At 39.5% G+C, this 288,358-nt stretch overlaps 1 protein-coding gene across 17 annotated transcripts; it reads left to right on the top strand.

Moving 5' to 3' along the window:
- The first annotated feature begins 100,741 nt into the window (after positions 1–100,741).
- HUWE1 (HECT, UBA and WWE domain containing E3 ubiquitin protein ligase 1) lies at positions 100,742–274,096 on the top strand. Of its 17 annotated transcripts, XM_059158494.1 has the most exons (86): positions 100,742–100,874; positions 101,074–101,181; positions 106,852–106,986; positions 122,989–123,082; positions 131,327–131,395; positions 137,999–138,097; positions 138,760–138,966; positions 140,133–140,285; positions 165,422–165,484; positions 167,332–167,409; positions 168,417–168,464; positions 168,548–168,616; positions 169,097–169,196; positions 170,517–170,617; positions 171,112–171,262; positions 171,398–171,525; positions 172,170–172,310; positions 172,523–172,628; positions 174,775–174,909; positions 175,413–175,514; positions 175,986–176,066; positions 191,326–191,432; positions 191,614–191,791; positions 193,387–193,478; positions 194,081–194,292; positions 200,225–200,282; positions 201,302–201,478; positions 204,414–204,659; positions 206,152–206,285; positions 207,050–207,144; positions 218,295–218,486; positions 219,859–220,075; positions 220,488–220,610; positions 221,547–221,784; positions 222,173–222,403; positions 224,114–224,236; positions 224,706–224,801; positions 225,198–225,467; positions 227,173–227,325; positions 228,844–228,971; positions 229,182–229,263; positions 230,050–230,226; positions 230,684–230,843; positions 231,150–231,508; positions 233,774–233,969; positions 235,681–235,848; positions 236,969–237,114; positions 237,534–237,600; positions 238,472–238,686; positions 242,048–242,259; positions 242,673–242,855; positions 245,741–245,913; positions 246,268–246,416; positions 247,170–247,245; positions 248,079–248,177; positions 248,766–248,899; positions 249,087–249,255; positions 250,597–250,825; positions 251,683–251,861; positions 252,143–252,232; positions 252,382–252,536; positions 253,836–253,881; positions 255,387–255,674; positions 256,733–257,024; positions 257,221–257,351; positions 257,864–258,078; positions 258,155–258,443; positions 258,582–258,684; positions 259,472–260,018; positions 260,892–261,498; positions 262,370–262,491; positions 262,599–262,755; positions 263,966–264,098; positions 264,396–264,598; positions 265,206–265,333; positions 266,623–266,719; positions 267,616–267,771; positions 268,456–268,701; positions 269,008–269,125; positions 269,764–269,904; positions 270,799–271,086; positions 271,200–271,305; positions 271,833–271,950; positions 272,256–272,437; positions 272,684–272,874; positions 273,463–274,096. In XM_059158494.1, the coding sequence occupies exons 5-86, from the start codon at positions 131,351–131,353 to the stop codon at positions 273,563–273,565; spliced, it is 13,302 nt and encodes a 4,433-aa protein (XP_059014477.1). In that variant the 5' UTR covers positions 100,742–100,874; positions 101,074–101,181; positions 106,852–106,986; positions 122,989–123,082; positions 131,327–131,350; the 3' UTR covers positions 273,566–274,096. The 17 variants fall into 17 exon arrangements, with proteins under 17 accessions (XP_059014477.1, XP_059014474.1, XP_059014478.1 ...); XM_059158491.1 differs by lacking the exon at positions 122,989–123,082; XM_059158495.1 differs by lacking the exons at positions 106,852–106,986; positions 122,989–123,082.
- Positions 274,097–288,358: the final 14,262 nt, after the last annotated feature.

The raw sequence follows: 288,358 nt of genomic DNA, 5'->3' as shown, positions 1-288,358 counted from the left end.
GAGTCTGGAAGTTTTCCTTCTTCTTCTGTTTTTTGAAACAGCTTCAGGAGAATAGGCAGTATTTCTTCTCCAAAGATACAGATGTAGTGAAAAGAAGGGCCATCTATACCCCAATGTTCATAACAGCAATGGCCACAGTTGCCAAACTGTGGAAAGAACCAAGATGCCCTTCAATGGACGAATGGAGAAAGAAGATGTGGTCCATATATACAATGGAGTATTATGCCTCCATCAGAAAGGCTGAATACCCAACTTTTGTATCAACATGGACAGGACTAGAAGAGATTATGCTGAGTGAAATAAGTCAAGCAGAGAGAGTCAATTATCATATGGCTTTGCTTATTTGTGGAGCATAAGGAATAACACTGAGGACATGGGGAGATGGAGAGGAGAAGGGAGTTGGGGGAAATTGTAACAGGAGACTGGACTCTGAGGAACTAACTGAGGGTTTTGGAGGGGATGGAGGTGGGTATTATGGAGGGCACATATTGCATGGAGCACTGGTGTGGTGTGTAAACAATGAATTCTGGAACACTGAAAAGAAACTAAAAAAAAAATAATAAAGTAAAATAAATAAAAGTTTGGCAGAATTCCCCTGAGAAGCCATCTGGCCCTGGACTTTTGGTTTTGGGGAGGTTTTTGATTACTGATTCAGTTTCTTGGTTGGTTATTGGTCTGTCCAAGTTTTCTATTTCTTCCTGTTTCAGTTTTGGTAGTTTATATGTTTCTTGGAATGAAATTTGCTCATTTCTTCCAGATTGCCCAATTTGTTGGCATACAATATTTCATAATAATGTTTTTGTTAGATTTTATTTATTTATTTGAGAGAGAGAGAGAGCGAGCACAACAGGAGGAGAGGCAGGCAGAAGGAGAGGGAGAAGCAGGCTCCCTGCTGAGCAGGGAGCATGATGCAGGGCACAAAATCCTAGGTCCCTGGAATCATGACCTGAGCTGAAGGCAGATGCTTAATTGACTGAGTCACCAGGTGTCCCGACTTTTTCATAATACTCTTATAATTATATGTATTTCTGATTGTGACATCTCCTCTCTCATTTGTGACTTTGTTTCCTCTCTTTTTTCGTAAGTGTGATTAAGAGTTTGCCAATTTTATTAGTTCTTTCAAAGAATCCAGCTCCTGGTTTCATTGATTTCTTCTACTTTTTTTTCTATATAATTTATTTCTTCTCTAATCTTTATTGCTTCCTTTTTTCTGCTGGCTTTAGGCTTCATTTCTTTTTCTTTTTCTGTCCACTTTAGTGTAAGGTTAGGTTGTGTATATGAGATTTTTCTTGCCTTTTGAGGTAAGCCTGTGTTACGATATACTTTCTTCTTATATCCACTTTTGCAGCATCTCCAAAGATTTTGGGTTGTCATGTTTTCATTATCATTTATTCCCATGTATTTTAGAATTTCTTCTGGGATGTCTGGATGGTTCAGTTGGTTTAACGTCTACTTTCACTCAGGTCATGATCCCAGCGTCCTGGGATTGAGTCCCACACTGGGAGCCTACTTCTCCCTCTGCCTGAAGTTCTTCCTGTTTTTGCCCTCTCTCTCTCTGAAAAATAAATAAATAAAAATCTTTTAAAAATTTCTTCTTTGATTTCCTGGTTGACCCACTCATTCTTTAGCAGCGTGTTGTTTAACTTCCATGTATTTGTGGTTTTTCCAAATTTTTTATTTAATTTTTTATTTTTTATAAACATATATTTTTATCCCCAGGGGTACAGGTCTGTGAATCACCAGGTTTACACACTTCACAGCACTCACCAAAGCACATACCCTCCCCAATGTCCATAATCCCACCCCCTTCTCCCAAATCCCCTCCCCCCAGCAACCCTCAGTTTGTTTTGTGAGATTAAGACTCTTAATCTCCAAATTTTTTCTTGTGGTTGACTTCAAATGCCATACTGTTGTGCTCAGGAAATATGTATAGTATGATCTCAGTCTTTTTGTACTTGTCAAGGCCTGATTTGTGACCTAATATGTGATCTATTGGGGAGAATGTCCCACCTGCACTTGAAAAGAATGTGTATGCTGCTGCTTTAGAATGAAATGTTCTACGTTGGTGGCATCACAATACCGGACTTCAAGCTCTATTACAAAGCTGTCATCATCAAGACAGCATGGTACTGGCACAAAAACAGACACATAGATCAATGGAACAGAATAGAGAGCCCAGAAATAGACCCTCAACTCTACAGTCAACTAATCTTCGACAAAGCAGGAAAGAATGTCCAATGGAAAAAAGACAGCCTCTTCAATAAATGGTGTTGGGAAAATTGGACAGCCACATGCAGAAAAATGAAATTGGACCATTCCCTTACACCACACACAAAAATAGACTCAAAATGGATGAAGGACCTCAATGTGAGAAAGGAATCCATCAAAATGGAGAACACAGGCAGCAACCTCTTCGACCTCAGCCGCAGCAACATCTTCCTAGGAACATCGCCAAAGGCAAGGGAAGCAAGGGCAAAAATGAACTATTGGGATTTCATCAAGATCAAAAGCTTTTGCACAGCAAAGGAAACAGTTAACAAAATCAGAAGACAACTGACAGAATGGGAGAAGATATTTGCAAACGACATATCAGATAAAGGACTAGTGTCCAGAATCTATAAAGAACTTAGCAAACTCAACACCCAAAGAACAAATAATCCAATCAAGAAATGGGCAGAGGACATGAACAGACATTTCTGCAAAGAAGACATCCAGATGGCCAACAGACACATGAAAAAGTGCTCCATATCACTCGGCATCAGGGAAATACAAATCAAAACCACAATGAGATATCACCTCACACCAGTCAGAATGGCTAAAATCAACAAGTCAGGAAATGACAGATGCTGGCGAGGGTGCGGAGAAAGGGGAACCCTCCTACACTGTTGGTGGGAATGCAAGCTGGTGCAGCCAATCTGGTAAACAGCATGGAGGTTCCTCAAAATGTTGAAAATAGAACTGCCCTATGACCCAGCAATTGCACTATTGGGTATTTACCCTAAAGATACAAACGTAGTGATCCAAAGGGGCACGTGCACCCGAATGTTTATAGCAGCAATGTCCACAATAGCCAAACTATGGAAAGAACCTAGATGTCCATCAACAGATGAATGGATCAAGAAGATATGGTATATATACACAATGGAATACTATGCAGCCATCAAAAGAAATGAAATCTTGCCATTTGCGACAACATGGATGGAACTAGAGCGTATCATGCTTAGCGAAATAAGTCAAGTGGAGAAAGACAACTATCATATGATCTCCCTGATATGAGGAAGTGGTGATACAACATGGGGGCTTAAGTGGGTAGGAGGAGAATCAATGAAACAAGATGGGATTGGGAGGGAGACAAACCATAAGTGACTCTTAATCTCACAAAACAAACTGAGGGTTGCTGGGGGGAGGTGGTTTGGGAGAAGGGGGTGGGATTATGGACATTGGGGAGGGTATGTGCCTTGGTGAGTGCTGTGAATTGTGTAAACCTGGTGATTCACAGACCTGTACCCCTGGGAATAAAAATATATATTTGTAAAAAATAAAAAATTATAAAAATAAAAAAAAGAATGAAATGTTCTAAATATATCTGTTAAATCCATCTGCTCCAATGTGTTATTCAAAGACCTTGTTTCCTTGTTGATTATCTAGTTAGATAATCCATCCATTGATGTAAATGGGGCATTAAAATCCACTACAATTATTGTATTATTATCAATGAGCTTCCTTATTTTTTATTTTTTATATATTTGTGTTTTACATTGTTTTTATATATTTGTGTGCTCCATGTAGGGGGTATAAATATTTATCATTTTAGATCTTCTTGTTGGATAACTCTTTTATTATGATATAATGTCCTTCTTCCTCTCTTGTTATAGTCCTTGGTTTAAAATCTAATTCGTCTAATATAAGAATGGCTACTCTGGCTTTCTTTTGACATCTATTTGCATGATAAATTGTTCTCCATCCTTCGCTTTCAATCTACAGGTGTCTTCAGGTATAAAATGAGTTTTTTGGAGACAGCATATAGATGGGTCTTGTTTTTTTTTTTTCTTTTTAAGTCCAGTCTGACACTCTATGTGTTTTGATTGAGGCATTTAGTCTCTACATTCAGAGTAATTATTGATAGATATGATTTAGTGCCATTTTTTTGGGTCATTATTTCTGGAGATTTTCTCTCTTTTTTTTTTTAAAGATTTTATTTATTTATCTGACAGACAGAGATCACAAGTAGGCAGAGAGGCAGGCAGAGAGAGAAGGGGAAGCAGGCTCCCCGCTGAGCAGAGAGCCTGATGCGTGGCTCAATCCCAGGACACTGGGATCATGACCTGAGCCTAAAGCAGAGGCTTTAACCCACTGAGCCACCCAGGTACCCTTCTCTGTTCCTTTTTAGTCTTTGTTGATTTTGCTTTTTCTTTCTAACTCAAAGAGTCTCCTTTAATATTTCTTGCAGGATTGGTTTACTGGTCACAAACCACTTTAGTTTTTGTTTGTCTGGGAAACTCTTTATTTCTCCTTCTATTATGAATGCTAACCTTGCTAGCTAGAGTATTCTTGGTTATAGATTCTTATCATTCAGCCCATTGGATGTATTATGCCACTCCCATCTGGCTAGACAAGTTTCTGTGGAGAGATATGCAGCTAGCCTAATGGGTCTTCCCATGTAAGTTATTGTCTTCTTTTGTCTTGCTACTTTTAGGATTTTTATTTATCACTATATTTTGCAAATTTAACTACAATATGTCTTGGTGTTGGCCTGCTTTTATTGGTTTTCATGGGAGTTCTCTGTGCCTCCTGGATTTAGATGTCTATTTTCTTTTCCAGATTAAGGAAATTTTCAGCTATAATTTCCTCAAATAAACCTTATGTCCCCCTTTCCCTCTGTTCTTCTTCTAGGACTCCTATAATACAAATGTTATTAAGTTTGATGGAGTCACTAAGTACCCTAAGTCTATTCTTATGATCCATAATTCTTCTTTCTTTTGTTCAGCTTCATTATTTTCCATTATTCTATCTTCTATATCGCTTAGTTGTTCCTCTGCATTTTTCTATCCTTGTGGTCATTGTATCCAGTCTGCTTCAAATCTCAGATAATTATGGAATTTTTCATTTCTGATTTTTTAATTTTTAATTTAAATTCAATTAATAAACATGTAATGTATTATTTGTTTCTGGGGTACAGGTCTGGGTTTCATCAGTCTTATATAATACACAGTGCTGTTATAGCACATACCCTCCCCAATGTCTATCAGCCAGTTTCCCTATCCCTCCAACCCTTTTCCCTCCAGGAACCCTGAGTTTGTTTCCTATGATGAGAGTCTCTTATGCTTTGTCTTCCTCTCTGATTTCAATTTGTTTCATTTTTTCCTCTATTTCCCTATGACTCTCTGTCTTGTTTCTTAAATTCTACATATCAGTGATATCATGATAATTGTCTTTTTCTGGTTGACTTATTTTGTTTTGCAGATCACCCTCTATTTCCAACCACATTGTAGCAAATGGCAAGATTTTTTTAAACTCATTTATCTCTGTGTTAAGGGTGTCCCTGGTGTCTTCCATGCTTTTCTCAAGCTCAGCAAGCATCCTCATGAATGTTGCTTTAACTTATCCACAAACATATTACTTATATCTGTTTTGATTAGCTCTCTGACTATGACATTTCTTGTTCTTTCTTTTGGTATGAATTCCTCCATCTAGGCATTTTGTCTAAATCTCTCTTTTCTTCTCTGTGTTAGAAAAGACTGTTATGTTTTCTGCTCTTGATAGTAACGACTTTATGAAGAAGAGGTCATATAATGTCCAGGGCCTGATGTCTCAAGGAGGGTTTCTGATGTGTGCTGTGTATACTCTGCTGCTCTGTTTTGGCCACTCTGTCCTTCAGGCCTGTTTTCTACAGAGGCTCACCTTGCTTCCATTGTGCAGTATTTGGTCCTTGGTCAGAGTGTGGCAAGTTTTAGCTAGGTGTGCTTTGGTCTGCCTCTTATATGAGATCTGATAATACTTCTACTAGAAGTGAAGACCTGAATAACTCTCTAGTTGGTAGACACGGTGTATGCAGAGGTTTCTGCTGGTCTTCTGGAGAAGGGGGTTCACTGAAGTGGGCCTTAGGCAGACTTGCCTGAGAAAAGAAGTACCAACAGAGCACGGTAGGGTGGGGCTTGATGTAAGCAGACTAAGCAGCCAGTGGTGGTGCTATACTGTTACTGAACTTGGTTTATGCTGAGGGCAGGGGAAGGAAGTGGTGCCAGCCAGGTCCTTTGTTCCTGGAGAGGGGTCTCTGTGCTCTTGCTCTCAGAGAGGCACTCCCAGAAGAGAAAGTAATTTCCCCTAATATGTCCCAGGCATTTTTCAGATCACTGTTTTCATGCTGTCTGTCTCCAGGGTTCTTGTCTGCCTGGAGCAGCACAATGAACTTTGGGCTCTTTCCCAGGCAAGTCTGCTCATATTTAAAACACCACACTTTAGGGACATGCTTTGGCAGTGACCTGCACTGAACTTTTGGGGGAGAGTCTCACCATGCTGGAACAGATACAGTTTTGATCAGGATAGACAGTCACACCAGAGTCCAGAGGTATGGAATTTGGGAGAAAGAAAGATAAAGAGCCAGTGGCTGGGTTAGCTGCCCTCAGAAGTTGTCTCTCTTCCTATGCCGGGGGGTCAAGGAGGGAAATGACATCTCTTGGCACTTTAGCCACCTCTCCCAGATGGGTTCCAAGAAGAGTGAACCATTTCTCCCTATGTGCCTTAGGTGATCCTCAGATGGAGCAGTCTGCCCTGGGGTTGTTTGCCTGTCTTCTCTCCTGGAGTAATGCAGTGTCCCAGGGCCCTAACCCAGCCAAGCCCACTGATTTTTAAAACTTCAGTCTTTGAGCCTCACTGGCTGCAAAACTAATAAAAATCATTTTCCCAGCCCGTGGCTTTGGGGAAGTGCTCTCCTTGTGTGTATCCCTATGTGCTCTACTCTTTTGTCTTTCCTGTGACCAGGGCTACCCACCCCCTGCAGCACCCACAATCTATTTATCACCCAAACCACATCTCCATACTTCCTGCCTTCCTGGATGAGGTCTCCTCTCTCCTTCTACTTGTTCTTTCAGTCCTCAGGTCAAGTTCTTGGGTATTCAGTGTGAATTGATAGCTATCTAGCAGTGTTCAAGGGATGAATCAAGCCTATGGTTCTCCCACTATGCCACCATCTTTGCTCCTTTTCTTTATAAAACAAATAATTTAAGCCAACTCTTAGTTATGTTTAAGGAATTAAATTAAACTTGCCTTGAGAATTAAAGGAAAGTATGAGAAAAATAGCTCTTCAATTAGAATATTGGTAATTCTGATAGATAATATAAAAGGGAACTACACAAAAATTTTTGCATTTAATGGTATGATAACTCAAATGAAAAATTCAGTAAGGACTTAGTATCATATTTTTGGTGGTGCATAAACAATGAATCTTAGAACACTGAAAAAATAAAAGAACTAACAGCTTATTTGAAAATATGTCAATTGAGATTACCTAGCCTGAGGAAGAGAAAGAGAAAAGAATAGAGAAAAACAGAGCCTCAGTGGGAGAGGGGAGGTAAGATGGTGGAAGAGTAGGGGACCTTGTTTCATCTGGTCCCTTGAATTTAGTTAGATAACTATGAAATAATTCTGAACACGTATGAATTCAACCTGAGATGTAAGAAAATAATCACTGAAATTCTACAAATAGAAAAGTAACCACTTTCTGCAAGGTAGGAAGTTCAGAGAAGTGAATCTGTGTGGATATATCAGAATACAAACAGTGGGTGGGGTAGGGGTAGCCTCGGTAAGATAGCTACTGGAAAGTGACATAGCCCTGGAGTGTAAAATCAGAACTTTTATAAATCTGCTCCAGTGAGAGACATCCTTGCCTGAAGGGTGCTCAGGTGGTGAAATGGGGAAGAATCCTAGGTGCAACAGTGTGGTCTCAGGATCCCTGAGGTTACAGAAAGAATGAGGGTGCCTGAGCCAGCAGAGTTCCTGATCATTGGAGTGGGGAAGTGGGTTATGATTGGTGAGCTGGAAGAGGACTCTCAGCTTGGTTTGCCATAAACCATGAACCACAACAGAATAAGGTGACAGCTCTTTGTGTGTGGGGGTCTGCAAATGACAGAAACATCTAAACCCTCTGCCTTACCCCAAGAAGATCAGTTTGGGCATGCACCACAGGAGTCTGTAGGGTTTGGCACACACAAAAGAGAAGGCCATTTATTCCTGAGGCTTTACTGAGGAAAGAGACCATGATCATTCAGCTCTGGAGCTGGAGATAAGGATGTGGCCATTTTTATTTTCATCCTCTAAAGAGGTGTGTATAGCCTACGGGGAACAAAAGCTACATCGAGGAACCAGAAGCAGCTTACACTGAGCCCAGCCCCCTGGTAAGGAGTAGTGCATCTCAGCCCAGGCAAAGACAACTGAGATTCAGTGCAGCAGGGCCCTCCCCTAAACCAGCTGGAACAACAGTTGAGAACCAAGTATATGGAGCACACAGGACCACAAATCTCCTGCACTGGGGGAAAATAGTACAGAGAATTTGGATTTTTTTTTTCTCACGATTTGTTCATCTTTCAGTTTAAATTTATTCCTTTTCAACTTTTTTCCTTTTTTTTTTTAAAGATTTTATTTATTTATTCGACAGAGAGAGATCACAAGTAGGCAGAGAGAGAGGAGGAAGCAGGCTCCCCGCCGAGCAGAGAGCCCGATGCGGGGCTCGATCCCAGGACCCCGGGATCATGACCTGAGCCGAAAGCAGAGGCTTTAACCCACTGAGCCACCCAGGCGCCCCTCAACTTTTTTCCTTTTATTATTTTATCAACTTTGTTTTTAAGACTTTTTTAAAATTTCATTTTTTCCATTACATGTTATAAATATATTCTTAATTTTTGGCTTCTTTTCACTGATATATATATATAATTTTTTGGGGGGGGGGATTTATTGTCCTCTAACAAACAGACCAAAATATACCCAGGATCAGATGAATCACCCTATTTTGTGCAACTGGGAGATTATATTCTCTCTTTCCCCCCTTTTCTTTTTCAGTTTCTGCCCTCTTGGATTTGTCTAGTGTGTATTTCACCTGGGTTGTGGTTGATATTTTTAATTTTGTCCTCTTGTTTATCCATTCTTCTCTGGGTAAAATGCCTAGAAGGAAGAATCCACACTCACACACACACACACAAAAGAACCAGAGAAAATACTCTCTGCAACAGAGCTAATCAACATGGATATAAGTAAAACTTCAGTGCTCAAATTTAGGATAATGATTATAAAGGTACTAGCTGGGCTTGAAAAAAAGCATAAACAACAGAAGAGAATCTCTTAATGCAGAAATAAAATCTAATCAGGCTGAAATTAAAAATGTTTTAACTGAGATGCAGTCTAAATTGATGCTGTAACAGCTAGGGTAAATAAGCGGAAAAGAGAGTCAGTGACATAGAAGACAAGTTGATGTAAGGGAAATAAGCTAAAGAAAATAGAGAAAAACAATTAATGGAGCATGAGGGGAAGCGCTGAGAGATCAGTGATACCATAAAGCAAAACAACATTAGAATTATTGGCATCCCGGGGGAGGAGTCAATATGGCGGAGAAGTAGTAGGCTGAGACTACATCAGCTAGCAGGAGATCAGCTAGAAAGCTTATCTAAAGATTGCAAACACCTGAAAATCCATTGGGAGATCAAAGAGAAGAACAGCAATTCTGGAAACAGAAAAACAACCACTTTCTGAAAGGTAGGACCAGCGGAGAAGTGAATCCAAAGCGACGGGAAGATAGAACCCAGGGGGAGGGGCCGGCTCCCGGCAAGAGGCGGGGCAAGGGAGCACAAAATCAGGACTTTTGAAAGTCTGTTCCGCTGAGGGACATCGCTCCAGAGGCTAAACCAGGGCAAAGTCCACGCGGGGTCAGCGTGGCCTCAGGTCCTGCAGGGTCACAGAAGGATTGGGGGTGTCTGAGTGTCACAGAGCTTGCGGGTATTGGAACAGGAAAACCGGCTACAGAGACAGAGCCGACAGTAAGATTACAGCTCGGTGTTACCTTGAACCGGTCACAGGCTCGGTGAGCTCGGAGCGCGGTGGGAGGTCAGCAGACGGGAGTAACTGGGCGCTGCTCTCTGAGGGCACACTGAGTAGTGGGGCCCTGAGCTCTCGGCTCCTCCGGGCTGGAGACCAGAGGCCGCCATTTGTATTCCCGTCCTCTGGAACTCTATGGAAAGTGCTCAGGGAACAAAAGCTTCTGAAAGCAAACCCAAGCGGATTACACAGCCCGGCCCCTGGTAAGGGGGAAAGAATGACAATTCTCAAGGTTCTAGCCGGGCTCGAAAAAGGCATGGAAGATATTAGAGAAACCCTCTCGGGAGATATAAAAGCCCTTTCCGGAGAAATAAAAGAACTAAAATCTAACCAAATTGAAATCAAAAAAGCTATTAATGAGGTGCAATAAAAAATGGAGGCTCTCACTGCCAGGATAAATGAGGCAGAAGAAAGAATTAGTGATATCGAAGACCAAATGACAGAGAATAAAGAAGCTGAGCTAAAGAGGAACAAACTGCTACTGGACCACGAGGGGAGAATTCGAGAGATAAGTGACACCATAAGACGAAACAACATTAGAATAATTGGGATTCCAGAAGAAGAAGAAAGAGAGAGGGGAGCAGAAGGTATACTGGAGAGAATTATTAGGGAGAATTTCCCCAATATGGCAAAGGGAACGAGCACCAAAATTCAGGAGGTTCAGAGAATGCCCCTCAAAATCAATAAGAATAGGCCCACACCCCATCACCTAATAGTAAAATTTACAAGTCTCAGTGACAGAAAATCCTGAAAGCAGCCCAGGAAAAGAAGTCTGTAACATACAATGGTAAAAATATTAGATTGGCAGCTGACTTATCCACAGGGACCTGGCAGGCCAGAAAGAGCTGGCATGATATTTTCAGAGCAATAAATGAGAAAAACATGCAGCCCAGAATACTATATCCAGCTAGGCTATCATTGAAAATAGGAGAGATTAAAAGCTTCCAGGACAAACAAAAACTGAAATAATTTGCAAACACCAAACCAGCTCTACAGGAAATATTGAAAGGGGTCCTCTAAGCAAAGAGAGAGCCTACAAGTGGTAGATCAGTAAGGAACAGAGACCATATACAGTAACAGTCACCTTACAGGCAATACAATGGCACTAAATTCATATTGCTCAATAGTTACCCTGAATGTTAATGGGCTAAATGCCCCAATCAAAAGACACAGGGTATCAGAATGGATAAAAAAAACAAAACCCATCTATATGTTGCCTACAAGAAACTCATTTTAAGCCCAAAGACACCTCCAGATTTAAAGTGAGGGGGTCGAAAAGAATTTACCATTCTAATGGACATCAGAAGAAAGCAGGAGTGGCAATCCTTATATCAGATCAATTCGATTTTAAGCCAAAGACTATAATAAGAGATGAGGAAGGACACTATATCATACTCAAAGGGTCTGTCCAACAAGAAGATCTAACAATTTTAAATATCTATGCCCCCAACGTGGGAGCAGCCAACTATATAATAAGCCAATTAATAACAAAATCAAAGAAACACATCAACAATAATACAATAATAGTAGGGGACTTTAACACTCCCCTCACTGAAATGGACAGATCATCCAAGTAAAAGATCAAAAAGGAAATAAAGGCCTGAAACGACACACTGGACCAGATGGACATCACAGATATATTCAGAACATTTCATCCCAAAGCAACAGAATACACATTCTTCTCTAGTGTACATGGAACATTCTCCAGAATAGATCACATCCTAAGGTCCTAAATCAGGACTCAACCGGTATCAAAAGATTGGGATCATTCCCTGCATATTTTCAGACCACAATGCTCTGAAGCTAGAACTCAACCACAAGAGGAAGTTTGGAAAGAACCCAAATACATGGAGACTAAACAGCATCCTTCTAAAGAATGAATGGGTCAACCGGGAAATTAAAGAAGAATTGAAAAAAATCATGGAAACAAACGATGATGAAAATACAACGGTTCAAAATCTGTGGGACACAACAAAGGAGGAAAATATATAGCGGTACAAGCCTTTCTCAAGAAACAAGAAAGGTCTCAGGTACACAACCTAACCCTACACCTAAAGTAGCTGGAAAAAGAACAAGAAAGAAACCCTAAGCCCAGCAGGAGAAGAGAAATCATAAGATCAGAGCAGAAATCAATGAAATAGAAACCAAAAAAACAATAGAGCAAATCAACAAAACTAGGAGCTGGTTCTTTGAAAGAATTAATAAAATTGATAAACCCCTGGCCCGACTTATCAAAAAGAAAAGAGAAAGGACCCAAATAAATAAAACCATGAATGAAAGAGGAGAGATCACAACTAACACCAAAGAAATACAAACTATTATAAGAACATACGATGAGCAACTCTACGCCAACAAATTTGACAATCTGGAAGAAATGGATGCATTCCTAGAAACATATAAACTACCACTACTGAACCAGGAAGAAGTAGAAAGCCTGAACAGAACAATAACCCGTAAGGAGATTGAAACAGTCATTAAAAATCTCCAAACAAACAAAACCCAGGGCCAGACATCTTCCCGGGGGAGTTCTACCAAACACTTAAAGAAGAACTAATTCCCATTCTCCTGAAACTGTACCAAAAAATAGAAATGGAAGGAAAACTTCCAAACTCATTTTATGAGGCCAGCATCACCTTGATCCCAAAACCAGACAAGGATCCCATCAAAAAAGAGAGCTATAGACCAATATCCTTGATGAACACAGATGCGAAAATACTCAACAAAATACTAGCCAATAGGATTCAACAGTACATTAAAAGGATTATTCACCACGACCAAGTGGGATTTATTCCAGGGCTGCAAGGTTGGTTCAACATCCGCAAGTCAGTCAATGTGATACAACACATCAATAAAAGAAAGAACAAGAACCATATGATACTCTCAATAGATGCTGAAAAAACATTTGACAAAGTACAGCATCCCTTCCTGATCAAAACTCTTCAAAGTAGGGATAGAGGTTACATACCTCAATAGCGTCAAAGCCATCTATGAAAAACCCACCGCAAATATCATTCTCAATGGAGAAAAACTGAAAGCTTTTCCTCTAAGGTCAGGAACACGGCAGGGATGTCCATTATCACCACTGCTATTCAACATAGTACTAGAGGTCATAGCCTCAGCAATCAGACAGCAAAAGGAAATTAAAGGCATCCAAATCGGCAAAGAAGAAGTCAAATTATCACGCTTCACAGATGATATGATACTATACGTGGAAAACCCAGAAGACTCCACTCCAAAACTGCTAGAACTTATACAGGAATTCAGTAAAGTGTCAGGATATAAAATCAATGCACAGAAATCAGTTGCATTTCTCTACACCAACAGCAAGACAGAAGAAAGAGAAATTAAGGAGTCAATCCCATTTACAATTGCACCCAAAACCATAAGATACCTAGGAATAAACCTAACCAAAGAGGCACAGAATCTATACTCAGAAAACTATAAAGTACTCATGAAAGAAATTGAGGAAGACACAAAGAAATGGAAAAATGTTCCATGCTCCTGGATTGGAAGAATAAATATTGTGAAAATGTCTATGCTACCTAAAGCAATCTACACATTTAATGCAATTCCTATCAAAGTACCATCCATCTTTTTCAAAGAAATGGAACAAATAATTCTAAAATTTATATGGATCCAGAAAAGCAAGGGATAACAAAAGGGATGTTGAAAAAGAAAGCCAATGTTGGTGGCATCACAATTCCGGACTTCAAGCTCTATTACAAAGCTGTCATCATCAAGACAGCATGGTACTGGCACAAAAACAGACACATAGATCAATGGAACAGAATAGAGAGCCCAGAAATAGACCCTCAACTCTACAGTCAACTAATCTTCGACAAAGCAGGAAAGAATGTCCAATGGAAAAAAGACAGCCTCTTCAATAAATGGTGTTGGGAAAATTGGACAGCCACATGCAGAAAAATGAAATTGGACCATTCCCTTACACCACACACAAAAATAGACTCAAAATGGATGAAGGACCTCAATGTGAGAAAGGAATCCATCAAAATCCTTGAGGAGAACACAGGCAGCAACCTCTTCGACCTCAGCCGCAGCAACATCTTCCTAGGAACATCGCCAAAGGCAAGGGAAGCAAGGGCAAAAATGAACTATTGGGATTTCATCAAGATCAAAAGCTTTTGCACAGCAAAGGAAACATTTAACAAAATCAGAAGACAACTGACAGAATGGGAGAAGATATTTGCAAATGACATATCAGATAAAGGACTAGTGTCCAGAATCTATAAAGAACTTAGCAAACTCAACACCCAAAGAACAAATAATCCAATCAAGAAATGGGCAGAGGACATGAACAGACATTTCTGCAAAGAAGACATCCAGATGGCCAACAGACACATGAAAAAGTGCTCCATATCACTCGGCATCAGGGAAATACAAATCAAAACCACAATGAGATATCACCTCACACCAGTCAGAATGGCTAAAATCAACAAGTCAGGAAATGACAGATGCTGGCGAGGGTGCGGAGAAAGGGGAACCCTCCTACACTGTTGGTGGGAATGCAAGCTGGTGCAGCCACTCTGGTAAACAGCATGGAGGTTCCTCAAAATGTTGAAAATAGAGCTGCCCTATGACCCAACAATTGCACTACTGGGTATTTATCCTAAAGATACAAACGTAGTGATCCAAAGGGGCACGTGCACCCGAATGTTTATAGCAGCAATGTCCACAATAGCCAAACTATGGAAAGAACCTAGATGTCTATCAACAGATGAATGGATCAAGAAGAAGTGGTATATATATACAATGGAATACTATGCAGCCATCAAAAGAAATGAAATCTTGCCATTTGCGACAACATGGATGGAACTAGAGCGTATCATGCTTAGCGAAATAAGTCAAGTGGAGAAAGACAACTATCATATGATCTCCCTGATATGAGGAAGTGGTGATGCAACATGGGGGCTTAAGTGGGAAGGAGGAGAATCAATGAAACAAGATGGGATTGGGAGGGAGACAAACCATAAGTGAGTCTTAATCTCACAAAACAAACTTAGCGTTGCTGGGGGGAGAGAGGTTGGGAGAAGGGGGGTGCGGTTATGGACACTGGGGAGGGTATGTGCTTTGGTGAGTGCTATTAAGTGTGTAAACCTCGCATTTCACAGAACTGTACCCCTGGGGATAAAAATATATGTTTATAAAAATAAAAAATTTTTAAAAAAGGATTATTAGCATCCCTGAGGAAAAGGAAAGAGAGAGAGTGAAAGAAGATATATTGGAGCAAATCATAGCTGAGAACTTCCCTAATCTGGGGAAGGAATCAGCCATTCAATTTCAGGGAGGAAAGAGAACCACTCCCTCATTGATTAAAAAAAGATCAACATCCCAACATACAATCATGATGCTTGTAAATTTCAGAGATAAAGAGAAAATCCAACTCAAGAAGGAGGTTCTTAACCTAAAGTGGTAGAAACATTAGCCAGGCAGCAGACCTATCCACAGAGACCTGGCAGACCAGAAAGGGCTGGCATGATATATTCAGGGAATTAATGAGAAAAATATGCATCCAAGGATACTTTATCCAGCAAGGAAATCATTCCAAATGGAAGGAGAAATAAAGGACTTCCAGGACATACAGAAACTAAAACAATTTGTGACCACTAAACCAGCCCTGTAAGAAATATTAAAGGGGGTCCTGCAAGTGAAGAGAGAGTCCAAAAGTAACATAGACCGGAAAGAAAGAGAGACAATCTATGGAAACAGGGACTTTACAGGTATTACAATGGCACTAAATTAATATCTGTCAATAGTTACTCTGAATGTAATTGGGCTAAATGCTCCAATCAAAAGATAGGAGGTATCCCACTGGGTAAAAAAATCTATATACTGTCTACAAGATATCCATTTTAGACCTAAAGATACCCCCAGATTGAAACTTAGGGGGTGGAGAACAATCTATCATGCTAATGAACATCAAAAAAACTGGGGTACCAATCCTCATATCAGACAACTTAGATTTTAAACCAAAGAATGTAGTAAGGGGTGAAAGGGGACATTGTATCATACAAAAAGAGTCTAGACAACAAGATCTAATAATTACATATTTATGCTCCTAACTTGGGAAGAGTCAATTATGTCAACCAATTAACAACCAAATTAAAGAAATAAATTGATACTAATACAATATTAGTAGGGGACCTTAATACTCCACTCACAGCAGTGGACAGATCTTCTAAGCAGTAGATCAACAAAGAAACAATGTCTTTGAATGACACTTGACCAGATGGACTTCACAGATATACAGAGCATTTCATCCTAAAGCAAGAAAATACACATTCTTCTTGAGCACACATGGAACATTATCCAGAGTAGATCATATACTGGGTCACAAATCAGGTCTTACCCAATACCAAAAGACTGGGATTATTCCCTGCATATTTTCAGACCACAATGCTTTGAAACTTGAACTCATTTACAAGAGGAAATTTGGAGGGAACTCAAACACTTGGAGGTTAAAGAGCATCCTACCAAAGAATAAATGGGTCAACCATGAAATTAACGAAGAATTTTAAAAATTCAGGGAAACAAAGGAAAATGAAAACACAATAGTTCAAAACTTTTGAAATACAGCAAAAAAGTCAAACTCTCTCCTCCCAGATGACATGATACTTTATGTGGAAAACCCAAAAGACTCTACCCCCCAATTGCTAGAATTCATATAGGAATTCAGCAACTTGGAATAATATAAAATCAATGCACAGAAATCAGTTGCATTTCTATACACTCACTATGAGACAGAAGAAAGGGAAATGAAGAAATCAATTCCATTTAAAATTGCACCCAAAACCAGAATATAACAAGGAATAAACCTAACCAAAGGAGTAAAGGAGCTGTACTCTAAAAACTACAGAACGCTTATAAAAGAAATGGAAGAAGATACAAGTAAATGGAAAAACATTTCATGATCATGGATTGGAAAAATAAATGTTGTTAAAATTTTTATGCTACCCAGAGGAATCTACATATTCAAAGCAATCCCTATCAAAGTGCCATTGACAATTTTCACAGAGCTGGAACAAATAATCTTAAAATTTACATGGAACCACAAAAGATCCTGAATAGCCAAAATAATGTTGAAAAAGATATAGATGTAGTGAAAAGAAGGGCCATCTGTACCCCAATGTTTATAGCAGCAATGGCCATGGTCGCCAAACTGTGGAAAGAACCAATGCCCTTCAACGGAAGAATGGATAAGGAAGATGTGGTCCATATACACTATGGAGTAGTATGCCTCCATCAGAAAGGATGAATACCCAACTTTTGTAGCAACATGTACGGGACTGGAAGAGATTATGCTGAGTCAAGTCAAGCAGAGAGAGTCAATTATCATATGGTTTCACTTATTTGTGGAGCATAACAAATAGCATGGAGGACATGGGGAGTTAGAGAGGAGAAGGGAGTTTGGGTAAATTGGAATGGGAGGTGAATCATGAGAGACTATGGACTCTAAAAAACAATTTGAGGGTTTTGAAGGGGCGGGGGGTGGGAGGTTGGGGTATCAGGTGGTGGGTATTATAGAGGGCATGGATTGCATGGAGCACTGGGTGTGGTGAAAAAATAATGAATACTGCTATGCCAAAAATAAATTTAAAAAAAAGAATGTTGAAAAAGAAAACCAAAGCTGAAGGCATCACAATGCCAGACTTCAAGCTATAATACAAGAGAATAATCAAGAGAACATGGTACTGTCACAAAACAGACACATAGATCAATGGAACAGAATAGAGTATCCAGAAATGCACCCTCAACTCAATGATCAACTAATCTTCAACAAAGCAGAAAATAATATCCAATATAAAAAGAGCAGTCTTTTCAATAAAGTGTGCTGACACATAGAAGACAGCCCACACATAGAAGAACAAATCTTGACCATTTTCTTACACCTTACACAAAAATAAACTCAAAATGGATGAAAGACCTCAATGTGAGATAGGAATCCATCAAAATCCTGGGGGAGAATCTTCATACTGCTTTCCAAAGTCGCTGCACCATCTTCATTCCCACCAACAGTGTATGAAGGTTCCCATTTCTCCACATCCTCCCAACACTTTTTGTTTCCTGTCTTGTTAATTCTGGCCATTCTAACTGGTGTAAGGTGATATCTCAATGTGGTTTTGATTTGAATCTCCCTGATGGCTAATGATGATGAACGTTTTTTCAAGTGTCTGTTAGCCATTTGTATGTCTTCTTTGGAGAAGTGTCTGTTCGTGTCTTCCGCCCATTTTTTGATATGATTATCTGTTTTGTGTGTGTTGAGTTTGAGTTCTTTATAGATCTTAAATATCAGCCCTTTGTCTGTACTGTCATTTGCGAATAACTTCTCCCAATCCATGGGTTTCTTCTTTGTTCTGTTGACTGTGTCCTTTGCTGTGCAGAAGCTTTTGAACTTAATGAAGTCCCAAAAGTTCACTTTCACTTTTGTTTCATTTGCCTTCGGAGACATGTCTTGAAAGAAGTTGCTGTGGCTGATGTTGGAGAGGTTACTACCTATGTTCTCCTCTAGGATTTTGATAGATTTCTGCCTCACATTGAGGTCTTTTATCCATTTCGAGTTTATCTGTGTGTATGGTGTAAGAAATGGTCCAGTTTCATTCTTCTAAGCCTAGATGTCCCATTTTCTCACCACCATTTATTAAAGAGACTGTGTTTTTTTCCACTGTATATTTTCTTCCTGCTTTGTCAAAGATTATTTGACCATAGACTTGAGAGTCCATATCTGGACTCTCTGTTCTGTTCCACTGACCTGTGTGTCTGTTTTTATGCCAGCATCATGCTGTTTTGGTGATCACAGCATAAGGAATAACACGGAGGGCATTGGGAGAAGGAAAGGAAAAGTGAATTGGGGGAAATAGGAGGGGGAGACAAACCATGAGAGACGGTGGACTCTGAGAAACAAACTGAGGGTTTTGGAGGGCAGAGGAGTGGGGAGTAGGGTGAGTCTGATGGTGGATACTGAGGAGGTCATGTATTGCATGGAGCACTGGGTGTGGTGCATAAAAATGAATCTTAGAACACTGAAAAAATAAAATAAATAAAATTTTTTTAAAATCCTGGAGGAGAACACAGATAACAATCTCTGTGACTGCAGCCATAGCAACTTCTTGCTAGACACATCTCCAAAGGCAAGGCAAACAAAAACAAAAAAGGAACTATTGGGGCTTCATCAAGATAAGAGTTTCTGCAGAGCAAACAGTCAATAAAACTAAAGGCAACCTATGGAATGGGAGATGATATTTGCAAATGACATATTGGATAAAGAGCTAATATCCAAGATACCTAAAGAACTTATAAAACTCAACACCCAAAAAACAAATAATCCAATCAAGAAATGGGCAGAAGACAGGGATAGACATTTCTGCAGGGAAGACATTCAAATGGCCAACAAACAAATGAAAAACTGTTCAACATCCCTTGGCATCAGGGAAATACAAATCAAAACCATCTCACACAAGTCAGAATGGCTAAAATTAAGGTGGGAAACAACAAATGTTGGTGAGGACATGGAGAAAGAGGAACCCTCTTACACTGTGGGTGATAACGTAAGTTTGTACAGCCACTGTGGAAAACAGTATGGATGTTCCTCAAAAAGTTAAAAATAGAGCTACCCTACAACCTATCAGTTACACTACTAGGGTATTTACCCCAAAGATATAAAGGTAGTGACCCAATGGGGCACAAGCACCTCAGAATTTATAGCAACAATGTCCACAAGAGCCAAACTGTGGAAAGAACCAAAATGTCCATTGATAGATGAATGAATAAAGAAGATGTGAGATATTTATGTGTACACACACACACACACACACACACACACAATGGAATATTCCTCAGCCATCAGAAAAGATGAATACTTATCATTTACATTGAAATGTTATGAAACTGGAGGGCATTATGCTGAGCAAAATAAGTCAAACAGAGAAAGACAATTATTACATGATTTCACTCACATGTGGAATATAAGAAACAGCACAAAGGAATGCAAGGGAAGGGAAGGAAAAACTGAATGGGAAGTCATCAGAGAGGAAGGAAACCATGACAGACTTTTATGTATAAGAACAAAACTGAGGGTAGGAGGGTGGAGGTATGAGGTGATTGGGTGATGGGCAATAAAGAGGGCATGAGGCACTGGGTGTTATACACCACTGATGAACTATTTAACACTATATCTGAAACTAATGATATACTACTATATGTTGGCTAATTAAATTTAAATAATAAAAAGATTGTTGGGACACCTGGGTGGCTCAGTTGGTTGGACAACTGCCTTCGGCTCAGGTTATGATCCCAGAGTCCCAGGATCGAGTCCTGCATCAGGCTCCCAGCTCCACGGGGAGTCTGCTTCTCCCTCTGACCTTCTCCTCACTCATGCTCTCTCTCACTGCCTCTCTGTCAATAAATAAAAAAAAATCTTTAAATTAAAAAAAATGTAGTGATCCGAAGGGACACGTGCACCCAAATGTTTATAAGAGCAATGTCCACAATAGCCAAACTATGGAAAGAACCTAGATGTCTATCAGCAGATGAATGGATCAAGAAGATGTGGTATATATACACAATGGAATACTATGCAGCCATCAAAAGAAATGAAATCTTGCCATTTGCGACAACATGGATGGAACTAGAGTGTATCATGCTTAGCGAAATAAGTCAAGCGGAGAAAGACAACTATCATATGATCTCCCTGATATGAGGAAGTGGTGATGCAACATGGGGGCTTAAGTGGGTAGGAGAAGAATCAATGAAACAAGATGGGATTGGGAGGGAGACAAACCATAAGTGACTCTTAATCTCACAAAACAAACTGAGGGTTGCTGGGGGGAGGGGGTTTGGGAGAAGGGGGTGGGATTATGGACATTGGGGAGGGTATGTGCTTTGGTGAGTGCTGTGAAGTGTGTAAACCTGGTGATTCACAGACCTGTACCCCTGGGGATAAAAATATATGTTTATAAAAAATAAAAATTTTTTTTAAAAAAAGAAAAGGAAAATAAATAAACAAACAAATTAAAAAAAAAAAGATTAAAAGCTTCTGAACAGCAAAGGAAACAGTCAGCAAAACAAAGAGGCAACCCACAGAATAGGAGAAGATATTCAAAATGATACTACAGATAAAGCATGGATACCCAAGACCTATAAAGAACTTCTCAAACTCAACATCCAAAAAACAAATAATCCCATCAAGAATTGGGTAGAAGACATACAGACATTTCTCAAGTGAAGACATACAATGTCTAGCAGACCCATGAAAAAATGTTCATCATCATTAGTCATCAGGGAAATTCAATTCCAAACCACATTCAGATATCACCTTACATCAGTCAGAATGGCCAAAATTAACAAGGCAAGAAGTAAAAAATGTTGGAGAGGTTGTGGATTAAGGGGAACCCTCTTACACACTTGGCAGGAATGCAAATTGGTGCCACCACTTTGGAAAATAGTGTGGAGATTCCTCAAAAAATTAAAAATAGAACTACCGGGCGCCTGGGTGGCTCAGTTGGTTGGGCAACTGCCTTCGGCTCAGGTCATGGTCCCGGAGTCCCGGGATCGAGTCCCACATCGGGCTCCCAGCTCCATGGGGAGTCTGCTTCTCCCTCTGACCTTCTCGCCTCTCATGCTCTCTCTCACTGTCTTCTCTCAAATAAATAAATAAAATCTTTAAAAAAAAAAATAGAACTATCCTATGACCCTGGATGCATTACGGGGTGTTTATACCAAAGATATAGATGTAGTGAACGAAGGAAAGAGCCAAGATGCCCTTCAACAGACCAATAGATAAAGAAGATGTGGTCCATATATACAATGGAATATTACTCATCCATAAGAAAGGATGAATACAAACTTTCTGCATCAACATAGCTTGGACTGGAGGAGATTATGCTGAGTTAAATTAATCAAGCAGAGGAAGTCAATTATATGGTTTCACTTACTTGTGGAGCATAAGGAATAATATTGAGGACATTAGGAGAAGGCAAGGAAAAACGAATCAGAGGGGGAGATGAAGTATGAGAGACTGTGGACTCTGAGAAACAAACTGAGGGTTTTGGAGGGGTGTGGTAAGTAGATGGGTGAGCCTGGTTGTGGGTATTAAGGAGGGCACGTATTGCATGGAGCATTGGATGTGGTGCATAAACAATGAATCTTGAAACACTGAAAAATTAAAATTAAATTAAAAATAAAGAAATAAAAAGGATTATAAATGAATACTCTGGGCATCTGTCAACAAATTTAATAACCTATATAAAATGGGTAAATTTGTAGGATAACAAACTACTGAAATTGACTCAAGAAGAGAGAGAATACATGAATAATCCTATAACAAGTAAAAATATTGAGTTAGTGTTTAAAAAGAAAAAGAGAGAGAAGACAAGATGGCGGGGACATAGGAGGAGGCACTGATTCAACCTGTACCCTAAAGTGAGCTGATTACCTACAAAAGAACTCTGATCACCCGTGAAATCAGCCCGAGATTAGAATAAAACGCTTCTGGACCTCTACGGGGGCAAAAGACGTGAGTGGGCAGGTAAAGCGGAATGGGAACATTGGACTAATATAAGAAGACAAACAAAAGGCAAAGGGAGCCACCAGAAGCCATGCATTGGAACGTAATACCCCAATAAGAGAGTGCCCTGTGATTGGGGAACAGCATTAACTTGGAGTCTGGTTGAAAGCACTCAAAAAGAGCAAAAGATCGTGGGCAGAAATTGTGGGAATTGGGGCGGATAGGGACAGAGGCTTAAGTCCCCTGACCCTGGACAGCCACCCCTGGTGCTGAGCCAGAGAGAATGTGGCTAAGTAGCCAGGTCTTGGTCCCTGAGCTGCCAGCGCGCCTAAGAGCGTCTGGGTGGCGGCTCGCTTGAGAGTGAGGGAGCCTTGCCAGCCAGCAGAACTGCATCCTTTTGAACTCTTTACCCACTCCTGGCACTACCAGAGTCTGAGTTGCATCCCACACCACCCCCTGAGAGAGGTGCATGCAGGCGCCAGCTGAAGTTCTCTCGGACCCGGAGAGTCTGAGCACTCCCAGCCCAGGCCATTGGGACAATCTCACTGTGCTATCACTGCTTGGACGTCTCTGGTGGTCTGGAGCTGTCCAGACAGCCAGGGCTAGCCTATGGTGGTTTTGGGTACAAGTGGGAGTTCCTGTGACCCCGGAGACCATGACTGGGAACGTACACTGCCAGTAGCAGAGGGGGAATTTCTGTGCTCTGGAGCACCCAGAGGGGAACAGACTGAGGCTTCTCTCTGAGGAGGTCAGGGTGCAGTTTGCTTTCCTCTAAACCTGCAAAAACCATCAAAAGCTGCCAAGGGGAGAGAAAACAAACAAATGAACAAATAGACAAACAAAACCTCCAGAGAACAAAATCCTGAAAAACCGTTTTCCTCAGAGTCCACCAGCTTGATGGGGGCAGGAGGACTTAACTCTAGGAATATTGCCTAAAAAGCCATGTGGCAGGCCCCTCCCCAAGAAAGCTAATGGGGAAAAAAAAAAGGCAAGAGGACAACCATCACTACTTCATAGACACAACTTTTATTTTTAATTCATTCCCACCATTCTGATTCATTTTTTTAATATATAACTTTTTAACCTATTTACCATCACATTGAGATGTTCAGTACATCAAATTCCATAACCTTTTAACCTGAACTTATTGATACATATACCTGTTTTTCTTTTCTTTTTCTATTTTTAAATTTTTTTATTTTAGTTTATTTTAGTTTACACTTTTTAAAAAATATTCATATAGAGTTAAGCTTCAAGGTAAACTCCTTTCCCCCAATCAATGCTACCCCTATAGGTAAACCAGTTTTTAATCCCCCTTTACCTTAGGAAAGTTGAGTCCTTTAACAAAGATATCAAGATACATCCAGGAAGAATCAAAATAAACTCCTCACCCACACTGAGAATTTATAACCACTCTCCCAGCTTTTTCTTCTGCCAGTGTTTCTGTGTATTTGTTTTTGTCCTGGTAGTATATACATCTTATACTTGGGGTTCTTTTTGACAAGGTTCTTTTTGTTTGTTTGTTTTTATATATTTATTTTTGTTTCTCTTCTCATCTACTTTTGGTGGTCTTTTCATTTGTCTGTTTTTGTTTGTATACTTCCTAAATCTTACCTTGGGGCCCATTTGGGCAGGGCCTTCTCTTTTATTTTATCTTTCTTTTTTTTCTTGTCTCTCTCTCTCTCTCTCTCTCTCTCTCTTTTTTTCTTTTTACTTTCATTTGGATGGGGACTCTTGATTGCTCAGAAGCGTTCCAGGGTGCACCTTGCCTGCACCATGGTCGATACATTCAGCTACACATCCGTACAGCCATCTCTTACCAAAATGACTAGAAGGAGGAATGCCCAACAGAAGGAAAATTCAGAGACTGGGCCTTCTGCAACAGAGCTAATGGATATGGACATAAGACAATATGTCGGAAAGGGAACTCAGGCTAACAATTATCCAGGCAATAGCTAGGTTGGAGAAAGCCATAGATGACAAAATGGAATTGATTAGGTCAGAAGTGAAAGCCACCAGGGATGATGTTCACAATGTTCTCAAAAGGTTCCAATCTAATCTAACTTCTCTAAAAGCTAAGGTAAATAAGACAGAAGATAGAATTAGTGATCTGGAAGACAAACTGGCAGAGAAAAAGGATCAGGAGGAAGCCTGGAACAAACAGCTCAGAAGCCACAAAAACAGAATTAGGGAAATAAATGACGCCATGAAACATTCCAATGTCAGAATTATCGAAATCCCTGAGGGGGAGGAGAAAGAAAGAAGACTAGAAGATATAGTTGACCAAATTCTCTATGAAAATTTTCCCTATCTTGCAAATGGAACCAGTGTTTGTGTACTAGAGGCAGAAAGGTTTTCCCCCAAGATCATAGAATCTAGAAAGACCTTGAGACACCTGATAGTGAAAATGATGAATCATAATTGTAGACAGGAGCTCTTGAAAGTAGCTAGGACAAAGAAATCCCTTATGTACAGAGGAAAACCCATCAGAATAACATCTGACCTGTCCACAGAAACCTGGCAAGCCAGGAAGGGCTGGCAAAACATATTCAGGGTACTAAATGAGAAGAACATGCAGCCAAGAATACTTTATCCAGCAAGACTGACATTCAAAATGTCATTCCAAGACTGGCATGGTTTAAAAGAGTATGCAACCACCAAGCTGACACTGCAGGAAATATTGAGGGGGGGTCCTATAAAAGAGGAAAAGTCCTAAGACTATCATTGAACAGAAACATATGGAGACAATCTATAGAAAGAAAGACTTCACAGATATCACGATGTCAATAAAAAAGTTTCTCCCAGTAATCACTCTCAATGTGAATGGTCTAAATGTGCCCATAAAAAGACACAGGGTTGCAGATTGGATAAAACGACAGGAGCCATCCATCCATATGTTGTCTACAAGAGACCCATTTCGAACCTAAGGATACACCCAGACTGAAAGTCAAGGGATAGAGAGGCATCTTTCATGCCAGTGGACCCTAAAAGAAACCTGGGGTAGTGATTCTCATATCAGATAAATTAGATTTCAAACTAAAGACTGTAGTCAGAGATACAGAAGGACACTACATAGTTTTTTTTAAGATTTTATTTCTTTATCAGAGAGAGAGAGAGAGGGAGAGAGAGAGAGCACAGGCAGACATAATGGCAGGCAGAGGCAGAGGGAGAAGCAGGCTTGCCGCCGAGCAAGGAGCCTAATGTGGGACTCAATCCCAGGACGCTGGGATCAAGACCTGAGCCGAAGGCAGCTGCTTAACCAACTGAGCCACCCAGGCGTCCCAGGACACTACGTAGTTTTTAAAGGGTCTATCCATCAAGAAGATCTAACAATTGTAAATATTTATGCCCCCAATATGGGAGCAACCAATTACATAAGAAAACTGTTAATCAAGATAAAGAGTCATATTGATATGGAAACATTAATAGTAGGAGATCTTAACATGCCACTCTCAGTAACAGACAGATCATCCAAGCAGAAAATCAATAAAGAAACAAGAGCACTGGATGACACATTGGACCAGATGGACCTCATAGATATATACAGAACATTCCACCCTAAAACAACAGAATACTCATTCTTCTCGAGTGCACATAGAACCTCTCCAGAATAGACCACATACTGGGTCACAAATAGGGCTCAACTGATACCAAAATATTGAGATTATTCCCAACATATTCTCAAAACACAGTGCTTTGAAACTGGAGCTCAACCACAAGGAAAAGTTTGGAAGCAACTCAAACACCTGGAAGCTAAAGACAACCTTGCTTAAGAATGCTTGGATCAACCAGGAGATCAAAGAACTGAAACAATTCATGGAAACCAATGAGAACGAAGACACTTCAGTCCAAAACCTATGGGATACAGTCAAGGCGATCCTAAGAGGGAAATATATAGCTATTCAAGCCTCCCTCAAAAAAATTGAAAAAGGGGCGCCTGGGTGGCTCAGTGGGTTAAGCCGCTGCCTTCGGCTCAGGTCATGATCTCAGGGTCCTGGGATCGAGTCCCACATCGGGCTATCTGCTCAGCAGGGAGCCTGCTTCCTTCTCTCTCTCTCTCTACCTGCCTCTCACTGTACTTGTAATTTCTCTCTGTCAAATAAATAAATAAATAAATAATTGAAAAATCCAGAATATACCAGCTGTCTCTACACCTTAAAGAGCTGGAGAATCGACAACAAATTAAGCCAACTCCACACACAAGAAGGGAAAGAATCAGGATTAGAGCAGAGATCAATGAGATAGAACCTAGAGATACAGTAGAATGCATCAATGAAACTAGAAGCTGGGTTTTTGAAAGAATCAATAGGATCGATAAACCTTTGGCCAAACTAATCCAAAAGAAAAGAGAGAAGGCCCAAATTAATAAAATTATGAATGAAAAGGGATAGATCACAACCAACAGCAAGGAAATAGAAACAATCATCAGAAGATATTATCAATAGTTATATGCCAATGAGTTAAGCAACCTGGATGAAATGGATGCATTCCTGGAAAAGTATAAACTTCCAAAATTGAACCAGGAAGAAATACACAATGTGAATAGACTGATATCTAGTAACGAGATTGAAGCAGTGATCAAAACCTCCCAAAAACCAAGAGCCCAGGACCTGATGGATTCCCGGGGGAATTCTACCAAACCTTCAAAAGAAGAAATAACACCTATTCTCCTGAAGCTGATTCAAGAAACTGAAATGGAAGGAAAACTTCCAGACTCTTTTTAGGAAACCAGCATTACCCTGATCCCCAAACCAGGCAACGACCCTACCAAAAAGGAGAATTTCAGACCAGTATCACTGATGAATATGGACGCTAAGATTCTCAACAAGATCCTAGCAAATAGGATCCAACAGTATATTAAAAACATAATCCACCATGGCCAAGTGGGATTCATCCCTGGGTTGCAAGGGTGATTCAACATTCACAAATCAATCAATGTGATAGAAAAAATCAACAAGAGAAGAGAGAAGAATCACATGGTCCTCTTTTTTTTTAATTTTATTTATTCGTCAGAGACAGAAGGAGAGCGAGCGAGCGAGCACAGGCAGACAGAGATGCAGGCAGAGAGGCAGGCAGAAGCAGAGGGAGAAGCAGGCTCCCTGCCGAGCAAGGAACCCAATGTGGGACTCGATCCTAGGACCCTGGGATCATGACCTGAGCCGAAGGCAACCGCTTAACCTACTGAGCCACCCAGACGTCCCACACATGGCCCTCTTTTTGATGCAGAAAAAGCATTTGACAAAACCCAGCCATCCGTTCCTGATTAAAATGCTTCAAAGTATAGGGATAGAAACAACATTCCTGAACGTCATAAAATCTATCTATGAAGACCCACAGCAAATATCATCCTTAATGGGAAAAGGCTCACAGCCTTCCCATTGAGATAAGGAACATGACAAGGATGCCCACGCCCACAATCTTGTTCAACATAGTATTAGAAGTCCTAGCACAGCAATCAGACAACAAAGAGAAATAAAAGGTATCCAAATTGGCAATGAAAAAGTCAAACTCTCTTTGCAGATGACTCATGTCAACTTTACATGGAAAACCCAAAAGACTCCACCCCCAAACTACTAGAACTCATACAGCAATTCAGTAATGTGACAGGATACAAAGTTAATGTACAGAAATCAATTGCTTTCTTATACACTAACAATGAAAATACAGAAAGGGAAATTAGAGAACTGATTCCATTTACTAGAGCACCAAGAACCATAAGATACCTGGGAATAAACCTAACCAAAGAGGTAAAGGATCTGTATTCAAGGAACTACAGAACACTCATGAAAGAAATTGAAGAAGACACAAAAAGATGGAAGACCATTCCATGCTCTTGAATCAGAAGAATAAACATTGTTAAAATGTCTATACTTTCTAGAGCAATCTATACTTTTAATGCCATTCCGATCAAAATTCCACCAGTATTTTTCAAGGAGCTGGAGCAAACAATCCAAAAATTTCTATGGAATCAGAAGAGTCCCAGATTTTCTAAAGAAATGTTGAAAAAGAAAAACAAAACTGGATGCATCACGTTGCCTGATTTCAAGCTTTACTACAAAGCTGTGATCACCAAGACAGCATGGTGCTGGCATAAAAACAGACACATGGAACAGTGGAACAGATTAGAGAGCCCAGATATGGACCTGCAACTCTATGGTCAAATAATCTTTGACAAAGCAGGAAAAAATATACAGTGGAAAAAGACAGTCTCTTCAATAAATGGTGCTGGAAAAATTGGACAGCTATATGTAGAGGAATGAAACTCGACCATTCTCTTACGCCGAACACAAAAATAAAGTCAAAATGGATAAATGACCTCAATATGAGACAGGAATCCATCAGAATCCTGGAGGAGAACATAGCCAGTAATCTCTTTGATATCAGCCACAGCAACTTCTTTCAAGATATGTCTCCAAAGGCCAGGGAAACAAAAGTGAAAGTGAACTTTTGGGACTTCATCAAGATCAAAAGCTTCTGCATAGTAAAAGAAACAGTCAACAAGATAAAGAGGTAACCCACGGAATGGGAGAAGATGGATTCTGATGGATTCCTGTCTCCCATTGAGGTCTTGCATCCATTTTGAGTTTATCTTTGTGTATGGTGTAAGGTAATGGTCAAGTTTCATTCTTCTATACATAGCTGTCCAGTTTTCTCAGCACCATTTATTGAAGAGGCTGTCTTTTTCCCATGTATATTTTTTTCCCGCTTTGTCAAATACTATTTGACCATAGAGTTTTGGACTCATATCTGGGGTCTCGTCTCTGCTCCACTGGTCTATGTGTCTGGTTTTGTCCCAGTACCTTTTTTGTATGTCTTCTTTGGAGAAGTGTCTGTTAACGTCTTCTGCCAATTTTTTTGATGTGATTATCTGTTTTTTGAGTGTTGGGCTTGAGGTGTTCTTCATAGATCTTGGATATCAGCTTTGTCTGTAGTGTCATTTGCGAATATCTTCTCCCATTCCATGGGTGACCTCTTTGCTTTGTGACTGTTTCCTTTGCTGTGCAGAAGCTTTTGATCTTGATGAAGTCCCAAAAGTTCAGTTTCACTTTTGTTTCCCTTGCCTTTGGAGACATGTCTTGAAAGAAGTTGCTGTGGCCAATGTCAAAGAGGTTACTGCCTATGTTCTCCTCTAGGAGTCTGATGGACTCCTGCCTCACGTTGAGGTCTTTTATCAATTTCGAGTTACCTTTGTGGATGGTGTAAGAGAATGGTTAAGTTTCATTCTTCCATACATAGCTGTCCAATTTTCTCAGCACCATTTATTGAAGAGACAGTCTTTTTTCCACTATGTATTTTTTTCCTGCTTTGTCAAAGATTAGTTGACCATAGAGTTGTGGGTCCATATCTGGGCTCTCTACTCTGTTCCACTGGTCTATGTGTCTGGTTTTTTGGCAGTATCATGCTGTCTTGATGATCACAGCTTTGTAGTAAAGCTTGAAATCAGGCAACGTGATGCCCCCATTTTTGTTTTTCTTTTTCAACATTTCCTTAGCAATTCTGGGCCTCTTCTGATTCCATAAAAAGTTTAGGATTGTTTGCTCCAGCACTTTGAAAAACGTCAGTGGGATTTTGATCGGGATGGCATTGAAAGTATAGCTCACTCTAGGCAGTATAGACATTTTAACAATGTTTATTCTTCCAATCCATGAGCATGGAATATTCTTCCATATTTTTGTGTCTTCTTCAGTTACTTTCATGAATGTTCTGTAGTTCCTCGAGTAAAGATCCTTTATCTCTTTGGTTAGGTTTATTCTCAGGTATCTTATGGTTCTTGGTGCTATAGTAAACAGAATTGATATTCTAATTTCCCTTTCTATATTTTCATTGTTAGTGTATAAGAAAGCAATTGATTTCTGTGCATTAATTTTGTATCCTGCCACACTACTGAATTGCTGTATGAGTTCTAGCAATTTGGGTGTGGAGTCTTTTGGGTTTCCCATATAAAGTATCATATCATCTGTGAAGAGAGAGAGTTTGACTTCTTTGCCAATCTGAATTCCTTTTATTTCTTTTTGTTGTCTGATTGCTGTTACTAAGACTTTTAATACTACGTTGACAAGAGTGGTGAAAGTGGGCATTCTCATCATGCTCCTGATCTCAAGAGGAGGGCTGTCAGCTTTTCTCCATTGAGAATGATATTCACTGTGGGTTTTTCACTGATAGATTTTATGAAGTTGAAAAATGGAGTTCATTATAGATCCTGGATATCAACCTTTTGTCTGTACTGTCATTTGCAAATATCTTCTCCCATTCCATGGGTTGCCTCTTTGTTTTTTTGTTTGTTTGTTTGTTTGTTTTTTGACTGTTTCCTTTGCTGTGCAGAAGCTTTTGATTTTGATGAAGTCCCAAAAGTTTATTTTCGCTTTTGTTTCCTTTGCCTTTGGAGACATATCTTGAAAGAAGTTGCTGTGGCTGATATCGAAGAGATTACTGCCTATGTTCTCCTCTAGGGGTCTGATGGATTCCTGTCTCACGTTGAGGTCTTTTATCCATTTTTTAAAAAATTAAATTAATTTATTTATTTTCAGAAAAACAGTATTCATTATTTTTTCACCACACCCAGTGAGTTTATTTTTGTGTACGGTGTAAGAGAAAGATCGAGTTTCATTCTTCTACATATAGCTGCCCGGTTTTCCCAGCACCATTTATTGAAGAGACTGTCTTTTTTCCACTGTATATTTTTTCCTGTTTTTTTCGAAGATTATTTGACCATAGAGTTGCGGGTCCATATCTGGGCTCTCTACTCTGTTCCACTGGTCTACGTGTCTGTTTTTATGCCAGTACCATGCTGTCTTGGTGATCACAGCTTTGTAGTAAAGCTTGAAATCAGGTAGCATGATGCCCCCAGTTTTATTTTTGTTTTTCAACATTTCTTTAGCGATTCGAGGTCTTTTTTGATTCCATACAAATTTTTGGATTGTTTGCTCCAGCTCTTTGAAGAATACCGGTGGAATTTTGATCGGAATGGCATTAAAAGTATAGATTTCTCTAGGCAGCATAGACATTTTAACAATGTTATTCTTCCGATCCAAGAGCACGGAATGGTCTTCCACCTTTTTGTATCTTCTTCAATTTCTTTCATGAGTGTTCTGTAGTTCTTCAAGTACAGATCCTTTACTTCTTTGGTTAGGTGTATTCCCAGGTATCTTATGGTTCTTGGTGCTATAGTAAATGGAATCGATTCTCTAATTTCCCTTTATATATTTTCATTGTTAGTGTATAAGAAAGCCACTGATTTCTGCACATTGACTTTGTATCCTGCCACGTTGCTGAACTGCTGTATGAGTTCTAGTAGTTTGGGGGTGGAGTCTTTTGGGTTTTCCATATAAAGAATCATGTCATCTGTGAATAGAGAGAGTTTGACTTCTTCCTTGCCAATTTGGATACCTTTTATTTCTCTTTGTTGTCTGAAAAATGTTCCCTCTATCCCTATACTTTGAAGCGTCTTAATCAGGAACAGATGCTGTATCTTGTCAAATTATTTTTCTGCATCAATTGAGAGGACCATGTGGTTCTTCTCTCTTCTCTTATTGATTTGTTCTATCACATTGATTGATTTGGGAATGTTGAACCACCCTTGCATCCCAGGGATAAATCCCACCTGGTCATCTTTTTATGTACTGTTGGATCCTATTAGCTAGGATCTTGCTGGGAATCTTAGCGTCCATATTCGTCAGGGATATTGGTCTGAAATTCTCCTTTTTGATGGGGTCTTTGTCTGGTTTGGGGATCAGGGTAAAGCTGGTTTCATAGAAAGAGACTAGACGTTTCCCTTCTGCTTCTATTTTTTGAAACAACTTTGGGAGAATAGATATTATTTCTTCTTTGAAAGTATGGTATAATTCCCCTGGGAATCTGTTAGGTCCCAGGCTTTTGGTTTTTTGGGGGAGGTTTTGATCACTGCTTCAATCTCAATACTAGATATTGGTCTATTCAGGTTGTCCATTTCTTCCTGTTTCAGTCTTGAAAGTTTATAGATTTCCAGGAACGCATCCATTTCTTCTAGGTTGTTTAACTTATTGGCATATAACTGTTGGTAATAATTTCTAATGATTGCTTCTTTCAAAGAACCAACGTCTAGTTTCATTGATGTGTTCTACTGTATCTCTAGTTTCTAACTCATTGATCTCTGCTCTAATCTTGATTATTTCACTTCTTGTGCATGGTGTTGGCTAAATTTGTTCTTGGTTTTCCAGTTCTTTAAGGTGTAGAGACACCTGGTGTATTCTGGATTTTTCAGTTTTTTGAGTGAGGCTTGGATGGCTTTGTATCTCCCCCTTAGGACCGCCTTTGCCATATCCCATACGTTTTGGACTGGTGTGTCTCCATTCTCATTCAATTCCATGAATTAAGTTCTTCTTTGATTTCCTGATTGAGCCATACATTCTTGAGAAGGTTGGTCTTTAGCTTCCAAGTGTTTGAATTCCTTGCAAACTTTATCTTGGTGTTGAGTTCCAGTTTCAAAGCACTGTGGTCTGAGAATATGCAGGGAATAATCTCAGTCTTTTGGTATCGGTTGAGCCCTGATTTGTGATCCAGTATGTGTTCTATTCTAGAGAAGGTTCCATGTGCACTCAAGAAGAATGAGTATTCTATTGTTTTAAGGAGGAATGTTCTGTATGTATCTATGAGGTCCATCTGATCCAATGTGTCATTCAAAGCTCTTGTTTCTTTATTGATTTTCTGCTTGGATGATCTGTCTATTACTGAGAGTTGTGTGTTAAGATACCCTATGATTAATATGTTCATATCAATATGACTCTTTATTTTGATTAACTGTTGTCTTATGTAGTTGGCTCCTCCCATATTGGGCGCGTAAATATTTACAATTGTAAGAACCTCTTCATGGATAGACCCTTTAAAAATGATGTAGTGTCCTGGGGCGCCTGGGTGGCTCAGTGGGTTACAGCCTCTGCCTTTGGCTCAGGTCATGATCCCAGGGTCCTGGGATCAAGCTCCACATCGGGCTTTCTGCTCTGCGGGGAGCCTGCTTCCTCCTCTCTCTCTCTCTCTCTGCCTACATCTCTGCCTACTTGTGATCTCTGTCTGTCAAATAAATAAATAAATAAAATCTTTTTAAAAAAATGATGTAGTGTCCTTCTGTATCTCTGACTACAGTCTAGCTTAAAATATAATTTATCTGATATGAGAATCGCTACCCCAGGTTTCTTTTGGGGCCCATTCGCATGAAAGATGGTTCTCAATACCTTCACTCTCAGGCTGGATGTATCTTTATGTTCTAAATGTGTCTCTGTAGTCATATGGATGGGTCCTGTCATTTTATCCAGTATACAACCCTGTGCCTTTTTATGGGAGCATTTAGGCTGTTCACATTGAAAGTGATTATTGAAAGATGAGTTTTTATTGACATCATGTTGCCTGTGAAGTGCTCGTTTCTATAGATTGTCTCTATAAATTTCTGTTCTATGTCACTCTTGGATTCTTCCTTCTTTTATAAGAACTCCCCTTAATATTTCTTTTAAACTTTGCCAGTCGTAGAAGCTTTTAATCTCTCCATTCATTTTGAATGTCAGCCTTGCTGAATAAACTATTCTTGACTGCACTTTCTTCTCATTTAGTGGCCTGAACATGTCTTGCCAGCCCTTTCTGGCTTGCCAGGTTTCTGTAGACAGGCCTGATGTTATTCTGATGGACCTTCCTCTGTATGGGAGGAATCTCTTCCCCCTAACTGCCCTTAAGAACTCTTGTCTAAAATTATGATTCGTGAATTTCATAATCAAGTTTCTGGAGGTCTTTCTAGATTTGTTGATCTGGGGGGGGGGGTGCCCTTTCTGCCTCTTGGTCATGAACACTTGTTCCATTCCCCAAACTGGGGAAATTTTCATCCAGAAGTTAATCAACTATATCTTCTAGTCTTCTCTCTTTCTCCACCCCCTCAGGGATCCCAATAATTCTCACATTGGAACATTTCATGTCTTCACTTATTTCCCTAATTCTGTTTTCATGGCTTCTAAGCTGTTTGTTCCAGGCTTCTTCATGATCTTCCTTCTTTATCCGTTTGTCCTACAGATCACTATTTCTATTTTCTGCCTTGGTTACCCTAGCTGCTATAGTATTTAGGTTAGATTGAATCTCATTGATAACATTTTTAACTTCTGCCAGATCAGCTTTTACTTCCCCACTTAGAGATTCTATGTTGTGACTAATTGTTTTCTCCAACCTAGCCATTGCCCGGATAATTGATACACTGAATTCCCTTTCTGACATACTGTTTATGTCCATATCCAACAGTTCTGTGGGAGAGGACAGAGTCTCTGAATTTTTCTTCTGTTGGGTGTTCCTCTTTCTAGTCATTTTGGTGAGAGGTGGTTGAGGGGATGTATAGCTGAATATATCAGCCATGATCCAGGCAAGGTACACCCTCTCCACTGGTGTCTTCTCCCTGCCATAGAGATCCAGAAGTGTATAATCTTAGACCTCAGGCTGGTTTTATGGGTGTTCATAGTGTTTTGGTAGATATTTAGTTCAATTTAGGGAACCAGTTGAAACAGGGTCTCCTACTTCTCCACCATCTTGCCCGTCCTCTCCACCCATGTCTATCAATAATTAATTTAAATGTAAATGGCTTAAATGCTCCAATCAAAAGAAATAATGTGGCAGAATGTATAAATAAATGAGATCCATCTGTATGCTGCCTAGAAGACACTCACCTCAGATCTAAAGACACATGCAGACTGAAAGCAAAAACATAGAAAACCATTTACTATGAAAATAGAAGCAAAAAAAAAAAAGGTTAGAGTAGCAATACTTATACCCAACAAAACAAAATTTAAAACAAAAGATGTAATGAGACAAAGAAAGGCATTACATAATGATAAAGGGATCAACCCAATAAGAGGATATAATCATTGTAAATATCTACACATCCAACAATGGAGCATCTAAATACATAAAGCAAATATTAACAGACATAAAGAGAAAAATTTATAGTAATAGAAGAATAATAGGGGGCTTTAACACTTCACTTACATCAATGGATAAACCATCCAGAAAGAAAATCAATAAGGAAATAGTGCCTTAGAAAGACACATTAGACCAGATGGCCTTAACATATATAGAACATTTCTTCAAAAAACAAGAGAATGTACATCATTTTCAAATGCACATGGTACATTGTCTAGATTAGATCACATTTTAGTGTACAGAACAAGCGTCAATAAATTCAAGAAAATTGAAATCATACCATGCATCTTTTCTGACCACAACAGTATGAACCTAGAAAGAAATCACAAGGGAAAAAAATAGAAAAAACAGAAACACATGGAGGCTAAACAACATGATAAAAACAACCAACAGGTCATCAAAGCAATCAAATAAGAAATTTAGGGGGAGGAGTCAAGATGGCAGAGAAGTAGCAGGCTGAGACTACTTCAGCTAGCAGGAGATCAGCTAGATAGCTTATCTAAAGATTGCAAACACCTGCAAATCCATCGGCAGATAGAAGGGAAGAACAGGAATTCTGGAAACAGAAAAACAACCACTTTCTGAAAGGTAGGACTGGCGGAGAAGTGAATCCAAAGCGACGGGAAGATAGAACCCGGGGGGAGGGGCTGGCTCCCGGCAAGTGGCAGACCAATGGAGCACAAAACCAGGACTTTTAAAAGTCTGTTCCACTGAGGGACATCACTCCATGGGCTAAACCGGGGTGAAGCCCACGCGGTGTCAGCGTGGCCTCAGGTCCTGCAGGGTCACAGAAGGATCGGGGGTGTCTGAGTGTCGCAGAGCTTACGGGTAATGGAATGGGAAAACCGGCTACAGAGAAAGAGCTGAGAGTAAGCTCACAGCTTGAGGTTACCTTGAACTGGTCGCAGACTCAATGACCTAGGAGCTCGGCCAGAGGTCAGGCAGACGGGAGTTACTGGGTGCTGTTCTCTGAAGGCGCAGTGAGGAGAGGGGCCCAGGGCTCTTGGTACCTCCGGGCCAGAGACCAGGAGGCCGCCATTTGTATCCCCTCCTCCGGAACTCTACGGAAAGCGCTCTGGGAACAAAAGCTCCTGAAAGCAAAGCCGAGCAGATTACTCAGCCCGGGCCCTGGTAAGGGCGGTGCAATTCCACCTGGGGCAAAGACACTTGAGAATCACTACACCAGGCCTCTCCCCCAGAAGATCAACAAGAAATCCAGCCAAGACCAAGTTCACCTACCAAGGAGTGCGGTTTCAATACCAAGGAGAGCAGCAGAATTCCAGAAGAGGAGAAAGCAAAGCACGGAAATCATGGCTTTCTCCATGTAATTTTTTAGACGTTCAGTTAATTTAATTTTTTTCTTTTTCATTTTTCGTCTTCTGATAAAATTTTTTTAACTTTTACCCTATTCTTTTTTAACGTTATTTAACTAGTTTATCTAATATATATATTTTTTCTTTTTTATACTTTTCTTTATTCGTTTTCTTTTTTTAATTCTTACCTTTTCTTTTTTTTTTTCCTTTCTTTCTTTTTGAACCTCATTGTATCCCATTTCTACCCCTCACGATTTGGGATCTCTTCTAATTTAGTTAAAGCATATTTTCCTGGGGTTGTTGCCACCCTTTTAGTATTTTACTTGCTCCTTCATATACTCTTATCTGGACAAAATGACAAGGCTAAAAAATTCACCACAGAAAAAAGAACAAGAGGCAGTACCAAAGGCTAGGGACCTAATCAATACAGACATTGGTAATATGTCAGATCTAGAGTTCAGAATAACAATTCTCAAGGTTCTAGCCAAGCTCGAAAAAGGCATGGAAGATATTAGAGAAACCCTCTCGCGAGATATAAAAGCCCTTTCTGGAGAAATAAAAGAACTAAAATCTAACCAAGTTGAAATCAAAAAAGCTATTAATGAGGTGCAATCAAAAATGGAGGCTCTCGGGGGAGGAGGAGTCAAGATGGCAGAGAAGTAGCAAGCTGACACTACTTCAGCTAGCCTGAGATCAGCTAGATAGCTTATCTAAAGATTGCAAACACCTGAAAATCCATTGGCAGATCAAAGAGAAGAAGAACAGCAATTACGGAAACAGAAAAACAACCACTTTCTGAAAGGTAGAACCAGGGGAGAAGTGAATCCAAAGCGACGGGAAGATAGACCCTGGGGGGAGGGGCCAGCTCCCGGCAAGTGGCGGAACAACCGCGCACAAAATCAGGACTTTTAAAAGTCTGTTCCGCTGAGGGACATCGCTCCAGAGGCTACCAGGGGCAAAGCCCACATGGGGTCAGCGTGGCCTCAGGTCCCACAGGGTGACAGAAGGATCGGGGGTGTCTGAGTGTCGCAGAGCTTGTGGGTATTGGAACGGGAAAGCCGGCTCCAGAGACAGAGCCGACAGTAAGCTCGCAGCTAAGGGTGACCTTGAACCGGTCACAGGCTTGGTGAGCTCAAAGTGCGGCCGGAGGTCAGGCAGACGGGAGTAGCTGGGCGCTGTTCTCTGAGGGCGCACTGAGGAGTGCGGCCCTGGGCTCTCAGCTCCTCCAGGCCGGAGACCAGGAGGCCGCCATTTGTATTCCTGTCCTCTGGAACTCTACGGAAAGCGCTCAGGGAACAAAAGCTCCTGAAAGCAAACCTGAGCGGATTACTCAACCCGGCCCCGAGTAAGGGCGGTGTAATTCCGCCTGCGGCGGACACTTGAGAATCACTACAACAGGCCCCTCCCCCAGAAGATCAACAAGAAATCCAGCCGAGACCAAGTTCACCTACCAAGGAGTGCAGTTTCAATACCAAGGAGAGCAGCAGAATTCCAGAGGAGGAGAAAGCCAAGCACAGAACTCATGGCTTTTTCCCTGTGATTTTTTTTAGTCTTGCAGTTAATTTTTTTCTTTTTCATTTTTTGTTTTTTTTTCTCGCCTTCGGGTAAATTTTTTTTTAAATGTTACCTTTTTCTTTTTTAACGATTTTTTACTAGTTTATCTAATATATATATTTTTTCTTTTTTATATTTTTCTTAGGTGTTTTCTTTTTTTAAATTCTTTCTTTTTTTTTCTTTTTTCTCTTTTTTTTCTTTCTTCCTTTTTGAACCTCTTTTTATTCCCTTTCTCCCGCCTCACGATTTTAGATCTCTTCTACTTTGAATAAAGTATATTTTCCTGAGGTTGTTGCCACCCTTTTAGTATTTTAATTGCCCCTACATATACACTTATCTGGACAAAATGACAAGACGGAAAAATTCAACACAAAAAAAAGAACAAGAGGCAGTACCGAAGGCTAGGGACTTAATCAATACAGACATTGGTAATATGTCAGATCTAGAGTTCAGAATGACAATTCTCAAGGTTCTAGCCGGGCTCGAAAAAGTCATGGAAGATATTAGAGAAAACCTCTCGAGAGATATAAAAGCCCTTTCTGGAGAAATAAAAGAACTAAAATCTAACCAAGTTGAAATCAAAAAAGCTATTAATGAGGTGCAATCAAAAATGGAGGCTCTCACTGCTAGGATAAATGAGGCAGAAGAAAGAATTAGTGATATAGAAGACCAAATGACAGAGAATAAAGAAGCTGAGCAAAAGAGGGACAAACAGCTACTGGACCACGAGGGGAGAATTCAAGAGATAAGTGACACCATAAGACGAAACAACATTGGAATAATTGGGATTCCAGAAGAAGAAGAAAGAGAGAGGAGAGCAGAAGGTATACTGGAGAGAATTATTGAGGAGAATTTCCCCAATATGGCAAAGGGGACGAGTATCAAAATTCAGGAGGTTCAGAGAACGCCCCTCAAAATCAATAAGAATAGGGCCACACAATGTCACCTAATAGTAAAATTTACAAGTCTCAGTGACAAAGAGAAAATCCTGAAAGCAGCCCGGGAAAAGAAGTCTGTAACATACAATGGTAAAAATATTAGATTGGCAGCTGACTTATCCACAGAGACCTGGCAGGCCAGAAAGCTGGCATGATATTTTCAGAGCACTAAATGAGAAAAACATGCAGCCAAGAATACTATATCCAGCTAGGCTATCATTGAAAATAGAAGGAGAGATTAAAAACTTCCAGGACAAACAAAAACTGAAAGAATTTGCAAACACCATACCAGCTCTACAGGAAATCTTGAAAGGGGTCCTCTAAGCAAAGAGAAAGCCTACAAGTGGTAGATCAGAAAGGAACAGAGACCATATACAGTAACAGTCACCTTACAGGCAATACAATGGCACTAAATTCATATCTCTCAATAGTTACCCTGAATGTTAATGGGCTAAATGCCCCTGTCAAAAGACACAGGGTATCAGAATAGATAAAAAACAAAACCCATCTATATATTGCCTACAAGAAACTCATTTTAAGCCCAAAGACACCTCCAGATTTAAAGTGAGGGGGTCGAAAAGAATTTACCATGCTAATGGACATCAGAAGAAAGCAGGAGTGCAAATCCTTATATCAGATCAATTCGATTTTAAGCCAAAGACTATAATGAGAGATGAGGAAGGACACTATATCATACTCAAAGGGTCTGTCCAACAAGATGATTTAACAATTTTAAATATCTATGCCCCCAACGTGGGAGCAGCCAACTATATAAGCCAATTAATAACAAAATCAAAGAAACACATCAACAATAATACAATAATAGTAGGGGACTTTAACACTTCCCTCACTGAAATGGACAGATCATCCAAGCAAAAGATCACCAAGGAAATAAAGGCCTTAAATGACACACTGGACCAGATGGACATCACAGATATATTCAGAACATTTCATCCCAAAGCACCAGAATACACATTCTTCTCTAGTGCACATGGAACATTCTCCAGAATAGATCACATCCTAAGGTCCTAAATCAGGACTCAACCGGTATCAAAAGATTGGGATAATTCCCTGCATATTTTCAGACCACAATGATGTAAAGCTAGAACTCAACCACAAAAGGAAGTTTGGAAAGAACCCAAATACATGGAGACTAAACAGCATCCTTCTAAAGAATGAATGGGTCAACCGGGAAATTAAAGAAGAATTGAGAAAAATCATGGAAACAAATGATAATGAAAATACAACGGTTCAAAATCTGTGGGACACAACAAAGGCAGTCCTGAGAGGAAAATATATAGCGGTACAAGCCTTTCTCAAGAAACAAGAAAGGTCTCAGGTACACAACCTAACCCTACACCTAAAGGAGCTGGAGAAAGAACAAGAAAGAAACCCTAAGCCCAGCAGGAGAAGAGAAATCATAAAGATCAGAGCAGAAATCAATGAAATAGAAACCAAAAACAATAGAACAAATCAACGAAAGTAGGAGCTGGTTCTTTGATAGAATTAATAAAATTGATCAACCCCTGGCTCGACTTATCAAAAGAAAAGAGAAAGGACCCAAATAAATAAAATCATGAATGAAAGAGGAGAGATCACAACTAACACCAAAGAAATACAAACTATTATAAGAACATACTATGAGCAACTCTACGGCAATACGTTTGACAATCTGGAAGAAATGGATGCATTCCTAGAAACATATAAACTACCACAACTGAACCAGGAAGAAATAGAAACCCTGAACAGACCCATAACCAGTAAGGAGATTGAAACAGTCATTAAAAATCTCCAAACAAACAAAAGCCCAGGGCCAGATGGCTTCCCGGGGGATTTCTACCAAACATTTGAAGAAGAACTGATTCCTATTCTCCTGAAACTGTTCCAAAAAATAGAAATGGAAGGAAAACTTCCAAACCCATTTTATGAGGCCAGCATCACCTTGATCCCAAAACCAGACAAGGATCCCAGCAAAAAAGAGAGCTATAGACCAATATCCTTGATGAACACAGATGCGAAAATACTCAACAAAATACTAGCCAATAGGATTCAACAGTACGTTAAAAGGATTATTCACCACGAACAAGTGGGATTTATTCCAGGGCTGCAAGGTTGGTTCAACATCCGCAAATCAGTCAATGTGATACAACACATCAATAAAAGAAAGAACAAGAACCATATGATACTCTCAATAGATGCTGAAAAAGCATTTGATAAAGTACAGCATCCCTTCCTGATCAAAACTCTTCAAAGTGTAGGGATAGAGGGCACATACGTCAATATCATCAAAGCCATCTATGAAAAACCCACCGCAAATATCATTCTCAATGGAGAAAAACTGAAAGCTTTTCCACTAAGGTCAGGAACACGGCAGGGATGTCCATTATCACCACTGCTATTCAACATAGTACTAGAGGTCCTAGCCTCAGCAATCAGACAACAAAAGGAAATTAAAGGCATCCAAATCGGCAAAGAAGAAGTCAAATTATCACTCTTCGCAGATGATATGATACTATATGTGAAAAACCCAAAAGACTCCACTCCAAAACTGCTAGAACTTATACAGGAATTCAGTAAAGTGTCAGGATATAAAATCAATGCACAGAAATCAGTTGCATTTCTCTACACCAACAGCAAGACAGAAGAAAGAGAAACTAAGGAGTCAATCCCATTTACAATTGCATCCAAAACCATAAGATACCTAGGAATAAACCTAACCAAAGAGACACAGAATCTATACTCAGAAAACTATAAAGTACTCATGAAAGAAATTGAGGAAGACACAAAGAAATGGAAAAATGTTCCATGCTCCTGGATTGGAAGAATAAATATTGTGAAAATGTCTATGCTACCTAAAGCAATCTACACATTTAATGCAATTCCTATCAAAGTACCATCCATCTTTTTCAAAGAAATGGAACAAATAATGCTAAAATTTATATGGAACCAGAAAAGACCTCAAATAGCCAAAGGGATATTGAAAAAGAAAGTCAACGTTGGTGGCATCACAATTCCGGACTTCAAGCTCTATTACAAAGCTGTCATCATCAAGACAGCAAGGTACTGGCACAAAAACAGACACATAGATCAATGGAACAGAATAGAGAGCCCAGAAATAGACCCTCAACTCTATGGTCAACTAATCTTCGACAAAGCAGGAAAGAATGTCCAATGGAAAAAAGACAGCCTCTTCAATAAATGGTGCTGGGAAAATTGGACAGCCACATGAAAAACAATGAAATTGGACGATTTCCTTACACCACACACAAAAATAGACTCAAAATGGATGAAGGACCTCAATGTGCGAAAGGAATCCATCAAAATCCTTGAGGAGAACACAGGCAACAACCTCTTCGACCTCTTCCGCAGCAAAATCTTCCTAGGAACAACGCAAAAGGCAAGGGAAGCAAGGGAAAATATGAACTATTGGGATTTCATCAAGATCAAAAGCTTTTGCACAGCAAAGGAAACAGTTAACAAAATCAAAAGACAACTGACAGAATGGGAGAAGATATTTGCAAACGACATATCAGATAAAGGACTAGTGTCTAGAATCTATAAAGAACTTAGCAAACTCAACACCCAAAGAACAAATAATCCAATCAAGAAATGGGCAGAGGACATGAACAGACATTTCTGCAAAGAAGACATCCAGATGGCCAACAGACACATGAAAAAGTGCTCCATATCACTCGGCATCAGGGAAATACAAATCAAAACCACAATGAGATATCACCTCACACCAGTCAGAATGGCTAAAATCAACAAGTCAGGAAATGACAGATGCTGGCGAGGATGCGGAGAAAGGGGAACCCTCCTACACTGTTGGTGGGAATAAGAGCTGGTGCAACAACTCTGGAAAACAGCATGGAGGTTCCTCAAAATGTTGAAAATAGAACTGCCCTATGACCCAGCAATTGCACTATTGGGTATTTACCCTAAAGATACAAACGTAGTGATCCAAAGGGGCACGTGCACCCGAATGTTTATAGCAGCAATGTCCACAATAGCCAAACTATGGAAAGAACCTAGATGTCCATCAACAGATGAAGATGTGGTATATATACACAATGGAATACTATGCAGCCATCAAAAGAAATGAAATCTTGCCATTTGCGACAACATGGATGGAACTAGAGCGTATCATGCTTAGCGAAATAAGTCAAGCAGGGAAAGACAACTATTATATGATCTCTCTGATATGAGGAAGTGGTGATGCAACATGGGGGCTTAAGTGGGTAGGAGAAGAATCAATGAAACAAGATGGGATTGGGAGGGAGACAAACCATAAGTGACTCTTAATCTCACAAAACAAACTGAGGGTTGCTGGGGGGAGGGGGTTTGGGAGAAGGGGGTGGGATTATGGACATTGGGGAGGGTATGTGCTTTGGTGAGTGCTGTGAAGTGTGTAAACCTGGTGATTCACAGACCTGTACCCCTGGGGATAAAAATATATGTTTATAAAAAATAAAAAATTTAAAAAAATTCTGGTACACTGAATATAAATTTAAAAAATTTAAAATTAAAAAAAAAAAAACAGTTTCGTGGTTTCTCAAATGGTGAAGCATAGAGTTACTGTATGACCCAGCAATTCCAATTCTAGGTATATACTCAAGAAAACATATGCCCACGTGAACACTTATATACAAATGTTTGTAGCAGTATTATTCATAACAGCCTCAAAGTGGAGCAAACCCAAATTTCCATCAACTGACAAATATAAAAAATATGGTATATCCATACGATTTAATATGATTTAACCATAAAAAAGAATGAAATGTTGGTATGTGATATAACATGGATAAATCTTAAAAACATACTAAATAACAGAAACCAACATAAAAGACCATATATTGGCTGATTTCATTTATACAAGATGTACAGAAAAGGTAAAACTATAGAGATAAGAAGTGGTTGCCAGGGTCTGGGGGAAGAAGTGGGGAGTAAATGCTAAGGGGTATGGTTTTCTTTATAGGATGAGGAAAATGTTGTAGAACATTCAATATCTTGAATTAGTTGTTGGTGATGGCTGCACAATGTTGTGAATGCACCCCAAATCATTAAATTGTACACTTTAAAGGGGTGAATTTTTTGGTATGCGTATAATGTCTCAACAAAATAATTGCATGAGAAAAAATGAAAGGAACCTTAAAAAATGCATGCTTATTCCTTTTTAAATATCTAAACAATAACAAACTCCATAAAGTAAAAAGCAGTCGTTTTCCAACTGGTGTAAAATGATATCTCAATGTGGTTTTAATTTGAATCTCCCTGAGGGCTAGTGATGATGAACATTTTTTCATGTGTCTGATAGCCATTTGTATGTCTTCATTGGAGAAGTGTCTATTCATATCTTCTGCCCATTTTTTGATATGATTGTCTGTTTTGTGTGTATTGAGTTTGAGGAGTTCATTATTGATCCTGGATATCAACCTTTTGTCTGTACTGTCATTTGCAAATATCTTCTCCCATTCCGTGGGTTGCCTCTTTGTTTTGTTGACTGTTTCCTTTGCTGTGCAGAAGCTTTTGATCTTGATGAAGTCCTGAAAGTTTATTTTCGCTTTTGTTTCCTTTGCCTTTGGAGACATATCTTGAAAGAAGTTGCTCTGGCTGATATCAAAGAGATTACTGACTATGTTCTCCTCTAGGATTCTGATGGATTCCTGTCTCACATTGAGGTCTTTTATCCATTTTGAGTTTATCTTTGTGTACGGTGTAAGAGAATCGTCGAGTTTCGTTCTTCTACATATAGCTGTCCAGTTTTCCCAGCACCATTTATTGAAGAGACTGTCTTTTTTCCACTGTATTTTTTTCCTGCTTTGTCGAAGATTAATTGACCATAGAGTTGAGGGTCGGTATCTGGGCTCTCTAGTCTGTTCCACTGGTCTATGTGTCTGTTTTTATGCCAGTACCATGCTGTCTTGGTGATCACAGCTTTGTAGTAAAGCTTGAAATCAGGTAGCATGATGCCCCCGGTTTTATTTTTGTTTTTCAACATTTCCTTAGCGATTCAGGGTCTCTTCTGGTTCCATACAAATTTTTGGATTATTTGCTCCAGCTCTCTGAAGAATAATGGTGGAATTTTGATTGGAATGGCATTAAAAGTATAGATTGCTCTAGGCAGTATAGATATTTTAACAGTGTTTATTCTTCCAATCCAAGAGCATGGAATGGTCTCCCATCTTTTTGTGTCTTCTTCAGTTTCTTTCATGAGTGTTCTGTAGTTCCTCAAGTACAGATCCTTTACCTCTTTGGTTAGGTTTATTTGCAGGTATCTTATGATTCTTGGTGCTATAGTAAATGGAATCGATTCTCTAATTTCCCTTTCTGTATTTTCATTGTTAGTGTATAAGAAAGCCACTGACTTCTGTACATTGACTTTGTATCCTGCCACGTTGCTGAATTGCTGTATGAGTTCTAGTAGTTTGGGGGTGGAGTCTTTTGGGTTTTCCATATAAAGAATCATGTCATCTGCGAAGAGAGAGAGTTTGACTTCTTCATTGCCAATTTGGATACCTTTTTATTTCTCTTTGTTGTCTGATTGCTGTTGCTAGGACTTCTAATACTATGTTGAACAAGAGTGGTGAGAGTGGGCATCCTTGTCGTGTTCCTGACCTTACACCAGTTAGAATGGCCAAAATTAGCAAGACAGGAAACAACATATGTTGGAGGGGATGTGGAGAAAGGGGAACCCTCTTACACTGTTGGTGGGAATGCAAGTTGGTGCAGCCTCTTTGGAGAACAGTGTGGAGATTCCTCAGGAAATTAAAAATAGAGCTTCCCTATGACCCTGCCATTGCACTCCTGGGTATTTGCCCCAAAGATACAGATGTCGTGAAAAGAAGGGCCATCTGTACCCCAATGTTTATAGCAGCAATGGCTACGGTTGCCAAACTGTGGAAAGAACCAAGATGCCCTTCAATGGATGAATGGATAAGGAAGATGTGGTCCATATACACTATGGAGTAGTATGCCTCCATCAGAAAGGATGAATACCCAACTTTTGTAGCAACATGGATGGGACTGGAAGAGATTATGCTGAGTGAAATAAGTCAAGCAGAGAGAGTCAATTATCATATGGTTTCACTTATTTGTGGAGCATAACAAATAGCATGGAGGACATGGGGAGTTAGAAAGGGGAAGGGAGTTGGGGGAAATTGGAAGGGGAGGTGAACTATGAGAGACCATGGACTCTGAAAAACAATCTGAGGGTTTTGAAGGGGCAGGGGGTGGGATGTTGGGGTACCAGGTGGTGGGTACTATAGAGGGCATGGATTGCATGGAGCACTGGGTGTGGTGCAAAAATAATGAATACTGTTATGCTGAAAATAAATAAAAAATAAATTTTTTTAAAAAGTAGTCGTTTTCTGATCACCTCTAAGGAGTAATCATTATTAACAGGTTGCTGTGTATTCTTTCAGACCCTTTGTTATGCATATAAAATGTATAGATAATCTCCACAAATAGGTTTGGTGAGGTTTTCTTTTTCTTTTTCACAATGATCAAATCAATAGAATAATACTATACGCTGTTTCGAAATTTTCTCTTAACTTTGCATGAGTGCTACACTGTGTTGACCAAAGCCTGCCAGGGGTTGGAGTCAGGGTATAGTCAACATGCTAATGGAAAGAGTGCTCTCCTGGGTGGTCTTCTGGGGATAGGAAAATGCTTTGCCTTCCAGGAGGCTTCGGCTGCCTGGGTACAACCTTGGCTCTGCACCCAAGGGCTTCTATTCACAAAGATTCCTTTGTTTCATCCTTCAAGCAATCACCCTTGACTCTCTTCTTCTAATGTTTCTATTATCTCTAAGCTTGGAACATCCCCTTCTCCAAGACGTCTCTAACTTTTGTAGCATTTTTTGCCTGTTTGTGTAATTCAAGGATTTCATTTCCTTTGTTTTTCCTTTTTTTTATTATGTTATTTTAGTCACTGTACAATACATCATTAGTTTTTGATGTAGTGTTCCAAAACTCATTGTTTACATATAACACCCAGTGCTCCATGCAATATGTGCCTTCCTTAATGCCCACCATCAGTCTCACCCATCCCCCAACTGCCCTACCCTCTAAAATCCTCGTTTGTTTCTCAGAGTCCACAGTCTCTCATATTTCTTCTCCACCTCAGATATCCCCTCCTTCACTTTTCCTTTCTTTCTAATGTCCTCCATGTTTTTCCAATCACATTTGCCTTCTCTCTTTCACAGATTCCTCATAATACTAGCTCTCCTGGGGGACCATCTTCCAGTTTTCAAGCACTATATTTGTTTCTTTTAGAAATATATCATGTATGTCTTTTCCAAATATTTAGAGCAGGAGCAAGATCCTGGAGCATGTACTTAATTCTCCATCTTGATCTATTCCCCCTCATACTGCTTTGTGACCTATCTTTTTCATTCAGCATTATATAATGGGGTAATGGTTAGAGTCCCTTGACTGCAAGGAAACAAGCCCGATATACTTTAACAAAAGAAAAAAAGGGAATTTACTGGAAGAAGAATGAGATAACTCACAGAATCAAAGAAAAGCTGAAAAACTGAACCTCAGAAAGTACAAGAACCAAGACAACTTTTAGAATCTAGGAAATCAGTTCTAATGGACAGGATGCCGTTGTTGAGATGAATCTGCTCCTACAGTAATTTTTTCCTATTTTTGTGATTACACTCAAGTTTCAAAGTTGCTGAGAGAGGCTTATTGGCCTTAATTAGGTCACATGTTCAAGACTTCACCATGGGAAATAAGACTTAATGTGTAGTTTAGTCAAAAGTGTATGTATTTATTGGGATAGGATAGCTCTCCTATCCAGGAAAAAAAAGGAGTTATTACTAAAAGAAGTATACTGTGCAGAAAAGAAACAATAGCTGTCCACCATAGGCCATTCCTCATCTGCCCAATAGCCACCTTCTATACTTGCAATTTCAAAAATGCCCCCTTACATAATGTACCTATTCCATGTACAACTGAAACACACTCACCCCATTCCCCTAGAGAGTCAAAAGAAGTTTCATCAGTTGCTACACCCAGATCCAAGTCCAGGATCTCTGCAGGATGACTTTCTTTCTCCACTCCACCTTGATCCTAATGTTCTGTAATCTATGGACTAAATGATAATGTTCACCATCACATCCATCACTTCTACATAGAACAATAGAGGAGAGTAAAAGAAAAAAATTTAAACATATATAAACATAGACACATGTATGTGTAACAAATGAAGTAAAATATTTAAATTAAAGTGTAAATATTCATTTCTACAACTGGTCAGGAGGCTGTGTTTGGTATTTATGACTTGCCTTTCCCATTACCCGTTCTACATTTTGAGCTGTTGGTAGGCCTGCCTATATGGAGTTGCTTTAGTTTTCCACTAGCTTCTACTTTTGAACATAATAGTAGCAGAAAGTGTCCCAGAAGATCCACCAAGGAGGGCCATCATACTCACCCTTGTCCCATTGGGCTCTAGGAACCCGATTTCCCCTTGATAGAGTTGGTCATTTCAGCCTAATCAGTAATTTCCTCCCTTTTTCTGGCCTATCTCTCTAGCAGCATGAGAAGCTTGAAATGACAAGGTGGCTGTTTTCAAATATACTTCAGGGGAAGCATTCCTGTCTTCAGTTTTTTGTTTTTTTTTAATATAATTTTTTATTTTTTATAAACATATATTTTTATCCCCAGGGCTACAGGTCTGTGAATCACCAGGTTTACACACTTCACAGCACTCACCAAAGCACATACCCTCCCCAATGTCCATAATCCCACCCACCTTCTCCCAAACCCCCTCCCCCCAGCAACCCTCAGTTTGTTTTGTGAGATTAAGAGTCACTTATGGTTTGTCTCCCTCCCAATCCCATCTTGTTTCATTGATTCTTCTCCTACCCACTTAAGCCCCCATGTTGCATCACCACTTCCTCATATCAGGGAGATCATATGATAGTTGTCTTTCTCTGCTTGACTTATTTCACTAAGCATGATACGCTCTAGTTCCATCCATGTTGTTGCAAATGGCAAGATTTCATTTCTTTTGATGGCTGCCTGTCTTCAGTTTTAAAAACTTCTAAACTGGTAGAGTTCAGAATCACAGAGACAGGAAGCAACATTTTTACAAATGATGCATTAAGTGTAATGGTAAGAAGGATCACTCCTCTTTTCATCCATTGGTTCCTTGATCCATGTGTTCTGGCTATGAGATAAAAGCACTAAATGTTTATTAGTTACTGTAGAATGGCACTCTGTGTTAATAATGGCACTCTGCTGCCTCCCAACTGAGGCACAACTGTCCTCCCCATCCTCTAAAGCTAGTCGGTTTTAGGTGATGGGAAAAATGGTGACCTCTGAACATCAGTTCCTTGCCTGACTTTTTCCTCTGTAGGACAAGTTTCTTGGTCAGAACAGTAACAGTGTTCTATGTAGATATCATAATGGTGGATGAGGCATTCAATAAACCCATGGATAGAAGTATGATGAACAAAGAAGGTAAATCTGTTTCCAGAACATTACAGACATTACAGAGACAACAGATCACTGCCTGTTCAATGAGAGAAGGGGTCTACTGTAATCAACATGCCACTGTGTAGCTGGTTTGTCCTCTCAAGCCATAATCCCTCATTAGAAGCTCATGACAAGCAATCAGCATTAACAACATGGTCATTCAGCAAAGACCAATTCAGACTTAGGAGAAGGAAGTTGGACTTTTTTTTTTTTTAAAGAAGCAATGATATGATATCATTGCTTCTTTAAAAAAAAAAAAAGTCCAGAAAAACAGAGGAAAAAAAAATTGATTATTAATGATCAACCAAAAGCCTTGATGAAGTATCACCTATGCATGCCCTGTCCTCGGGGAATTCAGCCTTGTCCCCTTTGAGAAGCTCACAATCCCAAGGGGAGGGGACAGCTAGCTATGGGGACAGAGAAGAAGCTGTCACTCAGCCTAAGGGTGAAGGAAGGCATCCTGGGGCCAAGGACATCCAGGTTGAGACTCAGAGGGGGAGCAGGAGCTCCTGGGGAGGAAGAGAAAACAGAGGGAAGGCATGCACAAAGCCTGGAGGAGTGGGGGAGAGCGGGTGCAACCAAATAAATTTGGTTTTTTGTTTATAATTATTTGTCAACTAAATAAATATATACAATCATAAAAAAAAAGAAGCAATGAATTAACTATTTTAATTGCAATTAGTCTCGTGCCTTGCTATTAATTTGTTTAACGTGTAGAAGGGTAGAGTTTTGTTTTTTGTTTTTTAATTTATTTATTTGACAAACAGAGATCACAAGCAAGCAGAGAGGCAGGCAGAGAGAAAGGAGGAAGCAGTCTCCCCGCTGAGCAGAGAGCCTGATGTGGGGCTCGATCCCAGGACCCTGGGATCATGACCCGAGCCAAAGACAGAGGCTTTAACCCACTGAGCCACCCAGGCGCCCCAGAAAGTTGGACTTTTGTTCATGAGTTCATTTAACAAGCCCTGCAGTGGCTGGGAAAGGAGGATGACTGATGTTAATAGGATGGTTCATCTTGTTCACCCGATTATTGAGAGCTGCTTCTGTAGTTGAGAGCTATGATGAATATTCTAGAACTATAAAAACAGTCTCAAAATCTGGAACAATTTTGAGAGTTCTGTGTATGTGAGTCTTCCTTAGATCTCTATGCTATTATACCTCCAAATATGTTCTTTTCTAGTTTCAGATCCTCCAACCAAACCATTAGAAATTGCCTATTATTTGGTGTAGATCCAAACCTCTGACTGTTTCTCTTTCATGGAAAAGGGGAAAACCAGTTTTATTACTTAAAGTTCTGCTCACTGATAAGATATCCCTTCACCACTGTCCTTCGAAGCTGTCCATGAGTGAAACTATAACACTGTAGCAATCTACTTCTATCTGGCAACAGTAAATTAAAGATTGTGGAACAATCGGTAAACTAGGCCAAACAGGTTTTTTTTTAAATTCCTTTATAATCTGGCCATAGGTAATTCTTCATCATCCTTTAGGTATGGGATCCAGACAATGTAAGACACCTATTCATGCAACCTACTTGGGCCTCTAGGAATTTTTTGAGTGCATTCTTGAATTTAGTTCCCTTTCATTATGAAATATCTGTGAGGATACTAATTTTATCACTTGGTAGATCAGAAAAAATTAATGACAAGCAGCTTAGGTTGTATACCTAAGGATGTTGTATTCCCAAGGTCAGCTATTCAGTCTCCACCAGAGCAAACCAAGATGTGCTACTCAAGAGGAGCTCAGTGCTTGGTGAAAGGGGCACAGATTAATTTCAAACACTTAAAACTCTCAGTTGTGATTCCCCTATCAAGGTCTTCCATAGGATCCCTTCCCATTGCAGATTAAGCTGTTTGTTCCATATAGGAGATAGTGGACGGAGCCTGGGTGGATTTCAGATTTTGAAGTGGCTGCTGTTCCCCCTTTCCCAGCCAGCACCAGAGAGAAAGAGAGAGAGAGTCAGTGAGAGAAAGCACTTTCTTTATATTCTCCCCATTGTTAGAGCGTAGGGTGGGGGAATTCCTGGAGGAAAATACAGCAAAAATGCCATTTTCTCTCCCAGGAGACCAATACTCTCATGCTAGAACACAGTCCAGCAATTGCCTCCAGCAGTTCATCAAAATTTCTACTTTACTGTTCTTACTGGTTTATATGACATCAAGAAGTATCTGCTCCAGGAAAGCAAATTCACAGGTTCTGTGTTTCCCTGCAGGCAGCCATCTCTAGGACATTTGGTTGAGACCTCAGTTCTCTGAAGGAGTCTTGAAAAGTCATTAATACATAGGCTTTCCAGTATTTTTCTTACGAGGGCAGGAGTGACATCTTTCTAGCTCTTCTACATCTCCAAGTTGAAACTGGGCATTCTTTGGAGACTGAATTTAAATTTCATATGATTTTCACATGCCACAAAACATTATTCTTCTTTTGATCTTTTGATCTCTTTATTTTTTTCTTTTTTAAAATTGTATTTTATTTTTTCAGTGTTCCAAGATTGTTTATGCACCACACCCAGTGCTCCATGCAGTATGTGCCCTCCCTAATACCCACCACCAGGCCCTCAAAACCCCCCACACCCCTCCCCTCCAAAACCCTCAGTTTGTTTCTCATAGTACACAGTCTGTCTGTCTGTCTGTCTCTCTCTCTCTCTCTCTCTTATTTTTCCCCTTGGATTATTTGTTTCTTCAATGCCATATATTAGTGAAATCATATAGTATTTGTCTTTCTCTGACTTATTTCATTTAAGATAATACTCTCTAGCTCCATGCATACCCTTGCAAATAGCAAGATTTCATACTTGCTCATGGCTGTGTAATATTCTGATATACATATCACATCTTCTTTATCTATTCATCAATCACTGGCTGCTTGGGCTGCTTCCATATCTTGGCTATTGTAAATAATGCTGCTATAAACATAAAGGTGTATGTATCACCTTGAAATAGTGTTCTTGTATTCTTTGGGTAAATACCAAGTAATGCATGTGCTGGATCATAAGATAGTTCTATTTTTAACATTTTGAGAAAACTCTATACTGTTTTCCACAGTGACTGCTTCAGCTTGCATTCCCACCAACTGTGCATGAGTGTTCCTTTTTTCTACATTCTCCCCACTGCCTGTTTCTTCCTGTGTTGTTGATTTTACCATTCTGACAGGTGTGATGGGATATCACATTGCAGTTTTTTTTTTTAATCTTTTTTTTTTACTTTTTATTTTTTTTAATTTTTATTTTTTATAAACATATATTTTTATCCCCAGGGGTACAGGTCTGTGAATCACCAGGTTTACACACTTCACAGCACACACCAAATCACATACCCTCCCCAATGTCCATAATCCCACCCCCTTCTCCCAAACCCCCTCCCCCCGGCAACCCTCAGTTTGTTTTGTGAGATTAAGAGTCACTTATGGTTTGTCTCCCTCCCAATCCCATCTTGTTTCATTTATTCTTCTACCCACTTAAGCCTCCATGTTGCATCACCACTTCCTCATATCAGGGAGATCATATGATAGTTGTCTTTCTCTGCTTGACTTATTTCGCTAAGCATGATACGCTCTAGTTCCATCCATGTTGTTGCAAATGGCAAGATTTCATTTCTTTTGATGGCTGCATAGTATTCCATTGTGTATATATACCACATCTTCTTGATCCATTCATCTGTTGATGGACATCTAGGTTCTTTCCATAGTTTGGCTATTGTGGACATTGCTGCTATAAACATTCGGGTGCATGTGTCCCTTTGGATCACTACGTTTGTATCTTTAGGGTAAATACCCAATAGTGCAATTGCTGGGTCATAGGGCAGTTCTATTTTCAACATTTTGAGGAACCTCCATGCTGTTTTCCAGAGTGGCTGCACCAGCTTGCATTCCCACCAACAGTGTAGGAGGGTTCCCCTTTCTCCGCATCCTCGCCAGCATCTGTCATTTCCTGACTTGTTGATTTTAGCCATTCTGACTGGTGTGAGGTGATATCGCATTGTGGTTTTGATTTGTATTTCCCAGATGCCGAGTGATATGGAGCACTTTTTCATGTGTCTGTTGGCCATCTGGATGTCTTCTTTGCAGAAATGTCTGTTCATGTCTTCTGCCCATTTCTTGATTGGATTATTTGTTCTTTGGGTGTTGAGTTTGCTAAGTTCTTTATAGATTCTGGACACTAGTCCTTTATCTGATATGTCGTTTGCAAATATCTTCTCCCATTCTGTCAGTTGTCTTTTGATTTTGTTAACTGTTTCCTTTGCTGTGCAAAAGCTTTTGATCTTGATGAAATCCCAGTAGTTCATTTTTGCCCTTGCTTCCCTTGCCTTTTGCATTGTTCCTAGGAAGATGTTGCTGCGGCAGAGGTCGAAGAGGTTGCTGCCCGTGTTCTCCTCAAGGATTTTGATGGATTCCTTTCGCACATTGATGTCCTTCATCCATTTTGAGTCTATTTTTGTGTGTGGTGTAAGGAAATGGTCCAATTTCATTTTTCTGCATGTGGCTGTCCAATTTTCCCAGCACCATTTATTGAAAAGGCTGTCTTTTTTCCATTGGACATTCTTTCCTGCTTTGTCGAAGATTAGATGACCATAGATTTGAGGGTCTATTTCTGGGCTCTCTATTCTGTTCCATTGATCTATATGTCTGTTTTTGTGCCAGTACCATGCTGTCTTGATGATGACAGCTTTGTAATAGAGCTTGAAGTCCGGAATTGTGATGCCACCAACGTTGGCTTTCTTTTTCAATATCCCTTTGGCTATTCAAGGTCTTTTCTGGTTCCATATAAATTTTAGAATTATTTGTTCCATTTCTTTGAAAAAGATGGATGGTACTTTGATAGGAATTGCATTAAATGTGTAGATTGCTTTAGGTAGCATAGACATTTTCACAATATTTATTCTTCCAATCCAGGAGCATGGAACATTTTTCCATTTCTTTGTGTCTTCCTCAATTTCTTTCATGAGTACTTTATAGTTTTCTGAGTATAGATTCTGTGTCTCTTTGGTTAGGTTTATTCCTAGGTATCTTATGGTTTTGGATGCAATTGTAAATGGGATTGACTCCTTAGTTTCTCTTTCTTCTGTCTTGCTGTTGGTGTAGAGAAATGCAACTGATTTCTGTGCATTGATTTTATATCCTGACACTTTACTGAATTCCTGTATAAGTTCTAGCAGTTTTGGAGTGGAGTCTTTTGGGTTTTCCACATATAGTATCATATCATCTGCGAAGAGTGATAATTTGACTTCTTCTTTGCCGATTTGGATGCCTTTAATTTCCTTTTGTTGTCTGATTGCTGAGGCTAGGACCTCTAGTACTATGTTGAATAGCAGTGGTGATAATGGACATCCCTGCCGTGTTCCTGACCTTAGTGGAAAAGCTTTCAGTTTTTCTCCATTGAGAATGATATTTGCGGTGGGTTTTTCATAGATGGCTTTGATAATATTGACGTATGTGCCCTCTATCCCTACACTTTGAAGAGTTTTGATCAGGAAGGGATGTTGTACTTTGTCAAATGCTTTTTCAGCATCTATTGAGAGTATCATATGGTTCTTGTTCTTTCTTTTATTGATGTGTTGTATCACATTGACTGATTTGCGGATGTTGAACCAACCTTGCAGCCCTGGAATAAATCCCACTTGGTCGTGGTGAATAATCTTTTTAATGTACTGTTGAATCCTATTGGCTAGTATTTTGTTGAGTATTTTCGCATCTGTGTTCATCAAGGATATCGGTCTATAGCTCTCTTTTTTGGTGGGATCCTTGTCTGGTTTTGGGATCAAGGTGATGCTGGCCTCATAAAATGAGTTTGGAAGTTTTCCTTCCATTTCTATTTTTTGGAACAGTTTCAGGAGAATAGGAATTAGTTCTTCTTTAAATGTTTGGTAGAATTCCCCTGGGAAGCCGTCTGGCCCTGGGCTTTTGTTTGTTTGGAGATTTTTAATGACTGTTTCAATCTCCTTACTGGTTATGGGTCTGTTCAGGCTTTCTATTTCTTCCTGGTTCAGTTGTGGTAGTTTATATGTTTCTAGGAATGCAACCATTTCTTCCAGATTGTCAAATTTATTGCCGTAGAGTTGCTCATAGTATGTTCTTATATCACATTGCAGTTTTAATTTGCATTTCCCTAATGATAAGTGATGCTGAGCATCTTTTCATCTGCCTCTTGGCCATCTGTGCGTCCTTGGAGAAATGTCTATTCAAGACTTCTTCCCATTTTATAACTGGATTATTTGTTTTTGGGGTGTTGTGTCAATTCTTTATATATTTTGGATGCTAACCCCTGTCATGTGCAAATATCTTCTCCCATCCCCATAGGTTGCATTTTAGTTTTGTTGATTGTTTTCTTCACTGTGCAGAAACTCTTTTTTTTATTTTCATTTTTTTTATTTCTTTTCAGTGTAACAGTATTCATTGTTTTTGCACCACACCCAGTGCAGAAACTCTTTATTTTGATGTAGTCCCAATAGTTTATTTTTGCTTTTGTTTCCCATGCCTCAGGAAACATGTCTCAAAAGATTTGCTACACAGCAAATATCAGAGAAGTTATTGTGTGTGTTCTTCTTTGGAATTTTTATGGTTTCATGTCTCACATTTAAGTTTTTAATCCATTTTGAATTTATTTTTGTGTATGGCATAAGAAAGTGGTGGAGGGATGCCTGGGTGGCTCAGTGGGTTAAGCCTCTGCCTTCGGGTCAGGTCATGGTCTCAAGGTCCTGGGATCAAGCCCCGCATTGGGCTCTCTGCTCAGCAGGGAGCCTGCCTCCCCCTCTTCCTCTGCCTGCCTCTCTGCCTACTTGTGATCAATATCCCTCCCTCTCTCTCTCTCTCTCTCTCTGTCAAATAAATAAATAAATAATATCTTTTTTTTAAAAAGTGGTGGAATTGTTGTGTAGTTTTCCCAATACAATTTGTTGAAGAGGTGGTCTTTTTTCCATTGAATATTCCTTCCTGCTTTGTCAAAGATTAATTGACCATACAGTTGTGGGTTCATTTCTGGGTTATCTATTCTGTTTCATTGATCTATGTGTTTACTTTTGCGCCAGTACCATAATGTTTTGATTACTACAACTTTGTAATAGAACTTGAAGTCCAGAATTGTGATGACTCTAGCTTGGCTTTTCTTTTTGAAGATTGCTTTGGCTATTCGGGGTCTTTTGTGGTTCCATACAAAGTTTAGGATTGTTCTAGCTCTGTAAAAAATGCTGTTTGTATTTTGATAGGTTTTGCATTAAATGTGTAGATTGCTTTGGGGAGTATAAACATTTTAACAATATTTGTTCTTCCAAGCTGTGAACATTGAATGTCTTTCCCCTTCTTTGTGTCATCGTCAATTTCTTTCATTCATGTTTCATAGGTTTTTTTTTAATTTTTTATTTTTTATAAACATATATTTTTATCCCCAGGGGTACAGGTCTGTGAATAGTTTTCAGAGTACAGGTTTTTCACCTCTTTGGTTAGGTCCTAGTCCTAGGGATTGTATTATTTTTTTCAAAGATTTAATAACTTTATTTCATATAAAATTTAATTACAAAATATATAATATCTGAATATTTCTATAAAATCTTTACCTAGAAACTAGAGGAGTAGGAAAAAAACTTTAGAAAAAAAAGTAAGAAGGGAATTGTATTATTTTTGATGCAATTGTAAATGGGATTCTTAATTTCTCTTTCTGCTGGTTCATTATTGATGTATAGAAATAGAACAGATTTCTATACATTGATTTTGTAACCAGTAACTGTACTGAATTCCTGTATCAGTTCTAGCAGTTTTCTGGTGCAATTTTTCAGGTTTTTAATATAGTATCATATCATATACAAATAGTGAAAGTTTTACTCCTTCTTTACTGATTTGGATGTCTTTTATTTCTTTTGATTGTCTGATTGCTGTGGCTAGGATTTCCAGTACTATGCTGAAAAAAAAGTGGCGAGAGTAGACATCTGGATCTTGTTTGTGACCTTAGGGGGAAAACCGAGGGGTTTTCCCCACGTAGGATGGGGAAAAGTTTTTCCCCATTTAGGATGATGTTAGCTGTGGTTTTTTTTTTATTTTTTTAAGATTTATTTATTTATTTTATTTATTTTTAGTTATTAACATATAATGTATTATTTGTTTCGGTGGTACAGATCTGTGATCCATCAGTCTTACACAACACACAGAGCTCACCACAGCACATATCCTCCCCAGTGTCTATCACTGTATCTATCCACAGTGTCTATCACTATCAGCCTCCCCATTACCCCACCTCCCTCCCGTCCAGCAACCCTCACTATGTTTCCTGAGATTATGGGTCTCTTATGGTTTGTCTCCCTCTTTGGTTTCATCTTATTTCATTTTCTCCTCTCTTCTCCTATGATCCTCTCCCTTGTTTCTTAAATACTACATATCAGTGAAATCCTATAATTGACTTTCACTGATTGACTTATTTCACATAACATAATACCCTCAAGATCCATTCATTTCCTTGCAAATGGCAAGATTTCATTTTTTGATGACCGTGTAATATTCCCTTGTTATCCATATATAATATATACCAGCTTTTCATTATCCATTTATCTGTCCATTGACATCTGGGCTCTTTCCATAGTTCAGCTGTTCTGGACCTTTACTAATTTATTTTTTTATTTTATTTTTTCAGTGTTCCAAGATTCATAGTTTACACACCACACCCAGTGCTCTATGCGATACATGCCCTCCTTAAGACCCACCACCAGGCTCACCCAAACCCTGGCCTCCCTCCCCTCCAAAACCCTGTTTGTTTCTCAGAGTCCACAGTCTCTCATGCTTCATCTCCCCACTTCAATTTGCCCCAATTCATTTTCCTTTCTTTATTCTAATGTCCTCTGTGTTATTCTTTATACTGCACAAGTAAGTGAAATCATATGATAATATGATAAATGATTCTTTCTGCTTGACTTATTTCACTCAGCATAATCTCTTCCAGTCCCATCCATGTTGCTACAAAAGTTGGGTATTCATCCTTTCTGATGGAGGCATAATACTCCATAGTGTATATGGACCACATCTTCCTTATCCATTTGTCCGTTGAAGGGCATCTTGGTTCTTTCCACAGTTTGGCGACCGTGGCCATTGCTGCTAGAAACATTGGGGTACAGATGGTCCTTCTTTTCACTACATATGTATCATTGGGGTAAATACCCAGGAGTACAAAGGCAGGGTCATAGGGAAGTTCTATTTTTAATTTCTTGAGGAATCTCCACATGTTCCCCAAAGAGGCTGCACCAACCTGCATTCCCACCAACAGTGTAAGAGGGTTCCCCTTTCTCCACATCCCCTCCAACACATGTTGTTTCCTGTTTTGTTAATTTTGGCCATTCTAACTGCTGTAAGGTGATATCTCAATGTGGTTTTAATTTGAATTTCCCTGACGGCTAGTGATGATGAATAGTATTAGAAGTCCTAGCAACAGACCGGGAGGAGTCAAGATGGGAGAGAAGTAGCAGGCTGAAACTACTTCAGCTAGCAGAAGATCAGCTAGATAGATTATCTAAAGATTGCAAACACCTGCAAATCCATCAGCAGATCGAAGAGAAGAACAGCAATTCTGGAAACAGAAAAACAACCACTTTCTGAAAGGTAGGACTGGCAGAGAAGTGAATCCAAAGCAACGGGAAGATAGAACCTGGGGGGAGGGACCGGCTCCCAGCAAGCGGCGGAGCAACGGAGCACAAAATCAGGACTTTTAAAAGTCTGTTCCGTTGAGGGTCATTGCTCCAGAGGCTAAACCAGGGCGAAGCCCACCCGGGGTCAGCGTGGCCTCAGGTCCCGCAGGGTCACAGAAGGATCGGGGGTGTCTGAGTGTCACAGAGCTTGCAGGTATTGGAACGGGAAAGCCGGCTACAGAGACAGAGCTGGGAGCAGGATCACAGCTGGGGTTACCTTGAACTGGTCCCAGGCTCAGTGAGCTCTGAGCGGGACCGGAGGTCAGGCAGACGGGAGTAACTGGACGCTGTTCTCTGAGGACACACTGAGGAGGGCTCTCGGCACTTCTGGGCCAGAGACCTGGAGGCCACCATTTGTATTCCCGTCCTCCGGAACTCTATGGAAAGCGCTAAGGGAACAAAACCTCCTGAAAGCAAACCCGAGAGGATTACTCAGCCCCTGGTAAGGGCGGTGCAATTCCACCTGGGGCAAAGACACTTGAGAATCACTACACCAGGCCTCTCCCCCAGAAGATCAACAAGAAATTCAGCCAAGACCAAGTTCACCTACCAAGGAGTGCGGTTTCAATAACAAGGAGAGCAGCAGAATTCCAGAGGAGGAGAAATCAAAGCACGGAACTCAAGGCTTTCTCCCTGTGATTTTTTTAGTCTTGCAGTTAATTTAAATTTTTTTCTTTTTCATTTATTTTCTCTTCTTCTGCTAAAATTTTTTTAACTTTTACTCTATTCTTTTTTAACATTTTTTAACTAGTTTATCTGATATATATATTTTTTCTTTTTTATGTTTTTCTTTATTCATATTCTTTTTTTAAATTCTTTTCTTTTCTTTTTTCTCTCTTTTATTTCATTCTTCCTTTTTGAACCTCTTTTTATCCCATTTCTCCCCCCTCACGATTTTGGATCTCTTCTGATTTGGTTAAAGCATATTTTCCTGGGGTTGTTGCCACCCACTTAGTATTTTACTTGCTCCTTCATATACTCTTATCTGGACAAAATGACAAGACAGAAAAATTCACCACAGAAAAAAGAACAAGAGGCAGTACTTAAGGCTAGGGACCTAATCAATACAGACATTGGTAATATGTCAGATCTAGAGTTCAGAATGACAATTCTCAAGGTTCTAGCCAGGCTCAAAAAAGGCATGGAAGATATTAGAGAAACCCTCTCAAGAGATATAAAAGCCCTTTCTGGAGAAATAAAAGAACTAAAATCTAACCAAGTTGAAATCAAAAAAGCTATTAATGAGGTGCAATCAAAAATGGAGGCTCTAACTGCTAGGATAAATGAGGCAGAAGAAAGAATTAGTGAGATAGAAGACCAAATGACAGAGAATAAAGAAGCTGAGCAAAAGAGGGACAAACAGCTACTGGACCACGAGGGGAGAATTTGAGAGATAAGTGACACCATAAGATGAAACAACATTAGAATAATTGGGATTCCAGAAGAAGAAGAAAGAGAGAGGGGAGCAGAAGGTATACTGGAGAGAATTATTGGGGAGAATTTCCCCAATATGGCAAAGGGAATGAGCATCAAAATTCAGGTGGTTCAGAAATGCCCCTCAAAATCATTAAAAATAGGCCCACACCCCGTCACCTAAGTAAAATTTACAAGTCTCATTGACAAAGAGAAAATCTTGAAAGCAGCCCTGGAAAAGAAGTCTGTAACATACAATGGTGAAAATATTATATTGGCAGCTGACTTATCCACAGAGACCTGGCAGGCCAGAAAGAGCTGGCATGATATCTTCAGAGCACTAAACGAGAAAAACATGCAGCCAAGAATACTATATCCAGCTAGGCTATCATTGAAAATAGAAGGAGAGATTAAAAGCTTCCAGGACAAACAAAAACTGAAAGAATTTGCAAACACCAAACCAGCTCTACAGAAAATATTGAAAGGGGTCCTCTAAGCCAAGAGAAAGCCTACAAGTGGTAGATCAAAAAGGAACAGAGACAATATACAGTAACAGTCACCTTACAGGCAATACAATGGCATTAAATTCATATCTCTCAATAGTTACCCTGAATGTTAATGGGCTAAATTCCCCAATCAAAAGACACAGGGTATCAGAATGGATAAAAAAACAAAATCCACCAATATGTTGCCTCCAAGAAACTCATTTTAAGCCCGAAGACACCTCCAGATTTAAAGTGAGGGGGTGGAAAAGAATTTACCATGCTAATGGACATCAGAAGAAAGCAGGAGTGCAAATCCTTATATCAGATCAATTAGATTTTAAGCCAAAGACTATAATAAGAGATGAGGAAGGACACTATATCATACTCAAAGGGTCTGTCCAACAAGAAGATCTAACAATTTTAAATATCTATGCTCCCAACGTGGGAGCAGCCAACTATATAAACCAATTAATAACAAAATCAAAGAAACACATCAACAATAATACAATAATAGTAGGGGCCTTTAACACTCCCCTCACTGATATGGACAGATCATCCAAGCAAAAGATCAACAAGGAAATAAAGGCCTTAAATGACACACTGGACCAGATGGACATCACAGATATATTCAAAACATTTCATCCCAAAGCACCAGAATACACATTCTTCTCTAGTGCACATGGAACATTCTCCAGAATAGATCACATCCTCGGTCCTAAATCAGGACTCAACCGGTATCAAAAGATTGGGATCATTCCCTGCATATTTTCAGACTACAATGCTCTGAAGCTAGAACTCAACCACAAGAGGAAGTTTGGAAAGAACCCAAATACATGGAGACTAAACAGCATCCTTCTAAAGAATGAATGGGTCAACCGGGAAATTAAAGAAGAATTGAGAAAAATCATGGAAACAAATGATAATGAAAATACAACGGTTCAAAATCTGTGGGACACAACAAAGGAGGAAAATATATAGCGGTACAAGCCTTTCTCAAGAAACAAGAAAGGTCTCAGGTACACAACCTAACCCTACACCTAAAGGAGCTGGAGAAAGAACAAGAAAGAAACCCTAAGCCCAGCAGGAGAAGAGAAATCATAAAGATCAGAGCAGAAATCAATGAAATAGAAACCAAAAAACAATAGAGCAAATCAACGAAACTAGGAGCTGGTTCTTTGAAAGAATTAATACAATTGATCAACCCCTGGCCCGACATATCAAAAAGAAAAGAGAAAGGACCCAAATAAATAAAATCATGAATGAAAGAGGAGAGATCACAACTAAACCAAAGAAATACAAACTATTATAAGAACATACGATGAGCAACTCTACGCCAACAAATTTGACAATCTGGAAGAAATGGATGCATTCCTACAAACATATAAACTACCACAACTGAACCAGGAAGAAATAGAAACCCTGAACAGACCCATAACCAGTAAGGAGATTGAAACAGTCATTAAAAATCTCCAAACAAACAAAAGCCCAGGGCCAGACAGCTTCCCGGGGGAGTTCTACCAAACATTTAAAGAAGAACTAATTCCCATTCTCCTGAAACTGTTCCAAAAAATAGAAATGGAAGGAAAACTTCCAAACTCATTTTATGAGGCCAGCATCACCTTGATCCCAAAACCAGACAAGGATCCCATCAAAAAAGAGAGCTATAAACCAATATCCTTGATGAACACAGATGCGAAAATTCTCACCAAAATACTAGCCAATAGGATTCAACAGTACATTAAAAGGATTATTCACCACGACCAAGTGGGATTTATTCCAGGGCTGCAAGGTTGGTTCAACATCCGCAAATCAGTCAATGTGATACAACACATCAATAAAAGAAAGAACAAGAACCATATGATACTCTCAATAGATGCTGAAAAAGCATTTGACAAAGTACAGCATCCCTTCCTGATCAAAACTCTTCAAAGTGTTGGGATAGAGGTTACATACCTCAATAGCGTCAAAGCCATCTATGAAAAACCCACCGCAAATATCATTCTCAATGGAGAAAAACTGAAAGCTTTTCCGCTAAGGTCAGGAACACAGCAGGGATGTCCATTATCACCACTGCTATTCAACATAGTACTAGAGGTCCTAGCCTCAGCAATCAGACAGCAAAAGGAAATTAAAGGCATCCAAATCGGCAAAAAAGAAGTCAAATTATCACTCTTCGCAGATGATATGATACTATACGTGGAAAACCCAAAAGACTCCCCTCCAAAACTGCTAGAACTTATACAGGAATTCAGTAAAGTGTCAGGATATAAAATCAATGCACAGAAATCAGTTGCATTTCTCTACACCAACAGCAAGACAGAAGAAAGAGAAACTAAGGAGTCAATCCCATATACAATTGCACCCAAAACCATAAGATACCTAGGAATAAACCTAACCAAAGAGGCACAGAATCTATACTCAGAAAACTATAAAGTACTCATGAAAGAAATTGAGGAAGACACAAAGAAATGGAATAATGTTCCATGCTCCTGGATTGGAAGAATAAATATTGTGAAAATGTCTATGCTACCTAAAGCAATCTACACATTTAATGCAATTCTTATCAAAGTACCATCCATATTTTTCAAAGAAATGGAACAAATAATTCTAAAATTTATATGGAACCAGAAAAGACCTCGAATAGCCAAAGGGATATTGAAAAAGAAAGCCAAAGTGGTGGCATCACAATTGCGGTCTTCATGCTCTATTAAAAAGCTGTCATCATCAAGACAGCATGGTACTGGCACAAAAACAGACACATAGATCAATGGAACAGAATAGAGAGCCCAGAAATAGACCCTCAACTCTATGGTCAAATAATCTTTGACAAAGCAGGAAAGAATGTCCAATGGAAAAAAGACAGCCTCTTCAATAAATGGTGTTGGGAAAATTGGACAGCCACATGCAGAAAAATGAAATTGGACCATTCCCTTACACCACACACAAAAATAGACTCAAAATGGATGAAGGACCTCAATGTGAGAAAGGAATCCATCAAAATCCTTGAGGAGAACACAGGCAGCAACCTCTTCGACCTCTGCCGCAGCAACATCTTCCTAGGAACAACGCAAAAGGCAAGGGAAGCAAGGGCAAAAATGAACTATTGGGATTTCATCAAGATCAAAAGCTTTTGCACAGCAAAGGAAACAGTTAACAAAATCAAAAGACAACTGACAGAATGGGAGAAGATACTTGCAACCGACATATCAGATAAAGGACTAGTGTCCAAAATCTATAAAGAACTTAGCAAAATCAACACCCAAAGAACAAATAATCCAATCAAGAAATGGGCAGAGGACATGAACAGACATTTCTGCAAAGAAGACATCCAGATGGCCAACAGACACATGAAAAAGTGCTCCATATCACTCGGCATCAGGGAAATACAAATCAAAACCACAATGAGATATCACCTCACATCAGTCAGAATGGCTAAAATCAACAAGTCAGGAAATGACAGATGCTGGCGAGGATGCGGAGAAAGGGGAACCCTCCTACCCTGTTGGTGGGAATGCAAGCTGGTGCAACAACTCTGGAAAACAGCATGGAGGTTCCTCAAAATGTTGACAATAGAACTGCCCTATGACCTAGCAATTGCACTACTGGGTATTTACCCTAAAGATACAAACGTAGTGATCCAAAGGGGCATGTGCATTTGAATGTTTATAGCAGCAATGTCCACAATAGCCAAACTATGGAAAGAACCTAGATGTCCTTCAACAGATGAATGGATCAAGAAGATCTGGTATATGGGGCGCCTGGGTGGCTCAGTGTGTTAAGCCTCTGCCTTCAGCTCAGGTCATGATCTCAGGCTCCTGGGATCGAGCCCTGCATCAGGTCCTCTGCTCAGCAGGGAGTCTGCTCCCTCCTCTCTCTCTACATACTTGTGATCTCTCTGTCAAATAAATAAATAAAATCTTAAAAAAAAAAAAAGAAGAAGAAGAAGATCTGGTATATATACACAATGGCATACTATGCAGCCATCAAAAGAAATGAAATCTTGCCATTTGCGACAACATGGATGGAACTAGAGCGTATCATGCTTAGCGAAATAAGTCAAGCAGGGAAAGACAACTATTATATGATCTCTCTGATATGAGGAAGTGGTGATGCAACATGGGGGATTAAGTGGGTAGAAGAAGAATCAATGAAACAAGATGGAATTGGGAGGGAGACAAACCATAAGTGACTCTTAATCTCACAAAACAACCTGAGGGTTGCTGGGGGGAGGGGGGTTGGGAGAACGGGGTGGGATTATGGACATTGGGGAGGGTATGTGCTTTGGTGAGTGCTGTGAAGTGTGTAAACCTGGTGATTCACAGACCTGTACCCCTGGGGATAAAATTATATGTTTATAAAAAATTAAAAAATTAAAAAAAGAAGAAGAAATGGTACATATATTCAATGGAATATTACTCAGCTATTAAAAAGAATGAAATCTTGCCTTTTGTAATGCCATGGATGGAACTAGAGGGTATTATGCTAAGTGAAATAATTCAGAGAAAGGTAAATACCTTTATGATTTCACTCATATGTGGAATTTAAGAAACCAAACAGATGAATATAAGGGAAGTAAAGGAAAAATAAAGTAAGATAAAAACAGAGAGGGACACAAACCATAAGATACTTTTAACTCTGGGAAACAAACTGAGGGTTGCTAGAGGAGATGTAGCAGGGGATGAGGTAACTGGGTGATGACCATTAAGGAGGGCACTTAATGTAATGAGCACTGGGTCTTATATGCAACGGATGCATCACCAAATTCTACCCATGAAAATAATAATACACTGTATGTTAACTAAATGGAATTGAAATTAAAATTTTTCTAAAATTTTTTGGCCATAATCTATATGCAACAATTATAGTAAAGTCGAGCTATATAATTCTGGTAACCATGTTACCACTGTTTTTGTAATAAAGTTGGTACCTAGGCATATTATTTCAGTTCTTATGGGTGTAACAGTGTCTGTGCCCTCTATCCCTCTGATGTACTCCCATGTCCCATTCCTTGTCTCAAAGTGTATTATAGATGATAGGAGTTCCTCCTCAACATAGTACAATAGATGTCCAGGGTGATCTGAAACCATCCTTTCATGTGCTACAGCATGTGCTAGCACATTGGCTAGATGATTGTGATATATGGTCTTGAGGCACAGACAAAATCTTGTTTCCATTCATGTCACAAGAGAGCAGTGAGAAGGTTAGGTCCTGAGGTATATAGGTAGAGCAACTGTTCTGTCATGCAGATGGCTAGGGGAAAAGATCTCAAAACAGAAGGTGGTGTTTCCATTCATAGGATGGATACCCTTGAGACTTAGGCCCTGGCCATGGTTCCGGGTTTGGTTCCCTGGTCCAAATCAGTGTTTCTCATGACCATACCCCTCATCCATTGACCATGTCTTCTCAAGCCCTCCTCAGGCTATGTAACTACACCCAGTGGCCAGTCTCTATTACTTCGTTTCATTTTTCTTTTCTTTCTTTCTTTCTTTCTTTTTTTTTTTTTTTTTTTTTTTTTTGCTATAGGGTTTTTATTATTTATGTTCTCTATTACTTTAAAGGATGGGTAAATGTTTTCATTTTTTCAAGGTCTCAGCTTGCACCCCGGGAAGGACTTCTTGCCATAATGTGTGTGTGTGTGTGTGTGTGTGTGTGTGTGTGTGCGCACGCGCGCGCGCACACGCACTTATGTCACAATTTGAGCTCACACTACTACCTACTACGCTATGCTGCCCATAAAAGTCTTTGTGTTTCCACAAGGAAAATTCACTCCCCATCCCACAGCCCTCTCCAAGAGAAAAAGGAATGTGTTATTTTCTTTTTCTTTTTTTATTTCTATTTTTTTTAATTAAATTGATTTATTTATTTTCAGAAAAACAGTATTCATTTTTTTTCACCACACCCAGTGCTCCATGCAATCCATGCCCTCTGTAATACCCACCACCTGGTACCCCAACCTTCCACCCCCCCACCACTTCAAACCCCTCAGATTGTTTTTCAGAGTCCATAGTCTCTCAAGATCCACCTCTCCTTCCAATTTACCCCAACTCCCTTCTCCTCTCTAACACCCCTTATCCTCCATGATATTTGTTATGCTCCACAAATAAGTGAAACCATATGATAATTGACTCTCTCTGCTTGACTTATTTCACTCAGCATAATCTCTTCCAGTCCCATCCATGTTGCTACAAAAGTTGGGTATTCATCCTTTCTGATGGAGGCATAATACTCCATAGTGTATATGGACCACATCTTCCTTATCCATTCGTCCGTTGAAGGGCATCTTGGTTCTTTCCACAGTTTGGCGACCGTGGTCATTGCTGCTATAAACATTGGGGTACAGATGGCCCTTCTTTTCACGACATCTGTATCTTTAGGGTAAATACCCAAGAGTGCAATGGCAGGGTCATATGGACCCTCAACTCTATGGTCAATTAATCTTCAACAAAACAGGAAAAAATATACAGTGGAAAAAAGACAGTGTCTTCAATAAATGGTGCTGGGAAAACTGGACAGCTGTATGTAGAAGAATGAAACTCGACCATTCTCTTACACCGTACACAAAGATAAACTCAAAATGTATAAAAGACCTCAACGTGAGACAGGAATCCATCAGAATTATAGAGAAGAACATAGGCAGTAATGTCTTCGATATCAGCCACAGCAACTCCTTTCAAGATATGTCTCCAAAGGCAAAGGAAACAAAAGCGAAAATAAACTTTTGGGACTTCATCAAAATCAAAAGCTTCTGCACAGCAAAGGAAACAGTCAACAAAACAAAGAGGCAACCCACGGAATGGGAGAAGATATTTGCAAATGACAGTACAGACAAAAGGTTGATATCCAGGATCTATAATGAACTCCTCAAACTCAACACACACAAAACAGATAATCATATCAAAAAATGGGCAGAAGATATGAACAGACACTTCTCCAATCAAGACATACAAATGGCTATCAGACACATGAAAAAATGTTCATCATCACTAGCCCTCAGGGAGATTCAAATTAAAACCACATTGAGATATCACTTACACCAGTTAGAATGGCCAAAATTAACAAAACAGGAAACAACATGTGTTGGAGAGGATGTGGAGAAAGGGGAACCCTCTTCCACTGTTGGTGGGAATGCAAGTTGGTGCACCCTCTTTGGAGAACAGTGTGGAGATTCCTCAATAAATTAAAAATAGAACTTCCATATGACCCTGCCATTGCACTCCTGGGAATGTGTTATTTTCTAAAACTGATTCAAAAATTCCTGTCTGGTGGTTTCAGAATTGATTGAATTAGTAATCAAATAACATCATCAAAGGCACAGGGTCTTCCATTCCTCTTTCTGTCTTCCTCTCCTGACAGCAGATCTTTCTTCCTGGTTGCAAGATGGTTGTTGCAGTTCCAGCATTGCATGCACAGAAACATCTTGTTAAGAAAAGAGGAGTTTCCTTCTATATAGCTCCTCTTATTACTGAGGAAAACCATTTCCCAAAACCCCCCAGCATACTTTCCCTCAGATCCTAGGACATGATCTCCTCAGATCCTAGGTCACATGTCCATACCTAACCCAATTACTGACAAGGAGAATGAGCCAATTATTCTGACTATTTTTTCTTTTTTTTAAATTTAGTTTAATTTAATTTTTCTTCAGTGTTCCAAGATTCACTGTTTATGCACCACACACAGTGCTCCATGCAATATGTGCCTTCCTTAATACTCACCCAGCCCCTCAACCCCCTTCCCTCCAAAACCCTCAGTTGACTTTGACTATTGAGGATTTTGCCACCACCACAACAGAGGACTGGGGTAAGATTCTTTCCCTAAAGGACATGACCACTTCAGGACTGTGTCAGCAAGGAAGAAAGGGGAGAAATGAATTCAGGCAAACAACTAGCACTGTCTGCTTTTTGCCCACTTACCTCCAGATGACCCATATATAGATTGGTTGGGTGCCACACAGGATTCCCCAGAGGTGTAGGTGGGTGGACAGCCTAATAGGTGGCTATCTCCATCTCCCCAGTCAAATTCACCACCCAGTTCCCTCATTCTGATATTTTAGGTTCTGTTTCCCTCAATTTCAGACAAAGTTGAATCCCTCAAAATATTAGTTCCTGCTTTCTGTTCTGGATACAAGGAGATTTTCCCCTTTCTACGCTGGGGTATATGGAGGTAGGTTTTCTAACCAATTCCTTTATAAGCAGTAACTTCATTTGGTAGATCACTTTATCTGGTCTTGACCCATTTTCTGACTAAACTTTGAACACAGTATAGGGACTCAAGCTACCTTTCCACATGTTAGGAAGTAGTTGGCTAGTGATGGTTCACAGGGCAACCCCAAGTTTCACAGTAGGACTCAGGGCCTTATCACTTCTGAGAATTTTTTTCATTTTTCAGAGCAAAAACTCCCTAATATTTTTATAAATAGATTTCTTATCTTTGGAACCAAATGGCTACAATCAGAAAATGTATTCTGTTGCCTAATTTTGTCCCCATGTGCGTTCAGGTGCATCCCATCAAGGCATCAAAGGCAATGACTTGCTGAGAAAAGCACTTTAAATTCTCTCCGTCCACCCACCATCACCACCCACTTGCTCCCAGATCACCAAAGTTATCATGCCATGGTCTCTAGACAAGGAAGTTACCTTCTAAGGACAACACAAATTGCTTTCTCTGCCTTGTATAGGGCACTGAAACTCCCGGTACTGTCCCTAACACCAGCCATTAGGCAGTTCTCATTCCCTCCAATCTTGAAGCAAAATATTAAGGCCCTGAGAGAAATAGAACCTTTGTTTCTTTTTTAATCACTTTCCTCAGCTCAGGGTCAGCCCAGTCTGTCTTTCTCTACTCTACCCCCAAATGAGGTAGCAATGACTAACTTGGTGCCACATGACACTAGGCAGCCCCCAACCGTCAGCGTGTGCTGGGCCTTTTGCTACTCTTTTTGAGTGTACATTTCAACCCACTTCCTCTGGTTAGGGACTTCCCCATCTTGTGATTCTTGGAAGGAGGCAGAGCCTGCCTTCCTCCATAGGCTTAAGAAAGCCACATCTACTCTCCCTTGCAGCTAGGGTGTTGGCACATAACCTAGACCAGTCACCCTAGACTTTGTCTTAGGAATTAGACACTTGGAGACTGAGTCTCTTTCTCTCTCAGGCAGCACTAGCATTCTCAGCAAGAGCTCCCTGCAGGGAAACAGTGGTGAAAGCTACAGAGTGGCGTGCTCAGAGGTGCTGCAGTGGGCTCCTCACCAGACCAGTTCTGCGGCGTGGCTTGAGTGTCATTCCTGTAAACCTGCTTCTCCAGCCTGCCTGCTCATTCTAGGAGATGCCCAATATCCTTTTAATGAATTCTTTTTCTACCTAAATCATCCAGAATCCAATTCTGTTGCTTGCAATCAAGGATCTGGACTATTACACAGCTGTATCTCCTTCAGGAATTTGTCCTAGTTCCAAGAAGTCCCAAAAGGCTCTCTTTGTCCCCAGGGAGAGTTGAAGGGGATTCTTTGCAGATTTCCATTTTGTTATAGATACCAAAATTAGAAACAGTAAGGCTACCCACTATTGTCCCACAGTATCTAGTTTGGTATCAGTGGGCACATATGCTCTGAGCAATGCTGGAAAGCCCCTTTTAAAGAGATTCTGTCCTGTCAAAAGACTTTAAAATGCCTCTTGAAACAGTTTCATGACATCTTTTGTATAATAGACCTTATCTCTGTGAACACATTATTTTGAAATGGGGATTTAAATTGTGCTTTGGCAGGAACTAAATATTCAAACGCAATAAGTGTAATTGACTATAAGAATGTTTCTTTTGAGATGATGCAATAACTGCCTGGTACTGAGCCTGCTTCACCAGTGTGTGTTGGCAGGAAGGTTTTCAAAGTTTATATTGGTACATTTGAAATCTAGCGAGTGATTGGTTCCCTTTCTAAGCTCTGGGGTAGAATCCAGCCCTAAATGATAAGGCACTAACAATGTCCTAAAGCCTGACCAAAACAGGGCTGGAACACTTTTCTGGAAATTTTATTTTCAGCCATGTCAGTCTGTCTGGGAAGACAATGGCGCCATCCCTCCTGTCATGACTGCCAGGATCCACCTTTCCCATTTACCTCCACCTGCCGTGCCCACTTCAGGAGTGTCAAAAGCTGCCTCATTAGGTGTTGCACCAAAACTATCCACAAACACTAAGCATCTGGGCCTTGAGGGAATGGATGGAGGGTTTCTGCATGTCAAGAACATAAGAGCTGGGAAGGGAATTTGGGGGAATGATGGAACTGCTCTGTAGCTTGATTGTGGTGGTGGTTATGATTCTAGGCTCTGTCTAAAATCATAGAAATGTACACCAATAATAAATTTTTATTATATGTAAATTAAAACTAAATTTAATTTTTTTCTTTAAAGAAAAGGGGTGCTGGAACATTCCATGTGTAAATTGTGGCTATGCAGTGGCACAGCAGATAGACACATGACCACAGTGGAGGACAGTGTCTCCAACTAATCTGAAAGCATGATGTGACTGTCAGTTAACACGTAAATTAGCCACCTCAAACAGGAAATTCTAAACTTTGTGAGTAACCACACACTTCAGGGCCAGGAATTTAAATTTGTGAGAAAGGTACTGGGTGTGGCTTTCTTTCAGGTTCCTACTGGAAGCTGAAAGAATCTGTTCCCCTTTTCTGTTGATATAGCGCTATTTATTCCTAGACCCTAAAAACTAGGGTCTAAAACTAACGTGTATATACATAATGAAAAGCTTAGTAAGATCACCTAACACTGAGAAAGCAATTCACACTGAACAGCCCATAGGGCCCAACTTCCCAGTAATAAGACCAAATTTCCCTGAAAGTTTTGTGGAGTGGCTGGATTCCCACCATTCTGCTACTTAGTTGGTGAGAAGCCCTGGTCTCAATCATCTTCGGGAGCTGAGCCACACAACTACTGGTTGACCTCCTTTCCCAGTAGCTCTCAACCTTGGATGTAATTTAGAATCACTTGAGACCCAGGCCACCACCCAGACCAGTTGGATAAGAATCTCTGGGGTGTAGGACTTAACGTCAGTGCTATTTTTTTTAAATTAAATTTATTTATTTTCAGCATAACAATATTCCTTATTTTTTCACCACACCCTGTGCTCCATGCAATCCGTGCCCTCTATAATACCCATCACCTGGTACCCCAACCCCCCATCCCCCCGCCACTTCAAACCCCTCAGATTGTTTTTCAGAGTCCACAGTCTCTCGTGATTCACCTCCCCTTCCAATTTCTCCCAACTCCCTTCTCCCCTCTAACTCCCATGTCCTCCATGCTAACATCAGTGCTATTTTTAAGAACACCTCAGGTGACATCTATACTTCTGAAAGAACATGGGAAAAGGCATGTATTAGTCTGCTTTAGGCCACCATAATAAAATACTTCAAACTAAGTGGCTTACACAGCAGAATTTTTTTTTCTCACAATTCTAGAGGCTAGAAGTTCAAGACCAAGGTGCCAGCAAGGTTGGTTTCCCCTGAGTTCTCTTCTTGGCTTGCGCATAGACACCCTCTTGCTGCCTCTATCCCAGGTAATCCCTCTGTGTCCTGCACTCCTGGTATCTCTTTATGCATCTTAATCTCCTCAATTTGTAAGAACACCAGTCAGATTGGATTAGAGTCAATCCTAATGGCCTCATTTTGCCTCATTTTAATTTAATTTCCTTTTTAAAAGCTCTATCACCAAATATATTCATATTCTGAGGTATTAGAGGTTAGGCTTTTATATGAAATGGAGTTGGGGAACACAATTCAGCCTATAATAAAGGAGATCATGATTCCTCTAATACTCCTCAACCTTTTTATCTTAACTTGTTGGGTTTAATAAACAAACTCACTGTCCTTTGGGATTGTGGCTGCCTGCATCAAGAGTTCAACAGAGCAGTCCAGTTTCTATCTTCACAACACCATTCTCCCAAAACAAACCACTGTTTCTCTTAGGACCAATGTTGTACACTTCTGCTTTGTCTCCAGAACGCTCTGAAGTGGATAAGAATAAGACATTAACCAAATTAATTCCAAATTCCGGGCTACACCCTAAGCTATAAAGACTGTCCCTGTTTGTGTTTCCCATACCAAATTATGCCTAGTCACATTGTCTAAAACAGTTCACCAGAAGTTATATGCTCAGCCCAAATGACAGTACTAAAATGTCCCAAATAACATATAAATATCCAAAATCTGAACAGTGTGAAATTTTTTTACATTATTCCTTTCTTTACTGTTATTTTTTATTATGTTATGTTAGTCACCATATAGTATGTCGTCACTAGTTTTTGCTGTAGTGTTCCATGATTCATTGTTTGCGTATAACACCCAGTGCTCCATGCAATATGTACCCTCCTTAATACCCATCAGAGAGCCAATCCGTGCCCTCAACCCCCTCCCCTCTAAAACCCTTAGGAGAAGAAAGGGGAAAACGAAGGGGGGCAGTCAGAGGGGGAGACAAACCATGAGAGACTGTGGACTCTGAGGAACAATGTAAAATTTTTCATCCTCTGAAATTCTTGGGCAGAAAATAAATTTCAAAATTCCAAAGAAATTTAAGTCTAAAATTATTTCCTTCCCAATTACTGTTTTGCTCACTCAGCTAGAGGTGTGAAGAAAACAAAGGTTGCTTTGGCAACTACGACCTGGAATAAGTGAAGTTCACTAAGGACCACCAAGAAAGAATTAATCCAACTTCAAGACTCTCATTCGTCCCACCGTGTAAGAGTTTTAAGAAATTAGACACATAAGATTGTCCCAGCACCAATGCCACATGTGCAAACTTTAGAAGAAAATAACATAAAAGAAGCAACCAGACAAACCCAGTAAGTGGAATATTCTGCAGAACAATTGGCCTGGTATCCTCAGCATATCAGTATTACTAAAAATGATCTGTGATAGATTAAAAGAGACTTAAGGGACATAAGAACAAGATGTAATGCATGGTCTGGATTGGATACTGCTTTGGATGAAGCAACTGCAAGGGACATTTTAGGTCATTTGGGGAAATATAAATAAGATCTGGGTGTTAGATCAGTTGAAATTTTACTGAAATAGTAAGATAGAAATTGATGACTGAAAAAAATGGGCTAATAGAACAGTATATTTAGTGAGATCTCAGTCTGGTGATAAAATAGAAGCACATATAGACATACAGAGAGAAAGAGAGAGAGAGAAGGAGAGATCCTAAAAGGAATGCACTAGGGTCTTACAGTAGTGATTTCTGGGTAGTGGAAATTTTACTTATTTAATTATGTATTATATTTCCGGTTATCTATATAATCTCATTTTCTACAATGCATCTGGACTTTTTCTTTCTTTTTTTTTTTTTAAGATTTTTATTTATTTATTTGACAGAGAGAAATCACAAGTAGGTAGAGAGGCAGGCAGAGAGAGAGAGGAGGAAGCAGGCTCCCTGCCGAGCAGAGAGCCCGATGCGGGACTTGATCCCAGGACCCTGAGATCATGACCTGAGCCGAAGGCAGCGGCTTAACCACTGAGCCACCCAGGCGCCCCACATCTGGACTGTTTCTATACTAATAAAATGTTATTTTAAAAATTCTTAGTCACAAGTAAAACTCAGCCACTGAAGCAATTGTCCCAAGAAAAATTATGTTGCTGGGCAGTAGTACATAATATAGTCTAGACCACATCACTGTCAGAAAGTACATATACAATGCTGTATACAGCATATGTATATCAGAGACAGTGTTATCTGGAGGAAAGAATGGTAACCATAGAAAACATGAGAGAAAAAGGAAATCGTCTTGCTTTCAGTCTCAACAGGAGGCAACTTAAATTGTGCTAGTCATCTAGGGTTTACAACCTCTCAATTTAAACTCTACTGGGATTTTTATTTTGAAGGTTTTTATTTTTTTATTTAAAAAAAATTTTTTTTATTTATTTTCAGCGTAACAGTATTCATTGTTTTTGCACCACACCCAGTGCTCCATGCAATCCGTGCCCTCCCCAATACCCACCACCTGGTTCCCCCAACCTCCCACCCCCGCCCCTTCAAAACCTTCAGGTTGTTTTTCAGAGTCCATAGTCTCTCATGGTTCACCTCCCCTTCCAATTTCCCTCAGCTCCCTTCTCCTCTCCATCTCCCCATGTCCTCCATGCTATTTGTTATGCTCCAGAAATAAGTGAAACCATATGATAATTGACTCTCTCTGCTTGACTTATTTCACTCAGCATAATCTCTTCCAGTCCCATCCATGTTGCTACAAAAGTTGGGTATTCATCCTTTCTGATGGAGGCATAATACTCCATAGTGTATATGGACCACATCTTCCTTATCCATTCGTCTGTTGAAGGGCATCTTGGTTCTTTCCACAGTTTGGCAACCGTGGCCATTGCTGCTATAAACATTGGGGTACAGATGGCCCTTCTTTTACTACATCCGTATCTTTGGGGTAAATACCCAGTAGTGCAATTGCAGGGTTATAGGGAAGCTCTATTTTTAATTTCTTGAGGAATCTCCACTCTGTTTTCCAAAGTGGCTGCACCAACTTGCATTCCCACCAACAGTGGAAGAGGGTTCCTCTTTCTCCACATCCCCTCCAACGCATGTTGTTTCCTATCTTGCTAATTTTGGCCATTTTAACTGGTGTAAGGTGGTATCTCAATGTGGTTTTAATTTGAATCTCCCTGATGGCTAGTGATGATGAACATTTTTTCATGTGTCTGATAGCCATTTGTATGTCTTCATTGGAAAAGTGTCTGTTCATATCTTCTGCCCATTTTTTGATGATTGTCTGTTTTGTGTATGTTGAGTTTGAGGAGTTCTTTATAGATCCTGGATATCAACCTTTTGTCTGTACTGTCATTTAAAGACCTCAATGTGAGACAGGAATCCATCAGAATCCTAGAGGAGAACATAGGCAGTAACCTCTTCATTATCAGCCACAGCAACTTCTTTCAAGATAGGTCTCCAAAGGCAAAGGAAACAAAAGTGAAAATGAACTTTTGGGACTTCATCAAAATCAAAAGCTTCTGCACAGCAAAGGAAACAGTCAACAAAACAAAGAGGCAACCCACGGAATGGGAGAAGATATTTGCAAATGACAGTACAGACAAAAGGTTGATATCTACTGGGATTTATCAAGAGATTAATGATGGCACTCAGTTTACCCTGTGGGGGAGGGTGGAGTTCCCTGCACGGTTGCTGTTACCTCTCTCAGAGAGTGGCATTTGAGACAATCTTGTCTGCTTGAAAAGTTGAAAGATTTTTTGCGGTAGCACTCCAGTCCTTAGGTCATCTTTGTGGCTCCTTTCCTCAACCTCCTCTCTATTGTAAACCACTTAATTCCCATTATGAACCCAATGCTCTTGGCATTCCGCATTTCCCTAAGGATGGGCTTTGTGTGGTGACCCAGCCTCCACACTGAGCGGTTACATGCAGTAAGCATGGCTCTGAACATGGTTCAGAATCTTGCTGCAGGAATTTTCTATTGCTGTGGAAACAAATTTCCACAAACTTAGTGGCTTAAAACACACATGTATTCTCTTACAGTTCTGAAAGTCAGACGTCCCATGTGGGTCTCACTGGCGATAATTAAGTGTCACCAGGCCTGCCCCTGTCTGGAGGCTCCTGAGGATCTCATCTGAGCTGTTGGCAGAATTCAGTTTTTTGCAGTTGTTGAACAAAGGTCCTCATTTTCTTGCCTGCTACAAACTGAAGCTGACTACATTCCTTGGTTTGTGGCCCTCCTCCACCTTCAAAGTCACCTATATGGGTCAAGTCCTTCTCACACTGAATCTCTCAGACCTACTCTTCTTCCACTTTTAAAGACTCCTGTGTTTAGACAGGGCTATCTCTGTTTCTTACCCCAGAAGTACTCCTTTTTTGTTAGTTTTCTACTTCAGCCATCCATTTTTTAAACTTTTTTAGGTTTATTTATTTAATTGAGAGAGAGAGTGGGGGGAGGGGTAAAGGGAGAGGGAAAGAATCTCAAGCAGACTCCCCAAGGAGTACAGAGTCCTATGTGGGGCTCTATCTGACAACTCTGAGACCATGACCTGAGCTGAAATCAAGAGTTTGGGGTTTAACCAACTGTCTCAGGGACCCTGTTCATTTTTTTTTAACATTAAAAATAGTTTATAAAAATGCAGGACTACTATCTCAAATTCAAGCAAACTAAAAAAGACATTACATGCAATGCCTGAAACTTGACTGGATCCTGGCTTTTAAAAAAGCTATGAAAACTATATTAAGATATTTGCAATAAAGGACAAAAAAATTCCCCAATAGGAAGCTAAAGGACAGTTTCAAATAAATCCCAGTTTCAAATAAATCTCTGGGCTACCTCATTGTCCTTGCCAACCAATAGTATGAGATTTCTTGAGACACTGTGTCTCTTTATGCTTGTGTTTTATTTAGTGTTCAATCAAGAAGTGACCAAATGATACTGACACTTTGGATCATGCAGCCCTGAATATTTCAGAACCATTTTCTGGGTGCTTGATAAAAGAGTCAGAAAGTTCAAAGTTATGGAGATTGCTAAATTTAGGGAGAAATGTAACTTTAATTCACCGTTTTTATGGCAGCATTTGGAATAGTATAGCACGGTTAGAGAAAATAGGTTAAATATACTAATAAGATCTCATGAAACCAGGTAATAATTTTATGGAACTGGAATAATCTGCTTGAACACATGCCTTACTCTTATCTTCTTATGTTATTCTTTTAGATGCTCTATGTTTTAATTAGCTTCTTTCCTAGTGTTATTATCCATGAATTCAATAGCAATGAGAAGCAGTATACTCTGCTCCAACAATAATCCAGATCTGATGTTGAAAACTGCTTTCCATTAAAAGGATTCAAGACTCCTTGATTCCTTATTTGGTGCAGGAGAATTCAAGATGATCCCATGATCTCTTTTTATTGTCCGAAATCAAGGACTCACAGAGAGGTAGCAGGATATCATTAAAAACAACAATGTGGTCATCATCTAAGGAGAGCTGCTATAGTGACAATTGGAGAACCCAAAAGGAAGTGATAATGAAAGCTAAATGGATACAATTGGGTCTAGGTAAAATCAAAAGGTATGATGCTTTAAAGAATACACAGATATAAGAAAATACACAAATATAAATTGTACTAGAAATAACCCTATATGGTCCAATTCTTGCTGTAAATATGGGGGACAAATCACTCAAATAATAAATTTGAAGTGCTTTAAGTTGTAAAACCAATACAATATCTTTCTTACACGAGGAAGTATAAATAGATGTTATGGTGAAATGATAATATATTTATTTTTTCTTTCTATATACGTGAAGTGGTAAATTTTTTTTAAGATTTTATTTATTCATTTAACAGAGAGAGAGAGAGATCACAGGTAGGCAGAGAGGCAGGCGGGGGTGGGGGAAGGAGGATCCCCACTGAGCAGAAAGCCTGGTGCAGGGCTCGATTCCAGGACCCTGGGATCATGACCTGAGCCAAAGGCAGAGGCTTTAACCCACTGAGCCACCCAGGTGCCCCGTGAAGTGGTAAATTTTATAAACATTCCCCTGTATATGGGTTTGTTTTGTTTTGTCTTTTATATAACCACTTAGATTTCAACTTTCTCATCTTTGCTTAGTCTGTTACAATTTTTCAGCAGCTTTCCATCTTTAAAAATTTTGTTGATCTCTTGTTTACTGCTGTCTTTCTGGTTTACTTTTTTTATATTCCTTAATTGTAATTTTGGTAGAGTTTGAATAAGAAATAGCAATGTAAGTGAATATCCATTCAATTATGTTTAGTGCGTAAGTAGGAGTCTGTTTGTCCATTTTTAAGAAATAAAGTATTCCAGTTATGGAAGGACATTTTGGGGACAACTAGGGAAATATTTTTTTTTTAAGATTTTATTTGTTTATTTGACAGAGAGAGAGAGGTCACAAGGAGACAAAGAGGCAGGCAGAGAGAGAGGGGAAGCAGGCTCCCTGCTGAGCAGAGAGCCCAATGTGGGGCTTGATCCCAGGACCCTGAGATGTGACCTGAGCTGAAGGCAGAGGCTTAACCCACTGAGCCACCCAGGCGCCCCAACTAGGAAAATCTTAATATGGACTTGATATTACTAGATTATATTAAAATATTACTGTGAGAAAATTATTGCTAATTTCCTTAGATGTGATAAAGGTTTTGGAATTAGGTAGAAGAATGGTCTTTCAAGATGCACATTGAAGTTTTTAGGAATAATGTAACTCAACTCACTTTCAAATGATTTAAAAAATTAGATACACAATGATAGATACAGCAAATATGGCAAAATGTTAACAGTTGAAACTGAGTGGTGGGCATAATGATATTCATTGCACTATTCTATTCTATTCATTGCACTTTTCTACACGTTTGAGATTTTTCACAATAGGAAACTGGGAACATTTTACACTAGACTTCGAGGTATCTGAAACAGGGCTGAGGGCAGGTTTTAGCAAGTGCCCAAGTCCCCATCTTGATCCAGAAGCTCAGCTAAATTTTTCATGTTTTAATCTGCTTCTTAGGTTGGTTATCTTTCCTTCTCTAAAGTGTATGTGGCTATTTTAGTTAAGATATGGATTCAGCTTCTTGTAAGAGACACCCAAATTGACAAAGTCTTAAATAAAACAGAAACGTATTTCCCTTGAATGTAACAGACCAGAAGAAAACAGTCCAGGACTAGTGTGGTAGCTGTTCTATAAGGTTATTCAGAGACTCAGTGTCCTCCTCATCAAGCAGAATGGTGCTCCCATCCATATGGTACAAAATGGCTCACATTTTAGCCAGTAGGATGAAGAAAGGAAAAGCTCTCAACTTAAGAGATCTATGCAAAAGTTGTACACATCATTTCCAGTCACATCACATTGGCTAATATTTAGCCACACCTAGCTGCAATGGAGGATAGGAAATGCAATCTCTAGCTTGGCAGGTATGAGCATACCTAAAAAGATAATTACCTTGAAAGAAGGTGAGAACAGATATTGAAGGACGATTAGTAGTGTTGGATGCGTTTGTTACTACTTTGGGGGTCACAGTGTGTTCCTTCTTTTTACTTTAATTTTGTTTTCAGACCCAGTTAATTGTTTTCCTAACAAACTCCTCTGTATTTTGTGAGGTTCATCATAGTCAAAGACATGCACTCAAGAAATTGTGGTTAACTAAACCCAGTGTGGCGATCATTTTACAATATATACATATATCAAATTATTATGATGTACACCTTAAACTAATAAGATGTTATATGTCCATTATATCTCAATAAAACTGGAAGGGGGAGAAATTCTGGATCTGGCAAAAGCATCCACAGTTCAACAATTCTTATCTACCTTCAACTTCCAGAATTGGATAATTCCACCAGAAGTTATTCTCCCATTAAAATCAATATCAATTCCATCAAATCCTTAACTCAATTCATTATTTTCTTGCCTGATTTCTCTGTTGTATGTCTCATCTTCCTGGTTTCTTTCTCTAGGAGTCTTAACCCTACACGTTTTAAGCTTGTGCCCACAAGGACATGTCATACCTGCTTCCCCATCCATAACTGCATTGCCTTGAACCTCATCTAAAGTGCTTGAAGTATTTTACAATGATCTTCTTAGTCTCCCTTTCATAAATCTATCCAAATTTTTATACCCACTTAATATTATGATTTATAGTAGTTTTCTACTGCTGTTGTAACAAATTACCACAAACTTCAAGGCTTAATTTTACAAATTTAGTGTCTCACTCTTCTGTAGATCAGCAGTCCAGATTGGTTCAACTGGTTTCTCTGCTCAGGATTTCACAAGGCCAGAGTCAAGGTATCAGCCAGCTGGGCTCTTACTGGAAGACTCTGGAAGTAATCTACTTCCAACCTCATTCAGGTTGTTGTCAAAATCTAGTTCTTTCCACTAATAGACCTGGGGACCTAGTTTCCTTGTTGGCATTGAGCTAGCAATGGCTCTTAGTTTTTAAAGGCCTGTTTCTGCCCTTACACATGGGCCCTTTCATCTTACATTTGGAATTCCTCTGACTTCTCCTTCTACCATATCTTTCCTGCTGCCAGCAGAAGTAGGTTTTCTGATTTTAAGAGCTCATGCTATCAGAATGTGTCTACCTGGAAAATCCAGAATAAACTCCTATCTTAAAGTCTGTACCCTTAATTATGTCTGCAAATTTCCCCTTGTCATGTAATACATCATATTCACAATTTCTAGGGATTATACTGTAAATATCTTAGGGAGGGGCATTTTGCCTATTAAGCTGAGGTCTTTAAGGTAGGTCAGCTTTCAGAGAACACCTTTATATGCAAATACTTGCCCGTAGCATTGTAGATCTGGACTCTTGCTGGTAGAGTAATTCCCGCGTGTTTTTTCTTCTCTGTCTATCTCTCTTTGGTCTTTCCGGAACTCAGGAAACATCTTTGACCTAGTAACAATTAAAGTATCTCCCTGTTTTCTAGTTACATCTAGTTGCTAGTTCAACTTCAAGAATTATTAACACTTTGTCAATTTTAATTCATCTTTTCATACTTTTTTCTTGAGTATTTTGAAGAAATCTTAGAAATCATATCATATCACTCCACATGAATAAGCATAAAGCATTATTTTGAAAGAAATCTAATACCTCTTTGATTTTGTAAGCAAACCCTATTCTTAGAAAATATGATCTTTAAAGTTCTTTTGCTTAGTCTTTGGAACTTTAATAATTTTGAGACTTGCATAGAGCACTGGGTGTGGTACATAAACAATGAATTTTGGAACACTGAAAAAATTAAATTAAATTTTTAAAAAAGACTTGTTTCTTCCCCTCTAAACAAGAAGATGCTATGTCCTATATATGATGAGGACTCCCATTTCTCTATGTGTACCTTGATTAAAAAAAAAATCACCTGCCTTCCTAGGTAAAGCCAAGAGTCTGAGTCTTTAAAATCTAAAGTTATAATCATGGTTCATGTAATTAATAAGCTCAGTGCCAACCTGATACCATGCGGAGGTGGTGGTAGTGGCGGGGGGGTGTGTGGAATGAGTCTAGGAATCTGTGGATGTGCCACAAAAATTCAAGAAGGCAGCTCCTCCAGAGTTTTTTCCTTGCCTCTGTAACAAGATGCAATTCAAATCAAGATAGACAGACAGAATTGATAGAATACAACCTACTAAATATAACATACATAATCTCATTCTTTAGTACTTTGTGGTTCAGATGGAATTTAGCTACTTTTTCAGCTTAAAGCCCCAGATTGTAGTCTTGACTGAGAAATAGGAAAAAGGGAGCAAAAAATTTTCACTCTTCTGATACTGAAAAGCCTGATTATTAAAGCTGTGCTTAACATGAAACTAATGTAACATTGTGTGTCAACTATACTTCAATAAAAAATAAAAAGCTGTTTTAAGGCAAACCTAACCAAGACCAAAATATTCTTTTTCTGAAACTCTAATCCCTGTCTCAGCCACAAAAGCAAACACAGTCTGTTCTTACTAGGGTCCACTTGGTTCCACCTGCCTTTAGACACCAGCCACAGTTGTAAGGTCAAAAACCTCTGGGCCCTGCGCTGTCTATTAAAAGCGTTGCATGCCTGCAGACACCAATAATGTAAACTGTTACAAACTCCCAAAGTCAATGATGCACATGGCCAGCACTTTCCAGGGCTGCCCTTATGGGAGAAAGAAAGAAAGGGGGAAAAAAAGAGAGAAAGAGAGAGAGAGGGAGGGAGGCAGGAAGGAAGAGAAAGAGAGAGAAAGAAAGAAGGAAAAAGAGAAAGAAAGACAGGGAAAGAGAAAGAAAGAAAGCAAGAAAACCGGTTGCAACATCTGTGCATACTGGCCACCACACTCACACAAAGAAAACTGCCTCCCTCAAATGTTATTGTAGATCTCAAATGCCAGTCATTGTATTTGTTTCTCAAGGTTTCTCCACCCATACACCATGGGGTCTCGCTAAAGGTCCTGCAATCACATCACTGTCTCCCTTGAATTCCAAACTAATTAAGAAGTAGACACAGGAGTCAAAGAGGGATCCAAAAATTGAGGTTTATTGTTGACAAGACTAGTTTGGAGAATTTCATCCCAAACCTGGATTTTCGCACCTTCCTGAAGGAATAGATGGGTCTGTACAGCAGAATCTTACTCCTGCTAAGCTGGCCTTAGTGGGGCTTGCCCACATGAAGGGCAGGGGCTCAGCAGGGGCTGAGCAATAAGCCCTCAATTAAATTTTGGAGTCTTACCAATTAGTCACTGTGGGGAGAAGGTGGTAAGTGAAAGAGGTAGGGTAGCACACAATGGAGACTAGAAAGCTCTCTTCCCAACACTTCCAAAAGGGCAGAAATTTCCAGTTCATGTACAGATGGGAATACTAGAGAGGGAAACATCACATAATTAATAAATATGGTGAAAGGGGAAGAACCAAGAGAAGGACTGCTTCCCCAGTGCTCATTCCAGTGGCTAGCCTTACATATCACTCCATGACTGGAACAAACCAGAGTGCAGTAGTATGTAGAAATGAGTGCTACAGTGTCCAGTAGAAACTCTGGAACGTACTGGTTTTGCTCCATGAACATCCCTTAAGAGTCTTGCCTCCCATATGGGAGGGAGAGAAAGTTAGACCTAATTTAAGCCCAGTTATTTGTGGATTTTTGTTTGTTTGTTTTTGGTTTTGTTTTGGATTTTTTTTTTTTTTTTGCCCCACATGGCAGAAGACATCAAATCCAAATGAAAGACAGAGGCTAAAAGAGAGCTTAAAACAGAGCTTGCAAAATGGTAGCCAGCTGAACAGATCCAGTCTACAGATGTGCTTGATTTGACCCATAAGAATTTAAAAAGATATTTTAAAAATTACTTGTCAGCATATAAAAATTGTTAGAGTCCATACCAAAAAACAAACAAACAAACAAACAGATTCTATGGATCTCCGGAAAAGTTGGAAGATTCCAGCCACGTGAATGTGCATTTCTGTATGGCAAAATCAGATGGACAGAGTAGCCACTCCTTCTTTTAGGAAGGGAAGCAGTGCCCAGCTAGCCTTTTGCATGACCTGCCTATCCCCTGCGTACATTTGGGTTTGTGATCTCTGATTTAAATTGACCAGCATTAGCGGTTGTTTGTGATCTGGAAAAAAAAATGCAAATCACCTATCTCCGGGAGTGTTTAATCATGTCAGAGTGTGCCAAGAATCTGACCATCCATTAGGAGGGGGAGGGATGAGAATACATCTGTCTATGTAATGAGGATGGAAAAATTGTTATGAAAGGCAGGAGAAAAGGGGGCCAGAGCCGGCAGTGTGGAGAAGCAGTCTAGGCTGGAGCAGGTGACAGCGGGAGTCAATTACAGCCAAGTGTTGCTAGGGCAACTCTGTCTCCATGAACAGCCTGGAAGGCCTCTGGCCTTCTCACTGCTAAGGCAGCTGATTTAGGAGCCCAGAGCTCTGAGGTCAGAGAAGCTAATGAGGAAAAAGATAAGGTTGCTGAAGCATTGTCCTTGGTTAGGGCTCAAGCGTTGCTAGTAGATATAGAGGGAGCCACAACATCCCACGTATGGCCACTCTAAAAGTCTCTGGAATTAAGAACCATCACGTCTCCAACCTTAAGGGCACTTCTTTCCAAACTGCAGGTTGTAAGTCATTGGTAGGCTACCCAATTAATTTAGTGGGAAAAGATCAGCACTTTTTAATGAAAAAATGAATACAATTTTTAAAACAACAGTGTACTGCACAGAGTAAATACCGTTTTGTGAAACAGTAGTTTCAGATGTCTGTGTGTTTGCATGCATGTACTGAATTGTGATGTCAAATCTGTTCCTTGCTCTGTTAAATTGAGCTAAAAAAAAGTTTTAAAGGCTCTGTCCCAGGCTACAGATTCAGTCACAGTGGCCAGTTGACCGGATGTGTCTCATTTGGCAGGTCTAGAGTATTTTTTTGCTCTTTTGTTTTTGTTGTTGTGAGCAAGAATAGCAGATGTAGGCCAATTATAACCTCCTAAGGAGGAGTCTCTGGTATCTGAAAAAATACAGGTAATGTCGGGCCAGCTGGAAAACAGGTTTTGAGGTGTGGCTTCTCAAGGGAAGTGCAACTCCACCTGCCTGCTTGAGACTTGACCCACTGGGAGTGGTAGCACTGCAGGTGATTGTACAGGTGAAGCCAAAAGAAGAGCCTGTTCCACAGTAGTGAACCCAAATTATGTTTTTGTCTGGAATTTTCCAGGGTTTTTTTCCCTCAAGTTTTTTTTTTATAAATTTATTTTTTATTTATTTTCAGCATAACAGTATTCATTATTTTTGCACCACACCTAGTGCTCCATGCAATCTGTGCCCTCTATAATACCCACCACCTGGTACCCTGACCTCCCACCCCCGGCCCCTTCAAAACCCTCAGATTGTTTTTCAGAGTCCATAGTCTTTCATGGTTCACCTCCCCTTCCAATTCCCCCCAACTTCCTTCTACTCTCTATCTCTAAGTTTTGATTTAAATTCCATTTAGTTAACATACAGTATAATATTAGTTTCAGGTGTACAATTTAGTGATTCAACACTTCCATACAACACCTGGTGCTCATCACAAGATCCCTCCTTAATCCCCATCACCTGTTTTTGTTTGTTTGTTTGTTTGTTTTGTTTTTTAACAATTTTATTTATTTACTCGAGAGAGAGACAGTGAGAGAGAGCATGAACAAGGAGAAGGTCAGAGAGAGAAGCAGACTCCCCATGGAGCTGGGAGCCCGATGCGGGACTCGATCCCAGGACTCCAGGATCATGACCTGAGCCGAAGGCAGTCGTCCAACCAACTGAGCCACCCAAGCGTCCCCCCCCCCACCTGTTTTATCCACCTCCCCCAAACCATCTTCCCTCTGGTAATCACTAGTTCTTTATAGTTGAGTGTCTGTTTCTTGGTTTTCCTCTCTTTTGTGCCTCTTATGTTTGTTTGTTTTGTTTCTCAAATTTTGCATTTGAGTGAATTTGTCTTTCTGACTGACTTATTTCACTTAGCGTATATACTCTCTAACTTCATTCATACGATTGCAAATGGCAAGATTTTATTCTTTTTATGGTTGAGTTAATATTCTGTTATACATATACATATAGTTTATATATATAAAATATTATACATATAAAATATTTTTATATATGTATATATATTACATCTTCTATATCCAGCATTAATCAATGGACATTTGGACTCTTTCCATAATTTGGTTATTGTTGATAATGCTGCTATTAACATTAGGGTACATATATCCCTTCAAATCAGTATTTTTGTATCCTTTGGGTAAATATACAGTAGTGCAATCGTTGGATCGATTCTTGGAGCCTCTATACTGTTTTCCAAAGTGGCTGCACCAGTTGCATTCCCACCAGCAGTGTAAGAGGGTTCCCCTTTATCTACATCCTCGCCAACACCTGCTGTTTTTTATATTGTTAATTTTAGCCATTCTGATTGGTGTGAGGGGGTATGTAGTTTTGATTTGTGTTTCCTTGATGATAAGTGATGTGTCTGTTGGTTATCTGTGGGTCTTCTCTGGGAAAATGTCTCTTTGTGTCTTCTGCTCATTTTTAAACTGGATTATTTGTTTTTTGGGTGTTGAGTTGTATAAGTCCCTTATATATTTTGGATACTAACCCTTTATCAGATACGTCATTTGGAAATATCTTCCCCATTCTGTAGGTTGCTTCTTAGTTGTTTTTCTTTTCTTTTTTTTTTTTTTAACAATTCTATTTATTTGACAAAGAGAGAGACAGCGAAAGAGGGAACACCAGCAGGGAGAGTGGAAAGGGGGGGAAAGAGGCTTCCTGCTCCCCCCCACCACCATGCAGGGCTCAATCCCAGGACCCCAGGATCATGATCTGAGCCCAAGGCAGACGCTTAACTGGCTGAGCCACCCAGGCGCCCCATGCTTTTTAGTTTTCTTGATTGTTTCCCTCAACATGCGGAAACTCTATTTTGATGTAGTCCCAATAGTTTATTTTTGCTTTTATTTCCCTTGCCCCCAGAGACATATCTAGTATCTAGCAAGAAGCTGCTATGGCTGATGTCAAAGAGGTTACTGCCTGTGTTGTCTTCTAGCATTTTATTTATTTCCTGTTTCAGATTAAGTTGTTTAATCCATTTTGGTGTAAGAAAGTGGATTTCATTCGTTTGAAAGTTGCTGTTGAGTTTTCCCAACACCATTTGTGGAAGAGATTTTTTTTTCCCATTGCGTATTCCTTTCTGTTTCGTTGATAATTTATTGACCATTATAGTTGTGGGCTCATTTCTTCATTCTTTTCTGTTCTATTGAACTAAGTGTCTACTTTTGCGTCAGTGCCATACAGTCTTGATCACTACAGGGTTTTTTTAAGATTTTATTTATTTATTTGAGAGAGATAGAGAATGAGAGAGAGCATGAAAGGAGAAGTCAGTGGGAGAAGCCCGCCCAGCAGGGAGCCCAACGCAGGACTCGATCTCAGGATCATGACCTGAGCCCAACCAACTGAGCCACCCAGGTGCCCCTGGATCACTACAGTTTTGCAATATAACTTGAAGTCCAGAATTGGGATGCCTCCTGCTTTGCTTTTCTTTTTGAAGATTGATTTGGCTATTTGGGGTCTTTTGTGGCTCCATACACCACAAAAACAATTTTAGGATTGTTTTGTTCTAGCTCTGTGAAAAATGCTGTTTGTATTTTTTTTTAAGATTTTATTTATTTATTTGACAGACAGAGACCACAAGTAGGCAGAGAGGCTGGCAGAGAGAGAGGAAAGGAAACATGCTTCCTGCTAGGCAGAGAGCCCCATGTGGGGCTCGAGCCCAGGACTCTGGGATCATGACCTGAGCTGAAGGCAGAGGCTTTAACCCACTGAGCCACCCAGGCGCCCCACAGTTTGTATTTTGATAGGTTTTGCATTAAATGTGTAGATTGCTTTGGGGAGTCGAGGCATTTTAACAATATTTGTTCTTCTAATCCATGAGCATGAAATGTCTTTCCATTTCCTTGTGTCATCTTCAATTTCTTTCATCAGTGTTTTATACCTTTCAGAGTACAAATCTTTTACATCTTTGGTTAGTTTTATTCCTAGATATCTTATGTTTTTTGTGCAATTGTAAATCAGACTGATTCCTTAATTTCTCTCTCTGCTACTTCATTATTGGTGTATAGAAATGCAACAGATTTCTGTATGTTGATTTTGTCTCCCATACTTTACTGAATTCATGTATCAGTCCTCGCAATTTTTTAGTGGAGTCTTTTGGGTATTCTAAATAGAGTATCATGTCATATGCAAATAGTGAAAGTTTCACCTCTTCCATACTGATTTGGATGACTTTTGTTTGGTTGTCTGACTGCTGTGGCTAGGACTGGAAGCATGAGGGGAGCGGACATCCCTGTCTTGTTCCTGACCATAGAGGAAAAGCTCTCAGTTTTTCACCACTGTGAATATTAGCTGTGGGTTTTTCATGTATGGCCTTTATTATGTTGAGGTGTGTTCCCTCTAAATCTACTTTGTTGAGGGCTTTTATCATGACTGGATGTCGTACTTTGTCGAATGTTTTTTCTACATCTATTGAAAAGATCGTATTGTTCTTATCTTTTCTCTTATTAATGTGGTGTATCACGTTGATTGATTTGCAAATGCTGAACCACCCTTGTAGCCCAGGTAGAAGTCCCACTTGGTTGTGGTGAATGATTCTTTTAATGTACTGTTGGATTCAATTTGCTAGTATTTTACTAAGAATTTTTACATCTATGTTCATCAGGGATATTGGCCTGTCGTTCTCTTTTTTTAGTAGAGTCTTCATCCAGTTCTGGAATCAAGGTAATGCTGGCCTCATAGAATGGGTTTGGAATTTTTCCTTCCTTTTCTATATTTTGGAATAGTTTGAGAAGAATAGGTATTAACTCTTCTTTAAAAGTTTGGTAGAATTCCCCGTGAGGCCATCTGGCCCTGGACTTTTGTTTTTTGGGAGATCTGATTACTGATTCAACTTCTTTGCTGGTTATTTGTTCCAGTTTGTATTTCTTCCTGTATCAGTTTTGGTAGTTTATATGTTTCATGGTAGTTTATCCATTTCTCCCAGGTTGTCCAATTTGTTGGCTTATAGTTTTTCATAGTATTCTCTTATTATTATTTCTATTTCTATGTGTTGTTATTTCTCCCCCTCTCATTCATGATTTTATTTATTTGGGTCTTTTCTCTCTCTCTTTTTTTTTCTTTTTAGATAAGTCTGGCTAGGGTCTTATCAACTTTACTAATTTTTTCAAAGAACCAGCTCTTGGTTTCATTGATCTGTTCTTTTGGATTTTTTTTCTTTTTAGTATCTATATCATTTATTTCTTCTTTAATCTCTATTATTCACCTTCTGTTGGCTTTAAGCTTCATCATCTAGCTCCTTTAGGTGTTAGGTTAGGTTATTTATTTGAGATTGTTCTTGCTTCTTGAGGTAGGCCGGTATTGCTACATACTTTGGAATTTTCCAGGGATTTTAGGAGTTCTATCATTCCCACCATTTTTTTTTTTCTTGGCCGACATTGTTGGTACCCTACCCAACTGCCATCCTTCAGTTTCTTCCTCCCTAATACACCTTGATTTCTGTTCATATTTAGGACAACTCTGATTGCTTCTTGGACTTTTGGCTAAGATCAAGTGTAGGACAACCCTAGATTTCATGGGAGCTGGGATCTCAAATGAAGACCTACAAAATGCCAGCCCCCAATTTTTATTATATTCAAAAGACATCAAATTACTCAGTTGACTTGTTTTTAAAAGTTTCTACATGTGTAATCTCAATTTCTGCACTTAGTTGTCCTAGACTAATAACCAACATTTTGTAGACCAGCACCAGCCCAGGAACCAAATTGTGAATAGCATTGGTCTGACCTGACTCACCATGATAATTCTACTTATCTTGCCAAATGATTGATTTGGGCGTAGACAAGAAACATGATCTCTGGCCATTAAGATACGAGGGGATGTCTACTGGGACACCTGGGAAAAGTTTGGTCTTAGTAAGGGACAAAAGACAGTTATGATCTTTTTTCTAACCTCTTGATGTTAGGATATGACCATGTGATGCCTGAGTAGCTGCAGCCATCTTGGGGTCATAAAGTGAAGGACCAATAGGCTGAGGAGAGTGGAACAGGATGGAGGGACACTGCATTCTTAATGATGTTGCTAAGCTGATGAATTACCTACTCTTGAATCCCTATATGTCTGGGAGATAATAAAATGGCCTTATTGGTTGATCCACTGTGTGTTGTTTTTGCTGTTAATTGCAACTGAAAGAATTCTAACTGATGCACCTTGAAGGATATAACAGGGTTAACAGCTTGGGTACAGAGGCTTATCTGTATTTAGGATATTTTATGGTGACCTTAGAATTCCCAGAAGAAATTATAAGGATAAACAATGGTTAAATGAAGTTATGTTGTGTACTGACCCACCAGACGTAGCAGGTATCATTCCCAAAATTAGCATCATTTTTTGTTTTTAATTTTAAATTAACACACAGTAAATTTGATTTTTTATGTGTGTATAGTTCCATGAATTTTAACAAATGCAGAAATTCATATAACCACCACCATAGTAAGGATACAAAATAGTTTCATCATCCCATAGAAACTCCATCATGCTATTGCTTTGACCTCACACCCTCTCCCCACTCCTAACCATTGATCTGTTCTCAATCACTATATTTTTGTCCTTTCAAAAATGTCATATAAATGGAAGCAAACAGTACATAACATTTTGAAATCATCTTCTTTCATTCAGCGTAATGGTTCTGAGATTCATCCAAGTTGTTGCATATTCATTCCTTTTCACTGCAGAGTAGTAGTCCATTGGATGGCCATATCACAGCTTATTTATCCATTCATCCCTTAAAGGATATTTGGGTGCTTTCCAAGTTTTGGTGATTATATGTAGAACACTTTTAAAGCATTTATGTACAGATTTTGTATGAGCATAGGTTTTTACTTCTCTAAGACAAGTACCTAGGCTTGGGATTGCTGGGTCATATGGTAAGTGAATATTTAACTTTACAAGAAGCTGCCTGTTTTCTAGGGTGGCTATCACATTTTTCATTCTCACCAGCAATCTAAGAAAGTTCCAGATGTTTCCTTATATTTTCCTTGAAAAATCTTATTGTTTTATGATTTACATTTAGTTCTGTGATCCATTTTGAGCCAATTTTTGTATTAAGTGTGAAGTTTTAATCAAAATTCATTTTTTATATATTGATGTCCAGTTGTCCTAATATCATTTGCTGAAAAGACTATCATTTTCCCATTGAATTCTTTGTATCTTTGTCACAAACCAATTGACCATAATTGTGTGGGTCTGTTTCTGCATTCTCTATTATGTTGCATTGGTCTATATGTCTATCCCTTCACCAATACCACACTATTTTGATTACTGTGCCTATATAGTAAGGCTTAAAATCAGGTTGTGTGACTCCTCCAACCTTATTAATCTTTTCAAAATCATTTTGGGTATTCTACTTCCTTTGCCTTTCTGTATGAATTTTAGATTCAACACATCTGTATTTACAAAAAATCTGAGATTTTGATAGGAGATGCATTAAATCTATAGATTAATTTAGGGAGAACTGACATCTTTAATATTTTGAGTGTTCCACTCCATAAACATGATATGTTTGTCCAGTTATTTAGGCCTTTGGAAATTTCTTTCATCATAATTTTATAAACTTAAGCATACAGATCCTTCACATGTTTTGTTAGATTTCCCCCCAAGTATTTCATTTTCTGGAGCTATTATAAATAGTATTTTTTATCACTACTATGTAGAAATGTGATTGATTTCTCTGTGTTGACCTTGTATTCTACAAAAATTCACTTATTAGTTCTAGGTGTGTGTGTGCGTGTGTGTGTTATTTGGGGTTGTCATCTCTGAATAAAGTTGGTTTTATTCATCCCCTCTCCTTTCTTCTCCTCTCCCTCCCTAACTGCCTAGAGTTGAGCTGCCTAATTCAGGTGAAATATAAGGATAAATAGCGTTGTTATAGGCCACCGGCAAATTATTCAAGTTGCTTAGAAGTTATTCTACAACAAGGTGACCAAAATATTACATGCAGATGATGCGATCATATAGCTATGAAAATGGTAAAACAATAATAAAAATCTACAATAATAAATATTACAAAAATAGTAGTACTTCTTATGTGCCAGGGACTGTTCCAATTATTGTACATAAACAAACTTCTGTAATCACAACCTATGACATGGATACTATTATTCCCATTTCACAGATGTACAAGCTATAAATGGCAGAGCAGTGTACAAAACCAGGTAGCCTGGCTCCAAAGCTTGCACTCTTAATCATTACCCATTGGAACAGAAGATTCTGGAAATGGAATCCAAAATATCCAGGAGATTAGTATGATTTCAAATGAATGAGTAAAATATTGACTATTCAACAATTATATAGAAATAACTGGATAGCTATTGGGAAAAATTAAAGTTGGAAACCTATATTTATATTGTACATCAAAATAAAACCCATATTGGACAAGTATTTAAAGGCAAAAATTAAAACCATAAAGGTGCTAAAAAACATAAAGACTTTTATAATCTTTTTTTAAAAGATTTTATTTATTTATTTGACAGAGACATAGAGAGCACAAGTAGGCAGAGTGGCAGGCAGAAGGAGAGGGAGAAGCAGGCTCTCCACTGAGCAGGGAGCCCGATGCAGGGTTTGATCCCAGAACCCTGGGATCATGACCTAAGCCAAAGGCAGACGCTTGACCAACTGAGACACGCAGATACCCTAAGAGTTTTAAAATCTTGAGGTAGGGAAAGCTTTTCCATGTACAGCACAGAAGCCAACTATTATAAATGGAATAATCAGTAATTTTATTGTATAAAATATTTTAAATGTGTATAGTCTAAGAAATTTACAAGGGTAAAAGACAAATAAAAAACTAAGAAAAATATGTGACAGAAAGCCAAAGTGTTGTTATCCACAACATAAATAGAGCTATTCCAAATCAATAAGAAAATACTAAATTCAATGAAAACCTGGGCAAGCAACACAAACAGGCTACATATTCGAAAAAAGAATTCAGATGTCTAAGAAACAAATTAAAAGGTGCTTGATTTCACCAAAATGTCAAAAAATATGAAAATGAAAGCAATGACATATCACTTTGTACCAAATTGGCAAATATAAAATGAAGGGAATTACACAGCTTTGGCAAGAGTATGGGGGGGTGGGAGGACATTCTCGTGCACTGGTACTAGGAATATAAATGTGTATAATCTCTTTTGGAGGAAGATTTGGCAATGTCTATCCAATTGTAATATGTGCATACCCACTGCAACAATTCCATTTTCAGGCATTTGTCTTAAAGGAGTGCATACATGTGCAAAGCTATTTATAAGGTTGTTCATTTTAGTAATCTAAAATAATGAAAACTCAGCAACAATCCAAAGAAGCACCCATCCCTTGCAAATAATTTAAAAATAAGGTATATTGACATATTAAGAAACCCATAATTGATTGTTATCTCATCCTTTTATTTCTGAGGATCCTCAAGGGATTTCATATAGGATGACTAAAATGGGTAAAATCATAATACTTGCCTGATAGGGTTTTTTAATTCATTCAGTCTTTCAAAAAATATTTATTGAAAAGATACAATTGCCAGACACTACACTAGGTACTGAGGTACAAATAAAACAAAAAAGATATGGGCCCTGCTCTCAAGAAGTTTACTGTTTAGTATAGGGTGTATGTATAGGGGGGCAGGGAGAAGGAACAGCCATTAATCACGCAACTATACAGTTGTCTTGGGTACCTAGGGAGGAAAATAGCTGAGTATCACGAAAGTGTATTACAGGGTGTCCTGATCCAGTTTGCGGGGGAGGTCAGAGAAGGCTTCTCTGAAGTGATATTTAAATTAAGAAGGAAGGTGGTGATGGGCCAGGCACTTTGTATAAATGCCAGCTCTAGAGTTAGTTTAAAAGAATAAGGTAGAGTACAGATGGCCCTTCTTTTCACTACATCTGTATCTTTGGGGTAAATACCCAGGAGTGCAATTACAGGGTCATAGGGAAGCTCTATTTTTAATTTCTTGGAGAATCTCCACACTGTTCTCCAAAGTGGCTGCACCAACTTGCATTCCCACCAACAGTGGAAGAGGGTTCCCCTTTCTCCACATCCTCTCCAACACATGTTGTTTCCTGTCTTGTTAATTTTGGCCATTCTAACTGGTGTGAGGTGCTATCTCAGTGTGGTTTTAATTTGAATCTCCCTGATGGCTAATGATGATGAACATTTTTTCATGTGTCTGATAGCCATTTGTATGTCTTGATTGGAGAAGTGTCTGTTCATATCTTCTGCCCTTTTTTTTTATATGATTATCTGTTTTGCGTGTGTTGAGTTTGAGGAGTTCATTATAGATCCTGGATATCAACCTTTTGTCTGTACTGTCATTTGCAAATATCTTCTCCCATTCCATGGGTTGCCTCTTTGTTTTGTTGACTGTTTCCTTTGCTGTGCAGAAGCTTTTGATTTTGATGAAGTCCCAAAAGTTCATCTTTGTTTCTATTTCCTTTGCCTTTGGAGACATATCTTGAAAGAAGTTGCTGTGGCTGATAACGAAGAGGTTACTGCCTATGTTCTCCTCTAGGATTCTGATGGATTCCTGTCTCACACTGAGGTCTTTTATCCATTTTGAGTTTATCTTTGTGTACTGTGGAAAGAACCAAGATGCCCTTCACTGGACAAATGGATAAGGAAGATGTGGTCCATATACACTATGGAGTATTATGTCTCCATCAGAAAGGATGAATACCCAACTTTTGTAGCAACATGGATGGGACTGGAAGAGATTATGCTGAGTGAAATAAGTCAAGCAGAGAGAGTCAATTATCATATGGTTTCACTTATTTGTGGAGCATAACAAATATCATGGAGGACAAGGGGTGTTAGAGAGGAGAAGGGAGTTGGGGCAAATTGGAAGGAGAGGTGAATCATGAGAGACTATGGACTCTGAAAAACAATCTGAGGGGTTTGAAGTGGTGGGGGGGTGGGAGGTTGGGGTACCAGGTGGTGAGTATTATAGAGGGCACGGATTGCATGGAGCACTGGGTGTGGTGCAGAAACAATGAATACTGTTACACTGAAAATAAATTTTAAAAAATTAAAAATAATGAATATGGAAATGAATTCTTCCCCAGAGCCTCCAGATAAAAGCCAAGTCTTGGGACACCTTGATTTTGGTATTGTACAGACCTAAGCAAGAACTCAGTTAAACCCACCAAGACTTCTTACATACAGAACTGTAAGACAAGAAGGTATTGTTTTAAAATGCTTAATTTGTGATCTATTGTGGGAAAATAGAAAATACAAAATACTTGGGGCACCTGGGTGGCTCAGTTGGTTAAGCGGCTGCCTTCAGCTCAGGTCATGATCCCAGAGTCTTGGGATCGAGTCCTGTGTGGAGCTCCTTGCTCAGCAAGGAGCCTGCTTCTCCCTCTGCCTGCTGCTCCCTCTGCTTGGGCTATAAATAGATAAATAAATGTGCAAGTGAATAGATAAAATCTTTTAAAAAATATAAAATACTTTACATCCATTAAACAATGAGATATGTAGCCTATCAAATTTTCAAAGGTTCAAAACCCTTTAATGATCCGGTCATGGATAGAAAAATGACTCACCCATACTCCCAAAGGATATGTAAATTGGTAAAATCTTTCCTAAAGTACACTGGGCCCCTAAAATGTGGATGTGCTTTGTCTTTTTGAAATTTATTGCAGTTGGATAATCATAGTGGTGAGCAAAGATTTTTTCTGAGTATCCTTTACAGAACTGCTTATAACACTGGACAATTAGAAACAACATGACTTTTTCCTGATTTGTGAAAGATTAGTTGACCATAGAGTTGAGGGTCCATTTCTGGAGTCTCTATTTTGTTTCACTGATCTATGCATTTGTTTTTGCACCAATACCATGCTGTCTTGGTGATCAATGTACTATATGGTGGTTAACTGAACATAAGAAAAAAAGAAAGAAAGAAACGACATGATTATACAGCAATAGAAGACTGGTTTGTCAAATATAATATCCTATACCCACTTGATGAAATAAACTTATGCAAGCAAAACCCCAATAGAAATTCTTATAGAACTTTACAAGCTAATTTTCAAATTCATCTGGGAAAGAAAATGCACAGGAATAGTTAAGAGATTTGTGGGAAAAAAAAGAGAGAAGGTCTTACCCTTGCAGATATGGAATAATAATGTAAAACTGAAGTGTTAAAAATATGTGGTATTGATGCTGGTATGGATTTTAGGACTATTGAACTGATGATTTATGTCCAGACCCATATACATACTTAGGAATTTCATTTTTCATATAGGGAAAGAATGATCTGTTGAATAAATGTTTAAGTCCAAATGAAAAATACTAATAAGTAATTGGTATTACAAGGGAATAATAGTCATCTATTAAGCATAATATTGTAAGAATATTTAACAACTTAGAAAAATGTCTACAAAAAATTCCAGAAAATTAAAGAGCCAAACATAAACAATTCTAAAATAATACGAGGAAATACAGAACAATGTTCCTAACCTTGGAGTAGAAAGGCCTTCTTACGCAAATTCAAAATGCAAAAGCCATAAAAGAAATAATTGGTAAATCTGAATACATCAACATCTAAAACAGTTTATACCCCATGAGCAAAATTTAAAAATAAGCAGAAGTCTGCAAAACATCTCCTACACGTGTAACAAAGACTTATATCCAGACTACATAATTCAATAACAAGAAGCCAACAAGCTGATTCAAAAACAGATAAAAGATATGAATAGGCAAGTCACAAAAAAAAAAACAGAAGCGATAGCCAACAAACATATGAAACTGTCCCTTAACCTCACTAACAATCAGGGAAATGCAAATGATGAGACATTTTTCACCCATCACATTGGCAAACTATTCAAACAATTGGTTAATCTGTTTTGTTTCTTAAATTCCACATATGAGTGAAATCATATGGTATTTATCTTTCTCCAACTGACTTATTTCACTCAACGTAATGCCCTCTAGTTCCATCCATGTCATTGCAAATGGCAAGATTTAATTCTTTTTGATGGCTGAGTAATCTTCCTCTATGTGTGTGTGTCTGTGTGTGTGTACCATGAACATAGGGGGAGGGAAGGAAAAATAAAATAAGATAAAAACAGAGAGGGAGGCTAACCAGAGGAGACTTTCAACTATTAGAAACAAACTGAGGGGTGCCTGGGTGGCTCAGTCGATTAAGCATGTGCCTTTGGCTTGGGTCATGATCTTGGGTTCCTGGGATTGAGTCCTACATGGACTCCTTGCTCAGTGGGGGGCCTGCGTCTCCCTCTCCCTCTGCTGCTCCCCCTGCTGCTCCCCCTGCTTGTGCTCTCTCTCTCTGTCAAATAAATAAATTCTTAAAAAAAAAAAAAAAAAGGAAACTGAGTGTTGCTGAAGGAGAGGGAGGTGAGGGACTGGGGTAATTAATTGGGTGATGGGCATTAAGGAGGGCACTTGATATAATGACCACTGGGTGTTATATGCAACTGAAGAATCACTAAATTCTACTCCTGAAACTAATAATACACTATATGTTACATAAATTGAATTTAAATAAGAAATTTTAAGAAACAATTGATTGATAGTGTGGATAAAATTTAGGGAGATGGCTATTCTTTTTTTTTTTTTTTTTTAGATTTTATTTGTTTATTTGACAGAGATCACAAGTAGGCAGAGCGGCAGGCAGAGAAAGAGGAGGAAGCAGGCTCCCCAGCGAGCAGAGAGCCTGATAAGATTCGGGGCTCAGTCCCAGGACCCCAATATCATGACCAGAGCCAAATGCAGAGGTTTTAACCCACTGAGCCACCAGGCGCCCCAAGGGAGATCGTTATTCTTATTCACTGCTGGTGAAGGTATAAACTGAATCATTCTACAAGACAGTTTGGCATTAAATATTGAAATTTCTTTCTTTGAGCTACCTATTTCATTTTTCCATATTTGTCTTACAAAAATATTTTAGCATATGCACAAAAAATGTACAAGGATTTTCACTGCAACACTGTTAATAGTAAGAAAAAAGAACACTCTAATAGTAAAAGATTGAAAATAATATATATTCATCAATAGGTGGCTATAGCAAGACTTAACTATAGTATACTCAGTCAATGGAATACTATACAGTACATAAAACAAATGACATAGATTTATAGATACTGACATGGAAAGATCTTCAAGCATGGAAATAGAATAAAGCAATTAACAGAACAGTACATAAAATAGGATGCCCTTTACATCTTTAAAAAGTAAACAACACAAAATGCTATGTATTTCTATAGGAGTGTGTGAATGTAAGAGGAACTTTAAATGCATCTGTGGTAAGTGTTTTTGCAAAAATGTACTCATTTGTGTGTAATTAGGAAAAACTTTTTAAAATGAAAAGAAGAAAAACAAAGCTAATTACATGTTAAAGAAAGGAATGTTTCATGTTGCCATTAAGATGATGTTATAAGATAAAATGTTATAGACAAATATTTAATTACTTAGCAAATATTTACGAGGTTAGATAAGATTTTTGTTTAAAACTATAAATATTATATAATGCATTATAAAAGGCATTATTAGTGTTTCTAAGTGGTGGGATTACAGGTTTTTTATCTTTTGGTATTTTCCTTATGCTTTCATATATTTTCTGAATATTCTACAATAAGAAATAGAAGTGTGTGTGTGTGTGTGTGTGTGTGAGCGCACGCACGTGCACATGCACGTGCCTGTGTCTATAGGGGGATGTTGGTTGGAATTAAGACTATAAAAGGACTGGAATTGGCAAGTAAACTGAAGACTCCTACAGATTGAAATTATAATAAAGATTGTGGGGTATGTGGGATTTTAGAATTAGGAGTTGAAAAACTAGACATCATGGGGCCTAGGAATTAACAGTAGAAATGTAGAGGTTAGGACTAGGTACAGAGCCAATAGATTATTAGAACTAATGCAGATGCTGTGAGAGATTAGAATTAGAGTCAAAGGGTTTACTAAATTAAAAATTTTTTTTAAAGATTTTATTTATTTGTCAGAGAGAGAGCACAAGCAGGGGGAGCAGCAGGCAGAGCAGGCAGAGGGAGAAGCAGGCTCCTGGCTGAGCAGGGATCCGGATGCGGGACGTGATCCCAGCACCCTGGGATCATGACCTGAGCAGAAGGCAGACCCTTAATCAACTGAGCCACCCAGGTGTCCCTAAAAAGTTTTTTGAGGACTGTAATAGCACTATTGGTGAAGATATTAGAATATCCAAATAAACTGGAATTTTTATATAATTCTGATGGGACTGAATAGTTTTACAACTGTTCTGGAAAACCTGTCATGTACTTTTTAGGAGCAGTGACATCTTGACGCTATCTTTTCCATTTCTACAAATTTCTTGAGAGACATCTTAGAAATATGCGTATATATAGTTACATCAAAGTTCATGTCTGTATTTCTTTTAACAAAAAAAAAAAGTCCTAAACATGGGATCTTGGTTAAATAATTAACATTAATGGAGTAACAGTCACCCATTAAAAATAGTACTGTAAAAATATGGATCCATCTCTCTCAAAAGGGGCCTCCATAAAGCCGAGCTCATACACAAAATTTTTGTATAAATATATATTTGGCGGGCAGTGGATCCATTCATCAGATACTCATTTCCGGGCATGAACCACTGTTCTGTAAGGTTAGAATTAAAACTGGAATTACAGATTTTATTTCTTCTACGTCTCAAGAGTATTTTGGACAGTGCTTTTGTGTATATACTTAAAAATACTGAGTTAATACATGCTTTTCTGAAAACAAACAAACAAACAAAAACAACCAAACTCAAACCTTACCGAAAGTTGCAATTCAAAGCTCCCCTCTCCTCTCACCCTCTAACCTCATTCTGCAACCCAGATGACGCATGGTTAATAGGGGTATCTCCTATAAAATTATTTTTATTCCTATGCATTCACAGGTGCAAATCCTTTATAAACTCTGCCAATCGCACTACCACCCCAAATAATACCAAGAGGAACAATAAAGAGAATGTTTATTGAGAGCTTACTAAGTGCCTGGAGAAAGTGTTCTAAGGGTTTGCCGGGGGGATTCACTGTAGTGGGCGTCCCCGTCGTCTCCAGCACTCCACACCGTGTCCCTGCTTGCCCTCTCGCCCCCTATTCTTCACAAGGCAGCTGGAGAGATTAATTTTTAAAGGTAAATCAAATCAAATCACGTCACCCTTCAGTGGCTCCCATCGTACCACGAATCAAATCCAATTCCCTAGCGACCCTACTATCCTCTACCATTGGGTTCGTTGGACCGCGAAGAGCTCAGGCGCAGTCCCCTAAAGGGGACTCTGCTCCACCGCGGAGGGAGTGCCCGCCGGAGGGGCAGGGGCGGGGCTTCTCAAGCGAGGGGGTGGAGCCTCAGATCGGGTGTGGGGAGAGCCGGAGGGGTAGGTTTTCCGCGGAGGGCGAGCGAGGGGAGCTGGGCTAATGCGGGGCTGAAGCAGGGCCGAGGACCTGGCACCCTTCTGCGGGCCCTGCGGAGCTACTGCCACCGAGGTGAGCGTCTTCCCCCGGGTTGGGGGGCGCGCTCTGCTCGCGAGGCGGTTCTCTGCTCCTTGCGGAGGGTTGTTCCCACGGGACCCTGCGCGGAGTGGCGGAGGTGGCGGCCTTGGGGAGCCAGCCCGAGAGGCTGGTGAAGGGGCCCGGTGGCCTGCCCCAACCCTCCCTCAACCCCGCCTTCTCTCCCCTCCCCCAGGCCTCAGCCGGCGCCAGCAGAAAGCTAGCTGCATCTTCAGGGGCAGCAGGGCAGCGGCAGGCAGCGCGGCGGGAGAGCGGCTGACAGTGCTGACAGTGGGGATGCGAGGTACCGGCATTAGTCGTGGCCAAGTGGCCCTAGAGAGGGAGTAGAGGCCGGGCCTTCGGCGTTTCTCTCACAGGCTCTCGGAAGGCGGCCTCAGAGGAGGGGGAAGGTGAGGGGCAGGCAGGCAGGCTTCGCGGGTAACTACTAGGTGTTGTATATGTATGTTTTGGTATCTAAATGGTACTACACACACACACACACACGCACATTCATTTCGACTAATTGCTTTTTAAAAACTTAATATGTCTTGTAGATCTTCCTATATCAGGGAATCTGAATTTATCTCATTTGTAAACAGCTGCATTGTACGATTGTACTACAGTTGATTTAACCATTTCCCGATTGATATACATTAGCTTGTTTCCCTTTGAAGGGGGGAGGGGGCTATTACAAGCAACGCTATAATGAATGGGTTTGTATATATACGTTTCATGCACATGTATGAGTATTTCCGTAGGAGAAATTCTTAGAAGAGTAATCGCTACTCTCAAAGTGTATATGCATTTGGAATTTTGATATATTTGTCCAAATTGCCTTCGCAAAAGGCTATACTGTTTTACACTCTCCAATGTTGTGCAACATTGCCCATTTTTCCACAGATGTGCCAACATGAATAATTATCAATCTTTGTAATTTGGGCCAATTTGAAGTGCAAAAAATGGTATGTCATTGTTTTCATTTGCATTTTTCTGATTACCAGTGAAATTGAACATATTTTTTATTTGTCGGATTACAAAAGTACGCAAATATCAAATATCTATAAGCGATAAGCATTTCAAAAATTTAATATAATAACCCCATTCGCAGTAGCAAGAAAAATGAAAAACAAAAACCCTAGAAGTAAACTACAAAACTTTATTGAGATATATAATAAAAGAATGTTTGCATACACGGAGAAGGGATACCATGCTTCTTGATAAGAAGGCTCAATTTTGTAGTGATGACCATTTTTCCTATGTCGATTTATACAATTGATGGAATGTCAATAAATATGCCAAGTTTTTGGAACTTAATGTGATTCTAAAGTTCATCCAGAAAAAAAGATGGCTAAGAATAACCGAGAAAATATTTTAAAAGATAAGATGGGAGTATTTGTACTACCATCTATTAAAATGCACTCCAAAGGAACAATATTTAAATGAGAATGGACAGAACAATGCATTAGAAGAGAAAAGCCCACAAATCGAGCCAGATTGGATCCAAGATTTATTGGAGAAACATTGTTGGCTAGACGTGGAAAAACTGCCATATTAAAAACTGCAAGCACGCCCCCCCCCCCAAGCTTGAATTTTCCTTTGAGGGCATACTCCTTTGTTTGGCGAAAAACACTTTATGATCTTTTGGTTAAGCCAAGGTAAAGCGTCCGGAGTTAAAAATTAGTGGCTTTAGTGCTGGAACTAACGATATGAGCCTTTCGTTACGTTAAAATGGATTCAGGTTAACCTGCAGTGCGGCGAGGGAAAGAGGATATTATGTCTTAAAAAAATTTTTCCCCGATCTAATGGGCCAAAAATGTTATGTCATTGTTTTCATTTGCATTTGCGAGCTTTTTGTGAGACTGAACGTCTTTTATGTGTTAGTCCAGGATAATATGTGATTACTGGAGGCAGGTAACAATGGGGGACCCATTGCTCCTCTTCCAGAATGGAGTTTGGCTAATTGGTACAGCTCTGCCCGGAAGCGTGAGAATAAACAGGTTGACTTTTTAAATTTTCCTCAAGCACTAGGCTCTAGACACCTTAGATCGGGGGCGGAGGCAGTTTTCAGGACATGGCCGAGATTTGGCGCTGAGCTGTGTCATCGCGATGTTTGGCAGCCAGCTCCGCAGTGGGTCGGAAACCTCGTGGTAGGCGAGATCCCTGCAGGACGGGAGGTTCCTCCCTTCCCCCGAAAAACTCCCAGTCATTTTCATTGAAACCCCGCCTCTCTCCTTTTTAGGAGCGTGCGCTAGGTCTCGCGAGATCTCGTGTTTCCTAAAGACGAGGCGCGGGCGGCATCCTGCGGTGAATTCGAAGGTCTCGCAGAGACTAAAGCGTAATATCGCGATAGTTTTCTCGGCGCATGCGGGAGCCGGCGGCGGCAGATTGGCTCCGCCCCTCAGTGCTTCGTGGGGTTGTGCGTCATTTGCTTTTCGCTTCGCGTAGGGTGAGAGCGGATCCGTAGCGACTTCGGCTTTGGTGGGAGGAGGGGTCTGGGAAGGGCTGGGCTCAGGCTTTTCCCGTCCGGTAAGAGGTTCTCGCGGGATCGCGCGGAGGCGGCCGCGGTTCACCTACGGACTGCAGCAGCTGCGGAGGCGGCAGCAGCGTCTTCGACTCGTGCTGTTCTTAGCCGGTGAGTTCTCGCGCGAGCGGGGTTACGTCCTCGTGGGATCCGTTGGAGGTGGCGGAGGTAGCTTGGGGTAGGGGGGGGCAGTGACTAGGGTCGGTCCGCCTGCTGTTAAGATGGCGGCGGAAGCTGATGTCTGTCCGGCCAGGACCGGAGACTGAGGTGTTGGCTATCCGCGTTTGTGACGCTTCCCAAGCACCCAACGTTAAGGAGGTGACTGTTGGCGAAACACCGAGGTGCTGGTAAGCCGAACCTGAGGCAAAGACCACGCCGTCTCTGTGCGAGGCGACACCATTTCCCGGGCCTCCGTCGCGTGTGGGCCCGCCTTTGCCCCACCAATCGGTCAACGCCTCCGTTGTTGCCACCGCAGTGGGCGGGTTGGGAAGGGTGGGGAGCGGGAGTCCTGGAGTGAGTTAGAGAGTGGGGCTGGGGGTTAGATTGGGCGGTGGGGGAAAGGGGACCAATCAATGACGACTGGTTGTCTCCCTACTACCTTTTTTCAGGCCTGCCTCTGTTCTCCGCCCCTTCCGCAGCCCAAAAAAATCTCCTAATTTTTCTTGAGTTGAGGTGGGCTCCAGTTGTCCAACTGCTTTGGTCTTTTAACTAAGATTTAGGGGTCAAGCTTCGGTGTCTCTGACGTACTCCTCCCCCTTTCCCCCTAATTCTGACCTCATCCACATGGATATTTAATGCTCGTATTTAATAAGAGGAGACAAAGCTTTTCCCTGTAACCCCCACCCCAACCCTTCTAAGGAAGAGCTTAGTCCAAGCCCCTTAACCAGGACTGTCTCCCTCTTCTATTGGTCCCCTTGACGCAAGACTTGAGTAGAGCCTTTCACGTTCCGTGCATTTACTCCCATCTTTGTGGATGGAATTATATGGTAGCCTTCCATTTCCTCGGGTCTTCATGCTTGTATGACCCTGATTCAAGTACAGGACAGATTTCTGCAACTTTGCAGACTGCTCGACCGCTCTTAGATGGAACAATGAATGGGTTGGTGACTGGATGATTGCAGACCTCTTGTTCTTGGGGCTCTTAGCCTTTCCTTCCTCATAACACCCCTCTTCAAAAAAAAAAAAGTAAAGAAAAGGCTGTAGAAGATAATCCTCCAGTAAACCAACTTTTTGTCCTTCTCTGTCCCCTGCCATCCCTCTTTGCAAGCTCGGGAACCTCCCCTTTTCCCTGCCTTGCTCTGAGTTCTTGAGTCCTCTAGGTCTGTGGACCTCTGTCTTTGCTACTAACCATATCTTAACATGCGTCTCATTTAATTATCTTCCCACCCCCGTGTTCTTTTTTCAAGAGTTGAATCCGCTAGAGAGAAGATACCCTCCTGTCAGGCTCCACTACGTTTCCCCTCCTCCATGTGCTAGAAAATAAAATAGCTTTGATTATTTTCTGACCCTCAGTCACTGCCCTGTTCTACTTTTTTCTCTTCCCTTCCCCCATTCCACCATTACTATGGATGATTCCCTATCATTTGTTTTCTTTGTAGATTGCTTGTCGGCATTGTTTTCTGTTAACCCCAATGTTGAGTAGATTGAGGAGACCTCAACATTGTCCATTCAAGGGAGGCACCCTGGTATGGTAGAAATAACTGTGCTTTGTGTTCACGTCGAACTTTGGGCAAATTTTCAGATTCTCAGTTTTCTCATCTGTACAATAGATAGTAACACAGTTACTAGAATTCGACAATTTGTAAAGTGCCCAGCTTATGGTAGTACACAATAAATTGTGGTTACTTTTTCTAGGTGTGAGAATAGGTTGGAAGACTGATCTGTGTCATATGATAGTTTTATGATCTGGAAAAGAAGAAGATTTTTTATTCCTCTAATTGTACATTTTCAGTATATTTCTAGGCCAGCCCCGTCATTTTTGTAGTTTTTCCCTACTCATGGGCCAAATTCTTTATTTCCCGTGGTTCTTGGTGTTTGATTGTGATTTCCATCTCTCTTAATCTACTAGTCTAGGAATTTAATTGCAAAGTCACTAGCTTGAAATAACCACTGGCCATAAGGTTCCTGTCAAGAACCACACCCAGGTGTTCTGCCTTTTAGAAGGAATGCCTCATCCCTTGCCCAGTCCCTCTTTCCACTGCTTCAAAAAGAGTTTGTTCTGTTATTCATTCAAAGATGAAATTTGTTGCTATGCTTTTCACAGTAATCAAGGAACTTCTGCCAGCTAGTTTTCAAGTGTTCATACTGCTTTTCCCCAGCTTCCTTTCTTTGGTTCCTCAGATCAGTGTGGGGATCTGCTATTTGGCTATACCTGCACAGGGTAATTCCTATCTGAGAGAATTTAGGAAAGTTGTTTGGAATACCAAGCTTATTTCCCATAATGAATTACTACCAGTTCTTTAATGCACTACCTCCTGTTGTGTTTTGCCATTTTATATTTTCCAGCATTCTTTTTAAATAGAAGTGAGTGTATTCGATTTGGAGGTAGTTTTTCTTACTGTTAATATTTTGATTAGACCAATATTAAACTGAACACTTTCATCTATTACTCTTAACCTTGGGCGGGTGATGGGGCTTGAAACAGGAACATGATGGTGAAAAGTTTATGTAGGATTAAAGATCTACCATGGGAACCATCTGGTAATTAACTGTGTAGGCACTAGTTTTGAGCTTTAGGGTTTGCTTTGTTTAATTTAAGGTGCTTTGGAGGTAATAGAATATTCTCTTTTTCATTGGAGGACAGGAGATCACTTTCTGTTTTGAGATACTGCCTTGGAGTTTTTTACAGTGGGTCAAGCAATGAATCAGTAATTAACTAAATCTTAATTTGATTCTTGTCATTCAGGACTAGAATAAATCTGGAAATAAATAAATAAATAAATCTAGGTGTGACCTAAAAGGTATAATTTATTCTAGTAGATCTTTAAGGAGAGAGAGAGCGGAAGGAGTGGCAATAGCAGTCAGAAGCTTTGTCTAAGCTTCAGTGGTAAAGTTCAACCTGTTTCCCAGGTGTTTATCAGTTGTCTCCCAGTATGCCCAAAAAGCATGTGTGAAGGTGAAGAGTAGTTTTTATGAGTGCAGATTTTTTTCCACAAGAAAATAATAAATTTAATATTGCCTTAGTATCAGTTTATAGTGAGGATATAAAATTGTAATTACTATCCCCTATCATTTCATTTGGGTTGAGAACTGAGTTGAGTTTTCAGAGTGTTGGCTGTTGGTTCTGAATTCTTGTTGCTGCTTAAAGCAGGTCCTTAAAAATAAAAATTGGTATGTGTGGGCTATTGCTTAAGAAATAATAACTGTGATCATGTTTGAACATTGATAGAATGGTTAACTCCCCTACACCCTAATAAATGTGTTATCTCTTTCTCCCCACCCTTTTTTTGGTAGGTCCTCCAGTAGTCTGACCTGAGTGGGTTAGTACTCCAGAGGAACTAGCAGACCAACTTGGTCAGAAGGTTCAGGAAGCTGTTGGAGAAGTTTGGGATTTCCCACCAGGATGAGTATGATTGGCTGTGATTTTAGGTTAGTTTTTGTAGATCTTTGGGTAGTATTTATATTTTACTTCATGGAGTGGAGGTGGGGGGTATATATTTCCATTCTGTAATTGAGCTACTTTGGTTTCTTTCATTGTTTGGATCTGATGTGGCATTGGCTGCTTCTCTCGTTATTGTTTAAATGAAGTCCGTCTGTATGTGATTTTTAAATCACTTAAAGCTCCATTCAAAAAAAGTTGTAAGATATTATGTCTAATCAGTTCTTTATCAAAGAGTTATGAAAAATCAAACATACAGAAATCAGGTAGTATAATGATCCCTCTGTGTATCTATCACCAGTTTTAACAGTTACCAGCTTGTAGCCATTCTGCTTCATCTGTACTTATACCTACTGTCCCCATCTATTATTTTGAAATAAATCCCTGCTGTCATATTTTTACTTGAAAAATATTTATATGCCTGAAAGAGAAAGGCTCTTTTAACATAACCTCAAAAACTATTATCACAACTCAAAAAATTAAGTGATTTTTGAAGATATCAAATATGAAGCTAATGTTCATATTTTAGTTTGAATTAGGGTCCAAAGAAAATCCATTTATCACAAAGGTGGAGATGTATATTTCTTAAATCTACTTTAATCTGCAGACTCTCTACCTTTTTTTCTTCTGATATTTTGAAGAAATTGTTGTGCAACTTCCCTCACATTTGGTGATTGTATCCCAGCAGTGGTATCTAACACGTTCTTATTAAGTTAAAGACCTTGGAGGACCCCCATTATAATGGAACAAAAGCAGTAATCTCCTGTATCCTAGTTGGAGTTGATACTGCTGGCCTAGGCACTATCCCAAAATAACTAGTCATGGATTCCCTTTTCTGTGGCAGAGTCTGATTTAATTGATACCTGACCTTGGTTCCATGTCTTGGCCCTGCTTACTGCTCCACATGAAAAGTAGGCCTCCTTATGGAAGAAGCTAATGTTTCCTAGATAATGACTTAAGTGTGCCTTTGGGATTTTTCATGGTTTCAGTTTCCTTAGGTGGTTTAGTTATTTTTATACTATCTTACAATGTTGCTTTTTATTCTTTTGATGTTGGTATCTCAGCTGCTCTGACCCATAACTTCTAAGCTGTTAAGACTTAGTGATGAGTTCTTTGGCTCTAATAATAGTTTTTGAAATGGCAGTACTAACCAGTTTTTGAGAGCTTCTGCTTGCATCCTGATTTTCAGCTATTAATATGCAACCATAGTTTTTCTGTTGTTAGTTTTCATTTTATTTATTTTGGAAATGGTGATCGACAGCACAAATTCCTTTAAACTGTTCATTTCTTTCCAGGTGTAGAATTGGTTATCTTGGGATCTATCTGTCCCTTGCATAGTCAAAACCTGGGGATGGAAGTTGGACATAAGCACAAATATTGGCAGAGAAAGGCCACTTGAGCCTACCTTTAAAATGAGAGTGATTCCAAGTTGAAGGGCAGAGAGGGTAGAGATCATGAATGAAAGTTTTTGAGGTATTTAGATAAAAATATGATTTTGAATCACCAGTGCTATGGATCATGAGTTCAGGCTTTTCAGTTCTTTATTCATTATGGCAAAATCAGATCGCTGGTTGAAAAGTGACTATTTAAAGAAGTGATTTCTTGGGAATTCCAGTGAAGTCCATTCATTTAACAAAAAAATTTTGAGTGTGTTGGATATCATGGTTAGACATTTACTCCTGTCTTCAGTTTTCTGTAGTTACTAGAAGTTTGAACAAGGTCACTTACACCTTCTAATCCGGAGTTTTCAATCTGGGATAACTAGATTTTTGGAACAGAGCTTTATGCAGTAGGCATTTCAATATTTGAATTGTTTCCAGGGTTCTTAATAGCTACAAGTTTATAATGGAAATGCTGTTGGTTTTTTCTCTTTTGTTGTGTTTTTAGCCATGGGTTCAAAGTATTATTGAAATACCAAACTTGGTTGCTTTGAAAATGTTTGCCCTTCACATTCCAGGTTGCCTTTCCTGCTGTTAAATTGTTAAAATTTGCTGTGTAGCTGTAACCATGTTGGGCTGCTTTACAGTGGTCTCACTATCTATAAGGTTGATAGTCCCAAGTGCTTGGGCTCTGGGTGTTTTGCTGTATTGTTGTTCTCTGACTTGTTTCCTCAATGACTGGTTACCAGATGTTTACATGTTAATGTCAGGGATAATTCAGCTCAGAAGATTCTTTGGAAGCTCTCTCATTTGATGTGTCATAGGGGTTGAGTTGCTAAAACTTGATGTACTTGTTAACCAGCTTGGTCTTCTGGTTATAGAAATGTTTTCAGATAGTGTGAAAGAGTGGCTCTCTGTGACTAAAACAACTGTAGGTTTTGTTTTGGCTGTTAATATTGAACATTTTCACATTTTAATGCCCTTAAAAAGTTTTTAATCATTTGGCTTTAAAAATTACAGTGGTGACATGGGATTGATCCCAGGATGTGATTTTATAGAAAGTTGGGATTTGTTTTTTAGGTTCTTAATGAATATCAGAAGGTAATATAAGATAATATAAGAAGATCATTATTGTAGATGGTTCAGCCTGGATTGCTGATTGGACTAGAGGAATGTGAAAGTTCTTTTTCAACCCCTACATTCTGACTGTACAGTGATTAAAAGGGACTAGGAATAGGGAGATTCAAATTATTCTGGAATGACCTTGTTGTATAATCATTTAGATTTTAAAGATTGGTAAATGTGAACATAACTGCCTTGAATTTATGTGCCATCTTTAGCGTAATCCAGATTTTAAATCCTTATAATTAGATATCTGAGATAATTGTTCTGGAAATACTGGGATATATTGTATTTGATGGCTGCTTATGTTTTGGAATGCTTTTGGAAGATTGCTTTTTAAAAAAAAAAAAAGATTTTATTTATTTATTTGATAGAGATCACAAGCAGGCAGAGAGAGAGGAGGAAGCAGGCTCCTTGCTGAGCAGAGAGCCCATGCAGGGGCTCGATCCCAGGATTCTGGGATCATGACCTGAGCTGAAGGCAGAGGCTTTAACCCACTGAGCCACCCAGTCGCCCCTGGAAGATTGCTTTTTTAATGACAACATTATTTGCTGTGATTATTTGCCTGTGTTTTTAGTGGGACATATTTCTCCTGGTCTTTGTATTTTTTTCTTCCACTAATTCTTCATTATTGCATTCTGCCAGTTGAGTTCTTGTGGGTGGAAAGATATTTCATCATAGTGATTAAGAGCATGGACTCTGGAACCAGCCTCTCTAGGCTCAAGTTCTGACTTCATTTTTTACCATTTGTCATCTTGCGCAAATTATTTAACCTCTGTGCCACAGTTCTTAATCTGTAAAATGCTAATAGTATTACCTACTTCATAGGGTTTTGGAGTTTAGCTGAGTTAATGCATATAAAGTGCTTAGAACAATAGCTCTGAAACTTTTGGGAATGTCAGAATCACCTAGAGAGCTTGCTCAAACAAATTGCTGAGCTCCAACCCCAGAGCTTCCTATCCTATAGGTCTGGAAGGGGCCTGAGAATTTGCATTTCCAGCAAGTTCCTAGGAGATGCAGATGTTGATGGTCAGGGAATCAGTTGGAATAGAACAGTGCTTTGCAGAGTGTTAACTTTTTTTTTTCCTGGACTGTTTTCTTAGTCCCTGAGTAAAACACTTCACTTTCTAGTGCTGTTTAGTACTACTTTGAGATATAAGCAGTTTTGAAATCCCTTGTTGCATTGGTTCTCAAAATGTGGCCCCCAGATGGACAGCAGCAGCAGCATCTGGGAACTTGTCAGAAGTGCAAGTTCTTGGGCTCCACCCCAGGCTTTGTTTTAAACATGTGTCTTGGCTTAACAGGGGTGTCTTAGACTTTTTAAAAACAGTTTTATTGAGATACAATCCCCATGCCATATGATTTGCCCACTTGAAGCATACAGTGATTTTTTTTAAAGATTTTATTTATTAATTTGACAGAGATCACAAGTAGGCAGAGAGGCAGGCAGAGAGAGAGAAGAGGAAGCAGGCTACCTGCTGAACAGAGAGCCTGATGCGGGGCTCGATCCCAGGACCCTGGGATTATGACCTGAGCTGAAGGCAGAGGCTTTAACCCACTGAGCCACCCAGGTGCCCTGCATATAGTGATTTTTGATGTGTTCACAGTTGTACAGCCATTACCACATCACTTCCCTCTCCAGAAAGTGTCTACTTTTCTGACTTTATAATAATCTCTTGTATTGTTCTGCTTTTATCATCCAAGTGTGCACCCCTGAACAGGATAATTTGCTTTGTCTCCTTTTTAAAACTTGATGTATTTTAAATACCTGTAACTTTCATTTCTTTCTTTCTTTTCCTTATACTGTATCTGTTGAATAACTTAGGCCGTTTGACCTGTGGAGTTTCCCACAGACTGAATTTCTTTATTGCACACTCAATACAGTTATTACATTTGTCTGTCCTCTGCATTTCCTGCAAATTTACAGTGGATCCAGAGGCTTTTATAAATTCAGGTTCATGTCCTTTGGCAAGAATTGGCGGTGGTGTATTTATGCACAACATTCATTAAGTTGTAATGACGTCTTGTTTTTTTTTTATATTAACAGCCATTTCTGCCTAAAGCTTAGATGGATTAGTTTATTGGAAATATCAAAATGGTGATGTTCTAGCTCTGTCATTTTGTTTTTGTGTATTAGGTGGAATAATTTTTTAAGGTTACTCAGTGATATAATTTGTACAAGAAGGGTAGGATAAATGCTGAATTTTTAATTTTTTTTATAGTTCTGTCATATTGGGCAAGTTAACCTATCCATTGTTTCATCTGGGGAAAACGCTTTATTTGCGGGGTTAAGTGGGGTAATTTAGGCTGTTAGTATACTCTATGTGGTCAGCAGATGGTCATTTCTTTAACAATTTCACATAACCCCTTCAACAGCTCAGAGATGGGCAGTCACGGTGGTGAATTGATGGCCAGTTAGCAAAGCCTATCTGGACCCTTCAGCTCTGTGTTGGGATCATCAGTGGTGGGGAAGAAAAGGGTTTATATTTTGGTCATTTTGGGGCAGACTTTGTCTGGCCCAAGATAAGTGGGTGTCACCAGAGTGGTTTTTCTCTTTGCCAAGCATTAGGAGTCATGTTCATACCCTCTAAAGGGTCGTATCTACTTCTGTGGTGATGTGTAATACGTTGGTTGCCTTGATCTCCTTACATCTACATAGCCCCCTACTGTTCAACTTTGTTCTGTTCAAGGTTCTGCTGTAACCTTAGTAACCTTAACCCATAATGAGTCTTCCTAATCGTCATCAGTATCACCACTGTTAATATACTTGAGTAGCACCGTATCTAGCAGATTAGAAAAGAGGTAAATATTACCCTTTTAACATTTTATATATTATCAGAAGTATAACACATGGCACATAGTAAGTGCTCAATAAATTTTAAAGCCATTTAAAAAAATTAATACATCTTTTTCCCTCACATCTTAAGCTCTTTTTAGTTCAGTAACCATTTACTGAGTGTTCTTAAGTTCAAGGAGCTAGGGACATAAAATGAATGAGAGTTGGTTTCTTCACTTGAGAAACTCACAATCCATTTAAGGACTGAGGTAATGTTTAAAGTTCCTTAGCATTTTCCTTTATGTTGTCACTTTTCCACCTGCTTTGTCCATGTGTGATGTAACCTTATTGTTTTTCAAAGCTCTCCTTAGCTCTGTATCCCCAGCCTTTGAGACTGCTGATCTGTGTGAAAGCCTGCAGTTGTCTTCTGTGAATAGAGGGTAATATCAAGAAAAACCTTTGGGCCAAGGTCGGATTTCAGAGTGGCACATGTGGTTGACACTACAATATCGGTTTATGGTCCTCAGATGGACCTATAAACTGATTTTCAGTCTCTGTCCTGTTGCTTTAACTGTCATTCCCCAAGATGTTTGCTACATAGAGATAGAGGGTCCTATATCCAATTAGTGATTTATGAAGTATGTAAAGAGACAGCTGAACTTCTTATAAACTAGGATTTGTGTGTGCCCCATATTTCATTCTCACCTATGAAATGGTAATCAAAAAGCCTACTTCATAAGTTGCTGTGGGCATTAAAGTGAGATGATACATTACTTAAAAATGTTTAAATTATACAGTATACTACAAAGTTATGGCCATTGTAATTTATGTAAAATAAATACTTAATAGCTATGTTACTTGGGGCAAATTATTTCATCACTGAGCTAGTTTCCTCATCCTTTAAATAAGGATGATAACTCATTCTCTCAACAAATATTTGAGGACATACTCAATAATGCCAGATACTGGAAATTCCAAGATAAGCAACTAGGGAGTGGAGGGTAGCATGGTCTCCTAGGGGAGGGAGACTTATAAATCATAGTAAGAGGGATTAGTACAATGAGGAGGAGTGAACAAAATGTGCAATAGCAGTTTATAGGAGGGCTTCAGCGAATGTAACCCAGAATTTTGTTGGGCTTAAACAAGATACATGAAAAGTACATCATGATCTCAAAATATGCTTTCTAAAAATGAAGTTAGTTAATGTATCCCAAATGAATCAGTAGCCTCAACCAGTATTTCATTTCTTAACAAGACTTGTGCTTTAGGTGTGTTTATTTCTTTAAGCTGGATTTTATGAGTTCCTCTAGGGTGTTATGTGCTCCTATAATAGGGTATCCTAAAAGTACTACTTGCATCTGAAAGGCTTTTTTTCACCCACTTTTATAATTTTCTAGTTTCTGTTACTGAATTAATTTAGGAAGAACTAGAAAATGTGTTCTTATTTTGGGAAAAGATTCGTACTCCCACAAAAATATTCAGTCATCATTAACATTTTGGTTGGTGTGTTCCTGTCTTAATGATAAGAGTAACATTTTAAAAATAAAAGCAGTAGAAAATTAAGGACAGGCTTTTCTCAGAATAGGAACTAAAACTGTCTGGTAACAAGAAAAGATACTCAAACTAAATACTAGAAATGCAAATTAAAATGAGATATTTTTTAACCATTAGATTGGCAAAACATAATTAGGTACAGGTTATGGCAAAAATACAGGGAAGAGTATAGTCTTAGAATACTGCCCACAAGTGGTTTAAGTTAATACAGCTGTTTATGTGAAGATACTTGGCAAGCTGTAAGATAAGTATGTACTATATGTTGCTATTTATATATTAAAAACTAGGGTAAACTGATTTTTTGGAAGGAGTGGTCAAGAGGACCTTTTGCTTTTTCTGTAATTGCATTTCTTTTTCTGAGAAACTTAAAATACACTAAAGAATACAGAGAATAATAAAACAAAACCCTTCGCCTACGCGCCTCTCCTCATGAACTGATAAGTTGAACATTTATTTTTGCCTCCAATCTTTTAGTGGGGGGGGTATGATTTGAGGGGAAATTCTTTTTTTTTTTTTTAAGATTTTATTTATTTATTTGAAATAGAGAGAGAGAGATCACAAGTAGGCAGAGAGAGGGAGAAGCAGACTCCCTGCTGAGCAGAGAGCCCGATGTGGGCCTTGATCCCAGGACCCTGAGATCATGACCTGAGCCGAAGGCAGAGGCTTAACCCACTGAGCCACCCAGGCGCCCGAGGGGAAATTCTTAAGTACTTTAACTCGGTATTCCCCTTCCCACTCGATCTTTACCATGAATTGCTTGAATTTTCATATTGCGAGAACGGTATAAATTACTCATGTAAGTAGAAATTTAAAAACTGTGATGTTCACACAGCAATTTATTACTTGTGTGGAGTTGTTTACATACTTATTTAGTTTGTAAAATCATTTAATAAGAATGCTTTGGGAGTGGGCCTTTAGTCATTTGTTCATTTTATTGTAGTTCGTGTTTGAAAATGTCTTCCTGCCTTTATTTTTAAGTAATGTTTCTCAGGATTATAGCAGTTTATATGGTTTATTGTTGAAAACATACACAAATAAGCACAGAAATCTCCTGCCATTCAGATAAATACTGTTAGTATGCTGGTACACAATATATTCTTCCAAGGCTTCTTTATCCCTGTATAGCATAAGCATACTTTCTCTCCCCAAAACTTTACTCTTTAAAAATGGAATTCATAACCTTCCCTCCAGCTTTTTATTGTGAAAATTTTCAAACATAAAAATGCTGAAAGAATAGCACATTGAGCATCTGTATATCACTGGCTATATCCAATAATAGTTAAAATTTGCCATATTTGATTTATGTGTACATATATGTGTTTAATTTTTCTGAAGCATATGAAGTAACAGTGACATTTCATCTTTAAAAAAAAGTGACATTTCATCCTTAAGTCCTTCGGCCTGCATGTCTTAAGAAGGACCTACAATATCTACAATACTGTTTATCACACCTAGGAAATTTGTTCTTTACCTTAATATCTAAATAGCTAGTCTGTAGTCACATTTCCTCAGTTGTCCCTAAATTGTCTTTTTTTTTTTTTAAAGCTGTTTCTCCAAACCAATATAAAAATGGTATTTTTAAATTGTTGTTACCACTTTATTGATCTCTGTTCCCTGTCATAATGTATTATGACAACATAATACTTCTCATGGCTCTATTATTTTCTGTGATGTACATAATTTATCATTTATTAACCAGTTTCCTATTTTCAGACCTATAAGTCCTAGTTTTCCATGATATTTAAAGAATGCTTCCTAGCACACAGTAGGCCATTTGGTAAGTAAGTATTGAATAAAGGAAAGAAGCTTAAGAACATCTGAGTGAGATGTCTTTGTGACATTATGTTTACTTCCTTAAGAAATTTCTAGAACTGGAATGCAAAAATATAAAAGGCTTTGGATACTTACTATCAAATTGCCCTTTACAAGCACTGTCCTACATTATTCACAATGGTGAGTTTAGTGTATGATCCATGTGATTTACAGTATGATAGCTTCTCAGGGTAAGCCTTGATAGGTTAGTGTTAGAGAAGAGCTTAAATCTGGACAGATCCAGTATCCTTGCTATAGGTGGTTCTCTCCTTACATCTATATCTACTTCTGTATTTTGTAGGGGCTGGCTTGACTCCTCCAACCTATGGTGCCTTGTAGTCTTTTGACCTAATCTGGGGCTCCATTTCCCTGCTATTTACATTTCCTTGAATGTCCTGGCAAGACCATCCTTAAGAGTATAATCCGGAGGGATGTAGATACCACTTGAAGACAACCTTTTACATAGATCTTACATAGATTTTTGCTTTTTAAAAGTAAAGTCAGACTGCCTGCACAGTTAATTCAAATCTCTGCCTCTAGCAAAACAAATAACCAGTGGCTTTAAAATGGCACTCTTCTCCATGTGCAACAGAATAGCTGAATAAGAGTCTGTATTTGATATTACTGTATCAAACTCCTTTTACTTTATAGGCCTGGATTAGGGGAAATGATTTGTCCAAGATAACAAAGGTTGCTGGTTAGTGGTAGAGTTGGGCATTGAATCCAGGTTAACCTAGTCCAGTATTTTCAGTATGCTATACTATAATCTGTTTCTAAATGTGCCAGCAGATGTCACCCACAGAAGCACAGAATAAGAAGTTACCCCCCAAAATGGGGAAGCTTTGGGGGAGTAGAAAGAGTAGAAAGGTAAATGAGAAGTCCCCCCCAGAAAGACCTTTTGACTAGGGCTGTTACTTTTCAACATGGGGTCAATTTTGAGCTCTTTCATGGGACATTTCAATTTGGCCATGTGTTTTTGTGCATATTTATGGATGCCATAAGCCTGTAGCTAGGACTGAATTTCCTGTTCATAAAACTTTGAAATTAAAGTGTTGTTTTATAAACCCATCTTTTTTTTCCCCTGAGCCCATCTATATATCCCTTTTCTATTGTTTTAAATTATGGAAGTGTTTCCTGTTAAAGATTCAAACAAAATAAACATTTTTGTTAAAAATTAGTCTCTCCCCTCCCTAGATGATAGTCTTGTTTTATTGATACCACATTTCAAAAGTCTGTTGACAGTTTGTATATATTCTTCTAGATCTTTTAGCATTTAAATACTGTGCTTCTCCGTTTATGTCCTATGTATATTTTTGTATGTTAAAACATATAGCTCAACTCCATTCTTTTTAATGGTGCTTTGCATTTCAAAGCATGGATGTCCTATAATTTAATCATTCCCTATTTGTTGATCCTTAGAAGTAGAGTTCTTTCTGGGTCAAAGGGTGGTGCCATTTAAATTTTTTATGGATACTGCCAAAGCGACCTCCAGAAAGGCTATATTGAATTGCCGTTCACACCAGCAGTGTCTGTCAGTGCCCTTTTCTCTACCTATATCTGCCAATACAAGATAATCTTTTCAATTTTAGCCAGTCTGATGAATGAGAAATAGCATCTCCTTGCTTTGACTGGAATTTTTGTATTTTTAGAGAGGATGAGCAAATGTTAGTATCTTATGCAGATTGCAAGTTTGTGGTCTTTTACTTGGTTTTCAATCAGATTATTTGTTTTACTGAGTTTTGAGAGTTGTTTGTGTATTAGAAATAACCAGCTCTTTCTGTATCCTTTTAAAAATATTTTCTGTGTTTATGGTTTGGAATTTTTGTGTAGCCAAATCTTCCCTTTTTATTTCCTTTATGGTTTCTAGATTGTGTATCTTTCTTGGAAGATCTTTTCTTAAACAAGATTACAAGAATATTTAACTGCATTATTTTCAAATACTTTTATAGTTTAGCTTTTTATGTTTAAGTAATGGTGTGAAGTAGGTGTGTGCTTTTATTTTTGTCCAGATGGTTAACCAGTAGTCCTGTTTTAGGAAGGACTATTTGATTTTTAAACATAAGATCAGCTTAAAACTGAATTATTTGGAAAAATGTAGTTTGTTAAAACAGAAGTTGGAATTTGTGCCAAGTAGAAAACAGACTTGGTTACTTTTTGGTCTTTAGTTTTTGAGAATAATTCCAGTTGTTCACGTTTAATACTTAACATTTGTCTTCAACTGGAGGCAAAGTGTTAGAGACAGTGCTTTGAGAGATTTTAGTTCTTTTATTTTCATTTTACATGTTTGAAGCTCAGATTGTCCTAAGGTCACAAAGTCAGTTGGTGGCAGGGAACTATAGTATCTATGCATACTGTTCTTTAATTTTCAGCAAACATCTTTCATGTTATAGATATAAATGTTTTAAAGGAGCAGATTGTTCACATTATTCAGTTTATTTAAAGAACATTGGAAGGGCTGTGTGTGTGTGGTGCTGTTAAATTTATAGAGCCAGTTTTGTTTATATGTTGGGACATACTTTTTTTTTTAATTTTTTTTTTAAAGATTTATTTATTGGACAGAGAGAGATCACAAGTCGGCAGAGAGGCAGGCAGAGAGAGGGAGGGGGAAGCAGGCTCCCGCTGAGCATAGAGCCCGATGTGGGGCTCGATCTCAGAACCCTGAGATCATGACCTGAGCTGAAGGCAGAGGCTTAACCCGCTTAGCCACCCAGGCGCCCCTGAGATATACTTTTTTGTAAAAGCATTGCTTTAAACTTTTCTTGTCAATGAATTAATTTTAGCCTCATAATAAACCTGTGAAGTTGGAGTTACTTCATGTTGAAAGGAATTTGCTGCCATGTTGATAATTGCCATAATTACTACTGTTATTTAAATCATGTAGAAGAATCTTGGTGTCTGCATTCCAGATTCATTTGAACCAGGTCAGAATAGCTCAGATCCACTTTAAATCTCTGATTCTTAAGTTGTATGGCCCAGACAGTATTTAGTGGCCTGTTTAACCTTTGGAGAACTATAACTTACTTGAGAAGGAGATCCAGAACTTCCTAGTCTCATCATCAAAGTTGAGTTTGACTTTTTGGTTCATGTCATTACTTAAAGCTAACAGTTTCAATACATGTTTTATGTTCTTTCATATGCAGATAACATGTAGAAAGTTTGAAAAGACCAGCTCTTGTTTGCTTTTGGGGTGTGTGTGTGTGTGTGTGTGTGTAATATCTGGCATAAGAATGCTGCCCTTAAATTAATCTGGAGCTAAAAGAAATAGAACAAATAATAATATGGCTTACTCATTGCCAGACACAGTCCCTTGAGGTGGACTGTATTGTTTATTTTATGGAGGTTACTGACTCAGTGAGGCATAGTAACTTGTCTAAGATCATACAGCTAATAAATGGAATTTAAGCCCATTTGCGTCCCAACTCCCAAGCCTTTCCACTATGCTGTTGTCCTCTACTTCATTTTGACTTTCTTCCAGTTGTATTCCTCAATCTCTGCTTTTAAAATAAATTATCCACAATATACAGTGCAAGTAAATACATTACTAAAGTCTCTTATCTTCTCCCCATACAGATATATCTTTCGTCAGAATATTTTAAGGCATTAGGGTGCTTGGGTGGCTCAGTGGTTTAAGCGTCTGCCTTCAGCTCAGGTTGTGATCCTAAGGTCCTGGGATCGAGCCCCGCATCAGGCTCCCTGCTCCTTCCTCTTCTCCCACTCCCCCTGCTTGTGTTCCCTCTCTCGCTATCTCTCTCTCTCTCTCTCTGTCAAATAAATAAAATCTTTAAAAAAGAAACTAGCTTTTATTTAGAAATACACTTAATCTAGGCTTTTTATAGAAGGTTTGGGCCTTTTCTGCCTTTCTTCGGGATACAGACTAGAGGATTTTATCCAGGAACACAGGATTCTCTCCTATACAGAGGTTCAATCTTGAGAGATGCTGCGTATTTCTTCTTAAACCCAGGGATATGAGATAACTGGAGCTGAATAATGCAAAAGGGTTGGAATTCTGTTTCTTTGGTTTCCTGTACTATCTTTATTATATTTGACAGTAGCCTATCATGTGACTTTAGGGGAAATACCATATGCCTGTGTTTCATAAGTGAAAGTGAAAACATTGTAGTCACTTAAGTACTAAGCAGTCTTGGATATCTTGTGGGGTGATGGTTCCTACTGTTGCAGGTCATGGATCACTTTAAGAAGCCACTGAAAGCTATCAACTGTCTTTTCAGAAAAATTCCAACATATGCAAAAATTTTCCATAGAACTTCAGAATTTTTATGGAAATCCCTCAGTATAGGACAAGAAATCCATAAAGATTTCTTCACCTGCTTTAAAATGATTCACAGACCTGGGGATAAAAATATATGTATATAAAAAATATATGTTTATAAAAAATAAAAAAAAAAAAAAAAAAATGATGTCCAAATTGCTATCTATGTATATATTTTTCTAGACTAAAGCACTATGCCCAAAAAGTGAAACTGGGATAATTGTTTCAGTTTTGCTAACAGTGTACTCTGTTGTATGCAACTTGAATCTCTAAAAATCCAAAATTTTTTAAAAAGCAAGAGGATTATGTTTGGTGTTCTATAAGGACTTATTGTATGTATTTTGTTGATCTCTTGTAATTGCGTTTGCAGCTTTGCTTAGGCCACTAGGAAGTTGTAATTTGATTGTGTACTGTAATTTGATTATGTTTTGTGTACTGACTTTTCATAGCTTTTATACTATCATTGCTTCTAGTTTTCCTTTTTCCTCTAATTTATGTTTCTGAATATGAATTTATGTTTCTGCTATCTCATAGCACCCTTCGCAATGCCCTGCATTTAGTGTGTCCATACCTATATGTTGATTGGAAAAGTGCAGATTGAATGAATTTTATAAATTGGTTTTGTCAGTTGGAAATTTCACCAAGAGTCTGTGACTTGGATTTTTAAGCTTCCTTAAATGTTTACTGGATAGTCATTCATTGATTCATCTACTAAGTGACAGTTCCTGTGCTGGTGACAGGAATGCAAAGATAAATAGACACAGTCCCACTTATGCAGAACTCACCCTAGTGTTGAGACTGACAGGTAAATAAAGAAGTATGTTGATTGAGGGTATATGCAGGACACAGTTGGAGGGGGCACAAAGGAGGGAGTGATCGATTTTTCTCTGAGGGAGAGGATATCTGAAAAGGCCTCACTGAGGTGACATTTAAGCTCAGCTCCAGGGGATATGCCGAGAACAGCCATTTTAGCAGAAAGCGCAATCTGAGTCAAAGTATTTGAAGTCTTGAGTGTTAGGGGAACTGTAAAAGCCTCATGTGGTTAAACTATGTGGGGAGCCAAGGGGAATATTATGTAATGCTGTGGCCCTGGTAAGAGAGGTGAACAGGTACCAGGTCCTAGAGGTCTTGGATGCTGGATTAGGTAAGGAGTTTGCACTTGATAATGTAGGTAGATTTTGAGTTTGAGGGGAATTGTTCTGGTAGTAATGTGAAGGATGGAATGGAAGGATCTGGCAGGATAAAGTCTTAATTTAAAATATTTTAATTTATGATATTTTCAAACCTATACAAAAGTTAGAGGATAGTATATTGGAACCCCAATGTACCTGATACCTAGCCTCAACAGTTATCGACACATGGCTATTCTTGCTTTATTTATAACCATTCTATCCCCGTTCTCTTTTTTAAGATTTCATTTATTTGACGACACAGATGCACAAGCGGGGAGAGCAACTGGTAGAGGGAGAGGGAGAAGCAGGGCCCCCCGGGGCTTGATCCTAGGACCCTGCTGGGATCATGACCTGATCCAAAGGTAGCCGCTTAACTGACTGAGCCACCCAGGCACCCCCTCTCCCCCAGTCTCTTAAAGAAAATTCCTCAGTGAGTCACAAATAGGCAAAGGATAATTAGTATCTAATAAAGTGGCTCTTAAATCAGGCTGTGCAGCTGTATCACCTATACAGTTTGAAGAAAAAAAGTTCCCACCTCATATTTACTAAGTCAGATATTTGTATAACCAGACATTTTTAGTTTTTGACTTTGCACAGTCAGGGTTGAGAACTCTGAATTTAATTTTTTTTTAAAGATTTTATTTATTTATTTGACAGAGAGAGATTACAAGTAGGCAGAGAGAGAGAGAGAGAGAGAGAGAGAGGAGGAAGCAGGCTCCCTGCTGAGCAGAGAGCCCGATGCGGGACTCGATCCCAGGACCCTGAGATCATGACCTGAGCCGAAGGCAGCGGCTTAACCCACTGAGCCACCCAGACGCCCTCTGAATTTAATTTTTAAGTAAATTATTTTGAAGGTAATTTTTAAGTAGGTTGATTTTTCTGGCAAATATGTTTTTCCTGAACTCACTAAATGTTGCCTGTGGCCCTCTTTATCACCTATTAGAAAGTGATAGCTTTTCTGTGGTTAAGTTCTTGACATTAGTTTGAATAAAGAGTATTAGTTTAAAGGCTGGTATCTTCATTTTCTGTTAGAGGTGGGCGAGACTGAAAAGGCAATTGCATCTTTGAAATTGGATGTGATGACATAGGGAATAACCATTGTTACAGTTGATTTTTTGCACCAAATCCAGCTACAAGGAAGGAAGGAGATGGGAGACAGATCAGTCTTTGAAGGTAGATGAGGATTATTCCAGAGCACCAGTTGAAAATGTGTAGACAAGGAATCTCTTCCTCTCCTCCTTAATTTGCATAATCTCCATGTAGACATTGCTGCTTGTTTGTTGTTGTTGTTGTTGTTCGGAATGCTAATAAGGGGCTACTTGGCATGCTGCCCTTTCCTTTCTACTGGCAAAACTGATCTACAACTATTTTGTTGCCTGATTCTTCTGATGCCATTTTATCTCTCTTAAGTAATTGGGAGTAATGACTTAAAGAGTAACTCCTGGATGTGCACCTTCCCAGGGCTGTAGATAGATCATATATAGGGGATGTGTTCTTAAACATCATTCTTACCTCCAGAGTCAGTGTTAGAGGTTTCAGATTCCTCCTTCTTGGTATCCCTGTAAGAGATTTTCTTTGAATATACTGCAGAGCCAGGAGAGCAAGGATACACACTTACCTTAGGTATAGTGTTTACAGATTTTGAAGGAGGCTCTATCAAGGTAATTCTGCAGATTATTCCCAGATTTGGCTTGGGTGAATAATGGCTGTTTTTTGGGGGTTGCTTTATTATTGCATTTTACTATCAGTGCCCAATAAAATCTAGGTCAGCCGTCCTCGGGGTCATATTTTATATGGCTCAATGATAAGGATATTGGTGTCTGTAGGAGGGGGGTGTGGCAGGGTGGACTGTGCTTATAGACATTTTGTGTACTGTGGAATCATGGAGCAAATTTGGTTTTGTTCAGGTTTACCACTTACTGGGTATGTGGCTACTCTTGGACTTAGTAAGCTGGAAACAGTCTTCATCTTCAAGGATTAGAGATAATGCATAATTAGGTGGTAAGTAAATACTAGCCGTTGTTATTATAATGACAAATGGGTTCTCTGAATATTTGTTGGATTGATATTAATGTAAACAGTCAGAAACTAGGCTGGATGGAAATGTGTTCCCTTTAAGAAATCAGTTAATGTGATGTCTGTGTCTCTAATCAAATAGTATATAACAGAGTGGGTTTTAAGATTGTTTGCTGCTTCCTGAGATAATGGATGGTCTGGGCAGTTCTCACCTGAATTTTCTCTGAGAGACTTCATAGAGGCAGAGGCTTTTTGCCTTGTGGCATTTTGGAGTCTAGTGTGCTCTGAAAACCTTTTTATGTAAAAACGGCCAAATTGGGGCACCTGGGTGGCTCATTGGGTTAAAAACAGCCAAATTGCTTTTCCATGATTTCAGTGGGAATTTTAGGCTGACTTTGATTCATCCACACTCCTATATGTGTTTGCAGCATTTCTTAACCTACCAATAATAAATTAGTAAATACTGAGTCCGTGCTATGTGCTAAACTTCAGAAGCTTCCAAGAGCACTTTAGCAGCCACTACTACAAGGCATTTGTTTAGATGTTGCGTTCTTAATTTGATGCATGCCATTTGGATTAGGGGTCACTCTTTTCTACCCTAAAGAAAAATTGTACAAAAGGAAAATTCTCATAAATGGATGTATGATTATAGAAAGTTTGAAAGAACCTGAAAAGCATGAAGCATAAATTAAAACTGTGTTATCCTGCCACCTAGAGGCAACCACTGATAGTGTATATTTTTTCCCTTCCCAGGTTTGTGGGGTTTTGTGTGTATGCTTGTTTTAAACTTCCTCACCCTGTGGCAAGCATTTTCTCATTAGTTCTCAGGGAAGTGATAGGTACAGGGTACAATGTAAGCACATACAGAGGACACTCAGTCAAGTTTTAAGAGATTAGGGAGAGGATTGTCCTAATTCTGGTTAGTATTTGTGCTTTCAAAACCCACAGGGGCGCCTGGGTGGCTCAGTGGGTTGAGCCTTTGCCTTCAACTCGGGTCATGATCTCGAGGTCCTGGGATTGAGTTCCGAATCGGGCTCTCTACTTGGCGGGGGGCCTGCTTCCCCCCACCCTCTGCCTGCCCCTCTGCCTACTTGTGATCTCTGTCAGGTAAATAAATAAATCTTTTAAACAAAAACAACAACAACAACCCACATGAGTGTTCATTATATTAAGGTGAAATAGAGGTTAAAGGGTCCCCTACCCTCAGCTTTCTTAGGAATTTTCTTTTTGTTATCTCCTCTTCCCCTCTGCCATTCAGTGAACCTGTAATTCTCTGCTTATATCTACAGACAACATTTTCAGAAGAGTTTTCTACACATGCCATCTGTATTGCCTCATTTTCCATTGATTCCCTGACTCACTCCATGGCTTCCCTTCCCATCACCTCACTGAAACTGTTGGTGGTCAAATTATCTCTATTCCCAATTTCAGTGTACATTTTTCTGGGCATGACTCATCTTAATATTGGACACATTTGATCAGTTTTACCATCTTTTGTCTTTCATGATACCATGATAAACTGGTTTTACTTCTACATCAGCAAGCTCTCCTTTTCTGGGTTCTCCTCCTTTTTCTTACCTTTAAATGTTAGATCAAGTGGGAACTCAGTTCTGGGTCTCTTTCCTTCCTTCCTTTGTAAGTCATCATCTCCAGACCAATGGCATCAAATACTGTCTATATGCTGACAATCACAGATTTTTATTCTCAGTTCATACTTCTTTCATGAAGATATTTGCCTACCTATATCATGTGGTAGATGCTTGTGCTAGATGCTGAGAGCTTAATACTGTAGAAAATCAAAGTAGTTACATTGATATTGGCTATGAGAGAAACAAGCAGGGTAGTGCTTGTTAGAAAAATAAGACTAGCTTTAGGTGAGTTACCTTCGGAAGCCACTTGGGGTCTTAAAGTCAGTTCTCAAATGGAACTAGCTATGGGAGGAAATAGGGGTGTGAAGTAGAAGCATTCCAGTGGGGATAGCACTTGTAAAGGTCTGGAGGAAAGAAGGAACTTAGAGCATTCTAGAAAGTAAAGGGAAAGACTAAAGTAATTGTGCAGAGAGGAGATTGGAGAGAGTTCCAGTAGCTAAATCATGCCAGGGCCCTGTGAGTCATGATTAGAGTTTGGATAGAGTTCTAGGAAATCTGTTGAAAGGTTTTAAGCAAGGAAGTAACGTGAGCTGATTTATGTTTTAAGAAGATTACTTTTGCTGCTCTCTGGAGAATGGATTGGATGAAAGAAAATGTGGAAGTGGAGAGATCAGTTATCCCTATTTCACAGTTGAGGAAACAGGAGTACACAGAGGCTGCTCATACAGTGAGTAAATGATATAGCAGGAACCCTAACCTGGGATTCCTTATTTTGAGCCTGTATTCTGAATTGGTGCTTCTCAGACTTAAGGTAATAACCTGAAGATCTCATTAAAATACAGATTGATTCCTCAGGTCTGGGTGGGCCTGAGATTCTGCATTTTTCATAATTCCCAGGTGATGTCAGTGCTGCTGATCCTTCAACCATACTTGGAATTGTAAGGCTAGACTGCTGCTACACTCCTATTGAGCCAGATTTGGGAACTACAGGTGTCTTCTGCCCTTAAGCTGATTCAGTATTGAAAGTCATTCTAAATTTGATCAACTGAAGATGATACTACAAAGTGAGCTACCCTTTGAAGCGCGACTTCCCCTTAATATATTTTAAATGAACACACTTGTCTTATTTAAACCCCACAAAACCAAGATTCAAACCTCAAAGGTAAATGAAGTTTGGGGAAAAGGAGGAAGGGGAAAAAGTGGTTAATTAAATAGAAGTATTTAATTAACATATAGCTATGGGTGGTGGTTCATAGTAATTCATTAATTTCCTTAAAGCTGATTTTTTTAACCTAGGTTTAGGAAGAAATTTTTACTACATGTAAAGATTATTTGGTGCTTAGAGTTCTGGTCCGACCCAACAAAGGCAGTAGGCCATTTCCAGGGATTTGTCTAGAATTGCCTTCTTTTTGTTAGAGGCTTTTTTATATAATGGGATTTTTACCCATTTAACTTCTAAACATTAGGTAGAACTCATTCCCTGGTTACTGTTCTGATCATTAGTGTGATTTGACGGTATCTCAGCTTCTTACCTTGTGCCCCCGCTTTCTCTTTTGCAATAATTTTTTGAACATAGGATCCAATAGTGTAGAAGAGTCTGTCACAAATCTATATTTTCATCTACAGGGATTTATTATAATAAAACTAGTAAAGTAAAAAGCATGTTATGAAAGCATGGACTTTGGAACCAAAAAGGCCTGGATTTATATCTTGGTGCCGGCATTTACTAGCTAGGCATAAGGTACTTAATTTCTCTGAGCCTCAGTTTTCTATCTGTAAATGGGGACAAAACTTGGCTTGAGTGGTGAGGATTGTATGAAAGACTATAATATGAAGCCCTTTGGGCAGCATGTCTCAAAGTTTGTTTTTTGGGATACTTAAAGGGGTAGGCTTTTAGTAAATAACACGGGGAAAAAATGGTTTTGTGCCCTAATAAGTTTCCTCTACCCAAGATTTCTTGGAGCTGTTAGTAATGTCAGTCAGCTACATGACCATCCTAAAGGAAGACAAATTCCATTTTTAACATTTCCCAAATTGCTGGAACCTTGTCTTCCTTCATGGAGCAGAATGCTCTAAAATGCTTTAGGAAACACAAGCTCATTGTCCAGCTTGTAGTGAGTGCCCAAAAAAATTCTTTCCTTCCCACTGCAAAGCCAGCTTAGAAAGAGACTAATTAGGAACAAAAAAACTTGAATTTTCTTAATTGATGTCTCATGGACAGTAATAACCTTTTTAAAACTATAGATGTTTCTTGCAACAAAATTATAGAAACCAGGTTAACATTGCACTTGTTAGGGGAACGTGTGTGTTCATTCATTTGTTTTGGCTTGGTTATTTAATTGGGTGCCTCTCATCTCAGTCTGTTTATGAAAAGTTTGGAGCCCAAACACTGGAAATGGAAAAAGCCAAATGTATTTGCTCTCCTTGAACCTTGACAGCTAAGCCTTGGGCTTAGGACCTACACTTGACCGATTAGATGCTCACACTTTTTGTGTCTAGAGCCGCTGATGCAAATAACCTGACACTGTTCAGAAATCATTCTGCCACCAACAGTACCTTCCGGGCATCTAGAGTCTGGTATTGGCAGTAGAGGCACCCCCAACTAAGCTGTGGGAGTTTCTTGGCTGTAGTTCAAGGCAGCATAGCTTCCTTGGTTCCTCCTGTTTTCTGAATGTGGTTCTGTAATACTTCCTATTGATTCCCTAAGCTGTTATCCTTCTAGTACATCACTTTTCTGCTTTGATCAGAGTCTGTTGTTCTCAGCCCAGACCCTTAACTGGTACAGAATTTTCCAAGTCAAAACAGCTGTAGTTAAAGTGAGACATGTGTGAAGATTTGCCAGTACCTCATCTACACTTTCTTAAGTCAGTAAAAGAGTTCGAGTTGTTTATTAATGCAAGTTAATTAGTGCACTTGTTTTGGAGGATAGTATGGTTTTTTATTGTTGAATACTGAGGTTCTTTATATATTCTAGATACTATATATAGCTTGCAGATATTTTCTCCCAGTGAGTTTTATACTTTTACATTTAAGTCTGTGATCCTTTTTTTAGCTTTGAATTTTTTAAATTGACTTACAATGGTTTCAGGTATACAACAGGTATACAACAGTGATTTGATATTGTATCTATTGTGAAATGATCATAGTAAGTCTAGTTAGAATTTTTTTCTTAAGATGGAAACTTTAAAGGTCACTCTCTTAGGAATTTTCAAATATATAATTATATCCCCATAACCTATTTGTTCTATAACTAAAAGTTTGTACATTTTGACCACCTTTAGCCATTTCACTCACCCCTACCTACGTCTGGCATCTACCAATCTGTTCTGTGAGTTCAGTGTTTTGGGACTTCTTTGTTATTTTCGTTTATTGAGATTCTGTATGTGAGACCATGCAGTATTTGTCTTCCTCTGACTTACTTCACTTAGCATAGTGCCCTCAGGGTGCAGCCATTTGTGACAAATGACAAGATTTCCTTCTTTCTTACAGTTAATATTCCTGTGTGTGTGTGTGTCCACTCATCCATCAATGGATAATTAGATTGCTTCTGTATTTTGGCTGTTGTAAATAATGCAGTAAACCTGGGGATGCATAGATCTTTTCAACTTAGTGTTTTCATTTCCTTTTGCTAAATACCCAGAAATGGAATTGCTGGATCATATTTTAAATACTTTGAGGAATCGCCATAGTGTTTTCCCATATTGGCTGCACCAATTTACATTCACTCCAGCAGTGTACAGGGGTTCATTTTTCTCCACATTCTCACATGATTAATTCTGAATTAATTTTTATGTAAAGTATGAGGCTTTCTTAGGCCAAAGTTCATCTTTTGCCTAAAGATATCTATTTCTCTGGCACCATTTGTTGATAAAACTATTGTTTGAATTGCTTTTTCAACTTTGTCAAAAATCATTTGGGTAGGGATGCCTGGGTGGCTCACTTAGTTAAGCGCCTGACTCTTGATTTTGGCTCAGGTCACAGTCTCAGGGTCTTGAGATTGAGCTCCATGTTTGGGCTCTGTGCTGGGCATGGACCCTTTTTAAGATTCCTTCTTTCTTTCTCCCCCTGTGTTTGCTCTCTCTAAAAAAAGAAAAGAAAAAAATCAGTCTGGCATATCTGTAGGAGTCTGTTTCTTGAGTCTCTATTCTGATTCATACATGTGTATATCGAGAAATTACATATGTAGGTCATGAAATTGGATAGAGTGATTCCTCCCTCTTTTTCAGAATTATTTTAGCTATTGCAGTTCCTTTGTCTTTCCATATAAATTTTGAAGATTTATTTATTTTAGTGGGGGGGGGGGCAGAGGGAGAGAGTCTTAAGAAGATTCTGTGCTGAGTGTGGAGCCTGATGCGGGGCTTCATCCCACGACCCTGAGATCACAACCTGAGCTGAAGCCAAGAGTCAGACACTGAATTGACTGTGCCACCCAGGCACCCCATATACGTTTTAGAATAATCTCTTTATTTACAGGAAAATTCTTGCTAGGCTTTGGATAGGATCTGCATTAAACCTGCATATGAATCTTGAGGGGAATTGAATTCTTTGCTGTGTCAAGTCCTCTTAATCTATGAACATAGTTTATCTCTTCATATATTTAGCTTTGATATTTTTTAATCAGCATTTTGTAGTTTTGAACATACAAGTCCTGATTTATACCTAAGTATTTCAAGATTTGTTTTAGCAATTGTGAGTGGTGGAGTTTATGTGTTCATTGCCAGTATATGGAAATGGATTGATTTGTGTATGTTTATCTTGGATCCTGAAACTTTACTGAGATCATTTTTTAGTTCTGGGAGGGGTTTTGGGGGGGGGGTACATTTGGGGGATTTTCTACTAGATAATCCTTTGTCATCTGCAAATAGGGAGTTTTGTTTTTCCTTTCTGATCTGTATACCAGTTATTTTGTTTTCTTACCTTATTAAAATGGCTAGAACTTCCAGCACTTTGTTGAATGAAAGTGGTGGAAATGGACATCCTTACTTTGTTCCTAATTTTGGAAGGAAGGCATTCAGTGATTTGGGGTATATGGTGTTGGGGCTGGCTGCTACTTCCTGCAGTAGAGGTAGTCTCAAAGCCTCCCAGCAAATGACTGCAACCACAGTAGTGTGATAGCTGCTTGTTTTAGGTAATGTGTGAGTGTGAGTTTTGTGAGGAAAAAGCCACAACTGAATACAAGTAGCTCACTTACAGTTTCCACTAAATGAATGAGATCGTTTCCAGAATACCATTGGTCTTGTTTTAGATATTTGGAAGTTGTAGGCAGCAGGCATTTTGTTCATTTTCTTTTATATGAAGAGGTAATTTTTAAAAAAGTAATCTGGAATCTCATATCCTAACATGTGAACCATAGAGGGAAAACTTTTTTTTTAATCTCTCCAAAAGCATTTTAGAATATATTCTGGATGTTTCACCAGTTCTTCCTGAGTGCCCATTGGTTAAATAGATGCCAACCATGTAGGCAAATATACTTTATTTTCACAATACTGAGTATGTTGGATTAATCTAGGCCAAAAGCCACCTGAAATTTACACTTGTGCTTGGTTAGCTTTTTCTTATGACAGCTGTCATAACATACTAACATTCAGTTACTGCTGTGTAGCAAATACATTATTAGTAGGAGAATCCTTGGTATGTAAATAGCTATCAGTTCACCTCTACTTCTGTCCGGGTGTCCTTGTTGCTAATGGGAGAAACCTGTATTTCTTCCTGTCCCTTGGTCAGAGCATCTTGAGGGATCTGTCTGCCATGAAGGATCATGTAGGTTTATACTGTGGGTTGCCCACTTTTGTGCCTTCTAAATTAAATGGGTTTAGTAAAAATGATTGTGTTCTGTGCTTAGAACATTTCTAGTGGGAGTCTTACACCTCATTTTCTAATTTAAAAATAAAGGTGTTGTGTTACCTTTGTCCTTATAACACAACTAATATATTTTTATCGGTTAAAACAGTAGAAGATACAGATGTGGGTGTACATAATCATTTTGATTAGTAGTGAGTTAACATTTTGATGCATACCCCTTCTAAGCAGTTTAGACATAGGTTTATACTGTTTGTTTTATAACCTTTTTATTTCACAATGAACATCTTTTTGTTATATAATTGTGTGCAATGTTTATAGCAGTTGTGTAATATTTTAAACCAATCCTTTTTTGGACGTTTGGTCCTTTCCAATTTTTCACTATTACATATGGTCATACAGTATAGATTCCTGTGGTTAAATATTTGTGTACATCCTTATGATTTTCTTTGGATAAATTCCCAGAAGTGGAATTGCTAAATTTTCCAGAAAACTGCAAGGATATGGTGAATTTTTTCCATCCTGCGGTGTGTTAAACAGTGTGATCTTTTATTTTCAATTATGAGTTTGAGAGGTTTTGTTTTAAGAAAAGGGTTTTAATTTTGGCTTAAATTGATTACAGTCTTATGCAACATATGTATGTGGGCCAATTTTGTCTGGAGAGATTCCTTTTTCTTCCCTACCTCATAGCTGTGCATCTGAGTTGGCATGGCGTCATAACTCCAGAGTTTTTGCTTTAAGCATTTTGCATGTTCTTCATTCTGTCTTGTTTATGTCATTCATGTAGTGCTCAAGATTGCTACTTTAAGTTCTCACTTTTTGGGGGAATTTCTTTTTTCAGGTCGTAAAACGGAAAATCGAAAACATGAAAGTAGACAGGACTAAACTGAAAAAGACACCTACTGAGGCTGTAAGTATCCAGAAGTATGCTCTATTTTTTTCATTTCAGAAAAAAGTCCTAGCAGTCAGTTCAACCATAGTGATCTTCAAAATATGTCACCACTTATATATACAGAGTGCAGTAAAATAGCAAGGTGTCTTGAAACAGTCATATTTACTTTTGAACTTCCCTTGATTAAAAAAGTGAACAGGCTAGTCGCCACTGGAAATGAACACTAAACTGTTTGTGGCTTTATGTACATAAAGTGGGCTCCCTGGCTGCTGTCCTATGCATTGGAAGGCAGTATGGTATAATGGAAAGAGCGGATGTGGATTCAGGTTCTCTCTGTACTTGTGGGGTCTTTTTCAATTTTATTTTCTTGAAAATTAAAGTGGTAACACCTTTCTTAAGTAGATTTTTAAATTATGGATTCTTGTTCATCAGTTCAACTTAACCTGTATTAACCTGTGTATTGGGTGACCATGTCGGTTGGTCCTGTGTCAGCAGTAGAAATCCCAGCTTTTAGTCCAGTATTCTGTCAGCTGGCTTAAACTGCATTTTGAGGGGTGCCTGGGTGGCTCAGTGGGTTAAGCTGCTGCCTTCAGCTCAGGTCATGATCTCAGGGTCCTGGGATCGAGTCCCATATCGGGCTCTCTGCTCAGCAGGGAGCCTGCTTCCCGCGCTCTCTCTCTCTCTCTGCCAGTCTCTCTACCTACCTGTGATCTCTCTCTGTCAAATAAATAAATAAAATTTAAAAAAAAAAACTGCATTTTGAGATTAAGAAAGTATTGCTTTGTTAAGACTCCTATAGATCCCATTATGCTGTAGTTCAAGGAGCACAAGCTTTGAAATTAGACATGAGTTTAAATCACTAGATTTTTGTGGCCTGGTTTTCACAGCTGTAAAACTTGGTTGATAATTTTTCTCTTCTTGGTGTGAGGCAGATGCTTAGCCAAGTACCTGGCACATAATTCGTTCATTTTCTAAATACAGGCCACTTGGTTTTTAAAAACTGGTAACTACCTGGCAAGTATCACCATGGATATCACTATTAACATTTTGCTATATTTCTTCTAGTCTTTTTTTAAAAGATAATTGCATGGACATTCTCCTGCCCTTTTTTTGTTAAGCATTATACTAATGAATGTGAGAAATGCTATCTTCCCATATCCTCATCAACAATACAGATTATCTTTTAGATTTTTGTTAATAAGTGGAAAATATTTCATGGTTTTAATTCTCATGCTTTAATTAGGTATATTTTCAAATTTATTGGTCTTATATTGGTTGTCTGCTCATGCTGGTCATTTTGTATTTGACATTGGAATATTCAGGTTGTTTCTTATTGAGTGCTGTATATATCAAGTATGTTCACTTTCATATCTATTGAAGATACTTTCCTTTTGATTTAGTTTTTAATGTGTTTTGGCATCTTGAATTTTTGACAGTTATATACTCAAATTATTTTGAAACTAAAGAACAAAAAGAAAACTTGCCTTAAGAAACTACACAAATTACAGGGTGCCTGGGTGGCGCAGTGGGTTAAGCCTCTGCCTTCAGCTTGGGTCATGATCTCAGGATCCTGGGATCAAGCCCTGCATCAGGCTCTCTGCTTGGCAAGGAGGCTGCCTCCCTCTCTCTCTCTGCCTGCCTCTCTGCTTGCTTGTGATCTCTCTCTCTTCCTGCCTGCCTCTCTGCCTACTTGTGATCTCTCTCTCTGTCAAATAAGTAAATAAAATCTTTAAAAAAAAAGAAAGAAACTACACAAATTAAAACACTGGCATCAAGGCACCTGGTGGTTTTTTTGGTTAAGTGTCTGCCTTTGGCTCCAGTCATGATTCCATGGTCTTGGTATCAAGCCCAACATTGGACTCCCTGCTCAGTGGGAACTGCTTCTCCCTTTCCTGCTCCTCCTGCTTGTGCTCACTCGCTCACTCTCTGTCAAATAAATGCAATCTTTTTTAAAAAATAAAGCAGTGGCATTGGTGTAAGAAGATAACCTAGGAAAGCATGCTAGTGTGCATGTGCATAAGAACTTAACATATGATAATTATAGGAATTATTGGTTGATAGGGAAGGACAATATTAGTCAAGAAGCCGTGTCAGGAAAATTGTTTATGACTTTTGAGTGGGGGTACTATTATAATGAAAGAAATTCTAGATAAAAGTCAAATATTTTTAAAAGAAATAAATTACAGGTGAAATGTAAATGAATATTTACTTGGTTTTTGATTGGGTTGGCCCTTCCAAGCATTGAAAGAAAGGGGAAAAAAATAACAGAAGCATTAAGTAGTATATCAAAAGTAAAAAGGCACATGACGAGCTGCAGAAAATACTTATAATAACCTAATACACAGTTGACCCTTGAACAATATGGGTTTGAACTGCAAAGTTCTCCTTCTGTATGGATATTTTTCAGTAAATACAGTATTGTAAATATATATTCCTTACTCTTTTCCTAAAAATCATAACATTTTATTTTCTAGTTTATTATAAGAATATAGTATATAATAAACATACCATAAAAAATACGTGTTGAGTGTTTGTGTTACCAGTAATGCTTCTGAAAGTCAACAGTAGGCTGTTAGTAGTTAAGGTTTTAGGGAGTCAAAAGTTCTACTTGGGTTTTCTACTGCATGGGGGGTAGTCCACGCCCCTAACCCCCATGTTGTTCTGCAGTGAACTGTAGTTGATATCTGTAGTAGCTATATCAGTAGGAGAGATGAATATCCCAATGACAAAGTGGACATAGGTCATTTCAGAAAAGAACAAATTCAGTAAACTTTCAGAATAATTTAACCTTGTAGATAATCAGGGAAATGCAAATTAAATTTTTTCTTCTTTTACCTAGTGGATTCTTACAGATTTGTTCTTGGGGTGACACATATACACACATATCCTGGCTCAAAACATTTGATAGCTCCAAGCAAATTACTTAAAGTCCTGGAATTGGAATTTTTAGATCACTGCCTATATATTTTTTTCTTAAAGATTTTATTTATTTACTTGAGCGAGAGCTTGAGTGAGAGGGAGAGAGAGTGAGTACAGAGGGAGAGAAAGGAGCAGACTCCCTGCTGAGCAGAGAGCTCCATGAGGGGTCCTGAGTTCATGACCTGAGCAGAAGGCAGACACTTAACCAACCAAACCACCCAGCCGCTGCCACCCCCCACCCTATACATTTTTAAGGCTTGAAGATGCCTACTTTACTTGAGCAGCATACCTAGTTGTCTGTATTGTGGTTAATACTAGATATTATTTTTAAGAAGAGCATTAGAAAAAAAAATTTTTAACCTTTTGACCCCCTTTACCCATTTTCTCACCTGTCCATCTGTTGCAGTCAACAGTCTGTTCTCGTATCTATGAGCTTGAGTCTTAAACTTGTTTTTTGTTTTTTAAATCCTGTGTAGAAGTTGAGATTATATGGTGTTTTGTCTTTCTCTAACTTATTTCATTTAGCATAATGCCCTCAAGGTTCATCCATGTTGTCACAAATGGCAAGAATTCATTCTTTTTTATGGATGAATAGTATTTCACTGTATATGTATACCGTATCTTTATCCATTCATCTGTCAATGGATTTAGGCTATTTCTGTATCTTGGCTGTTGTAAATAATGTTACAGTGACAATGGGGGTGCATATATCCTTTCAAATTACTGTTTTCTTTTCTTGGGTTAAACACCCAGAAGTGGAACTGCTAGATCATATGGTAGTTCTGTTTTTAAGTTTTTTGAGGAATCTCCACAGTTTTCCGTATTGGCTACACAAGAAGGACATTTATTGATCACTTTGTATATCAGCAACTGTGCAAAAGAGTTTTCCCCTAGATTTGATACCTTTACTGGAAGAAATCAATGTGAACCTTGGCAATCAGTATGCATCCATTGAACTGGCAAGTGCTTTCATTTGCCTTACCAGGAGAAGGAAAATAACAATCAGTTGCGTTTATATAGCAGGAACAAGATGGTAAAGATAGACTTTTGTCCCTAGTGCATTCTGGAAACTATAAAATCCAGAGGGACCTTGATACTGCTGATAAAACAGAACATGATACTGCTATATTAAATTGATGCTGACTATGAGGAAGTGGTGATGCAACATGGAGGCTTAAGTGGGTAGAAGAATAAATGAAACAAGATGGGATTGGGAGGGAGACAAACCATAAGTGACTCTTAATCTCACAAACCAAACTGAGGGTTGCCGGGGGGAGGTGGTTGGGGAGAAGGGGGTGGGATTATGGACATTGGGGAGGGTATGTGATTTGGTGAGTGCTGTGAAGTGTGTAAACCTGGTGATTCACAGACCTGGGGATAAAAATATATGTATATAAAAAATATATGTTTATAAAAAATAAAAAAAAAAAAAAATTGATGCTGACTGAACCTTGTGAGTAGGAAACACAAGTACCTTAGATGCCTTAGGCATATGTGTGACAGAGACTGACTTCCCTTTGAAGCGTGAGGGTCTTCTACATCAGGAAAGTTTCTAGGGGTCCAGAAGTCTGGGAAGATTTCCTTTCTAAAGTGAGAGATTATTGCTGTACCTTGTACCATATACCATGAGACAGAGGAACAACATATGAGGTAGGTGCCTCTTTGAATTGTGGAGCCAGCATACATCAAATTTGGACTTGCTCTTTTGATTATTTACTGGATAACCTCTAAAGTGATAGTGATGTCTGGATCTAGAAAAGGCTCGGAAAGGTTCAGGTCATGATATAAGCTGCCCTACTACGTGGACATTTTGACCTAGTAGAATAAGATGTCCGACTTTCTTATCAGCTAAAGATGCCTCTGGCAGGGACGCCTGGGTGGCTCAGTTGGTTAAGCAGCTGCCTTCGGCTCAGGTCATGATCCCAGCGTCCTGGGATCAAGTCCCACATTGGGCTCCTTGCTCGGCAGGGAGCCTGCTTCTCCCTCTGCCTCTGCCTGCCATTCTGTCTGCCTGTGCTTGCTCTCCCCGCCCCCTGAATAAATAAATAAAATCTTTAAAAAAAAAAAAAAAAAAAAAAAGATGCCTCTGGCAAACTATGATAGGAGAAGTACAGCTGAGATTCCTAGAATTTTGGCAAGGCTGTTTTCTGCCAACAACTATTCTAACATTCAGAAAAGCAACTTCTGGCTTGCAACTGAAACTTGATAAGACTGAATGCCTGATTATGAGATACCAAGTGATAATGGGATTCAAATGTTCATCATGAATTGGGTGTAATCTAACTCACAGAATCAAAAAATTGGATCTGCATAACTGCATTCTATTAGATATTGAAGTGGTATATTTGATACTAAGCCTGAGTAGGTCCAGAAGGCACAAGTGAACTACATGAGTAGGTGGTACAGACTCACATGTTATGTTTCTCTTGCTCCATCATCTCTCCCTCCATCTATATGACTTCAAAGAGAGGAGAAAAAAGTACAGGCCTGGTTATGGAAGTATTTTATGCCAAGTATTTTCTATGCATTTAATTACCACAGAAATTTGAGGTAGCTCTTAATGCTTCCTCAGAGGAAAGAAAAGGTTGGGGACTTAGCTTCAAGAAAACCTTTAAACTCCTGTTTTTCCCTGTTCTGTTTTGGATACTGAAAATACCTCTAGTTATATATCACAACAATATTGCTGGATAAATAGGTGGTGTTGGTTCATTTTGCAGAAGAGGATACTAAGATTCAAAGAGGTAGCTTACCAACTATCTAATTCCAAAGTTCATACTCTTTGTAGTGATATGCTGTTTCTCAATATTTAAACTCCTGTTGTATGAAGTAAGTGCTTTAGTAGGTGGCAAACATTTGATTCTCACGTTACCAAGGTAATTATTAGGTCTCTTTTCCTGGTAAGAAAACTGGTTGAGAGATTGGAGTAGCTCATGATCAAACAGCTTATTAAACATCAAGCTAATAAATGAACCCAGTTTTGTTTAGTTGCAAATCTAGGCCCATTTCCAGGATACCATATTGCTTTACAGAAAAAAAAAAAAAAAGCAAGTGTAATCATTTCCAGTTGCCATCCATTAATAGAAGACATCTCTGTCCCAGTCCCTAGCCTTCTTCCTCCTCCACTTTCAGAAACTTTACTATAAGCTTTCAGTCCACACCTTGTTACTGGAAAAACAGGCCCTTTCATCAGTAGAAAGAGAGCAGGAATATATGGCAATGGGAATCCAGTAAGGATGAAGTACCAGTTTTACAAAGTTAGAAGGTCTTTGCCTCCTACAGTTAGAGGGTTTAATGTTGCAGAAAAATACAGCCAGTGTTAATTTTCACCTTTAACTGTGAAGTGTTCCCGATTCAACATTTCTTATCAGGCATTCTAGTTAACTTTCAACTGTGGTACAGATTCTTCATTTTGTTTTTATTGGTGTCTAGCTCATTTCCTTTATTTCTGTTGTCTGTACCCTTCCAAGTAGATTGTCTACGTGTACAAGTTTATCCAAGTTAAAAATGCACAGATGGATTGTTTTATTGTAATATTTCCCTTTAATCCCAAGTGATTGGCAAATTTCCCATTTTCTAATGTTGTATATTCTTTCAAAAGTTAAATTGCAAAGTGTGTTGGCCTAAAGATTCCTTTTCCTATTCTTTGTTTTTGTGTACCCCTCATCCTCCAAAACACTCTTTGTGAATACCTGTTTTCCTCAGCCTGCAGACTGCAGAGCCTTAATAGACAAACTCAAAGTTTGTAATGATGAGCAACTCCTCTTGGAACTGCAGCAGATCAAAACATGGAACATTGGGAAGGTATGTGAACCCATGCTCCCAAAAGACAGGGCTCCCTGGATTATTACATCTTTTTGTATTCTCTGTATGGGAAGAGAAGCCACAATGAGGTAGCATCATTCATCAGTTACTTAATGATTATCTTCTGTATGTCTAGTACAGCTCTAGACCAGTAGCTTTTAGCTTGTGAACACCAAGGAAATTGTGAAAGAAAATTTTGCTAGCTGAGGATGAAGAATGTTTACACAGGTATTGATAAAGAATTTCAACCACAGAATTCCATCAGTTTAATTGACAATATAAGTTTGAGATAGTTAAAAGAGTCTTTAGAGAACTCTAAAAATGAACACTTCTGATAAAATGGGTTCTGGCAGGGAGAATCATTGTGTTCGTAGACCTCAGAATGTAGCCAGAATTCTCTCTCTGAAGACCTAATTAAGGTGTCTACTGGTGTTAGTACATATGTACTTTGATGGATATAATAATGAACTCAGGTTTATATGCCTCAGAGTATGATATTTCTCATATGGGTTTCTGTACTGAGGTGGGGGGGGGTTAAAGAGAAGCAGAGGTAGGAAGTGAACTTGTCTAGGTGTCTTGCTCAGCAGTCCATTGTAGCAAAGCACCCACACAGTACTTAGTACTTTATTCTTTGATGTTCCTCTTTCTCTTCCCTTCTCCAGTGTGAGTTATACCACTGGGTGGATCTGTTGGACCGCTTTGATGGAATCCTGGCAGATGCTGGACAAACAGTGGAGAATATGTCGTGGATGCTCGTATGTGATAGGCCGGAAAGAGAACAACTGAAAATGCTTCTCTTGGCTGTGTTGAACTTCACAGCCTTGCTCATTGAGTACAGCTTTTCCCGGCATCTGTACAGTTCCATAGAGGTAGGAGAGGTTCAAGCCTGTGTGGTCTCTTCTCAAGTAGAATTGTTCATGTCCAGAGATAAATTGCTATTTCTTTCTGATAATTGCTTCTTTCCTTTTCATTATGGAAGTCTAGGGTTTTCAGTGTAAAAGACAATAATGATGTTTCTTGGATATAGATACCCTTCATAGGTTGTTGGGAAGGTTCTTTACCTTCACTCTACCTTTCCAGATTCAAGAAATTAGAATATAATACATGTATTGCTGTATTCTTGGGAATTTCCAAAAAAATTGATCTTTGTTCCAGGTTATTAGAGCAGGCCCAAGTCACTTAAACTATTAGAAATAGTTTTATTTCCTTGATACATTACTCATTGCCTAAGTGCCCTGTTAGTGTTAATTTCCCCAGGTCTTTGGTAAAGAAATAGGGTAATAATTGAAAGGAAATGGCTTGGGAAGAGTGGAATAACTGAACTAAAGTGTAGCACCCACAGTTTTAAGTGAGGAACAGATAAGCAGTCTCTTAAAGATAAAATAGATTAATTACAAAAGGAAATCCATAGCCTTCAGGATTATCAGCAACCAGAAATACCTAAGTTTTTTGCCCTCTAAATGACATAATGATTTTAACACTGACCAAATGCTTCAATATATTGATGAACCTTGATTTTATTTAAAAAAAATAAGTAGTCACTCTTAGGTTACTGTTACATACACTATACTGTAACAGTCATAAATGCCACTAGCTGTTGTTGATATCTTTAGCTTCTGTATGGAGGACCCTGTTTTATGTTTGTCTCAAAGGATACAGAGGAACAATATAATTATCTTTCTTTCACAGTACTTACAGTCTGCTTAGAGACTTAATGTTCTTGAGTTCCACTATATATTAAAATATCACTTTTGTCTCTTGTAATCCTCTGTGGGGATACCTGTGCAATTTTGAGCTGTTGCTCACTTTTAAAAAAAACTTTTGTTGGACTTTCTGGCTTACTGCTAGATTATAAGCTGCTTATGGACAAGGTTGCATGTTGTAGGTGCTCAAATATTTATAAATGGTTTTTTTGTACTGTTAAACTTCTTGATAGCTTTGTATATATAAACAAATCTATTACTACATAGGCATTTTAAGTTTTCAAGGCCTAGTGTGCCCAGTACCATGAACTTGCCCTTTTTGTTCCCTGTAGCATTTGACAACTTTATTGGCTTCCTCTGATATGCAAGTGGTGCTGGCAGTCCTTAATCTTCTGTATGTATTTAGCAAAAGATCAAACTATATCACACGCCTTGGATCTGACAAGAGAACCCCACTGCTAACCCGGCTGCAACACTTAGCAGAGGTGAGTCATGGGTAATGAGTTGGAAGGGCACAGAAATCAGACCATATAGTTCATTTTCACAGGTGTTTTTTATATTGTCAAAATGGATAGTAATCCCTAAGTTTATTGGCCTAATTGAATAGAATTATGGGGGCCCCCTTAACTAAGTAACCCCCAAAACCTAAGAAGTATTTTCATTTGTTACAAAGCAATTTTGAGGGATTTCATGAATTCCTACTCATAAAGCAGAATCACTCTTTGTTCCAAAATGACAACAACTTTTCTAGAAAGAAAGTTCATAATCAGATTCTACTTAGGAAGGAAATATGGTACAATCTGGATTTGAATCTTGTCCCTGCTTATTAGCTCTGAAACCAGTTTTCTCATAGAATTTAGTATATCTACCTTAAAAGTGTTTCAGAATAAAATAAAATGTAGGTTACTTAGTGCTATGCTCAGTAATTGGTTTGTGATGGTAGTAATTAGAATTGAAGGCAAAAGAAAAAACCCTCTCATATAAAAGTTCAACTCAACCAAACTATTGTCTAGTGTTAGAGACACAAATTGATCATATGTACTTACGGTTTGAGAGAGGTAGAAGGCTTTGCTAGAAAGCTTGCTTATAAGAAAATTGAGGGGCACCTGCGTGGCTCAGTCAGTTAAGTGACTGCCTTCAGTTCAGGTCATGATCCCAGGGTCCTGGGATCAAGCCCCATATCATGCTCTTTCTTCTCCCTTTCCTCTGCCTACCACTCCCTGATTGTGCTCTCTCTCTTTCTGTCAAATAAATAAAATCTTAAAAAATTGGTAAGGCTGACTTCTTAAAAGCCAATTAATGATTACCTCATAAATAATAAAACTTAATTTTCAGGCTATTTTTAGGTACATGATTCCTTAAAAATCTTTTTTTTTTTTTTTAAAGATTTATTTATTTATTTTAGAGAAGGAGACAGAGTCGGGGTGGGGGGTAGAGGGGTAGAGACAGAGGAAGAGTGAGTCTTAAACCAACTCCATGCTGAGTGGGAGCCCAACACAGGGCTCAGTCTCACAACCTGAGATCATGACCTGAGCTGAAACCAAGAGTTAGACTGTACCACCCAGGCACCCCTCCTTAAAAATCATTTTTGAATAATGATGTGTGACATGTATTATGAAAATTCTAGGACGTATAGAAAAATGAGAATATTAATCACTTTTAATTCATGCAGATGGAGCTCCCTTCAAAATTTTCTTCTTGTATTTGCAAATATGTATATACAGATGTGCAGCCTGTTTTCTTAACACAATTTTCTCATGTTATTAACAAATGTAAGACAGTTCAGTATTGGCTCCCAACTTAACAGTAAGAGAAAGAAGCCATATTTCAATAGAAGCTTCAAAAGCATTTGATAAAATTCAGCATGTTAATTAAAACTAATACAGACTCTTAGAAAGCTAGGAAGACAAACTTTATATAAATCATCTACCAGAAGTCATAATGGAAAAACTGAAGCATTGTTGTTGAGTCGAGAGTCACATAAAAATACTATTACTTTTTGCCACTTAAATTTATAGTAGAAGTCCTAACAAATACAAGAGAAAAGAAGGAAATGAAGGATACATATTAAAATAGAAAACTGGTGGCCCTGGCTGGCTCAGTCAGTTACGTGTCTGCCTTTGGCTCAGTTCATGATTCTGTGGTATTGGGATCCCTACTGTGCAGGGAGCTGCCTTCTCCCTCTGCCTCTCCCCCTGCTTGTGCATATTCTTTGTCAAACAAAGTCGTAAAAAAAAAAAAAAAGAAAGAAAGAAAACTTGATACTATTTGAAGGTGATAGGATTGAGGCTTTTGGTTTTCTGCGGAGGTGGTATAAAATTATTAGAACTAATAAAATTAGCCAGTAAATAATCACTATACAGAAACAAATATTTCTTCCATACATTGGTAATAACCAGTAAGATGATTAGAAAAAAGACCCCATTCATGGTATCAACAAGTGTATTAAAATAAGCCATACTGGATAAAGCCATACATTTAAGGAGAAGGTAATGTAGAAGGTTATAGTGTGGTTACTAGTAGGGAAGGAACTCTTAAAGCATAAATCTTAACTGTAAAAATTTGAGTTTGATAATACAAAATTAAGATTTCCCTTTCAGTGAAAAACATAACTCCCTACTGGTACTTAAATTGGAATGTAAATCAGCGTACTGCTTCTTTGAACAAGAAAAACATTAGTTGAAATAAACAGTGTACTTACTGATATGGTTGACTAACATTTCTGGTGCAAACTCATTTTGTCATGGACCAATACCACATTCAAACAATTGGTGCAATATCAGCTGGCCTGTGTACAACATTAAGCAGCACTGCCAAAGATAAAATTTAACAGAGTAGTGAGTGATAGATCGAAAGTGTTTAGCCATGTTCTAAGACTATCAAGTGGGGGCGGGGTGCTGCAGTGGCTCATTCAGTTGAACATCTGACTCTTGGGTTTGGTTCAGGTCATGATCCAGGGTCATGGGATCAGGTCATGATTGCAGGCTCTGCACTCGGGCTCGGAATCTGCATGAGTGCCTCTCTCCCTCTGTTCCTCCCCCTCCCCACCAAAAATAAGTTAACAATTTTTTTTAAAGTATTGTCAAGGGCCTGTGTTAGTGTAGTATATTTAAGGGACACCTCCAAATTAACAAGGATAAACAAAGGCTATGCATAGATAATTCAGTGTTGAAACTCATTAGTAATTACAGAAATACTTAGAAACTTATTAGTTTATAAAGCTATTAAACTTTTTTAAATTATAAAATTAATTATAAACAGCTTATAAAACTGTCATGAATAGAAATTAGAAAACTGTGTATTGGTTAAGTGTTAGCAGGCACGTGAGGCTATGGGAACCCTTGACTCTTACTCCTGGGTATATATCCCAAAGGTGGTATCACATTATTCCTTAAGGTAACATCTGGGAAAATATTGCATCATTGTGGCAATTAGTAGATTGGGTACCGGAAAATGTGGTACATGCATATTATGGAATATGTAGCAGTTAGAAGCAGTGAACCAAATAATACCTGTAGCAACATCAGTAGCTTTTAAAAATAATGCTGGGGGGTGATTAAAAATGTTTATTGGTCAGTACCATTTCTGAAACTTAAAAATGTACACACACAGCAATGTAAAGTTTTGAAAAAATTACAGATATCAGAAGTGAAAAGTGTTGTCTTTGGCAAGGAGAAAGGAATGTGAATGGGCAATAATCAGATGGTTTACATAAGTAAGTAAAAGAAAATAAACTTAATCAGCAGTATTTAAGATCTGTTAGAACAAAACTAAACCTTTATCTACAAATTTAAAAGATCTAAATTTGTGAGCAGAGACAACCATTTTTTTGCATGGGAAGATACAGTATAGAAGAAGCTCTTTGATCAGATTAGGGTCAATAGTTGTTAGGTTAGTTATTGTTAAAATGTTAACGCAGATCTTTTTTAAAAATGTCATTAATACATACCACTTTTTTAAAAATTTCTATTTATTTGACAGACATCACAAGTAGGCAGAGAGGCAGGTGCAGGGCAGGGGAGGCAGGCTTCTGAGCAGAGAGCCCAATGCGGGGCTTGATCCCAGGACCATAGGATCATGACCTGAGCCAAAGGCAGAGGCTTAACCCACTGAGCCACTCAGGTGCCCCTACATACCACTTTTTAAAAAAGATTTTATTTTTAGACAGGAGAGTGAGCGGGGAAGGGGGTTGTGAAGGGGGCCGAAGGAGAGAGAATGTCAAGTGGACTCTAGACTGAGCATAGAGCCCAGTGCAGGGGAGTTTAATCCCATGATGCCAAGATCATGATCTGAGCCAAAATCAAGAGCCTGAGGCTTAACTGACTAGCCACTTAGGTGCCCCAGTGCATACAATTTTTTAAAAACTGGAACAAAAATGGCAATTCCTTTTCCTCCTTCTAATGTAAGGCCATAGATACTACTTTGAGTGAGAAATAGTCTGTTCTCTTACTTACATAAACTACAACGATCATCTCTGATTTTAAAGTAGAGCAACAGTGTAAAGACTTCTTTGTAAAGGAACCTGAATGCAGAATTAGAAATTTTTATAATTTACCCCTGAATCTCTTTTTCCTAATTTGACACTTTTAAAAATCTTACCTTTTAGCTTTTGCCAAATATTTGGATTAGTTTTAATATAAATAGTTTCCTTTACAGTTTAAATCATTGTTCTGTGTAGTGTTTTAACTTCCTTGTATACAACTGACATAAATGAGTTTAGAGATAAACGCCTGATTTGGTACACATACAGATAACTGGTGGAAGCAAAAGAGTGATTGCAAGCAAAACATATATTCAGTATGTTTTAAGTTTTTTAATTGGTATAGGAACAGACAAATATGTCTGCAGAATAAAATAGTAAGCCCCATGTTGTTTATAAAGAAAAGTGGGACAATTCAAGAGAAAAATGTGTTTAGATCATTTCTTTACACTATTCACATAAATCCTACAAACCTATTTAGAAGTAAATATAGGCAATCTTTAACATCTTTCATGAGGAAGGATTTCCTAAGTCAGGAAACCTATAAGCCATTTTAAAAATTGACAGATTTTATGTGAAAATAGTAAGACTTCTGTATGATAAAATAGTTATAAGTAAAGGGCAGATGACTTCTTTCTTAACCTGGGAAAAAGTATTTGACTGTGTACAACAAAGGAGTAACACATTATGTAAAGCTTTTACAAATCATTAAAAATGTTAGGGCGCCTGGGTGGCTCAGTGGGTTAAGCCGCTGCCTTCGGCTCAGGTCATGATCTCAGGGTCCTGGGATCGAGTCCTGCATCGGGATCTCTGCTCAGCAGGGAGCCTGCTTCCTCCTCTCTCTCTCTCTCTCTCTCTCTCTGCCTGCTTGTGATCTCTCTCTGTCAAATAAATAAATAAATAAATCTTAAAAAAAAAAAAAAAAAAAAAAAAACAAATCATTAAAAATGTAAATAACCCAGTAGAAAAACATGCAAAAGTATATGGGCAGATAATTCATAAATGAATATGAAATCATTTTTAAACTGTCAAGAAAACATGAAAAGAGTACACCAGTAATAATGGGGGAAATGTACATTATGTGAGATCATTTTTTACCATTAGATTGCCAGCATTATCTACAATTGGCTAGGTTGTGGGGAAACAGGTACTTAGGTACTTATAAACTGTTGGTGTAAAAATGCCCTTTTGTAAGGTTATTTAGCCACACCTTTAATTTTAAAATATATATATTTTATTTCATTCAGTAGTTCTATTTTAAGGAAATTTTGTTAGGAACATATTCAGATATGCTCAAAAATTATGCTTAAGTATTCTCACTGCACCATTGTTTGGAAAAAAATTTTTAAAACATCATATTTAACAAGGCATGAGCCTATATGTGACCCTAATAGAGCTCCTCAATGAAAGGATCTCTTAGCAAGAAAAGTTAGTTGAAGATCCCCATTTATGGTTTTTTAAAAGTCCAAAAGTAAAACTATATTAATAAAGTGAAGAAAGAGTTACATATCTTAATTGTAAGCTTAGATAGGGAATTGAATTGGGGGAAAAGATGATGGGTCAGTTTCACTTTTTATATTCTTTGCTTTAAATGTTTTATAGCTATAATATACTATATATTTTATAATTAAATGTGAGAATTTGTAATAACTTTGTAGATCTATCTTTAATGACTGTAACATTCCATTGTTTGTGCTATAGTTGTTACCTAATTTAATGCCTACTATATGTAATCCTCTTAATACTCTGGGAGTATGAATTCTTACACTCATTTTACAGGTGAAGAGTATGAAGTTAAGCAAGCTGAAAGGATTTGCTTATAATTCCCATAATCAGACAGTGATTTGGGGTTTGAAACCTGATCTGTCTGCTTATACGAGTTATACCCTTTCTGGGGATGTACTATATTGAATGGTTTTCAGATTTCAGAACAAGCTTTACGTTTATAGATGGAAGAAGAGTACTCTAGTTAATTTAGTATTTTGTGTAGAGCCATAACAGCACCTATCAGAATTAATATCTTGTCAGATCATAGCACCCCACTTAGAGGCTGATTATCTGTAAAACTAATACTACTATATTTAACTGTTCTGACCATTTAGAAAGTAAAAGTTAAGATGCATACTATACTTTTACATGGCACACATATGCAAAGTGTGGAATTTTTTTGCTGTAGTTTTTGGGTAGTTTGGGGTTATCTTGTTCTTTTCTTCCCTTGGATCATTCTATCACCAGGAAGGATTGCTTAAATGATTGCTGTTACAGTAGTCTCCCCCACCCTATCCACAGGGGATACATTCCAGGACCCCCAGTGGATGCCTGAAACTAGAAATAGTACTGAACCCTGTATATACTATGTTTTTTTTTTTAAGATTTTATTTATTTATTTGACAGAGAGAGATCACAAAGTAGGCAGAGAGAGAGAGGAGGAAGCAGGCTCCCCACTGAGCAGAGAGCCCGATGCAGGGCTCGATCCCAGGACCCTGGGATCACGACCTGAGACAGAGGCAGAGGATTTAACCCACCGAGCCACCCAGGCGCTCCTACTATGTTTTTTCCTGTACATACTTATGATAAAGTTTAGTCTGTAAATTAGTCACAGTAAGAGATGAATAATAATAACTAATTGAACAGTTATAAAAATATACTGTAACAAGAATTACATGAATATGGTTTCTCTGAAAATACTGTTACTGCATTCACTCTTCATCTTATGATATGATAAAACGCCTATATGATAAGTGAGGTGAATGACTAGACATTGTGACGTAGTTGACCATCTGATGGTATATCAGGAGGATCATCATCTTTCAGACTGCTTTTGACTGTGGGTAGCTGAAACCATAGAAAGTGAAACTTCAGATAAGGCGGGACTGCTGTATGTTCTGTTGTGTTTTGGGCTCCTTGTACCGTATGATAGATGTGTGCCCCCTTTTTCCTCTGAATTGTGCTAAACGTAAAGACTATAGATGGAAGGTTAACTTTTGAGTCCCAGACAATTTAGAATCTTGATGGGTGTAGCTTTTGTTACTATATTATGTGCTTGATGGCTTTGTTATTACAAATAAGAGCATCTTAATGTTTTCGAGGGTTAAGATATAATATGCTAGGTATTCAGTAATAGTAGCTACCATTACTCAAACTACTGTTAAAATTTTTAAACTTAATTTTTCTCAATTTACACTATGTAATTTGTAATGTAAGTTGTTGACACGGGTTGCTTTCTCCTATGTCTTCTTTTGAAATGTGACAGTTCTTCTAATAGTGGTCTTTGATAGACATTTTGGTTTGTGCCTTTTCATTTTTTAGATTGCTTCCTGAATCTGAATTCTTTCTTTTATCAATGCCCTGTGCAACAACTACATGTATTCACTTGCATGTGGTTAAGAACTTGGGTTTAGAAGGACCTAGTTCTGTCAACAGATCAGATTAATCTCTATATATCTGTAAATTGGGGATTATGGTATCTGCCTCATAGTTTTGAGGTATAAACTAAATGAGGTCTTAAATAAAATTCCTAGGTTTAATGCTGAGCATGTTGAAAGTACATAATAAATGGACACTATCATTGAAGATGGTTGTCAGCACATAAACTAAATAAGTCCCTTTTATATTTACTTTCTTTTAAAACTATATATATATACATATATATATATATATGTATATATATATATATACTTATATACTTATATATATATATACTTATTTTGCATAAGTACATATTGCCATGCAGTTTATTTGGTGTAGTGTGTTTTTCTCTTGGGTCATCTTCCTACAACCTAAAATGTATCCTGTACATATAAAAATATGTATGTATTTTTATCTTCTCATTATATTGACAGTGTTTAGCATATTTTTATCTTTGAATTATAAAGGCAGGATAATTTTGCATCTCAGTTGTCTTATTTAATGGTTTGTTAAAAATTCACTAAATCACTTATATGTCTCTTTTAATGGCTACCTAATATTCCATAGTTTGTTCCATAATTTATTCAACTGTTTCCCTATTAATGCATATTCTATTCTTTCCTGTTATGAACAATGATTGCTACATTAAGCAGTTTTATATATGTCCTTACTTACTGATAATTTTGATTCTTTGTAAGAGTCCCAGTAATCTCCATGTTACTTTAATTGGCCCTTACTCAATGAGTAGTGAATTTGACCATCTTTTCATGTTTGGCTATTAGAATTTGCTCTTGTGGGATTATCTGTTCATATGCCCATTTTTCTCTTGGTTTAGTGTTTTTCTACCAAAGTTCTGTTGGAGTTATTAGCTCTTTGTCTCTTTTAAAAGTATTTTCCCCAAAATCCTTGTGTTCTCTTTGTTTATTGTGTTTATGTACATACTGTTTTCAAAAATGGTTCAAAAGAAGGTAGATGGCTTCGAGACGAAATGTTGAACATCATGTTTGGATCTTTATGAAAAAATGACTTTGTATATGGTATCTTTTCTCATGATAGTTTTTTTGGTGACTCCCTTAACCCAGTGATGTGGGCCAGTTGTGAATATGAATAGTGGTTCGTTAACTGCAAATATAGAGGAAGTTCTCCAAGAAGACTTAATGAATTGTTGAAAGCTAGTTGATTTTTGTTGTTACTGTTGTGGTTGTTTTAAATTTATTTAAATTCAATTTAGTTAACATATAGTGTATTATTAGTTTCAGGGGTAGAATTTAGTGATTTATCAATTGCATATAATACCCAGTGCCTAATACTTCAGGTGCCTAATGCCGATCACCCAATTACCCCATCCTTCCACTGACCTCCCCCGCAGCAGCCCTCAGTTTGTTTCCTGTAGTTGAGTTTGTTATGGTTTGCCTTCCTCTCTTTTTATCTTATTTTATTTTTCCTTCCCTTCCATGTGTGAGTGAAATCATAAGGTGATTATCTTTCTGTGACTGACTTACTTCGCTTAGCACAATACCCTCTAGTTCATCCGCATCTTGCAAATGGCAAGATTTCGTTCTTTTTGATGGCTAAGTAATATTCCATTATATATTTTTTATATATATACACACACACATACACACACACTACATTTTCTTTATCCATTCATCTGTTGATGGACATTTGGGCTCTTTCCATAGTTTGGCTATTGTAGACATTGCTGCTATAAACATTGGGGCTCAGGTACCCCTTCAGATTATAACGTTTGTGTCCTTTGGGGAAGTACCTACTAGTGCAATAGCTGGGTCATAGGGTAGCTCTATTTTCAACTTACTGAGGAACCTCCGTACTGGTTTCCAGAGTAGCTGCACCAGTTTGCATTACCACCAACAGTGTAAGAGGGTTCCCCTTTCTCCACATCCTTGCCAACATCTGTTTCCTTAGTTGTTCATTTGAGCCATTCTGACAGGTGTAAGGTGGTATCTCACTGTGGTTTTGATTTGTATTTCCCTAATGCCAGGTGATATAGAGCACTTTATCATATGTCTGTTAGCTATATGTATGTCTTCTTTGGAGAAATGTCTGTCCCATGTCTTCTGTCCATTTTTGATTAGATTTTTTTGTTCTTTGGGTGTTGAGTTTGATAAGTTTTTTTAAAAGAGTTTATTTGGGGTTTCTGGGTGGTTCAGTCAGTTTAGTGGCTGGCTTTGGCTCAGGTCATGATCCCAGGGTTCTAGGATCAAGCCCCCGCATCCAGTTCCCTGCTCAGTGGGGGAGCCTGCTTCTCCCTTTCCCTCTGCATGCCGCTCCCACTGCTTGTGCTAGCTCTCTCTCTGTGTCAAATAAAATCTTTTAAAATGCTGTTTTTATTTTTAAAGATTTTATTTATTTGAGAGAACACAAAGAGGGGAAGGGCAGAGGGAGGGAGAGAAGCATACTCCCAGCTAAGCAGGGAGTCAGATAACAGGGCTCTATCTCGAGACCACTCATCTGTTTTGAGCCAGTTGGTTTTGTGAAGGTCTAGTACACTGGTTCTCAAACTTGAGCTTGTATCAAGTAATTTTATTATTGGTCTCCCCCTCCTGTTTATGATTCAGTAGGCCCAGAACAAGGCCCGATAATGTGCATTGTTGTTGTTTTTTTTAAAATTTTTATTCATTTGTTAGAGCTAGTGAACACAAGTGGGGAGGGCAGGGAGAAGGAGAAGCAGACTTCAGGCTGAGCAGGGAGCCCGACGTGGGGCTCCATCCCAGGACCCCAGGATCATGATCTGAGCTGAAGACAGACATTTAACCAACTGAACCACCAAGGCACCCCGATAATGTCCATTGTTTACAAATTTCTAGGTGAGATTAAGACTACTGGTCCAGGGACCACACTTTGAAAACCCTGGTCTAGTCTATCCTATTGTGTAAAGTTATAAAATCTTACTGAATTCTTACAGCCGCATCTCAAAGAACATCAAGCCTTTTTCCTGATGTCTGAATACTTACTCTTTAGCAAATCCCATCTAGTGAGGCGGTGTCAAATATGCCTCTATGGCATGGTTGGTAAAATAGTTATTTATTGGGTGTCTGCTTAATTGCTAGGATCATGGTAACACTATGGGTAGGTGAGCATAATGAAATTCAGAAGTTACATTATTTTGGGGAATAACCTGTGGGCTCTTAGCCTCTGATGAACTGTGAAATGTATTATTTGTTGTTACTGTGGTAGGGGTTATGTAGCATAGTTTGGAATAAAAATACAGGTGTGTCAGCCTGAGACTGACTCTTAAATCCACACCCAAACCTTCCAGTTGATACCATTTAAGAGGTATGTAACCAACCCTCTGCTGGATGTAATACAAAACATGTTCTTTTCTTTATAAAGCTCACATAGTTGAGAAAGCAGATATATGTGCATAATAAAAAGGACAAAGAACTAGTTACTCTGAGTAGTCTAATAAATACCCTAGAATCTCAAACATTCCATAGATTTACCTTGCTGGCTGCAAAAGAAACTTTTCCCCATAATAAAAATACGTGGTCAGTATTTTTAAATATTTAGAAATGTACAAAAGATAATTTATCATGACCATGTGCTATTCTTAGCATTTTGGTAGATTTTCTTAGTCTTTGTTTTATGCGTATTTCTTTACATAGCTGAACACATGGTATATATAATTTTATATAAGTTTAATGTATTAGCATTGTTGTTTTCCCCTATTAACTTTACATAATTTTCTAAGAAATATTTCTTCATGTGTAATATCATAAATGTCACTGGGTCACACAGTTTCATGAATCAAGTTTGGTTTGGCACATGGTTTTTTAAGGATTCCAGCTTAGCACAACTTTCTAGTCATTGGTGCTCTATTTTTATCAGATTACAAAAGACAGAAGGAAAGATTTTGCCGTGACACGTATAAGTATGCTAAAGCAATTAGTTGTGACAACAGAAGAAACAAGAGGAACAATGTGAAAGTGTATACCCTTTCAAACTTACCCTGCCTTGCAAATTCAGATCTTTGGTTTGATCCTGGGTCTCATTCTCTCTGTCTTTTCTGTGTGGCACCAAATCCTCATTGTTATCAGCAAATTAAATGTTTTTTCACTAGAAGTCCTGGGAATAGCCAAAAAAGTAGAAAATGTAATGACAAAGTATTTTTCTTATTGGGTATTAAACTTTTTAAGTAAAGCTGTAGGAATTAAGGTGGCATGGTAGTAACAGTGGAATTCAGTTGAATATTTATACAAACAGATCCAACACATAGGACTTGAATTTATAGTAACGACAACATTTCCCATTAACAGAAAAAGTAGCTATTCAATAAATAATATAACAACTGACTAACTATTTGTGGGGCAATTAAGGTAGATACTGCCTCAAAGTAAAATTAAGATGTATTAAAAAGTTGAGTGTTAAAACCATGAAGCTAAAAGCATTCAAAGAAAGTATAACTACGTGTTCTCAGTTGTTTTGGGTAGGCAGTCATTTGGGGAATGAAACCAATACCATCAGAGAAGAAATAGATATAAAAATAATGGTTTTATACCTTCTGTAAGTGAATATTTTAAGTACTCTCAACACCAGCATATGATTATCTCCATTAACAGAACATTTCTCATTGTTTGGGTAATTTTTCAGTATTTTTCTGTTGTAAATAATGGCCACGATGACTGTCTTTAATGCATCAATATTTGATAACAGATGCCTTTATCAAATTCTTAATGAATGTTGGACCTTGTAATTTATACATTCTTACCTCATGTAATAATCAGAAAGATGCTATAAGCATCATTTTCTCAATTTTATACCTAAACTCAATTTTGAGATAAAGATTAAAAAAATTGAGTATCTTATTCTTACTGTTGAAGATGATCATAATAGCCAGCTGCCTTAAATCTTTACCTTTTCACTGGTTCCTCCTATCTATATGTATATTTGAAAAAGAGCAAGAGAAAGCAAGAACATATATTTTTTTTGGTCAGTCTAAAAGCATGTCTATTTCTGGTGATTTTTTTTCAAAGAACCAAAATTGGTTCACTTGATTTCTGTTTCATTTATTTCTGCTATAATTTTTGCCATTTCCTTCTTTTTGTTTGCTTTCGGTCTGGTTTGCTCTTTTTTCTGTAGTTCCTTAAGGTAGAAAGTTAGGTTACTGATTTTAGATCTTTCTTTTTTTAAAGGTAGGCAATTACAGCTGTGAATTTTCCTATAAGCACTGCTTTCAGCAAATCCTATTAAGTTTTAGTATGTCATATTATTCTCATTCATCTTGGGGAATTTTCTAATTTCCCTTATGATTTCTTCTTTTACTCATTGGTTCTTAAGAGTACGTTGTTTAATTTTTACGTATTTGTGAATTTTTCAGATTTCCTTCTGTTTGGGATTTCTAACTTGGAGACGATACCTTTGTATGGTTTTATTCTTTTTTTCTTAAAGATTTTATTTACTTATTTGAGAGAGAGACAGAGCATGAGAGGGGAGGTCAGAGGGAGCAGACTCCCCATGGAGCAGGGAGCCTGATGCGGGACTCGATCCCAGGACTCCGGGACCATGACCTGAGCTGAAGGCAGTTGCTTAACCAACTGAGCCACCCAGGCGCCCCGATTTTATTCTTTCTTAATTTCTTAAAGTTTGGTTTGTTGCCTAATGTGGTCTATCTGGGAGAATGTTTTATATGTACTTTAGAAGAATGTAGGGGCGCCTGGGTGGTTCAGTGGGTTAAAGCCTCTGTCTTCTGCTCAGGTCATGAAACCAGGGTTCTGGGATCGAGCCCCGCATCGGGCTCCCTGCTTGACAGGGAGCTTGCTTCCTCCTCTCTCTGCCTACTTGTGATTTCTGTCAAATAAATAAATAAAATCTTAAAAAATAAGAAGAATGTAATCCCATTGGATGGATTGTTACATACATTTATCTGTTAGGTCTAGTTAATTTAATGTTCAAGTCTTCTATCCTTGTTTTTTTGTCTAGTTATAAGCATTTTCCCTTTGGATTAGACTAACACTTGAGTAATGAAGAGTTAGTTTGCATTAATACTTAGTTTTAATAGTACACAAAAAATTTGGTCCTGTATAGCTCTGTTCCCCCGTTTTGTGTTGCCACAAATTACATCTTCATACATTGTGTGCACATCAGCATAGATTTTTAATTACTGTTTTATATAGTTGTCTTTTAAAACACAGAAAACGAGGGGTTATAAACTTAAAAATATGTTAATACTGACTTTTATAATTTACCTATGTAGTTACATTACTGGTGTTTTTATTTCTTCACATGGATTCAGGTTACTGTCTTGTGCCCTTTCATTTCAACCTGAAGGACTCCAATTAGCATTTCTAGAATCATGTGTACCAGCAACAAGGTCCCTCCGCTTTTATCTGGAATTCTTAATTTCTCCTACATTTTTTAAGGATAATTGTGTCAGATCCAGAATTTTTTTTTAATTTTTTATTTTTTTATAAACATGTATTTTTATCCCCAGGGGTACAGGTCTGTGAATCGCCAGGTTTAAACACTTCACAGCACTCACCAAAGCACATACCCTCCCCAATGTCCATAACCCCACCCCCCCTTCTCCCAACCCCCCTCCCCCCAGCAACCCTCAGTTTGTTTTGTAAGATTAAGAGTCTCCCTCCCAATCCCATCTTGTTAGATCCAGAATTTTTGATTGGCAGTTCTCTTCTTCTAGCACTTGGAATATCTCTTCCTCCATGTACTCTGACCTCCATGGTTTCTGATGAAAAAAATCAGCTATTGATCTTACTGAGGATCACTTGTACATGACAGTTTCTTTTGCTCTTGCTGCTTCAAGCTCCCCCTGAATTGGATTTGTAGATCACGTCTTTGGTGAAATTTGAGATGATTTTAGCAATTATTTCCATAAATAATTTCTCTCTTCCCCTTTCGACCCTCTTTCTGGGACTCTCATTATGCATACATTGGTATACTTGATGGAGTCCCACATATCTCTTTGACTTACTTTTGATATTCCTTCTTTCTGCTCTTCCAAGTGGGTAATATCCATTAACCTAGCTTCAAATTTATTGATATTTTTTCACCTTCCAATATTTATTTGCAAATATACTTGTCTCAGAATTTTTACAAAAGCAATACATGTTTAGTATTGAAAGTAAGAAAGTACATAAAATTGTGAAGAAGAAATAACAGTCCTCAGTCACCATCATGTACAAAAAATAAACAATAGCATTGTGTTCCATATCCTGCTTTTCCCTCCACATAACCCATGGTGAGTATTTTCCCACAGCATTAAATATTTCTTTGAAAATGTAATTTTTAAAATAGAACTACCATATGATCCAGTAATCACATAACAGGGTATTTGCCCAAAGAATACAAAACACTAATTTGAGAGGTTATATGCACTCTTCCGTTAATTGCAGCATTATTTACAGTAGCCAAACTGTGGAAGCAGCACATGTCCCATGAATGAATGGATAAACAGTGGAAGAATATTCAGCCATAAAAAGAATGAAATCTTGCCATTTGTAACAACTTGGATGGAGCTAGAGAGTATAATGCTAAGCAAAATAAGTCAGAGAAAAACAGATACCATTTGATTTCACTCACGTGGAATTTAAGAAACAAATGAACAAAGGGAAAAAGACAAATCAAAAACCAAACAGATCATAGCCTGAGGGGAGGTGGGTGAAATAGGTGAAGGGGATTAAGAGTACACATCTTGGGGGTGCCTGTGTGGATCAGTGGGTTAAAGCCTCTGCCTTCAGCTCAGGTCATGATCTCAGGGTCCTGGGATCAAGCCTGCATCCAGCTCTCTGCTCAGCAGGGAGTCTGCTTCTCCCCCCCCACACACACAGCCTTGTGATCTCTGTCAAATAAATAAATAAGATCTTTTTTTTTTTTAAAGAGTATACTTCTTGATGAGAACATAATAATACATGAAGTTGTTGAATCACTGTATTATATACCTGAAAGTAAATTAATACTGTATGTTAACTGTACTGGAATTAAAATAAAAATTAATAAATGTGTTGACTTAAAGATTTAAAAAATAATGTTTGTTTTAGTACTTTGTAGGAAAATAGAAAATGTAAAGAAAATAGAAAATGTAATGAAAGTTTTAAAGATTAGGCGGAGGTCTTGGCTTCAAAACCACCTCCTGGTCCTCCTGAGTTTCCAGAACTGCCCTTCTGTGTCTCTTGGCGAGTACCTCCTCCTGCACTCAGCCTCTGAGTGTTAGAGTGGCTCAGGTATCCACCCTTGGCTTTCTTGTATAGTTGCTGACTCAAAAATCTTTACTGGGATGGGCACCTGGGTGGCTCAGTGGGTTAAAGCCTCTGCCTTCGGCTCAGGTCACGATCCCAGGGTCCTGGGATCGAGGCCTGCATCAGGCTCTCTGCTCAGCTGGGAGCCTGCTTCCTCCTCTCTCTCTGCCTGCTTCTCTGCCTACTTGTGATCTCTGTCTGTTAAATAAATTTAAAAAAAAAATCTTAATTAAAAAAAAAAATCTTTACTGGGTATATAATAGATACCTCAGTTGTAATGTGTACAGTATCAAAATTCTGACTTCTGCCATTTGTTTCCCCCAGGCTCGGTCTATTCCATGTACCTGGCCCCTTTCCTTTCCTGGACAGTGCTAGGTACACTCTTCCTGTAGGATCTCTACACAGCTATGTTCCCAATCTATGGCTTGCTCCTTCATCTTTACCACTATCTCTGCAAGGTCTTTCCTAACATCCTGTTTTAAAATTGGAACACCCTGTGTACTCTTTGTCACCCTCTTTGCTTTTTTTTTCTTTATAACACATAATTACATACCACCTGATGTTCTATGTATTTAATTAGGTTAGTCTCCCTGCTTACATCTGCTGGTGAAACACTCAAAAAGTGAATATTTTCATTTTTGTTTCTGTCCTTTACAATGTTGTTATTTGTTTGCTTCCTTTTTTATAACCTCTTTGTTGATATTTGATGAAATATTCTCATGGCTTCCTTTAGTTCTTTGTGTATGATTTCCTTTAGCCCTTTGAGCATATCTAAAATTATCTTTGCCTAGTAAGTTGAGTATCTGGATTTACAAACAGTTTTTGGGTTTTTCTCTAGCTTTATTGAAATATATTTGATCTATAATGTGTAAATTTAAGGTTTACAGCATATTGATTTGATACACTTGAATGTTACAAAGTGATTACCATACTAGGATTATCACCTCACATAGTTATTCCTTTTTTGGGGGGAGAACATTTAATATTTACTCTGAGCAACTGATAAATATATAATACAGTATTAACTATAGTCACCATGCTATACATTGGATTCCTAGGTTTTACCATAAAACTGGAAGTTTGTACCCTTTGACCAACATCTTTCCATTTGCCCCAGGCCCTAGCCCCTGGCAACCACCATTCTGTTTCTGTGAGTTCAGCTTTTTAAATTCCACATATAAGTGATATGATACAGTAATTGTCTTTCTGTATCTGACTTGACAGAATAATACTCCTGTGTATGTGTGTCATATTCTTTATCCATTCATCCATAGATGAACACTTAGTTTGTCACCATACGTTCTCTAGTGTGAATAATGTTCCAATTAATAGGAGAGGGCAAATACCTCTTTGATGTTTTGATATCATTTCCTTTGGATATATACCCAGAATTGGGATTGCTGGGTCATATAGTAGTTCTATTTTTAATTTTTTAAGGATAGCTTTTTTCATAGTAGTGGTACCAATTTACATCCCCACCAACAGTACAAAAGGGTCTCCTTTTCTCCAAATCTTAACCAATACTTGTTAATCTCTTGTCTTTTGGATAGTAGTCTAGATTCTAACAGGTATGGAAGTATCTTATTGTGGTTATGATTTGCATTCCCTGATAAATAGTGTTACTGAACACTGTTTCATATACCTGTTGGTCATTTGTAGGTCTTCTTTGGGAAAATGTGTACTTAAACCCTCTACCCTTTTTTAAATCATTTTTTGTGTATTGCTGAGTTGTAATGAATTCTTTTAGTGTTCTCTCCCTTGTTTTTTGCCTTTGTTGCTTGTACTAATGGTATCCAAAAAAAGTAATTGTCAAGACCAGTGTCAGGTAGGTTTTACTGTTTTCTTCTAGTAGTTTTACAGTTTCAGGTCTCATGTTGATGTCTTTAATCCATTTCAGGTTTATTTTTTGAGGGGTAAAAAGAAAGGAGTACATTTTCATTTTTCTGCATTTTGTTAACCAGTTTTCCCAGCACCATTTAGCAAAGAGTCTGTCTTTTCCCCCATTGATTATTCTTGAATCCCTGTCAAATATTAGTTGACCATATATATGAGGGTTTATTTCTGGGCTCTTGTTTCTGTTGGTGTATTTGTCTGTGTTTATGTCAATACCATGCTGTTTTATTGCTCTAGCTTTGTATGTTTGAAAGCTAGCATGATACCGCTAGCTTTGCGGTTCCTTCTCAAAATTGTGTTAGCTATTTAGGGTCTTTTGTGGTTCCATGTAAATTTGAGGATTTTTTTTTTCTATTTCTCTGAAAAAATGTCATTGGAATTTTAAATAGCAATTACATGCATCTGTAGATGGCCCCTGGATTCTGTGGACTTTTTAACATTCTTGTGATTCATGAACACAGGATATCTTTCCATTTGTGTCTTTAATTTCTTTCATCAGTGTTTCATAGTTTTCAATGTACAGGTCTTTCACCTTGCTTAAATTTATTGCTGTTTCTGGTGCTACTATAAATGGGATTGTTTTCTTTTTAACCTTTTTTGGGGGTGGGGTGGAGAGTGAGCAGGAGTGGGGCAGGGAAGGGCAGAGGGAGAAGGAGAGAAACCCAAGAATCCCAAGCAGGCTAAACACCCAGCACAGAGCCCACCCTGGGGTTCAGTCTCACAACCCTGAGATCATGACTTGAGCTGAAATTGAAGAAATTAAAGATGTTTAACTAGCTGAGCCACTCAGGTGCCCAGGGATTGTTTTCTTAGAAATTTCGTTTTCATATAGTTTATTGTTAATGTATAGAAATGTGGCTGATTTCTGTACATTGATTTATATCCTGCAGCTTTGCTGAATTTATTCTAACGGGTTTTTTTGTGTGGTTTTTAAGGGTTTTTTAATGCATAAGATATCACTTATAAATGGAGACAGTTTTACTTCTTGTTTTCTGAAATGGATGCCTTTTATTTCTTTTCTTACCTAATTGTTCTGGCTGGGATTTCTAGTACTATAATTGAATAGGAGTGTTAAGAGTGGGCACCCTTGTCTTGTTCAGAATCTTAGAGGGAGAGCCTTCATCTTCTTACCATTTGAGTATGATGTTAGCTATAAACTTGTCACATATGGCCTTTATTACCTCGTTTTTTACTTTTTATCATGAAAGAATATTGACTTTTTGTCATGTTTTTTTCAGCATCTATTGACATCTTGGATTTTTGTCTTTTATTCTCTTAATGTGGTATGTCATTTATTGGCATGTATATGATGAACAGTCATTGCATCCCAAGAATTAATCCTACTTGATAATTGTATATGATCATTTTAATGTACTATTTCAATGTGGTGTGCTAGTATTTTGATGACAGTTTTTATGTCTTCATTTATCAGGGATGATAGCCTGTTTTCTTGTAGTGTCCTTATCTGGCTTCGCTATCAGGGTAATTTTGGCTTCTTAAAATGAGTTTGGAAGTCTGGCCTCTTCAATTTTTTGGTAAGAAATTGAGAAGGATTGGTGTTAATTCTTTAAATGTTTGATGAATATATACCAGAAAAACCATCTGGTCCTAGGCTTTTCTGTATTGGGTATGTTTTGATTACTGATTTAATCTTCTTTACTCATTATCGGTTTCTTCTGATTTTCTGTTTCTTCATTATCCACTATTGGTAAGTTCTGTTTTTAAGAAATTTTCCAATTCTTACAGATCATGCAATATGTTGGCAATTTGTAAATATATAGTTTTTTTTTTTACTAAGTTTTTAAATTCTAATTCCAGTATAGTTAACATACAGTGTTTTATTAGTTTTGGGAATACAGTATAGTGATTCAACAACTCTTATAAAAAAAATTTTAAGATTATTTTTTTTTTTAAAATTTTATTTATTTATCAGAGAGAGAGAGGGGGAGAGAGCGAGCACAGGCAGACAGAATGGCAGGCAGAGGCAGAGGGAGAAGCAGGCTCCCTGCTGAGCAAGAAGCCCGATGTGGGACTCGATCCCAGGACGCTGGGATCATGACCTGAGCCGAAGGCAGCTGCTTAACCAACTGAGCCACCCAGGCGTCCCTAAGATTATTTATTTATTTATTTGAAAGAGATCACAAGTAGGCAGAAAAGCAGGCAGAGAGAGAGAGGAAGGGAAGCAGGTTCCTCTCTCAGCAGAGAGCCCGACGTGAGGCTTGATCCCAGGACCCTGGGATCATGACGCGAGCTGAAGGCAGAGGCTTTAATCCCCTGAGCCACCCAGGTGCCCCAACAACTCTTAACATTACTCAGTGCTCATCATAAGTGTACTCTTACACCCCACGACCTATTTCACCCATCTCTCTCCCCACCTCCCAACCAGTAGCCATCAGTTTGTTCTCTATAATGAAGACTTGGTTTGTGTCTCTCTCCTTTTTTAAATTCCACTTACAGGTGAAATAATTTCACTTATCCTTTCTATCTTAATCTTTTCTATCTATATGGTATCATTTGTAATGCCTCCTCATTTCTGATGTAAGTTTTCACTCCTATTTTCTTAGTCTATCTAGAATTTCATCTATTTCATTTATCTGTTCAAAAAAACCCTTGGGTATTTTGTCTTGGGGGAGTCTCTATTTCATTTATTTCTGCTGTGATCATTATTATTTCCCTGCCTTCTACTAACTTCAGGATTTGTTTGTTCTTTTGTATCCTTGAGTTATAAAGTTAGGTTGTGTATTTGAGATCTTTCTTGTTTTTTACTGTAGTCATTTATCCCTATAAACTTCTCTCTTCTACTTTTGGTAGAAGAGTTTTGATAAGTTTTGATAGGCGTCCATTGTCTTTTGACCTGGTATTTTTAAATTTCCCTTTTGACTTCTTTTTTTTTTTTTTTTTTTTTTGAGTCATTGGTTCTTCACAAGTGTATTGTTTACTTTCCACATATTGTGAATTTTCCAGTTTTCCTCCTGTTAATTGATTTCTAGTTTTATACCATTGTGGTTAGGAAAGATACTTGGTGTAATTTCAGTCTCTTCAATTTGCTAAGACTTATTTTGTAACTTATATGTAATCTATGTGGATGAATGTTCTATGTGCAGTTGAGAAGAGTGTGTATTCTGCTATTCAGTCAAATGTTCTGTATATTCCTGGTAGGTTGCCATTTCAATAATACGGATGGAGCTTTCTAGAAAGTATTACACTAAGTGAAAAATCAGAGAAAGACCAATACCATAGGATTTCAGTATTTGTGGAATTTAAGAAACAAAACAAGCAAAGGGAAAAGATAGGCAAACCAAGAAACACACTCTTATCTATAGAGAACAACCTGATGGTTACAGGGTGTAGATATTGGGGGGTTGGGTTAAATAGGTAATAGGGATTAAGCAATACACTTGCGATGAGCACTGACTGGCTGTTGAATGAAAGTGTTGAATCATTATATTGTACACCTGAAACTAATATCACACTGTATTAACTGGAATTTAAATAAAAACTTTTTTTGAAAGGTATAGTTTAAATTCAACATTTCCTTATATTCTGTTGGGACAGTTTATCCATTGGTGAAAAAAGTAGAGTATTGACATCCCCTATCATCTGTTATTAATCTGTTTCTCCCTTCAGATCTGTTAGTATTTGCTTTTAATGTATTTGGGTGCTCCAGTATTGTATGTATATAATTTACAATTGCTATATACTCTTTGAATTAACCCCTTTATTATTATATAATGACCTTCTTTGTCTTTTTTTTTTAAAGATCTTGTTTATTTATTTGACACAGAGAGAGATCACAAGTAGGCAGAGAGGCAGGCAGAGAGAGAGGGGGAAGCAGGCTCCCTGCTGAGCAGAGACTCCGATGCAGGGCTCGATCCCAGGACCCTGGGATCACGACCCGAGCCAAAGGCAGAGGCTTAATCCACTGAGCCACCCAGGTGCCCCTCTTTGTCTCTTGTTATAGGTTTTTAGTAAAAGTATTTTGTCTGATACAAGTACAGCAACCCATGCTCTCCTTCTGTTTCTGCTGCATAGAATATCTTTTTCATTCCTTCACTTTGACTCTGCATGTATCCTTAAAGCCAGAGTAAGTCCCTTGTAAGCTGCTGAGACTTCGTTTAAATTTTATTTAAATTCAATTAATTAACATATATGTTATTTGTTTCGGGGGTACAGGTCTGTAATTCATCAATCTTATATAATATCCAGTGCTCTTTACAACAGATACCCTCCCCAGTGTCCATCACCCACTTAGCCCAACCCTCCACCCCTCTCTACTCCAGCAACCTCCATAAGAGCCCTTATGCTTTGTCTCCCTCTCTGTGTTTGTCTTGTTTCATTTTTTCTCTCTTCCCCTCTGATCCTCTGCCTTGTTTCTTAAATTCCACGTGTCAGTGAGATCATATGATAATTTTCTTTCTCTGATTGACTTATTTCATTTAGTATAATACCCTCTAGTTCATCCATGTTGTTGCAAATGGCAAGATTTCGTTTTTGATGGCTGCATAATATTCCTCTGTGTGTGTGTGTGTGTGTGTGCGTGTGTGTGTGTAGTTATATACCACATCTTTATCCATTCATCTGTCAATGGACATCTGGGCTCTTTCCATAATTTAGCAACATTGATGCTATAAACATTGGGGTGCAGGTGACCCTTCAGATCACTACATTTGTATCTTTGGGGTAAATATCCAGTAGTGCAATTGCTGGGTTGTAGGGTAGCTTTATTTTCAACTTTTGGAGGAACCTCCATACTGTTTTCCAGAGTGGCTGCACCAGCTAGAAGGGTTCCCTTTCTCCACATTCTTGCCAACGTCTGTTGTTTCCTGATTTGTTAATTTTAGCCATTCTGACTGATATGAGGTCGTATCTCATTGTGGTTTTGATTTGTATTCCCCTGATGCCAAGTGATGTTGAATACTTTTTCTTGTGTCTTTTGGATGTCATCTTTGGAGAAATGTCTCTTCATGTCTTCTGTCCATTTCTTGATTCGGTTTTGTTTTTTTAATCCAGCCAGCCATACCCATGCCTTTTAATTGGAAAATCAATACATCTGCATTTAGAGTAATTATTGATAGGGGAGGACTTAGTAATGCCATCTTACTGTTTTCTGGCTGTTCTGTATTTTCCTGTCCTTTATTCCTCTCTCCCTGCCTTTCTTTGTGAACTGATGGTTTCCCATAGTAGTATGCTTTGATTCCTTTTTGTTTATCTTTTTTCTATCTAATCTAGGTTTTTGTTTTGTGGTTACCATGAGCTTTACATAAAACATAGATAAGTTTTTTTTAAGCTGATAACAACTTTGGTCACACACAAATACTCTACCCTTTAACTTCCAACCTTATTTTATGTTTTTAATGTTCAGTTTACCTCTTCTCAAATTGTATATTCATTAATAAATTATTTTAGCTCTTACTATTTTTTAATATTTTTGTCCTTTGAACTTTATCATCCATGGGTGATCATTTGTTTGTTTATTTTTTTTTTTGTTAATTTTCACAAACCCTTGTGTCAGAGTTGACTTTCAATAGATCACAGTGAGGATTCTGCTCTCCCGACCCAGAAGCAGGTCATCTATGAATGGTTTATCTCCAGGTTCCCACAAATGTGCATTGTGTGACAGCAAGGGGGCAGCCCTCTTTCTGGCCATATCCCATTTCCTGGGATGAGCAGCTGTACGCACCGGACCCTGGCCCCAACAGGTGGCAGGGACGGTGGGGAACTGGCTGGCTGAGGCCAGCTGAGGCCCCATGACCCTGCTGTATTATTATTCCGCCTGGGTAGGATCCTGACTTAGAGGCATTCAGTCATAATCCCACAAATCATACCTTCACCCATGGGTGATTCTTTAAGACCATGTTCTCCTGGGGCTCCTCAGAGTGTCAGTAGCTGGTTCATAGGCCACTGCAGGGTATGTAGCTGGGACCAAGGTCTTTTAAGTCTGTTACCCAGTAGGCAATTGGATGAGACTCTCCACCACCCCCATCCTTGGGTTTATGGGGCTAGGTTCCCCAACTCCAACAAAGGCACCTTTGTTCATGGGTGGATGCCAGGTGTTGCATAGGGGCAGTGAGATATGTCTTATTTAGCCATAATGCTGACATCACTGCTTATGCTCATGTTGCTGTAATTTCTTTTTCCTTTGTGTGTTTCATAGTCTTGTTTCTTTGTATACCTCATAGTTTTTTTTGTTGTTGTTGAATGGTGGACATTTTTAATACTATAATGTGGCTACTTTGGAAATCAAATTCTCACCCTTCACCATGGTTTGTTGTTATGGTTTGTTGTTGTTTCTTTAGACTTTCCTGACCTGATTTCATAATTATGTGATCATCAGAATCTATGCTCTTAGATTAGTGGTTAGCTAGTGATTTGCCTTAAACTCCTGAACAAAAAAAATACATACTTCCCTGCACAGGTAGGTTCTGTGTATATGTTAGTATCTTCAATGGCAATACTCATATCTTCACTGCTTAACCAGGATGTTTACAAACTCTGCCTTAGCCTTCACTTGTGACTTGAACAGAGCCTGATGACCACCCAGGCATGTAGAACTTAGGGCTTTCTCGGGACTTTCCTGAGAATGTGCTTAACCTTGGACATACATGTGGCCTCCTAGATTCCCAGGAGTCTGTGAAACTTTTCCAAGCCCTTATTCTCTGAAGCATCTCACACCCTAGCCTTTTCCCCTCAAGCTTTTCAGTTTGTCTGTTGTTGAACGCAATTGTTTGCCTTGTCCCATGAAGCAGGGATTAATGCATTTGCTATTTAATGTTTTCAACAAATGTTCACCCCACCCTTGGGAGCATTCCAAATCAAGCAAAAATGTTTGATATCTTAAGCACTGTTGAAAATGCAAGCGAGTTTATTAAGCAAGAATATATGGCTGGAGGTTTGGGTTTGAAGGCCAGTAAATAGTGCACAATTTAGTCATTCTCCCCCATTACCTTAGAGGCTAGTGTTGATGAGTTTTTAGACTTTGTGGTGGCAGAGCTTAGTAGAAGTAAGCAGTAGAGTCTTCTCCTTTGCAGCTTGGTTCATGTTTAAAAATGGGACTGTATGGGGTGCCTGGGTGGGTCAGTGGGTTAAGCCTCTGCCTCCAGCTCATGTCATGATCTCAGGGTCTTGGGATTGAGCCCCGTGTCGGCTTCTCTCTGCAGCAGGGAGCCTGCTTCCTCCTCTCTCTCTGTCTGCCTCTCTGTCTACTTGTGATCTCTCTCTCTCTGTGTCAAAAAAATAAATAAAATCTTTTAAAAAAGTGGGACTGTAGAGCATGTGATTCCTCACTGTAGTGAAGAAGGTGATACAAGCTGAGAGCATGGAAAGCATAATGGAGTACTGAAGGCCTGATGGGATAAAACTGACCTGTCAGCAAGTATGACAACAGGCATTTACAGTGCAATAGTTGCTTATGTTCTTCCCAGTAGCATCCTTACAGAAAGTGAAATTTATCTCATTGGAGAAATCCCCTTTAGGCAGACCATCATTGCTTCTATTTGCTCCCTCTGTTGGACTTTCATAGTGGATGTCTTCTCAACACCGTATTCCAGGCAGCCGCATACTCTTAAATATTTTATACACAGGGCTAACTTTAAGCACTATTTTAACACTGTCTTTTTCCTTTTTTAAGAGTTGGGGTGGAAAGGAGAACGGCTTTGGACTTGCAGAATGTTGTAGAGACTTGCATATGATGGTAAGTAATTCTGGGGTATTGGTGTCTTTTGGCAGAGTTATGTGTGGTCTCTTTTTGAGCCTTACTTTATGGTAAGGCTCAAATATATGGTATATTAAGTTGCCGCTTCAAATCAGGCAGGACCTTTGAGGAACCTGAGCTCAATTGAGACATAACACACCTCATCTAGAAATGCTTGGGCCCTCAGTGTGCTGACAGTAGGAAGAATCTCAGAAACACGGTGTATGTTCATACCCAGCTCTTGAGTAGAAAGCTGTATTTGGTAAATAGGTTTAAAAGTGTTGAAAAAATCCCAGAAAGTGTATTTGTTTGCATTCTCTTACTGGAACTATTGGAACTCTGGGCAGTATAGCATGGTTTTTAAGAATGGATGCTTGGGGAATAGTCCTGCCATGAAGGTTATTGAGAACTTAAAATGTTCTGTGTGTTTTAAATGTTTACTCTTCATGTTCTGTCCTTATACCTTTCATCCATGCTTTGGATAAAAGGTTAGGGCATCCTCCCTTCTGCTTTGATAGGTTGTTTTGGAACCACAAGGCACAATTGGATTTGTTAAAAACGGTTCTGTGCCAAGAAGCAATTATATTTTCCAACAGATGTTAGAAAATTTGTCAGTTTGTCATGCACAGGACAAATAGCTGTAATGAAATTTAGTGAATTTATCTTAGCAAGCTTTTCCCCCCTGGGAAGATGGGTTTTTTTTCTGGTCGAAGAAAACTACAAATTAAAATAAATTACTTTCCTGCCTTAGTTGGTATACTTTCTTTAGTGTGTGTTATATGAATGAATATTGGGTAATACAGAGGTTAGTGTTATCTATTTATTAAAGCTACATAAATCTTAAAGAGTATTCAGCTTGGAATTCTAATTAAGAGAAAATAACTTTCATCTTAAATTTGGTTAATTCTGAGCTTCCTTTTGTATATCAAGCTTGTTCTTTACCCTTTGTCAAAACAGTGTGATAACACTGTACTGTTTGTATGCTGTCTGTCTGGTGCCCAATCTGTGTTAAGAAATCACACATCCTTTTATTTATTGATATTTGGTATATCAGTGAGACTTTGAAAAATATGTGTATTTTAAAAGGGAATAATGCATATGCATGTTTTTAAAAATACATATATACATGCAACTTTAAAATAATTGTATACTGTAATTCTTTCGATTTTAAAAATTTATATAATTCTCCATTTCAGAGGCAACCACTGCTACTGGTTTCTTTTAAGGATTCATTTTAATGGGCATGCTGTTGTCATCTTAATTTTGTTTTTGCTTTTCAGAGTTAAAGTGGATTTTTGTCATGGTCTGATTTATATTGACTTGGTATTCACCTATGCAGAAAAGCATTTTGAGACCATGGGAAGTGGTGTAGAATGGTATGAAAGGGTATTTAAAGAATTAAGAAGGCACAGTTTGAAAAAATATTTCAAACGGTGATGATATACAGTAAAGTTTCCATAAAAATGTTCTTTTCCACTCCCAAGTTGGTACTTAGACCCTTGTATTTGTTCTCCATCCTTTCTTGGATTCTTATTCATTATTGCTTGGCAGACTTGCCTCTCCTTTTCCTCTTGAGAATAGCCACAGTAAGAATTAATCTCTTGAAATAAAGGGCGGCTGATAACTTATAAGTAAGAAATGTGAAGGCTTTTGGAGCTCTGGTCGCCATCATCCTGATTTTGTGTTATAAGCTATCTGAGCTCTGCTAAGATGAGGGGTGAAGGCACTGTAGCTGCTGACTACACTTCTCATTCTGCTGCTACAGTGAGTTGGACAGGTGGTTAGGACTTTGGAGGAAGATTTGAGGAGAAGACATTATCTGATTCTTTCATGTGCTTTATACACAGAAATACCCACCCAGTGCAACTACACTACACTTTGAATTCTATGCAGACCCTGGGGCCGAGGTCAAAATCGAGAAAAGGGTGAGTCTCATTGACTTGTTCTGATAGAGTCTATGATGTACTGTAACTGGGGTTGACTTCTGGGACTCCTCAGTTAAATGAAGGGATGGTTTTGAGCTTCATTGCTGCCCTCCCAAATTAAACATAGCTAGTACCTTCTCAGAAATAACTATTCATTGTATGCCCAGCTCTGATAAGTTTACTTATGTTGGAGCTGCTGAAAGACAGGACTCCCCTGTGAGGCATTGCCATAACTTGGTGCATTTTTCTGTACTTAGCCAGTTTGTAAGAAGCCTGTATATTGCTTACAAGGTCCTGCTTCAATTCTCTAGTCATTCCATATTCTTTGAGGAGGTACTAAAATTCAGTTTTGTTTATAAGTAGCTTAGTGAATAGATTTTTTTCTACCTGTAGCATAATTTCTAGATCAATGGTGCCGTGAAAACAGCTGTAGTACATATTTAGAGTGGAAGCCATTTTCATGGATTTGGTCTTTGCTATGAATACAGAGGCTGTGGGAATTAAGCTAGGTTTAAAAAAAGGGTAAGGGAGAGAAAAGAGACAAAACAGACAATACAGAGAACAAATTGGTGGTTGCTGGAGTGGAGGTGGGTGGGGGAGTTAAATAATAAAGGGAATTAAAAGTAACCCTTACCATGATGAGCACTGAGTAATGTGTGGAAGTGCTGAATCATTATACTGTACACTTGAAACAAATACAACAGTGTATGTTAATTATACTTCAATTAAAAAATAAAACTTTTAAAAGGGATAAGGAAGAATATTATGTCTGACTGTGTGCATTATATTTTGATACTGTTGTCTTCAAAGAAGCTTTTTTGAGAATATTCTGTATATAAAATGGGTATTTTGGGGGACTCTAAAGTTACCTTAATTTTAAGAGCATTCAGTTAGGCTTCAACCTAGGGTGACATCTTAGTATTCAGACAGCTCTCTTTTAGTCTTATGGAACGGGAAGCTAAGGTATTAACATTGACTTCTGACAACTCTTATCTTTTTAATTTCAGACAACTAGTAACACACTACATTATATTCACATAGAGCAACTTGACAAGGTAAGAGGAATCTTTGACTGTTGGCCAGTTTCCTAACATTCAGTTTATTTTTTGTTCCTAACCAGTTTTTTTTTCTAATGTAGATTTCAGAAAGCCCTTCCGAAATCATGGAATCGCTTACCAAAATGTATAGCATTCCTAAGGACAAGCAGGTATGATAGGTCCTAATATTTATCTAAAGGGTGTGGATTGTCATCCATGTAGATTAATGGTACTTATTGGGCTGGGAGACAGCATATCAGAAAGGAAGGAGTCAGATCATGGGTAAATTAGCCTCTGAGCCTTAGTTTCCTCATCTTTTATGAGGCCAGCACCTGCTCACTTCCTAGTTAGGTTTTTATGAGAATTGAGAAAGACATAAGCTGCTTTACTCATCATGCAAAATGGAGTGTTAGTATCAACACTTTACATATGAAAGAGAAAACATTTAGTTGTGTTTTTTCTGGCCATTCTTATGGTGATAAAATATTTGATTAATAACAATCAGAACTCTTGTGAATGTCTTCAGCTTGTTGCCAAGAACTATCACTATACCATTTTACCAAATACCCCAGTAGGTAAGATTTAGCCATTAGAAAGTACATTCTCCATTTTCATTGGTTTCCTGATTTAGGTCTTCTATTCCTACACAGATGCTGTTATTTACACACATACGGCTGGCCCATGGCTTTTCTAATCACAGGAAACGATTGCAGGCTGTTCAAGCCAGGCTGCATGCAATATCTATACTAGGTAAGAGACTATAACACTATAAATAACAGGCCCTGATTAGGCAGTTTAGACATGATTTCCTTTGAGCTTCATCTATGTCTTTGTTGCTGTGAGGCTTAATTGTAGTTATCTAGGTGGCAAATTAATTTGTAAAATTGCCTGCATTTCTAATGTTCACTATATTCATCATTCTAGAGCTTGTTAATGTTGTATTAGAAAGCAGTATAATACTTAACAAATGTATTGCCTGGGTTTAGTCTGGATTTTGGCCCTTTTTCTTTTAGATGGATGTTCAGGTAGTCCTCTCTCCTAGCCCCTATTCGTCCTTTTGCCATTTCATCTTCCTCTTCTGTCCTGTCAGTAGTACAATTTTGAAGTTAGAAGATATTAATTAAGAAGTCAATACTGTGTATTTTACTTTTACTTCAGAGTGGTAGAATGGAAAGGACATTGGTTTTGGAATCAGTCCTGGGCTCTCATCCGGATTCTGCAGATGATTAGTGCTACATGTTTATGCTTTTGGCCTGTTTCTTCATTTAATATTGGGGTAGCGCTTACCTTATAGACTGATACAAGGATTAAATGAAAACCTATAAAGCACCTAGCACAGGCTAGGCACTTAGAAGGTATGAAATGGTAGCTGCTGTTAATATTACCAGCTTTTGTTATGTTATTTGTTTTTCTCCTCTTTTAAACTATGAGTTCTTGAAGTGAAATTCATACTCTTCTTTTTGTACTCACACCTCGCATAACTTCTGGCACATTAATGGATACATGTTTGTTTAACTAAATGAATGTGTTTGAATCCATTAGTTGCACTTCAGGAGACCGTGTCTACTATTACGTCTGTGTGGGATTCATTGAAAGTGGATTATACACATTCTCAACTTTTACTCCACAGTGTCATTTACAAGTTTCTGACTTAGTCTGCGGTAGTCCAAAATTCTGTTCTTTACAGCCTATATAAGTGTTTCCAATGAAAAACAGAAGTATAACATGAAGAGACTAGTCTTCGTGTGAAGTGTATACGAAAGGCCTAATAGTTGCTCTATCAAGTAGTGATACTATAAAAAATTAGCTCTTCACTTTCTCTTCATACTTCCATTCCCAAAAATCCTTGCTCATGACTACCAGTACTAATAATAGGAGAATCTGTCAATTTGGAGGATATTTAAGGCTTATCACCCTATTTGATCAATCTTCCAAAATTCAGTGATTCTGCCCTCCAATGCTGATTGGAAGGAACTCTTTTCCCAGAATCAGTAGGTGCCAAAGGTTTGTCATTGGGCAGTGGCTTGACCACTGCCTTCTTGCCTAAAGTGTTTATTTCTCCTTTTGCAGTGTATTCCAATGCCTTGCAGGAGTCAGCAAACAGTATCTTATATAATGGGTTGATAGAGGAGTTGGTAGATGTCCTTCAGATAACAGATAAGCAGCTTATGGTAAGTATTAATATTCTAATGTGTATGTCAGGCTCGTGTGTATTTTGCTTATTTTCCTTTTGGTTTCTCCCAGGGGTTTAGAATGAGTTCCAGAAGGGGAGTTTAGTTGTGTTACATCTTCCTCTTTGGATATTTAGCTACAAAATTAAGGGCTGGATTTTCAATGTTATTCTCAACAGACCTCCATCTACCCCAAACCTTTAACAGTAGAATGACCTTAATTTTGAGTTCTGGATATTAGCAACATGGTTCAATCATCTACCTTTTTTTATTTAAGATTTATTTTATTTATTTATTTTAGAGTGTGTGGGGGAAGGGGTGGAGGGAGAGGATCTCAAGCTGACTCTGTACTGAGCACAGGACTCAATCTCACAGCCATGAGATCATGACCCGAGTGGAAATCACGAGTCAGATGCTTACCTGACTGAGCCACCCAGGTGCCCCCAGTCATCAACTTATTTAATATATCACATGTTTACCTTCTGTTTTTGTAGGAGATTAAAGCTGCTTCTTTACGAACATTAACATCAATTGTCCATTTGGAGAGAACTCCCAAACTCAGCAGTATTATTGACTGTACTGGAACTGCCTCTTACCATGGATTTTTGCCTGTACTTGTGCGGAACTGTATCCAAGCCATGATTGGTAAGTTTTGATGATTATTCTTTAAGCTAGCAGAAACTTCACTCTTGCTTTTATCAGTCTTTGTTTAACATCTTGCCCTCTTAACATCATATTCTGAGCTTGCTTTTTTTCTGTCTCTCCCAACTTCCCATATAGATCCTTCCATGGATCCATACCCTCACCAGTTTGCCACTGCTCTCTTCTCTTTTTTATACCATCTGGCCAGCTACGATGCTGGTGGTGAAGCCTTGGTCTCCTGTGGAATGATGGAAGCCTTATTGAAGGTGCCTTGTTTTTTTGTTTGTTTTTTGGGTTTTTTTTTTTTTAATACATCTGTGGGGAAATCAACTAAGAGCAGGTGTAGAGTTACAGGTTTGGAACGGTTAACAGTGAGAGCAGATAGCATAAGGAAGCTTACCCAGAAAATGTTCTTAATTTTTCTAGTTTGGTATTCTAGTTATCTATCTCATTAAAAGCTTTTAAGTGCAGCTTAATTATTAAGAATTGATCATAGTGTAGCTTGGTCTGAGAGTCAGGAGGCTCCAGGTACTCTCCAGGTACTAGTCATGACTAGCCATATCTTACCATGACCTTAAGCTGTTACTCCAAAGAAAAAATATGTAAAGGTACTTTGTAAATTGTGCTATTAAGGTACATTGGTTTTACTTTGTGCTTGGCACTGGACACCAGCGTTTTTCTCCCTGAATATTTTATTTAAACTTGAAAAGTAATTTTATGTCCCCATTACCTCAGGAAGTTGAGTCCCAGAAGTAATAGAGCTAACATTTGACAAACACCTATTTTTTCCTCCCACACAGTATTTGCCTCCTTGAGACTCTAGACTGCATGTTTCCAAAAGAATACATTATTCACAGTTTTGTGTCTCTTCTTTTGATTGGCTTTGTCTTTTTTTTTCTCTCCTCAATAGGTTATAAAGTTTCTTGGTGATGAACAAGACCAGATAACATTTGTCACCAGAGCTGTTAGAGTGGTTGACCTTATCACCAACCTGGACATGGCAGCTTTTCAATCCCATAGTGGACTTTCTATCTTCATTTATAGACTCGAGGTATTATTATACAAGGAGTACTTGGCCTAGACATACCCAGCCAGTAAAAGATGAACCTAGGAAGTATCCTAATAACTCTAAAGAGCCATCTTAGCCCTTTTCTGTTTTTAGAAACCAATTTTATAATCTGCCTGTGACATTCTTTCATTATAATTATTTTTAACTCCTGGTATATATGTAGGATTTTCTTACTACTTTTCCCTTGATTGTAGCATGAAGTAGATTTGTGTCGGAAAGAATGTCCATTTGTGATCAAGCCAAAGATCCAGAGACCCAGTACTACACAAGAAGGAGAAGAAATGGAAACTGATATGGATGGTAATTAACAGTTACTAAGTCAGTATTTTTGTGCTTGGCATTTTCTTATCATCCAGCCCCAATTTTCATTCTTCCTCCTCATAAATTCCAAAGTGCACAAGTGACTTGAGTGTGTATTTTCAGCAACAAAGCAGTATTTTTCTACATAAGTAATTTGTGTATTTTTCGTGAGGATAATTATAAAAGGAGGAGGCACAAGTTGTTGGGAATAGCAGTGGAAAGTGAAGCAGATGGTAGAGCTGCAGTAGAGCACTACAGTCACTCTATGGGATGTTAATCTGTTTTATTTCAAGGCTTAATAGCTGTTTTCTAAGTATTGGTTCATTATCTTCCTATTCCCACTAAAATGTAAGCTCCATGAGATCAGGGTACTGTTTTGTTCACTGCTCTATCTTCAGCAGTGCCTGATAAATCGTAGGTGTTTAAATAATGTGTTTGAGAAAGATAAGGAGAATTAGACCCTAAAATGGAAACTGTCGGGTTATTTTGAGAAGGAACAGGAGAGGTGAAGAAGTTGTTGAATAGGGAACATATTTTAAACCATAAAGCCAAAAAACTAGATAACCAGATATTCTTAATCTTTGGGTGCATCATCATGTGTGTCCTTTTTTTTTTAACACTCTCCCTGCCCCCCCATGCATAATTCATAGTAATAGTAATAAAAGCAAAAAACCATTCCCCAAAACAGCTTTCTTAGAATTCAGATTCTTACCTTAATGACCCAGGATGTCATTACATGAATCTGTTATCATGCTTATGATAAAGGTACCAGAATTCATAATGGTTTCATTCTCAACACTCAGTACCCATAGGATACTGTTCCTTTTTTTCTGTTATCTTTCCTGAACACAGTTATTTACATGCATTGTTGCCCCTAGGAACTCCTTTACCCAGTTTCTGTCTCTGGTTTATTGTGGGCAAGCTGGCATTTGAGTTAATGGGTGAGATCCCAGAGTGTTGATTAAAATGTGACATCTACTAAATAAAAGACTATTTAAAAGCCTCATTATTTATTATAAATCAGGTGTTACCAAATTTGAATATGCATAAGAATAAATTAAAGTGCTTGCTGAAGATGTAGATCTCAGGGGCACCTGGGTGGCTCAGTTGGTTAAGCGTCCAACTCTTAATTTCAGTTCAGGTCATGATCTCAGTATCCTGAGATTTAGGCCCACATCAGGTTCTGTGCTCATTGTGGAGTCTGCTTGAGATTCTCTCTCCCTCCCCCCACACCCTAACTTGTGCACTTGTGTTCTCTCTCTCAAATAAAATAAATAAAATTTTTAAAAAGTTATAGATCTCATCTGCAATGTTTGATTCAGAAGTGTGCAAGTGTAGACCAGAAAGATCCACACTTTAAAAAAATTGTTTAAAGATTTTATTTATTTAGAGAGAGTATGTATAAGTTGGTGGGTGGGGACAGGAGAGGGAGAGAGAATCTCAAGCAGGCTCTCTGCAGAGTGCAGAGCCCTACTTGGGGCATGACCCCATAACCCTGAAGATTGTAACCTGAGCTGAAAACAAGAGTTGGACTCTTAAACAACTGAGCCACTCAGGCATCGCAGGAAATCCACATTTTTAATAACTAATCCAGGTGATTCTGATGTATTTGTAGAGGAAAATTTATATTCTATAAAAGGGTTACAAAACTATGAGTGTGTGCTGCCTTTATATAAGTAGGCACAAGTATGTATGTTTGTGTATGTATAAAAAGGTTGGAAGAAAGTATTTCCAGTGTAAACAGTGGTTTAATACTGTAGAAACTGTATTATATTTTATAAATTATAAGAAGTAATTATGTATTTTGTACTTCATTAAAATTAGAAAAAGCTTTACCCATAGTCTGCTACCCACTAGTAGTGTGTGAAATTGCATGTTTTACTTACCATTGTTTCTCCTCCCACATTTGGTGGGTGAGAAATATTGAAGGGGATTTCTTTTGAAGGATTGTTTTTAACTTGCATTTCTTAAATAACTAGTGCTGTTAAATATTCCTCTATTTGTGGAAAGCTTACATTTTTATTTTGAGTTTCGATATCTGTCACCATTTTTTGTATCATTTATCTCACCTTAATGGGAAAAATTTTTTCATTCTTTTGGCGGTGCTTTATTCTAACAAGTTTCTTTATCATAACTTTTACTTTAGTTACAGATGTGACTATGGAAAGTAGTCCAGGCTCATCCATCTCTGTGGAGCACCGGCTAGATGTTGAATTAAGGGCATCCAGTTCTAGCAGCAGCACTAGCATCTCCTCTGGCTCTGGCCCTGGCCCCCGTCCTGGTGGGTAGACAAGTAGATACACAGTCTTCCACAATGTATTACTAAACTAGTCAAGGAGGTACTTTGGGAACAGCTTTAGTGATACATTTGGAGGTTTGTTTCTTAGGACTATGCATGTTACTTTGCCTTTCTGGTATCCATTTTCTCATATTAACATTTATTTCATAGCATTTCATAGTTTTCCAACTGTTCACATGTTGATTATTTTATCAAAGCACCCATGTCAGCAGATAATACCTAAAACAGAAACTGAGGATCCCAGAGTTAATCTTTTTACTTGTCTTTTCCTTTTAGTATTAGTTTTGTGTAGCCCTTGGTGATTTATTTTCCCATTTTTAAAGCTTAGTAAGTATGTACTCTTCCCAACATCCAGAGATCTCATTTCGAATATCTGCTGGTGTTGATATAGTGTATATGCTTCTCTTAAAAATTTGTTTTATGTGCCTACTTATTGTGGTCTGATGGTGAACTCAGTATAATCCTCCATCTTTCTCTCTTGCCAGGAGTCCAGTGTATTCCACAAAGAGCGGCACTTCTCAAATCCATGTTGAATTTCCTCAAGAAGGCCATTCAAGACCCAGCTTTCTCAGATGGCATACGACATGGTATTTGATTTTAGATTCTTTCTTGAAGGATATCTGACTCTTTCCAAAGATGTAGTTCTTTCGATACTGATGCTACTCTTGTTTTATAAAACAGGCTTAAGAAAAGGCATGCCATGCTTTTAGTCTTTTAGTGTCACTTTTCCTAGACCTAAGGATTCTCTAGCTATTTTCATAATGATTGACCTATTTTTTTCCTTTTTCAGCTTTTGACTCTGTGCTCACTTCCAGTCTGCTACTCCACTTTGTCTATGTCTGTATTCTTTTGTTCTTTGACCCACTGTTAAGAGGCTATTTCATGGACAAGGAATAAATAATATAGGAGGAACTAAGTAGAAACCATTAGACTGGAATCAACACAGGATGTTTACCACAGTGGTGGTATATATAATGCATTGTTCTATCATCTCTACCTATCAGACTACTTCTATGCTGATCATATTCTCTTTGATGTTCACTTTTCTTTTCTCTTAGTGATGGATGGTTCTCTCCCTACCTCCCTGAAGCACATCATCAGTAATGCAGAATACTATGGCCCATCACTCTTCCTCCTCGGTAAGTGGTATTATAGTTGGTTATACCACGCTGGAATAACCTGGCAGAGTTCTCTGTGTATGTTATATCCTTATAGGATATTACTGTCCACATTTGTCCACTGTGTTATGTATCTTTCTAGTTGATGATGAAATAGAGAAAGGTCAGAAATAGAGAAAGGTCAGATATTCAAATACCCATTTTTTGAATATCAAATATACTTTCTATAAGAAGTATATTATAAATAATTTGTGATAAGTAATATTGTACTTTGTGCTGTACTTAACATTGCAAGTGTGATAAGAAGCATGTCTTAATTCAATGGTTGGTCCCTCATCTTGGTCTGGAAAATTTAGTCAGAGTGGTTTCCATTCTTAGAATTGAATGACAGACCTCCCACAAACTGTAGTATAGAAAATAGTTTCTCACTGTAGAAAATTCAGTTGGGGAAGCTGTGGTTCCTTTGTAATTATTTGTAAAAATGCCTCTGCAACTTTATTTTGGCAGTATTCTGTGTATTGCTGTTGTTAAAACTTCATTTTCTTTTTCATTTATTGGGTGCCATACATATTCAGGACATTGAGATACATCAGTGTCTAGAATTCTCCTTAAAACTAAAGGAATGTAGTGGGAAGTGTAGAAATAAACAAAACCTCCTTGTACCAGTAGCACACTTTGGGGTATCTGGAGGTAGTAGTTTTGGCTACTACAATTTAGGTACGTGGTCCCTTGCCTAAAACAAATTGGGGTTTTATATTTTAAGTTTGTATCCTGTGACCTTGCTAAATTCACTTAGAAGTTCATAATTGCTTTGTTAATTTTTTAAGATACTCTATATAGGTTTCTCATCTACAAGCAGTTCTTTTTTTAATAATCATTTTGCTTTTTATGTCTAACTGCATTGGCAAAGATTTCCAATATAATGCCAAATAGAAGTGGTGAGAATGGGCCTTTTCGCTTTATTCCTGAACTCAAGGGAGGGGAGCATTCAGTATTTCACCATTAAATCTGAGGTTAGCAGAAGGTCTTATTCCTCTTTATCAGGGTGAGGAAGTATTCCCTTGTACTATAGCAACTCCATCTTGACATGGAGAGACACCCTCCCAAGGTTAGGTTCATATGGCAGAACTCATGGAAGTAGTTCTTTAGTAAAATCAAAGATTTCTTATACAGGTGGAGAAGTCCCAAGTTACGGTGCAGGGAAGAAGGATGGCTCTCTCTGGGAGAAAGCCCCAAAACAGAGAAAAGCAAGTACACAGGCATCTTGCAAAGGGAAAGTTTAAAGGAGGCAGCAAGAGGACATGTATGCTTATGGGGTGGAGGCAGGTAGCAGGTAAGCCTTCAGAATGACACAAGAAGCCAGAAATGATATTTAGAGCACTAAAGCAAACATAGTGGAGGTCAGAATTCTTCTCTAGAGTCTTGTACTTCATCCCTGCTATTTAAATTAGCATGATAACTTTCCTGGTTTCCTGTAAATAACTTGTATTTGAGAGGGACCAAATTTGCAAAGCCAACTCAAAATAATTAGGCCAGCAATTATTATTACAGCTCCATAAATGATAGTGTAGAGCCTTTCACTCTAGCCAGGAGACAGCCAGGAAAAGAAATTAATGGGGGTCTAAGAATCTGCTGGCACATTTTTTTTAATGTAGTTGGCTATTTATTTTGTTGTTGTTGTTGTTGTGTTTAAGATTTTATTTATTTATTTGATAGAGATCACAAGTAGGCAGAGAAGCAGGCAGAGAGGGAAGGAAGCAGGCTCCCTGCTGAGCAGAGAGCCCGATGCAGGGCTCAATTCCAGAACCCTGGGATCATGACCTGAGCCGAAGGTGGAGGCTTTAACCCACTGAGCCACCCACACGCCCCTTGTTCTTTTATTTTAATTCTTCTGGATACCTTACTTCTATTTTTGACCCACCTACAGAAGGAAGTCCCCTAAGGCACAAACGCTGCCTTAAAGTGACAGTAGTTTAATACTCATCTGTTTTAAGAGTTTATTTATTTATTTTAGAGAGAGAGAGAGTGCACACTCTTGCTCAAGTGGAGGCTGGAATGGGGAGGGAAGGGGGAACAGATCTCAAGCTGATTCTGCACTGGGTGCGGAGCCCAATGCAGGCTTGATCCCATGGCTCCCAAGATCGTGACCTGAGCCGAAACCAAGAGTTAGACGCTTAACCAACTGAGCCACTCAGGCACCCCCAATCTTTTTACTAATTATAGCAGCTAGACTGCTTTGTCCCTCATTAAGGGCTTCTAAGGCTTGAGCTCTTTGGTTTATATGATTGGCTAGGAGTTGTGCCATTGTTTGGGTAGCCTCTGTTAAGATGCGTCTATGTCACAGAATTAAAAACACCTAATCTTGTGCCCATTATACCAAAGATGGTGATGCAGCCCAGTATAAAAGTTAAAAAGGTGGCCCAGTGTTCCCTTTTGTGGCAAGAATTGATCAACAAACTAGACATTCTGGTTTGATCTAGGGTACCTGGATACTAAATACCCATAGGACACAGGTCAGGGTGTATGGACTAGAAGGGAGTAGTTGGTGGAGTAGAGTGTATGACCTTGCTGAATAGGAGTTGTGTCCTAGGAGATCCAGTAGCCCAAGGGGGCTGGAGGGTGGAGTTTCTAGTGGCCAAATTATATCACGGCAGACATGGCGAGGGCAAAACAATCTCAACAAGAAGGGCATCATGGTCTAGACTCTGGATTGGTGGGGAAGGCTAGGAAGGGCATGAAGAAGTCAGTAAGGAAATACCTGGTGAGGTTGTGCTGTCCAGCTGCAACAATTCTGTGCTAAAACCAACCAAATAAGGATTCTGACTCTTCCCAAATTCAATCTCTGACTCTTCTGCCCCACTTTTATACCCAACTATATTCCTAAGTTCCCCAGCTACCTTTTCTTCTCTTAACTTCCTGTTTAAGTCCATATTCCCTGAGCTTGTGCTCTGTTGCTAGATTAGCTGATGTCAACACCATGATGGTTGTTATGGACTGCTTAATCAGGGGGGTGACAGATAGTATGAATGTTGAAGACCTTTCAGGGAATAAGAGTTGTTTGTACAACTAATTGCCTGAACCTGGGCACCTGTTAACATTGCTAGAGTTTTAGTGCTCAGATGACATTCTCTGTTACTATTATATAAATATTGTCTTTCAGGTTGAGGAAGATGGGCAGTGTTGATGCAGTGATGGTGGAATAATGGAAAGTGAAGTGTGAGACTGTCAGATAAAGGAAAGTCAGCTGATGGGGCCATTGGAATTGTGATGAGTGATGTGGCCACCCATTATAGGGGCAGTTAAACATTTGGGGCTGTTACCACGGAGGTTGGAACCACCGATTGTGCTAACATCATCCTCTAGGATACTGGGTTCATGGGAGTCCTGACCTAACCCCATAACTTTGATGGAAGGTTTCATACATTTGAGAAATAATTACAGAAGTGATTTTCAGTATTCCTTCGTCTCTAGGAGTTACAGAGTAATTTCTTACAGGGAATTGTGGACTTATTGAATATCCCCAAACAGTCCAGGTCACAACATGGACATAAAGGAGTCCAAGGAGTTTGGCACTGAGTTGGAATTGTAGACTCCCAGATGCAGGCCATGAGCCAAATCTGGCATTGCTAGGCCAACCAGAACCAGAGTGTTCCATAATATTTTCAGACCTGTTGAGATCTATAGGCTTGGCATGATGGAGGTGTCCATTTATTTATGGAAGTCACAGGCATTGTTATCCCAGGTCCTGTAGTGGCTTTCCTTTCATTAGCTCTGTAATTAGGGCTGTAATAGGGTGGATCCAGAGCTAGCATCCATATTTAAGAATGTTAGTACTGAGAACTAATTTACGATCTTCCTTTCCTTTTTAGAAGAAGCATAAAATTGTAGGTGTGGGAACAGGCAAGACTTCCATTTCTTACAAAGAGGGAACTCCAGTTAGTGAACCTTTAAAACTATTATATTGGGAAAAGACTTTAGCAGAGACCACCTTTGTGGCATACAGAATAGTCTGAAAGGGCAAAAGACCTCAATTTTCAGTGGACCCCATTCTGTAACCCACTCTAAATGGAGGTACCAATCTAGCATAGGTTGCACCAAGTACAAAAAGGGGGCAGTGTCTTTAAGTGAGAAGAGACTCTCTTTGGGTATTATAGATTCATACATGGCAGGCATTCGTTTCATAACTAGAAGAAGAATAGGAAGGTCCTCGTTATATTTTGTTAGGATGGCATGTGACTTAAAAGGTTGAGAGTTCAGGATAACTAAGATAAAGTGGTTAAGAGAGAGACCCATTTAGGAGACCATTGTCCTTTTTTTTTTTTAAATTTAAGAGCATGCCCTTAAGTAGGCTATTATGTTTTTGTGTTAAGTCTGCAGTCTACAGACGATAAGACAAATCAAAAGTTCCAGATGATGCCTTGTTTTTATTGCCAGTGCCCAGATTGAATGAATAAAATGTGTACCCCCATGAGAGTCAGTGTTATTTGGAAGCTAAAAGGGGACTAACATTTAGTGAGACCTATATTAACTGCCAGCAGTAGCGTGGCAGGAAGGATAAACCAAGAACATGGTTGTATAACATTAAATCTTTGTGAGGGAATAGTACCTTATATCCCCAGATTGGGGCAGTGGCTCAATAAAATGAATTTGCCATTCAGAGAGGGAGTGTTTGCTCCTTTGTATGGATTCCCATTGACCATGATGCTAATGGAAGACAGAATGCAAAGATCACACTGGTATGCTAGAGTTTGGGCCATGGCCAGTAGCATTGGATACTATGGCACTGAGCCCAGCTTTAAGGATCTGGAGACTGCAATCACTGGAGGTCTCATTGAGCTGAGTCAGGGAGTAATATCTGAGCTTATTTGAGAAGTGTGAACAAATTAGTCAGCTATGGCGTGAAAATGAGTTTCCTGTGTGGCTGCCTTGGTATGAGTTGAGACAACAGACTTTAATTGTAATACGTGATATCTGAGCAGCAATATATTCGCAATGTAGGAAGCCTAATAGAGCACGATACTGAATGTGGTAACTTTTGAGCCCATTGACCTAAGACCCGGGAATCTATAAAAATATAAACAGTGTTCATACCTTTATTGAGGTGTCCTCCAGTGCCAGAATGACTGTGGTCTGCTTTCTAGTTGGGCTGACTCTTGACCCATCCTTTATCAGGAGTGACCTGATCATGGGTTGGAAAGCACCAACTTTCCAGCAGGTTCCATCACATGTGATTAGTGTTAACTGCCTTCTGTAATAAATGGACTCCCTTTCTACTGGATTTCCTATTCACTGTGTCCCTGTGTTTTTAAGACAAAAGCCGGAGGCTGTGAGTCCACATTTTCACTTATTTTGGACCTTTAACTATAGTTTACTTTGTCTGCCCTTCACATTTAAAAAGATGTTTCATCCAGCTTTTAGTTCTTTTCAGCAGAATGATTTATTAAAATATTGTACCTTTTTATCTTAAAAGGAAGAATTTTCTATGTTGATGTATTTTTTGTGATCACCAATGTTTTTCTTTCTACTAAAGTCTTGTGTCTTATGTTAATTTTTTTCATATTCTGAATCTTACACTAGTTTTCTTACTCCTTTTTTGTAATGGTTATTTTTATATTTTATTGACATCTAAACTTAAAAAATTTCTTACTCTGTCTTCTGCCAGACTGGAACAACAACATAAGGTCTTCAACCTGCCTTCATGTCACCCGTTTCTCATCATTTTTTTTGTACTTTTTTGACTTTCCTTTTCTGATTCATGTTTTAGTTTTGTTGGAGTACATCTTTGGGTAATTTTTAAAGTGTTACACTTCTTTTTCTTTCACAGTTTTGTGGACATTTCTCTATTGTCTTCTAATGTTATGCCTTGAAGATAATAACGATGTTAAACTGGTTCTTGTTCTTTTGTAGATAACCTCATTTTCTCTTTACTCTAGGAATTTACAAATTTGACCAGGACATACTTGGTTCTCTTTCTTTTCAGTATTCTCTCATAGCAATTGGTTAGGCCTTTTTAAAAAACTGATAATTTTTCTTACTTCAGGAAAATTCCTTTGGTTCCTTTTAACTTCTATTCTCTCTCAGAAATCCTACTGTATAGCTAGTACGCCTGCCATGTTGATTTCATGTCACTATCTGAGAGAATTTCTCTGTATAACCTTTCAAGATGCCTATGGCAGTATCAAATTTTAAACAGTTTTTACAAACTTTGTAAATTTCTATTTCCTTAAGGGACCCTTTGTCTTAACACATTATTGCTGTTTTATGGATTTTGTAGGTTCTGTAATGTGGTTTTTGTCATTAACTTTTCAGAATAATTTTTTATTTTTTTATTAACATATAATGTATTATTAGCCCCAGGGATACAGGTCTGTGAATTGCCAGATTTACACACTTCACAGCACTCACCATAGCACATACCTTCCACATTGTCCATAACCCTACCACCCTCTCCCTACCCTCCTCCGCCTGGCAACCCTCAGTTTGCTTTGCAAGATGAAGAGTCTCTTACGGTTTGTCTCCCTCCTGATCCCATCTTGTTTCATTTATTCTTTTCCCACCCCCCAAACCCCCACGTTGCCTCTCAACTTCCTCATATCAGGGAGATCATATGATAATTGATTGGCTTATTTCGCTAACCATAATAACCCCTAGTTCCATCCATGTCATTGCAAATGTCAAGATTTCATTTCTTTTGATGGCTGCATAGTATTCATTTGTGTATATATATACACTACATCATCTTTGTCCATTCATCTGTTGAGGGACATCTGGGTTCTCTCCATAGTTTGGCTGTTGTAGACATTGCTGCTATAAACATTTGGGTGCACATGCCCCTTCGGATCACTACATTTGTATAGGTTAAATACCCAGTAGTACAATTGCACTATAGGGTAGTCATAGGGTAGCTCTATTTTCAGCTTTTTGAAGAACTTCCATGCTGTTTTCCAGACTGCTTGCACCAGCTTGCATTCCCACCAGCAGTGTAGGAGGGTTCCCATTCCTCCACATCCTCGCCAGCATCTGTCATTTCCTGACTTGTTAATTTTAGCCATTCTGACAGCTGTGAGGTGGTATCTCATTGTGGTTTTGATTTGTATTTCCCTGACACCGAGTGATGGTGAGCACTTTTTCATGTGTTTGTTGGCCATCTGGATGTCTTCATTGCAGAAATGTCTGTTCATGTCCTCTGCCCATTTCTTGATTGGATTATTTGTTCTTTGGGTGTTGAGTTAAGTTCTTTATACAGGTTAGATACTAGCCCTTTATCTGATAAGTCATTTGCAAATATCTTCTCCCATTCTGTCAGTTGTGTTTTGGTTTTATTGACTGTTTCCTTTGCTGTGCAAAAGCTTTTGATTTTGATGAAGTCCCAATAGTTCATTTTTGCCCTTGCTTCCCTTGCCTTTGGCGATGTTCCTAGGAAGAAGTTGCTACAGCTGAGGTCAAAGAGGTTGCTACCTGTGTTCTCCTCAAGGATTTTGATGGATTCCTTTCTGACATTGAGGTCCTTCATGTATTTTGAGTCTATTTTCATGTGTGGTATAAGGAAATGGTCCAGTTTCATTTTTCTGCATGTGACTGTCCAATTTTCCCAGCACCATTTGTTGAAGAGACTGTCTTTTTTCCGTTGGACATTCTTTCCTGCTTTGTCAAAGATTAGTTGACTATAGAGTTGACTGTCTATTTCTGGGCTCTCTATTCTGTTCCATTGGTCTTTGTATCTGTTTTTATGCCAGTACCATACTGTCTTGATGATGACAGCTTTGTAGTAGAGCTTGAAGTCTGGAATTGTGATGCCACCAACTTTGGCTTTCTTTTTCAATATTCCTCTGGCTATTCGAAGTCTTTTCTGATTCCATATAAATTTTAGGATTATTTGTTCCATTTCTTTGAAAAAAAATGGATGGGATTTTGATAGGGATTGCATTAAACGTGTAGATTGCTTTAGGTAGCATAGACATTTTCACAATATTTGTTCTTCCAATCCATGAGCATGGAACATTTTCCCATTTCTTTGTGTCTTCCTCAGCTTCTTTCATGAGTACTTATAGTTTTCTGAGTATAGATTCTTTGCCTCTTTGGTTAGGTTTATTCCTAGATATCTTGTGATTTTGGGTGCAATTATAAATGGGATTGACTCCTTAATTTCTCTTTCTTCTGTCTTGTTGGTGTATAGAAATGCAACTGAGTTCTGTGCATTGATTTTATATCCTGACACTTTACTGAATTCCTGTACACGTTCTAGCAGATTTGGAGTGGAGTCTCTTGGGTTTTCCACATATAGTATCATATCATCGAAATATAGTATCATATCATCTGCAAAGAGTGATAGTTTGACTTCTTCTTTGCTGAATTGGATGCCTTTAATTTCTTTTTGTTGTCTGATTGCTGAGGCTAGGACTTCTGGTACTATGTTGAATAGTAGTGGTGATAATGGACATCCCTGCCATGTTCCTGACTTTAGTGGAAAAGCTCTCAGTTTTTCTCCATTGAGAATGATATTCGTGGTGGGTTTTTCATAGAAGGTTTTGATGATATCGAGGTATGTACCCTCTATCCTTACACTTTGAAGAGTTTTGATCAAGAAAGGATGCTGTACTTTGTCAAATGCTTTTTCAGCATCTATTGAGAGTATCATATGGTTCTTGTTCTTTCTTTTATTAATGTATTGTATCACATTGATTGATGTGTGGATGTTGATCCAAACTTGCAGCCCTGGAATAAATCCCACATGGTCGTGGTGAATGATCCTTTTAATGTACTGTTGGATCCTATTGGCTAGTATTTTGGTGAGAATTTTTGCATTTGTGTTTATCAAGGATATTGGTCTGTCATTCTCTTTTTTGATGGGACCTTTGGTTTGGGGATCAAGGTAATGCTGGCCTCATAAAATGAGTTTAGAAGTTTTCCTTCCATTTCTATTTTTTGGAACAGTTTCAGGAAAATACGAATTAATTCTTTAAATGTTTGGTAGAATTCCCCTGGGAAACTGTCTGGCCCTGGGCTCTTGTTTTTTGGGAGATTTTTGATGACTGCTTCAATCTCCTTACTGGTTATGGGTCTCTCTTCAGGTTTTCTATTTCTTCCTGGTTCCGTTGTGGTAGTTTATATGTCTCTAGGAATGCATCCATTTCTTCCAGATTGTCAAATTTGCCAGTGTATAGTTGCTCATAATATGTTCTTATAATTTTATTTCTTTGGTGGTGTTTGTGATCTCTTCTCTTTCGTTCATGATTTTATTTGTTTGGGTCCTTTTTTTTTCTTTTTGATAAGTCTGGCCAGGGGGTTATCAGTCTTACTAATTCTTTCAAAGAACCAACTCCTAGTTTCATTGATTTATTCTGTTGTTTTTTTGCTTTGTATTTCATTGATTTCTGCTCTGATCTTTATTCTTGCTCTTCTCCTGCTGTGTTTAGGCTTTCTTTGTTGTTCTTTCTCCAGCTCCCTTAGGTGTTAGGTTAGGTTGTATATTTGAGACCTTTCTTGTTTCTTGAGAAAGGCTTGTATCACTGTCTAATTTCCTTGCAGGACTGCCTTTGCTGCATCCCACAGATTTTGAACCGTTGTGTTTTCATTAGTATTTGTTTCCATGAATATTTTCAATTCTTATTTAATTTCCTGGTTAACCCCATTCATTCCTTGTAGGATGCTCTTTAGTCTTCATGTATTTGGATTCTTTGCAAATTTCTTCTTGTGATTCAGTTCTAGCTTCAGAACATTGTGGTCTGAAAATATGCAGAATGATCCTAATCTTTTGATACTGGTTGAGACCTGATTTATGACCCAGGATGTGATCTATTCTGGAGAATGTTCCATGTGCACTAGAGAAGAATGTGTATTCTGTTGCATTGAAATGGAGTGCTCTGAATATATCTGTGATGTCCATCTGATCCAGTGTGTCATTTAAGGCCTTTATTTCCTTGTTGATCTTTTGCTTGGATGATCTGTCCATTTCAGTGAAGGGGGTGTTAAATTCCTCTACTATTATTGTATTGTTGTCAATGTGTTTCTTTAATTTTGTTATTAATTAGTTTATACAGTTGGCTGCTCCCATGTTAGGGGCATAGATATTTAAAACTGTTATATCTTCTTGTTGGACAGACCCTTTGAGTATGATACAGTGTCTCTCCTCATCTCTTATTATAGTTTTTGGCTTAACACCCAATTGATCTGATATAAGGATTGCCACCCCAGCTTTCTTCTGATTTCCATTAGCATGGTAAATTGTTTTCCACCCCCTCACTTTAAATATGGAGGTGTCTTCGGGTCTAAAATGAGTTTCTTATAGGCAATATATTGATGGGTTTTGTTTTTTTATCCATTCTGATACCCTGTGTCTTTTGATTGGGGCATTTAGCCCATTTACATTGAGAGATGAATTTAGTTCTATTGTATTGCCCGTAAGGTGACTATTACTATATATTGTCTCTGTTTCTTTCTGGTCTACTACTTTTAGGCTCTCTCTTTGCTTAGAGGACCCCTTTCAATATTTCCTGTAGAGCTGGTTTGGTGTTTACAAATTCTTTCAGATTTTGTTTGTCCTGGAAGCTTTTTATCTCTCCTTCTATTTTCAATGATAGCCTAGCTGCATATTGTATTCTTGGCTGTATATTTTTCTTATTTAGCGCTCTGAATATATCATGCCAGTTCTTTCTGGCCTGCGAGGTCTCCGTGGATAAGTCTGCTGCCAGTCTAATATTTTCACCACTGTATGTCACAGACCTCTTGTCCCGGGCTGCTTTCAGGATTTTCTCTTTGTCGCTAAGACTTGTAAATTTTACTACAAGATGTTGGGGTGTGGACCTATTCTTACTGATTTTGAGGGGGGTTCTCTGCACCTCCTGGATTTTGATGCTTGTTCCCTTTGCCATATTAGGGAAATTCTCTACAATAATTCTCTCCAATATACCTTATGCTCCCCTCTCTCTTCTTCTTCTGGAATTCCAGTTATTCTAATTTTGTTTTGTCTTATGTTACCACTCATCTTTTGAATTCTCCCCTCATGGTCCAGTAGTTGTTTGTCATTCACACATTGAAACACATTGACAATAATACAATAATACAATAGTGATATATAAGACCAAATGACAGAGAATTATATATATCGTATAATATATGTACATTATATACATTAATATACATATAAATTATAATATATAATATATGTCTATATTATATATCACTATATATCACTAATTCTCTCTTCTGCCTCCTAGCAGTAAGAGCCTCCATTTTTTATTGCACCTCATTAATAGCTTTTTTTATTTAAGCTTAGTTAGATTTTAGTTCTTTTATTTCTCCAGAAAGGCCTTTTGTTTCTCCAGACAGGATTTAATCTTCCATGCCTTTTTTGAGCCCAGCTAGCACCTTGAGAATCGTCATTCTGAACTCTAGATCTGACATATTACCAATGTCCGTATTGAATAGGTCCTTAGCCTTCCGGTACTGCCTCTTGTTCTTTTTTTTGTGGTGAGTTTTTCTGCCTTGTTATTTTATCCAGATAAGAATATGTGAAGGAGAGAATAAAATACTAAAAGTGTGGCAAAGACCCCAGGAAAATGTGCTTTAATCCAATCAGAAGAGACCCCATATCGTGGGGAAAGAAAGGGGGTAAAAAGAAGTTCAGAGAAAAAAAATAAAGAAAAAGTATAAAAAAGAAAATATATATATATTAAACTGATGAATAGAACAGAGTTACCCACTTAATTTTGGGAGTATTTTGGTCTCTTAGAAGAAACTACCTCCCAAAATCTTAAAGAATGAAAAATTATATATATATATATATATATATATATATATATATTCACACACACATACAATAAGGGTAAACACAATGAAGGGATGGAATATGACTATGAATATGACAATTTTCAAAAAAAAATTTCTCTGAAAGGAGTTGATAAGATAAGTTGTTTGGGAGAATTAAGGAAAAGAACCTGGAGAGAATTTGCTTAGTCTGGAGACTAGAACAAAAGCCCTGTGCTAGATTTAGGGTATATTTTGATAAAGTAGAAGAAGTTGTATTCCCAATTTTTTAGAAGAAAAAAATCCATGTATATACAAAAAATAAAGTGAGATACAATGAAGGATAAAATATAACTATAATATTGAAGGTTCAAAAATACTTTTTTGTGAAAGGTGTTGTTAAGATAAACTAGTTAAAAATGTTAAAAGAGGCAAGTATAAGTTAATTAAATTTTAGCATAAGAAAAAATAAAAGTAAAAAAAATTAATTAACTTTGCAAAACTAAAGAATCATGGGGAGAAATCTATGAATTCCATGCTTTGCTTTCTCCTCCTCTGGAATTCTGCTGTTCTCCTTGGTAAGTGAACTTGGTCTTGGCTGGATTCCTTATGATCTTCTGGGGGAGGGGCCTGTTGCAGTGACTCTCAAGTGTCTTTGTCTGAGGCGGAATTGCACGGCCCTTACCAGGGGCCTGGCTAAGTAATCCTCTCTGGTTCACTTTCGGGAGCTTTTGTTCCCTGAATGCTTTCCATAGAGTTTCGGAGGATGGGAATGAAAATGGCTGCCTCCCAGTCTCTAGCCCTGAGGAGCCGAGTACTCGGGGCCCCATTGCTCAGTGCACCCTCAGAGAAAAGCACTCAGTCACTCCCATCTCTCTGACACCTGGCTGTGCTCCAAGCTCACCCAGCCTGTGACCAAGCATCTCTGTCTCTGGCACACAGCCCCAGCTGGAGTCTCTAAACCCAAGCAAATCCCTGAGCTCTTCCAGGGAGGGTCTCCCCGGATCTTGTGGGGTCCCTGCTCAAAGAGCAGTGTCTTGACTGTGCCACGTATCACAGTTTAAGGTAACCCCAAGTTGAGAGCTCACTCCTCGTCTCTGTCTCTAGCTGGCTTCCCCGCTCTAATACCTGCAAGCTCTGCAACACTCAAGACAACGCCAATCCTTCTGTGACCCCACGGGGCCTGAGGCCACATTGTCCCCACGTGGGCTTCACCTGGCTTAGCCTCTGGAGGGATGTCCCTCAGTGGAGCTGACTTTTGAAAGATCTCATTTTTGCTCTGTTGCTCTGCCGCTTGCCGGGAGCCAGCCCTTTTCCCCGTGGTCTATCTTCCCATTGCTTTGAATTCAATTCTCCACAGGTCCTTCCTTTCAGAAAGTGGTCGATTTTCTGTTTCTAGTATTATTGCTCTTCTCTTTGATCTCCTTTGGATTTGTAGGTGTTCGGAGTGGTTTGATAAACTCTCTAGCTGATCTCCTGCTACCTGATCTCATCTCAACCTACTACTTGTCTGCCATCTTGACTCCTCCCTATCATTAATTTTTTAAGAGTTAACTTAGTAGTCAGTTGCTAGGTTCCACATGGAGCCAGTTGGTTTTTGTGTTTCCTTTTTAAAAAATTCTAATATTTGGTCATCTGTTAATTTTAAAAGAGGGTTTAAACTGTCCCATTGCACAGTAGCATTATGACATAGCATTATAGTTAAGACTATGGTAAAATAACAGATTTGATTTCTTAGTAACGTCTAGTAGAACACTAATTTTAGTTTATGAATACTCAATTTTAGTAACTTCTTTTAATTTAGACATTTGTTTTAGGAAAAAGTCTGTGGAAGATTCTATTATATATCAGTAGGAACCCAAAAAATGACTTATAGTTTCCATAAGTTTGTAGTCCCATCAGAAGTCCCAAAGGTCATTGACAACTGTTGGTCCCCAGTAATTGTCATATATTTGCCCATCTCAATGACATTTGGAGTAGATGCACCCCTTTGTCAGGTTTTAAAGTCAAAATTTTTAAATGTCATAAAATGAGTTGGGAAGCCTTGTCTTAATTGCTCCTAGAAGGTTTAATAATCTCACATCTAAAATTGTTACTTTTGGGACAGTTGGGTGGTTCAGTCTGTTAAGCATCTGCCTTCAGCTAAGGTTGTGATCCCAGGGTCCTGGGATCGAGTCCCACATTGGGCTCCTTGTTCAACGGAGAGGCTGCTTCCCCCTCTGCCTGCCTCTCCCCCGCGCCCCGCTTGTATGCACACTCTCTCTCTATCTGACAAATGAATAAATAAAATCTTTTTTAAAAATAATGAAACTGTTGGTTTGGTGCCTGTTACTTGGTATTTTTACTTTTAAAAATGGTTAATGGGCTAGGCTGCTTTGCTATCACTTCTTGAGAGTCGATTTTTTTATCACATTTTCTTACAAAAGCATTACATTTCACTTGTAAGCATACAGTTTGTAAAAGAATTTTATTCTAAATCTGGTCAGATCTCCTTTTTTAACTGCTGATATACTGCCTGCTTTTCTTGGATTTCACATAAGCTTGTAAGCTTTTTCAGTCTTTTCAGAGGGTTAGTTGCAGGTTTTAATTATTCGTCCTATTGGCTTGCAGTTCACTAAATGCTGTTTTTTTCTATTTCTAGCTTCGCTTTTGGTTACCTTTAATGAATGCATTAATTTTCTCTTGAGCACTGCTGACCATCTATACAGCCCATGTTAAATACAGTATTGTCAAAAGTTGGGCAGATTACATTCCTAAGAACTCTTAACATTGCTAATGGTATTTTAAAATTACTAAAAGGCTTTTGAGAAGACATTTTGTCCATTCCATCAGCTGTTTACTTCAGTCCGGAAACCACCCCCCTATCTTAGATATTTTCCCTGCATTTTAAGCAAAGGTTGCATTTTTAGATTTGTTAGTTCTCATAATCGTGGTCTGGTTTATATCCGCAGTGGTTCATGTATTTAGTGGAGTGGTATGCAGCCATTCATTTGAATGAAGTGTAGTGTAATGACAGGGAAAGAAAAAGGAGAATATATGGCGTATATTATAATTTAAAAGAAACAGGTTATATAGCAGTGTAACCTCAGTGGTATAAAAATGTGCTCCTAAAATCTTAATATGTTTTTCATTTATATGTATTTCTTGAATTATATATGTTTAAGATGTAGAACATGATCTGATATATGTAGTGAAATGATTTCTATAATCAAGCTAATTAACAAATCATCTCACATAGTTACCTTTTTTATGTGAGGAAAGCACCTGAAATTTCTTGGTATATTTTTCAGTGTTCATTATGGTATTATTAATTATCATTATACCTATACATTGCCCATAAAAATCTTGAAGGTGTTTCACCTAATTCTTAATAGTGATCTTCTGATGGAGCAGTATTAGGAGCTTTCGTTTCAGAGTAAGTGTAAGTATTTAAATTATTGTACATTGGGTATGTTTTTTTAAGCCTTTGCAGTTAGTTTTATTGTTAATACCTGTGAACACTATCTGAGTTTTTCCTATTTCTCATCTTTTTTAGCTACTGAAGTGGTGACTGTGTTTGTATTTCAAGAACCATCACTTCTCTCCTCACTCCAGGACAATGGATTAACAGATGTCATGCTTCATGCACTGCTTATCAAAGATGTGAGTCCTTTACTCTCTCTCTGTAAAGAATGCTCTTTGCATACCCTTCCGCATGATATGCACCTTCCCACAATATACCCCTCCCCTATTACCTCTCTGTGCAATAGCCTGGTCAGAGGTTCGTGGCATCTATACCTGAATGCTTTTAGAGGTCTTCAAATTCACTTGATCTTCTCTCTAGGTTCCTGCTACCCGTGAAGTCCTTGGCTCCCTCCCAAATGTATTCAGTGCACTCTGCTTGAATGCCCGAGGTCTTCAGTCATTTGTGCAGTGTCAGCCTTTTGAACGTCTTTTCAAAGTTCTTTTGTCTCCAGATTACCTCCCAGCCATGCGAAGGAGGAGGAGTTCTGATCCTCTTGGTAAGTCACCAGGATTTATCTTACAATAATTGGATTGTTGTTGTGCTAAGATTTTAGGTGATTATTGAGCCACCAGTTTGAGAAGAAAACCCTTTTTTGACCTCACATTTCTCTGGCTAGGTGTTCTAAGCTTAATGGGAATTATCAATATAGTTATTACTATATCACTATGTACATTGTATAGCAGGTAGAAAAGAATACTTCAGGGGCACCTGGGTGGCTCAGTGGGTTAAGCCTCTGCCTTTGGCTCAGGTCTTGATCCCAGGGTCCTGGGATCAAGCCCCACATTGGGCTCTCTCTGCTCAGCGGGGAGCCTGCTTCCCCCTCTCTCTTTGCCTACTTGTAATCTCTCTGTCAAATAAATTTTAAAATGAAATCTTCAAAAAAAAAAAAGAATACTTCACCTTTATCTTCTGCTCATATTTTCATGTTTCTCAGCAGTTCAGTGTGTGTGTGTGTGTTCAGAAGTTCAAAGTTTTAATCCAAATTTGTACAAGTGTTGGGAAAACCTTTTCCCTTCCTGGGCCACCAAATGGTCCAAATCACGTTCCTAGGTGGCCTAAGTGGCTCCAGATCTTCAGGTGATCCCTCCAGACCATGCCCTCATGTTCCAGTTGGCTGTAGCATTTGGGCGGGTCAGAAGCTGAACTGTGGAGTGATTCACAGAAGCTGCCCCCCTCTTCTTGGGTTAGGGCGGGAGGGGCAGCCCTGAATTCCCAGGTGGACTACCAGGAGGCAGGACCTACACTGCACTGCTCCCTCAGTGGGATTACCCAGAGGAGCAGGAATTATCCAGTGGAGATCTTGGGGGCAAGTTCACCTAGGGCTTGGGGTCTGGCACAAGAGGGAAAGGTCTCCTTGGGAAATTTCCACCTGTCATCATTTCTGTGCCACTTGGATGCCTCAGTGGCCAGAACTTGAGAGAGGCTGAGGACTTCCTTCCAGTGACCTTTGGATGTGCAAATAAGAGGTAGTGTTCCTCAGACTATCAAAGTTCATTGTTAGATCTGCTGTCATGGTGCTAGTGAGAGACGGGTATTTGGGGCAGTATATTTCCAGATCTACTATCTAGCAATAGGAGATACAAAGTCCTGAGGTGTTGATCTTAGTAGACTTCTATTCTAATCTAAGTCCCCAGAATAGTCACAAATGAATAGATTTCCTTTCCAGTGTATTTGAGACCATATTATTGAGGAATAGTGAGGAGGTAGGGTTCTAGAAAGAATCCAGTTTTCATAAGTGTACTTTGTCTTTCGAGCTGCCATTGTCATTCTCTATTGGGGCAGCCGAGGATTAATGGTTTTATGCTTCTTTCTTTTCTCTCTCTCTTTGCTAGTTCAGACCTTGGTAGTAGAGATTGCAAGGGTAGAATGTAATGTACGTGGTTATTTTTAAATATGCTCAGTAGACTGATGGGGTTTTTTTCTTCCTCCCTAATGATTTACTTTCAGAAGTTGGTGTGAATTCATTTGAGAAAATGTGGCATTAGAAAAATCATAACCACCAGCTCAGTTTCTTCTTTCCTCCTCATTGGCAAAGAAGATAGCTCAAATTCTATTCTTTCAGTCTTTCTAACAGTTCATTTTTGCTTTAAGGGGATACTGCATCTAACCTGGGGAGTGCTGTTGATGAGCTCATGAGACATCAGCCCACCCTCAAAACAGATGCAACAACGGCGATCATCAAGGTAGGAAGTGATTAAGACTAACCATGGGCATGAGAGAGCAGTTAAGGGGGTTTTTAAGAAAAAAACTTGGCCTGCTGGAGGTCATCTGGATTCTTGGGCTAGGCCTAAAAGAGGATTATATCTGCCTTATTTTCTCCATGTCCTTGGGTTTGTCCTTTGTCCCAGACCCTCCCCCAAAAGTCACTTAAGTATTGTGTTCTTCCATAAGATATTAACAAGTTGCCAGGATTTAACTTCATTTGTAAAAGCATGTTACTTTTTCTAATCTTTGTTTCTTGATATTTTTTTCACATTTAGTATCCCTGCCAGTTGCCTGAATGATGTAGGAGTTCCTAGTTATTGTGAATTGGGACATGAAGTCAGATTAGTCATTCGATCACTTAACATCTGTGTTAACAAGTTATTTAACTTCAGAACTTCAGTTCCCTTATTTGTAAAATGGGATTGATGACTATATTTCATAAGTGATATATTTTACATACATACATGTATATAAAATGTTTGGTACTTCTGTGTATAACAGATAGAAAATGCTCTAAAAGTGTTAGTTGTCCCCCGTTTCTTATTTACTAATAAATAATCCTATTTTATGTGTCTTACAGTTACTTGAAGAAATCTGTAATCTTGGAAGAGACCCTAAATACATCTGTCAGAAGCCATCAATCCAGAAGGCTGATGGAACTGCAACTGCTCCTCCTCCAAGGTCTAATCATGCTGCAGAAGAGGCCTCTAGTGAAGATGAGGAGGAGGAAGAAGTACAGGCCATGCAGAGCTTTAATTCTACCCAACAGAATGAAACAGAGCCTAATCAGCAGTAAGTATTGACAAGACAGGTTTCCTAGCCTTGTGATCTTAGGCATGTCATTTTCATCCATAACATGAGGGAGTTGGTTCATTACAGGATTCTTCCAGCCCTAAGAGTCTAGTTTTTTCTTTCTTTGACCATTGTGCATCATTTAGGCTTTCATAATTAATTGTATGGATTGCCTTAGCAAGGTGTCTTTCTTTAAAATTTGTTCATGGAATTGAATCCACTATATCAAGTTTATGGGTTTTTCTCAGAGGACTTTTTCCCCATTGTTGATTTGGTATTTGCATCATTGTTTGATTGTTTGCATAAGTGAGCACATAATGAAACATTGCACTTTTGAAGCCTGTCTCCAAAGTCCTTAAAAATTACAGAGATTTGTTGTTGGTTGGTCTTTGCTTTTGTTTGATTACTATCTGTTTATTTTAGATAAATCATAAGTCTTTGGAATATACGATATTATTATAACCAGGCACGGTAGATTTTCCTTCTTATTTCTGTTTATTTAAGTTTTGTTTTACATAAAAATTGACTACCTGAATGAGTTGGGGATGGGCTTAAAGACTGCTTGCTGGCTGGTGGTGCATAGTCTACCAGGCTCTTTGAGCTTATATTGTCACATGCAAGGGGTGAAATGTAACTTGTAGCTGTAACTTTTTTTAAAAAATTTATTAGGCAGAGAGGCAGGCAGAGAGAGAGAGGAAGGGAAGCAGGCTCCCCACTGAGCAGAGAGCCCAATGCGGGGCTTTATCCCAGTCCCCTGGGATCAACAACCAGAGCTGAAGGCAGAGGCTCTAACCCACTGAGCCACCCAGGTGCCCCCGTAGCTGTAACTCTTAATCATATTCATGCCAGAAGAGGGTGTGATACCTCTGAGCTGTCATGCATTTATCCATTTAATAAGTGCTCTTCTGGTTTATAGATACCTAGTTCTGAGAAAAACAGGAAATGTTTTAAGTGTGGATATGAATGGGCTTGGGCTGGTCTTGAATGACAGTTTGGAACTTAAGAGAAAATTATGGCAGAATACACAGAAGGAGGAAAGTCCTGGACAACAAAACTGGTGTGCCCTCTTGGAGCTCTAGGAAGTGATGAGCCTGTTGGTATGAGGTTTGTTTGGGTTTTGGTTTTGGGGGGGTTTGTTGTTTTTTGGAGGAGATGCATTAACTACTAAGTTTGTTGGGCAGATGTGTCTTACCCTTGTCTGAGATGGCAACTTCATTCTAGCAGCATCTTCTAATTTTGATTAAAACATTCTCTTTCGGAAGAGACCTGAAAGAAAACAAGATTTTATATGCAGAGGAGTCAGAATCTGTGCTTACTTGCCACACCCTTGATTGTTAGCCACCCTGCGAGAGAGAGAGAGAGAGAGAGAGAGAGAGAGATAGATAGATAGATAGATAGATACTGTTTCCTTTCCTGACTACAAGACAAGGGAAGGATTTCTTAAACTTGAGGAGTGGGAGGGTGGTTTTGAGTGAGGTTGCACGTGTTCATCTGCATATAACTTTTTCTCTACCAGAATACCTTAGAATAAAATGTGCCCACATTTTAAGCTATCATAGTAAATTGATGTTTTCTCACACCCTTGTATTTTTTCACTCCGTGCTTTTCATGGGATATATGTCACTGTGTACTATTTATATTTGTCCCCACCCCACCCCAAATTATCTTATCTCCTTCTTTTCTATCTACTAAATTCCTGCTTAGCCAGTTCAAACGTCACATTCTTAAAGGAGCTTTTCCTTTTACCTCCGAATGGGAAGTCAGTCTTTTGTGTTCTTCCCAAAGTTTAGTTGGAATTATTCATATTTTCTAATGGTTTCTCCCATTAATCTGTGTGCTCCTCCAGGGAAGGGACAATGTCTCATTTTACAGTGTATCCTAATTACTTTGTATATAGCGGATAATTGGCCAGTAAATGTTCATTTGGTGCTTTGATGGAATGACTCTAGAGCATTAGATGAAGGATTTCCTGAGTTTTAAATGCCAAGAGAGGTGGATCCTAATGAAACATGAATGAGAAGAAATAGTAAAAATACAGGCATGCACAGCATTAATAGTCTACCATAGTGTTAATCATATGTAGCTTCTAAAGCTATAGAGGACTCTAGCAATTGCTATTCCATGGTATTGATGTTTTGCTATACTCTGTGTGGTCTGGGTGTTTATCACTACCTCATTCACATAACGTATCTAAGAGTCTCACAAATGTTGACATATGTATACTTTCCCAGTTCTGCCACCTTCAGAAGTCTCAATTGGGTTACTCTGGATTATTAAGGCTGGAAGGAAAAGTAAGAAACTGACTAAACTCAACCTTCATCTCGAAAGCCATAATATATTAAAGGGAGTTCTTTTATCTCCCTATCCCAGGTAGTTGTTATGGTGGGAGTTACTATGTACTTTCTGCCAGTATGGGAAGAGGCTTAGAAAAATTTATAGTGTGTGCCATCCCTTCTCTCCAGAAGTCTTATTTGTGTCCCCCAACTCACCCCCAATGCAGAATTCTTCAGTGGGACTCTCAAACAAATTCCAGTCTCACGTGTCCTCATCTGTTGTCCAGTGCCTTAAATAAACACATGAATATATTTTTTCCTGTTTTTTAAATTAAGGTTTAATTTCTGTAAACTGCACAGATCTTAAGATTCCAATTTCTCTACCCTAAAGCAGGACAGCTACTTATTTTTTTTAATTTATTTATTTTAGAGAGAGCACACATTGCCAGGGCATGGGCAGAGGGAGAGAACCCTCAAGTAGATTCCCCACTGAATGTGGAGCCCAACTGTGGGGCATTATCTCAACCCTGAGATCACAACCTGAGCCAAAACCAAGAGTCGGACACTTAATTTATTGTGCCAGCCAGGCGCCCCTACTTATTTTAATTATCACTAAATAAATTTGTATGTTCTAGAATATTCTATAAAAACAGTATATGGAGTCTCATATGTGTAGCATACCTGATGTATGTACTTTCTTATATCTGGCTTCTGTTGTTCAGCGTGTTTTTGAAATTCATGAGAAAGGAATCTCATTGTTGCATCTCCAAGTTGGTTTCTTTTCGTTGCTGAGTAGTGTTTCATTGAATGAATCCACTCCTGTGGATGGATTTTTGAGTTTCTAGGTTTTTCCAGGATAAAATAATATTTTTTTCTTTATTTTTTCTAAAATCAGCAGCTTGCATTTGAAAATGCTGTTTGTATTTGATCTTGAGACATGTGGTTTTGTGCTCAATCTGGAATAAGGAAATTTAGGCACTACAGTCTACCCCAGATACATGACAGATACATGATACATCCAAAGACATTCACAAGTAATTCTAAATACTTGTGTTTTGGCCTCTTTCTTCTGCCTTCTAAACTGTTCTCATGTCAGTAAAACTGATACTGCTGGGGGTGAATATACTTGCCAATGAGTAACCAGGGCTTTTAGTGAAGGCACCATGGTTTATTTTGTGGTGGATTCCATTTACTTTGCCTAACTTAACTGCCTATCCTGAACAACTTGAAAGAAATGAGATATATAAATCCATGTCGTCTCTGGAACTTGAATAGCAAGTGTCTGGGCTTTAAAGGCAGCCAATTAGAAAAGCAGCTGTTTCCTTAATTGTAGCTCACTGGGAGGACTTCTTTGCCAAAGGCAGCTGTGTCTCCTCAAGAGCTGGAAGAAAGAGATGATTCACACCACCCCACCCCAAATAATTCCCTGAGACCTGTTGTTCTATACCCTGTAGTATGACACACAATTGGAATTTTTCTTCTGTGCTTTTTTTTTTAGATTTTATTTATTTATTTGTGAGAGAAAGGGAGAGAGCATGTGCACAAGGAGGCAGAAACCGAGAGAGAAGCAGGCTCCCCACTGAGCAAGGAGCCCAATGCAGGACTTGGTCTGAGGACCCTGGGATCATGACCTGAGTCAAAGGCAGCAGCTTTAACCGACTGAGCCACCCAGGCGTCCCTTTTCTGTACTTCTGATTAAGGGCTCCAGAACCATAAATACACATGTAAAATTGAGTTTGGGAATATGTGTGCTTTATTCAAAGGGGAGACAGGAAGTTTTTAATTTGACAGTTAAGGTAAATTGTTTTATTCATTGTAGGAATGCAGACTTAACTGCTTCATAGATGGTATGGGTCAAAGTTTCATATGAGGTTAAGATTAAAATTCTTCTTAAAACCAGTTAATAGAGGGATTTCTACTAGGGAGAATTTATCATATGTACTGTTCCTGTATGATGTTCTAAGCTTGGAGGCCCAAAGAGGAGGATAATGAAAAAGTGATTATTGAACAAATTTGTTCCTAGATTTGGATTAAGAACCACGTGTTGATTTATTTTCTTTTATTTTCCCTAACTTCTATTTCCCTAAGCAAATGAAGGAAGTACCTTGGTCCCATTTCATGATATTACTTTGGCTCTTTGTCATTGCCTTCGGTTTCTACAAAGGGACAAGTATTTAATTTGGGCTAGAGCCACACCTGTACTCCTTAGCTGTAGAGATGGATTTATTGGTTCTTTTCCAGAAGGTGCAATGAAGCTGGGGTAGATGATTGGTACAAGTAGCAGGGAATGCCGCAGTGGTTCTGAGAAGGAGCTTTACGGTCAAGGAAAGGTTGCAGTCTTGCCATGGAATCATTCCACTCGTGGCTTATAGGTCCTGCCTTTGTACAGAGCTCTTCCCTAAATTCTTCATTGAGAGTGTTCACGATATCCTTGCCAAACCCTAGCTCTGGATATTTCATCACTGAAACCATTTCTGATGCCTCTCCACTAGGTCTAGTCTCCATTTTGCTGTCAATGCCCTCATGCTTGACAAATCTTTATTTACATCTTGTCTTGCTCAAGGACAAGAACTGTTAACTTCTTGCAAATTCTCTTGCTTTCTCTATTCCCCTACTTCTCCCTTTTATTTCTGCCCCTTCCCCCCCCCCAAATGTCTTCAAGAGCCTGTATCCAGAATGCTCCCTATTAGACTCAAGTTTTGTCCTTTTCTAGGGTTTACCTTGAGGTAGATTTTGTTTCATTTTAATATATTTTTGTGGATTTTCTGTTTATTTCTTGCAAAAGCCAAGATTGAGCTAAGTGCTGCATTTTCTGCAGCTGTGGCATTAACTGCAGCATTGAAGTATCCGAAGCAAATGACCTGATCACAGTTTTTTGATAGTTCAGGGACTGTTGTGATACAAATATAAATTGCTAAGAAAGGAGGCTTTGGGTGTTGGCTTCATCTTTTTTTTTTTTTAAAGATTTTATTTATTTATTTGACAGACAGAGATCACAAGTAGGCAGAGAGGCAGGCAGAGAGAGAGAGAGAGGAGGAAGCAGGCTCCCTGCTGAGCAGAAAACCCGATGCGGGGCTCGATCCCAGGACCCTGGGATCATGACCTGAGCCGAAGGCAGAGGCTTTAACCCACTGAGCCACCCAGGCGCCCCGGCTTCATCTTTGATTAATTTGTTCTGAATGGTTTGTCAGTCTAAGCATGGAATTTTGAACAAAATTAAATTCCATTTCCTGCTCTCTATTATAACTTTAAACCTGATGCAAGAACATGGTAAGATGTTTATTGTATTTGTTTCTTTGTCTAGCTCTTGTCTTCAACAGATGTTTCAATAGTCTTAATCAAACTGGCTTTTTTTTTTGTATTTTCATATTGATGAATTCCTTCTATGATAGTTTGCCTAAGATAGTTTCTTTTGAGATACGTGCATATGCTGAGTTTGTGAAGACTTGGTTTTTCCTTTTGTGCTCTCAACCTACTCGGGCTAGAAAAACTAGTTTCAGAATTGATTTCAGCTTTTTTTTTTTTCCTATACTGTACTGAAGTCTAGAAGTCTGACTTAGAGAAAGGACCTAGAATTTCATGCTATTTCCCTTTCCTCACTTCGTTCTCTTGCACTGGTATTGTGAATTTGTGTAACTCACTCTTTTCTCCCTTAACAGGGTTGTTGGTACAGAGGAACGTATTCCTATTCCCCTCATGGATTACATCCTTAATGTGGTAAGATTCATGGTAGGGTAAACTGAGTAAAGGTGTGTGTTTTTCTGGAAAATGTGTGGGATTACCAGATAGTCTAGTGATTTCCACATTTATTTTCATTGGGGCCCTTAAAGTGTAGATCAGTGGGAAAAGATGTGCAAACCTTGTTCTGTAAGACTGGTTTGCCAACAGTTGGACAACACTCTTCCTTCTTCTAAATACTCTCAGTTTTTTGTTCATTGTTACTATTTGCCATTGGAATTTAAACAGGAGAGTGGACTGTTTAGGACAATCCAGTATTATTTTCTTTGAATGTGTCCAACATAAATTTTTCCCATTACTTGCTATTTTTCCTGTTAACTTCTCCTTTATATTAAAAAAAATAGTAATATGACCATTTCTTTCAACTTACCATGTGTTTCACAGGAAAAAAGGGAAGATTTTGAATTTTCCCAGAGTTGTTTACCTATAAGGGCCCACTTAGCAATTGTTCTAGCCCACTAAGCACTTCCAAGACTTCCAGAGATGGTTCCTTATGCCTGTGTGTTTCTTGCCCACATTTTACATTCTTCCCTTAAAAAAATGCTTTTGTTTGGTCCAAGTCACTCTTTTTTAGAGTTCTGGTTTTCATTTGCATTATGAACACATTGAGAAAGAGTATCCATTTTTATTTACAGGGAGAGGCAACATAGTATCATGTAAGAAGCACATTAAGAGATCAGATATGATTTTGCCACTAATTCATGGATGTGGCCCTGAGCAAATCATTTATCCTCTCAAATTACATGACTTTAGGTGTGGCCAGAAAGGTAGATTGGGAAGAAGTAATTATTCCTGTGTGGTATTTTTTGGAGGTTTCGTTTTTGTTTTTTGGATGTTTAGGGTCCATATCCTATCTCTCTCCCTATTTATTTAAGGTTTTGGTATTCTAGAAAATACTGATTTTATGACTGCAAGGCAACCCCTGTCCTTACTCCAGGCTTGCCTTTTAGTTCCAGATGTCAGACTCTAACTTAATTTTTTAAATTTTCATTACCTAGATGAAATTTGTGGAATCTATTCTGAGCAACAATACAACAGATGACCACTGCCAGGAATTTGTGAATCAGAAAGGACTCTTGCCTTTGGTTACCATTTTGGGCCTTCCCAATCTGCCCATTGACTTTCCCACATCTGCAGCCTGTCAGGCTGTTGCAGGTGTCTGCAAATCCATATTGGTAAGAGCTTCTGGCCAAATATCTTCATTTCTTTTCAGAAATCAATTTTGTAATACTTCTGTATACATGTTTTTACTTTGGTCTCCCTTTACTTTCAACTAAAAAATAAGAAATTTGTGGCTATGTATTACAAGTGAATCAAGTGAATTTTGTGACTAATAAGTAGTGTGTCACATTATTTCTCATTGAAAAGTTAAATTATTTGTTCATTGTTCTTAGGTTTGGTATATAGTTCCAGTATTTGAGTTTATTGGAGGGGATGGTAGATGAAGAAAGTTTTGGAACTGGGTTTATTATTCTTGTGTCATCCTTTCTCATGGATGCTTTTTAACACAATCTGGTATTGTTTAGTCATATAGCTTTTTTCCTTTTTCAAGCTTGATAGTCATGCATTTTAACCATAAGTGACCTATAGTTTATTGCTCAAATTTTGCCCAAAAATTAAGTGCTTTATTTACTTTAAGTAGTAGTAAAATGCACATCACATGATGTTTACCTTTTTAACCATTTTTAGGTGTATAGTTCAGTAGTCTTTAGTACATATACATTGTTGTACAACTGATCTCCAAAAGTTTTTCACCTTGCAAAACTGAAATTCTGTACTCATTAAACGACGACTCCACACTCCTCTCTCCCTCCCAACCCCTGGTAAACATTGTTCTACTTTCTGTCTCTGACTTTGACTGTTCCAGGTACCTCATGTAAATGTAATTCATAAGGTATTTGTCTCTCTGTGATTGGCTTATTTTGCTTAGCATAATGTCTTGAAGATTCACCCATGTTGTAGGATATGTCAGAATTTCCTTCCTTTTTATGATGCTGTTGTATGTATAAGCCACATTTTGTTTATCCAGCCATTCACTGATAGACCATTGGGTTGCTTCCACCTCTTGATTATTTTTGAATAGTGCTGCTATGAACACAGGTGTGAAAATACTTACATAAGACTACTGTGTGTGTGTTTGTACAGTAAAAGCACTTAAGGATCTACTGTCAGCAGATGTCAAGTATACAACATTATTAACTATAGACACCAAGATATATATTATATCCCCACAGTTTACTCATAACTGAAAGTTTGCCCTTTGACCAACATCTGCACATTTCCCCCCAGCCCCTGGCAACCATCATTCTGCTCTCTGGTCCTATGTATTTGACTTATTTCGATTCCATATAAAAGTATGATCATACCCAAGACTTCTTTCAGTTCTCTTAGTTGTATACTCAGAAGTAGGATTGCTGGATTATATGGTACCTATTTTTAATTTTTCAGGGAACCACCATACTGTTTTCCATAGCAGCTCCAGGATTTTCACATCATTCCATCCAGCAGTGTACTACGGTTCCAATTTCTCTGCATCCTCACCAACACTTACTTACTTTTTCTTTTCCTTTTTTTTTTTTCCCTGTTGTTGTTGATAGTAGCCAACCTAATAGGTGTGAATTGAGATCGCATGATATCAGTTTGCATCTTCTAATGATTGGTGATGTTGAGCATCTTTTTATGTGCTTACTGGCTATTTGTGTATCTTTGGAGAGATGTCTATTCAAGTCCTTTGCCCATTTTTTAGTAGGGTTTGTTTTTTGTTGTTGTTGAGTTATAGGGGTCCTTTCTATATTCTGGATATTAATTCCTTATCAGATAAATGATTTGCAGTATTTTCCTCTCTTCTCTGGTTTGCCTTTATCTCTGTTAATAGTTTTGATGAACAAAAGGTTTTAATTCTGATGAAGTCCATTTTATCTTTTTTATGCTGTTGCTGTGCTTTTGGTATCAAATCTAAGAAGTCACTCCCAAATCCAAGATCCTGCAGCTTTTACCCTATGGCTTCTTCTACATGCTTTTATAGTTTTGACTCTTTTATTTAGGTCTTTGATCTATTTAGAATAATTGTTTTTATATGGTATATATGATGTATTTCTTTATGCCAGTACCACATTTTTTTATTTATCTTTGTGATAAGCTTGGAAATCAAGAAGTGTGAGACCTCCAACTTTGTTCTTTTTCAAGGTAGTTACATCTATTTGGGGTCCCTTGAGATTATTCTACAAATTTTAAGAGAGAGATTTCTATTTCTGCCCTCCCCAGCCATTGATGATTTTATAAGGATTGCATTAAATCTGTGAAGCTCCTTCATTAGCTGGATTGTGCAGTGATAAGAAATTTCTGGTAAAAATCAGTAATACAGTTGCGTTTGGATTTGTAAAGTCCGTAATTGTGACATATCCGTAATGTTTTATTTTGCTTTACTCTTTACAATATTAAGTGCTGTTTATAGGAGAGAGGTAAAGAGGCTGTGCTCCATCATTATCCTACCTCTAAGATACTATGTGAGAATTCATAGATTTATCTAAAGCCACAGTAAAGGCACATAAGTTATCCTATCTTTGAATGGCAAGTGATAGTATTTTACTGTGAGATTTTCTGCAGATTTGAAAAGCAATTACAAGGGCTGTGTCCTATAATCCTTGAGTTGTCTCATAAAAAAGGAGATTGCCTACCTCATTCCTATTCTAGAATCATCTCTTTTATTTTAGGAAGAAAAAAACAGTAGTAATACTGGTCACTTCCATACTTTGAAAACTTGCCTAATATTGCTCCTTGTTGAGCAAAATTTATAATTAATCTTATAGTATAGAGTCATTGCTATAATAGTATTTTCAGTTTGGCCATCACAAGCTTTTAAATATGATTGACTTACCACATTTGAAAGCCTCTCATTTGAGAGAGGTAAAGTGTTGCTCTAAAAGGAGGCATTGAGGTATATCATATCTGCATTCATATTTTGGCTCTACCATTTAACCAGGTGGGATACCATGGCCAGGTTCAAAATTTGTGACACTTGTCTTCTACTTCTTCCATTGTGACTATTAAAGATGTGGTGTATATGAAGTTCATTGTATATTAATACTTTAATTATTATTCTTGTTTCAGACACTGTCCCATGAACCCAAAGTCCTTCAAGAGGGTCTCCTTCAGCTGGACTCCATCCTTTCATCCTTGGAGCCCTTACACCGCCCAATTGAATCTCCTGGAGGCTCAGTGTTGTTGCGAGAACTGGCTTGTGCTGGCAACGTTGCTGATGCTACCCTTTCGGCTCAGGCCACACCTCTACTCCATGCGCTCACTGCTGCCCATGCCTACATCATGATGTTTGTTCATACTTGCAGAGTTGGACAGGTAAGAATTGGGGGGCGAACAAGCTAGTTTAAAGCCAGTGAAGTACATAGGTCACATATTGGGCATCTTACTCTGCTTAGAAACAGTTCTACCTGGGCTAGCTGCTAAAAGAACAGATTTTTTTTTTTTTTTTTTTTTTTTGGTGGGGGATGCAAGTTTATGCTTCAAGATGCTGTCTAGTTTATTTTCCCTTTTTTTTATTAGAATTTGGGTGACCATATAATTTGTGAATTAGACTTTCTTTTTTTTTTTTTTTTTAAGATTTTCATTTATTTACTTGATAGACAGAGAGAGATCACAAGTAGGCAGAGAGGCAGGCAGAGAGAGAGGGGGAAGCAGTCTCCCTGCTGAGCAGAGAGCCCAACATGGGGCTTGATCCCAGGACCCTGAGATCATGACCTGAGCCGAAGGCAGAGGCTTAAACCACTAAGCCACCCAGGCGCCCCTTGTGAATTAGACTTTCTTGAGAGTAAAAGTTGAGTTGGAAACTTTTTGTTGAGTGCTACCTCAGGAATTTGATCATTGCTCATGTTTTATTAATTTACTATAAATAATAGGCATTAATGGGGCATCTGGGTGACTCAGTCGGTTAAGCACCTGCCTTCAGCTCAAGTCATGGTGTTAGGGTCCTGGAATCGAGCCCCACATCAGAGAAGTCTGCTTCTCTCTCTCACTCTCCCTCTGTTCTCTCTCACTCACTCTCAAATAAGCAAATAAAATCTTTTAAAAAAAATAACAGGCATTAATAGATCTTAGCAGCTACATAGGCCAACTGGGATTTATAGTCCCCTTTTTAGTGGACAAGCTTCAGTTGGGTGCTCATCTGGCCTTATTACTTCCTAATCTTTGTACAGATGCATGTAGGCCTGATAAGGAAAGGAAATTTGACCATAGCGTGTTTAAGTCAATGGTAATTAAGAGAGATTAGTAAAGATTACCTGAATATCAAACCCTATGTCTGTAATCCATGTGAGGTTCCTCCTGTGGTTCCAGAAAGGGGGGGTGGTTTGTGTGTGCTCATGGTTTTACAACTTTCAGTTCTCAAGTAATCGATTCTAAAGATTAAATGATGTAATGTTTTAGCACCCTTGTTTTATGCTGTTGAGCAGGAGTATATTCTTTGTATCAAATCAATTGAAAAGCATGGATATAAACTATTGAGGAAATAATTACGTGACAAAGGTTTGGAATTGAGTTTTATGACTTTTTATTAAATAAAATTTAAGGTGAAATGTTCAAGGAATTACATAAATCCAAATATTAATTGAAGTTAAGAAGTAAGAGGGAAATAGCAAGTCCCACAGCACAACCTAACAGAATTAGAAGGCTGTCATTGAATCTGCGAAACTGTTTCTTTAAAAAGAGTTGCCTGTGACCATCGCCTCTTGATTTACAAAAAGCAATGAGAAGAAATTGAGAAGGGATGTTAGATACAGACTGTAAATGTTACAGAGGGCATCCCAAAGATAGCTTCTGTTTCCTTTGTTTGCAGAGTGAAATTCGTTCCATCTCCGTAAACCAGTGGGGCTCTCAGTTGGGTCTGAGTGTTCTGAGCAAGCTGAGCCAATTATACTGTTCCCTGGTGTGGGAAAGCACTGTCCTTCTCTCCCTGTGTACGCCAAACAGGTAAGGGAGGGGGCATCTCTTTATTATCTCTGTTGTCTTTCTTAATAGAGAAACTTAAGTTCAGTGATCCTGGAGGATTGCTTTGGTCAAGAGCAGAAAGCTGTTAGTAAAGAGTTCAGAGGGTTCTTTGTCTATCTTAATCCATTCAGTCTGCAATCACAAAATACCACAGACTAGATCCTTATAAACAGAAATTTATTGCTCATAGTTCTGGAAGCTGGAGGTCTGAGACTATGTTGCTAGTGTGGTTGGGTGAGGGTCCTTTTCTGGGTTGCAGACTTTGCATTGTATCCTCACATAGTGGAAGGGACTAGGAATGTTTCTGGAGCATCTTTTATGAGGTGGTAGTCCCATTCTTGAGGTTCTGCCCTCAAGACGTAAGCACTTCCCAAAGGCCTTACCTACTAATATTATCACATTGGTCATTAGGATTTCAACAAACGAATATTGAGGGGACACAAACATTCACTCCACACTATTGTCCTTCCCATTTACTAGCCTAGGGACGTGCTTACAAATGGGTTATTTTCTGCATCTTTGATCTTATGTCCTGATTATTCTGTGTCAGCATGATAGGTATTTAAAATTTCTTAGCCAAATCTAAAGTTGGGTTGGAAATCTTGTTGAGAACTACCTCAGGAATTTGATCATTGTACATGTTTTGTTAGGTTCACTTACCTGTCAGCCAAGCAGATGAGGGACCAAGCAGAACGTAAGAAATGAGCTATCAGGGTTCTTTTTACTCATGGTTTGTCTTATTGCAGCTTACCATCTGGGTGTGAATTTGGCCAGGCAGACATGCAGAAACTGGTTCCAAAGGATGAGAAGGCAGGTACGACCCAGGGCGGAAAAAGATCAGGTAACTCCAAGAAACTAAAATCTTAGTCATTAATTCTCTTAGTTTTGTTTCTGTGTCTTTATAAGTCTATTGTGAAACTGAGTTAGCTGTATTGTCTTTAGCCCTCAATTTTTTCCTTTCATTTTTATTTTAAAATTAAATTATTTTCAGTCAGTTTCTCTGTAAAATGTGTATATACAATGGTAAAAATTACAAGTTGCAATAAAAAGAATCACTTAACATTTGTACCACAAATAAACAGTTTATCTAATCTTTTCCCCTAGGGATACATCTTAGCATAGTTGTGATTATCTTAGAGATAATATTTTATAGATCTCTTTTTACTTAACATTAAGTGTCATGTAAAGGGTCTGTGAATTAACCATTCCCTATTGTTTTCTAATGTACTATTTTGAAATAGTATATTTTTATATAGTTTATGCAAATAAAAAATTAAATCCTAGAAATTACTGTACTGAAAGATATGGCGAGCCCCTAATTTTTGTATGCTTATTTTTCAGAAGTTTAATTTCACTCTTAAAAATGGCAAATGAGGGGATGCCTGGGTGACTCAGTTGGTTAAGCAGCTGCCTTCGGCTCAGGTCATGATCCCAGCATCCTGGGATCCTTGCTCCGCAGGGAGCCTGCTTCTCCCTCTGACTCTGCCTTCCACTCTGTCTGCCTGTGCTCGCTCTCGCTCGCTCGCTCTCTGACAAATAAATAAAATCTTTTTTTTTTTTTTTTAAATGGCAAATGATTGTTTTAAGTGGCTGTGGAGCACTTTACTTTTTTTTTATTTTTTTTTTTAATAAATTAATTTATTTTCAGAAAAACAGTATTCATTATTTTTTCACCACACCTGGTGCTCCATGCAATCCGTGCCCTCCATAATACCCACCACCCGGTACCCCAACCTCCTAACCCCCCGCCACTTCAAACCCCTTAGATTGTTTTTCAGAGTCCATAGACTCTCATGGTTTACCTCCCCTTCCAATTTCTCCCAACTCCATTCTCCTCTCATACCCCTTGTCCTCCATGCTATTTGTTATGCTCCACAAATAAGTGAGACCATATGATAATTGACTCTCTCTGCTTGACTTATTTCACTCAGCATAATCTCTTCCAGTCCCATCCATGTTGCTACAAAAGTTGGGTATTCGTCCTTTCTGATGGAGGCATAATACTCCATAGTGTATATCCATTTGTCCGTTGAAGGGCATCTTGGTTCTTTCCATAGTTTGGCGACCGTGGCCATTGCTGCTGTAAACATTGGAGTACAGATGGCCCTTCTTTTCACAACATCTGTATCTTTGGGGTAAATACCCAGGAGTGCAATGGCAGGGTCATAGGGAAGTTCTATTTTTAATTTCTTGAGGAATCTCCACACTGTTCTCCAAAGAGGCTGCACCAACTTGCATTCCCACCAACAGTGGAAGAGGGTTCCCCTTTGTCCACATCCTCTCCAACACATGTTGTTTCCTGTTTTGTTAATTTTGGCCATTCTAACTGGTATAAGGTGATATCTCAATGTGGTTTTAATTTGAATCTCCCTGAGGGCTAGTGATGATGAACATTTTTTCATGTGTCTGATAGCCATTTGTATGTCTTGATTGGAGAAGTGTCTGTTCATACCTTCTGCCCATTTTTTGATATGTTTGCCTGTCGTGTATGTTGAGTTTGAGGAGTTCATTATAGATCCTGGATATCAACCTTTTGTCTGTACTGTCATTTGCAAATATCTTCTCCCATTCCATGGGTTGCCTCTTTGTTTTGTTGACTGTTTCCTTTGCTGTGCAGAAGCTTTTGATTTTGATGAAGTCCCAAAAGTTTATTTTCTCTTTTGTTTCCTTTGCCTTTGGAGACATATCTTGAAAGAAGTTGCTGTAGCTGATATCGAAGAGATTACTGCCTATGTTCTCCTCTAGGGGTCTCATGGATTCCTGTTTCACGTTGAGGTCTTTTATCCATTTTGAGTTTATCGTTGTGTACAGTGTAAGAGAATGGTCGAGTTTTATTCTTCTACTTGTAGCTGTCCAGTTTTCCCAGCACCATTTATTGAAGAGACTGTCTTTTTTCCACTGTATATTTTTTCCTGCTTTGTCGAAGATTAATTGACCATAGGGTTAAGGGTCCATATCTGGGCTCTCTACTGTTCCACTGGTCTAGGTGTCTGTTTTTATGCCAGTACCATGCTGTCTTGGTGATCCCAGCTTTATTTTTGTTTTTCAACATTTCCTTAGCGATTCGGGGTCTCTTCTGATTCCATACAAAGTTTTGGATTATTTGCTCCAGCTCTTTGAAGAATACCGGTGGAATTTTGATCGGAATGGCATTAAAAGTATATATTGCTCTAGGCAGTCTAGACATTTTAACAACGTTTATTCTTCCGATCCAAGAGCATGGAATGGTCTTCCATCTTTTTGTGTCTTCTTCAATTTCTGTGGAGCACTTTAGAACCACACTGTTCAATATGGTAGCTAGCCACTAGCCACATGTGGACTGTTGAACACTTGTAATATGGCCAGTATAACTAAAAAAATTGGATTTTTTTTTCTTCTTCTTTTGCTCTCCCTCCCTCCTTCTCCTTTCCTTTTCTATCTTCCCAGGTGCTTTTTTTTTTTTCTTTATTTCCTCTTGTAAGGGAAGGATATAATGGGTTGATTTGTATGTCTGACTCCCTACACAAAACAATACTGTGTTGAAGCACTAACCTCCCTCCCCCAGTGCCTCAACATGTGACTTTATTTGGAAATAGGGTTGTTAAAGATATAGTTAAGAGGAGGGTGATAGACTGGATGGAAGAAACTAAATTCTTAATTTTTATATAAATATAACTACTGCTATTCTGTACAGTTGTTAGAAGCTTTTAAGAATGTTTAGAACAACTTTGGTCTGTGAATGTATTTTTTTTTTCCAACTAAATTGTATGAAATAAATGTAGGTCAGTTTTTATGAATATTTAACATCTGAATTGAGATGTACTCTATTTCATAGATTCTTGTTTTTTAAAAAATCATGAGTATAAAAATGTCAAAACTCAGTGACTTTTATATATGACTATGTCTTGTAATAAAAATTCAACTATATTGTGTTAAGCAGTGTGTTAAAAATTACCTGTTTTCACTTTTTAATGTGGCTACCAGAAAGTTTAAAATTATATATGTGGCTCACATATTTCTGTTGGGACAGTGCTACTTTTTCTGTTACATATTTAATATATTTTTCTGAATTTTCCTTCTTTTCTTTTGTTTTTGTATTTTTTAAGGTTTTTTAAAAATTCCAGTTAGTTAACATACAGCGTTACATTAGTTTCAGTTGAACAATAAAGTGATTCAGCAGTTCCATACATTATCCAGTATTCATAAGGACAAGTACAATCCTTAATCCCAATTACTTATATATATAACATATCCCTGACCCCCTTCCATCTGGTAAAAATAATACACCATTTGTTCTGTATAATTAAGAATTTGTTTCTTGGTTTGTCACTCTCTCATTTTCCCCCTTTGCTTGTTTGTTCTGTTTCTTAAATTCCACATAGGAGCAAAATCACATTGTGTTTGTCTTTCTCTGACTTACTTTGCACAGCATTATACTCTCTAGGTCTATCCATGTCCTTGAAAATGACATTTCATTCTTTATTATGGTTGAATGATATTCCATTTTATGTACATGCTACCACTTCTTTATCCATTTATCAGTCCATATCTTGGCTGTTGTAAATAATGATGCTATAAACATAGGGGACATGTATCCTTTTGAATTAGTGTTTTTGTATTCTTTGGATAAATACCTACTAGTGCAATTGCTGGATCTTATCTTTTTTTTAACTTTCTGAGGAACCTCCATACTGGTCCCCACAGTTGGCTGCACCAGTTTGTATTCCCACCAGCAATGCTTGAGTGTTCCTTTTTCTGCACATCCTCAACAACACCTTTTGTTTATTATTTGTATATTTGTTTTGATTTGCATTTCTTTGTTGGTCAATAAAGATAAACACCTTTGCTTGTATCTTTTGGCCATCTGTATATCTTCTTTGGAGAAGTGTCTTCTTCCCATTTTATAGTTGGATTATGTGTTTTGGGGGTATTGAGTTGTATTATTTTGGATATTAACCCTTTATCAGACATGTCATTTTCAAATACCTTCACCTGTTCTGTAGATTGCCTTTCAATTTTGTTGATTATTTCCTTCACTGTGCAGAAGCTTTTTATTTTGATACAGTCCCAATAGTTTAATTTTTATTTTGTTTCCCTTGTCTTCAGAGATCTGTCTGGAAAAAAATTGCTATGGCTGATGTCATAGAGGTTACTGTGTTCTGTTCTAGGATTTTTATATATTCAGGTCTCACATTTAGGTCTTTAATCCATTTTGAATTTATTTTTGTGTATGGTGTAAGAAAATGGTCCAGTTTCATTCTTCTGCATATTGTTGTCCAGTTTTCCCATTAGCATTTGTTGAAGAGATGGTCTTTTTCCCATGGGATATTCTTTACTGCTTTGTCGGAGATTAATTGACCATATAGTTATGTGTTTAATTCAAGACTTTCTCTGTTCCACTGATCTGTGTGTCTGATTTTTGTGCCACTGCCATACTTTTTTGATTACCGCAGTTTTATAACATAACTTGAAATCTGGAATTGTGATGCCTCCAGCTTTCTTTCTCTTTTTCAAGATTGCTTTGGCTCTTCAGAGTTTTTTGTGTTTCCATACAAATGTTAACAATTGTTTGTTCTGGTTCTGTAAAAAATGCTGTTGGTGTTTTGATAGGAATTGCATTAAATGTGTAGACTGCTTTAGGTAGTATAGACATTTCAATGCTATTTGTTCTTCAGTCTGTGAGCATGGACTGTCTTTACATTTCTTTGTGTCATCTTGAATTTCTTTTCATCAGTGTTTTTATAGGTTTGAGAGTACAGGTCCCTCACCTCTTCGGTTAGGTTTATTCCTAGATACGTTATTTCTGGTGTAGTTGTAAATGGGATTGTCTTCTTAATTTCTCTTTCTCCTGCTTCATTATTGGTATATAGAAATGCAACAGATTTCTGTACATTAATTTTGTATCCTGTGACTTTACTGATACATACATCAGTTCCAGCATTTTTTAGTGGAATCTATAGGGTTTTCTATATATAGTATTATGTATCTGCAAATAGTAAAAGTTTTACTTCTTCCTTACTGATTTGGATGCCCTTTTATTTCTTTTTGTTGTCTGATTGCTGTGGCTAGGACCTAGAATATTATGATGAATAAAAGTTGTGAGAGTAGACCTCCTCGTCTTCCTTACCTTAGGGGGAGGAAAAGTCCTTAGTTTTTCCCCATTAAGGATGATGTTAGCTGTGTTTCTCGTATATGGCCTTTATTATCTTTAGGTATGTTCCGTCTAAGCCTACTTTGTTGAGGGTTTTTTGTTTTTTTTTTTAAGGTTTTTTATTTATTTATTTGACAGAGAGAGATGACAAGTAGGCAGAGAGGCAGGCAGAGAGAGAGGAGGAAGCAGGCTCCCTGCTGAGCAGAGAGCCTGATGCGGGGCTCGATCCCAGGACCCTGAGATCATGACCTGAGCCGAAGGCAGCGGCTTAACCCACTGAGCCACCCAGGTGCCCTGAGGGTTTTTTTTTTTTAATGATTTATTTATTTTGAGAGCGCCTGAGCTGCAGGGTGGGGCAAAGGAAGAGAACTTCAAGCATACCTTCCTTCCCCCAGCATGGAGCCCAATTCAGGGCTTGTTTTCAGGACCGGAATTCATTACCTGAGATGAAATCAAGAGTCGGACAGTTAAACAGCTGAGTCACACAGGTACCCCTTGAGGGTTATCATGAATGGATATTGTACTTGTCAAGTGCTTTTTCTTCATCTATTAAAATGATCATATGCTCTTACCTTCTCTTATTGATCTCATGTATCACACTGACTGAATTTGTGAATGTTGAACCACACGTGCAGCCCAGGAGTAAATCCCATTTGATCCTGGCAAATGATTTTTTTTAATGTATTGTTGAATTGGATTGCTAGTATTTTATTGAGAATTTTTGCATCTCTATTCATCAAGGATTTTGGCATGTAGTTCTCTTTTTTAGTAGAGTTTTTGTCTGGTTTGGAATCAGGGTAATGCTGTCCTCATAGAATAAATTGGGAAGTTTTCCCTTTTTTCTGTATCTTAGAATAGTTTAAGGAGAATAAGTATTAACTCTTCTTTAAAAGTTTGGTAGAATTCAACTGTGCACCGTCCAGTCCTGGACTCCTGTTTGTTGGGAGTTTTTTGATTACTTATTCAGTTTCTTTGCTGGTTATCAGAAATCTTCTGTTTCCTTCTGTTTCGGTTTTGGTAGTTCATATGTTTCTAGGAATTCATCCACTTCTTCTGGGTTGTCCAGTTTGTTGGCATAGCATTGTTCATCTTCTCGTGATTTTTTGTATTTCTTGGGTTTATTTCTCTTCTCTCATTTGTGATTTTATTTATTTGAGTCTTTTTTTTAACAAGTCTGATAGGATTAAAGATCTAACTCATGGTATCATTGAACTGTTGTTTTAGTTCTGTAGTATTAATTTCTATTCTGATCTTTATTAGTTCCTTCCTTCTGCTGGTTTTAGGTCTTGTTTGTTCTTTTTCTAGCTCTTTTTGGTGTGAAGTTAGGTTGTTTGAGACTTCTCTTGCTTTTGAGGTAGGCTTGTATTGCTATATACTTCTCTCTTAGAACTGCTTTTGCTGAATCCCAAAGATTTTGGACCATTGTGTTGTAATTCGTTCCCATGTACTTTTTTATTTCTTCTTTGATTTCCTGGTTGACTTATTCGTTGTTGAGTAGCATGTTCTTTAACCTCCATGTATTTGTGATCTTTCCAGATTTTATCCTGTGGTTGACGTCTAGTGTCAATAGCATTGTGGTCTGAAAAGATATACATGGTATGACTTCAGCCTTCTTGAATTTATTCAGGCTAGTTTTCTGGACTAATATGTGATCTATTCTATAAACTGTTCCATGTGTAATTGAAAAGAATGTGTATTCTCTTTCGTTTTAGGATGGAATGTTCAGAATCTATCCATTAAATCCATCTGATTCAGTGTTTCATTGAAAGCCATTGTTTTCTTGTTGATTTTCTGTTTAGATGAACCGTTGATGTGAGTGGGGTTTTAAAGTCCCCTACTATTATTATATTACCATTGATCAGTTCCTTTATTTTTGGAATTATCTGTGTATTTGGGTGCTCTTACGTGGGTATATCATAAGTATTTACAGTTGTTAAGAGTTTCTTGTTGAATTGTCCCCTTTATTATTATGTAGCATCTGTGTTTGTCTCATGTTACAGTCTTTGCTTTAAAGTCTATTTTGTCCAATATAAGTATTGCTACTCCAGCTTTCCTTTGATAGCCATTTGCATGATAAATATTTCTCCATCCCCTCGTGTTCCATTTGCAGTTGTCTTTAGGTCTAAAATGAGTCTCTTATAGGCAGCATATAGATGGGTCTTCCTACTTTATCCATTCTGTCACCTATCTTTTGATTGGAATGTTTAGTCCATTTACAGTTAATGTGTAATTACACATACGTAGGTAAGAAGGAGGTAGGTATTGCCATTTTATTACTGGTTTTGTGGTTGATTCTGGAGATTTTCTCTGATCCTTTCTTGTCTCTTTCTTTTCTTTCGTGGTTTGCTGATTTTCTTTAGTAATATATTTGGATTTCTTTCTCTTTATTCTTTGCATATTTACAAGTGGCTTTTGATAATATGGTTACCATTCTATTTGCATATAACATCTTTTATATATAGCAGTTTATATTAAGTTGATGGTTGTTTTAAGTTTGAACGCATTCTTCTCTTTCCACATTTTCTATATGTTACTATATTTTATATCCCTTTTTTGGCGAGTTCCTTGATACTGTCACTTTTGGTCTTTCCACTCATAGAGTCCTCTTTAATATTTTAGGGGGCTGGTTTAGGGATCATGAACTCCTTTAGTTTTTGTTTAGGAAACTATTCATCTCTTCTTCAAACTGAGTGATCGCCTGTCTGGATAGAGTATTCCTGCTATAGATTTTTCCCATTCAGCACTTTGACTATATCATGCCACTTCATTCTGGCTTGCCAAGTTTCTGCTTGCCTTCTGGGTTTTCCCTTGTAAGTTAATGACTTTCATCTTGCTGCTTCTAAAATTTTTTCTCTTATCATATTCTGTAATTTTAATTACAGTATGTCTTGATGTTGATATGCTTTTATTGATTTTGTTGGGGGTTCTCTGTGCCTCCTGGATCTTAATGACTGTTTCTTTCCCCACATTAGGGAAGTTTCTAGCTATTACTTCTTCAAATAAATTTTTCTGCCCCCTTCTCTCTTTCTCTCTCTCTTCTTCTGGGCCTCCTGTAGTATAGATGTTATGTTTGGTGGCCTTGCTGAGTTCTCTAAATCTATTTTCATATTGCCTAAGTCTTTTCTGTTTTTTTTTTTTTTTTCAGCTTGATTACTTTCCATTGCTCTTGTCTTCTAGGTCACTAGTTCATTCCTCTGCTTCTTCCATACTGTTGTTTGTTCCATCAAGCATGTTTCTTATCGCATTTATTGAATGCTTTATGTCTCCTATGTTGTTTCTTACCTCTGTGTCAGGGGTCTTACTCATGCCTTCCACTCTTTTCTCAAGTCCAGTGAGTATCCTTATGATCATTGCCTTAAATTCTCTATCGGGCATGTTACTTATAGCCATTTCACTTGGATTTTTGGTTGTGGCTTTATGCTAATCTTTCATTTGGGATAAATTTCTCTCTGTCTCTATTTTGTCTGCCTCTCTGTGTCCATTTCTCTGTGTTAAGAAAGTCAGCTCTGTCTTCTTCTCTTGAAAGTAGTGACTTTATGAAGAAGCAGTCCTAGAATGCCCTGGACTGCAGTGTGCTCTGTTCACCAGAACATAGTACTTCAGGAGATCATCATGTATGTGGTGCTTATGTCTTGGGGTTTTGTCTAAGTTACTTTCCTGTTCATGCAGCCATTTGCACTGACACTCTCAGCCTTTTGTGGGCTGTTCTTGGTCTCTGTGGTGTTAGTGGGACCTAGGCAGGCTGGCTCTTGAAGGGTGTGTCCACTAGTGAACTTGAAAGCTGGAAGGCAGTGTTGGGAAATTGTGTACTAGACCACTAGTCCTATGCCAGGTTCCTCAAAGCACGAAGTGGCTAGGGAGATGCCAAGGTGGGGTATGTGCAAATTTAACAGAATTTGCCCTGAGTAGGTGAGTGCTCAGGACACCTCTTGGCTGTGGCACACTGCTATCTAGTTAGGTAGCAGTTGTCTGTACAGCCTCACTTCCTGCAAGTTGCTCTGTGTTAGAGCCGGGGGTGGGGGTGGGGAATGGCTCCCACCAGCTCTCTTCTTTTCAGAGAAATCCTCCAACATGCTCCTAAATCAGTATGAACAGATCTGTCTCCCGGGTGCCCTTCATGTTACTACTTGATACAGACTGCTGTCTCTTTAAGGGTGGTGACCCAGTGATAGTTGGCCCATTACTGAGTCCTCCAACTTTTAAAGCTCCAGACTCCCAAGTCCAAGTGGCTTTATAAACTCCCAGAATTCAGCCACTCTGGTTTTTAAAGCTAGACGTAATGGGAATTACTCTCTCCATGCGAGCTTCCTGGTGTGAGTGCCTTTTTCTCTGTCCTTGCTGTGCATCCAGCTCCCTCCCTTCAGTGGGCAGACTCCCTTTGTCTTACTGACCTTCCTAAACTTTCAGATGCAGCTGCTTCCCTATATTTAGTTGTGGAGTTTGTTCTGCCAGGCTTCAGATAGCTCTTCAGTTTAATGACTTGGATGTGAATGCTATCTAGTTGTAAATGTAGGACAGGGTAAGCTCAGGGTCCTCCTACTCTGCCATCTTCCCAAGCTCCTCTTCGTACAGTGGGTATTTTTTTATTTAAGTAATTTCTACCCCCAGTGCTCGCTTCAGCAGCACGTATATTAAGTAATTTCTACCCCCAGCATGAGCTCAAACTCAACAGTCACATGCTCTTCCAGCTGAGCCAGCAAGGCACCCCTGTACAGTGGTATTTTAGAAAATGGCTTTTATGTTATATCACAGTAAAGTAGGAAATTGCAGTAAGCAGAAACTATACACAATTTTCAGACTCTAATGCAACAAACTTAAAATTAATAAAAACTTTTCTAGGAAGTTTTTCCCTTATATTCTGTATCAGGGAAGAAATAAATTTAATAAACTATTAAGGAAACAAGACAATTCTATGTATAAAAACTGTTAGGATATGCTTAAAAATTGTACTTGGGTTATTAAACATAGGGGAAATGCTTAAGGACCAGACAAAGGATTTATATAACATCTGGTTATTATGGGAGAGGAGAGAGAATCAGTAAAATAAACACAAACCTTTGGCCCATGTAAATTTGGAGAAAATGGACCAAACCAAAAATTAGAACCTCAGATTTAGTCAAAATGCAATAAATTTGAATCAAGGAAAGAAGTAATTTACTAAGAAATATTAACAAAATTAGATTTGGTGTCAAAGAATTGCTTCACCTAACAATCTGGATATATTTTTTCTAGCAATTTCTTTTACACATTTAATTTAACAAAGATGACTCCATTTCCACATAGTTTTTTTTTTAGAATACTACAAAGACAACTTGGTGTGGTGTGTTTTATTAAAGGTTTGTCTAACATGATTATTAGATATAAAAGCATGCATATGTCCACCAAAAAAATAGATGTATCTCACGTTCATATACAAAAATCTTAAATGTCATAAAATATATTTCTCCAGTGGCCATCTGTGATGTTTAATTTGAGTTTATTATTGACAAGCCATAAAATATTAACAGGGTATTCACCTTGACAGCATTGGGTTGGGGGGGTCAGGGTACACACTGTAGGCTATGTGAATGGTGCTCCCTATGTCATATAGTGCCTATAGTTTTGCAAGGTAGCCCTGGGTTAAAACAGTTCATATGCTCTTGCTGGAAGATGTTAGTATTGGCTACCTAGAAGGTCTCAAAGGAGAGGAAGGTATCAGTAGTTATATTTTGGTTTGATTTTTCCTTTTCAGATTTAGGAAGTTATGGACATTTAAAGAGTGACAAGCACCATATGTAGCTCTTTCTTGTGACTGTTCAGGACAGGGAACAAGGTAAGTGATGACACAACATGGTCTTATTGCTCGTCTCTTATGTCTACAGATGGTGAGCAGGATGGAACAGCTGCAAGTATGGATGCTTCTACCCAGGGCTTATTAGAAGGCATTGGGCTTGATGGTGACACACTGGCTCCCATGGAGACAGATGAACCTACTGCTTCAGACTCTAAAGGCAAATCTAAAATCACACCTGCTATGGCTGCCAGAATCAAGCAAATCAAGCCTTTATTGTCAGGTGAGTGATTTTCCTCATTCTACTGCCTTTTCTGGCTTTCAGAGCCTTAACCAGTTTTAGACAAATTCAGTTGGTATGGCTCTGTTGTTTCCTTTAAGGAACTTGGAAACCTTGGTGGCTCATTTTCAGGTGGTATCTATATGATAGGCTCTGTACTAACTGCTAGGGATACAGGGATAAGAGACTGACTTCCTGAAAGTCATGTTTTAAAATTCCTTCCTTGCTACTCATTCCTCAACTACTGCAAATGATTCCTGCTCTTACCGTTCCACTGAAATGACTCACCGGTGACCTGTTGCTACGTCCATTGGATACTCTTCAGTCCCCTTCTAACTTGTCTGCAGCATGATAGTCGGCCCATCACCTCAAAACACTCTTCTTGGTTTCTGTGGTATTAAACTCTTCTGCTTTCCTGTTACCTGTTAGGCTACTACACTCAGTGTTCTTTTCCTTTCTCTATTCATTAAATATAGCTGGCAAATGACATGGCTGATTCATGTTTTACTAATGTCATTTTGGCAGCTCTGTGGAGACATTAACGTGATATAAGACTGCATTAAGGATGTTCACTGATATGTCCTTGTCTTCTTTTGCCCTTTAATGTAGTATCAGTGTTTGGAGAACGTGTTTTGTATGTTCCTTGATATTTGTCACTTTCTGACACCTTAATGTAGAGGAAGGTGAAGACCTAACTCCTGGGAATCTGGAGCTCTGCCCCAAAGCAAGCAGAAAATGGCCTTTGGTGGGGCACCTGGGTGGCTCAGTTGGTTGAGGGTCTGACTCTTGATTTCAGCTCGAATTGTAAGATCAATCCCTACATCAGGCTCCTCACATCAGGCTTCTCTATCTCTTTCTGCCCCTTCCCACTCGTGCGTGCACATAGTCTCTCTATAAATTAATTAATGTTAAGAAAGCCACTTATAAAATTTTTATGCTTTTCCTAGCAATCTTTTTTCCTTTGAGGATCATATATTTAATGTTGTGATCAGACGATATATATGATAATTCTATTAACAGTTTTGCTGTTTTTAAAGTATTGTGGGCATTTTAAGTGATTCTGTAACCCAGTAGATGTATCATTTGCTTAACTGATTCATATTGATCTGTTGCTTTTTCTACAAAGGTGATTTTAACTCTGTACCTCTTTAAACAGTGTGTTTAACTTATTCGTCTTTCACATTTGTTATGTATCAAGTTCCAGTATACTTCTCTGTCTCCTGCCTTTAAAAGAGGCATTTATTCTCTGTGGAACATCCTTTTTGGATTATTAAATGTAGAAATAAGTCCAGGTGTTTCCCAGGTGTTGTTGGTTAGTTATAATGAAACCATTCTGAGCATACTCTCATGCCTTATTCTGACTTTTGGTTTCCAGCATCCTCCAGATTAGGCCGAGCGCTTGCTGAACTATTTGGACTCCTTGTTAAACTTTGTGTGGGGTCTCCTGTCCGCCAGAGAAGGAGCCATCATGCTGCCAGCACCACCACAGCACCGACACCTGCTGCTCGATCCACAGCCTCAGCCCTCACTAAGCTCCTCACAAAGGGCTTATCTTGGCAGCCTCCACCATATACACCTACTCCTCGCTTCAGGTGAGTTCTACTTGAGATACAGAATCTAATTAGTTCCTTTTGTACTTAAATGGAGAGTGAGCCACTGAACTAGAGGACTTGAAAGGTTCCCTGTTAACTCTAGATGTGTAGCCCACATGCAGTTTAATGTACTTATATTGGTGCTTTTTAGTCTAGAATATAGAGATTTTTTAAGCATTTATGATCAAAGTGTATTTCAGTAACCTTGTATTTTTTAGTAGGTGAGGACTGTCACCTTTTTTGCCTTAGAAGTTTTAATAACCAGACTAGCCAGCCACCCACCTGAATTCCAGTCAGTCTCTCAGTCACTTTAGTACAATGTTAAATTTTACTCTAGGCAGCTACATGAATTTCCCAGCGCTTCTGTGACTGCCTCAGAGAAAGCTAAAATTTTGCTTTTTCCCCCTTTCAGGCTGACATTCTTCATCTGTTCAGTTGGTTTTACATCCCCAATGCTGTTTGATGAGAGGAAGTATCCCTACCACCTCATGCTGCAGAAATTTCTCTGCTCTGGAGGCCACAATGCTCTTTTTGAGTAAGAATCAAGTTCCTTCACAGAGAAGCATTTCTCGGAGTTTGGTCTTTCTTTGTGCCTTAGCAGCGCACCACTTTCTAAATCACCTGTCCTGTAACCACAGGACACACAAAGATAGCCATTAGTTGTAACCTTTTACATTCGGGGAATTAGCCATATTTGTCTCAGTCTTCCTTGGAGGGTGGGATTTAGCCTTTCCTAGAGATGTTTGTAAGAGTCTCTGCTTTTCTTCATCTGGTTTTTAGTGCCAGATGTACATATTTTTCTAGTAGACTTACTCTTTCCTTTTGTTTCTCCAATAATTTTTCTGCTTCTCTTGGTCTAAAGATTCTAAGCAAAGTTTCACTTGTTTCATGAAGTATAGTCGACATACAGTGTTATACTTGTTGCAGGTGTACAACATTGTGATTTGACAATTTGTACATTATGCAGTGCTCATCACAATAAGTATAGTTACATCTTTTACCATATAAAGTTACTACAATATTATTATCTCTATTCCCTATGCTATACTTTTCATTTCTATGATTTGTTTATTTTATAACTAAATTTCTACCTCTTAATCCCCTTTACCTATTTCAACCATCCCCCTATCCCCTCTGGTAACAACCACTTTGGGTTTTTTTGTTTGTTTATTCATTTTGGCTTTAAAAAGTAAAGCTAAAAGTGGTAATCATTTTACATACTATATGTGTATCAAATCATCACATTGTATACCTTAAACTTATATCTGTTATATGTCAGTAATACCCCAATAAATCTCAAATAAATCCTCCCCTCAAAAAAGATAAAGCTAATAAATATTGGACAGATTATCAGCTGTAACTGCAAGAAGAGAGATGTGTAGTGGCAGTATAGATACTGGGAACCTTCTGAATGCCCCTCATCTAAAGTACTAATATTTTGTCTCCATATTCTCTGTTATTTGAATTTTAGAACTTTCAATTGGGCCCTATCAATGGGAGGTAAAGTTCCTGTTGCTGAGGGATTAGAACATTCAGATTTACCTGATGGCACAGGAGAATTCCTAGATGCCTGGCTAATGCTAGTGGAGAAGATGGTGAATCCCACCACGGTGCTTGAATCTCCACATTCGCTGCCTGCCAAATTGCCTGGAGGTGTCCAGAACTTCCCACAATTCAGTGCCCTCCGCTTCCTTGTGGTAACTCAGAAAGTGAGTATTAAGCATTCTGAAACGAAGAGGGATTTCTCATGCTGACTGGTTAGCTCTCCTTTATGTCCTCCTTAATGAAATAACTTGATTCTTGGAGAACCATTGGATCCTACTCCCAGATAGGGCTGCCTTACAGAAAGGGATATAGACCACTGGAGAATTTCCTATAGTGTAAATATTTGAACTGTAAACTTGAGATTGATATTTCAGGTTGGATTAAAATGCCCCTTCTCTGTGCTGCTTTAGCCCTCCACAGCACTGACCTAGGGTTTTATTGTTGACACTGACCTTTCAGGGAAAGACTGTCCCATAGGTCTTAGATTTATTCCTCCAGTGACTTTGAATTAAGACAAAATGATCTTCACACAGCTTTTCAAATGACTTCTAGGCAGCCTTTACTTGCATCAAGAACCTGTGGAACCGGAAACCCCTAAAGGTATATGGCGGGCGAATGGCTGAGTCCATGTTGGCCATCCTATGCCATATTCTCCGAGGAGAACCTGTGATTCGTGAGAAACTGAGCAAAGAGAAGGAGGGATCTCGAGGAGAAGAGGACACAGGGCAAGAGGAAGGTGGCTCCCGCCGGGAACCTCAAGTCAACCAGCAGCAACTGCAACAGGTAGGGTCCTGGGTTCCCACTCCAGGGCCAAGACTTTGCTGCCAATAAAAAACACACAAACCCACAAGTATATTCTAAGTTCACATGCCACTAAGTGGCTTGTGGGTTTTCTAATTTACGTGCCACAAAGTGCTTGGTCCTCTTAGCCAGGAGATAGCTTTAAATTTGTTCCCTCTTAGCTTTTCTTTTTTCTCCTGAAAAGCCAAGGTATAGGTATGGTTTCAGTGCTGTTAACCAGTGTAAGATTTGTGTCCTCCCAAGCATGTTGTTTAGTATTAAAACTCTTTTATAGTATAGTATAGTAGCCACTCAGTAGGCTGTGGCTGTCTTGTTCTTTGGAGGTGAACTGTCCTCAGCTACTTTGATTTCTCTGTAGAGGAAAGGATTAAGGGTATCTCCAACAAGAGCTCTCTGCAACCTTACCTACAGAACATACTAGTTTTTTCAAATAAATACATAAACCACATTTTGAAAATTGGAATCCAGAAGCGGAGGTTGGGGGAGGCCCTTTGATCCTGACCTTTCAGTCTCACAGAGCATATAACCTGGTAATTTGTGTGTGTGTATGTATGTTCTTTTTATATCTAGGGTAGTCTTCAAATATGTCTTCTACATATACATGCCACATTTTTATTATAACCAATAAAAGGCTCCCTTTAAGAAAATCTGGAAATACAACAAAATATTTTTAAAAAGTCATTTATAACAACACAAGATAGTTTCTCATCACTTAGTTTTATGCCTAATTTTTACATAATTAACATATAGTATAGAATTGTGCTATCATTAAGAAAATATTTTTTTAATTTGTTATTTTATTACTGGATGTTAATTTTCTTATCTGGTTTTGTAAAACTGTCGTGTATAGTTTCTTTTTGTACAGATCTTTCTGTACATCTCGTGATTATTTCCTAGTAATAAAATTCTTAGGACAGTATCTCAGGCTCTTGTTGTGTTTCCAATTTGTTTTCCAGAAAAATGGGGCCCAATTTTTGCTTCTATGTGTAAATCTCAGTCTTTGGATTACGGTGATCCTATTAATTATAATAACCATCTAGCTCCATTTTCTTTGAGGACAGAATTGAAACTCACCTTGGCTTCCTGCCCCATTGTATAGCTCTAATGTTCGAATATTGTGGAAGCACCAGATGGAAAGGATTGTTCATTTACCTAACTCTTTGAGCTAGTTCTCAGTTCATATGAAGTTAGAAAAACTCCTTTCCATCTTGAAAGGGTTTCTGCCCTTTTTTTTTTTTTTAAGAGTTTATGTGTTTATTTGAGAGAGACCTTAAGAGAGAGCGTGAGAGGGGAGAAGGTCAGAGGGAGAAGCAGACTCCCCATGGAGCTGGGAGACCAATGCAGGACTCAATCCTGGGACTCCGGGACCATAACCGGCGCTGAAGACAGTCACTTAACCAGCTGAGCCACCCAGGCACCTGGTTTCTGCCTTTTTTTTTTTTTTTAAGATTTTATTTATTTATTTGACAGACAGAGATTACAAGTAGGCAGAGAGAGAGGAGGAAGCAGGCTCCCCACCGAGCGCAGAGCCCGACGCGGGGCTCAATCCCAGAACCCCAGGATCATGACCTGAGCCGAAGGCAGACGCTTTAACCCACTGAGCCACCCAGGCGCCCCTGGTTTCTGCCTTTTTAAAATGCATTTGGATTTCTCTTTTACTGCCATTTCTGAGATCCTGCATTCTTTTTGTAGCTCATGGACATGGGCTTCACAAGGGAACATGCCATGGAGGCCCTGTTGAACACCAGCACCATGGAGCAGGCCACAGAGTACCTTCTAACCCACCCTCCCCCAATCATGGGAGGAGTTGTTAGGGTAAGTTGGCTTGGGGGATCTAATTTTGTAGGCATTGGTTTGGCTGCTGATCTGTTTTTTCTTCTGTTGGCCTTCCCTTTGAAAACTACTTTTCATTTTCAGAATTCTGCATGCCAATATTTTCATTTTTGTGATAACTCTTGGTTCTAGAATGTAATCAGAGCAGAAGCTTCCTATCTTCCAGCTCTGCAAATTACTGAACTTTTTTTTTTTTGTAGAAGAACTGTTAAATTACCCAGTCAGAAAGCAATAGAAGAAACTCCCTTTTCTGAGCTGCAGAATAAGTGGTCACATTGAAACCCCCTTCCTATGCTTAACTTCATTGTGATTTTCCCTCTCTGTTACTATAATGGCCAAGTAAGCCTAGTTGGGTTTGACTGTTACAGAGCAACATATGGAGCACAGGATGTTTGATTCCCTGTAAGTTGGTATGTGCTTTGTTGTTGGATTTCCTGTTGTTTCTCTGTAGGATCTGAGTATGTCTGAAGAGGACCAGATGATGAGAGCAATTGCCATGTCTCTGGGACAGGATATCCCAATGGATCAAAGAGCGGAGTCACCTGAGGTAACTAGGAAACATGACATCCAAAAGGGTCTGAAACATTAATCTTAGTATTTTTATGGAAAGATAATTGAGGAATTAATATCTAAAGAAGGACATGGGGATATTCATTCATCCCAACTATGCCATTACTGATAACACTTACCTCCATCATTGATAAACTGTATTGACCTGAGGTTGCCCTCATGAATGATCTCTGCATTTCATGAGCCCACAGTTTCTGATAGGCTGTAAGACATGTAATTAAGTATAAAATGCAATGTTTTGTCATTGAAGAATGTATCACCTGCCTGAGAAGAAGGTAGTGGGTTTTCAGTATGGTAGGGCAGTGCATTCTTAGAGTGTTCCCTGTTTTTCTTAAACTCTCCCATATGCAATCATTTCTTTCCCTGCCTCCAGGAAGTTGCTTGTCGGAAGGAAGAGGAGGAACGGAAAGCTCGGGAAAAGCAGGAAGAGGAAGAAGCAAAATGTCTAGAGAAGTTCCAGGATGCTGATCCATTGGAACAAGATGAGCTCCACACTTTCACAGATACCATGTTGCCAGGTTGCTTTCACCTTCTTGATGAGCTGCCAGACACAGTGTACCGGGTTTGTGATCTGATCATGACCGCGATCAAACGTAATGGAGCTGACTATCGAGACATGATTCTGAAGCAAGTAGTCAATCAGGTCAGTTCTCCAGGAGCCAGAAGAGGAGAGTGTTATATCCAACTAATGAATCGTTGAACACTATATCAAAAACTAATGATGTAGTACATGCTGGCTTTATTGAATATAGTTTAAAAGTTTTTTTTTTAAGTGCATAAAGTGGTTATTCTGCTGTCCTCAAACTCTGATTTTTTTTTAAATGAAGCATTTTTTTTGTATGTTTGTTTGGTTTGGTTTGTTTTAATCCAATACAGATATATTCTCTTTGAACTCTTTAGATTTGGTAATCTCGCTCTTTCTTGTATGTTCCTTGCAAAAAGTGAATAAGCTACTTCATAAAAAATGTCTTTGAAAGGAAGAAACAAGGCTCTCTTTTTCTAGGCATCTCTTCTGAAATTCATCTAAAATGTCCCAAATGTTTCTTACTCTTGAGCCGAGTTAGGTCCCATGGACTAACAGTGAATAAATGTTTCATTTTCCCTCTCCTATGCAACAACCACATCAGCAAAAAAAGTTCTCATCATAATGAATAGCCGTGACCTGGTATTTCTGGTATTTGTATTTTTTTTAAACTGTTTTCCTCATTATGAAATTAATATACACTAATTGTATACATTACTAATTTTTTTTTCACTCCATGGGTTTTTTTTTTTTTTTAAGATTTTTGTTTATTTAGAGAATGCATATGAGGAGAAGAGGCAGAAGGAGGCGGGGAGAGAGAGAATCTCAAGCAGACTCCACACTGAGCACAGAGCCTGACGCAGGGCTCAGTCTCAGGACCAAAATCAAGAGTCAGATGCTTAACTGACTGAGCCACCTAGGCACTCTACAGTTCATGTTTTTAAATCATTGAAATCTATGACATATTTTTTGAAGTCAAGAAGCAGAGGAAAAAATCAAAGTGATGTATGGAAGCATAACTTTAGTGTATGGAAATGTCACAAAAGTAAAAGGCCAGGGCACCTGGGTGGTGAGGTTTAAAGCCTCTGCCTTCGGCTCAGGTCATGGTCCCAGGGTCCTGGGATCGAGCCCCGCATTGGGCTCTCTGCTCAGCAGGGAGCCTGCTTCTCCCTCCCCCCCCCCCCCCGCCTGCCTCTCTGCCTACTTCTATCTCTGTCAAATGAATAAGTAAAATCTTTTAAAAAAAAAAAAAAGGCAAACTGGATAAACCTTTTTTTCTATACAAGATAAGACCCAGGTTTAGTTATCTTTATATAAAGAGCTTACAGAAATGATTTTAAGAAAACTGAAACTTAGGAAAGAGCAATTATGTCAGATTTATAAGAAATTTAACATGCAAATCAAAGCAGGACCAACATTTCTAACATTCTGGTTTATTTTTGTTCTTAATGATAATTCTGGGACAGATTTAGTAAAAGATTACTGGTGGAAGTGTAAGTTGGTAGAAGCTTTGTGGTGTTGACTATGTATTAGAAATTTATTCTCCCTAGAAATTTTTTAAATATTAATTTCCTTTAATTTACCAGCTTCTTAGCTTCTTGTAATCTAGCCTAAGAAATCATCTTTTAGAGGTGCTCCTTTCGTAGCATACATCTTTTGATACAGACACAAGTCCATATAGTAAATGTTTTACTATTTACTCACCCTCCTTCAGCACATGTGTTGGGGAATAGAGGGAGTGTTTTACAAGTTTGAAAATGTTTAGTCAAACCTTATTATACTCTGTCTACAGTTACCTGACTTGGCCATTTCTCTGCTTTTATAGGTATGGGAAGCTGCTGATGTATTGATCAAAGCTGCTCTTCCCCTGACAACAAGTGACACAAAAACTGTGTCAGAGTGGATCAGTCAGATGGCCACCCTGCCCCAGGCCTCCAATTTGGCTACTAGAATCTTGCTTTTAACACTGCTTTTTGAGGTAAAATTTAGATTTTTTTGGTTCCTGTGATTCATTAAAGAATTATAACACATGTACCATTTGAGACCTTGAAGATAGTGGAAATATAAGGCATGATCTCTGCATTTCATGAGCCCACAGTTTCTGATAGGCTGTAAGACATGTAATTAAGTATAAAATGCAATGTTTTGTGCCACATAAATAACATACAGAATTTTCTCTGAGTTCAGGAGAAGGGCTAATGCATCACTTCTGGATATAATGAGGAAAAGACTTCTCAGAACAATTATTAATTAATTGTGTCATAGAGGATTTAGGGGAGTGGTAGTTAAAAGGTTTTTAGAATGACCATCATAGTATAGTTATGGGATAATTTGGGCCTCTCTGAAGAAACCTCACTGGCAGCCAAGGAGTGGGATCGGGTGTGGAAATTGGATATAAAGCATCAGAAAGAATCTGATTCTTCCTCATACCTGGTCAGTCACCAGATTATTTTAGGCAGGAGAGTGGTTTGGCCAGAACATGTTCTTTTTCCAGCCAATACAAGAATTAGGAGGCAACTGACCTTGAACAAGTGACTCTTCATTTGTAGCTCATGTTTAATAGTAAAGCCTGAACTTAATTGAGTAAATCCTTCATAACTGTTGAGGAGATTAAGTCCAATATATGTCATATTGTGTGTCTACAGTCTTGACTTCCTTTATGATGGAAGTGGTGATTCTTACTATGGCACTTGTGAACGGATACTTCTGGGAAAGATTGCAAAGTACTGATTGTTGGGGTCCCCAGTAACATAATATGGAGAGAATCACTTATGAATCTCCTCCCTTTTAAAAATCAGAGGACTGGTCTTACATTTTCTTCTAATCCTTTTCCTGTGCATTTAAACAATTAGACTATTTAGAAACTTTTGTATCCTGTATTCTCAGTACTATATTATGAATGTTTTCCCAAGCCATGTATACATTCCATCTTTGGGATGTCCCCTAGTTTACTTAAATAATTGCCTGTTGTTGGACATTTAAATTTCTTCTAGTGCAGCCCCTATAAAGGAAATACTGTAGTGTAGGCCCTATAGGGGAACTGTACTAATCATTGCTGCATTTAATTATTCCATCTTCTTGGAATGTAAAGGTTCTCTATAACAGAAGCTTTTTAACTTCAACATAATTAAGACTGTGTAACCTAGATGACAGTCCTTAACGATACCAGTGATACTAATAACAGCTTCTGTATTAAGTAGATGCTGATGTACCAGGCACCATGTTGGGCATTAGAGAAAGTGAGCGAACGTACACACACACTTCATTTAATCACCATAATTAACATTGGAGGTAGAAATAATTATTTCCTGTGACCCCTAAGGGTCTAGACACTGAAGGCCTAGAGAATTTAAGTAACTCCTCTCAGATCACACAGCTGGTTGGTGGTGGAGGTGGAATTTGAATTCATCTAGTTCTCTTAATGTTCTTCCTGTACTGTGCTAATCCTTCATACTGAAAAGAAGTTGGGATTTATGTTTTTTCTTTGATCAATTAGGAGTTGAAGCTACCTTGTGCCTGGGTGGTTGAATCAAGTGGCATCCTCAATGTCCTAATCAAACTCTTGGAAGTAGTTCAGCCCTGCCTACAGGCTGCAAAGGAGCAAAAGGAGGTCCAAACCCCAAAGTGAGTGACTTTTATCTCACCTGGTTTCACTTGTGTTCCCCTTATACTTGGGCCCTAAAGTGTAGGGCCTGAATCAGGCACTTTCTTAGAGACAAATCTTGAGTACTTCCTGTGGTTTGAAAATAGTTGCGGTCCCTAATGTGAAATCAAGTAAGTTTTCTGTATTATGCAAGTTTCTAGCTTTCCTAGAGTAAATTATTTCTTTTTTAGGTGGATCACTCCAGTGTTGCTCCTGATAGATTTCTATGAAAAGACAGCCATCTCCTCTAAAAGAAGAGCCCAAATGACTAAGGTATATAATACATGGTTGGTAAAACTACTTAGCTTCTCAAGGCAAGAATAGACCAGGAGAGAATATGGGAGAGTGGTAAAGAATCAGGAGAAAGCTCCCTGATGAAGACATAAATGTCTTAAGGAATCAGAGTAATTCTAGATTTCTCTTCTGCATGGTCATTTAGAATTATTTTTCTATGGGGCTGCTTGCAAAAGGGCCCAAAAACTACCCTGGAAGTAAATATTAAAGGAATGTGCTATCTCCAAAGGAAGGGAGAGTGGCTTTTATACACCAATTCCTTCAAAAGCCAAATGCTCTTTAAAAAAAAAAAAAAAAAGATTTTATTTATTTATTTATTTTTTTTTTTGGTAAGAGGGGCAGAGAGAGACTCTTAAGCAGACCAAGAGTAAGGCACTTAACTGACTAAACCACCAGGTGCCCCAAGCCACATGGATCTTTATATGAAAACTGTATCTGTCACATTATCTCAGTGCCTTCTCAGAAACAAATTTTTGTTCCTGCCCATCCAGAATGCTTCCTATTTGTAGAAAAACAATTGGAAACAAAAGGAAAGCTGAGAATTGCAAAACAAAGGTATAGAGGGTTTTGTGCCACTGAAGGGGCTTAGGAACTTGAGGGTTAGTGCATACAAAAATCTCTCTCTTGGCTCTCAAAATTTCATTAAATGTTGGGTGTTAGTTCTTTTTCCTGGGTTAGGTTTAGCAGTGAACAGATGAAGTTACTATTTCTTCTAACAATGAACCTTGTAGGAAATACAGTTAAACTTTGTGTTCTTAAATTTAGTATCTACAGTCCAACAACAACAACTGGCGCTGGTTTGATGACCGCTCTGGGCGTTGGTGTAGTTACAGTGCAAGCAACAACAGCACAATTGATTCTGCCTGGAAATCTGGAGAGACAAGTGTGCGTTTCACTGCAGGCCGAAGAAGATACACAGTCCAGTTCACTACAATGGTGCAGGTACATGCTTACTCAGTGCCATAAACTTTTACTGAAACGAGGGGAAGGTACTGGGTGTGCTTTTTGGCTTGCTTCTTCCTGAACCAGCAGTCTTCACGTGTTCTAAGAAGCACTGTTACCACTACTAAATTGGATGTAATTTACAGAGAATGGAGTCTTCCTAAAGTCATTAGTGAGACCATGAGTCAGTCTGTGGCAGTTTGATACTGTCCCATCCAGAAATGATTTTAAGTGTTAGTGATGGTATCTGCTCTGTTGGAAAGTTTCCAGTTTGTTTTATGGCCTTATGTATGCTACTTTCCTTCTGGGGACCTTAGGCTTTTTCTCTCTGTAAATGATAGGGACGGGAAAATTGCCAGGGTTCCTTCCTATTACAGGATTTTGCCTGGGAGTTCCAAAACCCCTCTTACAGGTTTTTTTTTTTGTAGAGATATTCTTTGTCTCCTTGAAATTCTAGGTTAATGAGGAAACAGGGAACCGGCGCCCTGTGATGTTGACTCTCCTGAGAGTACCACGGCTAAATAAAAACTCGAAAAATAGCAACGGACAGGAGCTAGAGAAGACACTGGAAGAAAGCAAAGAAATGGATATCAAACGTAAAGAAAATAAAGCCAATGGTATGGACTTTTAGTTTTGAGTCTTTCAGGATATGTTATATAAAGCTTAGCGTGTCTTTATGTCTTTAATTTTGGCCAGCTTCATCATGAGTGATTTTCTTATCCATCAGATTGTTTGATGACTTAAAGATCAACAGTCCTTTTTATATGCCCTTTCATCTGGTCTTAGAATTGGTGTTTTGTATGTTTCTCTTAATAAGGACCCAGGTGCTTGACCTGGCTCTGAGGGAGAGATGGAGGAGGAAATGTCAAGTTAGGAGGAAATGTCAAGTTAAACTGTCTGAACTCTTACTTTCTTATTTGTAGATACTCCTTTGGCCCTAGAAGGTACAAATACTGAAAAGGAGACAAGCCTGGAAGAAACAAAAATTGGAGAGATCCTAATCCAAGGCCTGACAGAAGATATGGTGACTGTTTTAATCCGGGCCTGCGTGAGCATGCTAGGAGTCCCTGTGGACCCAGACACTTTGCATGCCACCCTTCGCCTCTGTCTGAGGCTCACCCGAGACCACAAATATGCCATGATGTTTGCAGAGTTAAAGAGTACCCGCATGATCTTGAATTTGACCCAGAGCTCAGGCTTCAATGGGTTTACTCCCTTGGTCACCCTTCTCTTAAGACACATCATTGAGGACCCCTGCACCCTCCGTCATACCATGGAAAAGGTGAGTCTTTGTGGTGGCAGAAGCTGTTTTAGCTCTGTATCAAACCTTTGTTCTCCTTGGTCTCAGAACAGATACATTTCTGGTTCTTCATAAGATATATATATAGTTAGATACATAGACTATGTGCTTTGTCTGGCAAACTTTACCAAATATGTGATCTGGTGCTTGCTTAGGTGTGGTAGATTGTCCCATTGGATGACATTTTTTAAAAAGTAGAACATAACATTTTCTATCCTTAAATTTACTATAGTTAATAAATCTTACCTGTAAAGTTCTCTCTGGCAATATATATATAGGTTTTTCAAACCAAAAACTGTTAATGAGGAATGGGATACCTTCCACCAAGTTCATGTCTTAATTACATTATAGGAGTATTTATCATGTGTTCACCTATGAGCCTATTTTCCAAACACTGTATTTTGGGGTTGTAAAAGTAGTAAAGTTTTGGGAATACTTATGATATACCAGACATTTTAATAAGCTCCTTATAGATACCCATTGTAAAATCAGAAAACTGAGGCATATATGTTCATTTTAGGAAACATATAAAGCAGTGGAAGAAATGACAAAACAATTAGAAAAAATGAAAGTATTTTTAACAACAACATTAAGAAAGTGGAAAAATAGGGAAGACAAATGTCTTATTTCCTCCTCCTAATTCTTTGTCAGCAGTCATCATGTGAATGTTACTTGACTTCCATTTTTTTCTGTTGGGACACTGATTACCACATTTATAAGTAGTGCTGCAATATGCATTTTTGTGCATAGGTTTGTTGCATTTAGCTTTGTTTTTCTTAGGGATTCCTAGAAATCGGGTCAAAATGTATAAATATTTTTTAACTTGCCAGGAAAGGGGTACCACTTTATACTTCCACATGTGTATGAGTATATATCTCAAATTCTTCAGTTCTTTAACCAGCCTTTTTAAATTTAATCTGATGTGAGCAAAATCAAAAGAAAAAATGCTATTAAAAGCTGCATATACATTATTCCAAGGGCAAGAAAAAGCCTAAGAGGGAATGAACAGCTATATACAGGTAGAATTCTGACTTAAAAGCAAATTGTTTAAAGTTTATAAACTTGAAAAATGCTAGGGGAAAAAAATCAGGTTCTTGTTGGATGAGAGAACTTTCTAAGCTTAATTGTATTTGGGGGGGTAGGGAGCAAAGGAAGATCAGTGGCAGTTTTAACATACCAAGTTGGCAAAATGTAAATGCTTGATAATAACCATTGCAGGTGTGGGTGTGGACAACCAGGCATACTCTTACTTTTGGTAGGAGTGGAAATTAGTGCAGCCACATTGGAGGGCAATTTGGTACTGTCAGTTTAAGATATCCTTTGACCTAGAAATTCTGTGGCTAAGAATTTATTTGATAGTTAAAGTCAAGTATGCCAAGGTACATATAGATTGTTCACTGTAGAATTGGTTGTAATAACAAGAAATGAGATCAGATGTCCAGCAGAGGACTGGATAAATTATAGCATATTCTTTATAATGAAATTACACTTCTTTGTATTTAAAAAATGAGAGTTTATTATTGTAGCCTTACAGGCAAGATAAAGGGGTTAATAAGTTAAACTTAAAGAGCATGACTGATTTGGTAAGAAAAGCATTAAGATTCCAAAAGATGTTTGTGAACAGTTGACAAAGGAATAAATAATGGAAAATACAGTGGAGTTATTTTCTTTATTCTTTCCTGTATTTTCTATTGATTGATGAGTCCTTTTATAAGAAGACGAAAAGTATGATGTGTAAGCCCTGTAGTATCAGAGCAAACGGTCTGTAAATAGTTTGATATTTCCTGTGGCTATCTGAGACTGATGATTGAGACATAAAGAAAACGTCTAATTTTGTTCTTAAACACCAAGATATCAGTATTGCATATTTTTAGAATTTGAACCATTCTGGCTTAAAATTGGGACAGCATTTGGGAAGGCTAGGAGCTGGCACTTACATATGAGAGCTATAATTTATATGGATGATCAGTGGTCTAGATATATTTGCCAATTTCTATGAAGATCACATGCCATCTGGTGTAATAATTGATAGTTTGGGGATATGCTGAATACTGTGACTTTTTTTTATAATCAGGAAGGAGTGGGACTTAAAAGACCAAGTGCATCTTTTCTCAAAAATCTAAAGCTGTCATCTATTGTCTTGAGGCAGAGTTTGGATAGTATTTAAAAAACCTTGGTAACTCTTTTTTGAATGCAATTGTATTTTTGAAAAGTGGTCTTATCAGCAGTGTTTCTTCTCTTTACAAGGTGGTTCGCTCAGCAGCTACAAGTGGAGCTGGTAGCACTACCTCTGGTGTTGTATCTGGCAGCCTTGGTTCTCGGGAGATTAACTACATCCTTCGTGTCCTTGGGCCAGCTGCGTGCCGCAATCCAGACATTTTCACAGAAGTAGCCAACTGCTGTATCCGCATTGCCCTTCCAGCCCCTCGAGGGTCAGGAACTGGTGAGTTTCCCCTTACCCTGGCCTTTGAGATATTGAAGTCTATGGCCTAGTATAACCCCTGAGATTTTCTGTGAAGAGACCTGTAACTTGGAAAGCCTCTTTGGTAGGCAAGTGTTGGGACATTAACTGATCGGTCATGTGGGCCAATTCAGAGGTACTTCAGTAGCCTCTTACTTGCCCTGTGGTAATCCCTGCCAGAGAAAGCAAGGTCTCATTCAATTTAGTCCTTGCCTTCAAAGAATTTGTCTTGGTGTGACAACAGAGCTTCTATACACTGTGAATGGTTTACAGAGAGAGTGGTAATTGATGGACAGGTAGACATGTGACGACTCACCTGATGCAGTAGGGAGTATGCAGTATCAGTGTGTTCTTGCTCAAAATGTCCAACCTATATTCAATTACAAGGAAACAACTAAATGCAAATTGTGAGATATTCTGTAAGGCAGCCAACCTAGACTCTTCAAAAGAATTAATGTTCTGTTAATGTTCTAAAGGAGAAAAAATGCAAGGTTACTCTAGGTGGTAAAAGTAAACTAGAAAGAACTACCGACCTTGATGGGATTCTGGACCCAATAAAGAGATTGAGAGAAATTTGAATACTGACTATGTGTAGTCAGATAATTATATCTTTATTAAATGTCTTGGGTGTTATGATGGTATTGTGGTTATGTAGGAAAATATCCCCAATCTTAAGTGCAGGTAAATATATTTATGGATAGACAAATGTTGATTCTAGATGAAAAGTATGGGTATTATTTATTCTAACCTTTAAACTTTTCTGTAGGGTTGTGGGTTTTCTTTTTAAAATAAAAGGTAGGGGATGCCTGGGTGGCTCAGTTGGTTAAGCAGCTGCCTTCGGCTCAGGTCGTGATCCCAGCGTCCTGGGATCGAGTCCCACATCGGGCTCCTTGCTCAGCAGGGAGCCTGCTTCTCCCTCTGCCTCTGCCTGCCATTCTGTCTGCCTGTGCTCGCTTTCTCCCTCTCTCTCTGATAAATAAATTTTAAAAAATCTTTAAAAATAAAAAATAAAAAAATAAATAAAAATTTAAAAAAAAAAATAAAAGGTAGGTTGGGAAGGGGACTCTTTTATCTTGGGAGCCTAAGATATGTACCTGGCTCTCTGTGCTGAGAATTTCTCATGTGCGATCTCATTTAAACCTAAAATTTTAGGAATTAAAAAAATTTTTTTAATTCAGGTTTATTGAAGTAATTTGGCCATTATCCTCTAATAGAACTAGATTTCAGAACGAAGTCTCCCCAATTACAAAGACTGTATTCTTTTTTTTTTCTTTAAAGTTTTATTTGTTTGTTCATTTGCATGGCGGGGGTGGGGGATGGTGCCGAGAAGCAGATTGCCAGCTGAGCATGGAGCCTGATTATGTGAGGCTCAATCTCATGACCCCGAGATCATGACCTGAGCTAAAATCAAGAGTCAGACACTTAACCGACTGAGCCATCTAGGCACCAGGCAAAAGGCGTACTCTTTTTTGCCTGTATTCTATTTACTATTTTGTACTGCTCTAATAAATCCTGTGAGATTTAGAGAAAGTAAAAGCCAGATTTTCTAATAGGCTACTTGAACATTATTTGTAAATGGCCACCTGTCCCAAGCTTACAGGTTATACAAGCCCCCTTCTGAGTCTTTATCCCCAACCAAGTATAGGTACTGGTTCACTGTTGACTGATTTTTCTCTGTCTCACTTTGGCTTAGCTTCAGATGATGAATTTGAGAATCTTAGAATTAAAGGTCCTAATGCTGTACAGCTGGTAAAGACAACCCCTTTGAAGCCCTCGCCTCTGCCTGTCATTCCTGATACTATCAAGGAGGTGATCTATGATATGCTGAATGCCCTGGCTGCATACCATGCTCCAGAGGAAGGTATGTAGCTACCGTACCTCAGAAGTCTGGGCACTTTGCCTGGATATTTCAACCAACTTAGTCTTAATGAGCACTCACTATGTGCCCATGTACTGGGAATCAAGATGAATAAAACATATGTCCTTTTCTGAAAAAACTAGTGGTCATACATTATGACAGATGGCAAAGTAGTGGTGAATCCTAGAGCAAGGCACCTGACTTGGTGGGGGTTGGGGCCTGTAGGAAAGTTTCTTAGAACAGGTGGTTTCTAAAGTAAGTCTTAAATTATCATTTAAGAGGAGATGAGGAGAATGCTGACATACAAGAGTCCATCCCATACAGAGGAAAGAATAAAAAAAGATTAAAGAGGAGATAGTATCTTGTGGACAGAAAAATAAGTACCAAGGAGTCTCTAATATTTTCATTCTCAGAAACAAAAACATCTTTATCTCCCAAAAAACTGGGATCAGTATTAGAAGGTGTAGTTAGGCTTCCTGACCTTTGAGAGCACCATCTCAATCCACCTTTATTCCTAGCTAAGGTGCTCCTTGTAAGTACTGGGAAAGTCATGAATGAATTACTTGGAACCTCGGCTTTCATTCAGTCATATCCTTCTGGATTTTATTTGGGACATATTTCTTTGATAGGTCTCACAGAATTGCCAAAAATTGATGAATATAGTCTTTACTATGTCAAGAAAATCTGAGTCTTTGATGCTTTTCATCCATTCAGCACTCTGATCTGTAAAGAGCTCCTTGTTTCTTCTACAACCATAGAACCTTTACTCCACCTCATATCTTCCCCAACCCCCAAAAATAATTTAGCTATATAACCAGAGCAAACATTTATTGACCCCCATTACATTAGGCATAATACTGCCTATGTTCATTTAAGCTCAATGACAGCTGAGGAAAGTTGAACAGACCAAGTAGATTGCCTGTGGTCACAAAACTAGTTAGTGAAAGAATGAGCCTTTCATCCATGCTCTTTTGATTATACTACATTTCTCCTCTTAAGTGAAAGCCTGGCAATACCACCATATAAATAGTCACGGTAAGTTGGAGCAAAATTGACCAAGCTGCCAAATAGGCATTGACGTTGCACAGTTACAGGTGAGTTTTGTTTTTGTTTGCTTTTCTAGCAGAGAAATCTGACCCTAAACCTGGGGGTATGACCCAAGAGGTTGGCCAACTCCTACAAGACATGGGTGATGATGTATACCAGCAGTACCGGTCACTTACTCGTCAGAGCAGTGACTTTGATACACAGTCAGGTTTTTCCATTAATGTAAGTCAATTCCAACCTCCTATTTCCTTTTCCCTTTCCAATACCTATGTGTTCTCCATATTTAGGGTTATGCTTGGGAAATTTCAAAGGTACTGATTTTGATATACCTGTCAATTATCTGTTGCCTAAAAATGAAAATAAATTTAGGGTGTCCCTGGGATTTGTCTCTGTTTGGATTGGAAACATTTCCTTAAATTGATTTTTCATTCTCATTTTTCCCTGTCCTCGCTCCCCAATCTCCCAGTCACTGTTTATAATGATTGATTCCCACAGATTATAGTATATAGCAGGTAAAGGTGGTTAAAAGATCGGCTAAAGATAATCTGTAGCATTTACAATGAGTACCCTGGGAAGGGATCCTACCATTTAGGGATAATTGTCTTTGAAATTAATAATGGCTCATGAATATTCTTCTATAGAGTCAGGTCTTTGCTGCAGATGGTGCCTCCACTGAGACATCCACATCTGGGACATCCCAAGGAGAAGGTAATGGTTTACTTTCTCTTGTTCTTATTTCTAGAGAGGACAAAGAAACTGGGTTGGGTGTCTTGGGCAGGAGGTATGGGAATATAGGCATAATTGTCGCATTTACTTATCTAAATGAACTTTTCCCAAGGGTGAGCTCAGTATTCTGTAAATAAAGGTATCTATATGTTAAAATTAATAAAACTGACATAACCAAGTAATGGTTGCTATGGTACGATCCTTTAGAGGTACTCTTTAAACCACCCCATATATTTCTTTTGTTGGCTTTCATGCTGGCTTATAGAGCTTTGGTGCCAGTGACACAATTCTAGCTCTAAGGTTTATGTGGTGGATTCTTGCCTTCTAACATTGTCATGTGGAAGCAGTTTTAAGGATGCCTTCCAAGAGCTGCTGCTCCTTGGATAGAGAAGATCTTCGAGATCTAAGCAAGGAGACATTGTACTTGATATAACTGCTGGGATAAAATATAGAGGGCATGTGATTAATAGCCTCTCAGTATTCCTGGATGAGACAGGAAAGCATTTATAGAGGAGATCAGCTTTTGAGCTAAGCTAGATAAGTAAATGCATGCCAGGGAGACATGTGGGAAGGAAAAGGTAAAAAGATGTATAAGGCATCTTTGGAGTATACAGTATTTCTGGAGCATAAAACTATGTGTAAAAGAAGGGGAGTGACAAAAGATACGTGAATAGCCTCCCTGCTGTACCTGTCATCTTAGCTATCTGTCCTTCCGCTGCATTGTGAGGGGGACTTTCAGTTTGTACCATTGTCCTAAAGTGGAGGAGGAGGAGTATTCTCCTTGCACTTGAGACTTGATGTTTGCCAATATTTCAACGTGAAATTGAACCAGAGTTTGGCTCTTTCTCAACAGCATCAACTCCAGAGGAGTCTCGGGATGGGAAGAAAGATAAAGAAGGGGACCGGGCCTCTGAGGAAGGCAAGCAGAAAGGCAAAGGCAGCAAACCTTTAATGCCCACCTCCACTATTCTTCGTCTTCTGGCAGAGTTGGTGAGGTCCTATGTTGGTATTGCTACCCTGATTGCCAACTACAGCTACACTGTGGGCCAGTCTGAGCTGATTAAAGAGGTAATATTTCCAGTACGTCTGAGGCTTTATACTGTTAACATTTGGATACAGATGTGTCTCACTCTTTGCTGGGAACCTATGCATGCTAGCCCAGTGTTGCAAGGCAGAGGCCTCTTAAGATACAATGAAGAAGTTAGACATTTTCCAGTGATGTGGTGCTATCAGGCTCATTACAGGGAGTGAGTTGGTGCCATTTGTTAATTTGTTTTGTAGAAAACTACTTGGTCTGCAGTATGGCAGCTACAAAAGGCAAGGTTTGGAGTCAGAGCAGTTAAAAATCTGATCTAGATAGCAATCTAGGTAATACAGCATCTTGGTGAAGTCGCAGGAAAAAATAGGTGAGTTGAAGAGATATTTTAAAGGTAGAAATAGACAAGAATTGGAAGAAAACAAAATCAAGGACTTGATGTTTTATGATTTTCCATTCCTTTTTATGTTAGTAGAAGAAAATGGTTTGAAGGGAAAAGGTAGTTTGTTTGCATAAGGGTATCTAAGGGGACTGTAGAATAAGCCAAATAAACAAGAATATGGGTGTTTATCTTCCAATTGTACTCAGCACCTGTGCTAAGACACCTGATGTGGTTAATAGTATTGGTACTATGGAATATAAGCACTTTCAGAGCTTGGAAAAAAATGAAGTCATATTTTGTATGTCCTGATACGGAATTATCTTTAAGTTATTTTTCAAGTGAGAGGGCACTCTAAGAAACTAGATGATGTTCCCATATATGTAAAAGGGGTGCCCAGGGAATTTTTTTTCATAAAGTGGATCTTGTTTTGGGTTGTCATATTGTAACTTTATGGTTAGTAAGTAGTAAAGGTTTTGAGAGTAGAATGGGGACATTAATGTTGCAGGCAAAGAATAAGAAAGCAGCTGCCATTTTTTAAGCTATTTTGGCTTTAATCCAAGTTTTTAAAATACATACAAAGATACACAGTTCCTGAATAATTCATCACTTTTTCCAAATTAAAATGTTACAAATTCCATAAAAGCTTACCCCTTCATTCCTTTGTACATTTCCCCCTCCCCTTTAAGCTTCTATAAGGTCACCATTATCTTGAGTTCTATTGCCACAGGTTAGTTTTGCAACTTCATATAAATGGAATCTTATAGTACATACTCCTTTGTGTCTGGATTCTTTTTTGTTTAATGTGTTCGCAAAATTGATTTTTCTGTGTGGTTGTAGTTTATTCGCTATATAGAGTTCCCTTGTGTAAATGTAACACAATCTTATCCATTCCAGTGCTGAGAGACAATTCGGTGGTTTTCCATTTAGAGGTATTAAAAGTAGTGTTGCTACAGTCCATTCTTAAACATGTCTTGGTGAACATACACAGTTGGCCGTTGAACAACACACAAGTGTTAAGGGTGCCAACACACCCTTCCCCCACTCCATGTATGCAGTTGAAAATCCGCATATAACTTTTGACTCCTCAGAAACTTTACTGGTAGCCTGCTGTTGACCAGAAGCCTTACCCAATATCATAAACAGTCAATGAACACGTACTTTGTATGGCTATATGTATTAGAAAAAAGAAAATATGATTAAGAAAATCGTAAGAAGAAATATATTTACACTTTTAAATTTATTCCACTTTAAAAAAAAAAGGTGCATATAAGTGGGCCCATACAGTTCAAACCCATGTTGTTCAAGGATCAAACTGTACAAGTGTTGTTTCTGTTAGGTGGTATATGCCTAGAAATAGAATTGCTGGTCTCTTTAGCTTTAGCAAATGGTGCCAAAAGTTTCCAGAGTGGTTGTGTCAATTTATATTATCACCAAGCATGGTATATGGGAGTTCAGGTTGTTTCACCTCCTTGCCAACACTTGGTATTTTTCTCATTTTTCATTTTAGCTGATCGAGTGGATTTGTAGTGGTATTGCATTGTGGTTAAAATATCCTTGTCTTTATTGGCCATTTGGATATTCTCCTGTGATGTGTCCAAGTCTTGTACTCTTGTTTTCTATTGAATTCTTCACATATTCTGGATACAAGTATTTTTGTGGAGTTACGTGTATTAAACATACATTAGGAATTTTATTTGAAAGTTTTTAATCACTACGTCAGTTGTAGTTTCTGGTGGAATAAGACATTTAATTGTAAATTTATTAAGCATGTGTTTAATACATGTCACGTGACCTTGTGGTACTGGGTACTCCTAGGTGCTTTATAAATGCTATTGATGATCCTTCCCTCAGGACTGGAAGGTGATTGGTATTGCCACCCTTAACAGAAAAGTAGAGAAGGCTCAGAAAGGTTAGCTTGCTCAAGGTCAGCTGCAGAGGAGCAGGATTAGAATTGGAACCCAGGTCTCTGATTACAAATCCAAGTCTCTTTACTGCATCACACTGCTTTCCCAAATTGCAAAGCTTTTTTTCCAGTTTTTAGTAATAATGTCACATAACATATTTATACAATTTTGTATTGTATTCACTACTGGGAATTTTTTATTTCTAACAAGTTCCATCTTAACTAGGCTACCTTACTTAATTATCTAGACTTTACAATTCTTCAGTGCTTTTTTTTTATTGAGGCAAATTTTACATAAAATTAAGCATTTAAGTGTATAGTTGAGTTGCATTTAGTACATTAAGTGTTTGTGCAACCATCATCTCTTTCTAATTATGAAATTATTTATGTATTTTGATCCAAAATCTGCTTGAATGACAACAGAACTTTAAGTTCCTTTCTAATGTAAGGAATTACCAGGGCAGAAATGATTGTTAGAAAGAAGGAACAAGTCTCAGTTTCCTTCCCTTGTTGGACCTTTTTTGCTATTTTATGTAACTCTTCATTAAATATGTTTGCATATCCATATCTGTGACTACTGTTCGAACTCCTGCCACTTTTTAGCCCACGTTCCTTAGCATGTTGTAGGTATCGGTAAATATTACAATTTAATAGAATACTGAAGGAATTGTAGCACTCAATTATGAATCAGGATTTGAATCCTTTCCATGGGCTAAGTTTTTTGTGCAGGCCATGTTTCTTTGGGCCTCAGATTACCCATCTGTCAGACGGGGAAGATATTGAACTTGGCTTAACTGTTCTATAGGTTTACTGTGAACAGTTCTGTCAAATATCACACATAAAAGTGTTTGAGAAATGCCAAGTGACATGTAAGTAAAGGTGCTTAAACTGTGTAATGAGAAATGAATGAGATTTAAAAGCATAAAATCTGGATTTGCTACTCGCTTAGCATGTACCTTCAACCCTTGGTCTTCTCATCTGTAAAGTAGACCTGATAATTGACAGGATGATTTGAAGGATCAAATCTCTGTATATGTACCTTGTTGATATGCAAATAATATGGCATAATTATGCTTGTGAGTAAACGTCATGGTTAATGACTTTTCAGGACTGCAGTGTGCTAGCTTTTGTTCTGGACCACCTCCTCCCACATACCCAGAATGCGGAAGACAAGGACACACCTGCCCTGGCCCGCTTATTCCTCGCAAGCCTGGCTGCTGCAGGGAGTGGCACAGATGCCCAGGTGGCCCTTGTGAATGAAGTAAAGGCAGCCCTGGGACGGGCACTGGCTATGGCTGAGAGTACAGAGAAACATGCCAGGTAAAATCCATGCCTGATGGAGTGCTAGTAACCAATAGCATCCCCTTACTGCATTCCTTGTCCATGGGATTCCTTGCACTTGAACAAGAGTTCTGGTCCCACTGGCACTGTATATCCTCTGGTCCTCTCAAGTAGTTCTAGTGCTTCCAGATACCTAGAGTATTGATTACATTTGGAAGAGGATACAGCTTAGAGAAAAAAACAAAGGGATGTTTTCATTATATTTCTGAGGTCTTGATGTTCAACAGGCTATTCAGTCTCACTTTTTAAATTATGTGTAAAGAAAACTAAGTGCTACCACTCAGGGAGTGAGCTCTCACCTTTTTCAATGTTACTTCCACAAGGAAATATTGAGGGCACCGGAGGGTTATCTGAGGTGAGTTAGTGATAGAGGTGTCACACTTCTCTCCCAGGCTTCAGGCAGTGATGTGTATCATCAGTACTATCATGGAGTCCTGCCCCTCCACCTCCAGCTTCTACAGCAGTGCCACAGCCAAGACCCAGCACAATGGCATGAACAACATCATTCGACTCTTCCTAAAGAAGGGACTGGTTAATGACCTGGCAAGAGTGCCTCACAGTCTGGACCTGTCTAGGTAAAGTTATTCCTGAACCCCAGTGGCAGGCTTTTGCCCTCTCTTTAGTCATGCTGCTTTTATTTCTTCATTTGCTTGTATTTCCTGTATCTTCGTCAGATGAGTAGTGAGCCACAAATGTGATAGGAATGATTTGGATATAGGTGGGAACCTGAGTTCTTAATATCGTGGTTAAGCAAGACACTTTGCCTTTCTTCAGGCCTTAGTTTTCTCATGTCCTGCAAACTCCAGAGTTAGACTGTATGAATAATTTTTTCCCAAGCTTCCCCCACCTTAATTAAAAATAACCTATTATTGTAAAATTATATGTGTATCATGAGAACTACAGATGAGCAAAAATAGATATCACTGCCACTCAGATATCACTGTTACCTACCACATATCTCTCAGTGGTTTTCTTCACATGCATACAAAATGTATTTTTTACTAAAATGATGTTACATATGTTGTTGTGTAACCTGGGTTGGGTTGGGGGGTTTTTTGGTTTTTTTCAGTTACTATGTCTACCTTTCGGTGTAAGTAAATTTTCATCCTTTATATATAATGCCCAAATCCATATTCAAAAATTTTTGTGCAAACCAGAATCTAGTTACAGATCTTGCATTACTTCTGATTATGTCCTCTGAATCTCTGTTATTCTAACACAGAACCTTAATTTTTTTAATCTTCATTTTATTTCTGTTAGTGACACTAACTTGTTGAGGTGGTCAGGCCTGCCGTCCTGCAGAATGTCTTGCCTTCTAGATTTGGCCCATTGCAATTCCTTTACTTCCTGTTTTCTCTAAACTTCTAATTAGAGCTAGAAGCTTAATGGAGCAATTTAAAGTTATTGGTTAGGCTATATCTTAAGTGGTGTATATCTCATATTCTATCATGGGGCAACACATCTCTTTGAACTATCAAAAATCATGACAGGGACGCCTGGGTGGCTCAGTTGGTTGAGCAGCTGCCTTCGGCTCAGGTCATGATCCCAGCATCCTGGGATCGAGTCCCGCATCGGGCTCCTTGCTCCACAGGGAGTCTGCTTCTCCCTCTGACTCTGCCTTCCACTCTGTCTGCTTGTGCTCACTCTCTCTTTGACAAATAAATAAATAAAATCTTTAAAAAAAAAATCATGACAAAACTGACTACTAGAGTGATAATTATCATTGTACTGTTGTATTTTCTATCTTCTTACTATAAAGTAATCTATGTTAGTATTTTGGCACTGTATAAATGTTTGGTTTCCTGTCAGCCATATACCTAATTAATGATCTTAACAGTAAGTGATAATCCTTTCCTGTTCTAATTTCTTTGGGGATTATCAGTGATAACTTTCTCAATTCTGTCATTCCTTCTACACTGTTAGCTGGCATTTTTGTGGTCTGGTTACCCTGAAATACAGTTCCTACTGAAAAGGCAGGAAAAACTTTTTTTTTTTTTTTCTTAAGTCACCAATTTTTAGAGTAATCAGTAGACTTAATCACCACCCCAAATGCAACTTTTCTCTGGCTTTCAATTTTCTGTTTTCACTGATTTTTTTAAATCAGTAATTGAATTATATGGACCACTGCTGTCATTCTTTCTCATTATATCTTTGGCCCATGGGGCCTCCTCAGACTGACTTCTTTGTCGTTTTGATACAAATTAATCTTTTTTTTTAAGATTTTATTTATTTATTTGACAGACAGAGATCACAAGTAGGTAGAGAGGCAGGCAGAGACAGAGGGGGAAGCAGGCTCCCCACCGAGCAAAGAGCCCAATGTGGGGCTCAATCCCAGGACCCTGAGATCACGACCTGAGACAAAGGTGGAGGCCTAACCCACTGAGCCACCCAGGTGCCCCTCATCAGTTTTCTTAAAACGTTTAAAAATTTCAAACTCAGGAGTGTAATGAGCACCGTATGTCTCATCTGGATTAACCAGTGGTTATCATTTCTGTCCTGTTTGAGTTCCCCCATTTAGAAGCTGAATCATTTGAAGTTCATTGCAGACAACATGATGTTTTAACCTCTGAATGTTTCAGCATGTTTCTCCTAAAAATAAACATTCTTTTACATGGCTAGAATATCATCACATCTAAGAAATTTTACCATTGATATAATAGTACTCAATATGTATTTCGTACTCCAATATCCCCAATTATTCCAAGTATTACACCTTGAGGGGAGAGTGGTTTTTGTCCAGGATCCAATGAACATCACTAATTGCATTTGATTATCCCATATCTCTTGTTATGACATTTGACTGTTTTGAAGGATCCAGAAAGACAAATGTAGAATATTCCATAATCTGGATTTGTCTAATTACTTCCTTATATTCAGGTTTAGGCTAAACTTTCCTGCATGGATAGTATATAGGTGATGTTTGCCCTTATTGATGCATCACACCAGGAGATACATAATACTAATTTGTCCATTATTGGTAATGCTAGGTTTGATCACAGTTAAAGGTTAGCTTTTCCCTTTGTACTTAATAAGTTTTCTATGGGGTGATTCTTTGAGTTCACATGAAGATTATATGAATATCCTATGCCCTGAGGATTTTTAACTCCATAGTTTTAGCATTTATTGGTGATCTTTGCCTGGATCACTTTCATTGTTGTCTGAAAAGTGATGATTTCTGACTTTATCCTGCCTGTTTGTATCCCTATGGCTGCAGATTCTTTTTACATTTAATGTAATACCATTGCCATCATTATTGTTGATATTTCAGTGTTTCATATTTGACCTGTGGTAATGATGACCCCATTAATTTTTTAAAGCCTCTGGCACAACAAGATGTCCCAGACTCACCTTGTACCCTCCATGCCTCATCCCTGGAATCAGCTGTACTCTGATGAGTCTTGGTTCCTCCTTAGTGTGAGTTTCTGTGCTAAGTCCATCTCTGTATCTTCCTTTATCTCAGTCCAAACATGGCCAACACAGTCAACGCTGCTTTGAAGCCTTTGGAAACACTTTCCCGGATTGTTAACCAGCCCAGTAGCCTTTTTGGCAGCAAGAGTGCTTCTAGCAAGAGCAAGTCTGAGCAGGATGCCCAAGGAGCTGCTCAGGACTCCAATAGCAACCAGCAGGACCCAGGTAGGGAATCAGAGCCAATGGACTGAAGAGCTGGCTGGGTGGGCATAGCTATTTTATGGGTGCATTGCATCACAACTGTTCTGGCTTGGTGTTGTTTCCCTGGGAACTTGCTGGCCTTCCAGAGATCTGTCATAGTGGTGTGGGAATCCGCCCCACAAAGAATTCCTTCAAATTGCAGCCTTATTTGGCTCTCCTCACACGTAGCCTTGTCTTTTCCTTTGTCACCCATTCATTTATTCTCTGAGAACTTGTAAACTTGCCCAGGGAAGGGACCTTATTGTCTTCATGCTTGCCTCATGGTGCCCTGCAGATAGGCACCCTTTGATTATTTTGCTGGTTGGTTGATTGTTTCAGGCGAGCCTGGGGAAGCAGAAGTGCAGGAGGAGGATCATGATGTCACTCAGACAGAGGTGGCAGATGGGGATATCATGGATGGGGAGGCTGAAACCGACTCAGTGGTGATTGCTGGGCAGCCTGAGGTGCTCAGTTCACAAGAGATGCAGGTAGGGAGGCAGATCACCCAGCATACCCCTATTGCGGCGATGAACAAAACCCCCAGGCGGTGTGGGTGGGTGAGTACTTTAGATCTTTGCCTCAATGCTGTCTGTTTTGCAGAGGAACACAGATGATACTCTTAGTAGTAGATCAGTAAATGTGTTTGAATTGTATTAAATGAGGGGTGGGGGCAGGGCCAGAATGTCATCCATGTACTATGAAACAGAATAGATCCCAAGAGGAAAACTTAAGCACAGGTGAAATGTGGATGCAGAAAATTGGCCTGAGCCCTTTGGGCCCAAGGTATTTGATTTATTTGGCTCTGGCCATTAATGGAAACTCCTTAACATCACTGTTGTGCCTATAGCACCTGGTCTCACTGGAGCATTCAAACCAGCTATTTTCTAAAGACCCTAAAGAAGGCAATGTAATTTCTGGAGCTAGTAGCAGTGGTAAGAAATGGGGCCTTACAGTCCTAAGCTGCTAGCTCTGAGGAGATCTGCATGTATTCCTGGATAGTGAAACAACTAATCAGATCTGAGATAACTGGGATGAATCCATTTGAAGGACAATCTGAATGCGGATTGGCAGCACATAGTAGTTTCTGTGCTCTTAGCACCAAATGTGTGGTGTTTATGCAACATGTTCTGTCACATGTTATCCTAGAAATATATACTCCCTTGCTGGCTTTTTTTAGGGTTTCCATGCTAGCTCAATGATAGACTTGTGTGCATCCATATATATGTTCTATTTCTCTCCAGGTTGAGAATGAGCTGGAGGACCTGATAGATGAGTTGCTTGAGAGGGATGGCGGATCTGGGAACAGTACAATTATAGGTGAGAGCCCCAGAACTGAGTATAGCCTCTTCCTTTGCCTCAGTCTCTCTTGGGAGGACCCTTTTTCTCATCATCTGCTTGCTCAGCTCTGCCTAAGGGCTCATAGCCAGCCTAGATTGCTGCTTGTCTTGATGTTGATGGTCTTACAGATGAGAAATTCACAAACCATCTACAGACCTGTGGTGGCAGGTCTGAAGCGTTGCCTGTGTGGGGGAGGTGGAGGGGGTGGCCATCAATATAGATGATACATGAGGCACATCAAGAGTGTTATTCATGGAAGCCTAGAGAGGAGGCTTTAGAGGCTGTAGGGTGAGAAAGTGCTTTCCTTTCAGTTCTTCAGCAAAATCCAGGGGCTTTCCGCCTCTGAGTCTCAGTAGTGTAAAAAGAGTGATCATTCCCTAAGGGTGGCCCTTTTTACAACTCAAAGGGAAAATGGTGAAAGTACCCTACTGTCACCTGGCTCCAAGGGTCTATGTGTTACTTGTTTTTATTTTATTGATAAAGGAAATCAAAGGATAAATGGAAGTAGATCTCTATTTTTAAATTTGACAAGACTTTCACACCCATTATCCTCTGTGGTTTCACAATTAGTGGGATTGGCAGGGCAGATGTGATCATCCCATTTTACAGATGAGGAAACTGAGACTCAGACAGGTAAAGTGACTGGCCAAGCTCACCTAGCTAGTCAACAGCAGAGAACCTAGGTCTTCTCCCTCATCCAAAAAAAAAAAAAAAATGGATATCTGCTGGGTGTACATAGCTACTTTAGGCGCACCCAATCTGGAAAGGGAAGTCCTCTGTTGTTCAGGAAGGCTCTGCTCTGTAACCTTCAGTGAGCAGAAGTGGAGAGGATGAATCACAAGAGGACGTGCTGATGGATGAAGCTCCTTCCAACCTCAGCCAAGCTTCCACCTTGCAGGCCAACCGAGAAGGTGAGAGTGCCGAGGCCAGAAAGGCCTCCCTTCTTGCCCTGCACGTCTGACAGACACTACACTAGGGTTTTCCTGGAGGCAGCTGCCCACATGTGCAGAATAAGGAAGCATCTGTCTGCATGCGCTGACATACACCATCCACTTTATCCTCAGCCAGTTTTTCAAATAACATGTTACTACTGCTTGCCCAAAAGTTTGTCACTTCTTACTTGGTTCGCTTTCTTCTCACCCACCTGCTATCATCGCTCCAGATTCCCTCTTAACCAACAGGATGCAGTCAGTAGCAAAGTAGGACTGGAAAGGCAAAGGGGCACCAGCAGACTTGGCCAAGTCCTAGACCATGGCTCCTGAAGTACCACCCTATAGCCAGCCTCCACATTCAGCCACCCTGCTCAGCGTGTTGATGCATTGATTGGCACTCTTAGGAAATCAGGGTTGGCTCACTAAGTCTGTACATCACCCCAGATCTGGTTCTTCCTCTCCTAGAGTCAGATACCCCATCGCCTTCCCATTCAGTCTGCCGGCCTGCACAGTAGCCTGTTTGCTAGCTACTCAGTATAGTCCTCCAATGTGCTCCCTTTGTTTTAGATTCCATGAATATCCTGGACCCTGAGGATGAGGAGGAGCACACTCAGGAAGAGGACAGCAGTGGCAGTAACGAGGATGAGGATGATAGTCAGGATGAAGAGGAGGAGGAGGAGGAAGATGAGGAAGATGATCAGGTGAGGGGGGACTGTGTTTGGGCTGGTTCAGACAACCTCTTCCATGGGAACACAGAGCTGGAGAAAACCAACAGTCTGGGTTGCTAGCCTCAGCGCCTCCCTCCCTCATGTGCAAATGTGGCCATGACGCCAGACTTCAGAAAACCCTTACCTCCAGCAATTCTCCATCTCCTATTTTCCCCTTAAGGAGGATGATGAAGGTGAAGAGGGAGATGAAGACGATGACGACGATGGCTCTGAAATGGAATTGGATGAGGATTACCCTGATATGAACGCTTCTCCCTTGGTCCGATTTGAGCGCTTTGACCGGGAGGATGATCTCATCATTGAGTTTGACAACATGTTCTCCAGTGCTAGTAAGATACAAGGGCTCAGCTGGGTTTTTACCTCTTGATTCGTATACCCTTCTCTAGGGTAAGCCAAGCAGTGAACCAGAGCAGCTATCAATCTGACACAGCACTTCTTTTCCTATGCTGACTTCCTGGGGCAAGGGATATCTGAATCCATCTCTCTCAATAAATGTGTACTTAGAAGAAGGAATTGTGAGAGGCTGCTTTTGTTCTCTCCACCTCAGTAAACAGGCAGCCATTTTAGAGCCTGGACAACTTGATGATTTGCTTGAATTTTTTTTTTTTTTTAAATGAGACCAAGGCTGACTGCATCAGGCACCCATGTGCATGCTACAGTGACAGGGCAATCAATAATTCTTATGTCTGTAACCCTGGATCTTGAGAGTTTGGATGAACACCTTTGAGCTTGGCATTGGGGAGTATATTTGAGCACATTCACTCTGGTCATCAAGGATGCATCTTTACGGAGGAGAGAGTGAATCTCTTTCCTTCTCCCCCATCAACGACAAAGTTCGCTTTTAGCATCTAGCTCTTAGAATCAAGCTGTCCTGAGAAGGCAGGTCTTGACCCCAAATCACAAGCATGATATAGCAGAAAATACTGAACTGTTCTGGTCTGTTGTCTTGGCCAAGTAGTCTCTTACCTCTTTGAGCCTCAGTTTGTCACCTGTAAATGAAAAGTTCTAAAAGAAAAAAAAAAAATGGGTTGTACTACATAATTTTCAAGGTGCCTTCTATTCTGTGATTTTCTTTGCATTTTTGTGATTTCCATCAGTCTTCCGTTTGTTGAGCCTCCCTTCATTTAGCAAATTAAATATTTGAGGAGTGCCTACTGCTTCCTAGGTACTCAGGATACAGCAGTGAAAAAGAAAGCAGTCCTTTTCCATGAAAGGAGTTTATGGTCTATTAGGAATTACAAGTTAGGAGGCATTACGTTGTAGTATGGTAAGAAAGCCCAGAGAAAAGGATTATTAAGCCAATCTGTAGAATCAGAGGAAGTGACATCTGGGCCAAGAACAAAAGAGCAGGTGAAGAAGGGGGATAGGAGTCCTCTAGGTGAAGGGAGTAGCATGTTTCTCAGGGGCCTAGAAGCATCACTGTGGCTATAGTGTGAAGAATGGATTGGGAGAAGGTACTATTTAGGAGGCTGTTGCTATATCTAGATAAGAGATTGTGGCATAAGCTATGGTAGTGTCAGTGATTATAAATGAGGTGTGGGAATGAGGGAGAAAGGACAAAGCTCGGGTTTCCGTGTGAGGAAGTAAGGCCCAGGAGACATGGTTCTGTTGGAACAACCATGGAAGAGATTTTTTTTTGGCACTGATCCCTTTACATATTGTCCTTGCAGCAGACATCCCCCCATCCCCAGGAAATATCCCTACCACTCACCCACTGATGGTACGCCATGCAGACCACAGTTCTCTGACGCTGGGCAGTGGCTCTTCCACAACGCGTCTCACCCAGGGCATCGGGCGCAGTCAGAGGACCCTAAGGCAGCTGACGGCCAATACAGGCCATACCATTCACGTTCATTACCCTGGGAATCGCCAGCCCAACCCTCCTCTTATACTCCAGAGGTAAGTTACATTTGTCCCATTTCTTAGGATTGTATGTGCAGCTTTGGGGGGAGTACTAAATTATGTAACAAGTCTTTTTGCTTAAGTGTCCTCCTATGCATATGTTCAGCAATCGATGAAACATCTCATGTGCCAAGCACTTAACACTTTAAATATAGACAGGACAAGATTTCTGCCCTCAGTCTTAGAGTTTAGTGGAAGAAACAATATCAGAGTGAGAGAAAAGGACATAGGTATCATAATGGTCAATGTACAGGCTACAGTGGGTACACAAGAGAGAGAGGGTGCGGTGCATGGTATTATCAATGACACACACTCTGTCAGGAACAAATATCCAACCTCAGCCCAAATAAAGTTGGCAGACTGATAGTTCGAAAAGTAACTAAGATTTATGCTTAGTGGGGCATCTGACCAGCTCACCCAGAGGAGCAGGCAATTCTTGATCTTGGGATCATGAGTTAGAGCCCCATGTCAGGTGTTGAGATTACTAAATAAAAGTTTTTTTTAAAAAGATTTATACTCAATATGATCAGGTCCATAATAGTGTTAAGCATTTCCAAGAGGGTACAGAAAGGGGCGCCTGGGTGGCTCAGTGGGTTAAGCCGCTGCCTTCGGCTCAGGTCATGATCTCAGTATCCTGGGATCGAGTCCCGCATCGGGATCTCTGCTCAGCAGGGAGCCTGCTTCCCTCTCTCTCTCTCTGCCTGCCTATCTGTCTACTGTGAACTCTCTCTGTCAAATAAATAAATAAAATCTTTAAAAAAAAAAAAAAGAGGGTACAGAAAGGATCTCGCAATAACAGATTGCAGGACCCCTATGAATTACAGTGACCATGGTACCCCACCATCACACTACAGGTTGCTTGGTCCTTCTGCTGCTGCTGACATCCTTCAGCTGAGCAGCAGCCTTCCCCTACAAAGCCGTGGCCGAGCCCGCCTCCTGGTAGGCAATGATGATGTCCACATCATTGCCAGATCTGATGATGAACTGCTGGATGACTTCTTCCATGACCAGAGCACAGCAACCAGCCAAGCAGGCAAGTTTGTGTGGTGAAAGGAAGAGTACAGTTTTTACATTCTGCTTTTTTCTTGCTGAGGGAAGGCAGAACAGTATCTGCCCTGCCTAAAGTAACCACATTTTATCGGATCCAGAACCACTTGATAGTTTAGCCAAGGTCAACAAAATCTTTACTATCTCTGGACACTGGTGATGTGCCAAATGTTGTGATAGACTTTGGGTCCTGTTAGAGAAATGTGGCGATTTGGGGATCAGGTGACATAGGACCAGGCCAAGAATCTCACTCTTTTGCCCCTACAGGGACCCTATCCAGCATCCCCACAGCCTTGACCCGCTGGACAGAGGAATGCAAAGTTCTCGATGCTGAGAGCATGCATGACTGTGTTTCAGGTATGTGACAGCTTGGTTATCTGGGCAGTAGTGAGCCTTCCACAGCTGGGAATGAGTGCGTGGGAATTGCTGCCCTCATTCTCTGGCCACAGCTCTGCCTTTTGGCTGCCTCCACTGAGCAACTTCTGATCTTTGCTTCTTTGATCCAGTTGTTAAAGTGCCCATTGTCAATCACCTGGAATTCCTGAGGGATGAGGAGCTGGAAGAGAGGCGGGAAAAACGCAGAAAACAACTGGCTGAGGAAGAAACAAAGATAACTGACAAAAGCAAAGAAGATAAGGAAAACAGGGATCAGGGTGCACAGGTGATTTTCAAAGGCGGGAAGGATTCATCTTTGGCTCTGTCATACTTTACTTTCAAATGGTTTTGGCATATATGTAGCACCAGTGATTGAAGAATCCTGAGATGTTCACATTGAACCTGAGAAATGATTCCTTCCAAATGCACCCTACATTCACATGGGGTTTTTTTTAGAGGAAAGAATTTCAAACCCTGAGGAAAAACTATTTCTCCAGTGTCTCTGCTGGGGAAAACTGGAGCAAGAACCAGAGTGGCTCCTAACTTACCAGTGACACTGTGTAGTCTCTACCTTCAGTGACTGCAACTAGACAAGAAGAATGATTTCGATTATGCCCATGCTCTTAGTGATTCAGTTGCAGTTCACTCAGTGGATTGACTGACCAAGTGTGGGGAGACCTTACTTACCAAGATGACCCCATTCCATCATTTGGATAAGTTAGGCTTAGGCTTCAGTCAGGAAATACTCATGCCCTAAACCCCAGCACCACATGTCGTTTTCTAAGGCTTGATTTTCAATTTGCAAAACCTCTAGCATGACTTTGGTTTAGAAAGAAACTACCTCTTTTGAAATTTCTGGGATGTTGAATAATACTGGCTTTAAAATATATGAAATATATAGAAATAAGAAAACTCGGCAGTTAGGATATCAAATGAAGGATTTTAAAAATACTCAGTTAGGATAATAAACTTGATATAACAAATGGGTAGAAAATAAACAAGCCTGACATGTGATTTTAAAAGCTGGAGTGGACAGTTGGGGTGCCTGGGTGGCTCAGTCAATTAAGCATCCAGCTCTTGGTTTTGGCTCGGGTCATGGTCTCAGGGTCATAGGATGGAAGGTTCAGGGTGGAGTCTGCTTGTTCCTCTCCCTCCCACTTCTGTGCCCCTTCCTTCCCAAACCCCACTCACGCGCTCTCTCTCTCTTCGTTCTCAAGTAGATGAATGAATAAAATCTTTAAAATCAAACAAACAAAGCTGGAGTGAACAAAACGAGCCCAAGGAAGGGAAATACATAGTGATGAAACTTTAAGGAATTCTTGCTGGTCTCATGGTTGTATTTAGGCCACGTTCTGTGCCCGGCCCAGCTCATTATTCAGTCAGCCTCCTGGCTGTTTCCCCTTGTTCCCAAGCCATCTTTCAGCAAAAGTATGTATTAGAGATATATTGCACTTTAAAATGCTCATCTTTCATCCAGGTTCTTGAACTCCTTGGTGGCTTATGTGGGCAGGGGTAGCTATTACAGTTTTCCACTGTCTTACATGCTTACGGAAGTCCCACATTGGTCTGTCCCCTCTCTTTCCAGTGTACTGCATCTAAGACCAATGACTCCACTGAACAGAACCTCTCAGGTAACTCTTCCCCTTTTTCACGTTCCTGCTAATTGGTTCATTCTTTTTCCTGACCCTTTCAAGTAGCTGGCCCAGAGTGGGCTGAAGATGAACACTGGTGCTCTGTGGGATGAGGTAGTAGATTGTATAGTTTTAGGGTCATACCCCATCTTGGAGATAACTATACAGTCTACTGTCTTTCCCACGGTGGTACACTTCCCCTCCAACGTGCTCTGTTCAGGTTCTCACTCTGATCATGCTGTGCTGCATTCTGGCATGTGTAGCAAGGCCATGTGTCCTATTGCCTTTGGTGACCACCGTGGTGTGGTGCTTCATGAGAATATCTGATGGCGGTGGTTCCCAAATGCCAGCCCTCTGTGGAAATGAACAAAATAAAGAGGGTTTAATGAGTTTTTCAGAAAGCTGAATTTATTCAATTTAAAGAACTGGTTTTTATAGAGATTATGTCCTTCTTAGTTCTTTGGTATCAAAATATTTTATTAAGTGTTATTGACAGGATTCTTTCTTATTTGGCTAAATAACCTACGTTTGGTAACCCTATGTTAGTCTCTTTCTATTTTCTCCTTTTTATATAAACTTTGTGAGTCTTCGGAATCTAAAAGTCTAGGGATGTTATCCTGAGCAATCTGTTTTTGGCATCTGTGGGCTAACTGGTATTACTACTATATGTTTTGTATTCCTCCTTCTAATCTTAATGTCAGCAGCTATTTCATGGTTCTGATAACTTGTCCATGTCCCCCACCCCCATTTCTTCAGAACTTTCTTCTGCTTCCCTGTGCCTTCTGTCTCCTTTGGCATTTGAATTGCAAAATGAGATACTAAAGCCTACACAGTTTTTTGTTGTTTTTTTTTCTAAGCATTTAAAGTGGGTGGTAGGTGTCCTGGTGCCTTTAATCTAGCAAAAGGTCTTTGAAAAGGTCTGTTACCAGGTAAAATGGCATTTTGTCTGCTACCCTTGCTAGAGGATTCTGCTCATGCCGGGGTGAGGTAGTAAGTTGTATTGTTGTGGGGTAGGGATTTTAGGCCCCAATTAGAAGATAACTATACAACTTACTACTTTCCCTGGTGTGGGCATATTCATACTTAGTCTTGGCACTGTTGCCTCCATCAGAGATACAGATATTCCTGGGATAATTAGGACTCTTAAGGAAAGGGAGGTCGAAGGGAATAAGTAATATTTAGGGTGAGGCAAGTATCATCATAAAGTGACTTTAAACTCTTTCCCCTTCCACCCAGAGCATAGAAAGGATTTAATTCTTAGGATCTGTAAAGATTCATATCTTCAGTTCTTGAGACTAAGATAACACTGTGCCTTAGCCCTCATCCTGGGTATACCAAGTGATCCACAAGCTGTTCCAAGGAACACTTGGGGGCGGGGGGGAAGATATTCATACATTACTGACTGGGGTGGGATACTTGTCAGGCCACATGTGCTGATTGAGTGGCGTCCTGGTTTCTTGGCTGATTGTCCCTTAACACCTGCATTATTATTCTTTCCGAGAAAGATGGGACTCCTATGCCTGACAGCTACCCAACAACCCCATCTTCAACTGATGCAGCTACATCTGAGTCCAAGGACACCCTTGTCACTCTGCAGCCTTCACAACAGCAACAAACACTCCCACCCCCACCAGCCTTGGGAGAGATTGCTCAAGAGCTGCAATCCCCTGCTGGAGAAGGGGGTAGCTCTGCACAGCTATTGATGCCTGTAGAGTCAGAGGAATTGGGTCCCACAAGGCCAAGTGGAGAAGCAGAAACAACTCAGATGGAGTTGTCCCCAGCTCCTACTATAAGTGAGTAGAATTTCAAGGTTTGGGTAAGGAGTGAAGGGTGATTTAACAGGAGGGAAAATGGACATCTTTGGAGTTTTTTACTGTCCTTAAAGAAATAGTAGAAGTTCGGGTCCTCAGAGAGTAGGATCTTAGCTTGCATATTTTCTTTCTTAGCTAAAGTTGAGGTTTCTTCTCTGTGGACTCAAGATCATGTATCTGAGTGTCGAATGATACATGTGATAATGCAAACAGTTTATTGAGGTGATCACTTTTCCTGGGCTATCATGGCAAGCCTGTTACTTCTTTAAAAGCAACCTTCCTGGGACTCCTGACTGGCCCAGTCAGAAGAGCATGCAACAGCTCTTGATCTCGTGGTTGTGAGTTTGAGCCCCACATTGGGGGTAGAAGTTACTTTTAAAAAATAGTAAATAAACGTCCAAACAGAAACAACCCTCCAAAGTAGATAGTATTATCTCCGTGAGTAAACTGAAACCCACATGAGATTATTAGCCCAAGACCATTCAATAAGTGATTGAGCTGAGAAAAATCCAGATCTGTTGTGTGACTTTAAAGCTTGCTCTCCTTCAGCATCCTTTAGGCATGGCAAGCACATCACCCACCCCCCACACACACACATCTCTCCCATCCTGGCAAACACTGTTCATCTCATGCCACTATTTCCCAGTGGTTTGCAGTGGGGCCTCAAAATTCTTCACAGCAGTGTTCCAACAGGGTAAATTGAGACTTGTTTGCTATTCCTGCTCTGCACCATGCTGCCTGTGATAGGCTCTGGAAAAACTTTAAGGCATAGGAGTTTTTTATTTCAAGGACCCTTCTTTAGGTAAACAAAATCAACATGCATGTACAAGTGGTGCCTGCATGGAATCTGAAAGTGACAGACTCCCTTCCTTACCTGGGGTGCCTAGGGAAAGGTGTTTCACAGGCATACCAGGAACATCATGAGGAATTGAGCTGAGCTTTATAAAGTATATGAGACTGAGGGGAATGTCAGGCGAGCAAGACAGTAGAGAATTGAGAAGTCTAATCTGGCTGCATCTTAATTCGGCCCCCTCTTCTAGGCAGAGATCTAACCTCTCCATGTGACTTCCTCCTAGCCTCTCTTTCCCCAGAGAGAGCTGAAGATTCTGATGCACTGACAGCTGTCAGCAGTCAACTGGAAGGCTCTCCTATGGACACCAGTAGCCTAGCTTCCTGTACCCTGGAGGAGGCTGTGGGTGACACCTCAGCAGCTGGCAGTTCTGAGCAACCCACAGCAGGCAGCTCCACTCCTGGGGATGCCCCACCTGTTGTGACAGAAGTGCAAGGCAGGGGCGATACATCAGGGGAACCTACCCAGCCCCCTGAGGACAGGTAAGCATTGTGTGAACAAGAGGAAAGCAGAATGTGCTGGTGGATATTTCAAGCCACATGCATATTTGTTAACTCTTGCACATGCTTGGTGCACTGGGGAAATCATCCTGGCTTCTATGAGAGTGGGGTGTTATGGGAGTATTTTATAAATGGGGAAACATTAATACTAGAACAACCTGAAAATTATTTTCTTTAGCTCTCCCCCTGCATCCTCTGAGAGTTCTTCCACCAGAGATTCTGCTGTGGCCATTTCTGGAGCAGATTCCCGGGGAATACTAGAAGAGCCACTCCCTTCAACAAGCAGTGAAGAAGAAGATCCCCTTGCAGGTGAGCTCCATGTGTGCTTAGGCCATCCTAGGGTTATGTAGGCTTCTAGGAGCCTTTGGCGTGGAAATTCCTGCCAGTTAAATTGTCCCACCCACATGGAAGGTGGCATACCTATGGGAGGAGGTCCAGCAGTAAGGGAGTGCTGGTGCTGCATGATGGAATGAGCCCAGGCTTTGGAGTCAAACAGATCTTAGCTCAGGTTACCCCCTCTGTAGTCACCTACCTTCAGAACTTGGAACCATTGCTTAACTTCTCTGATCCTTATCAGTACTAAGGGGGGTTGATAATAGCTACGTGGTAGGGTCTTGGTGAAGATTCAGTGACAGCATACACGAAGACTATGGCACATAATAAGAGCTTTACTGAGCCTAGGGAAGGTGAAGGGGCCCTCTTTGTGTCCTCTGTCCTTTGCATGCATTGAGGTTAAATAAGGCCATGGGTCTCTTTACTCCGAGTACATTTTAAGCGTTGGTAGAAATGGGAGTCCCTTCACATTTTGTGCCTCCCCTCAGGTATCAGTCTACCCGAAGGTGTGGACCCCTCTTTTCTGGCTGCTCTGCCTGATGACATCCGCCGGGAAGTCCTGCAGAACCAGCTGGGTATCCGTCCACCAACTCGGACTGCCCCTTCAGCAAATAGTTCAGCTCCTGCAGTGGTGGGCAATCCTGGTGTGACTGAAGTGAGCCCTGAGTTCCTGGCTGCCCTGCCTCCAGCCATCCAGGAGGAAGTATGTGAGCAGGGAGCTGGTGGGGCTAGGCTGCCTAGCTATGGGTATGCCCCCATTGACTTCTTCTGCTCCGTAGGTGCTGGCACAGCAGAGAGCTGAGCAGCAGCGACGGGAACTGGCACAGAATGCCAGTTCAGACACCCCCATGGACCCTGTGACCTTCATCCAGACCCTGCCCTCAGACCTGCGCCGTAGTGTCCTGGAGGACATGGAGGACAGTGTGTTGGCTGTGATGCCACCTGACATTGCTGCTGAGGCTCAAGCCCTGAGGCGAGAGCAGGAAGCCCGGCAGCGACAACTTATGCATGAGCGGCTCTTTGGCCACAGCAGCACCTCTGCACTCTCTGCCATCCTCCGAAGCCCCGGTACAGAGGGAGGCAAGTGGGAGGGCTCTGAAATGTTTGGTTTTGGCCACATGAGGCTCTGTTGTTCCCCTTTTCTCTTACTGGACCCAGCTCACCAACCACCTCCCCAGTTTCATTTTCCTTTTTCTTTCCTTCCAGCTTTCACCAGTCGCCTCAGTGGCAACCGTGGAGTCCAGTACACTCGCCTTGCTGTGCAGAGAGGTGGCACCTTCCAGATGGGGGGTAGCAGCAGCCATAACAGGTACCTTATTTTTTTTTAATTTATTTTTTATTGTTTTATTGTTTTATTGCCATACCACCTCTCACTTCTGTTGCTAGTCCAACTTCCTTAATTTATAGGTGGAGAGACTGGATGATCTCTCTAGGATATTGCCTTGAATGAGTAGGGGAGCCAGATCTTTGGACTCCCCCTTCAGAAAGACACAGCTTTGGGGTGGTGTAGCTACCATAGACCATAATCACAAAGTAAGGCAGACTGGCAGCAGGTGCTAGCTGTGGTTATAGTAAGGAAAGCCACTTGCCGAGAGCTTGTAACATCTAGGCTGTGGAAGAAGAGTTCATTACTACCCAGGCTGAAGCAGACTGCACCCAGCATGCCAAAATATAAAGGGAGTGATCAGTCCCAGTGAGGCAGGCAAATCCTTTATAGGCTAGAGAAGGTAGGAAATAAGCATTATTGGTTTGTTTTTTAAGACCTTAAGTGTAGTCTGACTTCACCAATTGTTAATATGGACACTGTTGTAGGGCAATCAGTCACTTAACCTGTTTGAGCCTCTTGTTCATCATCTCAAAAATGGACAGTTCTTTGGTCTTTTCAGCAGCCCCATACCAGTTGGTATGGATTATAGAGTACTTGGTACCCAGTAGATACACAAGAGGGCAGCTCTTCTTACTGTTAAGAACACTTAGACTAGACACTCTTCCCTTATGCCTCCTTGGAAGTATGCAGCTCATTCCCCTTCCCTTGGGCTATACCTAATCCCCGAGCTCTAGCTGAAGTGTTACCTAGAAACCATGCTCTGTTCCAGGCCTTCTGGCAGTAATGTGGACACTCTCCTCCGCCTCCGAGGACGGCTACTTCTGGACCATGAAGCCCTATCCTGTCTCCTGGTCCTGCTTTTCGTGGATGAGCCAAAGCTTAATACTAGCCGTCTACACCGAGTACTGAGAAATCTCTGCTACCATGCCCAGACCCGCCACTGGGTCATCCGCAGTCTGCTCTCCATTTTGCAGCGCAGCAGTGAGAGTGAGCTATGCATTGAAACACCGAAGCTCTCCTCAAGTGAGGAGAAGGGCAAAAAGTCAAGCAAAAGCTGTGGGTCGAGCAGTCATGAGAACCGGCCACTGGACCTGCTACACAAGATGGAGTCTAAGAGTTCCAACCAGCTTTCCTGGCTCTCAGTATCCATGGATGCAGCCCTAGGCTGCAGGACTAATATATTCCAGATCCAGCGTTCAGGGGGTCGCAAACACACTGAGAAGCATGCAAGCAGTGGCTCCACCGTCCACATCCACCCCCAGGCTGCTCCTGTTGTCTGCAGACATGTTTTGGACACACTCATTCAATTGGCCAAGGTGAGGAGCTTGAACCCAACCCTTGGGGATGGAGGGGGGGGTCACAGCCACAACCTAGATGAAGTCTGAACTCTGAGAAAGCTAGCAGGTCTTTCTGCACTATTAATCCTCAGGCCCGTATTATTTCTGGGAGTTATCCAGTAAATAATTTTGTGGGGTTCTTACTTTCACTTTTTATAATTTTTGTGCATTTGGTTATCAAAACTCTCAGTGGTCTGTATGATCCCCATTCTACAAATGAAGAAGCTAGGGTACAGAAATTTTTAATGGCTTTGTCATGTGGCTAGTAAGTGATGGACCTGGACCTAGAACCTGCTCCTTTTTTTTTAAAAAAAAAAAAAAAAAGTTTTTATTTATTAGAGAGAGCACAAGTGGGGGAGGGGACAGGGAGAAGCAGACGGCGCACTGAGCAGGGAGCCTGATATGGGGCTCACTCCCAGGACTCCAGGATCATGACCTCAGCCGAAGGCAGACACTTAAGCAACTAAGCCACCCAGGTGCCCCTGTTCAGTCTTATTTTTAATAATCATTGCTGCCATTTTTGAGGGCCTACCTCGTACCAGGCACTATGCAAAAATACATTATCTCCTTTAATCTTGGCCGTTTTTTTGATAGAGCATGATTATGCTCCCCATTTCTTAAGTACAGAGACAGATGCTCAGAGGTTAGCTAATCATCTCCCTACAAACCCCTTGTTTGCTTCTCTAGGCCACTTCACCATCAGTTAGATAAAACTCATATATGATCTTTCTCCCATGTCACCAAAGCTATTCAGAAGAATGGTGTGTCTAGGAATCAGTTGTCTCTCCTTGTCAGGAAGATGTATTTTCTGTGTAGACCCTTAGACCAATCCTGTCCTCCTTTTGCCGGCAGGTATTTCCCAGCCACTTTACACAGCAGCGGACCAAAGAAACAAACTGTGAGAGCGATCGGGAGAGGGGCAGTAATAAGCAGGCCTGCAGCCCATGCTCTTCACAGTCCACCAGCAGTGGCATTTGCACAGACTTCTGGGACTTATTGGTAAAACTGGACAACATGAATGTCAGCCGGAAAGGGAAGAACTCCGTGAAGTCAGTGCCAGTGAGCGCTGGTGGTGAGGGGGAAACCTCCCCATACAGCCTCGAGGCCTCTCCACTGGGGCAGCTCATGAACATGTTGTCACACCCAGTCATCCGCCGGAGCTCTCTCTTAACTGAGAAACTCCTCAGACTCCTTTCTCTCATCTCAATTGCTCTCCCAGAAAACAAAGTGTCGGAAACACAGGCTAATTCTGGCAGCAGTGCTTCCTCCACCACTGTTGCCACCTCAACCACATCTACCACCACTACCACTGCTGCCTCCAGCACGCCCACTCCCCCTGCTGCAACCACCCCTGTCACTTCTGCTCCAGCTCTGGTTGCTGCCACGGCTATATCCACCATTGCCGTAGCTGCTTCGACCACGGTGACTACCCCCACGACTGCTACCACTACTGTTTCAAGTAAGTGTGGATGTAGGCTGGGAGCTTTGGGGTATGGACACCCACCTCACCCTCCACTCCCCCATCCAGGTATTACTCCCTAATGATAGCATTCGGCTTGGTTTGTGTTTGCAAGAGCCAAATGTGTTCATTTTTGCCCCCCTCAGTCCCAGTTTTCTCTCTCCATCATTCTCTTCCCCACACTCATCCACCTACCCACACAGACACTCCTGAAGACCAGCGGGCATTCACTGAATGTGGCTTCCCTAGGCTAAGCACCAAAAGGAGGAGGAGAGAGAGAGAAAGTCCCTATTTTTAAAGAACTCCCAGCCTTTTCATCCTGGTTGAGGGAACCAATCTCAGGAAAAAGTTTTAAGAGCCAACAGGATACCGTGTGAATAAGGGTAGAATAGCCAGGCTATCCTAGGAAGTAAAAGGAATGAGCCCTATAGCATACTGGTAAAAATTACTGGAAAAAAAGTTTTGAAGAGGGGGCTCTGATGGTAGGGAAACAATTGAGAAATGTTTGAGATTCTTTGTCACTTTAAAAGGTAGGTCATGAGAGTCCTTGACATCCCAGGTCATTTGGATTTAGCTTTGGTGGGTGGCTTTTCATTTGTACTACTTTACGATAGTGAAGCTCTGGACAGTTCAGTGATTATCTGGTTCTGTCATGTGAGTTTTTTTTTTTTTTTAATTAAATTTATTTATTTTCAGCATAACAGTTTTTATTATTTTTTCACCACACCCAGTGCTCCATGCAATCCGTGCCCTCTATAATACCCACCACCTAGTACCCCAACCTTCCACCCCCCCACCACTTCAAACTCCTCAGATTGTTTTTCACAGAGTTTTATTAGAGGCTTACAGTGTTCCATCTGATTCCTCAAAGCTTCTACAACTACTAAGGTCAGCAAATCTCCAGCAAAGATGGGTGATGGGGGCAGCAGCAGTGCAGACTTTAAGATGGTATCTTCTGGCCTCACTGAAAACCAGCTACAGCTCTCTGTGGAGGTGAGTCCAAGCTCTTCTGAATTCCTAAGATTGAGGGGAAAATGGTGGATGGGAATAGATAAAGTTTTCATACTCAAGTTGAGGCTTACCCTTTTTCTTTCCCCCAGGTGTTGACATCCCACTCTTGTTCTGAAGAAGGTCTAGAGGATGCAGCAAATGTGTTACTGCAGCTCTCTCGGGGGGACCCTGCAACCCGGGACACTGTTCTCAAGCTGCTACTGAATGGAGCTCGCCATCTGGGTTATACTCTTTGTAAACAGATAGGTAATAACCAGAGTAAAGCATCTTGTCTTTCTAAAGCTTTCCAATGAGGGGTCACCTCTTTATGGAAGCCTTCCTGGATCTCCAGGTTGACTCAAACTCCTCTGTGCTTCTGTAGCACAGCCCCTGTCCTCTCCTCTGTTGTAGCACTGATAATACTGAGTTGTCATCTGTTTCCCTCTACTTATTGTTCAGGGAGAACAGGGCTGGGCTTCTCTCTACATTCCCAGTGCCTGGCACATGCCTTGTAATCAGTGCTTAGTAAAGGAAAATGAGTACATATAGGACCAGCAGTGCTCTTTTGCTTCTCCATTCTGGGCACTTACAAGAGCCCTGTGATGAGCCTGGTAAGGCAGCTTCCCACCTCAGAGATACACCTGCACTTCACTTAGGCTCAAGAATTGAGAGTCCAAGTGGTAGATATCCCCTGCCTTTGTGCAGTTGTGAGGGTACAGAAGTTCTAAAAACACTTGTAAATTGTCTAGTTTCAGTCTCCCTGTTGTTAATCAAGAAGAAAACTAAAACCCAGGGTGATAAACTGATTGAATTGAGGAGTAGAGCCAGATTTTCTTTAAGCATAGAGAGTCTCTTTGCTCTCTCCCACCCCCAACCCAATCATGGATCGCCCTAGATCTCAGCTACCTGCTTAGTTATCTCCTTCTCACAAATGTGCCTAGAGCAGAGGTGATATGGGTATTGGTTAGACTGTATAACCCAGAGTATTTGTTACATGAGAACTATAAGGTTCTTCCAGAAGGAGTTTGGCCAGTCTCTGATTTCCTTGAGTCGTACCATTCAATACCCATGGGCCAGGCAGTGTCCCACCTACTCTACTGCTATTATCTCCTAATATTCAAAACTGCCTTGTGAGGTTAGTCAGTGTTAGTCTCGTTATCAAGATAGATTCGTGAACTTGGAGAGGAGTTTAAGCAGTTTGCTTGAGATCACCTCAGAAACTGATACTTTTCCCCCTCTGCACTGAGCTGCATTTTGTGTAGATTGAACAGATTCCTGAGGCAGGGTATATTGCTAGTCTCTGAATGGCTGATCTATGAACGTACGTAGTAAGGTGAACAGCAGAATTCCTGTTCACTCCAGATTCTCTGCAGCTGAGCAAAGAAGACAGCCTGGGCAGGTTTCTTGGAAAAGTTTGGCTTTCAGCTGCTTCACTAGGGGAGTCTCTGAACACTTGCTGGCTCCTCTGCCTGACCAGGTACCCTTTTGGCTGAGTTACGGGAATACAACCTAGAACAGCAGCGACGAGCCCAGTGTGAGACCCTCTCTCCTGATGGCCTGCCTGAGGAGCAGCCACAGACCACCAAGCTAAAAGGCAAAATGCAGAGCAGGTGGGTGGTTGCCACCCATTTGGCTGTGGGGCTGGAATCTGGGGTATTCTAAAAGGTGGCTCTTGTTGGTTTCCTGGTGGTGGTGTTGTTGGTGGTGTTGTTGTTGGCGGTGTTGTTTCCCCTCTTTGGGCAGATTTTCTTATCTGTCCTATACATGCTTTACCTTATTTTTTCCCACTTTGGGGATTTCCTTCTGAGATTCTTTAACCCTCTGGTTGACACCAAAAAGCCCTGCTCGTTCTGGATGTTTATGCTTTGATGCTGTCAGTATACGCAAGCCACCTCTACACCATCCAGGTTTGACATGGCTGAGAATGTGGTAATTGTGGCATCTCAGAAGCGACCTCTGGGTGGCCGGGAGCTCCAGCTGCCTTCTATGTCCATGTTGACATCCAAGACGTCTACCCAGAAGTTCTTCTTGAGGGTACTGCAGGTCATCATCCAGCTCCGGGACGACACACGCCGAGCTAACAAGAAAGCCAAGCAGACAGGCAGGCTAGGTATGAAACTGGAGTGTCCAGTTGAGGGGCAGGGTTGGTGGTGGCAAACTCAGAGTCCCTGGAGGGCAGGACTTAATGTCATGTTTCCATCCTGCTTAACCTTTTCAAAAAAGGAAGTGATGATCCTTTCCTAGGCTGTTGATGGCTGCGTTCTATATGTCACTCAAGCTCTCTGCATAGGAAATTCATTAGGGCAAGTGAGAATTAAGGGAGAGTGGAAATCCGGCAAAGAAACTGGGGGCAGCTCTTTTGTTGAGCAAGATTTAAGGCACTGAGTGTGTCTCCTTTCTGCTTCTTTGATCACTCCTGACTAAAACATTGCAGCCATGTTGCCTCAGCTGTGGCCTGCCAAATCCTATCTCTTTTTCTCCTGTCCCACAGAACCCTCTACACCTGCCACTATCCATCTGCCTAGCACCATGTCCCCTGCCCTTACTTGTAATGGTAGTTCTTAGTGCCTGGTGAAGAGCACTCTGAAGCTGCCTGAGCTAAAGCTCAAAGACTTCAGCAAGATGCCCTGTGGCAGCCCAGGAGATGGGAGAGAGAATATTGGGCATTCCCTCATTTCTACTTTTTATATCTTGCCTTTTTTTTTTCTTTCTCCCAGGTTCTTCCGGTTTAGGCTCAGCTAGCAGCATCCAGGCAGCTGTTCGGCAGCTGGAGGCTGAGGCTGATGCCATTATACAAATGGTACGTGAGGGTCAAAGGGCGCGGAGACAGCAACAAGCAGCAACGGTTAGCATGATGCCTGTGGCCCCTCATTCATTTGTCTCTCTCCCCTTCCCCACCACATTATCAGTGGGGTTTCACTGCCCTTACCTTGTATGCTTTTGCATTAAGTTTGCTATATGAATGCTTCCGGACAACAGGGTTACTTTCTTATTGATGTTTTCTCTACTGTTTGTTCATTGTTTTGGATTGATGTGACTTAAAGCTTGGCCATCATACCCCACTCCCAGCTATCCAGTCAACAGTGGCGCTTTTGCAAACTGCATAATGCTTAGTGTCTGGGTTCTGAGGGGGTGTGGGATAAAGGTTTTTCAATCTCATGGAATAATGCAAGTACATCAGGAATCCTGCCCTTGTAATGCCCCCAGGCTTGGTATACATCCCATGCAGCCTCTTCTAGGCTATGGCTGGTCTATCTACCCTGGCCTCTGCTTCTGTTCTCCACACTCTCTTGGTACCATGGCACCTAGGCACTTAGGCACTTTTAGGAAGAAACCTTCAGGTTCCTAGATAGCAAACTCATTGTTGGGATCCCAGCACAGAGTGGCTGCGGGAAAAGCCTAGCATCATGTCTATATGCTGTGGCACTCTCATTGTTTTCCTGTCCTTGCAACATGCAAGTCACCTTCCCAAGATCCAAGAAATAAAGGTATCCTGAGGCCTGGTTTTTCTTTGCATATTACTTCTATTTAACACAGTGTGATTTCATTGAGCATGCTGAGAACATCGTAGAATTTGAGGGCTGTGACTCCCAACACAGTAGAAAGGGAAAACAACTATTATTCTGGAGTATTTTCTGCGCCATCTTTCCCATACCCAAAAGGACAGATGTTGGCTTTGTGAATACTCCCACCCATCAAAGGTTGTCCCTTATTTCTCCTTTTCTGAGCAAACAGAAACAGAGAGCCAAACCTACAGTGTGCTCACCTGAGGGGTGTGTGTGTGTGCGCGCGCGCACGCGCATGCAATCTGTTCTCAGAAGAAGTCTTCAGGTCTGGTGTCTAACTAGACATAACTAACTGGACATAGGTCTGGAGTACAGTGGAGGCAATGCAGGCATCCAGGGAGCTTTTTGGAAAAGTTTACTAGCTCAGGGTGGAGGACGGCAAAGGAGGTGGGAAGGCCATTCTTTTGTTCTAGAAAGCTACAGAGTTTTTTGACCAGATAAAGGAAGCTTTATCTTCTAAGCTTTCCAAACTTATGATGTATAAGAATGGGTAGAGCCAGCCTCTAGCCTCTCCCTGAGGAAAGCAGAGTTGCACCCTTTTATGTGACTTTGTCTCCCTTTTATCCAGTCGGAGTCAAGCCAGTCGGAGGCCTCTGTCCGGAGGGAGGAGTCACCCATGGATGTGGACCAGCCATCTCCCAGTGCTCAGGATACTCAGTCCATTGGTCAGTACTACTTCCTGTTTCCAGTACAGCAGAAGAGAAAGCCAGTCTGCTGCATCCCCTGTTCTCTATATACATGAGCTCAGTGTTTTCCAGTTTGTTCCAGTGAACGCTGGCTTTTGTAAATGTTAATAGGCATTTACCAACCAAGATCACTAACTTTCACCACCTCACCCTTTCTGGAGATTTATAGCATACACTACAATTCCTGTAGTAAAAGAAACTATGATGTGATAATGTTAGACATGGAGACAGCATATGTTTGAGTGGTGGCTCTGCCATTTGCTAGCTCTGGGACATGAAGCAAACCTCTCTTAGCTTCAGTTTCCTTGTTTAAAACAGGGATGTTCATAGTTAAGATTGAACAAGTGAACACACACCCATATATATAGCACTTAAAACAGAACCTGGCACATTGCAGGTGCATTAGTAGCAGCATTTCTCAAAAGTTAATTGTACGTAGAATACTTTCCGATGCCCTCCTAAACACATTTCTGTGGAATAGGGTTGTCACAGGACATCCGTTTTTGAAATGCATTAAATCATTTAATAATCCATAGATTCTTTGAAAGCTAATGAGGCAGTGAGTAAACCAGCTCTGTCTATAGTAGTCACTGGCCACATGTGCCTATGGAGCACTTAAAATGTGGCTTCTGCAGCTGTGGAACCAAAATTTTTATTGTATTAATTGTAATTGATTTAAATTTAAATGTCATCTAGTGTAGGACTGGAGCTTGCTTTCAGATACTGCTCAGTATTACTTAGTAAGTAGCCAGTGGGCCAGTCTGCTTGATCTGGCATTGGAAATCTGGATTAATGGCCTGCACATTTGATCTGGGAAAAAGCTAAATGAAGGTGAAACCTCAAAGCTTTCTCTCTCTCCTTTCTGTGGCCTATAGGCTCAGATGGAACCCCACAAGGGGAGAAGGAAAAGGAGGAGAGGCCACCTGAGTTACCCCTGCTCAGTGAGCAGCTGAGCTTGGATGAACTGTGGGACATGCTGGGAGAATGTTTAAAGGAACTAGAGGAATCCCATGACCAACATGCAGTGCTAGGTGAGTTGTGGCCTTTGGGCCAAGGTCTCACCCTGCTGATCTGCTCTCGGGCCCTTTCTGCCCACTCAGTTTTCTTCCTTCCAGATCATATCTCTCTCTCTCTCTCTCTCTCTCTCTCAATGTCTCTGTAATGAGAATTCAAAGGAGGGGTGTTTTTTCTCTCACTTCAGTATCCAAAAAAAAAGATTGGCTCTTTCTTTTAGTAGCTGTATCTTTTCACTTTTTAGATCAGGGGAATCTTTATAACTGGTTGCCTTTTTTAAGTTTCAGGGAAGCTCGGACTTTCTCTGTGGCTTCATTTTTCTTTGCTACATTGTATTTCTCCTATAAGTTTTCATTATTTTTTCTCACATTTTGTGCCTCTGTAATTTGATTATGAAGAAAAAGAGGTTTAGGGACGCCTGGGTGGCTCAGTTGGTTAAGCAGCTGCCTTCGGCTCAGGTCATGATCCCAGCGTCCTGGGATCAAGTCCCACATCTGGCTCCTTGCTCAGCAGGGAGCCTGCTTCTGCTTCTCCCTCTGCCTCTGCCTGCCATTCTGTCTGCCTGTGCTCTCTCTCTCTCTCTCTCTCTGACAAATAAATAAAATCTTAAAAAAAAAAAAAAAAAAAAAGAAAAGAAAAAGAGGTTTATATGTTGAAGTTTCTAAAGTAAAATAACATTTCCCTGTCATTCCTACCCCCAGTGCTACAGCCTGCCGTCGAGGCCTTCTTTCTGGTCCATGCCACAGAGCGGGAGAGCAAGCCTCCCATTAGAGACACCCGTGAGAGCCAGCTGGCACACATCAAGGACGAGCCACCTCCACTCTCCCCTGCCCCCCTGACCCCAGCTACTCCTTCCTCCCTTGACCCATTCTTCTCCAGGGAGCCCTCGTCTATGCACATCTCCTCAAGCCTGCCCCCTGACACACAGAAGTTCCTTCGCTTTGCAGGTACAGGGAACTCTTAGGCCCATAAAAGAAGGCTTCATTTTTTACAGGGTCACTTCATACACTTTATTCATAGCTGTTTTCATAGGGGAGAGGCGGTGAGAGTGCATGTTATGAATAAGTGTGTGGTGGGGAGAGGAGAGAGAAAGGGAAAGAATGAAGCTAGTGATATAGGGCCTGGGTTTGAAAGGCCTTTTATGCCACACGGTCTTTTTTCCCTGAAACACAGAGAGTTGCTGTCTGGTTGGCAGTAATATAGTCTTCTGGGAGCCAAGATGTGCTGATTCTTGGTGTCCTTCCTCCCCTCAGAGACTCATCGCACTGTGTTAAACCAGATCCTACGGCAGTCCACCACCCACCTTGCTGATGGGCCTTTTGCTGTCCTGGTAGACTACATTCGTGTCCTCGACTTTGATGTCAAGCGCAAGTATGTGTCTTGGAGGCTGTGGGTTGGAAACTTTTCAAGTGGTATCTCTCTTCCCAGAAAGAGGCCAAAATTCCTCCTGAAGGAGTGTTTCCAGGGGAAAGAAGTTTCCCTTGGTGGCAGCCCTTGGAATGGTGCTAGGCAGGAGGGAGGAGGTTCATCTGTGCCACTGACCGTCATCATACCTAAATACTCCCTCTCCTTCTCCATTTCTGTCTCCATTCTTCATCAGAGAAATGCAGTCCTTTCTTTAATCACATGACTTCTAAAGTTCCATTCCATTCTTTGGGGTCATACAAGAGGTGTGGGTAGCCACAATACACTTACAGCAGGGCTTGGGGGCAGTGGGGGCTCCACAGCACTCCCGTCATCCTTACCCTTGTCTTTTCTGTGCACCTACACGTACTGCCTGCTGTGCCACAATCTCTGTGGGACTTTATGCAGTAGAGATAGGAAAATTTGGTGTTGGTAATGAATGACCCACTTCTCCCAACTACTGAGTACTTTTCACCTTCCCCTGGGGAGCAGATGTTTAGTAGAAGATGGGAGAAGCATCATTATAGGTCTTCATTCTAATCAAGCAAACAGAAACTTGGTCTGCCACACCCAATCCTATATTCCTTCCTTCCCTACCTCCCAAGATATTTTCGCCAAGAGCTGGAACGTTTGGATGAGGGACTCCGGAAAGAAGACATGGCCGTGCATGTCCGCCGTGATCATGTGTTTGAAGACTCCTATCGTGAACTGCACCGGAAATCCCCTGAAGAAATGAAGAATCGATTGTAAGAGCCCAGAACGAGAAAAGACAGAATGGGAGGGTGGAGGATCTTCCTACGTGGTAGTGAAGGCTTACTCCAGTGCCAGATGTGCAGGGGAACTCCAGAGGAATTCCAGATAGGAACCCGGTATAGAAAATCTCACTGAGCTGAGCTACCCACCAATTCCCAGGGAGAAGAGTCTTTGGAATTTACAAAGATAGACCCGATGACTTCGCAGAGAGTTTTCTGTTATACTAGGAATGGGAAGCCTGCTAAGCAAATGCTATTCAGGCTTGGGAGAGACCACACTTGCATAAATGGCCCCTCACGAAATTGCTAATCACTCACTGGTAACTCTGAGCTGCCTAGAGGAGATCAGCAGTTTATAATAATAATATGTGTCATGGAAGCCAGTGAGATGATAAACCTGTTGGTGTAGTTTGGTGCTCCTGAGCTCAGGAACCTGATTCCTCCTCTACCTCATGGCATGGGCTCACCATCCATGTTACCACATAGGAAGTCGGGCTTCTGAGACAGACTGGGCCCAGCTCCTCCACCACCAAATCCTTACAGACATCAGACTGAGCTCAGGCCTCTCTGACACCACTTGTCAACTCTTCTCCCTGCTTCCCCTAAGTGAGGCCCTCATTTAAGCCTCTGTACCTTTCCTGTTGCTGTTTTCTGGAATATTGATAAGCTTTTAGTGATAATTCAGGATATCTTTTCTATGATGCTTTCTTGTCCCAGATCCCCACCGTTCCTCTGGGCTTTCCTGGTACTCTGCATTCACCTCTGTTCTCTGATCCTGCACTCCCCAGCCACTGCTTCACTCACTCACTCACTCACTTGGGTCATGCTACATAAATGAATGGATTTGTGCTGGGCTTTCTGCACATCTGTTTCTGGTCTCTTATGCAGGTATATAGTGTTTGAAGGAGAAGAAGGGCAGGATGCTGGAGGGCTCCTGCGGGAGTGGTATATGATCATCTCTCGGGAGATGTTTAACCCTATGTATGCCTTGTTCCGTACCTCACCCGGTGATCGGGTCACCTACACCATCAACCCATCTTCCCACTGCAACCCCAACCACCTCAGCTACTTCAAGTTTGTTGGACGCATTGTGGCCAAAGCTGTATATGACAACCGCCTCCTGGAGTGCTATTTTACTCGGTCCTTCTACAAACACATCTTGGGCAAGTCTGTCAGGTGAGGAATGTGGCACAGGATCCACATTCTCACTTGACAGGTCCTTTTCTTGTGTCCCACCCCCGTACTTCTCTCCTCCACCCTAACCTATGACTCTAATTGTGTTTTTCTAGATACACGGATATGGAGAGTGAAGATTACCACTTCTACCAGGGCCTGGTTTATCTGCTGGAAAATGATGTCTCCACACTAGGTTATGACCTCACCTTCAGCACTGAGGTAGGTCGAGAAATCTTGACTGCAGCACATCTTATCTAGTCCAGGAAACCCATTGGGGGACCACCCTTGAACTGGCAGTGGATAAAGTCTCATGCCCCATTCCCCATCTAGCAGTGAGCAGTGGATATTTGCATGAGACATCACAAACAGAAAAACCAGGATTTTGTAAAAACAATCCAGGGTGTTTCCTAGTTTCCTTTTTATTTTTTTTTAAACTGTTCAGTATAGTATTCTTCATTCCCAAAAGTAGTTCATTATAACAGATTTAAGTGAAAAACAGTAATTTTTAAGGTTACTCTTCCTCCAAATTGTTTTCCGTAAAGATTGTGCTATGTCATGTTACACATGTTAACCATGGCTTTTCCCTATTGCAAAGTTATGCGCTCATGATAAAGGACACTTTTTTATGACCTTGCTTTGTCTTTCTGCCCAGGACATGTCAAAGAGTTCAAGTAATCCTAGGTATCTATATAAATCTCATCCTAGACCAAGCCTGACATGAATGATTGGTATTTTGGGTATTCTAGGTCCAAGAGTTTGGAGTCTGTGAAGTTCGTGACCTCAAACCCAATGGGGCCAATATCTTGGTAACAGAAGAGAATAAAAAGGAATATGTACACCTGGTGTGCCAGATGAGGATGACAGGTAGGGGAAATGTCCCTTAGACTCTTTATCGTTCATACGGAAGAGGTCAGGTCTCAGTCATTTCACAGATACTGTTTTTTCTCTTTCCCTGTGCCAGCCACAAGTGCCTGGCACAAAGAGTCTACAAACATCTGACCAAAAAATACTTCCCTTCATCCACCTCCATTCAAGGGCCAGAAGCAGTGTTAGGTGAAACAGGCAAACCATTCAGTATCCTCGTTGCAGTAGAGCTAGACTGAGGATCTCTGACCTCTTAACAGTTGTGTGAGTTTAGACGCCTCATGGCTTGTTGGTTCTCTCCCCAGGAGCCATCCGTAAACAGCTGGCAGCTTTCTTAGAAGGCTTCTATGAAATCATTCCAAAGCGCCTCATTTCTATCTTCACTGAGCAGGAGTTAGAGCTCCTCATATCAGGACTGCCCACAATTGACATTGATGATTTGAAATCCAACACTGAATACCACAAGTACCAGTCCAACTCTATTCAGGTGAGCTGCTGCTGGCATCCTTCCCCATGTCCCTAAGCAGTGCTAGTTGGTATGACACCACATAATTCAGCACTGTTAGGGGGCAAAGGGATATAGGTGACAGCGTACTTATACCTAACTCTTCATCCTTCCAATACGTGTTTTCAGGGGATGTTCTTGCCCATCTTATGGAATGAAAGAACTGGACTTGCCTAAGATTCAAGATTCCAACCCCCTCACACTGACTTCTTGTGTCCTTTCCCATAGATCCAGTGGTTCTGGAGAGCATTGCGTTCTTTTGACCAAGCTGACCGTGCCAAGTTCCTTCAGTTTGTCACGGGTACTTCCAAGGTGCCCTTGCAAGGCTTTGCTGCCCTTGAAGGCATGAATGGCATTCAGAAGTTTCAGATCCATCGAGATGACAGGTCCACAGATCGCCTGCCTTCAGCTCACACATGGTAAGAAGAAGGGGTTGTTCTTCTTTTTAGCATTCAGACTGAGCTTTCCTGTTTGTTGCTTCTAGACCCCTAAGCAAGGGCAGGAACCCCAATCTGGCCTCAGCTGTACTAGATCTGGAGTAGTGCATAATTTGGTAGTTTTGTGGAAAAGGTGACGTTTGAGATGAGAAGCTGGCCCAAATTCACAGTGAGGCTAGGGAGACATTGTGGGTGAGCACTGCCACATGAGAGCACAGTGTACTCCAGGGCTGAGCTGGAACAAGGAGTTAAGAGGGAACAGAATGCTTAAAGATGTTGATCACCAGAGGTTGGATCACCAGTGACTCCAAATGCCTCTTTGGAGCTTGCACATTAACCCATAAGTGAGACTATGGTGTTTAAGGACTGACAGGGTCAAATTTATGCTTTGGGAAACTGATGGGCAGTATTGGGGCCAGATTAGAAGAGGGAGGACGAGGCCTAGGACAAGATTTCAAGTCTGCAAGAGAGGAAAAGTTTCCATCAGGGAAGAGAGGTCAGTGGGCACCATGGGAACATAGGGATCATGACTATCTTTTGTCACAAACTGATATTTTTTTCTTTCTCTAGTTTTAATCAGCTGGACCTGCCTGCCTATGAGAGCTTTGAGAAGCTCCGCCACATGCTACTATTGGCCATCCAGGAGTGCTCTGAAGGCTTTGGGCTGGCCTAATAAGGCCCCGCCCACCACTGTGGGGTTTTTCTACCATGTTGGACCTAGGAATTGGGGGGAAAGAAAAACAAAAAAGAACCAGAAAGAAAATGTCAAAAACCAATAAATGAAATCCACCAACTCACCATGTGTGTGTCCCAGCTTCCCCATCTTCCCCAGCACATACCCATTCCCCCTCTCCTGCTCATTCTCTCTCCCTCTCTCCCTCTCCCTCACTTCCTCCTCCCTGTTCCATGCCGTCCATGATCCCAGCCCATGTGTTAAAAAGGCAATAGCCTTTGCAGGGACCTATTTGTCCCAGCTGTTTGAACAGTGTGCTCCTCAGATTCTGTGTTCAGAAGGATTTGCTGCATTGAGACTTGAAACCTTTGGATAGGGGAAAAATTATATATATATATATTTTTTTGTTCTGTTTGCATTTCTTAATTTGTGCTTGGAATGTGTTGATGTGCACAGCTAATGATTCAATGCGAGACAAGATTGGCGTCTGTGTTGTGGAGGTTTCAAATAAAGAGCACTCTTCATAACTCACTTTTCACAACGGAGTTTTTTTCAAACTTAAAAGAAATAACTCTTGAACATCTAGAGAAAAGATGCAAATGGACTCTCCAGAAAACCATCTTTGCCACCACCACTGGTGCGTCTTCCTTCTTCAAAGTCGGTTTCCCCATTGTCAGGAGAGATTGGCAACCACCAGGAATTGAGGGGAGCCTGTTTTTTAGAATGGGATCTGCACTTGAGGGCAGTGATGGTGTTAAAATTTGCAGCCAAGGACAAAGCATCACCTTGCTTGAGGGGAACAAACCAGCAAGTTGTAAGAAACATTCTGAGAACTCAACCCAACCGACAGTTCTATGTGATGAGCCTTTATAACGGCCTCAAGTGTAGAGCTCAGTTTAGAATTTTTATTTCATTTAATGTTTTAGGTTTTCTAACAAATTTCAGTAAGCAAGTAATTGGACCAGCTCTCCAGAACAATCTTCCCATCCATTTTGGTTTTGTTTTCGTCATCTGCCGATCTGTTCACAGATCACCCAGTAGAGTAGTCTCTTGGTTTTTACTCCATCCAGCAGTTAAAGCTGATCCAAGGACTTTGATGGTTCCAGCTTTCAAAGAAAATAATAAAGGTTTAGTTAGAAAAATAACCCCAAGTGATGCTTGCTTTGTGTGTGTTTTCTCATTTTCTGAGGCTCTATTTTGTAAAGATTTTCTCCTTAACCTAGCCCCTTATCCCCTTGGTCCTGATGCATATGGCTGCTAGACATTTTCTCCCTCTTTTAAAATATTCACACTTGCCTGTGCCTCATTCTGCTGAAAACTGAGAAGACAGATGAACTGACTCTGTCCCTGCTATTGAATTTCTGGTCAAGGGGGAAGGAGACTGAGTAGTTCTGTGACAGATGGAGGGAAGGGGTCCCTAGGTTCCCAGAGCAGAAGTCCTTGACCTAGCCTGGAAGGTCAGGGAAGGCTTTCCATTGTCAGGCACTCATGAGTTGAATCCTGGCTGGGAGTTAAGATTAAAGAGAGACCTCTAGATCAAGGTAGCAGGAGTCCAGCTGATGACAGCTTGAGCAAAGGTTGATGGCCTGAGATGAGGCTGGGAGTCCAGCAGAGCTTTGAAATGAATAAGCAGAAATACAGTGCAATTGATAAGCTTAATAATGGATTCCTCGAAAAATCAAAGTAGAAAGAAACCTCTGACATTTAAATTTGGGAGGCATAGGGTTCAGGAGTTGGGTGTGGAAGCTGGGAGCACAGATGGAATAACCCTGAAGAAAAGTGAATCTAATTCAGTGGCATCCTACAAATATTTAACGTATCTAAGCATGACTTGCCTTTGGGATGTGTGTATGGTGTAATATTCATCACCTCAAAGTCAAATAAGAAAAATTCTGTCAATTGATGCAAGGCATTTGCTAACAATAATTATTACTGGTAACTTAAAGACACCACCCTGGTAAGGTTGGCTCAGACCAACAGCCAACATCACACAGGAAGCATAAGGTGGCCAATTACCACTAATAACACTCGTATGTCAGTTCTAATCACTTCAGTAAAGTAGAAAATAAGGTAAAACTACTGAGGAGAAACTGCTAGCCAAAGAGAACCAAAAGTTAGTAGCACTTAAAAGAGGCCAGCAAGAGGACTGGTTACAATGAAAAAAAAAAAAAAAAAAACTCATGTAGACATTGTCCCAACAAGTGTGAATAAATAATACAATGGAATCCTGTGTAGCAGTAAAAATGTATATCAACATGCATAATCTCAAAGATGAGACCTGCTTAGAAGTCACAAAACAAAACATATAGCATGTATGTATCAATAGCATGAAAAACCGTCCATATGTATGAAGAGTGAAAATCCATGCATGAGTATGACAGAGTACTGCACAATGTTCAGGATAATCTGTGGTAGACAAGCAGATGCAGTTTGGAAGAGGTAATCACACAGTTTCAACTACCTTGGTAATGTTTATTTCTTAGGTTGGGTGGTGCTAGACACATGGGCGTTTCTTATAATGCTGTATACTATGATACTTTATAACAATGACATTTCATAATCTTTGAGATATATGACTTAATAAATTTCACAATAAATTTGAGGTAGGTAGCAGGGGAATCAATAACAGGCCTAATTCTACATGAAGGCTGCTTGCATGACATGATTGAACATGTCCCTTTATGCCCTCAAGTAATTCCCTCCACTGATCATTATGATTACCATGGGTTACCTCCTTATTAAAATAGTCCTTTTTTTATTAGAGTGACCATGTAATTTATCATCCAAAGTTGGAAAATTTAAGAATAAAAAGGGTACTATTAATAATTATGCTGGGCCACAGGGATAAACTGGATAAACTGAATGTATGGTTCTTTGAGATATGTGTCTGTCTAGGCTGGAGAAATAATTATCACCCCTAATAAGCAAAATTCCATTGAGCACTTACATGGACTGACAATACTGAGAAGGCTCTGTGTGAAGAGAAGGAGGCAGGTGTTAGGAAACTATGGGGGCATGGGTACACAGAGACTTAGCAGGCAGGGGTAGCAAGATTAAACATGTTCTCAAATACAAGCAATAACCAGTTAGAAAACGAACAGGAAACCAAAGAATAGCCTTAAGAAGGAGTGTTTACGACTCGTGAAAGAAAAATGAATGGAAACTCATGAGAAGCATAAAAGACAAATGAAGAGATGTACATTTGCATAAAAATGCAAGTATAGCTGGCTTTGAGACTGTGGGAGACAAACTGACATGCTAAACAAGATGGGAGTTCAAATAGACCTGACAGAATGGCCTTAGCGGTGAATATTCAGCATGTTGTGGTCTGTAAAAAAAAAATGAGGCACCAAGAGTTAGTTGTGGAAAGAATAGTTTTGTCAATGTTAAGGTTAGGAAACTTGCCTGAGTATTGGGAGGGTAAAATAATACGAATTTATAAAATTTTAAATTTATAAAATATAAATATAAATTTTGCCCTGCACTTCACACGAAATAAATTCAAGAGTGAAAACTATGAACTGATATTTTAAAGCACAAAATGAGGATATGGGCAAATAATAACTGATCTGGGATATAGAAAACCTTAGGCTAAAATCTACAAAGACATCATAATGGAATATATATCATAATGATACATTTGACTACTAAAATGTTGGCAACACCATGAACATAATTAAAAAAAAAACAATGACAATTCCAGAGGGAAAAAAATGTCCCTAACAGGCAATGGGTTAATACTTTATATGTATATACATATATTTTTTAAATATATATATATTTTTTTAACTTATGAATCACTAAGAAACAAACTCCCCAACAGAAAAACATGCAAGGATATTAAAAGATGATTCACAAAAGAAGAAATATAAATGAACAATAAGTATATAAAAATGCTTACCTCTGTGATAATTATTACCTCTGTAATAATCAAAAATCCATTAAAAGCCCAGTGGAAACCACTTACCAAATTGAAATATATGATGGTTACCAGAGGGAAGGTGTGGGGATAGTTTAAACAAGTGATGGGGATTAAGGAGTGCACTTGTGATGAGAGCCAGATGATGTACGGAATTTTGAATCACTATATTGTACACCTAAAACTAATATAACACCTAAATATAATATAACCAATATAACACCTAAAACTAATATAACTAACTGGGATTAAAATGTGTGTGTCTGTGAGCACAGGTATCAGAGAATGTGAAGAAATAGGCACTGCTGAGAAATTGGCACCACTTTTCTGATGTGTAGTTTTGTAATGTCTACTGAAAAAGAGAAAAGCAGCCGCTGACTTCTGGGAGCTGGTCTAGCATTCAGTTAGGTTTCGGTGTTCTTCTGTTGAACATAAACAGTTTCACAGAATATCAACATCAGAGAAGGTCACTCTGTAACTGTGGTGGATTAAGACAAAATTGAGACCACCTCAAAATCATGTCTGAACACAGACAAAACATCAGAGACACTGTCTAAACCACAGAAATTAACTGAACATCCCCTATCCTGATTAATGAGTCGCTGCTTTTTTTTTAAACCAGTTACAGCTTTAGCCTCTTTCTAGTCTGTCCTCTCTATAGGGAAGATGTGTTAGCATACCCAATCACAAAATTACCCCCACTTCTAGATAGTATTCAATCTAGAGTAAAACTTCACTTTGAATTGTCCCCAAATCACTTAACAAGCCCAAATCCTATGATACAACTTTTACTGCAATACCCCACAGTCCCCCATGCTGTGTATTCCCCCTCACTGCCAACTTTCTTGACTCAGGGCAGGTTCATGCTCCTGATCTTTGGTTGCTGGGACACTGACACTATGAGGAACTATAGACAGTAAGGTGCTAACTGGCATGTATCCTATATTCCTGTTAATGCTTTTTACTATTTATAAATTCAGATGGAAACTGGCAGCCCAAACTCTGTGGCTTGCAGACAACAACCTGGTATATGTATGAGGATGTGTGTGGGTGTGTGTGAATGTGAATGGTCTGAGGTGAACATATTTTCACAGGTCCCACAGTCTCTACCACTCCTTATTACACTCATATCATCTAGCTTTGTTCATTGAATGAACATTTGTTGAGCATGTACTGTGTCAGGCTAGGGAGGCACGGGTGAACACATCAGACAATATAAATTCCTGCCACTAAGAAGCTGACATTTTTCTGGGGGAAGGCAGACAATAAATATGTCAGGGAGTGAGTGACATATTCTCTTTTCTGAAGAAAAATACACAGAGGGCGCCTGGGTGGCTCAGTTGGTTAAGCGACTGCTTTCGGCTCAGGTCATGATCCTGGAGTCCCAGAATCGAGTCCCACATCAGGCTCCCAGCTCCATGGGGAGTCTGCTCTGACCTTCTCCTCGCTCATACTCTCTCTCACTGTCTCTCTCTCAAATAAATAAATAAAATATCTTTTAAAAAAAAGAAAAAGAAAAATACACAGAAAAAGAGAGTTGAAGGGGAGGTTATTTTAACTGGGGGTGGCCAAAGGATGGCCTCTCTGAAAAGATGATATTTAAGCTTAGAAGGTGGGCTTGGAAGAAGGGAGGGTATAAGTCATCAGAAGATCTCAAGGAATAGTGTTCCAGGCAGAGGGAACAGCTAGTGTAAGGGCTCCAAAGTGGGAATTCGCATGGCATCCAGGAGGACCAGTGTGGTTCTAGAGAGGTAAGTGTCCTTGGTTGTTGAGGTCAGAGAGATAAGCAGGAGTCCGATCTCGGGCTTCTACTCTGAGTAAGGTGGGAACTACCAAAGGGCATTGCACAGAAGATATGGGACGCAGACCTCTCTACTGCTTGTGAAGAGTAGATGCGAGGGGCCAGCAGGGAGTCCCAGGAAGCCTAAGGAGGCTGCCGAGGCTCTCTTTTCAGGCAGTTCACAAGTTACCGGCGGGCACTTTGAAAAGAGTCCTTAATAGGTTTACTGTAGGCTTGGGTGAAACAAAGCATTGTTAAAGGGAAAGGGGGACTGAGGGCCTAAGATGAGCCAGAGCCTCCTCTGGATGATGATGATGGTGGTGGTGGTGGTGGTGATGATTTCCTTGTCTGTTTTTCACCCTGGGCGAGTATTTCTACAACTGAAAATAAGTAGCCTATTTCTAGTGGGCACGCCCCGCTCCTTCCCCTCCCAGACGCAAGCCTTGGGAACTGGAGGCGTCCCATCCCGCCCGACATGCCCACTGCAGAGAAGCCTCGCCCAGCTCCTCGTGGTTTGCCGTGAACTTCCCGGGTTTTAGTGCTGCAAGTCCCACCGCCCCGGCAAACCAGGACGGTTAGGCACCGTCCCCGAGTTGGTTACCCTCCCCAAGCCGACTGGCTCCTCAGCCGCTGAGGGAGAAGGCTGGGGGCAAGCCCCACCCCCGCACGGGCCTCCAGCCAATAGCAGAACGGGACGTGGAGCCCAGGCTTGCTCTGCCCGGCAACCCCAAGGCCTGCCAGAAATGGCTAAGCTTGAGACCCCACCCCGGAACGGCCTCCCCGCTCCACTTCCTGGAAAATCAGTGGCTTTGAATCTGGGTTTGTGTCACTGCGCTAGCTAGGGGTAGAGGCATTGTTCGGTGCTGGGGAGATTGTGTGCCGTCCTACTGCAAGTGATCGGATGACTATGTGCATTGCTGACTGTGCATAACCGAATGGGTTTGTGGGGGTTACCTGTGCGTCTGTGGTTCCAGAAGTGGGTGTGTGACTGTGTGACCCCGTGTGGCCCGGATCTGCTGCCTTGAGTTATGGTGATTGTGTTGTTCAATAACGAAAACTAACTGAATAAATTTTAAAGATCTTAATTGGCCTTATTAACCCATTCATGAATCAGACAGCGTCCCATCTTGCAATTAGAAGGGGGCTCCAAAGGGCTACAGAAAGGGAAATGTTCTTTGAAGTCAGGACAAGGAGGTCATAGATTATCTGGGGTGAGGTGACATCCTTTGTGGGAAAAGGAGCCTTATTAAGTGGATTACCTCATTTTCCTTTTGCGGATAGAGAGGAAGGACCCAAATGGGACAGATTAATTTATTAGTGCTGACCAGAAATTTCCTGACTGGCTGGTTAAGACTACATGTCTGGAGGAGGTTGAAACTACAATCAGGTTTGGGATTAAACCCAAGCTTGGAGACTTGATCTCACATAACTCACCCCATGCGGGACCTGTGATTTTCTTTTTAATAATCCCCCCCTTTTGATCAGACTCTTGTCTTAATTTAGAGATGTGATCAAAATTTAAGGCATTAGCACTACTCCCAGCTACCACTCTAAAGGTCTTGCCATTTTTCTTGCTCTTTTTGTGTGGTATCCACAGGTTTTAACCTTTGTGATATTCACAAATCATGGTTTCAGGGTCACAATCTTTAAGTTGCTCATTCTCTTAGTTCCTTTTCTGACACTCCAGTCCTAGGGAGATCTTTTGCTTGGTGGTGAGCGCTACTAACACACATTTACAGCTCTTGAAAGAATACAATGCAACAGGGAGATTATGGTGATTATAATGACCAGAATAATTTCCAGTGTTTGGAATGCACTTTGGAGCGATGGTCCCCAAGATGCAAACCAATCAAAATCAAAGAAGTCAAAAAAGATCCTGCTAAAGGAGTCTCCTTTATAAGCTGTCAACTTCCCCAGAAGTGTTAATCCAAGTTCAGCAGGTGGTGTTGGCCATAGCACAATCATCTCCTTACCCAGCTAAAAGATAGTCAAGGCCTATCCTTATTATTAAGAACTACTTTGGCCAGAGAGCCTACGGATCTTTCGGGGGTGACAATTGTCTTAGCAACAGAATCTGCAATACCTTGAAGAGTTAAGGAGGAGTTTGTGATCATATCTTCATTTACATTTATTCCTAGCCAGGGAAGTGGGGCCCTGGTTCAGTGAATTCTGAGTCATGAGAGGCTCCTGGGAAGTCCTTTCTAACTCAATGATGTAAATACAGGGGAGTTGACCAATGAGGTGTCTTAGTTCCTTTGGGGAAAGTTAGGAGCACCGGTAGATAACCTAAAAGGCATTGCCAGGTTATGTACTGGCCATCTAGGCATTCACAGACCTATGAAGAATGAAACAGACAAGGACAAACCCTGTCAGGGCACAGACCATTCCCATCAGGCTGGTCCTGTTAATACACAGGAATGCTACACTTAATTCATTCAAGCCAGTGGTCAGTCAGGTTTTCAGTGCATATGGAAACAGAATCCCTGAGCCGGAAATAGTCCTTCTAAATGCCTAGCAAAGATGGGTGCTGCTGGGGAGATCTCACTGAGTAGAGGGCAGATCTGATCTAGATAATCATGGGAATGTGGGAGTGCAAATGGACTAAGAATTATGTAGGTAATTTTGTCAAATAGGGTATGTACAGTTATAATTAGAGAGATGTAAAAACAAGGCACTGGGTGTTCTGGCCATAAGAGTTGAACTCAGTAAGAGACTTCTAAGGGTGGGGAGAAGTCGACTGTAGTTGAAGGGACGTTAGGAGGAGAAACTGGTCACAGGGAGGATGAGGGGGTCTCTAACATCATGGGTAGATTGCTATGTTGGATGACAAATACAGCAATCTGAAAGGCTTCCGTCCTCTTAGCAATGACCTAGGAGATACAGGGAAAGGCATTATGTTTCCAGGCCAATGCCAATAAAGGAAAGGGAATAAAGGAGAAAGGGCTTCATGTTTTAAAGATGAGGTCTGATCTGATCTATCTCTCTCTGTCTCTCGCGCGCGCATTCATTTTTCTTTTTTTGCTTGTTTGCTTGTTTTTCCTTATTTTTCAATTTGTTATCTTGAGCAGGAGCAATCTACCCCAATGTCAGCTACTTCTCTTTCTTGTCAGTTTGAATTGGAGACCTCCAGTGTCTGCCCAGGATTAGCTGTCAGGTGTAGCTGTGAGATGTGTACCCAAGGCTCAATGCCTTCTAGTTCTGCAGCAGTGCCAGTGGTCAGGAGCACTTAGTAAGGGCCTTTCCAGTGAGGTTGAGTGGCTGTCTTACTCTGATGACAGCTCCAGATTACACAGTCACAATGCTGTAGACTAATAGGATCCTTTGAATTGGAATATGGGAAAGCTTCTTGAACCTGTTGATAAGCTTGAACATAAGACATTAAGAACTTACAGTAGCTGATCATACTCATTTGAGCTAAGGGATCAGCAGATTTGTGTCAACAGACATTGGTCTACTGGTGACTAGCTCGTATGGAATGAGTTTATGATTTCCAAAGGGGGTACTATGAAGGATCAGCAAGACCAAAGATGGTACCTAAGGCCAAGAGAGTCTGCTAGTTCCAGCAAGTTTAGAGATTTTAAGTTTGAGGATCTCATTAGTTCTCCCGACCTTGCCTGATGATTGAGGGTGATAGGACAGTGATAATTCCAAGAGGTTTGTGGGGTTCTGTGTTAAAGCTTTATGGTTAGCCCAACAAAGTGGGGGCCTCCATCACTGGAGATCATGGAAAGTATAACCCAAGTGGAAAATGCATTTAACAGTTTCTTTGCCACTGTGAGGGCATCAGCACTGGGCCAGGGAACACTTCGGTCCATTTGAAAAACATACATAAAGTAACAAGAACATATTGATACATCATACTAAGTGACTGTTGAATGACATCCTGCTGCAGGTGTTCAAAGGGTCCAGAGTAAGGGAACAAAAACAGTTTTTCCAAGATTATGGACCTGACAAATAAGACATTGGTGGTAAATTTTTTTTTTGCAATTTCACAGAAATCTCCCCGCTGGTGTCTATTTATGATTTGAATTATCTCAAATGCACCACAGTAGGTGAAGGAATGTAAAAACTGAAAAATGGGGTTTGCCAGGGAGCTGGGAAGAACCAAGTAGCCATCTGGGGTTTCCCATAGCTCTGACTGTTCATTTAATTTACAACCATTGTTTGCCCATCTTAAATTCTTTGCTTCTAACTGCTGCCATGTTGTAAGGAAATCAGGATGGCAAAAGTCTGGCATGGAGGGCATGCCTGGAAAGAGTCTGGCAGAAGCAGCATGGACTGAAATAGCCTTTGCATGGGAGTCAGCCAGGGCATTCCCCTGATACTCAGGTTCAGTCCTTTTAGTGTGAGCCTCCATTTTAATGACAGCAATTTCAGAAGGTAGCAAATATCAGTAAGAAGGTCATTTACTTGCTATCCGTTTTTGACTGGGGTCCCAGAGGATGTAAGAGAACTCCTTTGTTTCCATAGCATTCCCAAATCATGGACAATCCCAAAGAAATTGCTGGCCATCAGTACAAATATTAACAGTTTGTCCTGATGACTTGCAAGCCTTGGTAAGGGCACAGAGCTCTGCCCGTTGGGTTGAGTAGTTCATATTGGATAGTTCATATTGGATAATAGTTCATATTGGATAGCAATAGTATAACCAGCTTGGAGATTGCCTTGTTCATGTCTACAGTACGACCTGTCAACAGACAAGATTAAATCAGGATGAGTTAAAGGGGTGTCTCATGAGTCAGGGCGAAGTGTCATGAAATGGGATGTTACCTCCTCATCGCCACAGGGCTCACCTTCATTGTGCAGGGGTGGTAACGTTGCAGCATTACGGATATTTCGGTGTTTTAAGCTGTAGATGAGGTAGTGAAAGCAGAAGGCAGGAGGTTTGTCTGCTGGCAGAGAAGATGGTTTAGTCAATTCAGTTAAGAAAACTTGGGACACAATGAGGAGTTTGTAAATAGACACTATTTTCTAGAGTTAGATCTGCGGAGGCTTCTATTAACTTGCATCTGTGGCTATAGCCTTAAGACTGGGAGAGTTAACGAATTAGAATTTAAATAAAAATCTTGAAAGAAATAAAAAAGAGACTGCTGGAATAGGCACAAGCAAGTGAACCAAGTTATGTGCTATAATAAGCAATAGGCATATGTTCATTACCACATTCTTGCATGAGCATTCCCAGGGCTTGATTATCCACCCCTTTCTTGTACAAATAAGGAGAAAACTTTTGAGTAGTCAGGTAGCCCTAAGGTAGGCAGTTCTTGTAGTACTTACTTTGGGCTTTTGAAGGCCTGCTCACATTTCTCTTCCCAAGGAATGGGCTCCCGGACTGAAATGTTCGTAAGTTCGTACAGTGGAGAAGCTAACAGGGAAAAATTAGGAGCCCACAGTCTGCAATTGCCAGTCAAGCCCAGAAACCCATGAAGCTGTTGCCTGTAGGCTTAGGAAATCCCCGGGTTAGTTTAATTCTTTTTGGAAATAGCTGAATTCCCCCAGCGCTTAGATTATGACCTAGGTAATGAACAGAATTTAAAGACAATTGCCATTTTTCCTTAGAGACTTTATGTCCCTTTGCAGCTAACTGTTGTAGCATAATAAATGGAATATTTTATGGATGCCTCTGATAATTGAGCACGGCAAGAAATCATCCACATATCATAAAAGGCTCGATTTCCTAGGGGATTGGAAGGTCCTTAAATCCTGGTGGAGCACCTGGGAGAAATAAGAAGAGGCCTCAGTGAGTCCTTAAGGCATAACTGTCCAGGTATATTGTCGACTCTTCCAAGTAAAGGCAAACAGATAGTGGCTTTTGGGGTCTCCTGGGTTGCTGAAAGAACGCAGGTCTACAGCAGTGAGCCTTTTGAGTCTGGTGGGACTTAGGACAGAAAGGTATTCAGGTTGGGACAACTGGGAAATACTGGCACAAAAACAGAAACAGAGATGAATGGAACAGCCCAGAAATGGACGCTCAACTCTATGGTCAACTAATCTTTGACAAAGCAGGAAAGAATGTCCGATGGAAAAAAGATAGTCTCTTCAACAAACGGTGTTGGGAAAATTGGAAAGCCACATGCAGAAGAATGAAACTGGGGAATAACTATCTTATTAATAGCTCTCAAATCCTGGACAAATCACTATCCCCACCCACTAGGTTTAGGGCCCTGTGGACGTGTTACAGAGGCTGATACAGGGAATGATTAGCCCCTGAGTGAGTAGGTCTTACACTGTGGGTGCAAAGCCTTATTTGGCCTCAGACTTTAGTGGCTATTGAGGCAATTTAGGAAGAGGCTTAGTTTTGTCTATTTGAGTTTTTTTTTTTTTTTAAGATTTCATTTATTTATTTGAGAGAGAAAGAGAGCACAAGCATGGGGAGTGGCAGAGGGAGAGGGAGAAGCAGGCTCGTGGTGGAGCAGGGAGCCTGATGCAGGACTCAATCCCAAGACCCTGGGATCATGACCTGTGCTGAAGGCAGATGCTTAACTGATTGAGCCACCCAGACACCCCTGTATTTGAGTTTTTATAGGCTCTGCACTTTCTATTCTCCCAGTGTCAGTATTAGAAGTAGCCCACAAATTTGGGGGTACCTCTATTAAATTAGGGGACTTTTGTTAGACTTCTTCCTCTTCTACATCAAGGACAGATTGTAAGGAATATAAAAGATCACGTTGGAGTTGGTCGGGAAATTCCAAGGTGAGGTCTCCATTGGAGGCAAAAATGTATTAGCCTTTTTAACTTAGGAGATCTCTACCTAATAGGTTGACTAAGGCTGTATATCGTACCAAAAAGGAATCTTTTTCAGTGAAAGGTCCCAGAGTCATTTGTACTGGTTGAAATATGAACTCTCTCTGAATTTTATTAGATACCCTCACTATGGAAACCTCCTTATTACTCCAAGGGATTTGTCCTTGTGACAGTGAGGCTTAAGGTAGAAAATGTAGCTCTGGGGGAAAAAAAAGAAAAGAAAAAGAAAAAAAGAAAGCATAGCTCTGGTATCAACTCTAATTTGGCAAGATCTTACATCACTTTTAATTTTAGTTCCCCCTTGACTGTTTAAGAGGATTACTGGTAATAATTTATCAGAGAACCCCTCGATGTCCCATCAACTGTGGGAGGAGCACATATGGGGACCCTCCTTGGGAAGTAAATACAAGGACATTTCAAGAAAAATTTTTGTAGAACCTTTGAGGACAATCTCTTTTCTAGTGTCCCAGGTGATTACAGCTGAGACATAGATCCTTGAGCCAGTGTGTTGATGTTGAACCCCTAAAATGGTGCCATTTGCAAGGCCCAGGGGCTATTTTAGGTCTCTGGCCTTGGAGCTGTTGTAACTGTAAGGCTAATACCTTGGCAACTTATTGTTTGTGGTCTCATTCCAGGGTTCTTCCAGAATGCTCAGCTGTGGTCATGAGTTCGATCAGTCCAGTGGCCTCCCATCCTGTTTTCTATCTTTTTGTTAATCCACCAATTTCAGGAGATAATCTGTTTACAAATAGAGCAGCTAGAGCAGATTGGGTGACCTTATTTATTGTACAGAACCCCAAATGCTGTAGAAGGAGGGCTTCTAAGCAGGATTTAAAGTCTGCCACTGATTCATCTTGGGGTTTTTGTTTTGTTTTGTTTGCAAGTTTGTATAGTAGACCAATCAGTGTGGGTGAGGAAGACCCTAGGAGTGGTTTGTAAGGGTTCAGGTGCTTTTTGTGAGCTTCTTCTGGTCCCTGAGATGTTGAAGGTCGGGGATCTTGAATGTCATCCTCGGGATTTTGACATCTGTTGGGGCTTTACCAGGTCCTGCCAACGTGTGTCCAAGCAGATGAGGATCTGGCAGCCTGGAGTCACGGGCTCCAATAATGACTAAATATTCTTCAAAAAACTTTGGGGTTTCCTCCCTAGGTTTAGGAAATTCTTTAACTATGGTCCTTAATGCAGTCTTTGACCAAAGTAAAAGATAACTGAGGATGTTGGTCTGCAACCTCAGGTAGTTTTTATTTTAAAGGATAACTGTTTAATAGTCTCTACAGAGTGGATAGGCAGTTCAGACAGTGAATTAGTAAAATGTGAGTGCTCCAGTAAAGAAGGACAGAGGGGAGCAGAAGGGGGTCACTTCAGTCTGACCATGCTTTGTTTTACATATCCTCTTGTGCCCTAAATTTTTCATTACCCTTCTATGATGAATCTCTTAATGAAGCTCTTTTGGAATCTTAAAGTCTTTTGGAAACTTCTGCCTACCAATTAAAATAGGTATCTCATTCTCTGTGTTTAATTTGGGATCACTTGCCTTCAACGGCACATCATAAATGAACAGTCTTGTCTAATTGGAACATTCCCCATAATGGCTGTTGTAATTCTAGAGAGCTTTTAGGAAGATCTTGCTCTTTTACTAGGTATCTATTTGCAACCTCAGGGATTATAATTTTTAGACCTAAGCAGGTGTTCCCGAAGGTGGAGCACTCAACTCTTTGAATTTAAAGGATCTTCTTTCTTTCTTTTTTTTTTTTAAAGATTTTTATTTATTTATTTGACAGACAGAGATCACAAGTAGGCAGAGAGGCGGAAAGAGAGAGAGGAGGAAGCAGGCTCCCTGCTGAGCAGAGAGCCCGATGCGGGGCTCGATGCAGGGCTCGATGCGGGGCTGGATCCCAGGACCCTGGGATCATGACCTGAGCCGAAGGCAGAGGCTTTAACCCACTGAGCCACCCAGGCGCCCCTAAAGGATCTTATTTCTTTTAGCTAGACCTTGGGCTTCTCAGAACCAAACCAGTACGTAAGAGGGACATGCCGTGGGATTGGGAATTGTGGGCTCTTGTTGCACAGAAATTTTCTTAAGGTTGGCAAATGTCACTCTGTCCTGTTCTGGCAGTTTTCTTGAGGTGGCAAGTGCTCCAACAGTCTTTAAATGCTTGACCCATGCCCATCAACATTTGTGTGGGGTATTTTTAAGATTTTTAAAATTTATTTATCAGAGAAAAAAGCAAGCGGGGGGAGAGGCAGAGGAAGAGGGAGAAGCAGACTTCCTGCTGAGCACAGAGCCTGACATGGGGCTCAACCGAAGTCAGACGCTTAACTGACGGAGCCACCCAGGTGCCCCTAGGCTTTA

Source organism: Mustela lutreola, chromosome X (genome assembly GCF_030435805.1).
Source record: "Mustela lutreola isolate mMusLut2 chromosome X, mMusLut2.pri, whole genome shotgun sequence".
In the NCBI taxonomy this organism is placed as follows: domain Eukaryota; kingdom Metazoa; phylum Chordata; class Mammalia; order Carnivora; family Mustelidae; genus Mustela; species Mustela lutreola.
This window is presented reverse-complemented; position numbering and strand designations above follow the sequence as displayed.

What these genes read in the sequence shown, in the direction of transcription:
- HUWE1 (XM_059158486.1), top strand. Translation starts at nt 125,321, where the DNA reads ATGGATTGGATGAAAGAAAATGTGGAAGTGGAGAGATCAGTTATCCCT. An exon ending in CCAGGGCGGAAAAAGATCAG is followed by an intron (nt 207,145 to 218,294) that starts GTAACTCCAAGA and finishes TTATGTCTACAG; the next exon opens with ATGGTGAGCAGGATGGAACA. An exon ending in AAGATGAGGAAGATGATCAG is followed by an intron (nt 248,900 to 249,086) that starts GTGAGGGGGGAC and finishes TTTCCCCTTAAG; the next exon opens with GAGGATGATGAAGGTGAAGA.